General features: G+C 36.0%; 1 protein-coding gene across 5 annotated transcripts; it reads right to left on the reverse strand.

The window, feature by feature from the left end:
* Positions 1–49060: 49060 nt before the first annotated feature.
* Positions 49061–211895, reverse strand: EPHA7 (EPH receptor A7). 5 transcript variants are annotated; one of them, XM_082757665.1, is made up of 17 exons: positions 211713–211895; positions 207550–207614; positions 202630–203299; positions 155372–155527; positions 154154–154489; positions 90952–91076; positions 87116–87284; positions 81153–81261; positions 80400–80455; positions 76261–76386; positions 71894–72079; positions 71264–71325; positions 70067–70276; positions 68877–69026; positions 64132–64325; positions 62839–62994; positions 49061–49450 (listed from the first exon to the last, which is right to left on the reverse strand). In XM_082757665.1, exons 1-17 carry the CDS (start codon positions 211807–211809, stop codon positions 49237–49239), a joined length of 3081 nt encoding a protein of 1026 aa, XP_082613791.1. In that variant the 5' UTR covers positions 211810–211895; the 3' UTR covers positions 49061–49236. The 5 variants fall into 5 exon arrangements, with proteins under 5 accessions (XP_082613791.1, XP_082613793.1, XP_082613792.1 ...); XM_082757666.1 differs by lacking the exon at positions 49061–49450 and adding an exon at positions 59600–61660; XM_082757667.1 differs by lacking the exon at positions 62839–62994.
* Positions 211896–288358: the final 76463 nt, after the last annotated feature.

The following is a 288358-nucleotide window of genomic DNA, read 5'->3' on the forward strand; positions in this document are numbered from 1 at the left end:
GATAGAACGTTGTTCCTTACCTGTCCATGCATTGTGTTGTAGATATTGCATAGTGTCATCGACCTGACAGCACTAACAGGTCTTACTGTCCCTGCCCAAGCCCTGGGCTCCCCTGACCTGCCCAAGGACCTAAGGCCTAAGGCCATAGACACCCGCCCCAGTGAGGCTGCAGCAGGGCCCATCTCCAGCTCTACACAGCCCTCTGATGCCCAGCCATGGGCCTTGTGCAAGCCCAGCCCTCCACAGGTGTGCCTCCCAGCCCAGCTTTGGCCCAGCCCCAGGAAGGTGCCTGGGTCTAGGGCTGCATTGCTGCCCTGACCTTCTTATACCATCTTTGGTATGGCAGTACAGTTCAGTTTAGACTGAAAGATTAGTTGTCCCCACTGTTGGGCTATTCTGCAGCTCTAGTGCATGTTTCTAGAAAGGGAAAGCTGAGAATTTAAGTGCAAGCTGTGGTGCTAGGATCGGGGCAATCCCAGACAGGTGTACAGACTGGGAGAAGAACTCACTGAGAGTAGCCCTGCAGAGATTGGGAGTTCTGGTGGATGAAAAGCTTGACATTAGCCAGCAGTGCATGCTTGCAGCCCAGAAGACCAACTGCATCCTGGGCTTCATCAACAGAGGGGTGGCCAGCAGGTCAAGGGAGGTGGTTGTCCCCCTCTGCTCAGCCCTCATGAACCCCCCACCTGGAGTACTGTTTCCAGGTTTGGAGCCCCCAGCACAAAAAGGAAGTGGAAAGACATGAAGATGATAAGAGGGCTGGAGCACCTCTCCTATGAAAATATGAAGAAAGACTGAGAGAGCTGGGGATGTTCAACATAAAGAAAATAAAGCTCTGGGGTGACTTTATTGCAGCTTTTCAATACTCAAAGATGGCTTACAAAAAAAGATGGAAAGCAACTTTTTGTTCAGGCAGACCATGACAGGACAAGGGGGAATGGCTTTAAACTAAAAGAGGGGAGATTTAGATTAGATGTTAGGAGGAAATTCTTCACTCAGAGGGTGGTGAGGCACTGGAACAGGTTGCCCAGAGAGGTTGTGGATGTCCCATCCCTGGAGGTGTTCAAGGCCAGGCTGGCCGAGGCCCTAAGCAACCTGACCTAGTGGGTGGCATCCCTGCCCATGGCAGAGGGGTTGGAACTAGATGACCTTTAAGGTTCCTTCCAACCTGAACCATTCTATGATTCTATGAATTTGGAAGCCCATGTACCAAGAAGGGAGCTGACCTAGTACTACCTCCTGAAGGAATGTGCCAGCTACTAAACAGTTACACAGTGCTCATACAATGACATTGTGTTTCTTCCTCTGGGCTTCCAGTGATTTTACTATGTCTACTGTGTTTTGTGTCACTGGAGTATGTTAGTCATGCCTGAGTTTCGTAAAGCACGTAGTTCAGGGACCATGCTGGGCCCAAGCCTGAAGAGCGCAGATTTTTGGCAGTTTAGGCAGATGGTGAGCACCTAGATATATCAGATAAGAGGTAAGTGCTTCAGGCACTGATTTGTAGCTGTACCTTTGGTGTCTAAAAAAATTGTAAGGCAAAAATATAATCTCTGTACAGGATAAGTGGTAGTTTTACAAACTCAGAGGTCTAAATCTTGTTTTGGATCTTGCCCTCTATTCATACCTTTAGAATGCTAAATGCTCCGTATCTAGAATAGCTCTTCTTCAAGAGGTACATCACTGCTGACAATACGAAACCTCACGACAAGACAAAAATCTCCAGAAAGAAAATTGTCCTCTCTTAGAGAGACACAACTTTAACAGAGCTGATCATTTTATTTTCTGTAATTATTATTCAAAATAAGTTTACTAAAACACCTTCCCATGGGAATGAAAACCCTCTTCTTCTCTGTCTTAACATAATCACATAACATAATGTATTGATAATATACCTGATAAATGGGGAAAATGTTCCTGCATAGTTTTGTTCTTAAGAGGCAGACAGCAAAACAAAGGTGATTTCCAACTTGTTGAACTTATAGATATAGCTCAGATATTGTGTTAAGTCTGAGTAAGTGTCTAAGCAGGATACAACAGCTGTAATGAATTATCTACAGTGAATAACATGATCTATTTCTGATTCAAATTTACCTGGTAAATGTACTTCTGTATAGCCAGTTTTAAGGACATGTAAGAATAACTTCTTGGATGCGACTGGCAACATATTAGAGTTAGAATCACAGAAGAGATTGGGTAACGTTTTAGAAATTTAATTATTTCAATGACTGCTGAATCATATGGATACTTAAGGAAAGCTGGGAAATCCTAGGACCATTTCAGGTGTGAATAAGAAAATGGGACTTAATCAAATCCAGGTGACAGGGAAACAGAAGCCTTCCAAAGTAGTGGCATAAGGTACAGAAACATGGGGAATGGAGTAGAGATAGGAAGTAAACATCTGCAGGGTTCATTCTCTGGAATATGATCCAAAGTATTAAATTAAATGAAACTTCAGTCCATTCAGTACTTGTTTATTGTTGTTACTGACAATAGAACAGAGGCTGGAAGGAACAGATGAATCAGTACAGGAAAACAATACTAAGATATTTGTTTAATTTAAAGATGTGAAAATAAAACATCTCTCAGATATATATTCTACATAGTTTATAAACAGGAAAACTTTTTTTTTTTTTTTTTTCAAGCAAGCAAGCTTGACTTTTCTGTAACCCTTTCATAGAAAAACTCAGCAAAAAGAAAGTTTACTTCTGAACCTTCTCATATACTCTTCATCCTTATTAGGAAAAAAAAAAAAAAAAAAAAAAAAGATGAAATTCTTAAACAATACAAAAGGACTTTTTTAATAGTAACAACCTCATGTGTAAAAGCAGACTAGTGTGCAGAAAGCCCATTAAGAAGCTGAGTGCTAAGATCTGTGATTGATTCCATTTACACACATGATTCTCCCTAGAATACATTGACCCCTTCCAGACTCCAGAAGCTCATTCAGTGGTCTTAAACATGTCTGTTTAGAAGTTCCTTCCCACCAATATAGCTTAGAAAATGAGGGGGAAAAGGCAAGGCATCTTTGTCTAAGGCTTCAATGCACTTAGACTTACCACAATTATTTTCCTATTTAATTTTTTCAGTTGTTGGATAGCTCAGTAGGTAAAACCAGGGATTAAAAAGCAAGCAAGAAAATAAGAGATGGTCTGAGATAGGCTGAGCTGTAGTCTAAACAAGGAGAGAGTGACTGTACATTATCTTCATGTGAATGGAGATTCCTGGGATAATGCTGATGGCTCTTAACTGAAAAAAAAAAAAAAAAAAAAAAAAAAAAAAAAAAAAGACTTCACCAATAGCCACCCATTGTCCTGCTTTTGTCAAGACTGAAATAAGAGAAGATGGGCTTTTCAGGTCCAGTCTGTGAGGATGACAGGGTGGAATGTGGTTGGATTCCAGCTGAGTGTTTGATGTCTTCATTTTTGAGGCCTCTTCTGAAAAAGGAGCTGGCAGGAAAGTATGGCCTAACACAGAAAAAGGGCAAATCCTGAAGCAAGTTGCTTCCCTAGTAATGAGTAGACATCCAATTCTATTATAATAATGTGCTTTCATTACCACAGTGGAGCTAATAGAATTGTGGTGACTTCACACCTGCTACAGCCTGGCAAAAAAAAAAAAAAGAAAAAGTCAACATGAAATCTCCCAGAAGGCTACTGCTGTCTACAGGCAAGAATGCAAGTGAGAGATAAAGTGTCTGACAATGAATGACATGCCACTTTAGGACTACAGTGAAATGACTAGACTGCTATAGTACAATCTCCAATTTTCCTGCCACTGAAAAATAGGAAAGAAGCCAAAAAAATGATATTTACGATTAAGCACTGCTGTTTCTTTCCCTAATTGTCTGAGGGAAGTGTTAGTCTTACATCTGAGATATTTAACTGAGATTTAAACTCCTCAAGAATGTATATGTCTATTCAATTCTATAACTTTTTATTATTATTAGAAAAGAACTGTTACAGCCTTATAGTTTACATTCACTTACAAATGATAATTTGTTTTTAAAATGTCAAAATCAATAAAAATGTTTCCAATAGCACAGGACTGCATTATTGTTTTTCTCCAGATTCCACTGATAAATATGACTTTGGTTTTCTTAAACAGCATGATGTCATCTTTTTGACAGGTACAATATGTAGTTATGTCACAGCATTATGATAAACCTTATAGGGAAGACATGGCAGGGTTAGAGAGTTGTGCTACATTCCAGCATAGTTTCCATGAAAGGAATGTTTATATGACCCGCTGTGCAAAGTTTAAATATATGCAGCAGTTTTGCTGTTAACTCCCTGAATTTGCTTGCTGAGCAGCCTGTGACCAGCAAAATTCTGCTGGACTTGTTACAGTGTTGCTGTTAACATTTTCCTGTCTTGTCAGCTGTTTTGGACATCTGCTGTGCTCTATAAAATGTCTATACAGGGGTGGTTTTTGGGTTTTGTTTGGTCTGTTTTAGCGGGCTGAAGAACATAAATATTAGTCTGTCCTTTTGTTTGTGTTGGTTGAGGGCAGATGAGAGAAAAGCAGGAAATCTTGGACACCAAGCCAATGAAAATGAGTAAGATTCTTGCCTGACAATTGCTGTGTTTGCCTTCTGTGACTCCTTTTCAAATGTATAGCATACATGCACACAAAGCATAGAGTACTTATGACCTAATGTTTTGTTAATGTGTGGTTTAACAAGACTGATTCAAAACTCATTTTAGTCTTACAGTTTTTTTTTATAAGTACAATTAATATCTTTGGCTTAGACGTGATTGCTTTATGCATCAGGAGCCTGCTGTACACTGAAAAAATTAAACTGGCTAAAATGCCTTGAATGCTTGCAGAGCACTTCATGTTGTTCTCAATAAGGCCTAATTAAGGCAGGAGTAGGTAGAATAACAATGACTGACTGGCTGAAATACATGTACACAACATAGGCCAAACCCAACCATGTTTGTTTCTCATGCTAGAAAATCTTATTTGCACATTGATTGTTCTGAGAATATTCTATCATCATTTATATCCATAGTCTTTCAAGTGATTTTAGAAGGGATGTTATTGTTCCTAGTCTACAGATGGCGAAAGGGAGGTGTGGAGAAAAACACTTATTTTTCAAGTCCAAATGGTAGAACTAAAGTACAATTCAAAAGTAAATCCAAAGTGTAGGTTGCAGCAGGATCAGGTACATATTCACTGACTAGTTTAATACTGATTAAAACGTCAGAAGCCACATCAACAAAAAAAATGAGTGTGGGCTTCAAAACTGCCCATAAATCATTACTCGAAGCTCACAATAGCTTCTTTATTGCTTTGGTTAAACTAATAGAGGTGCCTGTGCTACCCTGTTTAAAGCTAACTTAATTATGCTTATAACATATTACCCGTGCTTTTGTGACTGATATACCAATTGCTATCCACAGAAGAATGTTGCTTCCATAGGAGTTCTAATTAGATTGCAAGTTTTGAAGGACTTTTTGAATGAAAATCAAAACTCTGGGGAACTGCTCATCACAGTCTTAATTTTGTGTCATTGTTTAAAACTTTCAAAAAAAATTTTTTTTAAGAAAGTATGATTAAGATTGCAAATAACTGACAAAGAATCCTTGAAGATTAAAATGTTGTGCATTTGATTTATTAGAAGTTTCTCAGTTGAAACATTTGACCTTACATAGCTGTGGCTTCTTTTATTTATTTTTTCTTTTAATTTTGTTTCCTTGTTGGCCTGCAGTTAAATTCAAGTATGTTTCATGCATTTGCAGATACTGATATGATTAGGATTTTATACATAGTATGATGTCTAGTGTCTTGCTTGTGCCTATGAAAAGAAGGGCTGCTTTTGAAGATTCAGTCTCTGTTACCTCTTTAAAATCGTTTTCAAGTATAAAGTCACTTCTTACCATTTCTTTTTCTGTTGCATCAATGTATACAGCAATTACCTCAGACAATACATGTTGTGCATATTTTTTCCCCTTTTTGTATTGGTCATGTTTGAAAAGTCTTCAGTAGTTTCAGAGAAACTGCAACTCAGCTATACAAACATACTGTGTTCTCTTCAAATATAAATTTAACTAGAATTGTATCTTTAGATATTGGACTGGGAGCTGTCTCAATATGCATATTATTACTTCATTGCAGATTAAGGCTTCCAACAGTGTAAAATTCAGGAAAATAAATAAATAAATAAATAAATAATAAAAAGCTCTATGACCCACCTTTTCAGACATTATGCGCTAACTCAGCTCTATCTGAAATTCTGAAATCATGAAAATTAAACAAACATTGGTCCATCTGAATGCAAATGCTAAATGAATGGCAATGTAAGGCTTCTTCCTCACAGTAAAAATTGTAAGGTAGCAACTTAATCATGCACCCAAGTTGAGATGCTGACAAGGTTGGCTGAAAGCTCAGCAGTCAGATATGAAGGAAATGAGGCAGAGGATAAATCTCAGTCTTATCCGTGCTGCATGAATTAGCTTAGCAACAGAAGGGAGGGACTGGGTATTCTTTATGACAAAAATGTCAGAGATGGTCAAAGGAATGCTGCCAAGCAGCATTCCAATGGATGCTGCAGCACAACAGCAGTGACACCAAGACAACTGCCTTGGCAGTTGCTGAAGGTGAACAGAAAGCACAATTGGAAAAAGAACATCTTTCACGATCAGATTTGAAAGAGAAGAATAAATGTTATTGTTGCACTGCTATATTTCCTGCCATACGCCTGCCTCAGACCTGTCAAATTACCTGGATTCACCCTGTGCTCACTAAAAATTTATTTAGATTTGTGGTACTTCAGGGATTGTTAATCCTGGAAACTCACAGGGAATCTCAGGATTTGATCTCTCCACCCTTTCAGCATGTTCCACAAATGGATATGACAGCTGTTTGCATCTGACAGATTAAATCCGATAACTGAACTTGCTGTGAGTGCACTCAGCCAGTCCTTGAACCAGAACCCTGGGGGTGTATAGGAAAGCAGGTTTACCAAGTGAGTCAAAAGGGAGCCTTCTACTAATAGATGTGCTAAGCTCCTCTCAGTTTGAAGTCAGTTATTTGCAAGTTTTACAGCAGTTCTTTGACAAGGGAGATTTTTTCCTGTGACGAAATGAGAAGCAGAATTGATGTTAATAAGAGAGATGCTACACTTTGCCACATCGAAATTATGTGTCTGTTTCATTGCAGCAGGCTCATTCCTATGATTGACAGCATTAGTGCCTTAGTATAGAAAAGTGACATACAGCAGAACTTGAGAGGGGAGAATAGATTCTGCGTTTGCTTTTTGTTTTTCCATATAATTAAATGGACTCCATTGCTATAGAATTTTAAAACAAGACAAAGAGCTTCTGTCTTTGTCACCTGAAAAAGTCTGGTCACAACTGGTACAGGCCCAAACTGTTCATTACAGAGGTATAGCTATCTACTTTATTTGCAACAATACAAGAGCCAAAAGGAAATTGATAATCTTAAAAGATTCTATTGAATCTACTGCTGATTACCTGAACTGTTTTGTCAGGTGAATTTCAGCATCCATCTCAGAACTTTTAAAGAACCTCTTTCTGCTGACCTAGGAATATATACCAATATTTTGACCCAAATCCTTCAGTGATGAAAGGTCTTGGTTTCCAAGGAAAATATATTATCAACTGCAGTCAGAGCAGAGTTCCCTGTTTTATCTAAGACCTCCTCTGCCTAACAAAGAATCTACATGTTAAAGAAAAGTAGGAAACTTAACCTGAATGATTCCTCTGTTGCTATGGCTGAATGACTGTTGGTTCTTCCCATAGCTAATGCATTTCTGAACAATGTAGCTATGTTAGGCAAATAGTCTATCTTCTCCTTAAGGGACTTCTGCCTCATAAAATCTGCAGGAATTAAATTATGCTTATAATCATATTTCTGAACAGACTTGTTGGACTATTTTGATGTTTTTTCACCTGTGGAATGTTTCTTAGTGGTTTTAGTTTTATGTTGTAAACTGCTTAAATATTAAATGGGTTTAACAAGAGCAAGTGCAAGGTACTGTACCTGGGTTGGAGCAATCCCAAGTACAAATACAGGCTAGGCAGATAACGCATTGAAAGCAGTCCTGAGGAGATGGACCTGGAGATGTTGTTTGACAAGAAGCTCAACATGAGACAACAATGTGTGCTTGAAGTCCAGAAGGCCAAGTGTGTCCTGGGATGCATCAAAAGAGGAGTGGCCAGCAGGTCAAGTGAGGTGATTCTCTCCCTCTGCTCTGCTCTCATGAGACCCCACCTAGAGAACTGTGTTCAGCTCTAGGGCCCCCAGCACAAGAAGGACATGAACCTATTAAAACAAGTCCAGAGGAGGGCCACAAAGATTATCAAGGGGCTGTAGCACCTTTAAAACAAAGACAGGCTGAGGGAGTTCACAGAATCACAGAATAATTTCGGTTGGAAGAGACCTCCAAGATCATCGAGTCCAACCTCTGACCTAACACTACCAAGTCCTCCACTAAACCATATCACTAAGCTCTACTTCTAAACACCTTTTAAAGACCTCCAGGGATGGTGACTCCACCACTTCCCTGGGCAGCCTGTTCCAATGTCTAACAACCCTTTCGGTAAAGAAATTCTTCCTAACATCCGACCTAAAACTCCCCTGGCGCAACTTAAGCCCATTCCCCCTCGTCCTGTCACCAGTCATGTGGGAGAATAGACCAACCCCCACCTTGCTGCAACCTCCTTTAAGGTACCTATAACATCAATAATGTTGTCTCTGAGTCTCCTCTTCTCCAGACTAAATAACCCCAGCTCCCTCAGCTGCTTCTCATTAAGACTTGTTCTCCAGACCCCTCATCAGCCTCACTGCCCTTCTCTGGACATGCTCCAGCACTTCGATGTCTTTCCTGCAGTGAGGGCCCCAAAACTGAACATAGTACTCGAGATGTGGCCTCACCAGAGCCGAGTACAGGGGGACGATCACTTCCCTAGTCCTGCTGGCCACACTGTTTCTTATACAAGCCAGGATGCAATTGGACTTCTTGGCCACCTGAGCACACTTCTGACTCATGTTCAGACAACTGTCAACCAATACCCCCAGGTCCTTCTATTCCAGGCAGCTTTCCAACCACTCATCTCCCTGCCTGTAGCACTGTTTGGGGTTGTTGTGCCCCAAGTGCAGGACCCGACACTTGGCCTTGTTGAACTTCATACAGTTGGCCTCAGCCCATCGGTCCAGCCTATCCAGATCCTCCTACAGAGACTTCCTACCTTCGAGCAGATCGACACACACACCTAACTTGGCGTCATCTGCGAACTTACTGAGGGTGCACTCAATGCCCTCAACTAGATCATTCATAAACATACCGAAGAGAATTGGCCCTAATACTGAGCCCTGGGGGACACCGCTAGTGACCAGCCTCCAACTCGATTTAACTTCATTCACCACAACTCTTTGGGCCCAGCTACGCAGCCAGTTTTTAACCCAATGAAGCATATGCCAGTCCAAGCCAAGAGCAGCCAGTTTCTTGAGGAGAATGCTGTGGGAAACAGTGTCAAAAGCCTTACTGAAGTCAAGGTAGACCACATCCAGAGCCTTACCCTCATCCACTAAGCATGTCACTTTGTCATAGATGTGTGGTTGTTCAGCCTGGGGAAGAGAAGGCTCCAGGGAGACCTTATATATATCATATATACTCGGCTCTGGTGAGGCCGCACCTCGAGTCCTGTGTTCAGTTTTGGGCCCCTCGCTACAAGAAGGACATTGAGGTGCTTGAGCGAGTCCAGAGAAGGGTGACAAAGCTGGTGAGGGGTCCGGAGAACAAGTCCTACGAGGAGCAGCTGAGGGAGCTGGGGTTGTTCAGCTTGGAGAAAAGGAGGCTCAGGGGCGACCTTATTGCTCTCTACAGGTACCTTAAAGGAGGCTGTAGCGAGGTGGGGGTTGGCCTGTTCTCCCACGTGCCTGGTGACAGGACGAGGGGGAATGGGCTTAAGTTGAGCCAGGGGAGTTTTAGGTTAGATGTTAGGAAGAACTTCTTCACTGAAAGGGTTGTGAGGCACTGGAACAGGCTGCCCAGGGAAGTGGTGGAGTCACCATCCCTGGAAGTCTTCAAAAGACGTTTAGATGTAGAGCTTAGGGATATGGTTTAGTGGGGACTGTTAGTGTTAGGTTGGAGGTTGGACTCGATGACCTTGAGGTCTCTTCCAACCTAGAAATTCTGTGATTCTGTGATTCTGTGATATATGATATAATATATATAATATATATATATTACAGCGACTTTCCAATACCCAACAAGGGGGTCTACAGGAAAACTGGGAGGGGGGGGGGGGGGGGAGGAACAGTTTTTCAGGGATTCCAGTGATAGGATTCCAGTGATAGGACAAAAAGTAATGGTTTTAAACTAAAAGAGAGTAGGTTTAGATTTGATATAAGGAGGAAATTGTTTACTCTGAGGGTAGCAAGTTACTGGAACAGTTTGCCCAGAGGATGCCCCATCAAGGCTAGGTTGGATAGGGCTTTGAATCAGTACAACCTGATTTAGTGAGAGGTGTCACTAAACAGGGGGGTTGGAAGTAGATGATCTTTAACGTCCCTTTCCACCCAAACTATCCTATGATTATGTGATTCTATGAAACAGGTGAATTGACCAACATTTCTGAGTTTTGTTCATGTATTTATTTATTTATATATTTATTTATTTAAATTGATATCTTAAAAAAGGAAACAGAAGATAAAGATCTCTAAGCTTATGTCCACATACACAACTGGTAAGACTGATATTAGAAAATCCTATGTGCAATTCCAGTGTTCACAACTTTGAAAGTAATTTAAGAATTGGAGATGAGGAAAGCTCAGAAATGATTTGCAGTCTAGAGAAAAAGTCTTACAGTGAGATATGTAAATGGTTTCATCTGCTCAAATGAAAAAAAAAAAAAAAAAAAAAAAAAAGGATTTTTCAACTTACTTACAGATCTCATCATACATGGAAAATATAGAGTATTGAAGAATTTATAATCTAGGCAAGAAAGCTGTAACAAGATTTATGTCTGCAAGAAGAAGCCAGAAAATTTTAAATTAGGGATGAAGCTTTTTTTTAAAAAAAAAAACAACTAGTGAAGGTGATTAATGAATGGAACAACCCAGCAAATAAATGAATTATCTGTCTCTCAACATCTTCAAATCAGGAGAGGAGGCCTTTTTGGAAGCTATGCTTTTACTAAATACAAGTCCTGTTTTAGTCAAACACAGACTGTTGGCTTCAGCACGGGGGTAAAGGATGAAATTTAATGTCCTGTAATAAATGAGTAAAGTTAGATGATCTAATGTTTTCCTGGCTTAATTTTTGTTAACCTCTTATTAATCTCTTATTCTTTTAGATATGTATTTAAGACAAAAATGGTTAAGGTATGCTTCTAAAAGTCATAATATTTGTGACAAAGTCATAATATTATGAACATCTTGTTGAACTAGATGAGTTGTTTTGTTTTGTTTTGTTTTGTTTTTTGTTGTTGTTGTTTTTTAATAATATCTAGGTAACCTGTATTTGAGTAGCTGTAATAGACAAATACTAAGGTTTTATTTTTCCAAGCCAGAAATAAATCCAGAAAATCCTGCATCTCTTTGCTCACATATAAAATCTTTTTGTCTGTAATCTACACACAATTGTTATCTATAACAATAGAGATAGCCATAATGCAAACAAAGGTCTGTATTTTGTGAAATGTTGGATGCTTGCTCTTTTCATTGCATCAAGTCTTCCACTGGAAGAGATACATTCAGCATCGGATCACAGTTTGAGCTACAGCTGACTTATCACATCATTAGGTTTGCTAAATCTTTGCTGTGCTTGTAAGCATTGTCACTGTGCAGAGGATTCAAAATAATGAAGACAAAGCATGATGGCCAGGGCTTTCTAAAGTGCATTATGGCATTGACCTAACTCTGGTTCCTTTGAAATCAATCGAAGTTGTGCTATTGATATGATAGACAGTATCTTCACATTGATGCCAAATGTTTTTTAATAATCTTAAACAGTATCTCTTCAGTACCCTTCTTATTTTTGAACTGTATAGTATTAAATAACAGTATTAGAGGGAAACGATGACTAACTGTAATAAGAGTACTTATTGACTTGAAAGGAACAAGGGAGTTGTGATATGATGGCAACACAAATATAAACTGGTAATTACAGATTTTTCCTTTGAGGTGGAAACCACTATTGTAAGTGCCACTATTGTAAGTCTGTAAGTGCCAGAAAGTATTTCCTTTTTCTTTGAGTTTTAAGTGGAAGGAAACAGAGAAAGTTATCACCACTAATTCAAAAACACCTTAACTTTTTCTCTGCTCTCTTAACTTTTTCTCTGTTCTTCTAGACAGAGAAGGTAATAACAGAGCTGTCACTGTGAGAGAAGAAAGACAAACACTTTTAAAGATAATTTATGACTGATTATATGAGTCAAAAGAAAAACATTGCCCTCTTCCCCTAAAATTTGCATTATATTACATTTTCTTACTATTCCACACAGCTTTGGATTTCACACGTTTTCTAGGCCAGGCATTTTTTCCTGTGCTCCTCCAGTAAATTTTCTGATGTCTCAGTAAAATTCTTGGAACCTTTGATTTATTATTCTTGCCAATTTTTATAAGCAGTTATTGTCAATGAATAAAATTTACTCAGTGTTTGTGAACTTTTTTTTTGCTGCTCTTATTTTGCTAAATGAATGTGTGCCTTTTAAGTCAGTTCTGGTCCCAGGTCATCCCAATAAAGACTGTGATATGAAAATGAGAAATTTAAGAATAAAATGTATATTGAATCCTTATCAAAAACAACAAAAATACAAGAAGGAAAAATATATAGCTACTTTTTTTTTTTTTTTTTTTTTTTTTTTTATGTGTAATGAAGGGTGACATTTTAATGCTTTCCAGTTCACTTACACAGGTAAAAATGTTCTGATCAGCTGTGGCTCGATAGGGCATAAAGGCATAAAAAGAAATTACTCTGTAGAGAAATAGATAATGTGAAATCCTTCTAAGAAGAGCAATCAGTTGGGTAAAACCTTGATCATTGATTATAATTCATATAAAATCTAATCTAAGTATTTCATTTGAGAGACAAAATTATTCTCTCAAGATTTTTCTGTGAAATTAATTTTTTGGAAGTACCCAAGTCACCTGCAAACCTAAATCTCTTGGCTTATGCTGCTAAACAACCTACATACATTTGAAAATGTTACCCAGGAGTGTTGTCAGTGCCTTTTATGTGCTTGTTATGTATTTCAGTTCAGATCTTATATATATCTACAATATACAAATATATATATTTATAAATGTAATTTAAATATAATAAAACCCTTACTGGGACCAAAGTACTGAATTCTATACTCCTTTTGTTATTACCAGCGCAAATATAACAGAGATTTAACAGCACTTGGAAATGAATTTTTATGTATTTGACAACATAGAAGAACAGATCTTTGCAACAAAAGCAGCATGTTTAAAATAAAATAAAAATAATAAGAATACATGATAATAAAATGTCTGGAGGGAATGATGCTTCCATTTGATCAATTTTTAGAACAAGTTATCCTCTGAATAGCCAATAAATATATTTGAATTGTTATTTTGTAGTCCTCTTTCATTAGCTTCATGGTCAGATTTAAATATCCCAAACACTTGTCAGCAGTTCAGCTGAGTATTTCCATTGTGTCTGCAAACAGCAAGGATGATAATCATTTGCTTACATACCCTATCAAAAGAAAAAATGTCAGACATTTCCCTGCATCTGGGGTAAGGGACACAGGGGAGCAATGTATACTACTTTCTGCTGCTGGTGATGTTGGGCTGGGATTAATGATAAATGATTAATGGAACAGATTAGTCAAGCACCCATTGGGAATGGAGTAAATACATTTGGAACAGAAAGATATTGTAGGTGACTCCTCCAGGTTCTTTCCAGATCTATCTTCTGTTGTTACTTGATAATAAGAGTCTTTCCTCTCTTGTTGTTTTAGGCTTTTCTCTTAGGGGACGTCTCTTCAAGGTCACTTCTCTAGAACGTGCCCCATGATTAATTGCCTTAAAATAACTCTAAGCTGGTTGAAAACGGAAGTATGTAGGCCAAAATTTCAGCTCTAAGAAGGGTGCTTCTTTTCCCTTCCCTGGAGCTGCTGTAGTTCATAGCAGCTGAGGATATGGGCCCAGTACTTCAGCTTTCATCTCTAAACTGTAGTGAGCTCATTCTCAATATTTCAAGTGCCAGTGTGGATGAATTCCAACACTGGAAGCACATTTGAACTGGCAAATAGTAAATGGCTGCCATCAGGCATAAGCACTTGTTATATCAAAGCTTTGGCACATTATTTATGGAAGAATTATTCTAATGAGTTCCATACACACCTACCAGATGTGCAATCCAGGATTATGCCAGCTGTTTACCAGAATACGTGATGTCATGAGTATAACATGATATACAATTTTAATGTTGCCGAATAAGGAAACTGTGTCTTAATACCTTTATAGAAAATTAATAATAATAATAATAATAATAATAATAATAATAATAATAATAATAATAATAATAATAACAATGTTCTCACATATCCTGATTTGAAATGTTAGTGAAAAGTAAGTTGGTCCAACTCTTATGCAAACACATGCCCTTCTGTGTGTACAGCCAACACCAATTGCATCTGCACAAGGCTTTCTGGTATTCATGACAATTAAATTTAATGTATTAAATGTATTTGCAGTAACAAAAGCACAATATCTAATATCACTTAATGATTTAAATTCACATTGAGAAGATTTCTTTTCCACCAGAGATCACATTAAAATTAGTGGCATCTCTGACAACCTCAGATTTTACTAAATATATGTGAAGACTGGTTCTGTGTTTTTTTTATTTTTATTTTTTCTTGTACTTATTGAAATAGGATTTCCTACTCTCTCTCTTTCTCTCTCTCTCTCTCAAAATCTCCTTGCAGAAATATGCCCTACTTGAATTGGTACTCCATTACAGAACATTGAAATAATTTAATATTATTCATTCAACTTCTTGGACAAGAGTATTTCATTTTCAGCTTCATTGCTTGCAATGCACTGGCTTCATTGGGCATTGTATTTATAAATACAATAATTTACTGATGAAAATAATGATTTATTCTGTAAAGATCTATTTAGGCTGTGAAGGAAACAAAGACTTCTTGAAAGTGTTATGGCTTGTGAACTGATAAATATTTGTGATAACCTGCTTGGCTTTTTAACTATATTTGTAAGACATTGACTTAGATTAGGAAGAAATATAATGTACTGATAAGAACCCAAATATGTATGTATATAAGTAAAGTTCACAGCTTTCTTTTGCAAAAATATTTCTCTGTATGTTCCTAATCAGATAATGAAAAATAGATCAAATTCACATGAGTATTGCTCTCACTTACAGGTTCACTTTACTGCTTTTGTAAAAATTGTAACTTTTTCTTTTTTTAATTAGCTACAAAGTAGCTAATATTACTTAATAACAAGTATCTAATAGTACTTAATTCTTTTTTCTTCAAACTGATCATCAAATTAGGACTTACTAGGTCTAGACCTCAGGAAATAAAAATAGTCACACAACTGATCTTTTTGTCATTGAAATATTGGTAAATGTGCTAACATTGCTTGCCTGTGTCTGTTATTTCTTTTATTTCCTACTTCTGTTAACATGTTATTAATAAAAAAATATTAACTCTGATGATGATCAGACTGCATTGAAAATTCTAGTTTCTGACCTCCCAGCTTGCTATCCCTAGAAATACATCACATATTGATGTACACATCCATATGCTAGTTATAATGCATATTGTGGTTGTTCAAAAATAGGGCATAAAGACAGTTATAAAATATTCTTATTTATTTATTTATTTATTTATTTATTTATTTATTTTTTCTTTCTTTCTTTCTTTCTTTCTTTCTTTCTTTCTTTCTTTCTTTCTTTCTTTCTTTCTCTCTCTCTCTCTCTCTCTCTCTCTTTCTCTCTCTCTTTCTCTTTCTTTCTTTCTTTCTTTTAGAATAGTAGGAATACTTGAAAACTATCTGATTTTATATTAAACTCGTCTTGCAAAGGTTGTCATCTTGCAAAACAGCTTCAGGTTATCATTTTTGTATAACATTCGCAGACTTTCACCTATAAAAACATTGTTAGAATTTGTGCATTTCAATTGTGTTTGATAGATGGGCAATACTTGACAATACGTATCAATGTCTTTTATTCTTCTGGTGGCAAAAATGTATGTGGCATGAAAATTATCTTACATTGTCAAAACAGAATTTCCTCTGAAAGAGCTTTGTCCTTCAGTCTTTTCAATTGCACAGCAGATCCCATCCAAAACTTCAGTAGGTTTTAACTGGTTCCTAATGTTCCCAGTTTTCTGGTTTTGAATCTTATTTAAAAATAATAATAATAATAATAAATATTGCATATTAGAAATATTTCAACCCAAATAAATAAATAATGATTGGCAAATGCAAATTTATTAATCTGGAAATTTAGTTAAACTATACCTTATTCTTCATTCATCAGCATTGCCAACCCAGAATAAGCACATGACTTCTACTACCTACATACCTTCTTTTCAGCAATGATTGAAGAGTTGTGTATATACAATTTCTGCTATGTTCTTTGAAATATGACATTAATGTTTTTAGGTTTATGAGAAAATTATAACCTTCCTCACTTTGTAGAGCAAGGAATATTATGCAATTCTTCATGAAATATCCAAAAATATGGATGTTTGTATGATGATAGAAAAATAAGGTTTGCATTTAGCCATGTATGCATTTTTATTGGGTCTGGTTAACATAATTGGCCTTTTATGAACAAGATGAAGATCAGAAAAACAAAGTGTGAATTAAAAAGTTTGAATGACATCTTGCTGGAAGATTTTGGGAGTAGAGATTGAGTGAATGAAGATTTGAGGAAAGAGGCAGCGGGGAATCTAGTTGGAACGGTATTTCCGATTACTGTTATTAGTGCAGTTGTGTAATGAATTGTTTCGATCCATTTCAACAGGTTGCCTGGAGACAACTTAACCCATCCTAAAGACCTATATATTATCTATGTCCAAACAAAAAAGCCTCAAGCTCATTTTGAACTCTCCAGGAATACTGGCAGATAGTACTTATTTGTTAATCAAGCCATATGCAGGTAAAAAGTTGCCAAGTGTCAAGACCAAACCAGAAATATCTCTCAGTCTCAGTCTCTCAGTATGCTTGCATACCACTCATTTTTAGAAGCCATACTTTAATAAACAAATAGTTTTGCCATTTGCCCTCATCGACTTAGAGCTTGCATTGTTAAGACTGAAATGTTTTTCCTAAAACTTTTCTCTTTGGATGTCTCCAAGCCTCTGACAAGTAATAGCAACTCATTATTCATTCTTGTTTCATTGGCAAGTACATCTGCTGACAGCAGCCAGGGAAAACTGGAGCTTCCTGTACTCATAAACTTTCCAAGTGCTTGCTAGAGAGACAGCATACTCTCCCATATCTAGATATTACCAATCATCTCCAAGAATATAAAACAAAAAATAGTGAGTGTAACAACAAATAGGAGAGAATTTTGTATCCTATAAGACCTTATTTAAAAAGTTATTCTGACTTTTTGAAGTGGTTACAAAAGGTCATGTAATTATATAGGCTTGAGAATATTTTGCCACTTCATAGTGGGGGAAAATCTGACATACTAGGTTAGGTGTATCCCTTTGCATTTAACTAGACACAAAATTGTTCTGATCAAAAAAAAAAAACAAAAACACCTACCCTTTGGCCAGTAAGATACATAGTGTGAACACAAAATTAGTGCACTTGAAACCTGAAAAGCTTGAAAACTTTATGGGCTATCTATATAGATACAACCAGTGTTTCTAGGAATTGTCACCAGGACACTGTTTATATGTATTTTTATCTAGCTTTTATCTGCTATTTATAATGTCTTTATCTTTGTATATACATGCACGTGTGTGGTATGTGTGTAGAGAGGAAGAGAGAAAGAACATGCCCTAAGTTTGCACAGTGACAGTAAAGTGTCATAATCTTTTGTTAATATCTCTTCATATACATTTTTCCTAAATGTAGATTTAAAAAAACCAAACAAACAAACAAACAAACAAAACAAACTCTGTCTTCCATAAAAACGAAATAATAATTCAGTAGAAAATACATCCCTGTTCACACTTAACATTTCCAGGGAAATATTTACTGTATAGTCTCTGTTAAACAGAGACAAAATCTTCATTTTTATATTCATTTGCTGTGTCATAAGAGTCAGGTGTAGCCTACTATAGAAAGGAAATATTTTCTAGCCATTTATTTAGATTGTACTATACCTCCTTTGCATGCCATCCATGTATTCTACAGTTAAGGTATTGCCAATGAAATACAAGAATAAATTTTGTAACCTCTAATGAAGATAGCAATCTTTTAGATGCAGATATTCAGATATTCTTCTAAGAATGGGGCTGGATCAGGGCCAAGATGATACTGCTTCTGAACTTCATCACCACATACTCATGGGTGCAGTGTGTGTAGTTATTGACAGGTTAAACCAGATTTTTCTTCATTATTCTTTCCATTTTTTCTTATGTAGGATGAAAGCGTTTTACAGGTTTGTAGAGGTTTACATTTTTAAATATGAGGAAGACTGCAGATTTTCACTGCTATCTCAGTATAAATTTATCTTCTTTCATTAATTGTTCATCTGATTAGAGAAGTATTTAATTGCTTTAGGAACAGAGCAGAAAGGAAGTATTTCCCTAATTATATATTATTTTTCATTGCTGTCTGAAGCAAAATAAAATAATAATAATAATAAAGACATTTAAAGGTGTCTAAAAAATATTATGTAGTGCGATAAAAACATTAAAAAATGTATGTATGTATCATACATGTTGATAATTAGACTACCTAATTCCATCTAACCTGATATTCAGATAGAATTTTAGGCATTTATGTTTAAGACTGGTCTGGTCTGTTACATCTGTACACCTTCGTTTGGAAGATATAGTTCATTATATGCTTAAACCTACATTCTAACATATGTTTGAAAGTGGCATCTGGTTCCCACCTAACCTCCTTTGTGATTCACAGATGGGCTGAGAAGAAGCTACTCATTTAAAATTCCCAATCTGTAAGATATAATCTTAGGAAGACAATAAACTCAGACAGTCTAGAGTTTTAATTAAAAGCTACAGACAGATGAAGAATCTCATTGCAATTAGTTCTGATAATTCATATTCTTATGTGGAAAGATATGGATGTGGATTCTAGAGCTTTGGTACCACTAGAGACATCAGATCTACAATGCCGACAACCAGGAGAGTGACTTATGCCTCAAAGTGAGGGAGGAACAACCTTGTCTGCATTCCCCTGTTGGACCTGAGATACTCCAGTGTATAGACTGTAAGAATTAATGATTCAGAGAGCGAGATAAAGATTGTGGTCTGCAGTCTAATCCTTAAGGCTTCAGGTTAGGGATACCTGGAATCCAATACATTTACAAAGAAGCATTATATACTTTAAAGAATGGCTATGTAACATAAGAAGCTAATGATTTCCTAAATAGAAGCTAAAGTACCTGCTTTCAGTTTGTATCTTGCCTAGGTGGACTCTCTAACATTTTGCCAGTCATGTCCAGGTCTAGGGACCTCAGCACAAAAAGGATGTTGGTCTGATATAATGGGTCCAGAGGAGGGCCATGAAGATCATCAGAGGGCTAGAACATCCCTCATATGAAGAAAGGCTGAGAAAAATGGAGCTGTTCAGCCTAATGAAGAAAAGGTTCCAGAGTGACCTCATTGCAGCTTTTCAGTACTTAAAGGGTTAAAGTACTTAAAGGGCTTATAAAAAAGATGGAGAACAACTTTTTAAATAAATAGTAATAGTGTAAGGGAGAATGTTTTTAAACTAAAAGAGGGGAGATTTAAGTTAGATAAGGGGAGATTTAAGTTAGGGGGAAATTCTTCACTCAGAGGGTAGTGAGGCATTGGAACAGGTTGCCCCAGGAAACTGTGAATGCCCCATCCCTGGAATTGTTCAAGGTCAGGTTGGACAGGGCCCTTGACAACATTATCTAGCAGGTGGCATCCCTGCCCATGGCCAGGGTGTTGGAACTAGTTGACCTTTAAGGTCTTTTCCAACCTGAGCCATTCTATGATTCTATGATGTTCAGATGTATGTCCTGGCTACTCTGCAGAAGGCTACTGTAATAAGGTTGCCCCACAGGTTTTCACCTTTCACAGCTAGGTTTTAAAAGAAAATGACAGCAACTTCTGCATTCTCTGAAGTATACAGTTCTGTTGATCAGTCTTGAATGAGGTATCAGTGATTTCTCAATATAGCCGTACAGTGGATTCAAGCAGGGAAAGAAAATATTTTTTATTTTTTGATCAGGTTTAAAATATAAAGCTATTCAAGCACACAAATATAACCTACACTGGGAATGAAGAGACACTTAAGGAATGTTTAAGTGCTAATGTGCTAACATGTCTGTATTCTTTGACATTCTGACAGTTAGATATCAGCTAGATGGCAATTTTCAGGATCATAAATTTGGACCTAGATACACTATTTCCACTTTACAGCCTTTTGGATATCTTACTTATGAAACTGTTGCCAACAGCTGGAAAAACAAACAAGCAAACAGACAAAAACATGCATTCTCTATCGTCTCTATCACTGTATTATTTGGAATGTTGATTGAAGTGATTCTCTATTTTGAATTTTGAACTCTTTAATTAATTAAACACATTTACCCTTTTTGATTCAAATCACATAATATTTCTATCTTAGATAATTATCAAGTCACTTTATACACACGTTTACAGAAAGATATTGCTGACCATCTCTAGCTTTGTTTGGAAGTAGTCATTGAAGACAAATATGACAATAGTCGAATTATTTGAAACAAACACTCTGATTTAATGTTTAATAAACTGCCATGCAACTTCTTTGATGAAAAGTGCTTTGCTTTCTCAGAAAGAGAAATTCATAATGCCAGATGCAGTCACTGAAAATTACTGCAACTCTACTTAATATGCGTACATTCAAAGCTGAAAAAAAAAAATAAAATATGGAGAGATTCCTTTGGTGAGGTTGTATTCTAAGTTAAAAGACTTATTCCAACTCAGAAAAATAAAAAATAAAAAATCTTTCCCTCAGAAAGAAAGGAAGATCTGAGAAAAAGCCTAACATATCATGCTGTAATGCCCCAGTCTTAATACCAGCATAATAGCAGCAGAATCTACTCGAGGATTCTCTGCTGGGCTGCAAAGGCTTGTTCACCAATCACTAGACATTCAAATGGAAGAAAGCAATCTCCTGTAAGATCAGCTAAAAGGCTGTGAATTATTCCATCTGATAAACCTTTCTTGGATATAGAATGCAGAAATGGATCTGAAAAATAACAGACAACTGTACCTTTATCCTTGAAGGCATTACATATATATATTGAAGTCAGGTGTTGTCCCTCTACCTGTTTCACCCTAGCTATTGAACTAGATTTTGGTGAACTCCAGTATTGCAGTATGTTTTCTTGAAGGTCACAAAGTTTCCTTTTTGGAACAAAGCTTGATCTTCACAGTCAGCCTAGTGGTGTGGTGTCAAAGCCTATGTTTCAAGCAAATCAGTCATTGGTATATAATAACTGGTCCATAGTTTCTTCATCTTGCCTCCCTTTCCCTAAAAAAAAAAAAAAAAAAAAAAAAAAAAAAAAAAAAGAGAGAGAGAGAGAGAGAAAGCAAAAACACTTAAAAGTGAGTGTCTTGCTTGTATGTCTTCATAGTGAGTCAGATCATCCAGCCTATCTACATAGTCAGTAAGGGAACACTGTTGTGGAGTACAGCTCTGAGCATCCACAATGCTTTCATTACACAAAGTTTTTATTATGTCTTAACCATCTGTCTTGAAAAGGAGCAAAGTTGAGGGAGCGCGCCTTGAGAAGGCAGGGCAGTGTCTCTCTCAACCTTCTTCCCCATTTCACCATGTCAGCAAAGTATGCTGGCTGACTGTGCCTGTGCCCAAAATAAGTGGGTAATGGGTAGGGGCAAAAAATATCATTGACACTGGAACTACCCTAGACTCATTTATCAAAAATTCCCTGATATGAAACACACATGCCAGGGAAAAGGGTTGCATAGGACTGCTGAACCAGTCCAAAGAAGCACGGACTAACCTTTAAAAACCCTGACGCTAGAGCGTCTGGGTGTGCATCCACCACTCAAGAGCCTGAAGAGGACAAAACGACACATGATTCACAGGTGGTGATATATCTATCTTTATCTCCATTTATCTCTCCCTTTATTTTATTTTATTTTATTTTATTTTATTTTATTTTATTTTATTTTATTTTATTTTATTTTATTTTATTTTATTATTTTGAATAAATGTGCTTTTGCTAAGCCTCTAATAATTCCTCAGTAAATTATCAGTCAAAGTTTATCCTTGTTAAAATCCTGAAAGACTTATTTTGTCTTGCCCTCCAATTGAGAGATTCAAACCTATCTCCTGCCTGGCTAAGCAGGACAAGACAGCAGACCAATGTCATAGGAATTTTGTGAATGTCTACTGGAACTATTCTGAATCATGCTAAACTTCTATTGATCAAATAAGCAACAAGCAAGCCTAGGTTCCCCATATAAGCATAATGAAATCTTTAAGATAGGTAGCTAATGCAAATACCCCTGATTTAGAGTTTAATTCCAATGCATAACTACAAATGATTAGTAATATAGGAGACGTACCTGCTCCCAAGTGCAACTCCAGTAGAACATTGGGCACTCATAACTGTATGTTATATCTGCCAGTCCTCAGCTGAGCTACACTCTATCCATAGAGCATACCTCAAATAGTCTCAAATGGCCTTAGAAACCTATGTTTCTAAGATATGTTTCTAGTTTTTATAGTTGAGTCCTTGATGTCTATTTTGTCTCTTTACATGGCTGTAGAATTACATTTCCCCACAGGCTGCTGTTAGTTTTTCTGTCCTTCCCAGTGTTGGCTCATCCATGCATCAGCCATCAACCTATGTGTAATTATTCTGCTCTTGGTTTTGCTAGCTTTTTCACTACAGACTGTCAGTAAGACAAGTTCTAGATGCAGCTTCTGCTTTCCAGCTTGGGAAACAGTCAATCATAGGAACGCCTGTGGAGAAAAGGACTCTAATCTCATATTTCACTGCAAGTCATGACACAGCTACGCACTTTGGACTTTAAATGATCATCAATGCAAGCATGCCTTCATAGCTCACTGGAGAAGTTAAAAGCTGATTGATACTTGTATATGCACTTCTTTCATTATTTGTACCATTTGTCTTAATCCCATTCCCTGCTGTTAACTTTATATTCCCTTCTTGAATGTTGGGAAGATGATTTCAGATAATGTGTTCTGTTGGCATACTTACCCTTGTAGTTCAGTTTAATTTTGAGCTTAAGAATTCTGGACCATATACGAAGTTAGGAGTGTGATAAGGAGATAAAAAGAGCACAGAACAGAGGAATACCCATTCCCACAATGCTACCTACTCATTTTGGTGTTATGAATTTGCATTTTTCATATTTTTTGCCAAATACTTCTGTGGTGAAATTATAATAGAATAATAATCGTAAACATTTCTGGAGCTTGAAATAGATGTTTTAGTTTCTTTTTGTGTGTGTGTTTTAAATGAAAAGTAACCAGTATAAAAGTCTATGTTTTCCTTTCCTTTCCTTTCCTTTCCTTTCCTTTCCTTTCCTTTCCTTTCCTTTCCTTTCCTTTCCTTTCCTTTCCTTTCCTTTCCTTTCCTTTCCTTTCCTTTCCTTTCCTTTCCTTTCCTTTCCTTTCCTTTCCTTTCCTTTCCTTTCCTTTCCTTTCATTCTATCTTTCTTTATTTATTTATTTTCAGTCACAGGTTTATCAGTAAGACTTAAGAACTGTGACAGAGAAAGCTTTCTTTTTTGTTTTTGTTTTTCATTTTTTAATTTCTTTTTTTAATGAGAAAGAGAAGAAAATGAATTGAATGAATTACCTTTGCTAACATATCTCTGATTACAGTTGATGCTTTGGGAATGCTACTAGCATTACAACCAATAAACAATTCACTAATATTAAGCCTAGTTCTAACTCTCCAGCTGCTAATTTTACATAGAAAATTTGTTTTCATTCTTAATGTGTTGTTTTTTTTTTTTTTCTTTCACTTATGTGTTTTTGATATCCTTTGCTGAGTAAAAAGGTAAAAATGTTTCCAGCCAAGCCTAAGTAGATAATTGTACTGTATTTTTTCTATCTTTACTCAGTACTTATTGCCTAATTTTCACTTTAATTATCTTTTTTTTTTTTTTTTTCATATAAATGAATTCCAATATTAACATTAGACTTATCTTATGCGATCCTAAAGGAAAATGTGGTTTTTAGATCTCACATTTTTTAACACTGTGTTTCTTTGGAGCTAGGTTTGGTGGTTTTTTTTTGTTTGTTTGTTTGTTTTTGTTGGTCGTTTTGTTTTGTTGTTTTTATTTATTTATTTATTTATTTCATCCCAGTTGGCTAGATTTGTACTGTGGGGAAAAAATACTAAAAGAAACACACGAACAACTGTCTTCAAATTTGAATTCTTCAAATTTTCAGTGCCTCTAATGAGATCTAAATTATTTTTCAGACATGCTGAGCTTCAAATAAATTAATGACTGGTAATTTGTGAATGCACACATACACACAAACAACAACAACAACAAAAATTTCCCTCCCTAACCCTGAATAAATTTTGAATGATGTGTTCCCACTAACAAAGAAACTAGTTTTATATCTCTGTGTTTTAAAAACTTCTGTCTTCACCTTTAAAGTAGGAATAAAGAAATAAAACATACAATTGAAAATTAAATATTTACTTGCACTAACTAGAAGATGCTGCTTGTGTTTAGAATAAAAAACTCTTTAAAAACTGTTTAGCTCTTGTACCTAAGCTGTAGACTTTTTAATTATATCTGAACAGGGGTGTCAGGATCATAGTTAGCTGATGTTTGTAAATTTCTATACAAGTGTTAAATATTATCTAATTATTTCTATATGCATAAAGCCTGACAAAAGGCTTTAAAATAATGTGTAAAAATATATTAATGAGAAAGTTAGAAGAGAGACTGGATGGCAGACCTGGAGGAGAATGGTTTTCTGATATATTTTTAATGGACTGGAAAGGACTGCATAACTCTAAAACTGAATGCATAGCCTAGGAAGACATTGTGGTGAAAACACAAAAGAATATAATCATAGAGCAGTTCCTGAGAATAAAGATGTGCATAGACATTGCTATCCCTTCACTTCACTCCTGACATTGGTGGTGGCAATGACACTGTTTGGCAAAACAAGCAAGTGCAATGAAAGCTGACTGGAAGGGCATGGAGCAGTTGCCAGCACAAAAGCATTCAGAACAATTTGAGAAGACATTCTCTTGCTCCTGCCCAGCCTCCAGCTGCTACTGCAGGAGAGCATGTGTTATGGATCCTGTGTTAGATCTGCTAGTGCATGTAACTGTCTCAGCTATAAAAGAATAATGTACTATGTGTACTATTTGTACAGGCTAGCAGATGTGACACAAGATGTGACACATTGTCTTCCTCCTTGACCAGTTAGATGCTAGTTTTTCCAGTGCTACTAAAGTGCTTCCAGACACCTGTGTTTCTGCAACACCTAGGAATCTAATCTAAAGTTGTCTAAATAATTCAGCTTCACTAAGTGTATTGACAAGATTTCCATTACATGCAGTAGGATCTCATGGTCTACAGTTGATGCAGAGATCTTAATGTAGACACCTACATTTAGGTGTCTTAGTCTGAAAATGAATACTACCTAAAGAATTTCTTCATTGTCTCCATCAAGGCACTGGATATAGAGTACACAGATACTCGCACAGGTATATATTGTTCTCTTTTTGCTGTTGAATCATGTTAAAAGTGTGTTATTAATAGAAATCTCCTACGCAGCTTTTTCCTGCTGATTGCTGGCAGAACTGTACCGCACAGCATTTTCTGTTTAGCTGACCACCTGAGGTTTTTTGTGTAATCTCCAAATCTGTTGGGTAATATTGTTCTTGGCTATCCCTATGTAAATATCTTCCTGGTTGAACACCAGGACACTCATGAAGTCAAAGAATCACACAAGAGGTTCCTGGGCACCAGCCATGCCTCAGTATCTGCTCAGTATTTTATTTATTTTATTTTGTTTTGTTTTGTTGGGGGAGGGGAGAGAATCCTTTGTGGGAAAATATCAGCTGTAGTAACCTTCAGTAAGAACGAAATTGCTCACTAAAATTTTATCATATTCTTGAAACATTCTTATAGGTATTAAAAATATTTCCAGAGGTTTTGTTTTCTACTTTTTGTCCACTGTTATTTCATCTTCTTCTGAGCTTTGGCTTGCCTCTTGGGACTGTTTCCAACATGCCTTTATCTTTTCAGACAATGTTTTATAGAAACCTAGCTTCTAAACTATTTTTTTTTTTTTTCTCAAGACATGCCTGAACATGATGGCAATATTTGGCTAATTATAAGGCTATATATCTACAACTATTTAGGAGGATGTTACTGCCAGAATGGGTAAGTCCAGTAAAATGCACTCATCTCTTTTATTATAAAGGACTCTCCTGGCTGTCATCCAACATTTGACAAAATATCACCTGGACATAAAACTTGCTGCGTAAAAGAACACTGAAAGTTAAATAGGCTAAAACAGACATAAAGTGCAAAAGAAGGAAGAGATTGGAGATAAGACACTATACTTAAGATTATATTTACACATACTTTAAGATTATATTTTCACATACTTCAAAATACACAATGGCCTCCTAAGATGACCAGTATATAAACTCTTAAATAAAAAAAAAAGTTGTCACAGCAAGTCAGCCACTAACTAAAGGAGATCAATACGTCTGTAATCATCCTATTAGTCTTCATACAAGGTTTTTCATTTGTTATTAAGTGTATGTGTGAACAAGAAAGAAGTAAAAACTATTTTTGAAAACAGATTGTGAGTAATCATCTTTTGCTTGCTGTAGAAGATGGGGAAGATGTACTGGTGAGGGAGAGAAAGCTTACAGTAGTAGAGCTTTTTACAGCTAAAGAATGATGTGCAGAGAAGTAATATAAAAATGTTGAGAAAATGAAAGTATGGAGGAAAATAGATTTTCTTCTTTTTAGCTAAGTGAGGAAAAAAAAAAAAAAACCACAAACAATCAAACAAACAAACAAACAAAAACAGCAATAAAACTCTAGTTAATTAGAAGAGGGGCACAATAGCTAATAGCCCAAAACTCCCAAGTTCCAAACCTCCATCTGAAAGTGCCTGTGCTGTAGCAGAGGGTTCACTTAACCTCTCCATGTTTTCCCATCTGTAATTTGGAGATAAGTATTTATTTGCCTCATAAGAATTGTGTGATGAAAATTAATAAATATATATGTGTAGCTTGATGTTGAGAAGTATTTTGATTTTTTTTTTTTTTTAAACAGGATTTGTTTATCCTATCTTACATGTCTTCAGTAATTTTACTGTAGTTGTTGAAACAGAGTTGTGGTGTCAGACATTTTGATCCAAAGTCCTCCCACAGGAACTTTTAAATGCGATTTAAATTAACCAAAGGGGATCAAACATTGTTCTTTAAATGTAATAATCTCTGCCTTTTAGAATTACGGAAAAGTAATTAAAATCTGAATATAAGGATTCCAAGTCATGTTTCCCAGTTCATTCTTGCATGTAACTTTTCATGTAAATCAGATTATGCTGTTTAACTTAAAAATCACTGGGCCAGATTCTCAGCTGAACTGAAACCAGTGAAGTGAAGCTGATTTACCCAAGTTGTGGGTCCGGTCCATGATATTTATTTAACTTATTCAGAAAAGAAAAAAAGAAAAAAGAAAAAAAAAAGAAAAAAAAAAAAGAAAAAAAGAAAAAAAAAAGAAAGAAAAAAGAAGAAAAAAATGAAGGAAGGAAGGAAGGAAGGAAGGAAGGAAGGAAGGAAGGAAGGAAGGAAGGAAGGAAGGAAGGAAGGAAGGAAGGAAGGAAGGAAGGAAGGAAGGAAGGAAGGAAGGAAGGAAGGAAGGAAGGAAGGAGGGAAGGAAGGAAGGAAGGAAGGGAGGGACAGAGGGAGGAATGTAATGGTATTTTCTTCAGCTTCATCATACTCTCATCATATATCACTACTTGAGAACCAGGCCTGGGAAAGATGTATAAAAAACAGTTGGAAAAGAGAATTTTATCCAGACCTTTCTTCAGCTTTGTTTTTTCCTGTAATTTCCAGGTTCTAATGAAGAGTGATTATCATAGAGATTTCTGAGTGAAATAGCAAATCAGAGTCAGGTTCCCTAGATGACTGCCCCCTGTCCCCCGTCTCTGTCGCCATCCCACCCCCACCTCCACTTACTCCCCCCACCCTTCTCTCCATTAATCTATGTTTTGACAACTAACAGCTAGAGACAAATTCAACAGCTGGTTTGAGCAAATTTTATTCTATGGAACATGTGCAAGTGTTGCCCTTGTGTTGCTTCTGCATAAAAGTTGCAAGACAATATCTCCTTTATTTTTTCCCATGCATTTTCATTCATAAATGGTAAAGAAAAGCAAAAGGGACCCCCAAATCTATTAACTAAAGAACTGAATGTATGAGAATTATTCAGAATCTCCTTACTGGTGTTTGGAACAATTAAAAAAGCATGCCTGCAGAAGCAGATACTGCTATATAGGAACAGTGAAATCTAATGAAACAAGCATCAGACGCAGAGACAGGAGTTCCTAAATTTTATTCCACATTTTCTTGAGACAAATTGAAAATTGGAAAGGTATCTGGATTCATTTGAAAAATATATTTTTGAAGATTCTGGATCTCCTTGTGTGTTCCACCTACTCTGCTTTATTTGGATTAAGAAAATGAAATATCTGTTGATCCAAATTAGTCAATATGTCCACATGATTCTCCCCAAAATCTTAGAATTTCTTTATTTTATAATTGTGAGAAATCTTTGATGAAAAGTAGTTCTTATTAGCTTTATCCTAAAAAGGGAGATTGCACTGGGCAAGGAAATCAGTGATATGGGTATGAACCTTCACAAAAATCTGTTTGAAAACAATTTTAATGTTTTTGTTTTCACATGGAGAGCTATGGAGTTCAAACAACTAAATTGAATACTTCTGGAATATACTTGTTAAAAAAAAAAAAAAAAAAAAAAAGATAAATTTCTTACAAATTGTATGTCAAGTAATGGTTTGAATGTAATTATACTGTGTGCTATCTAGCATGTTTCATGTCCCTGAAATACTTTTGCAAGAAAGAACTCTGTATATATAAGGCTTTAGTATATTCTAAGTCCTTGTGGAGACAGCCAGCCTGATCTATCAGGAAAGTTTCCATGATTGTTCCTGTAATTTGGAGGTGAATGAAAATCCCAAATCCTTTGGAATGGAACAAAGAATATTTAAATCTGATTGCTGCCTACAATATATTTCTTCCTGTGTAAGGACTTTTTGACTTTTGTTTAAACTTATTTCTTAATAATCTTGGTATGGCATGGCATTTTAGCTGGCATACTGATAGATGCCTAGTTCCTGAAATTTGATCTTCCAGACAATTCACTGGTATACAGGGAATTAACTGTACAAATGTTTTCTTACTTACTGTAAAATAATAATTTTATTCAATACAGGTGCAATGCAAATTATACATTCACAGCAAATGATTTGCATTTAACTAAAAATATTTTAAAATATGTAAATGGAACTGCCATCTCTCTTTGTAATTTTGATATTAAAGTCTTGTCTTTAGGAGAATTGCATAAATCTTTTGTGCCTGTTTTTGTAGAGTACAGAATATTGTTTGCTACTAAAAAAGAAAAGCTGGGTTGCTGATCCAGCTGTTAAATCATGTCTACAATGTATCGTAAATATCCAAAAGATATAAAGCAAGAAACTAATTGACCAGTATTTGGATAGTGTGTGACATTGTGTAGCTGGCTTTGTAACATCACAGAAATCTATACTTCATACTTCATGAGTCACAATCAATAAACCTGCCATTACAGGCTCCAAAATCAATCTTGCCTATGTGCTCCCACCTAACACACACACTTTAATTCATCCCCTTTTCCTTCTACTTCCCAGCAGAACAAAATTAACTGCAGTGAGAATTTGTAATCTTTTGAGGAAGTAAGACAAATGAATTAGGAAAGTCAGTCTTATGGGCAGAATCACTTACCACCCTCTTCAGGCCTGAGTGTTGAAATGAACACTTCAGAGTTAGCACCTACACCCATACTGGTATTTCACTGTAGCCATATGGCCTCATTCTTTTTCTTTTTTTTTTTTTTTCTTTTTTTTTTTTCTTTTTTTTTTTCTTTTTCTTCTTTCTCTTTTTCTTTTTCTTTTTCGTTTTTGTTTTCGTTTTCATTTTCGTTTTCGTTTTCATTTTTGTTTTCGTTTTCTTTTTCGTTTTCGTTTTCGTTTTCGTTTGTTTGTTTTAAGGTTGCTATATCTTAACACTTATTACCAATGTTAGGCAAATGAAGATTTCGAGTAAAATTTAGAAGTCCAATTCAGTTTAGTGACTGAAATTCCTCTGTTCCAGTTTCTGAGAACCCATTTTACAATTCTTATCTCCAGTATTGAGGTATTGAGATCTATATGTTTGCCATCCTACTTTTTACCACACCAGCTCAGGACTCCAACCTTGTAGGTGCTACATGTCACCTACATGTCACCTACTTAACTCTTTAACAATATAAACATCATTGATATCCCCAGTAATTTCATAAGATCAGTAATTGAAAAAGCAATATATGGCACCGCTGTCATTCAAAAATGTTACTACAGCAGTTGTGTCATAAGAATAATTTGTATAATGTCTCTGACCTTGTAACGCATTCTAGATAATTTGAAATCCTTACCCTTTCAGGAAGGAAGAATAAGCTTCTTCAGATATCCTATAGAAAAAGAGCACATTAATAAGAGCATCTCTGAATCTTTGGAAATCCAAGCAATCACTTACCTCCATATTCTTAAGGGTGTCCTAGCTACCAGAGAAAAGGGGAAAGAAAAAATGTGAATATTCTCAACTTTTGAATGACCGAAATGGCTGTTAAGACTGCTCCTACTTAAGGGATTTTGTTGTTCACTCAGTGCAAATGTAATTATTTTGTTGACAATGGCTTGGTTTACTATCAAAGTGTCTGAAGTGATTTCATGAATACACGAAAATAGTTTTAATTGGTAGAAGTGTAGTAAAAAGAATTACCTGTTTTAATAGGATAGGGCAAAATTTCAAAAGCAGACATGAATAGTAATATGATCTTTGATTGGTTTATTGATAAAATATTCCAGTATTATTCACCATGGCAATTCTGCTGATAGATCTAAGAAGTTATCTTGAAAAATTAATATACAAATAGTATCTTTTGTACATCATATAACTCCTGGGACTTACTGAACTTCAGCAATCTGAATACTAATCTCTTTTGAACACAGATTTCCTATATTTTCCTCATTATTTATTTATATTTCCAAATAGCCGAGATACTGCTTAGGATATAGTTTAATAATCTTGGCTCATACTGTCAAGCTATTATTGCTCTTGTAGATAGTGTTTTTTGGCATTTATTTTGCTGTGTCAACCCACTGGAGCACTTAACAGAGGTTGGTAAATTAGAAGTATGAGATGGGAAGGAGAACAGTTAGCAGGTGTCATGCATTTGCAAAGCTGCACTTGCTACACTGATGTCTAAACATGCAATCCAAGAATGATATCTGCCTGAAAATGGCATAGAGGAATGAAAAGACAATGTATGGCAAAATTATTCTTTCTTGACATTTTTTCACAGGTTCCGACATCATTTTTGCCTGTTCATAGAACAGGCAGAACTGTTCGTCCACAGAAGATTCCATGTCATCCTTAATTGGCTTCTCTGATCTTTCTGAAAAGGAGATGTCAGTATTCCAGTCAAATTAAATAGGTAATCTCTAATTGATTGCAACAAAACTTGGAAGACAGCTTGTACCAAACAGCCCTCAGGAGACCAAAAGCAGGTTTACATTTAGTTTATGTAGCAGCTCTCCAGATTATAGAATATTTTTAGTACAAATAGCATTTGCTCTATTTTCTGTTGTACTATCAAATACTGCTAATCCAAGCATAGAAAAGAAGAAGCAATGTAAGAGTATACATTTTGACAAGAATGTATGCAACAATATTTACTTTAAAAAACTGTCCTGAAGGTATATTCTCTTGTATATGATACTACAGTCTCTATACAGACAAGTGTAAGTATAAGCAGATAAAGTTACCTCCAGTCAGTGCAAGTGAAACAGTGTACAGGTATAATCATAGAATCATTAATATTAGAAAAGACCTCCAAGATCATCTGGTTCAACCATCCCCCTACCACCAATATCACCCACTAAATGTTCCTTATCAGTTATTTTTGGACAGGAAACAGTGTAAACAGTGACCCAGATGAACATGCTATGTCACTAAAAGTGACTTATCTGCCTGTAGGAAACAAGTATTATTCTGCAGAGTTGAAGAACAGTCTAGCCAGCATTCTGAAACTTATTACAAATTAAATAATAGTATTAAGCTAGAGATGTCTGTCAAATGTGAAAATGGTAAACCCACTGATGACACCAATAAGAAAAGAGACAATAACTAAATAGCTAATAACTATTTTTCCCCCAGTAACACACAGTGAAGCTTTTCAGTAAAGATTGATCTTTATCTCCTTTTAATAACATGAAGATTTTTTATTTTTTATGCCAGTGTTTCTGATACCTTGTACCAAGGTTTGATAAAGGCTTAACTACTCCATGCATTGTTTTTTTGACCCTTGCTTTTAGCTTACAACCACAGTTTTCAGAGCAGTGTATCTGTTTTCTTGTGTTTGGGGAGAATCTTGATGAGAGAAAAGTTTCATCACTTCTCCCTGATGATCTGTCTTTTTTCAAAATGTAAGTTATAATGCTTCACACGTTGTCCCTGGCAGGACATTTTCTGAGCAAAATGTCAAGATTTGCAATATGAAAACAGTTTCCCACCTATTGAAATTGCAGTGGTGAAGACATGAAAAATATTTCACTTGTCACAGAAATCATATGAGAGATACTCTCTGACAGTGGTGGGTTTGGATTTGAAAGCATGTGAATAAGTGTTTCTGACCATGGATACCTTACTCAGGGACTTAAATATCAACATGGGTTTATGAGCTACATGGAGTAGATGATTCCTACCAACTTAACTATAATGACTTACTTCTTAGTGACTTATTTCTTAGTGTATACTTACAATTTGAATTCTTCATTTATATTCTTCATTTTTTTCACAGCTTTATCACTGCCCATCTTTATGGAAATGGAAGCAGTGTGTCTCTCTGATTCTCATTTAGGAGTAATTAATAATTTTGTTCTTCCCCATGTCATTTTGTCAAATGAGCCATTTAAAACAACGTGCAGAATCTTGAAGTTAGAAGTGCTCTAAATTATGTATTTTCAGTGATACTGCTCTGCACAGCTGTGTGAGATTTCACTTCCCAATCTCATATTTCCGCCCATTTAAACAGAAAAACCCATGAATAGTAACTAGCAATTAATAATCCTCTCTAACTTGTTGTTGCCATCAATCCCTGTGAAAGAGATTGCTCCCCTCATCAACACAATAGAAATTTTAAAGAACTAACAATACAGTTGTAGACAGTATTATCTTTTCTATGGTATTCCTTAATAGCAAGTTATTACTTGAAGTCTAAGAAACATTTCTGACCATTACACAAGGTAATGTGTCCTTGTTGACACCTCCCACCCCCACCCATTGTTAGGACCATTGAGTCTGATGAGTCTGATCACTATTATAATGCTACTTTTTTATTAATATTATTTTTTATTTTCCCAAGAAAATAGATTTTCTGGGCCATTTATAAGAATATAATGAGATGTAGCTCTGTCTCATTGATTAGTCCATTTTTAAGTTCTTATTTTCTTAAGTATTAGATATCAGTCCTCAGCATCAGTGGCAGTTGTCAACTAGGTCATCATGGGAGAAGTATTATTCCAGAATATAAAGTAGACCCAAAATAGAGTCAACTTCTCTCCCTCTGGAATAATAAGATCAAACCTGCAAATACGTCACTGTCTTCCCTATTTTTCTGATGACCACCAAATCCAAAAGAAAGTTTGCATCTGCATTGCTACTTCACTATGAAATTGATTGTGAAATTGAATGATTTCAATGAATTCTTCATAAATAGATGTAAATACATTTGAATATTGTAAGGCTGTTATATTTTTAAAGAAAAAATAAAACCTGTTTTGCATAACTAGAGTGCTATATGTTGCTTTTATATATATAAATATGTATTCATGTATATACAAACCATAGCATGCAGGTTTGTATTATCATCAGACTCGCTCTTATTACATTGCCTGCTCCAAAACTGATTTTTCAATAGATATCTCTGATGAACATTTTGAGCCATTTACTAGTAGGATTCTGCACTTGTACAGAAAGCTCCCAATGCACAGTGAATGTACTTGTAAGTTTTTCAAGTTTCACAATTTAATAAAAGCATCATGAAACTGCAGAAAATATTTCATTCATGAAAAAGATTCATTTTCAAGAACTGTATCATGCCCACAATATCTTATCTTTTTGTGCAAATGGTGATTTGAATATGAAAATGCATTGTGTTATAATATTTTGAAAAATTCTGATTCTGAAGTGTATGAGTTGATACATAATCCTAATTTTAGCAATAATATATAGTCTTGGTGCAAAAACTGGCTAAAAAAAAAAAAAAAAAAAAAAAAAAGTCCCTCTAAGAATATTTATCACTTCTTCTGTCTTGTTTTTCATTACAAAGTCTGAAAATGCTTTGTAAACATTGATTAAAACGTAAACTGAAGATTAGAGGGTTTCTCTATAATAAAATAGTATTTCTGTGGAAGATCTGAAAGTAGAATTCAGGATGAGAAAACAATATGCAAAATTTTCATAATGAAATAAAAAATGTCTTAAAAACATGGAGATTGTTATAGATTCATAAGTAGATCCACACTAGTGATAAGAACATTTATATATTAGTGAGAACAAAATTTATTCTTCTGATGGAAGTATTCAAATAACAATTAGGACTCTTTTCCAGTAATAATACCTACTTGTGGGTGAACATAGAACTTTGAAATTTGTTTACACGTATAAGGACAAGTGAAAATTTATGATTTTATGTACCTGTGTATGTGTATACAAGCATTTATATTTATATATGTATACAACCAATAAAGTCATGTTATTAAAGTTAAATGTTGAAAGTGGGACTGAAAGACAATGACAGCTTTCAAACGAAACTACACAAAATCAAAACAGCTAATTTAATTCAGTCCTGAACAGTGACAGAAAAGACTAAGGTGCAGTATTTAATCTGAAAATTTATTTCAGTTTTCAGATATGTGAGCAGTTGTAATATCTATAATTTCTTTTTAGAAACAGCATTTGATCATCAAGTAATGGACAAAATTAAAACAATGAGATATATTTAGAATATTTATTGATTTTGTTAGTTTTTTTTTTTTTCTTCTTAATATATGTATATATACTGAAAGCAACAATTACATTGAAAACTCTCATAAACTTAAAACTAAAGTAGAAACAGCATTTCACAAGCTTCATGACTTTTATTTATTTTTTTTTCCTGAAGATTTATTTGGCTGTATTATATCTGGCACCAGCTGGTGAACGACTAACAGCATAGCACAGTGGTGACCACATTATGCTGTCTCTGTTCTCACTGTGTGCAGGACAAAGATTCCTATTTTAGGTACCCCTAAAAATTTGTTTTAGTGGTAGAAAAAATCTACTAAACTTGTCACACTGATGAGAACAAAAATAATGTACATTGAGAAATGTTTCTGTTATGTTAGTTTTGGAAAATTATCTGTGAAGTAAAATGTGCAAAGCAGACGTCTCGGTGATTGTATGAGCTTATCTCATCAAGGCCTCCCAGAGTCAGCTCAACACCCAAGTGTCAATGGCCTTGGCTGCAGATATTAGGCAAGGATTTCAGTGTGTTACATTGCAAGTTCCCTTACACCTTGTCATTTCTATCTTTCACACATTTTGCTTATTTCATATCTGAGTAAAATTTCAGCTTCCCAGGCAACTGCATGCTGCCGCTGGTAGCTTAACTCTGATCCCACCAAGGTCAATGAAAGTATTCCCATGAAATCCAGATCCAGATCTCATCAGGATCTGGATGAAAGTTTTTGTGTGGAACAAAGCTCATTCTGTAATGATTCCAGTATTTATGATTTATCTGGCATACTTTTGGCTATGAAACGAGCTCAAAATCAAATTCCTACTTGCCAGACCCAAACAGCTCAACATAAGCCATTTCTGACCTAAATGCAGAATTCAGAAAAAGCCAGTAACAGTACTTGACTGAGAGAATTAACAGATTTTTTTTTTTCTTCTTTGCTGCTGTCTGCAAGTCTTTGTCTATTTAATCATCCACTTATTGAAGTTATTTGATAATATCCAGAAGGCATGACTGGTTTCAAGGGTCTCAGGTGAGTTTTGCTCTACAAATGTCAGGAAAAATATGCATATATATACACATATATATTTATATACATATATAAATATCTTTTGTGACAGCCCTTCCAATTTCCAAGAACAAGGAAGTAACTTAATAAGAAGTTATTGCTCATTCTGTAATTCACAATTTCTTGCATTTGTGTGTGGAATTAATCTCATCTAAGTTTTAGCCAACTTAACCATGTCACCTGGTGTTTCTCCATAGCCATAAGAATAGTTTTAAATGGTTTTAAAATAGGTAGGTGGAATGAATTACCTTCTAATGGCCCTCGTCCTTCTACATTATTTATACTGTCTAAATAATTAATTTAGACTAGACATATAGATTCTCTGTACCACCATTTTTTTTCTTAAAACCAGAAGACCTAAACTAAAGACAAACTTCAATAAGTCTGTGATTGCATAAAGTTGTGTCAATGACTAAAAGCAAACTTATACATATAATATATAATGCTTAAATGCACATGGATAGGCACATATGCATAAATACATATAGACATAGTTTTGAACACATATACATGTATAAACACATACTACACCAATGCCTCCTGTGTCTGAATATGTGTTTGATCATGTTTTTCTGAAGAGTTTTCTATAGCCAGTAATTCTGTTTCTCTAAATCTCAGCAACTATTCTATACACCTCTTTGTGGCCTCCTAAGAATCCCAGAAACTTACAAGAATAATTAAGAAATTAACGTGGTCAATCTGAACATGTTTTCTTTTCTAGTTTGTTTTCCTCTTAAAAGGAAACAAAAACAACGAAAAAAAAAAAAAAAAAAGAAAAAAAAAAGAAAAAAGAAAAAAAAAGATTTAACTCACTTCATCCAGTTGTTTATTTGAGTAAAAGGAATTGGAAAATTTTCCTTTCAAAATTATAATATTCTGTACATTTAACAAATATAATTTACTTCTTTTTCCAGTTATGTTAACAGAAAATAAAAAAAAAAAAAAATGACAGTATATTAACTTTGATGACACCCGTGTTCTTATACAGCCATAATAAGATCTTAAAGTTCATCTCTTGTTAAGGAAATTTTCATGACAGTGGAAGAAACAGCTCATTAGTAAGATGATAAAGAGGGACACTAAGTGCTCTGTAAAATAGCAGTCATGCTTACTTTCAAATTGGTGTTAATTTTGTACCAGAGAAAATGAGTCTATTAAAAGTGATTTTATGCAGTGGTTTTTCATTTTCAGTTTTATATTTGAGTTAGATTGGAATCTGAGTTGCCAAAGGGTTGCTGAGACACTACAGCTTAAAATTTCCTGTAAATGTATTTAAACTCAAAAAACATTGAAACTTTATTTTTATTTATTATTATTATTATTATTATTATTATTATTATTATTATTATTATTGGCTTTCATTTTTCCTCCAGATAGAAACCTTAAACAAGATTGTTATCATTACCAGTAATTGTTAACAATAACACTGTTAATACTAATTAGAAAAATGCTTCTACACCAAGGAAAAAATAGGCATAGCTAAAAATACAGGCGAGGTGCTTGTTAGGAACCTGATCAAACAAGCTTAATTATGACCCCCAGATAAAGGGACTGCCATTAAGCCATTAAATTATCACAGATAAGAGAGACTCTCAGTCACTGTCTGATAATAAATCACAGCTAACAACAGCAAGGAAATCAGAGCTTGAACTGCTAATCCTTTTGAGGTTTGTGATGAGCACCAGTCCCCCTACTGTTTTGCATCTATTTATATTGCACTCAGAACCCCCAAATGGCCTCTGCTTATCAGCAGCTCTCAATAAGGTATGCCTATTGGTGTGTCACCTCACAGCAGAGGCTGTTATCAGGAAAGAGGAGTTTTAGGAAATCTGATCCCTTGAAAAACCTAATCCTCTAGAGATTACTGCACATGAACAAGTTTTCTGCTATGATTTACCTTTGTTTATTGGTAGCAGAGATTAGCACTTCATGATTGCCATTTCAAACAACTATTTAGTTTAGGAGTAAAAGTAATGACTGAACGTGCAGGATTTTCACATTTGAAGCTATCATAAGTCTAGTAGTCAAAAGGCAAGATAGTCATTTGTATTTATATGTTGTCTCTTAAAAAAAGACTGGTGAATATTTCTACTGCCATGACAGGCTGATCTGAAATGCCCATTGCCCATACAGAAAAGAACCTACCCTTCTGTATAGTTTTAGTCATGTGAATGATCCCTGTACCTTTGATGGTATATTCTTGTTCTTATAGGTGGACTTAAGTGGTCTTGCATTGGCCCCTGCATTGACATGCTCTTGGTTTCATTTGACATGGTCTCCCACAGAATTCTCCGGGAGAAGCTGGCAGCCCATGGTTTGTACAGGTACACTCTGCTGGGTTAAAAAATTGCTAAGAGAGTAGAGGTGAATGGAATGAAATCCAGCTGGCGATGGGTCATGAGTGGTGTTCCCCAGGGGTTGGTGTTGGGGTCCATCCTCTTTAATATCTTCATGGATGATTTGGATGAGGGAATTGGGTGCACCCTCCATAAGTTTGCAGATGACACCAAGCTGGGGGGAAGTGTTGGTCTGCCGGAGAATAGTAAGGCCCTGCAGAGGGACCTGGACAGGGTGGGTAGATGGGCAGAGGCCCTTGGGATGAAGTTGTACATGACTAAGTGCTGGGTCCTGCACTTTGGCCACAACAATCCTATGCAGTGCTACAAGCCTGGGGGAGAGGGTCTGGAAAGCTGTGCAAAGGAAAATGATCTGGGGGCGTTGGTCAATGCTTGCCTGAACATGAATTGTCAGTTTGCCTAGGTGGCAAAAGAAGGCCAACAAAATCCTGGTTTTTATCAGGAATAATGTAGCCAGCAGGACAAAGGAAGTGATTGTTCCCCTGTACTTGGCCCTGGTGAGGCCGCACCTCGAGTACTGTGTTCTGCTTTGGGCCCGTCGCTACAAGGACGAGGCCATGGAGCATGTCCAGAGAAGGGCTACAAAGGTTGAAGCTGGTGAAGGATCTGCAACACAGGTCTTATGAGGAGCAGCTGAGGGAACTGGGGTTGTTTAATCTGCATAAGAGGAGGCTCAGGGGAGACCTTATTGCTCTCTACAACTACTTAAAAAGAAGTAGGGCAAAGCTGGGCTTTGGCCTCTTCTCACTGATAACTGTTGATAGGACCAAAGGGGATGACCTCAATTTGCAGCAGGGGTTGTTTAAGTTGGAAATTTTGAGAAATTTTTTCTCAGAGAGAGTGGTTAGGCATTGGAACAGGTTGCCCAGGGAGGTGGTGGAGGCACTGTCCCTGGGGATGTTTAAGGAAAGGTTGGACACGGTGCTTAGGGACATGTTTCAGTGGGTGATATTGGTGATAATCTTGAACGTCTTAATGAACCTTAATGATTCTATGATTCAGCCATGATGGGTACTTCCTATGTTGAACCGGTTACTGCTAAGAAGGGATGTGTGCTCTGGAATTTTATTAACAAAGTTCTTTCCTAACTTAATGCCATTGAACTGCTAAGAAATCTTATCTTTTAGAATTTGTTAGGATTATTTTTTTGGTAGTTAAAGGTCTTGCTTCTTAGTGCTACCATATATTCCTAAATGAATAACTACTAAAACCATCAAATTCAGTTATACCTATTAGTGTAGCATAATAATAAGCATAATAATCTTGAACTGTAGGAACATAATGCTGCTGAAAATAGGTGGACTAAACAAAATTGCTAAGAGTTTCAAATTTCCTTTTTCTTGTTGTACTCAGGTTCAATAGTCAGGCTGGATGAGATGACATTAAGTGACATGACTGATTACTAATTAGCCAAGATTTCTGGTGGTAGCTGTTGGTGGCAGCTATTGAGATGCAGTACTGTGAGTCAGAGAGATAAGAAGAGGTAAAAAATTAAGCTGACCTCTAGATTTCATTACATTTGATGTCACCTAATAAAATTTGATATGTTTAATCCTGCCTACATTCTTCTTCCCAAATCTTTTCCCACTGACAATCATGATAAAAATAAAATAAAATAAAATAAAATAAAATAAAATAAAATAAAATAAAATAAAATAAAATAAAATAAAATAAAATAAAATAAAATAAAATAAAATAAAATAAAATAATAATAACAAAATTTAAAAAATATGAGTTTCAGAACTTGTTTTCTCCCTTGGGAATGCTACAGTATAAAAATGTGCAGGAGGACAGCTTTAGTGCGGAAGGAAGTAAATGAAGTAGTGTCACCTATTTTCAAAAGTAAGAGAGGGATGATTTTATTACATTAAAGCATGTGTTAATATATAACTCTATATATATACTTAAACTATAAGTTTTCAGTAGAAATTAGAAAACACTACATGATGATTTTTTTTTTTTTTTTTTTTTTTGCAGAAAGAAATATGCCTCATACATTTTTTACAGATTAGTTGGATTATTCTTGGCAATGTAAATAATTTACAGTAAGAAAATTATTGCTATTAAACTGTCTAGAGAAACTTCTGCTGGATCTGTTTACTAGGATACAATTTTGAAACACTTATTTTTCTGGAAAAAGGTATATAAACAGTGGACTACAGCAGTGTTTGCCAACACTGCATCTTCTTTTAAAGATTCACACAACATGTAACCAACTTTTGTATTCATTAGAAAAACTGCCTCGGACTAGTCCATCTCAATTTCACAGAATCACAGAATCACAGAATTGTCTAGGTTGGAAGAGACCTCAAGATAATCGAGTCCAACCTCTGACCTAACACTAACAGTCCTCCACTATAGCGTATCTCTAAACTCTACATCTAAACGTCTTTTAAAGACCTCCAGGGATGGTGACTCCACCACTTCCCTGGGCAGCCCGTTCCAATGTCTAACAACCCTTTCGGTAAAGAAGTTCTTCCTAACATCTAACCTAAAACTCCCCTGGCACAACTTAAGCCCATTCCCCCTCATCCTGTTACCAGGAACGTGGGAGAACAGACCAACCCCCACCTCACTACAGCCTCCTTTAAGGTACCTGTAGAGAGCAATAAGGTCGCCCCTGAGCCTCCTTTTCTCCAGGCTGAACAAGCCCAGCTCCCTCAGCCGCTCCTCGTAGGACTTGTTCTCCAGGCCCCTCACCAGCTTCGTCGCCCTTCTCTGCACCCGCTCAAGCACCTCCATGTCCTTCTTGTAGCAAGGGGCCCAGAACTGAACACAGGACTCGAGGTGCGGCCTCGAGTACAGGGGGACTATCACTTCCCTAGCCCTGCTGGCCACACTGTTTCTGATACAAGCCAGGATGCTGTTGGCCTTCTTGGCCACCTGAGCACACTACTGGCTCATGTTCAGCTGACTATCCACCATCACTCCTGGGTCCTTCTCTGCCTGGCAGCTCTCCAACCACTCATCTCCCAGCCTGTAGCACTGTTTGGGGTTGTTGTGCCCCAAGTGCAGCACTTGGCCTTGTTGAACTTCATGCAGTTGACCTCAGCCCATTGGTGCAGCCTATCCAGATCCTCCTGCAGAGCCTTCCTATCCTCGAGCAGATTGACACATGCACCTAACTTGGTGTCTTCTGCGAACTTACTGAGGGTGCACTCAATGCCCTCATCGAGATCATCAATGAAGATATTAAAGAGGACAGGCCCCAGTACCGAGCCCTGGAGAACGCCACTAGTGACTGGCCTCCAACTGGATTTGACTCCATTTACCACGACTCTTTGGGCCCAGCTATCTAGCCAGTTTTTAACCCAACGAAGCATGCGCCAGTCCAAGCCAAGAGCAGCCAGTTTCTTGAGGAGAATGCTGTGGGAAACAGTGTCAATAGCCTTACTGAAGTCAAGGTAGACCACATCCACAGCTTTTCCCTCATCCACCCAGCGCGTCACTTTGTCATAGAAGATGATCAGGTTTGTCAAGCAGGACCTGCCTTTCATAAACCCATGCTGACTGGGCCTGATCGCCTGCTTGCCCTGTAAGTGCTGCGTGATGACTCTCAAGAGAACCTGCTCCATGAGCTTCCCTGGCACTGAGGTCAAACTGACAGGCCTGTAGTTTCCCGGGTCTGCCCTCCAGCCCTTCTTGTAGATGGGCGTCACGTTTGCTAGCCACAAGTCAACTGGGACCTCCCCCCATAGCCAGAACTGTTGATAAATGATGGTAAGCGGCTTGGCCAGCTCCTCTGCCAGTTCTCTCAGTACCCTTGGGTGGATCCCATCTGGCCCCATCGGCTTGTGCACATTCAAGTGCCGTACCAGGTCACCAACCATTTCTTCATGGATAGTGAGGGCCACATCCTGCTCCCCATCCCCTTCCTTGTCATTTGTTTTCCTTGATATTCCATCTTTGAAGAGAATTTCTGTCCACTGGTTAAAAGTTCATTTCCAGTTTTAAAATGGAGAGACTGCCCTAGGTATTCAGGAAAGTGCAGAGGTACCTCACAAACATAACTATGTATGCATTTCTAAGAAAAAGGAGAGCTTGAGCACATTAAAATAAATCAAGGCCCTAAATATCAAAGGAAAGAAATTGGCTTAGGCTGCTTCTTTTATTCTAAATAGTTCCTTTTTATATTTATTCTGTTTGTAATAAACTGAGAATCCCTACATTTCAGAGGCTTGGAAAAATCAGTGTTTATACATATTAAAAACAAACAAACAAAAATTTAGATTCCAATACAGGGTTTCAAGTTGAGTTCCCAAACTTTTGGAAACATTGGTACAAAAGTGTACGACAGGAAAAGTTTTTTGCTTTTATGGAACTAGGGAAGATTATTCTTATTTATTTAATTATTATTTTTCTTTAAAGAATCAATAAATTCTTACTTCCTGTACTGTAGGGTACTGTAGGATTAGAACAAAAGATTGAACCAAGACCATCTTTCAATAATGTAAGTATTGTTTATATTTAAATTGAAAGTAAATTGATACAAAAATCTTAAATAAACCAATGAAGAAATGCAAGAACAAGTCCAAGTGAAGGCAAAAGAAGGGTTAGAATCTGTAGCAAAAAAGACTTTGGATGACCAGTATTTGAAACCAGACTACAGGAAAAGGAAAGAACTGGAATGGGCAGGTGAGATGTTCTGGGAATGAGAAGTAAACTTTCCTAAATGGCAGGGTGCAAACACACAATGACAAAAATGGTAAAAAGTAAATAATAATAATAATAAACAATAATAATTTTTATTATTTTGATTTTTTTTGTCCAAGTTTAAAATAGCAGCTAGTCTATGAGTTCCTTCCTTTGTGTCACTGAACATATCTTCTAGGAATATCTATTGTATCGTTGTTTGGCATCAGTGCATAACAATTCACTTTCCTTGATATTTTGGCATTTTATGTAACAAAGGCTATACCTGTCCAGTACATACCAGGAAAGATTAGTTGACCTGGGATTTGTTATGAATTTTCCTTTAATCCCAGATTTCTACTCCTTTATTTTATTACTTCCTGCCATTGTTACTCAATTAATATCTGTCAATTAAACAGCAGAATCCACTAAATTTAACATCAGCTATGCAGCAAACAATGCTGAAGCAGTGGAGACTGGTCCAACATATATGACTAATAAATTCAAACAGTAAGGACTTAATTACGTGTGTAGGACCTGGCCTGTGTCAGTATAGATACGTAGATACAGATATAGAAGTCATTCAGCTATTGTTCATTTTTAAAATGCTATATGGCAGTTTGATTTGCTAGTTTTTGGAGTCTCTTAATTTTTGGCTTATTAGTTCCCAAAGTTCTACTCCTTCAGACAGAGGAAGATTTATAAGCATCTACACTATAACAGACATAAATTTATAACACGTTCCCTCAGAACATCAAATAAATCCTCTGGCAGCTTGTTCTCTTTTGTCACCATCCTCTCAAATATATCTATAGCATTTGAAATAATTACTTTTGTAACTACAAAAAATTAAACCCAGTACTACATATTTCTGGATTATTTAAGGTAGAAAAAAAAGGAGAGGTCTCTAAAAACAAACAAATAAATAAAATATTCATTTATTCTCTCAAACATACAAGATATAACTCAGCTTGAGAAATGCTAAATGTCAGTCACCACCCTCTTATTTCCCCCACTTCATAAGATTTCTAATATGGTATGAATACTAATACCATAACTACTAGTAACTCATGCAGTCTATTCACCTGCCTAGAGCTACATACTTTCAGTATTCATATAAGATTAAACATAATTGTGATGTAGACACAGAATTGGTTTTGGAGAATTATGATGACATTTCAGTGAAGTTAGGATGTGGGACAAAAAAGTGACAAACAGGTTTAACCTGTTTACTAAGTTAGGGTTCAAATAATTCTCACTGTTTCACTGGTGTTGTAACACAGACCCCAGTTTCTGCAATGAAACAGAAGTGGCTAAATGCAGTTTTGGGTCCTTACCCTGACAGGGTAGTTCACCAAAGTCTACTCAGTTGTTGCCTAATCCTCAAAGTTCAATATTTACTGGGATAGAGAGGAAGAGAGGGACTGATGTCTCAGTGCAGTAAATTGGATATATGCATCAGATGCTAGAATTCACTGCAGGGAATAATGCCAAAAACAAGAGGAACAGCTGCAGTGGGAGAGATGCTGAGTCTCACCTTGCAAAATCATATAGTCTCAGAAGTAAGGCAATGCTGTAAAATATATTAGGGAATCATCCACTTGTTTTGTTTCCCCTTTCTGGCTGTTTCTCTATTTCGCTTAGACTGTTTCCTGCTTAGTATGCTATGGTTGGAGGATGTTTTTGCTAAACATCCAGCTGTCCTCTTTAAATGTAGAGGGAGAGATGCCCAACATGGGTTTAGAGCTTCTGAGAAGAGGCAGGATATCTAAGAGACTAAAGACTGTTCTTAAATGTATTTCATGTATCTAGCCCTTAGTAATTTTTCTCTGAATGTTGTATAACCACTCTGTCATAACCAGTGTGCAATGAGAAGGTTTAAATTCTACTTTTAAGGTTTCCAATTAATAAAACATAAAGGAAAATAGCTTGAAGGTCTCTTTCCCCCTTCCTGAAAAATACAATCATAAATTATAGCATTTAAATGTATGCAAAGCTTCTTGGATTCTGAAGCATGAATTAAAACAAAGAATTTAAACAAAAGTACTTTTATTAGTAGTAAAGGGAAATACGATATCTAAGAACTGTCAGATGAGAAAGTTTGATACAAAATGATTTTAAAAAGTTAAACCAAAAGCTGCCTGTAAAGAACTGCAAAGCGATTTAACAAATTTAAATGCTATTGGCAATAAAGTGGTGATTAGATTTGATAAAGCACAAAGAAATACACAAGGGAAAAAGTAAGTCTACCTATACATTCACAGACAGGGACTCCAAATTCACTATTGCTTAAGAAGAAAAAAATACATGAACTGATATTAGCTCTCTGAAAACACCAAGCCAAGCACTCAGCATCAAGTAAAATTGTGAAACAGGATATCTGGATGATTAAGAAAGAAGTAAACAAAATAGAAACATATATATATATATATATCACTGTATAAATACACTGTATCGCTATATCATTGTATAAATACATCATACACACTTATGTTGAATAATTCATGCAGCCCTGGTCATTCTATTTCAGAAGAAAGAAGGGCAAAACAGAGAGGGAAAGAGAGACAGAAGGAGAAAGTAAATTCACCAGATCTAGGACAAATTCAGACTATTAAACATAGGGCACCTCCTGATTTAGGAAGCATTTGAACTATACATACTGGATAAAAGAGCCCTGAAGGTGCTTTGAAGTTGACTGTTGATGGTGTCCCTAATCTTTAGGGGACAGTAGAGGCCTTTCGACAACAGGTCTGGACCTCTACACCTGCCAGGCACACTGGGCTATAAGGACTTTGGGGTTGAGTTAGTGCAGCTATTCTTACTTTATGCATAACCAAGTATCTTGGAAGAGCTGATAGATAACAATAGGAAAGGATTTGCAGGAAAAAAACTTAGGCTAAGTTAAGGAAAAAAAAAAAAAAAAAGGAAAAAAAAAAAAGAAAAATAGTGATGTTTTCCTTTACTTTCAGTATACATTATAATGGTTTTTGTTTGTTTGTTTGTTTGTTTGTTTCAGCCTTTTTCCTGTAAGATCATGTAGCTACTGAAATAGCTGGTACTAAATCCCTTCCCAAGCTTTGTGTCCAGATCAGTGTCTGAATTCAGAAGGCATGTCAAACTGCAGTTTTCCAGAGGTTATGTCACCTTTCCCAATTGAAATAATAGGGAATGAAAGGGTAGTGATTTTTATTATTATTATTATTATTATTTTTTTTTTTTTTTTTTTTTTTGTAGCAGAAGGAGGGAAGATGTCACACAGCGGAATCTTCTCTCAGTGCCAGTGCACAGGTTCATATAACTTCTACCTGATCTGCTACCATGCCAGAATCAGGGGGAAAACTAAGCAAAATCCAGAGCTTGGATGAATATTATTAATAGAAATAATAACTACGTTCTGATATTGCTTTATGCTGAATGTATTATTGCAAAAGTTATATGTAACTGGTATGAAAATATGTAAAAATGATATGTAAAAAATAAGTTATTACTTTATTACAGAGAGATACTATGACTTATGACACTTGCTTTTTTTGTTTTTGTTTGTTTGTTTGTTTTTATTCATACAAGGAATTATAAACCTTAGAGCTACTTTTGATTGAAGGAGAGAGGAACTTATGTTGGGTAGATTTTGTAAGCTTACCCAATGGATTTAAATCCAATATTACTTCAATAATGGAGGAGAGACATAACTGATGCGGGCCTGATTCTTCAAGCACTGCTATGCATTAACTCTCTGTACCTGTTGTATTCTTTAATAGCTGAAATCCCTACATTAACAGAATAGGTCCTGTTAAACTCAGTGTTAAAATGATACCCTAAGGTGACAATAGTTTAATTAACTTAAGCAAAGTTCAAATTGCAGGCAATTAAAAAAAAAAAAAAAAAAAAAAAAAAAAAAGTGCTTGGCAATTGCTGCTATCTAAGAATTCAGTAAGTTACCAGTTACCAAAATCTTCAAGCAAATGATGGGCAAACCCAACCAGTTAAGGAGTTAAGGATTACTACTAACTTTTCAGGTATGATTTTCAGCAGTTGTCTCCTGCTCACCTAGATGAATTATTTTAATTCTATCTAGAGTTGCCAAGATGGACTTAAACGAGGCCATTGTCTCCAATAAATAATGTTAGTATCATTCCATTGCTAGAAGAGACTAAATCCATGTATCATGTTGATAAGGTGTTGCAATAACCAAAATATCCATTACTGTCTTCTAAAACTTATAAGAAAAAATACAAATTGCAAGTATTTATAGTACCCTAAACATCAAAGTTTTGAAGTCAGAAGTACAAAGCAAAGTGTCTATATATGCCAAAGTAGTAGAGTATTCCATTACAAGGAGTAATCTCTCAGCTATCATCCCAGTATATCTACTACACTATAACTATGACTAAAAACAGTTTCATTGGTTACAGAAACATCTGAGGCTTTCCAGCATGCTTTCTGACAAACTTTCCCAGGCAAAATGGAAAAGCTGTGATGAGGGTTTAAATGGAGACATACTCTATAACAAAAAAAAAAAAAAAAAAAAAAAAAAAAAAAAAAAGGTATTTCCCATAAGCAGATCTAATTAATTATTTAATAATTCTTCAAGAAGTTGGCAATATGCCTTTTTTCAGGGAGACATAGAAACTGGTTTTGCTCTTTGCAGCCTGATCAGTAGAAATGCCTGATATCGCAGCAGCAGAGGAGAAGGAGGTGAGGAAGAGATTAGACTGGCCATTTTGCAGCTTTCTTATTCCTAAATAACTGTTAACTTGGAAATCAGGGTAGTTTAAAACATCAGACATTCTGAAAATGCCAATTTTCCAGTTTATTTTGAAAAAGTGTTAATACTTTTTTGGAGACAAAAAGAGCCAATTCAGCATAATTAAAATTATTTCCAATGTTATATTTTTTCATTGAAAGTTATAATTTATTTATTTTTATTATTTTCAATGAGCATTTCCCTTCCTTTCTTTCTTTCTTTTTTTTTTTTTTTATACTGAAACAATTATTTTCAACTCTAAGAAAAATGTCTCTGATATTTTTCTTCTATGTTCCTATTTCACTGTAAATGTTATGATTTCTGCTTCTTTGTGATCTAGAATGAAGGACATTTCAAAATGTCCTGGACTGGTTAAATTATTAAAATCTGCTTCTTAGCAAGACCTATTTGTAAGTAGTGGCAAAGATTCACATTGATTTATGTTAATGAAAAAGACTAACTCTGCCACTTGCATCATCAGTAAATCTATACCATCCTGATTTAAACTTCTTCCTCAGCAGTACTTTTGCAAATGTTTGATTTAGCTGCTTCTCCTTCTCCTTTGCTCTTCTATATGGCTATTTGGTGTATAAGAGGGGAGCTAAAAAGATGGGGAAGCAGGGTTATATTAGTGTGAGGAGCTTCCAGGGCAGGCTTCCAGGGCAGCTTTGCCGGCTCTTCTCTCCCTAGCAGCATCGCCTTGTCCTGCTTCGCCATCCTGAAATCATCATGCTCTTCAGATGTAGTCTTTCATTCTTGGCATTAGTCATAATCATCAGTTTGTCAGGTGTGTGTTCTGGCCTCTCCCATACACCTCTGTTTACTCTTCCTCCTGTTGCCAGTCTGTTCCTCCCTTCTTCTCCATTCCTTTCCATGCTTCTTTTCTACATTTCCATCCTCTAATCCCAACTATAGTCCTTATGTGCTTTAAAAAAATGCCTCATAGCGTTCACTGTGCCTCCAAACCAATCTCATGATTTTATGGTTATAACTCTTGTTTTTGTTATAACTCTTGTTTTGCTTCCCCTTTCTGCTTCCTTTGTCTCCTGCCATTATGTCATTTCTATTCAGGCTGTCATCTCTTCTGGAAAGGGATTTTTCTTGTTCTCTGTTTTGCAAAGCACCTGGCATGTTTTTGATTCTGTCAAACAAACAATAACAACAGATATAAAATTGGCAGTGCAGCAGAATCCTGATATCAGGAAGTAATAGAGGCAAATTATACTATCATTGTCATCTCCATGTATACACCATTACTTGACAAAAAATATTGTTGATTCACTAGGTAAACATCAATAAACCCAAAGACTCCCAAGCAAACAACTCTACCATGAAGGAAATGTAGTTGTGTTTCACATTTTTCTTAATGAGCCAGGTTATAATTGACAATTGTATTTAAAATAAAGGAGGTAAATTAATGAGGTGCCGTGTTTTTTGTTTGTTTGTTTGTTTGTTTGGATGGGTGTTTGGGTATTAGGGACAGGGAGAAGATGTTGATAATTCTTTAATACAGAGAAGCAAGAAAAGGGTGGAACGGCTGTGTTAATTCAGTTTAAACTATACTTAATTAAAAAAAAAAAAAAGATACATATGAACTATAAACTAATATAAACATATAAACTAATCAGGTAGAATCTTCTTTAGCCTGATATTATCAGTATTATTGAAGAATCTTACAAAATACTTTGACTTTTCTTAGTCATTACATGATATTAGGCACCCCAAGGCAATGTTAAGCAAAAGCCTAAAAAAAAATAATAAAAAAAATAAAATAAGTTTTTAAAAAAACTTTTAATGGCAGATTGGCCATATGGAATCTCTAAGGAAATATAGTTTTAGAACTACTAGATTTAGGCCAGGATTTTAAAAATATATGTATATATTATAAATATGGTTAGCAACCTCTTGGCTAAATTATTTGAAAATTCCTGAGAGAAAAGCAATCTATTACAGACTTTGAGACAAGTCAATGTAGTACTAATACTAAAGAAAAATAAACCAGCAGAGGAATGTCCCCCTACCATACCAACCAATATTCTTACAGTTGATTCCAAAGCAGTGTATGTTATTCTGGCACACAGATTAGATTATTTAACAGTGTGAATCAAAGGGGAGATACTTATTCAGAAAAAGAACACTATTAATACTTTATAGCATGCCATACATCTCTGTCACCAGACTGGACAAAATGGCAGCAGATGTTTTATGATAAGCTGAGAAGAGGATCTGACAATATTAATAGCCATAATACTTGAGTTTTAGGGAAAAAAAATGGGTAGAGGAAGCAATCTGATGGAGTGACATAACGTTTCTTCATCTCTAGTGTAGTGTAATTTTGCATGAGGGAAGGAATCAACTAAGCTACGCCTCACTTCTATTAGTTTTTATTTGCACCTGCCCTTTGAAACCTTAGTAATTCATGGAATGCATGAGAAAAGAAAGCAGCAAGAGAGAACTCTGAGAATAAATTCCTTCCAAAAAGAATACTTTTTTTTTGACTCATTTTTTTTATTATTTAGAAGGCAAGTATGTCTTTGAATTAGTAAAAATGATTGACATGTGAATTTATGCAAAGCTAAAGGCAACTGTTAGTCAGAGATACCTCTTAGATATATAGGTATTTAAAACCTCAGGGTATATTTTATTTGCAATGCCTCTACTGACTTTTTTTGGTCAGCACCAAGATGAAGGCCTTTTGATCAAGAAATTCATGGTATAGTGTGTGTATACCCTGGACACTGGCATGGCTTTACTTTGGGCTGCATGTATCTTGTTGTCACTGCCAATTACTGCCTTTTATAGAGCAGAGACCAAGTGCAAGCTAACAGGTATGAAACATCAACAAATGGGACAAGAGTGTCCCTGTGTGACACATGATAAATCAATTTGATTATTTCTTTGCATCTGTATGACCTAGCTATTCATTATCAATGCTTCATGTCAGGCTGCCCTGATGCTCAATGTCATTCCAGGCCTATATCTTTGGGAAGAAATAGAAACCTGAAATGGACGTTCAAGAAACTGAAGGACAAAGAGAGTGGCTAAGCTGTCTATACAAGATATGCTGAAATGAGGACAGGGCTTCACTTCCTGTTTCGGTCAGCTGTGTGGTCAAAAGTAATACTCATTTATCCAGGTTCTGCATACCAAGGCCATACATGTATTCAATAATGGAACAAAAAGAGCACATGCATAAGCTACCAGCCACACCCTAACTCCACAGAAAGGAAAGTCAGTGTGAACTAGTACTCAGCACACTTAAGGGGGTCCTGGGTATGCCAGCATGCATCCCAGCAGTAAATCTGTTTGTGCTCTGATGAACATTTTTCAGGGATTCATAACCTCAAACCTTCTCTAAAAGTAGATGTCTAAATTCATCCTTTCAACAGAAAACACATTACAAAATATCAAAGAGATAATAAATATTTTATCTAATAATTGAGAAATGGCAGAATGATGTGGGAAAGCCCAGATTCACTGCAGTACCTACAAACCAAGATATTAGCTCTTCTGGAGCATGGCAGGCCACTCAACCTCTTGCATGAAAAAAGTCGAATTTACTTAAAACATAAGGCTCCTTGTTCCCAGAGAAGTGGCCTAAACACCAATTTCAGAATAAGAGGGAAGGTATTTATGTGGTTAATGAAGGGAAGAAAGTGCAGGAAAGAACTGTGGAGATAAAGCCTGCCTGTGGAGCATCTTGCTAAGCCTGATAAACCTTTTTCCAGGCAGCAGATGCAGCTCAAAGTGCTTGGCTGTATGTGCATATCTACAGACACTCACCCTTCCCACATGTTGCCTTTCTCTTATCTTCCCAAAGCCCAAAGCTATAGGGTCAGTTTTAGACTTACTTTGCCTTTCTGTGTAAAACAACTGTGTAAAATTTCTCTGTGTCCTCAGAAAAGGAGTAGGCCGTTTCTCAAATCACAAAAAATAATGAGTCTTCCTGAAAACAGAGGTAAAAGGATGCCAGATAAGAGTTACATTTATATCGGCTATGTATCCTGAACTGTGTGTAGTTACAATTCATCTGTTAATAAGCATGAAGGGAGTCAGTCTGTCCTGTTGGTTTGGCTGTTGTGGTAAACAAGGATAGAAAGTGAATTTAATAAACGCCAGACATCACCTCTCTGAGATATCTCCATACTTTTAAGAAATGGCTTTTACCAATTTACATCATATTCACGTGCTCACCAGTACTCACTGACCTTAGCTAACAAGGACTTCAATCACCTAATGTCATTAAATAGGAAAACAACAACAATACAATAAACTTGTGGTCTAATCTCTACCAAACACAATATTCTGCTCTGCAAATGTATGCCATAAGAGCTCTGTGACAAACATGCAGATGTTTGCTAAGATACATGCTTTCTGTTTTGATATCTAAAGTGAAGCACCATCAATCAAGCACATCAAGTCTGTCTTCATAAGCTTTTTTTTTTTTTTTTTTCCCAAAAAAAATATTAAGCAAATTTCCCATGCTGAAAATGGGTAGTATTTCTAGGAAATACTTCCAAGTTAGAAACGTAATTATAGTGTAAACCATATTTTTTCTTTAGCAAATAATTCAAAAGCAGGTAACACAGGTAAAATATTAATTTCCATTTGACTTTCTGTATGAGTTTCATTAATTCATAAAGAAGTCCTCATCTCTCCTCCCCCCTACTCTGAAACAGTCCCCTTGCTAGGTGGTCTGATTTGTCTCATTCAGCTCCCTCCACACTTAGACTGTTCTATCAATGTGAAGATTTGGATATTATTTTACTCCATTAGCTTATATCGTTGGTGTTCCTGGGCAGTTCACTCATAAGCCTGGCTGATTCACCTCTTCTGTATACCTCCCAACCCCCTGCCACTTTTTTAGTTTTGTTTTGACCAACAGTATTGACTTCTGCATTTAGAATGTGGCATTGATCTCCCCAACCCATAGATTTTTGGTCACAGAAAGAGATGTAGGGAGCCTAGCAGCAGTACCAAACATGCCCACAGCTTGTAGTTGCTTTAAAGAGGGATAGCATGACAGGAAAGAGTACAGAAAACCTGCACACTCAATTCTGGAAAATTATCTAACAGCATTTATCTTCACTGGGGTACTAAATGTCCATTCCTCACTGCCCACTTCCACTCATCCCCCAGTGAAGCGTGGGTGCTGCTAGGTGTTAATGACTCAGACGGGAAGAGTTGGAAGTAGAGCATACTTCAAAATTAGTTTCCCTCTTCATGGCTGGGAAAATAATCCTCAAAATTCAGAGACATCTCTGCACAAGGCAACAAGTATGGAGACTTGGAAAGGGGTTTCAGTACTGTGATACAAGAAGATATCATCCTGAGGACTGGAATGCATACCACTATGCTAAGCAAGGAATGTGATGAGATAGGAAAAATACAGACTGAGGTTTGCAACAGACAGCACACAGTCTGTCTGGGATAGTTTTGCCAAACATCAAAAAGGATTTGTATTTGCACAAGTTTAGGGAACTTAGGCATTGAAACAATTATTTCAATTATTTCTCTTAAAAAGAGCACTACAAATAAATACCTGAAAGATTTTAAAATTTATTTATTTATTTATTTATTTTTTTACTTATTTATTCCTCCAAACTCCTACCTTTGGCAGTGGATGAGCTGAAGTATGCAGGGAAATTATATAATAAGGTGTATCCTTTATCTCCAGAATAGCATTGAATTAGTTGTCCAATTATAATACTGAGGCCCAGCAATATAAAGAAGAATCTTCATTAAGAATCCCCTTCCATGCCTTGTTGACCCAGTTTCTTCCCGTAGGTAGGCAAATGAATTGCATTTAAACCTAACACTGTCTTTGCATCTTCTCCAGCATCCTGTGGTGGTACAAACACTGTCAACTAGGGAAGAAGATACTTTTATTTTGTGTAGGGTAATATAAGGGAGAACTTAAGGGGTACTCGATTAAAAGAGACAGTAGAGGGTCGTGGGATGAGGCAGGCTAAGGACAAGGGGTCTACATGGCAAAGATCCTGGAAGAGAAATATAAAGACTGCCCAAAGTCACCCACAGGTCCATCACCTTTTTTCAGCCCCTCTTTTTCCACACAAGGAGCCCCATCACCCCAACCAATCTTCTAATGCCTTGACCATCTTATTCTTTCACTGACCTGATGTGGAAGCATTGCTGTTGCCAAGGTCAAACTCAATAAATGAAAGAGAAATCTTGGTCTAATTCTGTTACAGAATTAGTTTATTATTTTTTTTTTTCTTTTCTTAAGGACTTGTACATTCTGCATTTGTGGTCTAGTTTCAATGACAGTGACAGAGGACATCTACCCAGAATACTCCATAATTTGGTAGCTTGACTATTTTATGGGGGAAAGCCACACACACAGACTACCCAGTAGTATTATGAAGATAGACCCAGCTCTTTCTGAACACAACCCTAGCCACTATCTAAAGACCATCATTTCCGGTCGTCAGGAGGTATCTGGATGCATTTTCTAAGTTTATTCAATGAAAATCAGATTTCTCATGATTTTTACTATGTGCAACCTCAATGGGAGAACACGTTTATTTTTTTGTAACTATGACTGAAAAGAACGCTCTGGAGAGAATCTGAGATTGCTGAACCTTCTATTCTCAAACTACACATACATTCTTGTTATAAGATGGTTGGTCCCTGAGGAAAGAAAATTGAAATATTTTCCAGCAAACATCTTAAAAAATAGACATGTAACCCTTCAGGAAGCCAGTGGAAACTGGCATAGTAAGACAGGTTGAATGATAGTGAAGAAATTGCCTGAACAATGTCTCTACAGACATGAGATGTGAGAGATCAAGGTATATAAAGTCTTCAGTCTGGCCTCTTTTCAAGCAAATTTTTGATGCCCTATTAAAACAAATGGATGATTTTTCCTCTCAGTGAGACTGCATCTTTGGAGCAAGATGTTTGTTTCTTAATACATGAGATAAACTCATGCATTTCATGATAATTCTAAGGAAATAATTAGAAAATAATTGATATTGCACTTGATCAACCTTACTGACTCCTCAGTATTTTATTTATTTATTTATTTTTTTATTTTTTTCCTTTGGCAGAAAATAGGAAAGATTTAGTTAAGGACTTGGGGCTTTATGTTCTCTGGTTTATAACTGGTTTTAAATAGCTCAGAGTCCAGAAACTCTAATATCACCAGCTTACATAAATCTTTGGATTTAAGCATTTAGTGTGTTTTTCAGTGCTGGCCATATTACAATTCATCAGATGAACTCTAAGTTGTAGTTTTTCATTATTGGTATTAATTATTATTAGCAGCACAGTTCTACAATTCATTATTTGGTTCAATTAAATACAGAAGCTTTGATCCGTGGATGAATAGTTTTCCTGTTCCTGATTTAGCTATTCTGGCACTAGGAATTATGTCTTGTTTTGTCCAAGATTCATTTGGCTGGCTATACAAGTTTCGCTTGGTTGTATCTCATCTTTTTTCATAGGCTATCAAGACATCAACTATTTTTTGACTTGTGGTTCTTTTTTTGGGCACTAATCAGACAATAATTTCACCCAATTTTATAGTATCAGCGCTAAAATCTGCTGTCATTACCCTAGATTTAAAGAAAACTATTCTAAAACATACTGAGAGTAAATATCATCATTTTATGTTTTATTTACAGGCTTTTAATGTAAATTTCTCCTTTCATGTCTCTTTCAAGTCTGCTTGAATGAGCTACATATTACCAGTTGCTTTCCCATCTGTCTCAATTTAGTCTCTTTGACAAATTCCAATCTGGCCTGAGGAAAAATCAGAATACTGAAACCACTCCACCCTAGATTATTAGGTATATTTTATTAACAGCATCTCTTTACTTAAACAAAAATCTCAGCACTCCTCAACTCCGTTTCCATCATGTCTTACAGAACCCTACAGTTTAGACATGCTGAATGGCTTCACAGCTTTCTCTTCCCATTCACTCCAGTCTTCTGACTTTTCACCAAGAACAAAAGTGAACATAGCATTTTCCTCTTAAGCCTTTAACCTTTCATAATCTCATTGGAAATAATATACAGCATATAAACTCTAAATTATTCCTGTCATCTTTCATAATCTTGCTGGACATAACCTACATGGTGTCTACAGCATATAAACACCAAATGGTTCCTTTCACTCCCAAACTGCTTGAACCTTTCCCATCCTCAATGTGTGTTCAGAATTCTATGGATATTGTAGACACACTAATTTTGTCCCTTGGGTTGTCTCAATAGGCTTTACTCTAAATGTGTGTTGATTATCTTAACTTAAAAATCTTGCAAAACCTAACCCAGAAAAGTTTTTAAAATAAATAAATAAAATATTTGTATTCTTCCCCCTCCACCCTTCCCCACCTCATCCTTTTTGCAGGAAATTTAACTAATTACAGGACCGCCTATTGACAAGTAAACAGAAGGCTGCACTATGAAAATAATAAAGATCACTTTTTAAAAACAATTGTTGGATAGGTTGAACTTTTGAGCATTTTTTTTTGAATCTCAAATTAATCATCTTGAATTCCATTCAAAGTTGGTCGGGAAAAAATAATAGTCATTTCTACATATTAGTAAATTCATATTTTACAATCCTAACAGGTCCTGCATAAATCCCATTTTGATCCCCTCAGCTATCTAAAAATCACTGTTCCAACTGTCTGAATAGTCCTGCAGCACCAGCTGTCATAATTACTGTTAGGCAAGAATTTTTATTTTACTTTTCTTAACCATTCTATCTGGGAACTTCCAGAAACAGCACAAATGATAGTTGTCCAAAATCAACAAAACAAAACAAAACAAAACCCCACCACCAAACAAATGTTGAACAAGTCATTATATAACTGTATGCAGGGATATAATGAATTATGGATGTAAATGTTAGCTCCAATATTATACATATATATATATATGAAGGTGGAATGACCCTTTTTGACTGAGTTGACCTTCATGCTTCCCACACAACCAGTGGACTGCTTCATGTCAATACTCGGCAACAGAGTGCCAGCTGAACCTGTAACTGTGTCTCAGTATCACTTGGCATTATGGCTGTAGTGACACAATCACTATCTTGGTAGTAACCCAAAAATGACAGAATTTAAATCATTCTTAAAATTGCTACATACGAATTATTTAGAAAGTTAAGGACAAATTATTATTTTTATTTCAACTACTAACCCATAAATGTAAAAAAATACCACCAACAAAACAAAAATAGACCGCTTCATCCCCCACATTAAAGCAATAGTTTTTGAAACATTCAAAACAGTGGAAACTATTTACCGTATATTACTATCAGTGGAGAAAAGCAAATTTAATTTAAAATAATTTTTCAGACTCCCTCAGTGGATGCCAGATGACTCCAGTTTAAACAAATATTAAAAACTCATTTTAAATGGAGAATAATACAGACAGAGCTCAATTATTGAGATATTAAGGGCAACATTCAATTTTAGACACATTTAAGCATCTTTGCCTCCTGGAGATTTTTACATGACAAGGCTTTAGATAAACATGGTTTTGCAAACAGCAACCATCATATCTGATCACATAACCTCTGGACTGAAGCAGTATGTCAGCAAATATTTCTGATTATTTAAAATATTCAATAACTGTAATTTACTAGGCAGGTCTTCCTCAGAACAATCACAAAATGTATCAAGAATTAATACCCATATACAAAAAGCATTTAGATGATCTGTTACAAAACCGTGAAGGAAAAAAAAAAAAAAAAAGCCAGACACACACACACACACACAAAATAATAACAACAAAACCTCTCTTTGTGATAAAGCCCAGTTTAAATACATTCTGGGATGTACCAGTAGTGGAAGAGCTGTCTTTCTATGACACTCAGCTTGGGGGGAACTGTAGCAGCCAAGAACATATAGAATAGGAATCATCTGGTTTTAAATATCTAGACATCAGATGCCTAAACTAAGCTAATCATCTGGGTTCCCTCTACAGGTAATGGAGATAAGTATTCCCAGAGGGAGATTCATTCTGCTTGTTTTAGGCATCTCTCTTTTAGGTGCTTTAGATACTTGCTGTAGATGGATAAAGTCAAGAAAGATTAACCTCACTGACAGCCTGATATTGTTTTCTTTTTAGTGTTGCATAATTCCTAAGTTCAATGGAATTAAGCTCATTTCTTTCCAAAATGGAGCTCATTTCTTTGTTACATCATTTAGCTTTTAATTCCTTCTCCCAACTCTTTCTTCAGTTCCTCTCATGAACACCAACTTTCTCTGGCACTTTTTTTTTGTTACATTGGATTATGTTTTTCTGGAATCTGGAGAACTAAAACCAACATCAATGTTACTGCTCTACCAAATATAAATCATGCATGTGCTCTAAACTGCAGTAATGTTCTGAATAGATAGATACAATAGGGATATTGGTATTGATTGTGCTTTCTTTTCTACTCTACCACTTTCAAATGTGTAAGAAACTGTGGCAACATTAAGGCAATCAAGGTATATAGATGAATGATAAAATATATTTACTATTCAAAGAAGATGGCTTAAATCAAACAAGGAAAAATAAGGAAGAAATAACATTAGGGCTCTCACTTTTACATGTGTGAGCCTAGGTCACCACACATGCTTTGAGGCCTCTGTGCTTCAGAACATTGAGCAGGTCCTCAAGGTGAAGCCTGGCCTCAACTCTGTTGCATTTAGGGCCTGTGGGTTCTCAGCAATACCAGCATTGCTGTATTGTACCTGGAATCGCCAAGCCCTTAGGAACAATAGCCAAAGTTTGTAAGGAAGCAGATGTCTGAACATAGACTCCTAAATTCATAGTTAGGTGCCTAAAGCAGCAGCAAAACTGACAAGCACCCTGTGGAGTTGCTCACAGATGCTCACCCCAGTAGTGAGGCACTTAGCATTAGTTATAACACAAAATGGATGCTTATTAATTACTAGTGTTCCAATGGCTACTGGAAGTATGTTAGCTGAGTGCTTGCATGCACTAATTTCAATGTTGGGTGTGCAGTCTACTCTGCATCTCATTTCTATAGCATTTTTGAAAATTAATTTTAATAGCTAAAAAACATCTTGAGCCACATACAGAAAATAACTCAATTTCTACTGACTGACAATCTAATATGAAATAAGAATAATCACCTTATTTTCTTACTCTGCCCAAATCCAGGCAATAAATTAGGCTTCTCAGCATGACTGTAAAGTGCTGTGAATTGTATAAACAATCATATATGGACACTGAAAAATAACCCTTATGCACATTGCATTATAGTTCCAAAAATATATTTACAGTCTATTACAAAGATTACAAATGGAAGTGTCAATGTAACGGGATTATGCTAATTAAAAGCTTTTTACAGATTTTGTTCAACAAAGGTGGGGGGACAAAAATTGGTGTAACCAAACTGTTTTTTCTAATAAAACAAATAAATAAAATGACAAATATAACTGTACAGTGATCTAAAAAGCGGTTCAAAAAAGGAGGGGGGAAAATGATGTGTTTAAGTTTTTGATAACTATCTTTGGTCCTAAATGTGGGAAAACACATTATGTATCACTGAATATATATGTTTGTTTGTGATGCTCTGCAAGTAAAATAGAAAAATATAGTGCATTTTCAATGTATTCAGAGCTCACTACACTTAAATGTGTGTACAAACCAAGACAGTATAAATAAAATTTACAAGTTTTACAAACGAACATTTACAGGGTTTTTCTTTTGTTTTTATTTTTTTTTGTGTGGATGCCCACATTATCCAACAAGTCCAATTTATGACTGATCCCTGGGATCTTTCTCTATCAAAATCAATAGAAGCAGCCCAATTCTCTTTGGAAGTACAGCATTTCACTGTTGGGGTAGTTCACAATTTTCAAAAATTTTTAAAGCATTTCTCTCTGCTTCATATACATTCCTGCAATATCTGTAAAGACATGCTTTGTTATTGCTTATGGTTAATCTAACAAAATACATATATAAGTAAATGGCATACAAAGATATTCCATTGAGCAAATACTCTTGCATCTGTGTTCCTGATGAATGACTGTTGTGTCTGTGTGAGCACACGCATATTTGTTCAGAGCAGCAAAAGCCTGTAAAAAACATGAAAATTCTGAACTGCCCCTTGCTTCATGCTCTATGATTCTAATATAAAATCTCTGTCCTTATTCTCACAGTTGGACTGAATTCAACTTAAACTAATATAAAATATATGCCAGCTATTTCTTTCAATTTGCTAATGCAGAGCATTGAAGAAAAATGTGATGTGCTCAGATTACATGGTTTAGGTAACACTGGAGAACTGCATCCATGTTCTGAGACACTCCTACAATCACTTGTCCATTCAACGTAGTGCCTCAGCAGGTTTACAGTTGTACATCTACATCTTAGAATATATTTCACTTTAACTCTAGTCCATTAAAATCATCTTGCAAACAATTTGCTAAAAGTGCCTAGAACTACTTAGGGGTCATTATTGCTTTTCTTTATTTTTATTTTTTTATATATATTTTTTTTGTCTTTTATTTTCTTTTAAAAGATAGTATATGTGTAACCTTAAAAAATTCTGTAAAAAATATCAGAGCTCTTGGCAACTTGCATTTTCCTGACTCCCTGCCAATTAGCTAGCCATGTCAATACGGTGTTGATTTAACAAAAGTAAATGGCACAAAAGGATACCAAAGTTTGGACAGATATACATTGCTTGGTCATGCTTCTTAAATATCTATGAATTCAAATAATCCTTCAGAGGTACCCAGTGTAGTAATGTGTCATAGAATTAGCACTAAAAAGGTCCAAAGATATAAACATCATACTAAAAGAAAGTCTTTATGAAGAATAAACACAAATGATTAAAAAAAAGATTCAGAAATCACAGATTTAAGGAAAATATTTTGTTGAATTCAACAATATCATGATTTTATCTGACAAATATATTCTTTTTTAAATTTTTATGTACATTTAAAAAGTCTATTAGATAAAAAGGAGGTTAGAGAGCTCAAGGTGTTTGTATGTTTATTCAGGTAGTACTTTGTTTATTGTCACTGCTGTTTTCCTTGCCACCACTGGTGGATCCTAATTCCCTTTTCATAAATTCTGGTGGCACTTAGGAGTTCAAGTCTGTAGGTGCTTCTTGTAGCTCTTCTATTCACTGCAGGAAGGACCCAGGAAATCAAGTGTCTTCTAGTAGCACTTCATATATACTGAAGGCCAGTGCTGTTCTCTCAGTCTGTCACCTCCCTCATAAGGGAGAAATGTCTATCACACTTGGATGCCAGTGCCGTGTAAATGTAGCATTTGTGCTCTCATAGTCTGAATGCTGCTCATGATTTTCTTTTGATGACCAACCAACGTGATCCCTAAACTCATCACATCCCTGGGGAAGATAAATGCGTACATTGTTAATTTTTCAACTTAGATTCCTACTGTATGGTAATCAACTGTGAGTTAAAGCTACATAGTGGTCAGGGCTATACAGGAATCTCAGCTCAGTACTGTGAAGTCCATAAAGACCCTCAGTGAGGACTGTAATTACATGGCATGTGTCATGTAATTACACTGCATTGTGTCTCCACATCTGAGAAGGAGTACACTGTATTATACTATGATAATCTTTTATTGTGGCTTTTAAGGATGCCCAGAGGAAGAGACGCTTCTCTTATAAAATACTTAGGGAGGCTTTCAAGATTAAGTTAGGTATAAATAAAATATTTGGGGGATTACATTCTGCTTCCTAAAGAGATGCCTAAAGAAAGTCTTTGCATATTGACCCATATCCATCATGCAAATGAAAGAGAACCATCTGTTTTGATTCCACCACTACTAGAGCTACTACCTGCCAGAAGTTTTTGGGCTCTGTTAACAGTTCCCAAGCTATTGGCTGAGACCCCCAGTGATACTAAGCAGATAAGAGTGGGGCTGCAAGCCTGAGAATATTGTTTCAAAGGTTTTTTTTTTTTTTTTTTTTTTTTTTTTTCTTTGTATATAAAAAATCCACTGCTCTGTAACAGGAATTACAAGTGTTTGGCAACTACCAGGATAAGAACTTTGTTTTCAGGGTGCCAAGAAGACCTTCTTAAGATAGCAGTGCCAATACTGGCCATGATTGCCTTCAGAAAATTCTTTTGCTTCTATAGACTTTCATCCCAATGCAAAGTCACTTCTTGCAGGGCACAGACAGACCCCAGCCAATTAGAAGAAAGCTCTACATCTTCCTAGCACACATATAGAAAAAGGTACCAATTAGGTAGTGGAAACAAAGAGGTTATTTTCCTATACATACTTACTCCGAAATGGGCTACATTCTCCCTCAAATTCTAGCCCCTTGTTATTATTGGTCTCAAAATCAGGGAAAAATGTGTTGCCACACATAGGTAGTAGGGTAGGTTGCCTTTTCAAGGATGCTGTAATATAACATCATGAATTGCTAAACCTGCTGGCTTAACCCCAAGTACCATGTTTGTACTTAGGGTAAAGTTTTGGAGTTGAACATTGTGTATTAGTTCACCTAGAAGTTCCCTAAACACAAGTTAAACATGCCCAGTACTAACTTACTCAATAGTCATCCTGGCAACTGATTCAAGAGAGTTGTAGCCTGCTGCTGTGAAATTATCCTTATATCTTTCCATCTTAATAGCTTGTAACCATTCGCCTACGGAGCAGAAAGTGGTAAAATCGGGAGTGTTCTGGTCCAGAAGAGGGCTAATTGGTCTACAGAGAAGGAAAAAGGAAAGTAAGTTGTTTCCAAAGAGAGTAAAACATCAGGGAATATTTAGCAAGGTAAGAGTTAAATAAGTTTGGGCTATTAAAAACTTCAAGAGTAGAAAGTTTTAGGCCTTTTTTTTTTTTTTTTTTTTAATACAGTTTAGATTACTCTGTGAATAGTTTTGACTACTCTGTAGCTCACAATACGTGTTTCCTAAGATTATTCACGTAAAAGATGATAGGTCAGAGTGAGCAATATCAGCCTAATGGACTATTTTTACCAACAGAAAATCAACCTTATTATCTAGTGTGACAGCAGCTGCAACTGAAGTTGCTGAATAAAATAAAGATACTACTCTTTAATATTCTTTAATGTAATATTTTTAGAAAATATAGCAGTAGCTATTCCCATTATTGAATTGGATGAGACAAAACAAAGACATGGAAAGAGAAGAGACACAAAGTAAGTTGCTTAAGGTCACACAGCAAATCAGTCAGTAGAAGAACTGGAAGCAGAACACAGGCCAGCTGATTCCCTAGTGCATTGACCTAGCTTGTGATTCAAAAGATTACCGTGATTACATAAATCACCTGAATTTAATAAAGAAATCATAAAAAACTACACAATGAAATACAACAAGATGCAATCATTGAAAGGAAATAAAGCCAAAATACAAATCTAAAAATCCCAAGTTTAGCAATGTCAAAGTATTTTGGCTTAACATGAGTATTATTGTTAATTATTGTTTTTACTGTATCAGTTCCTAGTAGGCAAGGGAAGCATCATATAAAAATACAATAGATGATGATCTTGCCATCAAGACAATTTTAAGAGACAAAGAAAACAAAGACTGCTGGTGGTGAGTGTGGAAAGATTGACAACTAGCTAGTAGCTACTGAGAAGTGTATTAGTTCCACAATATTTACTTTATTTATTTTGGTTATTTTTTATGAAAAGTCCCTTTTGGTCTTGTTCCACACAGTACAAAAGAAAGGTGAATGAAGGAAGGGAAGAAGAGGGAACAGGAAGAAGGAAGAACTGAGAGACACATGTAGTAAGAGTGAACTGGAACCAGCCACCAACCACAACATCCAGAATCCAACACGCACCATCACACAAGAACTCTCTAAAGCTTTTCTTACCTGCTACACGTTCCCAGAGGGGTTTTCAAGCTGTTTGGGTTCCTAATCATTTTGTCCAGAATACCAACTATCTGCTCAAACTTTGGCCTTTCACCACGTTCTTTCTGCCAACAGTCTAGCATCAGCTGGTGTAGTCCTGCTGGGCAATCCATGGGTGCTGGCAAACGATAGCCTTCTTCAATTGCTTTTATAACCTAGTAGTCAACATAGTTAGTCATTTTTCATCAACAGCTTTTTAAGTAATATATTTTGCTATCCAGTGCAAGAAAAGCAAAATAGTAATAAACAAAATAAAATCAACTAAAATTTGCCATCAGCATTGTAAAAATATGAGTCTGTTGTTTTTATACTAGCCTTCATGTCTTCAAATAGTTCCCTGATTTTATCTTTGGGCTTACTAGGCATATGTGCAGAACATAGCTCTATTACATGTACCTAGTCGAGTGAGCAGTGGGGAGCAACAATTAAATTTACCAAGGGAGCAACAGATAGATTGATAAATGGAGTTATTTCATAAAGCATTATTACTTGCCCCAAGGTCTTTATGAGAAAGTGTGGTAGAAGCAACTGACTTGTAAATGGATAGGGATATATGCATGCACGTATAAAATGCAAAAACCCTGAAGATATTATAAAAGGATCCAAGAAAAATATTTAGCAGACAGAAATTTTTATGGGGGAAAAAAAAAAAGTTGTATTCTATGTCTAGCCATGTTACATTAATGATACAGAAGCAAAAATGAGAGTGAAGGAGAGCTGGTTGAATGGTATTTTAATATTTCACCTAAACAGAAAGTTAGATTTAATAAGAGATGCTGCTACATGATTATATGATTAAAAAAGATCACAAATATCTGAACCAAGAATTATATCCACTTGTTGATATCCTTAGCCAAGTCCATTTGGATTTAAGTGAGAAAGAAAAATGGTTAAAGTAAAATCACAGAAAACTGCCGCAAACCTTGGGGGCAGGATAAGAAATCACATCAGGAAGCAATGCAGATAAGAAAAGCTTTTGAAAAGGGGCTAAACCACTGGTCATGGGGGATTTCATGTATACTGACATTGACTGACACAGCATATTAGAATTGCTAAGGAAGGGTGCTTGTTTCTGAAGGGTAGTGCATAGGACTGTGTTCTCCCTCGGTTTTTACAGAATGCAGAAACAGCTTTTCCAGAAGCTGTTCTGGACTTAGTCCTAGGAAACAGAACTGGTATGATACATGAAACTGAATATCCAGGTGAATATCCTTGGTTTAGTGAAAATAATAACCTTAGATGTAAAATATTTCATAGGTTATGTGAGAAAACACAAAAGCAGTGGACTGCAAAGTAGACAGAACAGCAAAGGATACAAAGGATACAAAATGACCTTCAAAAATCTAGCTGAATTCCATGATTGTATCAAAACTTTTTTGAAGAAATGAAATTTGTGAAAAGAAGAGCCATAACCCAGAGGCACAGCACTTTCTGCACATTTGTGTCACAGGATGTCCTTCTGACCTCAGGGAGGTTGCCTCATCTCCCTGTGCCTCAGCTTTCTATCCATAGATTTAGAATAACAATACTGTCCTGCAGCTTAAAAATGGCTGAGAAATATTCAGTTCCTGCAGTAACATCCACACCTTAAAGAATGAGTGTGGTGAGCTTTTAGAGACAGTGAAGTTATCTGTCAGACAGAGTGGGAAAAGAGGATTTCAGCAGAAGGAGAACAGGAAAATTGCAAAAAAGAGTACTATATATGAAAGAAGACATTAAAAGCAAAATGTAAGATATTTTGGATCAGTATTAAAAAGAAAAACAAAATAACAGCACTGCACAATCAAAAGAGGCAGTAAAGTGGAGTAAAACAAAAATAAGCTACAGTGTGCATGGAAAAACTGGTGTGCTTTGAAAAGTCAATCAGAAATTTCTAAGAAAAGTTTTTATACAGGATAAAAGGTTTTAAATACATTGTGCATAGCAACTACTATTTGTTAAAAGTGAAGCAGTTGTTTAAGAAGTCAGAATTCAAAAACAGGAATGAAAAACTAAATAAAACCATGAGCAAATAAAAACCAAATTATTTAAGAAACTTGGAAATAACAGATGATCTAGGTAAGATTTTATTCTAGTGGTGAAAATATGAATGAAATCAGGAACACAACTTTTCCATGCTCACTAAGATTTGGAAAGAAATCTGAGAAAGGTAGGAAACAAGGTGACAATATTTTTAGAAGGCTTTGGAGATATCATGGAATCAGCTTCTTTGATACATGTTCTGAGAAAAGTGAACATGAAGGATGAAACCTGGAAATATATATGAATGAGTTATCTAGAGATGGATGGATGGATGGAATGGCTGTGAATATCCAAAAACTGTAAAAACATTCCAAAATATTGATTAGTACAGTTGTGTGTGAGGAGGGGTTGTTTTTAATTTTTTACAGAACTCAGATAATTTTAAGAATAATAATATGAGTGTCTACTCCACTAAGAAAGGTGGTATTGGTGTTCAAAAATCATCATTCAGAAACATATATATATATATATATGTTTTTGGAATAAGCAAAGCTACAAAGAGAACTCAGCTGGAGTTCTTACTAATAGAATTTATTTATACTATTTACAATTGCCAATATTTGTTTCAAATTCAAATGTAGCTTTTGCCACAAAATAAAAAAATAAAAAAAATAAAAATAAAAAAAAAAAAAGAGAGAGAAAAAAAAAAAAGTACTGTTGAGAATCTGGTATGCTTCTCTCATAATCTGGCTATCTAAGAATGCAAAGTAGATTAGAAGAGCAGGTCTGTAAACTGTATATAGGGGTTGCTAACAAAGATCAGAGAAAACTTTAGAGAATCAGGACATTGTAATGTTTGCTTTGTGGTTATCACACTTCTGTATATATAATAATAATAATAACAATAATAAGGTATAAATTTTAATAATAATAAAGCCAAGAGTCCAGAAATGAAATAACAAACAAACAAACACCACCAACAAAAGCAACAAAAACATGGAAACCTAAAATCTTACTCTATTCTGGAGACCTAATCTTACTATTTTCTGGAGAACTGATCTACATGAACACTAGTAAACTAGTTTACTAGAACTAGTAAACTTTGGAAAATAGTAAAGCACAGAGGTTTGAAGGCACACAGATTAATCTTAAAGAGACACTGCAAAATAAATCTGTATCCTTTATGAATCTAAAACAATAATTTATAGGAAGAGGTGTGGGATTAAAGAAGTGCCATCCAAAGCTGAAAATTTACAGATGCTTCAGATCTGATCTGGTCCATGACTACACCAACATCCACGTTTAGGCAAAATGATGGATTTAAGATTAAAAAAACTGCCTGGGTGTGTATAGAAAATTAGAAGAGACACATTTAGCATTTTCACTTCCAGTTAAATACTCAGACTGATAACCACGGAGGGGAATAAATAAATAACCATATGATTTTTGCATCATGGATTTGTCTGTGCAATTGATAGTATGTGCACAGGTTTTGGGGGGAATATTTTAGGACACAGTAAAAGATCACAGCATGCAAAAATATTTGAATTTATTTTACTCAGCAATTGATGCATCTTTAATCTATGTGTTATTGAAGATATTATATTATGTAAAATGTTAAAAAGATATTAAAGTGCTAGAGATTGTAACAAGCTATTTTATGAGAAAGGTTAATTCATGTGCTTTACTTGCAGCTTTCTATTAAGAGAATACTTTTCAAAATCCATCAAGATGCATGAAGATATTGGAATTTCCCCTTTATTTAAAAGTTTTTCCTTGTTGTTCCCTGAAAGATAGGTAAATTTTGCCTCTTATATTCCTGTCAGATTTCTTCTATATTTGAATCTAGTACAGAAAGAAGGTGTCAAAAGAAATGAAAATCTACTGGGTGCCTAGGGAATGTAAATATTTCTCTTTCTCTGCCCCAAGGACTTGTTTGTCCATATTTTGACAGTCCATGAAATCTTTGACACTGAAACCTGTCAAATATTAACAACTTTGCACTGTGTCAAACTGACTCATCATTTACACTTCTATAATTTTTTTAAACTCTGATGTCGATCATTCAATCAAAAAATAAAATAATGATGATAATAAAAAAGAATCCCAAGCCTTCGACCTGAAGAACTTTAAATGTGTATCTTTCTGACATCTTTCTCACCTGCATGGCTTTTCCCTGTATACTTTCTATGTTAATAGACACTCTTGTCAGAAACCAAAATTAACACCCATATGTTCTATTACTGCTGACCTGTTGCTCTAAGTCATATTTTATGCAAACAAGGATATTGTTAAATCAGCATAATTAACTTTAAAGTGCCAAAGTAGGTCATTAACTGCCACTCAGATTTTTAACAACTTTTTTCAACTGATTAATCATTGCTCTGAGGTCAGAAACCTCACAATTAATTTTTCATTTGAAAAAATTAGTTCCTTCTAATAGTATATATTCTAATAGTATAATAAAGTGAAGAGCTTATATTACTATTTTGGAAATTCCAATTTTACTTTATACTTGGGACAGAAACCTACAACAACCACGTGGAAGAATAAGGATTTAGAGATGTAGGTAAAAAGTGCAAGCTTTGTAACTTTTCCTATTTTTGAGAACCTTACCATGTTTTGGAATATCTTATTCCTAAAACAAAATTACATTCATATGTAGTGAAATATGTGTATACATTTAAAGTATGTAATATTTGTTTTTCTAATACATGTGTGCTCACAGACAAAGGATAACCTACATCTTGATTTGACATGTCCCAGTAAGGCCGTTCTCCATAAGACATTACTTCCCACATAACTATTCCATAACTCCATACATCACTGGCTGATGTAAATTTGCGGTACTGGATTGCCTCCGGAGCTGTCCATCTCACTGGAATTTTTCCACCCTATGGAAGAAAAAGATATATCTTTTTTCTACCTCAGAATTTCCTCATCATCTTCCTTAGAGTGCATTTATAATTATTTCTATAAAAATCAAAATTTACATCAGCTATTGTAGTTTACCAATTTCAGATTTTTCAAAAGTAAGCTTAAACTTAAGCTCTTAAGCACCAGGACTGTAGAAAGTAAGGCAACTGAGCTAAGTTGGATGCATTTCTCTGCAGGTGTTTCTATCTTCATTGATTTTAAGGGGCTGCTTAGCTGTCTGATTTAGGCTTGACATTTAAGGCGTGTCAAGCTAGGTGAGAGAAATCTCATCCTGTGCATATAAATTCCATTGAATTGTCATATGACTCCTCGGAAATCTCCGTCTAGCACTTTAAAATTGGAATCCCACTTAGATCCAAGTGGCAGGAGTGACACCCATGAATGTGGAATGCCTGTGTGCTTTCCAGATCCCTGTGCCTGTTGGAGCAGATTCCAGGGGCCCCTCCTTCCCTCAGCATGAGAAAATAGGTACAGTGAGGCCCCACGGGTGGGAAAAGAGAGCTGGCTTAACAAAAGAATAAAGAGCATAGTGTGCCCGATGAATGGTTATTTAAGAAAAGCATCCCACCCAAAAGCAAGGGAAAACACAGGAGTTGAGCTTTGTCACAGTCTAGCCTCAAGCTAGTCAACTTTTTGGTGAGATAAAATCTAGTCTGAAAAATAATAATACCCTACAAATATTTTAATTGGCTCATACTAGGTGACATGACTAACCTTTCTATGATTAAAACTTCTGTATTTGTTCAAAAAGAGAATCGTGAGGAAGGGAATAAAGATACTGTGCAAAATATCTAGAACTTTACCAGTTAAAAATGCATGCTGTTACAAAAATATCATACTCTACTTAGAGCCAGATTTCTGCAGAAACTGTCTCCCTTTTCACTGGTTACCATTTCTCAAGCAATTAATGTATTTCTTTTTTCTCTGCTTGCCAGAAGATATGCTTCTTCTTAATAACCACGTTTCAAAATGACTAAAAAATATCAATTTCTCTTACACTAGTAGTGTAGACAGCCTCTGGATCATCTTCTACAACTCTGGAAAGACCAAAGTCTGACACTTTACAAACAAGGTTGCTGTTGACAAGAATATTGCGTGCTGCAAGATCCCTGTGTACATATCCCATATCAGCCAAATATCTCATTCCAGCAGCAATTCCTCTCAGCATTCCCACCAGTTGAATGACTGTAAATTGCCCATCATGTTTCTAAAGGGGAGAAAGGAGCAGCAATTCTTGTTAGTATAGATGAGAAAAGAAATAAGAATTAGTTTTACAACTTCAGGTTTCTACTTATTTACAATTTGTGTGGCAATTCATCCTAGGGCAAAGAAACACACTTCAAGAGCAAGTTTTATTTGTTTCAGAGACAAAGCAGTATATCCAATTAAGAAATGCATGTTACTTCTAATGTACTAGAAGTAACAAAGCTTGCTAATCCCCATAAAATTCTGACTAACTCATGGGAAGTCTTTTTCAAGAGAGCTTTCCTGATGAACCAACTCTTTATTGTTTGCCTCTATGCTCTTCCTCTCTCAGAATAACTGTATTTGTCAAGAAAATAAGAACTGTCTCCTTTTTCAACCCAAGCTACCAGGAACTTTATTCATAGCTTGCAATTTCTCTCTCTCTCTTTCCCATCTCTATAGAGTGTTATACATCATTTCATACTGTACACCAGGCAAAGCAAAAGAACTGTCCAGTTCAGAGTACACACACAACAAACACTAAATACTTATGAACTTATTTTTATTTTTGCTTTGTTCTTCTCTTAAACGTGACAATAGTTCATTTAGGGATTCTTGTGTTTTGACTTCTACCATGCTCAAAAAATAAATGCTGCTCCAGAGAGGCAGAAGACTGGGCTTCAGTATCAGCCACCTCCATGCAGCTGGTGGCAGTAATATGAGCCACCTTAAATGCCACTTAAAATTGCCACTTACATTCCTAGAATGTTTCCATATGATCCTGTCTGATCTTCTGATTTCTGAGCTGATTTTGCTGAGAACTGCTAGTATTTGACAAGTTCCATTTCAGCCTGAAAAGGACTTTTATTTTAATATCATCTGTCTGCATATAAATATATATAAATGCACATATAAAACAATGTATTTTTAAACATTATATATAAAACTATACATAGATGCGTAACTTAAAATATGCTTATGTATGTTATGTTTTCATTTTGGTACTCACCCTAAGAAATGCATCTAAGGCCCCATTTTCCATGTATTCTATTACAATCATGACTGGTTTCCCTAAAAGACATGAAGGCACATTTGTTTGAGAAACTGTAAAACAATGGAGTGCCTTTTTTTGATAAAACACATGTTATTCCTTTGAAGGTCTGAATTGTTGAGACATGAGAATTTCTGAAGCCTCCAGCACCGTTACTGAGCTCTAATAAGTTCTTAAATGTCTTCATGGAAGACATTTGATGGTCATGATCCACAAAATTAAACCGTACAAATCAAAATGTCAGTGTGTTCTCCTGACTCCTGCTGTGTGAACAGGACTCTGGAATAATGACACTTCAGATAATATGAAAGGACATAAGAAACCTTATCTCTCTGCATGGTCTTTGAGGCTAAATGAAACTAGAAAAATAATATATTTCAAAGTACTTCATCTTTTAATTATGCATGCATCTTAATTTTTTCCTCAGGTTGTAGCTTAAAGTAGATATTGTTTCAGTTAGTTACGCATCAGTATAAAATCCATTAGGAGTGTACAGTCTGTTTATAATTTGAATCTTTGACCATGAATAAACAAAAGTAATTTCTGATATTAGGTTGTTATCTGACTTGTTATCAAGCCACTGCTTACCTCTGGTAACGACCCCTTCTAAATGAACAACATTGGGGTGGTCAAATTGTCCCATGATGCTTGCTTCACACAGGAAATCTCTCCTCTGCTTTTCAGTGTAGCCAACCTTCAGAGTTTTTATAGCTACTGCAACATCTCTCTTGCCAGGAAGCTTTAGACGCCCACTGCACACTTCACCAAACTCTCCTAAAATGAAATAGATCAACACTGAATTACTCTGGCTGTAATATCAATGCTCTTTTTTGAACTAGCTGCCTTGATTGAACTAGCTGCCTATGTATGTATTTAAATTGAATACATGAATATACATATTTGAAATGGATTACTTAAGAACACAAAGACAGGCATGTGCTCTACATGAATTTCTGAATGAGTACCCTATGGAGCAAACACATGAAGTTAAACTAATCTACACGACTATTATCTGAATCTTTGTAAAAGACTTGTTAGTAATTTGCTGCTTTTTTTTTTTTTCAAAAACAGGAAATAAAAATGGTTTTCATAAGAAAATACTGTTACTGAAATACTAATACTATTTCTAAGTGAAAATGTCATTCTGTTTCAAATGGTTTCCTTGCTATCTTTATATCCAATGTATTTCTTTTTCTTTGTTTCTTTCAAAAGGCACCTCTTTCAAAGCTGCTTTTAATTTAACAATGTTGTAGTGTTAAAAAGCACTTCATTATTACATTCAAGAAGGATAATTTACTTTGCAGATTAGGAAAGGGAAGGTGTGATTTATAATGATTTTGTTCCATTAAACAAACACAAGCAAATGTTGGAATTCTGTAAAAAGTTTCTAAATTATTAGATAATTGGAACATGAAGAATCATGTGAATAAAATGGCCAAACAGCCAGTAAGAATACCAATAAATAAAAAAATAAATAAGGCCTCCTACAATTTGGGATAGAAGTAATTGGACTGCATTGGACAAGAAAGAGCATTGAAATATATGAGATGTGGAGCTGAATGGCAATACATTTATCACACTATTTTTGAGGTTGTGGAAGACTGAAGGGACTGTCCCTTGTGTCACAGTAGTTTCAGCAAGGAGAAAAAGAGAATCCCCATTCTGTAGCCAGAAAAAAAGGATTCTTGGGACATGTAGGAGACGTAGGTGGTAACATATTTTATGCTGAATAGAGGGGAACATCTCTTTAAAAAAAATAGACTTTTCAGAATATTTAGTAGTCTGGTACATTGCAAATTTACCTGGAATATGGTAGAGAGAGAGCCAAGTCCAAATCCAATCAAGTCTAAAATTTATCTCCTGCATACCCACAGAATGTCTTTAAATTATTGAGTACACACAAGTATGCGGACACACCTACATCTAAGACATGTTTTAGGATGAATGCTGAAAAAAAATATGATTGAATTAGGAAACAGCAGTGTAGACTGTTTGATTATAGAATCCCTTTGAGATGTAGGCTGAGGTCTTAAGAAAGCTGGTAGGATTAGAATTTAAGTGCAGATACACACTGGTAAGGCAGCAGAGAGGGGTGCCTTGGAATTACCTAAGGAGGTAGGTGGATTTTGAGTTGTCATAATTTATGAATTTTGAGAAATCTTGTTTAAAACACTGTCCCTCCAGCCCAGAAGGGGAGAACTTTGGGTGGACCACAGTATTTCCTAAACTTTGGGCACATCTCCACTCAGCACTGCCAGTTTTACAAATCTCACAGGAGATTACTCTCTATGTAATTGAATTCCTCTCACTCTGTTCGACAGAATTTAAATTCAGGTTAGCTTCAATCAACTCCACATACCTCTGTTAACAGTATTGTACTAATCAGACAGACAGAGGGCATTATTCCTGTCTGAACATTACCCCCAGCTATCCTTGGGCACTGAAATTATGGTATGAAAATCTACGTCATAGTCATGAATATCATGATAGACATAGGTAATGATCAGCTGTTGGACTGCTCATGTCTTTAGCTTGGTGCCTTCCTGCACTTCATGAGCAATAAGGATGACTACTAATGAATGCACCACTCACCTTAATCACAGCCCCTAGCCACAACAACAGCTGACTAAAGTATAACAATTAGTATAACAATTTTCTCTTGCTATACCTTCCAGAACTGTTTTTTTTTGTTTGTTTGTTTTGTTTTGTTTTGTTTTTTCCCCCACACACTGAGAACAAGATGTGAGTATATGTATGTATTTGTATGTAATATTTCAGAGCCAGGTAATTAGGGTACTTGGCACAGAAGACACTAAGCCTTAACTCCTTTCCAGCTCTCTGGGATATGATTTTGATTGATATCCAAAAGCAGATCACTCATACTCAGGCAAACCAGAAACTTGAATGTGTATATCATTCATTTCAGGCCAGGATAATAGCCAAAGAACTACTTTTATTCCCAACAAAGTATATTTAGCTGAAATGGTGCCCAAAAAGGAACCAGAAAAGATGACAACAAGAGTGGGAACATCGCACAGCCAACAGCCATGAGCTCAGCATGTCAACAATGAAGAGACTAAAACAAAGGATCTGTGGTATGAACAAGGACTCAACATAGTGGATACAATAATCTGTATCTGACAGGTGGCCACAGGAGGGTGGTAATGAAAATCTTGGCAAGGAAAGCACATATCCCTCATGCAAATTGAGCTCAAGCATACTTGCACCCTATTTGTCTGCGAGAGACATGGCACTACAGAATAGCTGATGTGGCCAGCATTACTAGTGCACATTGAGACTGCTAAGTGGCTTTTCTGGTGCTGTCACCAGTAGAAATTCTGTATTCTTCTTTGATGTCTGAGTTTCAGTTGCTTCTTTTAGTCTTTAACATTCTGTTGAACTTGGACTGTATTTCATTTCACTCTTGCCTCTGTCTACATCAACAAGTTAAAAAGACAACTAAAATATTCTTTATCATAGTACTTCTAAATAACTTTTTTAAGGAATGACTACTGACACAAGTTAGATTTTAACTATCAGTTATACTCATTAAAATCAAGAATAAATTAATCTATAGCCAACCAAATTATTATTATTTCCTCTGCCATAACACTGAAAATACTTATGCCTTAAATTGCATCCTCTTTGCAACCAAGGCATTTTCAGCATTTTGCCCAGAAGGCATCAGCAAAGTCCAACTGAATACATCTTCATGCTCTGAACTGTTGCTATGCTGATAGTTTTTTAACTCAAAACAAAAGATAAAACTCAATAATTTTTCTATGCTAATCTAGATTTTAAATCTTGTATATTTATTAGAAGAGGTGCTGCCGTTCTAGCATTACAAAATTACTAGTTAGCAGGGGCTAGATTCTTATGCTCTTACTCATCTGAAACAATAATTTTCTCAAGCAATGTTGTTAATTACAATGGTGCTACTCCTTGATTAAGACATGATTCAACATGAGTGAGGTTACTTTTAAAAGTCATTGTGAATTCTAAGTGTAAAGATTTTTTACAGTTAAAACAGCTTATTTTAGAGATCTTTCTTCTTCTCTTTCAAAATAATATAATGTAATTTACAGTGCATGCCAAACTACAGGGTGATTTAAAAGTATTTTAGTAATACTTTTATAAAACAATGGGAAAGCAAAAGAACATTTCCTCCAGGAATCCAAAGTATTTGATATTTTTCTTACCCACAGAAACTTAATTTCACTACATGGAGTAGTGCAATAAAAATGTCACATATCTTATTAATGCAAACAAATGAAACTGCCTTTTTAGAGCATGAACACCACAGCTTAAGTAGGTGGTAGACAGTTCAAGAGGAAGAAAAGCAATGTCATGCTGGTGCAATTACAATCAGTCATGAGGAGTTAAACAATAACTTTTTGTATTCATAAAATATCAAAAAGGAAAATGGCAGAAGAAAAAACAGCTTTAGGGAAAATTTTGTTATATAGAAACAAGACCTTCCCAGTCTATATGTAAGATTTTGAGCTAGACACTTTTCCTTATTCACATGAAAAAAAATCAGAGAACAAAAAACCTTCTTGCAAAAGGAAAGTGAGCAGAATTTGCACTTGTGCCTAACCCTTTTACTCTAACAGTAAAGAATAGGAAGCAAAATTACTTCCCCACAAGAAAAAAAATAATAAAAAAAAAAAATTAACAGTAGATATATAAATTAGAAACCTGCAACTTTTCAATGACAAACAAAATTCTTCATTTACTTCTTGTAAGTATGTGTGTGTCTGAGTCTGTGTGTGTGTGTTTTTCTTGTTTATTTTTACATTTTAGAAGTGAGTGCAGTTTCATTTCTCTTAACCACTCTGGTGAATGCAAAAAGTTCTTCTACAGTCGAGGTATAATTATTTGCCTGTCATTATGATGTATGAGATTCGATCCTGGCTAAATGGAACAGTTGAATAAGGAAGCCACGGCCGCCTTACCTGCACCAATCACACGCTCAATTTTAATACAAGAGGCATCTAGCTCCTTGGCGAATTGATGGACAGCTCTATTTGGGTCCTCGTAGGTTTCAGGGTCAATGTAGGTTTTGGTGCCTGGAAATTTAACTGTAATGATGTAAGAAAGCATGACTGTGATGAAGCAAAGGCACTTATTGTGCAGTCAGTCCAGGAATTTCATTATGCAGAGCGCTCCTTGGAAGAGTGAACCTGCTTCCAACACCACCTGAGTCAGAGCCGCTCTGAGAGGCAACTTTAGTTTTATGTGTCATCTGCAAGCATGCTGACACAAGTACACAATCCCGTCTCTAAAAATGACTAACATTAACATTTGCACCTATTCCTTTAAGTTAAAGAAGTAATATATATTAAATAATGTTTAATGGAATAAAATGCAAGGGCCGGGTGGGAGAAAAAGTAAAGTGAGATGGGGGGAAGACTATAAAGGAGGTAAAACTTTCTTTTCTGTGTAAGAACAGCTTATTCTCCTTTCCCAGGCTGAGTAAAAAGCATTTCTTTACATTTTCCCTGTCTTCTAGAGGGATTTAAAAGGATCTGCTACCTACTTTAATTTGTTTAAACTATTGAATATATTTCTAGACTGTGGCAATAGCCAAGCTAAAGTTTTCACGGTGTTTAGAATTTATATTTTTAGGTATATGTCTTGCACTACAATACAAACATGAAAAACACTTGTAGTCAGCAAGGCACAGGAAAAAAAAAAAAAAAAAGATGCCGTGGAACAATTATTTCCTTTCTCAAGCACCTAAGTGAATAAAATGCAGCACCTTGGGTTTTGTTCGCTCATTTTCCAGTATAGCTCTTTGTGTAACTCAGGCAGGAAAGCATTCTGGCCAGCATGTATTTTTTTTTCCCCTTAGTTTGCTGCTGATTCAGGAAAATTATTTTCTCTTCTTTCAAAAGCAGAAATTTATGATGGAAGTAGAGGAATCCTGAAAATCTATTAACCAAACAATTTTTATGAAATTAATTTAGCTCTCAAGGATTACAGACCTGAGTTTTAATTAAGTCAGTCAATTAAAACCTGGTATCAAAAAGCAATAATGTTTCTGTGCTATTTGATACACTGATATACATGAATTGGATCAGAAGTCAATACAAAACACAGTTTATGGTTGCTTTGTAATCTCTTAATTAAACTTTTAAACTTGAAAATGTATTAAAAAATGGCTTAGTAGTCATTTGTTTTTACGTCAGATTGCATTACTGACAAAAAACAAACAAACAAACAAAAAACTTATAAGAAGGAAAAGGTTAGAGAAATTGTTAGAAAAATCTAATGAATTTACACATAAAAATTATTCAAGACTTTGCCCAAATGTTAATGCTTCTTCCAATTGTATTGATATATTTTGCAAATTATAAATGTTTATTTATTAAGTTTTTGTTAAATGAACAGTTAAATATTTATTAATTAAACATTTATATAAATGTTTATTCATTTGTTCAAAAATGACCAAAGGGGAAGAAACCAGTAGGCTACCCTCCTATAATAGTGCTTTCAGGCAGTAAGGTGGAGAATGAGCCATCCTTGTTGTGTTTGTGATAAGAGGCCTGGATTGGAGGTAACTTTGCAAATGTCAATCGGCCTCTGATGGTTTTTTATTCAAGCTGTCATAAAACGTTTTGACAGGCCATGGCTATCTCGGCATACCAATGTGAAATAGTGCTGGCATAGATTTGAAGACATTGTTAGAAGAAAATGGTAGGAGGATGTAAAATGTAAATCTGAATTGCTTAGGTAAATCCCTCCATTGTTTTTGTATCTTTAAATATAGCACTTAGGGTCACAGAGAGCTGAGAGGTATAAAAATGAAAGAGATGATATTATACTAAATGCAGTGCTTTAAAAGCTGCTTTAAAAATAGTTACTTGTAAATTTTGGTGCTAAGTGTTTGTGGTAAGTTAAGTTTTTGAAAATCCAATCTAGTATCTCTACAGGTAAGAAGGTTGCTTAGAGGTCCTGGAGCAGAAAGACACCACGCTGTTTTTCATGTCTCTGTGACCAAGCTGGTGACGACAGCCCTGTATTCCATCTTATTCTGTCTATGGTTATCAAACAAAATTAAATACTAAGCCTTCAATCAACAGATGATGAAAAACTAGCCTGGGAAAAAGTGATTTACACTTTTAAAAGTGCTACAATTTTAAAAAGACTGTGTATGCTAACTGTCCTGATTGACTTTCTGGATAACCAAATTTCTTGAAAGTAAAATGAGAGAAACCATTGAGTGAACCATTTTTCATTATTTCTGGATCAACTATTAAATGTTAAATAGCAGCTTTCATATTAATTTGTTTACACTTTCACAAAAAAAAAAAAAATAAAAAATCACAGATAATGGAGATGAGGAAAGACATTATTTAGCTAGCATATTCCCTTTGTTTATCTACTCAAATACAAGAATATATAGTCGATATTTTCCTTCAAGGACATAATGGAGACTTAGAAAGTGAAAGCAGTAGCTCTTCTGAGGATGTGAAAAGCTTATAATGTATCTGTGAGAGGCAAATTTCTAAACCATCACTCCCAGAATAGCAACATTTAAGTTACATCAGATTTTCAATGACTTCTTTAAAATTAGCTGCACTGCAAAGTGCATGATGAGTAATTCTCGTCCCATTATTATTTTCCACCCTTCTCGTACAGATTATAAACTGATTGACAAAAGCTGCAATGATGTCACTACTTGGTTTAATAATCACTGCATTTAAATTAAAAAATTTAGGTAGCATCAAATCCAAATTAATGGAGCATGAACAAATTCCAGCTGATCTGATTTTGCTAGGGCAGAAAGGTGAAACAGAAACCTTGATCTGATTTCTACTGGACTTTTGGGCTAGAGCTACTTCTTTAAAGAGTCACACACTGAGAAGATGCTATAAATTTGTGACTAGTGGCTACTTAATTCTCCATATGATTCTTCATTCTCCATATTCTGATAATAGCTCCTGATTTTAACAAATCAAAAATAAGATAAACTATATTGATTTCATAAAAAGAAAAAATATCTAATGGATTTAAACTACCACTGCAATTATTGGTGAACAACAAAGGCTGCATACAGCATAGCATGACTACATGGCACCTTTTACCAATATGTGAGTTGCCAGATATGGGAGAAAACTGGAAATCCAGGCTTCTTATTTTTTATTTTATTTTTTTTTTTTTTTTATTATCAGAAGTTGTAGTAAGTTTAGTTCTATTACGTGATTTATCAATTGTGGATGAACAGAATCATTTTGCAACTTAGTTTCATCATATTTCCTGAGTTAATGACTGATTTAGACCAATTTCAAACATTGTTAATCTCTCATGTTGAAATGATAATACAACTAAAATAAGAAAGTGCTAAAAAAAAAAGTTTTTAAAATAACTTTCAGATACAACTGAAACAATTCTTTCTCTTTTATTGCATAAGTTGTCCTCTCTTCTTAAATTTTCTCTTGTTACTAAGCAAAGAAAGACATATTTTATTGAATTTTTCCAGGGTTCTAAAAATTCAAGTGGTACCTAGGATTTTACAAAGAGAGTTTTTGGGTGCTATTTTTCACTAGGCAAGTGATTCTAGAACAGAGAAAACCTGTGAAATAGCTGATCTTTCTTTTCATATTAAATATTTTAAGGATTTATTTATTTATTTATAATATTGATGCTATTGTACAGAAAACAGCTTTTGAGCAGACCAACTTCATTGCTAGGGTGATACAGTGACTGTTGCTTTCTTAATCTGAACTTCGCCTGGGATAACGATCATACAGCCACTTAGCCAAAGACCTCTCAAATAATTCATCTCAGAGGAATCATTAGGATGGTGTGAAACATGTATTCAAAGGAAACAATTAAAAAAAAAAAAAAAAGTGGAATGAAAACAATGGTATATCGTATACATGTATAGAAATAAAATTGTGACAATGTTGACTTTAATCTGCATTCTTTTTGTGTAGGTCACATTTTTACAATGTTTAACTTCCCACTTGCTACTTACACAGAATTTTTAAATTTCATTCAACTTTGTATTTCATGGTGTGTTATTTATTATTGTCTACAGTACTGCAGTTCGGGATTTTTGAAAAGGGGAAAAAAGCAAAACACTTACAATGAAAGTAAAGCTCTTCATCCCCTTCTTGATCAGCTTTGCTATAGCCACAATGCCTAAAAAGAAATACGTCAGTTTTACTGGTAAATAATGATTTACTTCCTCACATATAAAGTCCCGACAACATTGGTGTTTCAGGCTGGGATTTTCAGCCTATGAGCACCTAGCTCCTGTAGGCCCTTTGAAAGTTTGAGCTATAATTCTCTTGACAGCAGAGGTTTAAATAAATCATGAGCAGTTGTAATCAAAAGGCTTTTGTATCAAATACGAGTTGGGACAGGTCCTAAAGATCCTTGTTCCTGTGAAAAGCTTCTATGGATAAAGCAGGGGATTAAAGAACTTGAAAGTAGAACACTATTTTACATGACTGTATTCTTAAACATACTTCTGTGTCTCTTTTTCTTGAATGTAAAGTCATTTAAAGGCTGATCAGATAAAGTGTCATGCTTCTCCACGTGAGAGAAACTAAACAGAAAGAGGAACTTTGAGGAGTACAGGTGAAGAGCTTGCTAAGGGTTCCTTTTACAGCACATTTACATACGACTGAAAGAACATCTTGATTTAAGTGTGTCTTGCTAAAGTAAGCAGAAAAACTGTATAGTTGATAATTGGATTTGAATTTGGAATGAAAATTGTCCTTAAAAAACATGAGTTCCGTATAAGTTTTGCAAATTTCCATTCCAGATTACAATATGCCTTAAGAACCCACAAAAGTGGGGTCAGATGTGCTTATGCACATATAAGGCACAATACCTTCGTCCAATGATGAATCCAAACACCATGAAGACCAGAATGATGGTTCCTGCTACAGCAACCACAGCTATGATAATAACAGGATTCTGTTCACTGGAAACAGCCGTGGCTGTAAATAGAGAAAAAAGCAGAGATTAGCTTAATATTATTCCCAACAAAGGAGTTGCAAAAAAAATTAAATCAACCTTCATGAATTGCAGACTGTTAGTTTATTTTTTTAGTTGCCTACAATTATTAATTTGATGAATTTAATCTAAAGGAATGCCCCTATCAGAAATTCACTCAAATGCCGGATGAGTTAATGATCACATACAGGGAATAAAAAAGGCCAAAATTAACTTGGTCAAAGTCATACAACCATGTGCTGAAAGCCAGCACCAGCCAATTTAACTGCCTTCTGGTGTAGTGTCTTCTGCTTTGTTCAGTGGTTGACCCCTTCCTAAAAGGGAGGAGGACTTCTCTTTAAAGGGGTACAGTAGGAGAATGTTCCTGCTCCTAGCCACACTGCTAAAAATAGTTGATATGACTTTAATGGTAGTATGAAATAGTATCTTAAGTGTAAGATGAATTTTTAAGATGAAACATTAACTATCTATTAACACAGACTTCTTAGCATATTTATCTCTCTTACTGCTATTAATCATTGTAAATTGATATTATCACTTAAAATTTGTTTCTGTTAGCACTGAAAAGGTGCTTCCACATACACAAAATGGAATTCTCTATGCTTCAGAGCATTTACATGCCAAAATATCTACACGCTATCATTCTTTTTATTCATTTATGCCAATTTTATTAATATATGCAAATGTCTGCATGTCACATTAATTTAAACTGAGGATGTAAATACTTAGCCTGAGAACCCTCAAAGTTTGTTAAATACATTGCTTGCCACTCAGCTAATGAAGGTGGTCATATGCTCAGCTGTATTAAATGAGCACAACTCTACTGAACTCTGCAGAGGTATAGTGATTTGTAACAAGGATCTGGCCCAAGAGACTGAGAATAAAGGAAGAAACATCAGGCAGTGATGCTGAGAAAGGGACTGTGGAAGTGTGAGTCCCAAAAAAAAAAAAAAAAAAAAAAAAAAAGATACTGACATCTGATTAACTAAACTGTAGATGATACGTTAATATGGTTAACTGGTTAAGTCCCGGCAGTGCTACCTAAAGATGAAGATTTTATGAATTCCACAGAATCTTCTGGGTGCAGATTTCATAGGTTCCCATAGAAACAAACCATCCAATCTTTTCTTTGCTGTGTCTTGGCAGAAGTAAACCAATCAACATGATTTATTTTGTCACTGAACTGTATTACTTACCCCCCCCCCCCAAATAAAAACCCCTTTGTTGTGCTTCACAGCATAAGACAGCACCTCTGTATTGAGGTGAAATTCCTGCAGCCCCCATCCCCCAATTTTATTTCCTAAAGAAACTATAATTCCTCACCTAATGCAGGTGAGGTCTCATTATTCTTATTGGGCTTTAACTGAAAAGAACAAAGGTGTTTTTTTGACTAACTACAACTTTCTGAGATACCCAGTCAATGGGGTATTGCTATAGGCCTGCACATATCCCATTTGTGCAACCTTTAGGAAATTAGTGGTCACTATCTTGTGACATAAGGGCATAAGTAATGGGGTATAAGTGGAAGGGGTATAAGTAATACAACTCAGGTTCCTGAAAAACTACCTGCCCATCAAACTAGACAGCCTCAAACATGAGAATGTTGAAGTTATGTAAAATTTCCTAAAATATTTCTATTCCTTAGAACTTGAGTGCAAACCTCACCTGGGAGTCAAGACAAGGTGGCATTTTGTCCCAATGGCCAGTGTACAAAGCTTTATCCATCTAACAGAGTTTGGAAAAACACTTTTCCAAGCTTGCCACCTAATCTAGCAGCCACGTTGAGTGCATAGAGGTTGACATGTGTGAGTGGGTTGCTCTGCATGACTGCCTCACAGATTTCCAGTTATTTCCAGTTAAACCATGCTCAGGCTCTGAAGGCAGTACAGGGACCAGCTACAGGTGACACCTAATCTGACATTATGATATCTTCTTATCTAAAGGAATGAGAGAGTGTTTAGTTTATAGGAGTCAAGGTTACCTTCTATGTACAGGGCTGGAGGGATGGGGAATACCCAAAAACCCTGGAGCATTTAAAAGAGGAGATTAGCTATAAAAGCTGTGCAGCTCCTCCAGCAACAATTTTTCATGCAGGCAATCTCAGCTACAGAGAAGAATTCCTGATGAAGTGTACATGAAAGCTTCAACAATATATTGGAATCATGCGGGCCAAATGTCACATTTTTAAATATTATTCTTATAATATTTATTCTTATTATATTATTCTTATTATGTCTTCTATTAAATTTTGCAGCAGTTGTTTATTTCACAGAATCACAGAATTTCTAGGTTGGAAGAGACCTCAAGATCATTGAGTCCAACCTCACAGCTAACAGTCCACACTAAACCATATCCCTAAGCTCTACATCTAAACGTCTTTTAAAGATTTCCAGGGATGGTGACTCCACCACTTCCCTGGGCAGCCTGTTCCAATGTCTAACAACCCTTTTGGTAAAGAAGTTCAGACATCATAAATATATTTTACATCTGTATGCTACTTCAACATTGCTCGATTTAAAACTATTCATGGCAAAAGCAAAAGGCAAAATTTTATTCCTGCCAGGTTGCACTGAGTCCTTCTACTTTGCCAGTAAGACATGTAACAAGTGGCAAACTCCTCATCAGAGATTTTAGGCAGTACAAAGGTGAAGGGGATGTTGCAGTATTGTAAATAAGATGGCCTATTTTGAAAGATAACACAATCAACTTGTCTTGCTGTGACTGAGAACATCCAGGAGGGCTTTCTGGCTTTCAGGAAAACAGATGAGAGCACCGCTGAAATCTGTGTGTCCCCTGAGAGGTTGTATTAGGGAAGTTTTAACTCTGGTTTGTATACCTCTAGTCCTCATTGAAAAACAAAAAGTTTTCACAAACAATTGCACAATTTTCTAATAATTCTTATTAGAAAATGCCACCAACATTTTTAAACTGAATGTTTTCATTTATTCTTCTGGTTTGTTCTGCTTGATATCTAGAATACTTCTCCCATACTTTTGGAATTACAGAAAACACAGCAGCCTCTTTAGATTCACTGGCTACAAATAATTCAAGGTATCTTTTAGATAATTCAGTGGATCAAAAAAGGTAAAATTACCACTTAAATGATACTCTTTGAATTTATATTTTCTTCCAGGAGGATTTCTGTCTCTGATAAATGATGTTTCCAACAACAAAATTCAGTTACTTTGATCTGTGACAAACACAGCATGGAATATAAATATCCTACCTTCATAAAGCATTTTTGCTTTGTAATTTTACTATTTTTATGTAAATGTATGTATTTATTAAATATGGTATTAAATATGTATATTTTACATATCAGATTACATAATGGACATATACATAATTTGAGTTCCTCAAATATGGGAAAGTGGCCATGCAGTTTTGATCACAATACAGAAACTGGAACATAATATAAAAATCTACTAAATCAACAGCACCAGTTGAAATTCCAGGTGAATTTCAGATAGGCAAAAGGACTATCTAACTGCTGGTTGAGCATTACAACTATATCTAATTTTAAAATACTTTGATAGTTTTGAAAGTCACATTCAGAAACCCACTGGAATAATGCCAATGACTCTTAACTGTAGCAGGTTTTCTGCTCACCTGTATATTCATCTGAGGTATATTTCCTAAAAATGATCTACTAAAGTTCTTACGAAATGCTAACGCAAATACAATTTTATTGACCTGAATGATTTGATAGTACTACAAATAAAATATGAGACACAAATATTCTTTTTTTTTTTTTTTTTTTTTTGGTAAGAGAATTTTAAAATAATTTAATTAAATTTACTATCTTTTAACCAACATTTTAATTATTTCTGAAAACTATATGTGGAAAACTGGGGTTGTTTTTCATTGATAGGAATTACATCCTACAATTTCCTCTCAATAAAATTGAAAATATGTTGCTTTTGAAATTTTCTTTTGTGAATGCACTGCACATGGAATGTTAGAACACAAAGCTAGCCTGTGACAAAATATCTGCTGTGCATACTGGATCAGAATGTCGCTGGTTTTTATGTAGATTTTCATCACCGAGTCAGAAAAAGGGTACACGGTGCAAAAGGGCCAGTGATTCATTTATTCTAAGATTTCCTAACTTTCCACAAATTAATCAAACTCCAGTCAAGACTGTTTACCTCAGAAATGGTCTTTGCTCATCTTAGTGGCTTAGTATGCTTACATGCAGTATATAAAAAAATATTAGTGTAATGAATGAAATGTTTGGAAAACATTCTGGTCTAACAATTTTAGATTACTATGGACAATAAGTTAGATAATTAGCAGGAACATGTTACAGATTGTTAAAGCCTTTTCATTTGTTTTCCAGAAATTCATCCAAATACAAAATTACTTCTGTCTGTAACTCAGGATGCTGATGTATCTCAGGGATTCTGTTGAATTTTACTGCCTTTGTAAAGCAGTCTTTACAAAGTAAGAAATAAAAAAAGAGTAACTCTACAGATGAAAAGCATGCTATCAAACACACAGCTAGTAATAATGGTAATAATATTTTATTGTTGCTATTATGACAATTACTATTTTAATTATGTCTATCAGCTGTGTGCTGTTATTTGTTATTGAAAGCTTTTATATTCTGTGTGGAAACAAAATTAAGATCTAACTACTGTGTTGTTTTTTTTTAAGAATGCCCACAAATTCTTCAGGCGACACCTGGCTGCAGTTAAATAAGATGCAATTGTGTGTGCCTGTGTCTCAGATGTGCTGCATAAAGCACAGAGAGCAGAGCTGGTACCCATGTCTTCTGAAACTGTACATTTTGAATTCTCAGCTCCAAACTTGGCTGACTTGTCAGGCTGACCTGAAGCAAATGACCCAAACCCAAATGACCAAATTTTGCTGCCAGGGATACAGAGAGTTTCCATGAGCTGACTCATGACTAACAGTTCTCACTGGTTCAAGAGTTTATTTCCAAAGACCCCAAATCTGGAAGATTTTCTCCAAGTATGCATGAACATTATCAGTAGTGAAAAACGTATCTGTAATTTTTAGGCAAATAAGGGTGTGTGATTGGTTTCAGCATCAAAGAAAAAACAAACTCTCCCAAAATGTTATCCCCCTGCTGAAATGTCACAGCCAGATTCTCTAGTGAACTGTACTGAGTAAGTTCATGCTTCAGCTTCATACTTTCCATTACAAGGGTTACAGAAGGCTGGTTTTAGTTTACAAAGCTTGCAACTTTGAGCCCTGAAGAAACCTGGTGTCTTTGAGACTTCCCTAAACAAAATTGACTGGCCTAGGAAACCAGAAGATAGCAGGAATGGACGTACATCTGAAACAAGACACGCACTTAGGTAAACAAAGCTATATAAATTTGTTTGTTTGTTTGTTTTTAGTAGGAAATCACACAGAAAAAAACAATAATAAATAAATAAATAAATAAATAAATAAAAGACCTAAAGAAGCCACCAATGGCTGAAATCTGCTCTTCCTTCCTCTCCTCAGTTACTGAAGAACCTAGTAGGGTTATTCAGCTCAACCTCTTCTAACCTCTAACTAACTAACCTCTTCTTTTGTGAAAGTTCAAGTGAAAAAAAAAAAGTTTTTTTCTTTGTGTTAGAAGAGGACATCAGAGAAGAACACGACACGCTACATTTTTCCCCACTATTTATAAGAGTACAATTCATAGTCCTATGGTAAAACAACTAATTGAAGTTCATCCCTCAAAATATAATGACAAAAATTCACCTTCACTAAGAATTTCTTTTTTTTTTTTCCTATTTTTAATAACATTGCCTCTAATGACTAATTTTTTGCTTTCTTTATTACTTCTGAAAATGCAAATTTCCTATAAATCTAAATGTTTACCTGTGGCTTCTTCTAGTGTGGCAACATCCAGTCTAGGGCTATAATTTCCATAACCAGCAGCAGTAAAAGCACGAATCTGGAAAACATACACTGTTCCTGGCTTTAGGTTATTAATAGAAGCTGAAGTGGACTTTGTTTTTACTGTTGAATAGGTTCTCTCCCTTTGATCCTGGAAACAATAAGACAAAAGATTTAAATGACATTTATAGGTCATATTTGATCATGGTTGCACATCAGCAACTGACAGCTTGCCTGGGTAGTTTATTTCAATCTGTTGAATGTTCTTTTTTTTTTTTTTTTTTTTTTTTCCCAACATAAAAAATAAAGCATACTCTGTGGAGTATTTATTACAAAACACTGTCATTGAAATGAGGAGGTCTTAAGTGTAACATAAAATTCAAATGGGATGCTCATGTTGTTACTCACAAAATATCTAGACATAAAATGATTGTTTCTTTGGATCTGATTAGATTTGGAGTAATTTTGATGAAAAAATAGTTCAAACAAAACTTTCCAGGAGGATATGTAGGGATTAAACAGTTTAGGGGCAGGGAAATCTGTTATTTCATGGTCAGAACCTTTCTCTTCTTACATTCCAACACTTTAAAAAATTATAACAGTGCCAATGACTGGATCTTGCACAAATTCTGAGGTCTCTGTCTAAAACTTTTTAGTCTTTTCTCTGGCTTTTCTTGGGTTTTGACTCTATGGCATCAAGAAGAAGCCAGGGAGAAAAGCTCAGTATGACACCCCCCAAATCTGAAGCTGTACGATTACAGATGCTGAGTAATTGCTCACTTTCAAATGCTATAAAAGCCCATAGGTCCTTACGATATTCAACAAGCTCTACTTGTTCATCACATTTATTGATCCAGATTGTTTCAGCATAGATATATGCAGCCCTGTTGATTTTTGGTGCCAGATGCAACCCTGATTTGAAGGGCAGAAGAGATGAATTAAATAACCATCTGAATGCACCACATGATCAGAGAATCATGAGCCATACGAGACAGTGTTAATGAGATGGATACAGAGGGAAAGAATAAATCTGTAACTCATTTCAATTTACCAGCTAAAAATGATGGAGAACCTTTCCCTTTGCAGTCAACAAAGCAACAAAGGCTTTTGCTGAAACACAGGGTTCAAAACAACATATATGATTTCTTTTTCAAGAGATTCAGTAATGGCTTCTCCTGGGCCTTGCCCACTCTGTCATTTGAGCAAGCCCATCAGCTCAGCTAGCAACAATTTTTCATATCTTATACAAGAAAATGTAAATCATCTGTAAGTGAGGACCACGGTAGAATGTACATTGGTATGTGAGAAAAAACAGGAACGCTTGAGAGAGGAGAAACATAAATAATGAAACACTGTAAATAGTCATATATGTTCACAACTGTAATCCACAATAGAATTTCAGTTTGGGTTTTGATGCATAAATGAGGCTTATTTGAATTGCCAGTTCTTGAATTTAGATATATGTATATATATTTAATAATAACAACAAAGAGGTAAAGATAACCTTATCTAGAAATATCAGAGTACAGGCTTACTTGGGAGATTTGGGGCATTTTCCATTCCAGCCCTAGCCAGAAATGAGGTGGAAGAAAAAAAAAAAAAAAAAGCCACTTCTGAGAATATTTGATTTAATAGTTTGATTTAATTTGACTCTAAAAGGAGCTGAAACTCCAGGAGTGTGAGAGGGGATAAATAACAAAACAGGTACAAAACTTAACTGCTTCTCTTGTTCCGAGCAAGAAGCTTATGAAGTACTTTTCAAGCTGATCTGCACTACCTTGGAAGGAAAGTAAGTATTTAAGTATTTGTTTTAAAATAGTCTCACTGAATTTAAGGCTTAAATTAATTATTTCATTATATCTGTGCCTGTTTGTGAGATGAGGTTTTTCTTCTCTTTTGTTAATTTTACCGTAATAAATAGAATACCAATGGCTTTCCTTCATTTAGAAAAATAACTTGACATCAGCTCTTGCCTTGGCAAACACAGGAAACTGGCCATGAAATTCCACTGCTTATTTAAAGTAACATTAATATGTAGATAAAATAATAAAAGTTATAATTTAACATTTATTATATATGAAAAGTCTAGTACCTTGGGCATTTTTCTGTTATCTTCCTCATGGTATTTACTTTTTTTTTTTTAATAGAACAGAAACTATTGTGGATATAAAAGCAAGCAAAATGGCATATATACATATATATATTTTTTATCTGTGTGTGCAAAGAACAGTTTTGCTTTTGGTAAATATGCATTTTTTGTAGTGTATGGACTTCATTTGTATGATTGTGTGAGGGAGAAAAATTGCTTGCCAAAATTAGTAAAATTATTTTTGGAAAAGAAAGGTTTAGCTATCTGTACATATCTGTTAAGTTTTGTCATAAGAGTTATTAAAGTGAACAACTTAAAGTGGGACTTAGAAACAACAAACAAACATTTTATTCCCTTCCCAATCTATATAAATATCTATTGATAAGCATATTTGTGTAATTCAACACTGCAAATTAGATGCAACACATTATATTATGTCCAATCTGGTCTGAATTTATCTAATTGTATGTTAGCTAGTAAGCTAATATGGTCTTTTTGATATAGAGGTACTATTGCCCTGTTTGCACAGATGAGATGTTCTCACAAGTGATCACAAAAGAGGTCCTTTGTTCATTTCTTTGTATTTTAGTCCTCCCTCCCTCCCTCCCTCCCTCTCTTTCTTTCTTTCTTTCTTTCTTTCTTTCTTTCTTTCTTTTCTTTCTTTCTTTCTTTCTTTCTTTCTTTCTTTCTTTCTTTCTTTCTTTCTTTCTTTCTTTCTTTCTTTCTTTCTTTCTTTCTTTCTTTCTTTCTTTCTTTCTTTCTTTCTTTCTTTCTTTCATTTTCCTCCCACTATGCTTTATAAAAAATATCAATATGCTATATGCTGCATTAAGTTTCCTAGGGAATCTGGAGGAGACACACTTAGTCTGGGTCCCATGACAAGCTTATAGATGCATAACCTTTCACCCCGTTTTCATCCAGCTTATGGTTGCTTTTCAGGTTTTTGTTTTGTTTTGTTTTGTTGTGTTGTTTTTTTTTTTTTTTTCTTCTGGAGTACTTCAAAGTTATCACGAATGAAGCCTTAGACACACTGAAAGGAATGGCAAAACTCTAACTGACATCAATAACAGTGCAATTTCACTCGAACAGAAACAGAGATCACCTCATCTACTATTGAAAAGCAGCCCTCAATTCATTACTGTATTGAGAAAAGGAGTGACAAATAAATCTCATGTTCCTGGGACTTTTTTTAAAAAGGACAAATAAGGAATACTTATCAGCTAAAACTGTAGGAAGTTATCTGGAAGTTTTCAGACATCAAGTCTGAGCTGCTCAACTCACAAAATAATACCAAATGAAGTCAAGAGTTGTATTTGATGTCTCATCTCAAGACTGGAATCACAGTGACACAGAAGGAAATGAAACAAGCCTTAAAGACAATGTAGGAGCAACTTTAAAATGACAAATCTCATGGTAAAATCTCCACAGCCTAACTTAATAACAGGAATACCATGGGAAAAAATAATTAAAAAAAAAAATAAAAATAAAAAAGGCTGATTTTGAGTGGATAATTCACTTCTAGGATACCTAAATACAATATATGGGACATATGATAATAATAATAATTGCAGGGAATCACCAATTATTAAAAGAGAGTGAAATCACTGTGACAGAAAAAAATGGGATAGTTGATAGTATGGCTATGGTTTTAACATTGTTCCACAATTTGGTGAGCCAACACAAGGCAAACAGCACATTGTTGTACATTACAGATAATCTAAGCACTTACTTTCTCATAATACTTGATTTCATATTCAGTAATGACTCCATTGGGATGTTCTGGTTCCTGCCAGGAAAGCTCCACGCTTCTCTGCAGCACTCTCTCTTTCATTACTCCACTAACTTGTGAGGGAGCTGTTTGGACAAGATGTATCAATAAATAATAAGAAAATTTGTTGGATGCCTAAAATCAAATGTCATTACTGATCCACCCCATGCTGAGCCACTTTCATTAAGGTAAAAGAAAGCACCTTTTCATAGCTCACAATTCAAAGCTAATGAATATTCAAACAGGACCCTATTACTGTTCATAAACTTAGAATGGAAATCAAATTAAAGTGCAAACAGCAAAAAAGTGGAATTGTTCAAGTTAGTCCAAAACCCAGATTGATGGGAATAACAATTAGGTAAGTGAATTCTGATTAAGATAACAAAATATATTTTTAGATTGATCTGTGGTAAATTAAGAGTCTAAGTATTTATTGCATATGTTTCAGAAATGATTATGAAAAGAAAAATAATGTGTTAAAAACAAAATTGAATTTTAGGCTGATTTCATGTAGTTACCAGTTCTGTTTAAAAAATAACCTGTTGCATTATCTGATTACATCATCACTCAGTGGTGAAAACAACTTTGTTGAGAGACTAAAACCCCTCTTTTGCATTTGCTCAAACCTTTCCAGGACATTCTGTCTTTAGTATTGAAGTTTCCGTCTTTGGTCTTGGTGTTTTGTGGAAGTCTGAGACAAAAGCAGGTCTTATGAAAAAAAGGGGTCACTCTCTTCCTCCACCCCACTGCACATAGTTACGCATACACACACACATATGCACAATTTCCTAATAAACAACACGCAAATCCAAACACCATTTGAAATTTGTAAAAAGCAGTGTATAAGCATTATAGAGACATTGTCTCTCACTTAAAAATGGTTAAGAATTAACATAATAAAATGAGTAACTGAAAAAGTAATTTTCCTGATCAGGTTACTTCGTGTTTAGCAAAAAAGAAAGACAGTGGATTTACAGCTGGTAGGTAGTTCCAAAGGAAACCTAATATTACACCTTTCCTCCACATGCTGCATACATGAACATAGCACAGAAATAGTCCTATGAAATTATAGCTCTTTAAAACAAACAAACAAACAAACAAACAAACAGCTATATCAGCTCTATCTATGCAGAGCTTGGTCTTGTTCCTTTTCAGTTTATTTGAAATAATTAAATTATTTTCAAGAGTGTTAACACTGCTCACATAAAAGACAGAAGAGAGGACCCAATTGCACATTCTCTCCCCTCTCCCCCCACACACCCCTCGAGCCGTGGCATTTAGGCATCTAGGCAAAAGTAAAATGATTATGACATTTATGTGTATAAGAAATAGATGTATTTCACGGTATTTTGAGAGCAGATTCATAGACAGGAAAGTAAAGAAAAATAAGAGATAAATTTATTTATAACTACTATTTTGAAAAAACATACTGAAAATTTAATATTTTTTTACAGAAAAAAAAAGATCAGCTTTCTTTCAGACCTGCAGACAAAGCTTTCATTAAGTAAAATTATTCCCATTGATTTCATACCAATAAAATTATTTTACAGAACAAGGATATTTCGATGCAACAAGTAGGTGAATTTCACCTTCATTTTCACCATTCATCTCAAAGTCTAATTACATTAATTCCCGTTCTAATATTCTTTAGCACACCCACTTTCCTTAATTTAAAGAATACAGAAATAAAACAATGAGAACACATATCTCTGTTAGCAAAGATAAAACTATAATGATAAAGTAAAAATCTTTAAAGCACAACCAACATGATAATCTTCTAGTAAACTTAAAATTTGATTGTTAACTTCATATTTTAATCATGTTTCTAGCCTTTTGTATTATAACGTATATAGTTATATAGGTTTTAAAATCAAATTTATTTACATTTCATTAAAGACTGCAGGAATCCATGAAAATTAAGGATAGAAGCCATGCATAATTTTCATTATAAACTATTATATCTATTATTCAATATAATCAAAGTTGAGGACCCCTTAATGTAGGCTGCCAAACTGATAAAATCATGAAATTATGCAAACACCATGGGTGATAAAGCATTTCAGAGCCAGGATCTATCTCTTCTTATATTCTCTTTCTAAAAGCTTGGAGTATTTTTACTCTCTAATTAGCTTCTTTTCTCTTTCTTTTTCTTTTTCTTTTTCTTTTTCTTTTTTTTTTTTCTTTTTCTTTTTCTTTTTCTTTTTTTTTTCTTTTTCTTTTTCTTTTTCTTTTTCTTTTTCTTTTTCTTTTTCTTTTTCTTTTTTCTTTCTCTTTCTCTTTTTTTTTTTTTTTTCTTTTGTAGCTAAGAGTGTGGAATGCAGCAAACTAATTTACTCTGTCTAATTTTCTGTACCATGATTAACTAGTTGTCTTCTTTGTCTAAATGAGCAGCACAGTATTGTGGCTGAATTTCAGAGAGGTCATTATGTTTCATGTATAATGTTATATCTCATCCAGATTAATGTTTTAAAACTGTTAGTTTTACATTTTTAGATATCCAAAAATTTTAATGTTCATACTTCTAATGAAACAATTTTATAGGTCATTGGAAATTGCTCTCAATATTCACTGCCTTTTGTTTTACCTTATTATTATTTTTTCATTCTGTTGGTCATAGCATTCACTTTTTTAAGCATTCAAGCAAAATAAACTCACTTCCTCTGGCATTAGTGAAGTCTGCAGATGTGGGGAAGGAACAGCAATGTGGGGAAGGAGGAACAGAGAAGGGGGAAGATGAAACAAAATAGAGGAAGTGAAATATACTGTACAAGATTCCCACATAACATCCCCACATAGTATACACAAACAGGCATATTCCTTTCTGAAGGGATTTCCATTAAAAAGAAAATCTGAATGATTTATCAGCATTGCAAGCTAATATGCAAAAAGTCATAAATAAATGAGCTTTATTTCCTGGTAATTAATATTCTTTTCCTTCAAGAATGATGAGATTGAGGTTTTTGTTCGTTTGTTTGTTTGTTTGTTTGTTTTCCTAGCTGAAAGCATTCTACCATATTTCAATGGTAGAAGAACCTACATAAGGTGGAAGAAAAAGCCCAGCACTGCAGACTCACTGCAGGTCAAAAATGTTGGTAATTTTGACCTAGATATGTCTTTGACCTAGGTATGTCTTTGACGCTCTGAAAATGATAAGGTTGTATATAATTCCCATAATGGATGATATTCCTAAAATGCATTAAATTATCTAATCTTATTTTGTGTCCTACTTAGAGCCCTGACATTTGTTCAGGGAAGAAGGGAATAGTCGAATGGGTTGAAGCCAGAGTGCCAAAGTACACCTGGCAAAGTACACCATCCTATTGCCACTGGAAGAAAATCTCTGTAAACTAGAGCAACTGCATAAGCCAATTTATTGATGTTAAATGTACATGTTAAATGTGTTAAGTGTACATGCTATCTTTATCCTGCCTTTTTGGTTGCATTTCTGTGCTTAATGAAAGCATACAGGTCAGAAGCATTTTATTCTTTTTTTCTATTAAAATAATTTCCTCTGTATACTCTCTGTACCTTTCTTACAGACTGTTTTGCATTTGTATTTTATTTGTTCTTGCTTCCTGATACCTCATTTTAAGCCTTTAGCCCACGTCTCATTGCCTACCCATGTTAATTAATTAATAATTTATGGTTTTAAAGCAACTATCAGCAAGCTTAAAAATGAGTTAAAGTTTGCAATTCAACCCTAAATACAAACTAAAATTTGCTATTTAATCAGATTAAAAGATAAATCTATAAAAACAGAATTAAAAATACCATTTTTTGTTCCCTTTGCTAGCTAAAATAGTAAGTTAAACACAATTTATTTTTTTTTTTCTTTTAGTAATTAATTTTTGCTACTGCAACTATAACAAAGTTGTTCATGATGAAGACACTTACAGAATTTGTAGACAACTAAGTATCCAGTCCAGAGTGATTTGAGCATGCATAATCCCTACTGAATCTTTTCAGGTAACAAAGAAGCATCACTTGTCAGGATCATTATTTCCATAATATATTACACCAGGGGATACAGGCTGTTCAAAACACCATTTGCTACCAACTTTCTTTCTGATATACCTCATCTCCTCCTTTACTCCTTCCTGCTGACACAATATCCAATGCATCAAACATACGCAGCCTCTCAGGGCTAACAGGCAGATGTACCTACACATGCTGCATAAGAAAGTACTTCTAGAATGACAGGTTCTCAGCACACTCATTCACCTTTTTAAAATGCTTCAAATATACCATTCAGCAAAAGGAAAAATTGATTTTTCACCAGGTTTCAACATCACAGCCACAGAGAAATATAACTCTGCTGGGCTTTACTGATAAAGCCTTCAAGTTATATAGATTTCAAGCTGGTCATCATTTTATCAAGTTATAGAAGAAGTTAAAACTGAGGTGTCAAAAAGAGCAGGATATTCCAAGGAAATATCCCGTTCCAGGGAGAATATTGTGTCTGGTAGACTGATGTGCTACATTCATACTGCTAAGCCAAGCATATAGTATATTATTATATACCAAATATACATGCATAGAAAATTGCAGTGTTGTTTAGAAGGCATTTTTTTTAGTCCAGAGTTCTGTGAAAATATTTTAACATGGTGTTACTCATGCCTTAGCTCTGTCATTAACTATTCTCTGGCTCTCATGCCTAACATTTCTCTTCATTTGAAGTGTACTTTCCAAAAGACAAAGACAGATGCAAAATTATTTTATTTTGCAATTTGTAACTGAAAAAAAAAAAAAAAAAAAAAAAAAAAGTACAAAATGCTAAAACAAAGACATATAAACTGAAAAATGAAAACATGAAACTGGACTTACACAGACTTACACATACAGGAGAAGCTAGGTATTATGTGCTGATTTCTAGCACAAAATCAACTCTAACACTGTTTTCATTAAGTAAAAAAAAAAAAAAAAAAAAAGTTGTCAACAAAAGAAATCTACTTAGCTTTTTCTAGGGATATGGTTTAGTGGGGACTGTTAGTGTTAGGTCAGAGGTTGGACTCGATGATCTTGAGGTCTCTTCCAACCTAGAAATTCTGTGATTCTGTGATTCTTTTCGGAGATTTATTCAACCTCTGCATAATGAATGTGTCTAAGTTTCATCTGGCAGCATGGAGACTTTTCATCTGATACTTTTAAAAAAGTCTCTCTAGAAACAGCATTTCTGAGTTGTTAGTAATTCATGTCTATAAAACAAATTATTAAAAACCCTCAGGAATGAGGGTTTTCAATTCTGCAGAAAGTTTCCCAAATGGAGGTGAGTAAATGCTCCCAGTGCAAAACCAGAGCCCATGTTAATAAATGCAGTCAAATCTTCGTTTACATCTCTGGTTTCATGATTTATTATAGAAAGGCTAAAAAGAAAGTGGGCTATCAACCTTCCTTAACTATTTTTTCATATATATATATATATATATATATATATATATTATTTTATAATAGCAGTTGTGTGCTTATGGCAATCTAAACTTTGTCTTGCTACTGGCTAAAATCAACAGTAACACTCGCTCTCATTTCACGGGACCCCTGTAGTACTTCCTGAAGGTCAAAAATTCTAGCCTTTGACCTCTTTCCTTTTCATATCCCAAAGACGTGTAGCAAGTATTCAAAAGCACTAGCTTTTCACACAGCAGCAATGATATCATTTTTTATATCCCTGTAAAACTGTATCAACATACATTTTACATTACATGAAGCATTAACAACAGTTTCCTGCAATGGAAGGTAGCAGGTAGGGTTGCTTTGAGTATGTGGTCTGAAGGGGACATTGCTAACAGCAGTAAATAATGGCAATACAGAGATATACGCATCTCAATAGTTATAATATAATCAATTATTTCTTTGTAAAATGTCATCACTGTCTCCTTTCTGGGCAGAAATCTTTAAGCAAAAGGGTTGCTTTGCCTGTCCAGCTCTTTTAACTGTGATTGGCACCTGGCTTCTTACAGACAATAAACACAAAATTAACACATGTATATGTATATATGTGTGTGTATAATGAAAACAGTAGCAAAGAATTATACTGTTGTTGGCTCTTCAATGGTTGTTCAGGAAGAGAATACAAAACTCCCTGTACTGTGTTACCATTCCTATACCACTGTTACCCAAATGGCACCCTTCCACACTGCTTTGCTTACTAATTTGCTCCCAAGAGAAGGAGTGTAAATTAAGGCAGAACTTGGCCTCCCACTGAGCTCTGGTTTGTTCTGAGGGGAAATGTATGCATCAGGATTGCCAAAACTACTAGATAAGATCTTAAGATCTGTAAGTGAAGAGATTATACACCTTGAGGAATTACAGCAGTTGTTGTCAAAGGCCTGGGGTTAGCATAGAGCACCACTCTGGGTATTATGCTGGTATGAAGCAATGTGCCTCTGGACATGCCCTGTTATGCTCACTTTTGAGGAGCAATATAGATATCACCTAAAGCAAAACCTTTACAATGGTTTGCAGGTACTGGGCAAATTTTAAGACCTTACTAATTTCTCTTATTCATTTATTCAATTTCCCATAAATATACAAAAAAATTATGTGAAAGAAAAAATAATATATACATTTCATAGCATTGCACCATGTCAGTGCTATTCAAGCCACGACTAGCCACAGCTGGTCCTTTGAATGCTTGATAAAATTTTCCTACGTGTAATCCCCATGTTTACACTAAGATGTAAAATAATTTTCATATTATTTTTCATGATACACATTCATACATCAGAAAAGAGAATGATAGCTCTTAAGCTGAACATTATTAAATGGATAAATGGAAATTTATAAGACTTTCTTTTTTGTTAAAGTATATTTCTCTGCCCTCAGTTAAGTCTCCACATGACAAAGAAGCCCATGATAAAAGGTTATTGAGTACCACTGTATTATGCCATTAGTACCCATTGCTTTGGATCAATGACAGCAAAATTCCCCACTGTGTTTATAAGCTACAGTGTTCAAAAAATGACCCAAATAAATCAGATATTTTACACTAACAATATCCTACAGAGAAGCCATTTTAACTTCCTTTCTGACACGCTTTACTTTCCGGCTCATAAATATAACACAGAGTGCTTACAATTTTCTGTAAGCCATGAACCGAGGCACATGTGGCCCTCTAAGCACCTGGGGATATCAGGAATATATGGTAGCAGGCAACATACTCAAGTAATACTTGACTGCATTACTCCATTGATTTTTTTCCCATTGCGTTTGTAGTTGAGAAACTCCTAAATTACCTGCTGATTTAAGGAGAGCAACAGAAATACCAAATATCTGAATACTTTTGCAAATCAATTAATAAATAGAAGTCAAAAATGAGAAAAAAGAATAGATTCTGATTTTCCCTAATATTACTAGAAAAGTTCTAAGAAAACTTAAGCTTAAAATATCCAATATGCAGTCATTTAGTAAGTTAATTTACCAATTCATTTTAAATAGTTAGTTTTTGGTAATTCCTTCATCACCCTCAATCCTGCCAGCTGGATCAGTTTTATATACTATCTACTATGGCAAAATCTGGAGGAAAGCAAAAAAAAAAAAAAAAAAAAAAAAAAAAAAGAAAAGAAACTAAATACATAAATAAATACATTAAATAAATAATAAAAAAATAAATAAATAAATAAATAAATAAATACAGGAAAGATCGGGGCTGACAGTCTGTCTGTCACATTTTTTTTGTTGTTGTTGTTTTTGTGTTGTTGTTGTTGCTTTTTCTGGTCAAAGTCTATGTCTAGACCCATTCTATGAACTCCCCTGTTTCTTTTGCCTGACATTTGGTACAAATATTATTGTCATGTCTGTATCCCATTTCTTCCCAAACTGGCAACTTGGGCATCAATCAGTGCTGAACGGATGCTGAGTTGCGTAACAAGTGACAACATCGTCTCCCAAGGTATCCACAACTCTTGCTTTGTGAATACGTTTTGACATGTCAGGCACAAACGTGATTCTTACAAATGTGTTAGACTAGCTAGCAAACCAGCCTTACAAATAACAGAAAGAGGCTTTTGTTCTCATGCAGCATTTGTTTTCCTTTGCAGAAGAAATATTTCTATGTTAATTAGATTTTTCTTTTGTTCTGCCTTTTTGTGTGTGTGTGTGTGTATGATTCATCTTTCATAACTTTTTTTTTTTTTTTTTTTTTTTAGCTGAAACATCTGCCACTAGCCTTTCAGTAAATCCTTGACACATAGGTATTACTCTTCATTAAGGAAAACAAAACACTACAAAACTCCAAAAGATAAGGATACTCTTTTCCCTGGTGGACTACTCAGACACATTATGTTTTCCTTCTGTCTCCAGTCATCTCTGCTGGCCAGTGTCAATTACAGACACAGGTTTTAGGGAATGGAAGGATAAAGCACAATTTACAAATCCTTTCCCCTGGAAGCAGACAGGTGTAATGACTGAGACTGTTTGCTGTAATTGAATTTCATGCTGTCATCTATTCAGTCACAAAAATGTCAGCTTCAAGGATGTTGTTCATGAAAAGAAAAAAAAATTACCTTAATAAATTCTTCTTGCTACAGTATAGCTAATATTGTTATCCCAGTTGATTTGTCTAAAAGTAAAAGTTGCATTTGCAGACATAAAATATTATATGAGGTAGTGACTTTGGAGGCCTATGGACCAGTACAATTACGTTTATTTAGCATAGGATGTCCAAGAGACAGTTGAATAAATTCCAGCCCCATAACAAAGAATTTCAAATATTAATGGAAAAGCATATAAATATTCCACAAAGATGTCATCACAAAACAATAATTATCACTGTGCCACAGGTTTGATCAAACTGGTGCTTTCAAAGATATAACTGTTCAGTGGTGAAAAAACATTGCTCTAGTAACATTCCTAAAGTGTGTGCACAACTTCTGTTTCAGCCTTCCAAATTCACGTGAAATGCATTATAATGGCACTGCTAAGGATGGATGCATTTCTGAGAGCAGCTTGAGTGAGATTCCTCAAAAAAATGGCTTGCAATTTTGTATAGTTATAAACCTGTATTTTTTTTTCCAAACAGTGCTACATCTCTCATATTTTTATATATCCATCTGGGAATCTCTACTTCAGTGATAAACAGTAGAAGTAACAAGCCTGAAGTTAGTGAGTATGCATGGGAGTGAAACTCATGTCTGTGAGAGGAAGGTTAGACACAGCAAACAGTTCATGACTCCCTTGGTCAGGGCTTGTCAAAGACGCAGTCTCACTGATGAAAGCGGGGTCACTACTGTGGAGAACTACCACTGACGTAAACACAATATTCAACATTTCTCTAAAAGTATAAAAAATTTCAACATTTCAACAACTGAGGAAACAATGAACATTTAAAACAATGTTGAAATTAGCATCATGCAAAAGCAGAAGGAAAATCCATTATCTCATAGGAAAAATATTTTGTAAAGTGAAGCTAGCTGAAGCTCGCTAGATCTTTATATACAACATAAATTAACACCTACCTATTAAACAGTAGAATTACTATAGAGATAATGCACACATTTAAATGCACACACATTAAAAATAAAATGCACAAAACTTTGGTTCCTTTAGATTCTTGTCTTTTTTTTTTTTTTTTGCCCAAGAAATAATATTAAAAAATGTAACAGGAACAAAGCACTTGTAGGACTTGTGTAACTGTATTTATATGATAAATTGTCACAATTCTAAAACAATTGTATCCCTACTATCTACTGCACAAAAAGCACATTCAAAATATTATTTCCAGAAGACCTTTGGGTAGATGTTGGTTCCTAATTCCCCTTCTTTTTTCTTTTTTTTTTTTTTTAAACAAAATAAACAAACAAAACCAAACCAAAACAAAAAATCACAGAATCTCAGCATTGAAGGGATCACATATCCTTCATTGGATGGGACCCATGAGGATCACCGGGTCCTACTCCTGGCTTCACACAGGACAAACACCAGAAACACTTTTGATTTTGTTGTTGTTGTTGTTTAATTTTGTTATTTGAGAACATATTATGGTTCAACATGTCTCTGGCTTCTGCTCACTTGAAAACCTTGCACAGAGACAAAGACTTGTCTGATGTAGGAATAAATTAAATTGGATTACATCAATCATTTAAATTAAAGAATTTACTATGTGGTTTTAAAAGCTGTACAGAATCATAATCTTTTTACAGACTTTCTAGTGGCTTCATTTCTCTGAATGTTAGGAGACTCTAAGGGGAACCCAAGTTCTTTATCCAAAGGTTAACTTCTTGGAAAGTTAGATTAAAAAAATGTCAATTGCGCAAATTATAAGCCCATTTAGTTTTCTGATTAGTTCTACTTTTAGACCAGCATTTAGGGCTTGATTCTGACCCCTCATCAATTATATTTTAGTTCAGCTACATTGATCTTAGCTAAGTTATCCTTGCTTTATACCAATGGAAATAAGATCAGAATCAGGTCCTAAGGGTAAAGTAATTAAAAATTTAATTATCACAACTGATCATCTAGCATTGCTACACAATTAATTGGTTTTATTTTTTTTTTTTTAACAAAAAGATTTTGGATTTCTTTGCCAATTTCACAGATAGGTTTTTTACTTTTTTATTTCAGAAATAGTTCTGGATGGGATCCAGACAATTTAACTTAGACAACTTGGTGCACCTACCCTTTAGGCAGCTACAGCTCTCGTAGATTAAGTGCTTAAATTCTCTAAATAGTTTCACTCCCTGTGACAGAGTGGTAAGTGTGTTAGAGAGATCCAGAATAGATCCTGACTGTTTAAACTGAGACCCATAAATTTGACATCTTCATTTTAAGACCTGGGAAGAACTTATTCCATTGTATACACAGCGAACATAGGCACTGATTTTAGGAGAAACTGATTATCTGGCACACCAAGTAAACATGACGCCTAACACATAAATATTTTTTTATGAGAGGTGGACTCTTTCTTTTTCACACACCATCTTTTTACTCTTATTTACTCTTTTTTACTCAACATTTACTCTTATTCCTTGCAAACTTAAAGAGGATTCCTTTATCCTTAAATCTTCTGAAGGAAATTAGTCCAGGGTCTACTCTGACTGACCTCTCATGCAAATCTAGCAAGATCCATCTTTCTGCATGCAACAGTGTAAGTTTAACTCTCAGTGAGCTTTAGGTAGTTCAGCAAGCTGCTGGTTAAATACCATAGCTACTCATTTAACTGAAACTTCAGAACTGTAGGCAATGAATTTAAAGCTGAAAAGATTAAAGCATGAAGCAACATTGGAAGGAGGAGATATGGGGATACGCAAACTAGCTAACTCAGGGTTTGATTCTCTTTCAGTTTTTAATGGTGTGATTGCTGTGAATTACCAGAATTTTAATCAATATCCAGGGTGAAAAAGTTGAAAAGGAGATTTTTGTAGTAACAGAAGGCCATGTACAATTTTAGACGTGTTAAAGTTAAAAAAAAAAAAAAAAAAAAAAAAAAAAAGAGAGAGAGAGAGAGAGAGAAAGTTCATTCTATTAAATTACAGAATTACTCAGTACATTGGCCAAATAAGCAAAAGTGTATAAATAATCCTTGAACAGTTTATTGCAGTTTTATTTATCCCAAATAACAGAAATGACATGCCATTCCATCACTCGCAGTGAAGATATAAAAAGAGAACAAGGTTGGTCTGTCTCTCACACTTCATATAGTATGTGCTGTCCTGTTAAATAAAAGTATGGAAAAATAGTGTTTACATATCTTACGAGTCTTTCAAGGTCGTAAAGGATACAAAAAAAAAAAAAAAAAAAAATGTAAGACTGGAATGACACAAGAGAAATGAAACTTGAATCATACCCACAGCACTATAATGTGTTTTTTTTAAAAAAAAAAAAAAAAAAAAAAACTATTTTCCTACACAGAGTGCGTAGATCATTTTTCAATTACTGTTTTTCTATGAAAGAGGCTCCAACTCTGCAGTAGAAAATTATTGCTACCTACTGGTAACTATAGTGAAAAAATTGCATTCACCACCAACATCAAAAGACTAAAATTTAGTGATTCTAAGGCATATCACCAGTAGAGCTATTTACATGAATGAGAATATCATAAAATATAGTTTATATTTAAACTAGCTAGAGACCACTGTGTTAATACCAGAACATGCAAAACAGAATCTAAAGGTTACATGGTATCTAGACAGCATCAGAAATAGGCCTATATTCTCTTAATATTAGTCTATTGCCTTATTCACTTGAACATGTTCCAGTGTAATTATTTATTCTCATGAGTGTATTATAATACATGCATTAAAATAGATATACATCAGTATCAGGAACATCTATAGCTTGTTTCTTTAATGTATATGGTCTCAGCATTGTTTACAGTATGAAATGAAAAAAAAAATATATCAGTATGGGAATTTTGCATGATAATAAATACATAATATATATAAATACATGCATATATATAATATATATACTGAATGTTCATTACTTTCTCTTAACTGTGTATATAAAAACCCTGCCTTAGAAAATAGCTATGCTAAAATTCTTAGAAACTGCTCTCTTGATCAATCTATTACCCAGGTTACTTACTAATCAAAGCTGTATTGCACAGACACTTGGGTATAATAATAAATATTAATAAAAAGTATATATATGTATGTTCTGATTGACCAACAGTAATTGAATTAGTCATAATATAAGGCTGACAATTATAAGGGCATGTCGTATTTTAAATTGGAACTTGATGAGTTTTTCTTTCTTCAATCTTGGAATTTCTGTAATCCAAACTACGTTAAAGGTTTATGAGATACACATGGCCCCTTTTTAACAACATTTGTATCCTACAAGAACCAGTCAGAAATTCATCCATGCACTGCATGTACAGATTAAATAGGATAGAAATGTTTTCTTGCACAGCTAGAAACAGTTTTTCACATGTTTTCTTGCACAGCTAGTCTAGCCAGATGACATATTCTAGTGTCACACTTCTCTTTTTTTTTTTTTTTTTAGCCCTGTTGTAAGCTGCTGGCAAAAGAATTTAAAGAAAATAAAAATAAAAGAGATCATCCATGTGGTATTTTAAAATACTTAGAATATGTTAATATACATATTTATAGCAAAGGAAAGAAGAAAGGGAGGAAGGGAGGAAGGAAGAAAAGAGAAACAAAAACCAAGTCTGTGGAATATTGCACAATATGGATTCAATTAGTGTGAAATTCTCATATTTGCTCCTTTACGTTAGTTTTCATGAAACAAGAAGGATGACAGAAAAGGAAAGGGAAGGAAATAAAAGGGAGGGAGGGAGGAATGTATGTTTTTGCAACCAGTGCTTCTGAGAATTCAGATGCTGGAATCTGCCTCGTTGGCTTTAATATGAAGAACACATAGTCTAGAAAATAATCCTTCCCAGTTCCTGACTGCACATGCAGTGCCATGACTGGTCTTGAGTAGAGGCTTTGTACTACAAGAAGTTAGGAATGTAAGCAGTTGTCTAGAGTTTTAAGGAGCTTAACTGTTGAGAGAAAAAACAACAACTACAAACCATTTTAATGATTTCTCAATTGCAGAGCTGGTTAAGCTGTCTGCATAGATACAAACAATGACAATAAGTATGCTAGACTGAAGAAATTCTCCTTACTGATGGAATATCAATGTTTATCAGAGGAACTTTATCTTGTTCTTAGCAAGTTGAATCATGCAAAAACAAGATCAATAAGGAAGGATGTCTTTAAAGCTCAGTTGTTGCATAACGGAAATTACTTTGAAGAGCTGGCTGTATGTTCATGGGGAGTTAGCAAACTGTCCCTGCGGGTGCTGGTGACATTAGGCAGTTCAAAATACAGTATTTCACTTGAAGCATATTTGACTCATTCTATTGACATAAACATCACATGTTTAGCATTAACTGCTTTTACAACCTGCTTTATAAATATATTTTGCTTCCTTTTGCATTGTCTGTCTTCTCCTTTCTTTTGTTGCAAATATTTTTGGTTATCATTTTTGCTTCTGACAGTTTGATGGTTATTATTAAGAGATAGCAGGTGTTCTTTAGTTCTTTTCAGCGAATCATTTAGGTACCTAAAGCATTCAACACATTAATGGGTGACTAATTTTTAACTGTACACTTAAAAGAAAAAAAGCCCATAGACAGAAAATATAAAAAAAAAAAAAAAAAAAAACAGCTACAAAGACAGTGCATTTCTTTTTTTTTTTTTTTGTTTTTGTTTTTGTTTGTTTGTTTGTTTGTTTTGTTGTATTTGTAGTATTGTTTTCAAGCAGGAATGAATAGTCTAATCACTGGCACTTTATAACATGGCACAGCAACACTCATGTCAAAATAAATGGAACACACTATGCTCTTAATTAGGCTATTAATCAGCAGAGTGAAAGGTAGATCAACCACCCAGCATTTGCTCCAAATACAGATTGTCAGATTGTCACTGGTTATCCAGGTAACAGCAGGTTTGCAGGAATGATTATTTTTGCTTAATCAGCACAATTTGCACTAGTCATTACAGGCCTGAAAGTAAATTTCTATTCTTTCGTCTCCACGGCAAGATCCCTTTTCCAGAAACTATGAATTTGGAAGAGAATCATTTCACTTGAGAACCAAATTTATAAGTTTGTGGTTCAAAAATATCCACTGGTCTGTACCAGCTTTTCCTGAACAGAGTCACTCAATGGAGGTTGGAGGTTGAGAAGAAACTTTTTCATGGTGAGGGTGACAGAACACTGGAACAGGCTGCCCAGAGAGGTTGTATAATCTTCTCTGGAGACATTCAAAACCTACCTGGACACGTTCCTGTGTGACCTGATCTATGCTCTGGCATGGGGATTGGACTTGATGATCTTTCAAGGTCCCTTCTAATCTCTAACATTCTGTGATCCTGTGATATGCACAATCACCTCTTTCTCTTTGCAAGATAAAACAGACAGGAGAAAGAAAGGTCAGCCTTCATCCTATATGCCTGTTATCTTATTATTTCTTCGCTGTGAATTCAATGCTTGATAAGTCTGATCTGATTTTCTTATCTATAGACTTTGTCTTCATTCCTCCTTCCCTTGTTTTGTCTGTATTAAAAGTAAAAAGTGTTTCTAGCATTGACTCAACTATCATTCATGTTATATTTCATGCATCTAGATCATAATGAACTCAAAGATATTATTTTTTTTTTAAGTTTTGGACTTTGAATAACAAAAAGGTAGAGTTTAATGAAACATCAAATTCCACAGATTTTGAAATATTAAAAATGGAGAAATATTTTGTGTCTCTACTAGAGAAGAACCAAAAAGAAAGAAAAAGATAAACATAATACAGCAAAATTAGTGGTATTACAAGGAAGGCTATATACATGTAAAGCCACTTGAAGAATGAGTACGAGAGGTGACCCAAAGTTAAATATGGTTTAGAGTGGCCTTAGGAAATTACACTTCCAGGTCTCCTCTGCTATTACTACAGAAAACTTTTACTTAACTGTAATTTAAGTGAACTTGAACAATTTAAACTTTTACTCCATTAAGAAGACTTTTCTATGTGATCTTTGCCCATAGCAGCTGAAAAAGAGGATGAAAAGGAATATAAGTAAAACAGGGATATACTGGTGCTGAATATTTTGATAAAGAGATTGCTACAATTGAACAGAAATTGAGCCCTTTTTGTTATCCCATGGTTTGCTTTCATACCTTTAACATTAAATGGTAAATTAATTTTGAAATAATAAACAAAACACAGTACAGTTTCAGCACCATGACCTAAATCCTGCCAGTAATGTGATCTACACTACTGCTTGTATCCCCAAAAAGGAATGGAAGGGAGGTGGTGTGTACCACTGGACTGGAGCCCCAGAGCAGAATGCTGCCAAGGGCTGGGAAACCAAATTATGTCTTTTAAAGACTGGAATCATCCACCTTCAGGTTAAATCACAGATCTGAAAAAAAAATAAAATAAAATAGGTATATAGATATATTAACTTCTGTCCATATTGAATACCTGATTCTTTTGACGTAGTATTTAAATGCAGTTTCCTTCTAAATAATACATAAATGACTATTTTTTTCCACTTTTTTTTTTTTTTTCCCTAAATCCTAAAAGATTTGTTTTTCAAGTTAGTTCTTTTGAAATTGCCATCTCCAACAATGGTTTATTTAATGTACCCTGTAAAATTATTTCTCTCTTAAGGCTTATTTGTTTATTTACTGGCCTATTTCCACCTTTCTTTTTATTTTTCTAGGTTTATTTTTCTTTTTGCATTATTTCAAAACACTGAGGTAAACAAAATCTCATGTATGTACCCATCAGGACATGTTTTTTTAACTAAAACTCTCTGCACAATGGAAGTTAGGCTATGGGCTTTAATTCAAGATACATCACCTCACAATGTTTTTATTTGGTTGGTTTATTTATTCTGTGGCCTGATTCACTGGAACGTTAGCCATGAATAGAAGCTAATACACCTGCTTTCTTTTAATGGCTCACCAGAGCAAAAAAAATCAGTAATAAAAATGACTTGTGCATTAATGACAAAAAACAAACAAACAAACAAAAGTGTTAAATTGATGACCCTGCAATTATCACATCTTTATTGAGGCAAAAACAGCATATTTATAAATGCTGCTGGATGTTTATTTTGCCAGGATATTTATTTTTGGCAATTAAAGAATCTTTGTGCCTTGAGAGGATACTATTCTGTCTTGAGCTAGATACAGATCTCTGATTTCCCAAGAACATTCAAATGCTCTTGGGAAAACACCATAGCTTTCAATTTCTGCGTTCTTCTATTTATGGAAAAAAATTGAACTAACTTTGCTGGAATAATTATCATTCCCAAAGCCAACAAAAATCAAAATCACTAAACCAACAAGCATACAAAATCTAACAAAGTGGTGTTGATAATAAAATAAATCACTATATTATGGTTCTGTAGCAAAAAAAAAAAAAAAAAAAAAAAAAAGTAATATGCTCACCTGACCGCAAGCCCACCAAGCTTTGCAGTACAGTTTTTACATTAACCAGGGTCTACCATAGCAAGTGTTTTATGTATGTATTGATGTATTGCATATGTAAGCATGCATATGTAAGCATGTATTTTAAACAGTTTTTTTTATTTAGTTATTTTTTCATTTTAATGTTTTTTCATTAAACTTTTTTCATTAAATTTTCATTTTCATTAATGTTTTTTCATTTTTTCATTTCAATGTTGTCGTGGTTTAACCCGGCTGGCAGCTAAACACCACGCAGCCGTTCGCTCACCCTCCCCCCTCCCTCTCTGGGACGGGGGAGAGAAATGGAAAGTGAAGCCCGTGAGTTGAGATAAAGACAGTTTAATAAGACAGGAAAATAATAATAATAATAATAATAATAATACAATGATGATAATAGTACTACTACTAATAATATGTACAAACAAGTGATGCACAATGCAATTGCTCACCACCCGCTGACCGATGCCCAGCTTAACCCCGAGCAGTCCGGCCCCCTCCCCCCGGCTAGCCACCCCTATATATTGTTTAGCATGACGTCAGATGGTATGGAATACCCCTTTGGCTAGTTCGGGTCACCTGTCCTGGGTCTGTCCCCTCCCAGCTCTTACTGCACCCCCAGCCTGCCTGTTGGCAGGACAGAGCAAAAGTCTGAGGTGTCCTTGGCTTGGTATAAGCACTGCTCTGCAACAATTAAAACATCGGGGTGTTATCAGCACTCTTCTCATCCTAAGCCAAAACACAGCATTCCACCAGCTACTAGGAAGAAAATTAATTCTGTTCTAACTGAAACCAGGACAAATGTTTTTGCATTTAAAGATTTACATTTGCTCAGTCAAAATTCCATTTAAATTATGCATTGTTTATTGACATTTATCACTGTGTTCTGTGAAACACTACTTTTGAAGCATGTTGGTTAAAAACGTGCAAGTAGCAAGAAAACTCAGTACTAACAGAAATACAGTTTTGTTAGATGATGAATATTTCTATCTAAAATGGAGATGAGAAACTGAAGTACCATAATCATCAGCAGCTGCAGGCTGCCAGAGTTCCTCATTTTCTAGCAGTAACTCCAGATCAGAAAATATAGAATCATAGAATCATTAAGGTTGGAAAAGACCTTCATGATCATCTGGTCCAACCATCCCCTTACCACCAATATCAGCCACTAAACCATGTCCCTAAGCGTCAGGTCCAAACTTTCCTTAAACATCCCCAGGGATGGTGACTCCATCACCACCCTGGGCAACCCATTCCAATGCCTAACCACTCTTTCTGAGAAAAAAAATATCCTAATTTCCAACCTAAACCTCCCCTGATGTAACTTGAGGCCATTCCCTCTTGTCCTACTGCTAGTAACCTGTGAGAGGAACAAACCCAGTTCTCTCAGTTTTAATCCTTTTCCATTTTCCTTTTGCTGGGTCTGTCTGGGATGGCTAACTTTCCCTGCAGCAGCCCATACAGTGCTGTGCTCTGCACTTGTACCTAGAACAGCTATATACATAGCACACCAGTGTTGTGTCTGTTGCTGCACAATACTGGCATCACATCAGGACTCTCTCCAAGCCCCCAGCAGGCAGGGGGTGGGCAAGTGATGGGAAGGGGACATCACCAGGGCAGCTGACCTAAACCTACCGAAAAGATATTCCATGCCATATGATGCACTCATATGGCATAGTCACACTCAGCAATAAAATGTGGGAAAGAGTAAGGAGAAGGGGGGCTCGCTTTGTGTCTGTCCTCCTGAACAACCGCTACAGGTATTGAGGCCTTGCTTCCCAGGATGTGGCTGAACATTGCTCATTGATGGGAAGTAGAGAGTAACTGCTTTTCTCTCTCTGTGCTTCTGTGTGGCCTTTGTTTTTGTTTGTTTGTTTGTTTTTCCTTCTCCCTTTTCCCTTTAATTAAATCATCCTTATCTCAAACCTTGAGCTTTTTCTGTCATATTTTCTCCCCCTTTCTCTTTGAGGAGGGGGAGTGAGAGAGAGGCCATGGTGGAACTCGGCTGCCCACCCAACTAAAACCACCACAGGCCTTATTTAGAAAGTGTATGTAACCCAGCTTACCCAGATGTATTATATTTAATATAACATAGAATACATAAAACACTACAGATAGTGCATAATATAACTGTAAAATACAGGAATGAATAACCAAGCAACAACTGCATTGACAAAAATCTCTATTCATGATTTATGTGCTAAATGTTTTGGTTTTAGCCTCCTGCAAAAAGCAAAAGCAGGAAGACCATTCAATTAAAATCAACAAATATTTGTTTTCAGCAAAGTTCTCACTGTCATAAGAATATTTCCCTGGCAATTATTTATATTATTTTAATATTAAATTGGTTTCTAATATTAGAAATGTTTCTTAAAAAAAAAAAAAAAGACTAGTAAAATCAAAAACGTCATCGAAAATAACTAGTATAATGACTTGTTTAGAAAGCACAAATATATTTCTCTGTTTTTTACTGTAAGGTTTTAACCTCAAGTCTGGGTAAATGTATACATCATCAGTCTTCAGCTAAATTATATCTTAATTACTTTAGATCACGAAAATATACTGGATTAGACTTTTCCAAGTCCCCAAAATTTCACTTAGTACACATAACAAATTTACCTCAAATAAACTTGCAGTTACCCAAACAACTTTTGACTGCTTTTCTCAATCTAAATATAAAAAGCTGTGTAATGCTTTTCCTGCCATGCCTAACAAGAAAATAAATAAATAAATAAGTCTATGTAAGAGTTTTAGGAAAGAAGACATGAGAAATGTGTGTTGAACCAGCAGATGAAGATTTTAATCTAAAATGGTGGAAAGAAATTTGAAGAATCTATATTGTTTCCCAGACAGAACTGCTGTAAATTGTCATAATAAATGAGCACGTCCTAATTACTCAGGAAGTTCCAGACATTAGAATCATAAAGCTGTCCTTCAGACTAACGGCATTCTTCTGCTTCACCAGGCAGTAGGTTAGAATAAGTGGTAAACACAGCATTAGCATTTCACCTTGTCCTTGACAAAGTATGCCATTGTCATTTAGGGTAAAAGCTTTTTGGGTTAGAGGATGCATTTTTGTATGTGTATCTAATGACTACTATAGTCAGACAGCAGTCTGATGGAAGCCTTTCAACACTACTCTGAAAAAAAAAAAAAAAGATAAAAAATCAATAGGTAAAATACTGATAATGACACCGTCTTTCAGATAGTTTCATAGTGATGTTTTATATATCCCTGCAGATGAGAGATTAATTTAAGCATTCCAAAAATAAGGTGAAAAATCCACCGTGTGTAACATGGATTTAATAATAGCAAAAAATAAGGGAATAATACTTTCCCTCGCTTTATTCTTCACTCCTTGCCATTCTCTTCCTTTACCAGAAATTGCTTTGTGAGACAAGATAGGCTGTCTCTATTTCCATCTTGGTTAGCAAGACTCATTCTTGAAGAAAAGTCATAAAGCTGATTACTGAAATCATGACTAATATTCAGTATAACAGGTCTTATCACAGATTTTGAGGCAAAAATTCCTCGAAAAATAAGCCAGGAGAAGGTGGCTCACAGGCAGGAAAGGCATAGAAATACCTGGAAAAATACGAAAATCAAGCAGCAAGTGGGATAAATGATTATATCAAGTGAGTTCCAATAAATGTATTCTTTCTAAAACTGTGTACAAGTATACCACTAGAATTTGTAGTTAATTTCTTTGAACTTTTATAATATACTAACAGAATTCTCTTTCTTATTTACCATTCATAATCAATGTCAGTGGTATATCCAGACAATGATATTTATTACCAGTAATGCATGATGTTGTGAATGTCCCATCCCATCCCTGGAAGTGTTCAAGGCCAAGTTGGATGGGGGCTTGGCCAACCTGATCTAATGGGTGGCATGCCACCTTATGGCAGTGGAGTTGGAACCTGGTGACCTTTAAGGTCCTTTTCAGCCCAAGCCATTCTATGTTTCTGTGATAACGCCAATACCAATGGAATGAGTAATTTGATATTACAATAATGATTGTTCCTGAAATGGGTTTAAATAGTATAAACAATATAAAGGACGTGGTAACATACATGCAATATGTAAAAGTTATTGTTATTTTGGTTGCCATAATTCATCAACACTTATTTTCATAAACATCTACATGATGATGAATAACATACCTTCATAAAACGTGCATGAATGATCTGTACTGTCCAAAGATATGTGATTATGCCAGATCAAAACTGAATTTCATCAGAATATTAAAAAGAAAAAAAACAACAACTAATAATCAGTAATAATTTCCTTGCTAAAATATCAATTGCTGTAAGCGTGCTGCAAGTATGGTTCAAACAAGTATGTATATGTAAGTCATTAAAAAAAATCTACCCTTTCACTATTCGCATAATACTAATGATTTTATTTTGAAAGTCCAACTTTCTTCTTTCACAAACTACTATGCAAAAAGACAGATATCCCATCAGTCTGAAAAATTTTAGCCAAAAATGTAAGAGCTGGAATGTAAATGCTTAAGAAACTGTAAGTACTCCTATTGACCTTACTTTATCTTGGATATCTGTACACACATCTAGGGTAGATTTATCATGAAATTAAATGTTTAAGGCAGCTCTAGCTTCATAAAATCAGATTTTCTGGGAGATACTTGGCATTGATCTGGCAGCAACAAGTGATTTAAACCTTTGTCATGTGAAGATATGCATCTCTATGGTCTAATTAATTGTAAATACATCTATTGGGCACAGAAATAAATAATAAATAATAATAATAATAACAACAACAACTTTTTTCTTAGTACATAAAGAGTAGAAAAAGAAGTCTTACCACAGTTTTGAGAGAACTATTCAAAATAAATTCAAATTGTCATTAACTGGATCTAGTCATACTTGATGATAAGTCAAGTGTATGTAAAACGACAAAACACGATGTAAATCAAAAATAGAAATGATAGTGGTTGTTAGCTAATGAGCTTTACTTGCTAATCTGTAGGGCTGGTGAAAGGAGAGGTGTTTTAGATCAAACAAAAGTCCACCATATGGTACAAGGCAAGATGCATAATGATTAACCCTTAACAAGGGAAGCACTGCACGCTATCAGCTTCTGAATTCTCTTTACATTAGCTAAATTTCAAATGCTGGCATAGTTTTAAACAAAGAAAAATCTTCAAGTGTTCCAGCAGTATACCTAAGAAGTACTGTGGCTCTGTCACCTCTCTGTGGATCAGTATCTCCCTCTCTCCTTCTAGGCTTTGAGGCTAGGGTAAAAGATTTTAGGTATGCACTTAGACTAGAAAGCAGTTGTTTCACAGGAACCTAGAGGAGTTAAAATGCTTTCTTGTACTCTCTAGATGTTGTCCAGAGGTATATGCCATTGGGAAAACAAAAACAAATATATATATAAATATATATATATATTTTATATATAATGCATACATATACAAACACATTATTATCTCCTCACTTTATTTAGACACTTCAAATATGATAAATGTTCAGCATTTCTCTGAGCTTCCATACTAGCAAGACAGTAAGAGAAGGAAATCTGTGTTAGGATATCAAAATTAATATAACTGAAGTAACATTAAATGTGTAAATTATGTTTTACATACCATGTCTACTGCCAGACTACTAGTGCAAATGAAATGACATGGTAGTCAACTCAAACAAACACTGTACACTCTACTGCTATAAAAAGATAATATAGCTTTCTGGTATCTCACTAATTTTTTGTTATCTACAATCAGTGATATACATTCTGGAAAGCAAATTTATGCAAATTTTGATATATGGGAAGGAGAACATTTTTTTCGAAGAGGCTGAAGATCCTTTGTATTCATATAGGAATGCTGAAAGCCTTTTCTTAGCTCTTAAATTTTAGCATTTTTCCTTATAAAAATGAAAGACGATTTTTTATTGTGGGTGGGGGGTAGGATCTCATTTCAGACAGTATAAATAGGTAATGAAAATAAGGGAGAGAGAAGCTCTCTAAAGATATTGTTTTAAAGGAGAGATGAGAAAACAAGATTGAAGGAACAAAGAAAGTTGAAGGGGTGCAAGTATACAATATATTCTTTATACTCCATGAAGTGATCACTGTTTTGAAGCTTTTGAGGCTTAATCACTAATGAGTGATGTGCCATATGATAACTCAAAGCTTCATCTCAGGATCTAGCCACTCCAAACCTTTACTGCTCCTGAAAACTAAAGAACTACAACTTATTTGTCAGAGGAGCTCACATACACTCCATCACCTGCTCTGGCAAGTGTGAGAGCTTTGAATAAAACCAAAGAAAGACTTATGCAAGCACTGCCCTTTATTAGCAGAAAGCTTTAGAAAGAAAAATATGATTTCTATTACATCTCCAAACTAAATCAAAACGATTCCACTTTTTTGAAGCTGAAGGAAAAAAAAAAGGGGGGGGAGGGAGGGGGCAGAAAGAGGAAGGGCGGATTGGAGAATGGAGTTAAGAGAAGAGGAAGCAGCAAAGCTTATAGCTGGGAATGCAGGTCAGCAGATTAATATAGCCCAAATTGCAATACATACAGGATGTGATCTGCTCCAACCTCAACAATGAAATCAGTTTGCATGCTACTTTTTAAATCATTCAGTCATTCTTTAACAAGATGAACGTCTGGCAAGATTCTTTACCTCCCTGCCTCCTGGAAGAGGAAAAAAGCTCTAATTTCCGAGAGTCTTCAATATGCTAAAATGTGGGCTGCTCCAAAAAGCAGCTTTAGCTCCATATTTCAACAAACGAAGTGAGAGTGAATACACAAAGAGAAAGATGATTTACGCTCACTGTCTCTCACAGATTATTGTGGGCAAAGAATAAATGAGCAAATAAAAAATAAATGAATTCCAAACCACCTTTTTATCTTATTACTTTGCTGAAATGTTAATTTTAATAAAAAATATCAGAGATTGTTGTTTAAATCACTGCTTTGCTACTCATGCTTCCAGGAATGAATGATTCTCTGTAGCTAAATTCACCCTGATACAACTCCAGGTTATACTAGATTTGATTCTGTGCTACTGTGAATCAATCATTTACCTGAAATGAGTCACAAAGCCAGATAAAGGGTTTTCTGCTTTTTTCATGCCCCCATGCCTCCCCCCTACCCCCTTTTTTTTCCCTGTTTCCATTTTCTTCACAAAAGATATCACTGGTAGGAAATAAATAATATATTTATCCAATTCTAAACAAATAGTTTTTTCTGGTTGTGAAATTGTTTAATCCGATGCAAAAAAATAGGTAGGAGAGGTAAACTGATTTTTAACTAGCTCATCTGTCAATGAATACTTTGACAAGCTTCAGTTCTGTATATACTGAAAGCATGTGCTTACCTTTAAACAAACAGCCAACTAAATTCAATGAGATTTAAGAATATGCTGACTTTAGCCTACCTATCTTGTTAAATGGAGTATTTTGTGGGACCAAGTCCAAACTAAATAAACCAAACATAGCCAACTGCTTATTTTAAATGTGTTCCACTATAATCCCATACTCTCACTAAACATTTAAAAAGAATGAACACAAACAAAACAAATATATTGTCCTTTTTAACGCAAAGCTTTGGGAAGGGAAAAAAAAAAAAAAGATTAAAACATATTTTTACTTTAACTGTGTACAATAAATGTTAGATGATAATGCTTAGCCGAATTCTCACTGAAGTTATTTTTGAAGTTGACACAGCACTTGGTGGAAACCTTCAGGGGTCTTCCTGGCATTTCTGAACTCTGGTGCATTTTTCCTTTCAGAGTCTATTTCTGGTAGCTTGCTTTGTGTCTAATTAGTTTCATACATGCTGCAAAGGGAACTGTACAGTGGGAACCCATCTAGAAACAAATACACCTGTTGCCACATTAACGTCAAGATGAATTTTCATGAAGTTGGTCCTTCCTTAGCAATCTCTTTCAAGCCTTGAAAGTAAGAAGAATGGAGTTTTAAATTCATTTTTACATACAAGTTCTTGGAAGGAATATTTAGGTCAAACCAGAAATCCTACAATTAGATTAATATTAGCTTTTCATAAAGTAGTTTTGAATTTATGTATCCTGCCTAAGAAACGACATTCTGTGTAATTTCCTATATAGCTTGGCAGACCACTCCTATGGATCCTCCAAGATCTATATGTATTTCGTAGACAGATGCAGACAATTCTGAAAAATCATATATAGTATCAAGATTTCACAGATTCATTAATTTATATTTATTGTTGAGAACATCTATACTCATATTTATATTCATTTTATATATCTATATGTATCCATTTTATTATCTTAGTTTCCGTCTCTATGAGGTCCAAGAGGTTTCTAACTAGATCTATCAAATTAGTGGACTGTTCCTACTTTCAGTCAGCTTCTTAATTATTTTGAAAACTTCATCTATACATGTTTCCATGTCTCAATTAGATGACTCAATACACTAAGAAAAAAAAAAAAAAAAAAAAGCAAACGTGGTCTCATAAAGCGTTGCCTTGGTCAAAATCAGACTCTTTTTGATACAGTTCAGCTGAAGTTATACTAAATTTCTTTTACAATAGCAAAAGTAACTACAGAGGAATGTGTACAGATAGATAAATGCTCACCTACATGATTATTAATTACAGAAACAGATCTTTGCTGTGAAAATCTTTTGGGTTAGTCTTCTACCTTATGCAGACTATTGGGATTTCTGGGTTCTAAGTCCACAAAGGTGTGATCAAATTTATCTCTTTTCCATTTCCTTTTTCTTGACTATGCAGATTTTTAGATGTGAAATAGCATTAAACAGAATACTTCAAATATGGTTTGAAAATAGACTTTATGAAGAGGTGGAATGCATTGTCCAAGTTCCCGTGACAAACTCCCAGAGAATGACTAGTAATTTTGAGGGTTTTAACATTAAAGATGTTCCTCACATTGAGACAAGAAAAAGATCAGTTTCCGCATTCACCATTCCAGAGACATAATTATCCAGTGTGAAAACTGTTTGTTGGTTTTTAGTGCACCACTCAGATCCTGTCCTGTCCTGAATACCATACTCAGAAATAGTTTGTGTGTATATTTGTTTATAATATAACTCCTAACTGCTATATATATATAACATATATATATATATATATTTTTTTTATAAAGAGTTTTTTTCATACTCAGGCCCCAAGTCAAATTAACCCCACAGGAGCTGACCTCTGTGCCATGGTATAGACAATTTATTCCAGCATCATAACACACTGTCCCCAGCAAGATATGCAACAAAGTCCAGATATCATAATAAGGCCCCACACCTGTAACTGTCAGTAATGTTTCTAGTTTAATTCAACAGATAAATTATTGTACTTGGTTAGTTTTAAGTATATCAACATCTACAAAAAAATAACATGAAATTACTTGTCCACAATTGTGCTCTTCTGGGCTTTTATTCTGAGTGACCTTTACATACTAGAAGTCATAACTGACATTCAGACTCATAGGGGAATAAGGACAGACACAAGAACATTCCTGAAGTAGCAGACTGTAGTTTCATTAATTCAGTATACATGGCATGTAAGAAGACCCTGCCTAGAGATAACAGGGCTCCCACCCCTGAGAACTGCTTGACCGAGATGATATAAAGATTCAGAAAAATCTTTAAATTCTCTCATCCTTTTTCTTGAGTGGATATTCAAGAAGGAGTTCAATTGTCAAAATCCTTTTTTCTGTACTTCTCACAGGAAAAAGCTTAACTGCTAAAATGCCAGATCTCCTCTTGCAAGATGAGTCTTCAGTTGTTTGCACACAGCAGACATGAGTCACTGGCTGAACTAACTAAACACAGAGATCTGGTTATCCACTGCTAATTAGGAGTCCTTTACCCCTCCTCCTCAATGTTCCCAGAATGTTTTCAGGAATGAAATAAGAGCTTACCAAACTTGAATCTGACTATCGTTGAAAAATTCACCTCAGGAAACAGGGACTACTCATAGCTACACCATCATACATTTATTCATTACAAGTAATGTGAATGGGACAAATAAAGAGCCTTAGGGATATTTAAAACAGGCAAAGTTCAGCTTACTGAAGAGAAGTAGCCCTCATGTATTAGTTCTCTGTAGCACCCCATGATCTGCAGAAATTGTCTGTAGTACATACCATGTATTCCATGCCATTACTCCACCACGCTTTTCTACAGACAGAAGACTACTCCACCTCATAATGTAATTTCAAGTACCAAAACTGTCCAAATTTCTGCACTATTCGTTCAAAAAGCAAAAAGATAATGCAAACATTTGAAGAAGCAGTCATGTTGTTCCCATCCTTAAATTGTTACATTTCCTCAGAACGAATGGTTCTATATCAGAAAAAAAAAATATATGTCATTATGTCTGGAGTCCTATGATACTTGAGAATAACAGGCTCAAGATATTGTTAGATTGCTAGGAATAAAGTTATTTTCCTTTGATTGCCAATAAAAACTACTTATGGAGTAAACAGTGTTTAAATGAGGAAAAGAAGTAGAGAGCACAGAAAAAAAAAATTACTACTTTGATGCTAGGAAAGGAAAAAAAGACAGCATTTAAGATCCTCCTTTATATTAAGATACTGAGTTTATTTTAATTTGTGGCTATAGGAAATATAATTCTTTAAAAGATGTATTCCTTAAACTTGTATTTTATATTTTGTAATAACACATGTAAATTTATGGTGTTATCCTGAAATTTAAATCTATGTGAAAGTGATCCTTGGGGCATATGTACTTTATTCTCTCTGCAAATCTATTTCCTCTGGTAAACCCTGCTTTCCTATACCAGCTAAAGACCTTCCATTCTGCTCTGCTTCCATTCTTTATTCTGTTGCAAACTATCTGGTAAAAAGATTTTTCTGACTCCCATTCTAGGGCTTTGCTTATTGATTGTTATTATTGCTGACTTATTTTGGTTTTCTGTATTCTTTCTTTTCTCAAACTGTCAGAAACTCTCCCTCTGTTGTAAAACTACATAAGATAAGGAATATAGGATAAGAAGTGTAGGGTGAGGAATACCCTTATGATATGAGGATAAAGAAAGAATATCCTATACGAATAAAGGAAGAAAAAAAAAAAAAAAAAAAAGAAATTCATTTCATATACTGCTTTTTCCATCTCTGGAATGGAACTTACCTGCTTGTTTTGAAAGACTATTTTAGCTGGAGACCCAGAACAGTGGCAATGCTTGTGGACTGAGCTGAAAACTAACACAGATGGAGGAAGATAGCTGCAATTATGGTTACTTATGGAACAAAACTTATAGAAGTATGAGGGCTGAAACAATGCATCAAAAAGCACATGAAATGTTGCACAGCCAAGTTAAATTTATTCTAGAGGCTGGAACTCCTGAGAAGCTAAAATTCCTGCTCAAAATGATGTTGAATGAGATAACCTTCTGCTTCAAAATGACCAAACCTACATTATCTCCTGCTTGCTGCTGATACAAGACTTTAACACAACCATGATTTTGAGTTTCTCCACCATCTTTTTTGTTTCTTGAGAAAGCATCCTTCAGATCAGCGGGTTGTTCAAAAAGAAGCCTCAGAAGCTTCTATTGTGACCATATAATCTGTGGTGTGAGCTTTTCTGTCATGTTCACATTGACTCACTAACATGCTTAGCAATCTTTGGTTAGTCCTTCATCCCAAATTATTTCATATGAAATATCAAACATCTGAACTATACATAGATTTTACTCCCTTTTTATTTTTTTATTTTTATTTTGTAATGTCCTCTAAAATCCAGTCAATGTTGACATTTCTGATTATAATCTATAAATATTTTAAGAAATGCCACTTCCATTGAGAGTCACGGCTTGACTTAGATTCTTATTTATTAAGTTGTCCATGGAACAAGCTAAGATGATCTGAAGATGTGTCTGTTTTCCTGACGTAGTTCCTAGATCTTTTCTGTCCCTCCTCTCTTTGGTAATATGCTCAGTTTTAGGAATTTATAGTAGTTAATAAATATATCTTATCTGACAAATCATTGCAGTTCTGTGATTTGAAAGAGTCTCTGGGTCACCAAGCTTAATACTCTGCTAACTACATTGCAATAACATGCGATCAGCATAACAAGATCCAAAAAAAATCAAGGGGCTTGCTGCTTTTCTGTTGGGAAGATTGTTCTAGAATGACACACATGCATTGCTGCCTTATGCGCATTTTCTATTTGCCTTTCTGTTGCTAAACAAGCTAAGTATTTCCATTTCTCCTTATAAGGTGAGACAAAATATACATATCCAAAATCCCTACAATGTTCAGGGAGGAGTCACTAAACAATCACTTAGGTAGAAGAGACATTTAAGTGGGAGAGGACTATTGCCTAGGAAGCCTGACACTGAAAATGCTGTGGTGAAAGGGAAGCAGATAGAAGTGAAAGGAAGGGAAGGAAGCAGTATCATTCAAAATCTGAACTCTATCTTCTTTACCAGATCCAAATCCCTGCAGTGTGAAATATAGGCTCAAAACAGGTATTCTTATAAGGCTGCTTTCTGGAGAACCCATTGATAGACATATTTCTGCTGCAGGCAGATTTAAAGTAACACATCCTAAAGAAGTGAATGCAGTTTCACTCCGTTTGTCTTCTTACTGACCTTGGTTACTGCAACATGGGCTTTTCCAATCGTGCAGAGACAGGGAACATACCCAGGTGAAAGAGGTTCCCTCTTTCTGCACAGTGGGCCACTTGCAGCACTGAAGTGGCAAGTCTACTCCTGAAGATTGTTCAAACCCTGAAAGTTTACCTTGGAGAATATGCCCTATGAGTAGAACAAATATTTGCTGACATCAGTGATGGGGCAACAATGCTGCTTTGGTTGTGCACATAACTTTTTCCTTCCTGATCTTGACCTTTGTCTTGGCTGACAGGTGGCTCTTGATTCACTATTTGAAGCATCACATAGATTAATAATTTAGAACAGGTGAGACAGAAGATAGAGAATAGAATTAAGGAAAATGAGAATAATGATGAAGGGATTTTTGCTGAAAGAAAATGTATGGCATTTCCAGGTATTTCTAGTCAAAATATGAACCATTTATCAGTCACACTGCCTTCCCCTTAACTAACAGCTTAGATGAATGCATTTTTTTCTGTGTACTTCAATGACAATGTCAAAAGAAAAGGTAATTACATTATAAATTAGCCACAAAGATCACAATAGTTAATTGGTATGATCCAAAGATTAAGGAATAAAAGTTGGAGTTGAGATGTTTGGATTCCTGCACTCTGCCAATGATTTCATTTAAAATCTTAAGTAACACTTAACATCTCTTCATCAGAAATTTCTACTCTAACATTAGATAGCAATTCTTGTCCGTATTTATGATGCATATTAAGATTAGAAAATAATCACTAGATCTTATCTTCCCAGAAATTTTCCTGTACTTATGACATGAACCCCACAAGGCATATTTCTGTGAAAACATAGTGCAATTATTGCATTAAACAAAAAGGTCATTCACTGACCCAGCTCTGGCTGTTTAATAAGAACTTTTCTGCAAAGATAAGACTACTATTTTTTTATATATTACTGCTATTTGTATTTAGCAACAGTGTGCGAGGCTGTGAGATTATCCTTGCCTCTTTACGCTGACCAACAATTTTTCTTCTCCCAGAGGTGACAACCGTGAAAAAGACTTGCCTTGTAATACAAGACATCCTTATGATTTATTTATTATTATTATTTAGCTTTTGAAAAAATACTATATTAGCCATAGGTTATATCATGACTAGCAGATAATAAATACATAAATCTGAAAGCATGAGATTTATTAAATTCATTATGTTTTAACTGATTGATTTTCTAATTGCAGCAAGAGTAGATAGGAGCAGCTGGTTCCAGAATCTGCAAATGAATGAATCCATCATGACACAATTGTTAGGTTCTGAAGAGGCTGCTTACTAATATAAAAATCTTTGTTTATTGGAAAAGAGCAAACTACGTTAAGAAGAATGCAGAATAGGCTTCCTTTAATTTTGTCCCAACTTAATCAACCAATCATTAACCTTTCATTTTATGTAGCTGAATATACTTTATCTTACAACTGATAAAACAAGAGATACTTTGTTTGAAATTCAGTCCAATAAAAATGTTACAAGAAACAAAATGTTCATTAGGCTAAACTGACAGGACCAAAAATGAAGAAATTTGACATAGGAATACCAGTCTAAAATATCCTTAAAATGACTTATGCTTTTTGTACAACAAAAATAAACACAACAAAGGTTTTCCATTTTTATGTTTATCAATATCTATTTTTTATTCCCAATATCCCCAAAGCAGATAAAGAAGTAGTTTTGATTTGGCAGATGGAGAGATGTGATAATGAATAAACAAAAACTATAACAAAAAAAGAAAACGATCACACAAAACATTAAATTTCCTAAAACTGTCTATGACTTTGCTTCCCAAAACACAAGCACACCCCTAGTCAACCACAGTCTTGCATTTATAAGTCCAAGAACATGCAAATACAGTAGTACACAATTCTGATCTACACTTGACTATCTCCTGCATTCGTAAGAAGTATGCTCAAACTCTGGCTGCTTTGAAGAAAGCAATGGCTCTGGAGACAACTGTCTCAATGTTCAAGCAACAGGAGAAAATGTGCAGGTTTTGTTTTATTAGCAACAAGTTCAGGTATTTATTATTATATTTAAATTCGTAGACTGGTCTATTTTATCAACTGACTTGTATTTTCTTGTATAGCCCATTGTTGATTCCCTGATGTCCCCATAGCAGTATATCAAGTATATCAGCATATATCTGTAAAAGTAATAGAAATTGTTATGTCCTCAGCAGAACTACAATATCTTTGCAATTATATTTTTTATGTAAAACATTTTCTTCTTCAGAACACATTTTAATTATTTCATCATGCATTGATATATTAAATTTTAATCTTCAGCTCATAATCATGTCAAACAGATTATGCAAGGATATTTATTGTTTCTCGGTTTATAAGAGCTAAACATTCCACCCTACTAATCAATTTTTCTCACTAGCAGTCCACCTATTTATAGAACCTAAGTGAAATATAACAATTTTCTTAAATTGGATAATTCTTATTGTCTCTGTCATGCACAATTTTAGAATACACTTTTGATTTTGATAACTTATTGAAAAGACTAAATCCTGCTGACATACATAAAACTGCATGGTATAGATGAATTTGCATGAAGAAAGATATGACCTTAAAACTCATATATATATATATTCCTGTATATTTCTACTTTAATATTTACCACCAGTTGTTAGTGAAAACTACATATGGATTTAGCTCAAAGTCCATCTGCTAAATTTTGGTTTGACGTAAACTATGATCTGCCATGAAAATGAAATAAAGAGATGCAGCTGAGACTGGAAAAAGCCTTTCTTTCACACCTGCCCTTAAAAAATACTGGGTTATTAAATACTGTGTTTCGTTAGAAAAGAAGATCAAGTATGCTTTTAATATACTGAAATTTTAGTAAAAGTATATAGTGATTTCAGTGAAAACGTAGAGTTCCAAAAGATGGGCTTTGTAGTTCTATACCATGCCCTGAGGGTGAAGACATGTTTTATTAGATTTTTTTTTTCTTTTTTTTTTTTTACATTAGAAACTTTAGTATAGAAAGGATCATTTTTGTCAAATTTCATTACACAAGAAGAGAACACATCCTTTAAATTTTCATTATACTTAGATGCCACATAACGATTTTAATAATTAAGTGCTATGATATATATTTTTTCTTGAAAGATTAACATAAAGCACAAATTGAAAAATAATAAAAAGCGGGACTGCCTTTCCAGTTATCTGATTTATCTATAGTATACTAAACTGCATAAATGGCAGCATAAAAATATTTTTAACAAAAGTTTGCATACTTGTAGTAATGCTCTGGAGCCAGTATTGTCCAACACAATAAGTAAAGCCCTGAAACAGCATTAAAAAGCCAAAAGGCAAGATAACAATAGGCTTACTGATTCATATGTCCCCAAAAGAACTTGGTCATAACTAGGACCTAATCCCACTCCTAAGGGGTTCCACATGTCTCCACACACTGTATCAGGGAAACTGTATTTCCTATCCTGTGGCATTAGAAAGAATCAAACGTGTGACAAACCCAGTGCCTAATAAAACATCACAGCTGTTTATCTCATAAAGCATTATTGTCTCACCGTCATTAAACTTGCATAATTATAACTTCATTTTATGTTCTTGCCCTGCCATTGGAGTGCATGAGTGCATATGAGCTTTAACATAAGCAGATATGTGCTTTGAAAAGATACCTCACCTATTGTTAAGGTGCCTTTCTGGCACATTTTAATTTTTCCAAGAGTGGACTATGATGGAAATTGGAAAGAGCCCCAGGAGATGATAGCTGAGGGAGGCTTTCTGTATTAAAGTCTCCAAGGATGCCCAAAGGTAAGAAAAATTACTTAGAGTTTGCACAATACTTCATGCTGTTATTTTGTTATTAAAGGCACTGTTACATTTTAGTACACTGTGCATTCACAACCCACCAACAAAGAGGCAGCAGGCATCACTGGCCATCCAGTAAAGCAGTTTTGTTCTCTTCAGATGGTAATTTATAATACAATCATTTTATATGCCCAGAGAGATACTTTTCTTTGCTACCTGTGAAATGACAACAAATGAAGGAGTCTGCTTTGGAACATCACATGACAAAAATGACACAAAAATTTGTTGCTGCTTAATGAATATAAACAAATGAATCTTCACTTCCTATACATTACCCCAACACTACTGGAAGGCTCCTTGTACAGATCACTGTCGTGTCAGCACTATCCAATGTTGTATACTATGAGCATGAAGAGAAACACACTCAATTTTTCTTCATGGTCCAATATGAATTGGACCTTAAATATTTGGGAGGAAGTTGCATGAAAAGAACAATAATATTGGGAAGAATAATCCCTCTGTGAGGGAAAAAAAAAATAAATCTGAAACTGTTAATCTTCTAAAAATATCTAATTCCAGAAATATTGTTGAAATCAGGGGTCCATATTCAGCCCAGATATAAATGTATGAGATGTTATTAACCTAAATAGAGTAACATCCCATGTTGTCATAAGATTGCTATATGGTCTGGGCCACAGAAACAGTACATTTCAGTACACTTCTGTCACTTGCATATATTAGGATGGCCCTGAGGTGTTTTTTGTTTGTTTGTTTTTGTTTTGTTTTTAAATAAAATAAATAAAAAATAATTAAAAAATCAAGCTTTAAGTTGAAATCCTTGTTTGAAATGAAATTTCAGTATCTGAATATGTCTTCTTCCTTTGGACTTCCTAGCACAAGGACTCTTTCCCCCACTGTTTGTGCAGTGCTTAGTGCCATGGGATAGCAAACTTCATTGTGTGAATTAGGCACAACTGTAAAATCACTATAAGCTACACAAAACCATTCCTTTGGTTCCTCACTGTTATTGATTTGCACTCTCCTCTATCAAACTTCCAGATGAATGTTCTCTGTGAAATAAGAGACTACATCAGTAAATATGAACTATGCAGATTCTGAAATCTGCCAGTGAAGCATACAAGATAATTAAACATCAGCAGATGTGTGTTATTTGCTAACTAGTTCTTAAACATCAATATATTCTGGGTTATATTCTGCACTCCTCAGACTATTTATTAAAACATAGTAATATGTTTACCTATTTTGAAATTCTTTTAAAATTATTATAGTTTTAAATGTTTTACTTACCCCTGGATTAAAATGATCCCTATGAGGCCAAAGTATTAAAAATTAAAGAAATTTGCTCTTAACTGATCTAATGAAGTATCATCTCGGCTTCCAGTCATTGCTGCTTTTTAGCATCTTTGAGCCTGACATCAGTTTTGGATGCAGCTAAATGCCAACTATCCCGATAAACATGTACACTACCAGCTGTGGCTCCATCTGCTCAACTAAACATTTTCACACCAAATCTGCAGGGGAAAAAAAATATTGTTTTTGGAGTTGGTTTGTAACAACTGAAATATTAAAATTTTAACTCCAGGTGGCCCTTCACTTTTCTATTTCTCTGATGAATATATTTAGAAGAAAACAAAGGAAAAAAACAAAACCAGCTATTTATAGCCTGCCTCAAAACCACAAAATCCAACTGAAGGAATTTGGTGCAAAAAGAACAAATTAGCAAAAAAGAAATCCAGAGCTGGTAAACGTTTACTCTGTGTCTCGTAGAGCTCCTCCCATATGCCTTCATGACTGTGTGACCTGACCACTGTGCAGCAGTGGCTATACATAGTTCCCACCCTTCTGCCCAGGGTAGACAAGGCTGGTGGTGCGTCCATCTGCCTGCTCTCAAAGTGCTGCAGTTTCAAACCCAGTGCTGAAATCATCAGTTTAGTATGTGATAGCTGTGGTGTTTCAGAGACGTTTCTAAGAGAGCACCCTCAACGATGAATCACATAGAGGTCTAATTAACTAGTGTCCCATTATTAATTAGTGTCCCATAATTAATTAGTGTCCCATTTTTGAATATTCAAATCTTCTTGAGAAAAGCAATGGGAGTTCTCAAGAAAATGTAAACAACACAACACTGTGAGTTCGGTTCTTGCTTGAATGTTCAAAATCATGTTATAAAGTTTGGCATGGTAATAAGAGGGTACTGGGAATAGTACCTGCTCCTGAGTTAGGAAAATAACTCAAATCTATCAAGACTAAACAAGGACCAAGGTTTAAACTGCACTAAGCCAATGCTTTCCACTTTCCACTCCCCTGCTGGGAATCCAGCAAAAGGTGTTGGGTTGCTCTGACTCTGGCAGTGTCAGTGTGCAAGCCTGAGCATCTGTTGTGAAGCTCAGGTAGCACAGTGGCTAAGCAGAAGAAGACTAATCTTAGCCACGTGACGCCTGAGAAGCCCAAGTTTTCTTTCTTTTTTTTCCTTCTTTTCTCTCTCTCCTTCTCTCTGTATCTATCTACATATATATATATATTTATATATATATATTTTTTTTTAATTTTATTTTATTTTACTTTTTTGCTATACCTGCCAGGGTCTGTAAATTGCTCCTCCTGGGAATCCTTGACTACACATTCCAGACTACACAGTCTGGAGGCTAACCTTACATTTTCATGAATAGTTTAAAAATAATGGATATAAGTCTACTTATCTTGAACCACCAGTTGATGCAGACTGGCATTTGTTTTATACGGTGTCATCTTAAAAGCAAAAGCTGAGCAATTCCCCACTCCAGTTAGGGCTTTTAAACACCTTCAGTAACATAAGAATTAAGAAAGCAACAAAACAGTAGATAAGTAGATGACACTATGGCTTAAAATTCAAAGGCATCCTAGTGAAATCTCAAGTGGGATGAAAAGATGTGGTGCTTCTCTAACTTACGTTAATGAAAGCTAAGAGTAATTTTATTGAAGTGAATGTTTTAAAGTGAGTTTTGCCAAAATTTTCATACTAAAGAGACATCAGACACATTTAGCTCTGAAGTACTCCTTGAAAACTGAATACACTTCTGCTTTAAAAAGTTTGATTGTATTTTTCCACATTCTTCTATACTATTATGAATGTTACTTATGAAAATGAAAGAAAAAAAATCTCGCTGCATCTAATATTTCCTTCTAATTAAAAAAATGTCAGTCAGGTCGCTTCAGGATTGCTTCAAGTTGACATGACAAGCAATCAACAGTTTAGACTCTACATTAGAAAATTATGAGCCTTTTTGATTCAGCATTCATATGAGCATTCATAAATCTTTATGAGTTTGTTCTCACTACAAAACTCTGGTAGACAGGAAATCCATAAAGTTCTTCCAAATGCTGGAATTAAATAATACAAATGAAAACAGTCACAAGAAGGGTGTCCAAATTCTGCATAAAGATTTACATCTGAATCCTTCCGGTTCGATCAACAATATCTTGTCTATCTGCACTAATACAAATATATCAGTAGAAAAAGAGTTTCAGCTTGTAAATGTTATTATATTACATTGAATAATTTTATCACCTGACAGCTCTTACTATGGAACACATCACAATCTAATACTCAGTGCTGTGGCATATAACAAGTTAATACAACTTATATTATTACAAGTATTCAATTGTATTCAAATTTTTGAGTGAAGAAACATTATAAAGAATCTCAATAATAACCCAAGTTGTGAGAGACAAGAGTCTCAGAAATAAGCTGACTACTATGTAGGTGTGTATGGAGACATAATGTGTACAAAACCCACTTTACTATGTTTTATATTTTGAGGCTCTCCAAAAGAAGTAAAGGGAAACAGTATAGTCAAAGAATATGGAAGAATGGAGCATGTTCTTTTTTTCCTTTAATATCATTAATAATATTAATTATCAATTCATTATTATCATTATAGTATTTATACATTATTAATAACTTACTATTTATATATTATTCTAAATTAATTACATTAATTTAATATTATTATGTAATAATAATTAATTGTAATTATAATTATTAATATTTTATTAATATTAGAGAAGAAAATACATTAAAAAAAAAAAGAAGAAGAAAAAAAGATGAATATCCAGAATTGGATATAAATAAATTTGGTTTACTATTGTGCAATATCTAACATATCTGGCCTCTGGCTAACAGGAAACAATATTCTAAAAATAATCATATTTTGTAGTATTTATTTTAGTATTTTGTTATTTAGCTTCAGTATAGATATTGCATTGTTGTCTACATCTGTTATTTACAACAGAATAAAAAGCTCTGTGGAGGAACTCTCTGTCTAAGGAAAAGCTTATGAGCCATAAAATCCAGCAAGATCTTGTAATAATGACTTCCCATCTATATATTCATATATTAGAATGTGGCATATTTTAACTTTAGTCCTTTGAGTTGGACTAGTTTATAAAGCTGGGGATTTTTACAAACACAGAAGCATTCCAATAAAAATATAATACATGTTTATCATCTTTTCTTAAGGACTGGAGGAAAAAGTAATATACCATCCAAGTTGGAAATTGCCTTTTTTGTTTTAACTATACATGTAACTGTATCAAGACAGAGGCAAGTTCAAGAAATTTGCATCACACAGAGAAATAAAGCAATATTTTGATAGTCATCAGATCCTCCAGGAATTAATTTCAGAGACTTTGATGCAAACTCTAATGCTGTATGCCCTCTCCTACAGATAAGCCTTATGTTTACTGTGAAGAAATCTACTGGAGAACTTCCAGCAGTGAAGCTATAAAGCACTAGGGTTTGAGATAGCCTTTTAGATATCTGGACCCAGACCAGAGAGTCTTGAAGATAAGAGCAGAGACTGAAGTTAAGAATAATTCTCTAAAAAGCCAATGTCTGATGTGCTCATGGTAGTCTGAGTTGTTACAATCTTCTGTATTAGATAACTTTCCCTACCCTATGAAAACACATTCAGTTACACTGTGTAGCTCTTATCCAATGGAGAAGCAGTAAATGCATGAAGCCTGTTCAACATCCATTGGGATGAGGTGGACTCTCCTATCCAAACAGGAAAGATGGACAGCTTTATTTACCAGATGTTACTGGTGGAAGCTTTAGTGTCAACACTGAATACAAAAGTACTCCTAAATTATGGACTGCAGTAATCAAAAGAGGATATGTACCTTTCACTAAGAGCTACTGTACTGGGCCTGGAAACTCACTGACATGTTTTCTTCTTACTAGTACCATCTTGGTCTCATCTGGGTTTACTTTCAACTAACTGTTCTTCATCTCTGAGCTGTTTTCTTTCAATCAGTTGCCACCATAGTAAAACAGGAATGGTCACAGGTCACAAAGTATAAAAGGAAGTGCATATGATCTGCATATTTTTCAAACATACTATCCAAGATGTTCACACAGTAGCTCAGTACAGATACCAGAAAGAGCTAACAATAAAACTGATTCTTGAAGAACACCAGAAAGAAGAACAGAAAGGCAGTCTGCCCTGTCTACTTGTTGGATGTGTTTATCTGGGAAGAATGCCAATCATTTTAGTGAATTACTTTGGATCCTGCTACTTCTCTCAAGCAAGAAAGTATTGTCTTGTGATCAACCATGTTAATTGACTCAGATATGTCTAAAGGGATGAGAATAAATGTCTGTCCTCTCTGCACTGGCAGGAGTAGATTGCCTATTACTCATGACACTATAGCCATTTTTTGCCCTAGTTTAAATTCAGATTTTGCTGGATCTAGGATTTTATCTTAATTTAGGTAATGCAGCTGGCCTTTGGCTAGCTTCTCTATGAGCCTGCAAAGAGTTTGACAATTATTCTGTGTCTGTATATCAGGACAGACAAAAAGAGATGATTACAGTTAGCTGTAGGGTGAAATGTGGAAACTGTTATAAAGCACATGGAAATGCTATACAAAGGTTTCAGACAGGAAATGAATAGCTAATCCAACTGAAGCTACAGGGAGAATGAGAGGGATGTGAGACATAATTATTCAAACTGGAATTTGTTCAGAACACTGAGGTTAACACCTCTCCTCTTGCAAATTGTGTCAAGGCTACAGCTGACAGGACTTCAGGTTCTTATTTCATTTGAAAAGGAACAAATCCAACCACAAAATTCTTTTTCCCGCAAGGGACAATGGGTTCAGTATAATGCAGTGAGAAAGAACTATCTTCTGAATCATCCTTAGCACTTCTTTCAACATCTGGATCTCACTGCAGGTATCCCATTTAAGTAGTTACTCAGCATAACCTTATCCTGTTTGATAAGTGGAAAGAAACAGCTTAAAATTCTATAACTACAATGAGCATGAGTCAAATATCCATGTAATTTAATCCTGACAGCTAACTAGCTAAGTAAATAAAAAGACATAGTGAGTTGAACATTGGAGAATACACCCCAGAAAAAGTCTAGGTTGTTTCTTTAAGCTTAAATAGGAACAATAAGTAGACTAATGCAGATTATTAAAACTCATATAAATATACACAGTCACACATATAAATAATCAATTTTATGCTGTATGAAACCTACTATATTTCTGTGGGATTTTGCTGATCTTTCAAGAATGACAGATCAATCTGTTAAAGGAAGAAAAATGGATAGAAAACCCACAATATTTTAAAAGGTAATTCCTTTCAAGCTCGACCTTTTTGACACATTAAGTATGTGCAGCAATGGGGAACTCCATTTTCTTTTCTATTTAAGCTTTAAGAACGATATGTAATTTAATGTACATAAGCAACTTGTGTTAATATCCACATTTTTCAGAAGTAGCCTCTACTTTTCAATTCTGTATTTTCTGGGTCTAAAATCATGATTGTCAGAGATGCTAATTGTCTACATGTCCAATGGCACTTCAGCTTTATGGTAACTACCCTTGCCAAGAAGTCTGGCTGGTGTCTGCTCTGTTGCATCCCTGACTGATTCAACTCAGTGCAAGGTGAACTTGTGTCGTATTGCCAGTTTCCTGCCCAAACTTATAATTTCCTGCCCAATTATACGTGTAAGAATGAGTTACTAATAAGGACAATATATTTTTCTGATGGTTTTAGGGCTACAAAGATGGTGAAGAGGGGAAGACATATGAGGACTGGCTGAAATCATTTGGTTTGTTCAGGCCAGAGAAGAGTAGATTGAGGGGAGGCCTCCTGGTTGCCTGCAGCTTCCTCACGAGGGGAGCAGAGGGGCAGGCGCTAAGCTCTGCTCTCTGGGGACAGCAACAGGACCCGAGGGAACATGATTCTAAATCATTAATGGTTTAATATAAACATTAAATAAATAAATACATAAATAAAATTAAATCTTCTAACTTTAGTACCACTCTAAAGTAGTATTTTGGAGTACTCCTTTTACTGACTAAAACATAATCAAATGATTTGTCCTCCTACGCATTATTAAAAAAAAATAAGTGTTTTGGTTAAAAATGGTGAAGTCAGAATACAGCCAGTATTTTTAGTATCACTGATGCAGAATTTACAGATTCTTTAAAGTTAACAAATAAAGCATTCATGTAAAGCAAACAAACCAGTGATAAGCCCTTTCTCTCCTAAATATGTTATCCAATAAAACAACACAGACTCTATGCTTTATCACTTCTGACATCAATATCAACAGCTACAAAAAACTGCCATCGTTGCTTATACATCCTTTCCATCTGATTCAATGAGAACAGTGTCCCCCTTGTTTCTTGCCCTACACGTAGCTATTTCATCATCTCCAGTTCACATACCATTTTCTAAACTCCTGCAATCTGAACAAAAAGATTTTGCTTTTCTATGCCTAACCTCTCTTAAGCAATAAAAATTTCCCCCATCAAATTACAGATGAAACATTACTGAGAAACCAGAGAACATAACAAAATAGAAAGTATTTTCCTAATTAAAAATGTAGAAGTGGAAGGGTACTTTGGGATCACTGTGTCAGTTTACCTGCCATCTCAGTCAACCACCTGGTACAATTCCTTCCAAAAGAATGACTAAGGTCCATCTTAAAATCAAATTATATCTCCCACTACTCCCATCAAAAGACTGCTCCAGTATCTCCCTGCTCTGATGGTTAGAAAAATTAAAATTTCCAGACTAAATATCTCATGTTACTAAATCAACCCCTTGCTTTTACTAGTCATTTAATTAAGCTGGCATTTCATTTGTGATTTTTCCCCATGTTCCCTCTCAGTAGATTTGATGGGGTCTGAATGGGGTGTGAATAGTAATCTGTGGCAGCAAGGAGTTTCCCTTTGCTGTTCCTGTTGAATCTGTCACTTCGAAGAAAGGTAAGAACAGGGGAGGAATAAAATTAGGCACCGCACATAAACATGATTCTGTGGCCTAAAAATTAGGATATTCCTATAGAAAGGATGAATGAAACACAGTTAAACCCGTCAATTAAAGATGGGAACCAAACCTGACTCCCATATCACGGGCTACAAAATAAGACGGGGAGCATTTGTGACCCATAACACCTCATTAACAAAAAGCTGGGCCTGATCTTTTCTCTAAAAGAGCATGGATACTGGCACACTCACCTCTGAACAGTTTTTTTTTTTTTTTGGCTCTCAGTATATGCCAATAACAAATTCAAGGCAGAAGGAAATGATTTATGTTAGTTTTCAGCAAATTAACTCCAACAGCTTTTCTTCTAGCATGTTTCTTCTGAACACTACTCCTGAGACACCTGACTTTCTACAAGCACCACAAACAGGGAGCTGAGGGTGAAAATTAATATTATTTGTATTCCCTCCTAAATATGGGCTACTGATAAAGCTATTTTCCCCTGTGCTCACACCAACACTATCCCATTGTTTCCTTTACATGAGATCTAGGAACTGTACAACCACACTTCAGAGTAGCAGAAAACTATTCCCTTGCCTTCTGAACACTGGTGCCTGCATTTTGAGTGCAGGACTCAGCACTCAGATTATTTCAAGCACTCTGTGTCTTTTCTTTTTCACCTATATAAGGGAGCTAATTAGCACTTTTATGTAGAATTAAACTACCTCTTTGAGGTTTCTCCAGGCTGTCACAGACTCACGCTGCTGGAGAAGCGCAGTAAAGATCATCTTTGGTGGAGTCCACATTGTACCCACACTGAAGACTAATTTTTATTTTCCATGTGGCTAACCTTGGACTTTTCATAACCAAAGAATTCTGTTAAACTTTAAATATAAATGACTTCATATTTCTTAAGCAAATTATTTTGTGAAATTCAATCTAAAGTATAAATATCCATTAAAAACAAAAAACAAACAAACAAACAAACAAAAAACAACCAACCAACCAAACCTCAACTAATCTGTAGTCAATTGCCATTAATCAACCCATTACCAATCCTCTGGTTTCAAGTTTCTCTTTATTTTTCAAAAAGCAATGGAAGACAGTAAAGCAAGAACAAAAATACAGCAGCTAATGCCACAAAAGTGAAGAAGGTACTTTCAACTCTTATGAGTCTGAACCTCATATATTTGACTTTTTCACAGGTAATCTGCACAGGTACTACACTATATTAAGTCTGCACCACCAACATGTTTATCTTGAGATTTTCTATGTATGCTCATGACAAGAAAAAAAAAAAAGACAAAAGAAAAAAAAACAAAATTTCCCAAGATGCTTCATATGTACATGAGTAGTTTTTAATTCACAACCTCATGCCAAAGTCTAACCACTTGCATATTTTGCTGTAACAGATTTGTCTGGTAGTACTTCATATTTATAACCTCTAAAAATAAATAAATAAATAAATAAATAATACTAATACTAATAACAATAAATATTAAATAATAAATAATAAATAATAATAATAAATGCTTTTATCCAGTGTAAAAGCTGTAATTACCTTACATTTCTTTTTTTTTTTTTTTCCTCTACCCTCTCCCTCCCCCCCCCCCCAATGGATTTAATAACATAATTAGTGTTGGTCACCTAACATGATCATTTCCCAAAAGGTCAAAATACACTTTATAATGGTAATTTTAGGTGTTCTTATTGTGAAATTGCATTTGAAATAATTCAGTGCAATAATCTATAAATGAGCATAACAGATTTATGGCAGGTTTTCCTACACTAGCCTGCATTTCAGTGCAATATGTGGGCAGAAGATGTAAGCAGTTTTGTGTCCAGAATTTCTAGAGTAAAATATAACAATTATTATTCTGACTGGAAATGGATACAAATTATGGGGAAAAACAAAAACAAAAACAAACAAACAAACAAACAAAAAACCTCAGAATTTCCATTAAAAAAAAAAAAAAAAGAAAAAAAGAAAAAAAAGATTCTCTGAGATTTTTAGTAGCTTGCATACATGCAAATAACAACTACTGATTTCTATGAAGTCATGAATAATATTGTCAAACAGAAAATAATATTTGTAGTTGAACAGTTAAGTCAGAAGTGGTATCACCTACTCACTTCAAGGTTAAAAGAGTAATGCAAATCCATATAGGCCCCTGATGATCGAGGTAGGATTAACATATTTTCACCTTCCCTAATAGAACTGCTTTGGTACAAAATACATTGTTCTGCACTGTCATGATGTATGGCTCATATTTAGAAATCTGACAGTTCAGGAGTGCATTATGGAATTACATTAAACTGAATACATTTTTGTGCTGCACAGGAAAAGATAAAGAGGCTCCATTTTTTTTTTTTTTTTTAATAATGTTTTTTTTTTTTTTAATAATGGTTTTGCTCTATTTTCTTACTACAGTGTTGTAAAAAACAAACAAACAAACAAACAAAAACAACTACAGTATTTACTGGACTAGTAAATTGTATTCTCTCTGTTTCAAAAAACATGTGGAAGATGTAACTCTATTCCATACAAATCCTAATTGCTTTATAAGAATATGAACTATATTAATTAATAAAACCCTTATTTATAACTAAACCCTAAGCTAAACCCCTTAATTATAAGATCAATTTTGAAAACCTTTGGAATTTGACATGTAAGTGAATTGCAATGTTTTAACTTCTATACAATATTGATGAGTTAAGTAATTGTAAAATGCCAAGAAGAGGGAGAAGAAAAGGAGCAAGGAGAGGGGCTGGAAAGGGGAAAGGAAAGAAGATTAGAAAAAAAAATAAAAAATTGTAACTTAAGGTTAGTCCATATAAGGGTAAGGATTCCTTAGTCCTATGGCGACAGGATAGTGCAAAGTTGGCCATGTGTCTGGAATGTGTAGACAAGGAATTTCTTTAATAACTTTATCCATTCTTGATAGTTCTGCCTTTGCTCATAATCACCTGGGATTGTGAGAAACTGTGTCCAGTGTTTGTCTCTAAAATTTACTTTGTGGTAGCCACTTTTATCAAAGGTTTGAATTTGCTGAATGTCTACAGTTTTATTTCTGGCCTACAACTGACTTTAGCTGTATTCCAAATGAAAAATAAAAATAACAAAATTGGTCCCCAGAATGTAGTATTGTCTGTTGTTTGCACATATTTTTGTTTGATCTTAGAAGACCATCAGATTTAAAATTGTTTACCCCGGAGCAATTATAACAAAAGCTAAAAATTGTATGCCCATATTTTTGAACAACCTTTTCAACCTCTTGAGCTTTAATGGTGTTGTGATGTGGCAGAAAGGAGACACCTCAGTTTTGGAACACTGGCAGTAAAAAAAAAATCCTAAGGTTTTTCTACACGAAGATATAGAGCAATGGTGCTGGTTTCCATAAAATTATTTCTCTTCTTTGGAGTTGTGGGGTGAGATAAAATATAAGCCATGAAAGAGAACTTTAATGTGACCAGTCTTGTTATTTTCAAGTACTATGTGAGCAGCTTATTAACTGCAACAAGAACACATCTTCCCAGGTGCAATTAGGGAATGGAGGAATGCATCAATATTACAGTTTAAAACCTGCTATATTAAAGACCTGCTTTTGTCCCATGGGATACTTATCTAGAACATTGCATAAGTAATCATAAGGATTAGGTTGCCAATAAAATGTCATAATGATTAGTGATTAAAAGCAAAGTTCTAGCAAGAACAAACTATTTCAGAAAGGTCACTATCTCAGGATTTTTAAATAAACATGTATATTGTTAAAATATTCTTAAGGGCTAATCCTGCTACCTGCTCACTGAATCCTCCAGCCAAACTCCACAAGATCCGGGTTTCTTAAAAAGCTGTTGATATACTGTACTCATCCTGTTTACAATCCCTCTTTCATTACAGTTCCCAGGGAAAACATAGAGGGACAAAAAAGTCTGTCAAGGGAAGTTTATACCGGTCAAGGAGAATTTGGCTATTTCTGAACAAAGAGGACCAACACCTCTAGATTAACATGAAAAGAAGGGTTTAATTCCATTATACATTATAACAAGAAAAAAAAAGAAAAAAAGAAAAAAAAAAAGCAGGAAGATTGATAACTTCAACCTATCTTAGCACTTCTATAGCCACTAGCAAAATAGTATCTATACACAAATGGATTTTTCTTCACAATGCTCCTTTGATGCAAGGAAGTCCCATTATCCTCATTCTTCTTATGAAGAACAGCAGCATGAAGAGATTAAGTCATTTATCCAAAGTAACACAAGATGCCTATGGGACTGACTGTGTAATTTATCATGGATCTCCAGAGCCCCAGTCCAGTGCTTTAACCAGTAGACCATTCTTCGTCTCAACTGACAAACCTGCTGTATGTTACCTTAAATGACCTTTCAAAATGGCTATTTTGTACATGCTTTTTGCTCTATCAGCATTCTAAAAGTTGTTAAAACCACAGTCTTGAAGAAAGGCTAATTAAGCACCCTATACCTTGTCTCAACATCAGCTGTGACACTCGAGAACAAAAATAATTTTCAGACCAAATATTGTATTTCTCTTCAAAGTTAGAAGCAAAGCTAAAGCTTGGCAGCTGGCAAAGATCCCTCATGCTCTGCAAATGACCATACTTTAATAAAGTCCTTTTGAGTTTTCTTTTTTAAGGCTTTTATATTCCTGTGACTGAAAACAGTTACTATAATAGCATTATGGAAATCTAAATATATATGGCAAGAACCATTACTTGAGTACTAAAATACATTCTTTCCTGGCAAACTGCAAGCAAAACTAAAGAGATCAGTTTATCATTTGCTAAAGCTGCAAAAAAAAAAAAAAAAAAAAAAAAAAAGCTGAAAAAATGAACACACAAGGAAGTTGATTCTTTTCTTTTTATATGCATGAGACCGGCAATCGTTCTAGGACAATGGGTCAGTAACTGCCTCTAAGGATACAAATTAATTAAAATATGGTATTTAAGGAATAAACTACTGAAGTAGTTTATTCTTTCTTTACCCAGAGAATATGTACAATTACAAATTATCTCTGGTGGTACATCAGCAATGTAAAATTCTCCAGCTACTACATTCACCTGAAGGGATCATAACCAGGAGTGAAATGTTTACTAGGTCACACTCCTTTAATCTTACCTTCTCTTTTGGGTGACTTCCAAAAGCACTGTTTATGATGATGTTATGAAAAAGAAAATGAACTGAGATCATCATTTAAATTCCACACAGTTCACAAACAGCTGTCATATGGTAACAATTTTTGGTCACTGCTTGGGTTGACTGCATTTGAATTAGTGACCTAAAGGTGAAAGTTTCTGGGTTCCAGGATCAATCTCCATACTGTTCATTGTTTTCATTTTCTGAAGTTCAAAGTGGTAGAAGTGAGACTTATATGGCCTCTGCTTTTCATCCAGTTAAATATTTTCAGATTTTTTTCTCTTAAAATATTTCTAAGCATAAGACACAAATATACTAAGTTTTCTCATGTGTGGAAAACTTACTATCAAAATAATAACAATTACATTATTATTATTATTATTATTATTATTATTATTATTATTATTATTATTATTATTATTATTATTATTATTATTATTATTATCAATATTATCAATATTATCAAACATAATAATAATAATAATAATAACAACAACAACAACAACAATTAAATGTGAAAGCAAATTATCTGGTAGATAATCAAATTTTGATATTAAAGAAGTCCTGCAAACAGTAAAGAAGAAGCAGTACTACAATGTCAATACTGCCTTTGTAAAACTGCTTATTTTAAGGGGTTTTAGTAAGGATGTTAAGGATATCAAGTAGCTTGTTTTGGCTAACTTAAAATGATGACAAGATGGAAAAATCTTGCTATCTTAAGATTTAATAATTTCCTTTACAAATTACTTTCTTAATTTTCTTAATTTTCTAAATTTACAAATTACTTTCTTACATACTTTCTTAATTCTATTGGAAAACATTTTTCTAATTCAACAAATCTGTTCTGTACTCAATAAATGAACCTTAAATAAAGCACACATTCTTATCAGCTTCTGCTGTAGAGTACATTTATTTCCATAGTCTAGGAAATGGACCTGTGAAAATTCACATGGAATTCTCAAGTGTATTTGAGGTAAGATGTTTCTGTCAAAACCTTTGTAAAATTTAACCTGCAAAAAATGTTCTTTGCTGGGTGGGAAGAGAACTGAAAGGAAACAGAGGAGATAAGACACTTTCAGAAAAATTGCAAAGCAAGTTCAAAAATAGACATAGTATATCAAGTATAGGCAACTGAATGAAACATTCTCACTACAGTATTATTTATTTTCTCTCATGGAGATAGTTTTTGTTCAGCTTTCCATATACCTCAACTCTTTACCATTTTTAATGAGACAGGCACGAGAAAAAAATAACTTCTTCTACAAATTGATTACCATGATATTTAAACTGCTTATTCAAAAGTACATTTTTAAAGGTCTGTCTTTCACCCACAGAGCAATGAAACACAAACCTGAATGCAATTGCAAATTCCTGTTCTAATATTGGAAGGAATGCATCAGCTCTACAAGGAAACTTTGGCATACCGAGTTCATACTGTAAAAGCTATACATTATTCAAGAGAGAAAAATTATTTCCGTTACCTAGTTTCACAACATGATAACTATTTCTTCAGAGACTGATTGACTTTTATGATCTTTGCTATTTTATTAGCCACCATTTTCTAGCAGTGCCTGTTCCTGCTCTACATTGTGCAAATCTCAGCTGTGTCAACCAAAGCAATCAGACCACAACATTAAAGAGACCCAAGATTTGTTTCATGGCCTATTCAGTTTAAAAACAGACCCAATGCCCATTCAAGCACATATAATTCAGAAGGCCTGCCTGCCAGCAATAAAGACTGAAATTGGATACTTTGTGAGATTAATTACCTAGATAGGGCATGATAATGCTAGTCAAATGGGAAGGTAATTAAAGTGCACCTTCCATGAAAATTATTCATTGCTGATGGATCAGGTGACAGATAAATCAAAAGGCACTTAAAGAAAGCTACAGGTTAACTTGTGAAAGGCCTTTCCTCCCTGCCAGTTGCTACAAATATGGCCGCTGAGTGCAGCTCCACGATGTTGTTCCCATCCTAGGAGAAAAGGCAGGACTGTAATGCAGCCTCTGAGAAAGAGGAACCTTTAGAGAAGTTATCAGCATTGTGCCTGCAGACAAAGGGTCAGCTAGAGTGGAACCAGTCAGCTGGCACTTTTCGGATTACTAGACCTCTCTGCTTGTATCCCATAAAGGAGTATTGCAACCATAAAAGGCAGCAAGTGATGAATTAATAAGTTGACTAGTCCCCCGGGTGCAATCCTTATAGATGGAGGACATGCTGTGGTAATCAAACGGGGTTATAAATTGTGTACGTTGAATGGCACAAAATACATCTCACTTCATCACCGTTAAGTCAAGACTTCCTGAATTTGTCATTAACTCTTTAACTTCAATATATTTATTTAAACAGTAAAAGTAAGAGAAAGAGCTTACAATAACAAAAGGGCAACTGATACTACCCAGTGGGATACACAGTCTAATGGAGATCAGTGACTCTTACTTTTTAAAGCAACGGGTCAAACTGCACTCCTTTTACACCAAACGTGCCCTTGAGATGTACTGATTAAGTTGAAAACATTCAATTAAATGCATTTCTGAACACCTAAAAAATACAGGATCAAATCAGATTTTATTGCTTGTTTGTGCAAATTTCTAAGTATTCATTCCCTAATTGAAAAAAAAAAATAAGAAGAAATATTTACATGAGTAATTATTTCCCGGATTTTAGAGAAAATGTCAAAACTATCTTTCTCTGGATGTAACATTTGATAATTAAAATGTGTGAAAATGGATAACTGAATAATTACCTTCTTATCTCAATGGATTCTTGAGATCACAACTCTCTAGGCTGTGATCTAACTTTTCAGTGGAAGTTAAATGAAAAGAAAATTTATTCTATCCTTTTCTTTATTTTAAAAGCAGTAAATAGCCATTTTGAAGGCCTTAGAAACCTACCAGGTTTAAAGAAAACCTAAAACTGCCTTTGAGTCAGAGCACAAATAAGCAAGAAGACCTTTGCAATCCTCTACTTAATTTCTTCTCTTCAAAATATAATTAAGGTTTTCCCAGATTTTGAAACAACAATTCTGCATGTTTCATAAATAACTTCTAAACTATTTGTTGTGTCCTCTGATTTTCCCTTCCCTAGGCTTCATAGTGAGTTGTTGAAATGAAAATTTAAATGAATACTGAAAACTAATGTAAACTTTAAAAATATGAAGTGCAAACCAAAACCCTTTTTGTATGGCCAATGTTAAACCATAAACAAATTTCTAAACAGAATTTGTGGCACTGAGCATTACTATTCCCAATCTGTGTAAGTATTCCGTATTCACAGGAGTCTATAAGAAAAGAGGCTTGGTAACCATGCGCTATCTTCACCATACTTGTCAGATGTAGTATTTCCCCCAGGAAAGGAGTTTTTGCTGATTTTGTGCAGTTTTGTCACTTTAAGATTAGCCTATTACAGTACTTCCCAAGAAGTTAAATTTTATAGACCTCTTAATCTATAAATACAGCTCAGTAAAATTAGTGAGCTTAAACTATTAAACTAAACTGTGGTAGAGTTGAGTTGCTCATGCTGTTAGTTCATTAGCATGGTTAGCTTGTTGGGCACAGCTTAGCTGCCTCCCTGCTAGGCAATGTTCAGACATGAGTCTACAGTTAGAATGGGCCAAGATTCTTCCCTGGTGGGCAACCTCAATGTGGACACAGTTTGGGAAGATAAACAGGTATAACTTTGCAAGCATCAGCCCTGACCATGGACCCTGGCCTTATCTGTGTGGGCATAGCTTTTGTAAACAGGGAATGCACTCTTCTTTAGGGTTTCACTGCCTGTCTGCTAGTATCCAAGGAGCATTTGAGCTCTTGGTTTTGATCTATAAATTGCTAAGCAGGATGAGACTTTTCTGACTGAGAGATCACCTCCATCCTTTACTTCTGCTGTAGTCAGCAAAGGTGTGAAAGGTTTTTTGGCATCTAGAAATTACTCTCCAAAGCATCATGACTGTGATAATATTCTGGGAGCCTGAGGTACCTTCCAGGGCAAAGGTTGAAAAACTGCTCCCAGGAGGATGGTGAAGGAGTTCACTTTAATTTATTGCTCATGGAAGGTTATCTCTTTGTAATTATTCTGTGCCACTGCATGGCTGAGCTAATTTATTGCCTACACAAATGTATATAATACTGATGGGTGGTCATCACTGCATTATTGTAGGTAAGATAAACTGTAAGGCACCTGCATCCCACCTAATGGGGGCTCTTAACTGCTGTTAAAGTAGAAAGCAAACATAGAATAAATAATTTATATTTTTGAAACATTTTAGCATTAGTGCTGTAAACTGTAATCAAATGAAATAACCCTAAAGACACAACTGTACGTGCATATCCTCACTAAATATCTCAGCTAATTCTGCCAATGGTAAAAAATCTTCAAACAGTCGTAGTAACATGAATTACTATTAGAACTAGCAAACTATTTTTTAAGGAGTCTTAAAATCCTGAAGACAAGAACTTATATTTTAATGTACTTGTTAAGTATTTTATTGAAAATAAAAAGAATCGTGTAAATATTTACTGTTAACAATGTGGCAGAAATTAAAATTTGCATATATGGGGGTGGGAGGAAGGGGGCATTCAAGGCATTTTACTTTTGGCAGTTAATTTAGGTGACTAAATAGGGAAGGTAATCTAAAGCTTCCTCTGTAATTAAGGATGAGTCAATGCACAATTCCTAAATTTGGCTTCTGTTCCAAATCATTCCCTAAAGAAACCTATCATTCTCCACTGACTACAACAATGTAAATATCCTCCAAAGATTTAATTGCTAATGTTTAATGCCAACATCAAAGAGCAGAATGTTTAGCCCTAAAATATTTTATGAGATTAAATCTACACAATATAAAGCACAATGACAGGTTTCCCTTTTCATTGCTAGTTAAGCTGCAATACGAATACTTAGAACTAAGGGTGAAATTCTGATTTCAGCTACACAGGGGAATATTTGGAATAATTCCACAGGAGGTCCACAGAGACAGATCATTAGAGCATTGGCTCTGAAATATTACCATTGAATTCCTCATTTCACAGGCTTGATGAGAGGCTCTATGAACTTAAATAGACTCTTTAGCGAAGTAAATGGCATTTCTCCATATAAGCATCTGAGTTTACTGGCTCTGAATCTGGCCTGCTGACTCAGCTGCTACTATGAAAAGAGCTTGGGTCCTGTGAAGAAAAATGAGCACTCTGTGACACAGTAGGAAATGTGGTACTCAAAAAGGAGAAACACTTAGATGACAGAGACTGTCAGAAGGAGAGATGCTAGACACATCCATCAGCAAGTCTGAGAAAGAAGATACACGAACTTGAGGATCTGCTTCTGTAAATGCAAACATGAGTGGAAACCCTGGATTTAGTGGACAATCCTGTACAACTATAAACTGTTGAAGCATAGGTAAAAGTTTAGGAGAGCCATTCTTAAAAAGAAAAGCTATGAATAACAATGGGAGGACTTGCTGTTACAGCTCAGTTCAGAGGAAGTGAGATCTGGCTTAAAAAGTCTGGAAAATACAGTAGAAGAAAGAGAAAAAAAAAAAATTAAGCTGCAAATATACATGTATGCATGTATGTGCATCTCCCCCTCTTCTCCTGTCTTCTTGTGCCTGTACAAAGCTGAAAGAAGATGGAAGAAAGATAAGAAACATCCCATTTTGCACTTTGCAGATTTCTTTCATTAACATTAGAAAAACTCCAGCAGTTTTGTGAATAATTTTCTTACAGTTTTCTGTGTTTCAAGTGGATTCACTTACACCTGATACAGGATTTACCTCATTCAGGTACAGGTCTTCACTGGACTGCTAACTTCAAGTAGGATTTTAAGATTTCTACTGTTCTGTCAAATGTAGTTAAAAATGATCAAAAATTATTGAAAGATGAAAGAAAATTGTCCAAAGAGATACACAGATAGCACACTCACACAGCCTCTTTAGGAAACGGAACTAAAAATAGCCTTTTCTATATTAGCATGAATAGTTAAATTGCCTAAGTCATATGAATTATCCTGCTTGCTGTGTAGATTATCCTGAAAAATTAAGAGTACAGATGAAAAAAAAGCAAGTTTGGGGGTTTTAACTACAGCTGTTATTTAAGCCTGCTTTATTTTGTAGGTTGCTATCACAGTCTTAACAAACTACCTTCTGGAAACATAAAATGCAGTTTGTTACAAGCTTGAATTTAGGACAGTTATATTGGTTGAACAATAAGAAGATTTCTTTATCATTTTCATGAGCATGATTTAGTTGACTTATGTTCACAGGCAGACATAGTTATGTAACACATAGCTCAGACAAATGGCTCTGTTCTTTATCTTCTCTATTCTACTGTAGTTAATGACCAAATATTGTTAAAAATTGGGACACTAATTATCTGATGTCGACATGTTATGGATAATTAAGAATTGCTCACTCTGAAGCCACGCTAATTGTTTTTCACAGGTCTCCTTCTCTTGTCCTTGTGTCCTCAACAAGGCAAGCAGCTACAGGTTTGTGCATACATCTCTGTCACGTACTTTGTCACAGAACATACATCATCCTTTCTGGCTCATCCCCGATTAATTTTGCTGGCTTGCAGCAATTATCTCTCCCTTTGTGACTGACCTCCTGGTAAATGGAGTGCAAGATAGCTGGGCAATTTTTTCCTGTGTAGTTTACCACTTAATTGATCCTTGTTGGCTGCCCACAGTAGCATATACTAAACTTAAGTCATAAAATGGTTGAAATTGAGAGAAAGTGGTTACCATGTTTTAACAATTGTAGTTGACAGCTGTAAAAATCAGATCTTGATAACATTCTTTCATTTACCCTATTACTTGGATCAGTTGGTTAAAGCTGTTAATGATCCGCTTGGATCAATGTCTTTTGCTTGTAGCTATAATTTACTGCATTGGTGGATTAGTACAGGTGTTTTCATAGATAGCTCTGCATCATTCCACCAGACTGCTGTCTGCATCAAATTTGCTTCCATTCACCACTAACGAAGCAAAGAAAAAAATAATCATCATCTCCTATCTTAACGTTAACTATTGAACTGAGGACAACACTTTTATTGTAGTCAATTTGCAGGCTTCAACCATGGTTTACTCAGTAAATTGCCCTACGAATTTCCTCTAGAAATAGACACAATATATTTTGACTATACTAGGAAAGAACTACAAAAATGCCAAACTGCACAAAACAATTCATAAACTAAAGAATATTAGATATAACTGTTCAATTAGGAACATACCCACGGAGCCAGGGCTGTTTGTATCACAAGCAAAGCCAAAGAAACTACACAGGGCAGCAAAATGTCAGAGATGGCAAAAATTGTCTAGTCATACTAATTTCTGGGACTATTCCAGAACCTAGAGAATCTGCTGCTGCCTGTGGAGATGTCATGGCTTACACAGAGATGTAAGTCACCAATGGCTATCGCTATTATGTCTTCTCTTCTTACTACCCCACTAGCATTAGGAGGATCAAGCCCAGCTCTTCATGGACCTTCACTTTGCTCTAGCTTTCCAGACAAGCTTGGCTATCTTCACCCTTGCCTGCCAGAAGTGAACCACCCATTCTTGGGCTATCAATACTTCCCAAAACAGCTGGAAGGCCGAGGACCAGAAATGAAAGATTTGTATTTTTTCACCTAATAGACTGTTTAGCTAAGACTGTGTTTTTCTTATATAAAAAAAAAAAAAAAAAAAGGCTTCCTGGTACATGCAACAAATAAAAAGTAAGTAGCTGAATAAAATATGATCTGTCCTGAAAGAGCAGCAGCAGAATCTCTATATTTCTAATTAGAATATATACATGAAGCAGACTGGAAATATATTGTCTTAAAATGCTGGACAAATCTACTTGGCATCTCTTGATAGACAGTTAATTTTCAGATTGAACCTCAACACTAAGTGGTGGACTGAACCTTGATTTAAGCTCTTGATTTGAGACATTCACTGCCACTTCACGCAGCAAATTTTTGGCATACTAACTACACTAGCTGTCATAGATTCACCACAAAGATCTTTCAGCTATTAAATGGCACCAATGTGAGCAATCTCTCCCATCTAGATAGAAGCTGCACACTTAGCTATTCTATAATTTAAGCTTAATGGAGAAACTTCTTTAGCTCTCCCTGTTGTTAAGCTGTATTCTCTCTTTTACAGATTTCCACAGGAATCATTACAGTGGGCTGGCTCATTGCCATGCTGTCATCAAATGTTTCACTCTACAGAGATGTTACAGTTGAAGAATTTTTTAATTTAGTACATACAAGCTCAATTAGCGTTTCAGTTATGATGGCACTTATGCATTTGCAATAGCACCTTTCAATAGTGTTCATTTCTCATTGAAAAGCATCTGTGCACTTAGAGGATTTTGTTTGTTCTAGTGACAATGGGACTGGAATTCTTCAACAGGTCTGAAAGAAACCATCAAATATTAGGAAATGCAGGGTCAAAATATCTAATGTCTATGATCTACAACAACTATGATCTTTGAATCCTTTGAATTCTGTCTAGGCAACATAACAAAAAGATGAAACATCTTAATAATAAATTACTGAAATACGTTCTTAGAACTCATCATTACAGCAGTTTTGTTTAGATTAATTTAAGCTGTTTATATTGTTCTGATGTACTGATATAATGATTTAAGTTTTGTTAATTGAAGGAGTTCAGATCTATTTTGTAAATACTGAAAAGCAAATCTTCCCCATGCTTTTATGAGGCAAGCTATTAGTATCACAGGCAAGCATCACTATTAGGTACAAATGAGAAAAAATAACCTCCACCAAACAAACCAAAGACATTTTTGAAAACATTTATGACAGGATCAGAACAGGCTTTCCCTTTTGCCAGTTTCTCCACTGTACTTCTCCTCTATTCTTATGCCTAAATCATCCCACTATTTTGCCTAACAGAAATTCCTAAGGAAATTCTAAAGTTTCAGAACTTTACCTACTTTTCATAGTCATCAACATGAAATTATTTTGGAAAAGGAACAACATATTTGGCCAATGTACCAAATAAATAGCATTGCATTCATGAAATCCTACTGGTGGTGTTCAGCACTTGATACTTCATCCAGATATCATACTACTGTTAAGAGGAAGTGGAAAAAGGAAGATCTGGAGATGCAGTTTTGCTGCCAAAATCAGGTATGTTAAACCTTTCTTTGCACATGAGATAACTAGTTACACTGTGTATCAGCATATATAAATGTATCAAGCAATTTATTGTTTTTGAACTGTATCTTGAAAGTCTTTGTCCAGGTCTTTACAGAACTAACCGTATAATAAATTACATTATACAAATTGTATAATAAAGCACAAGTACTGTTTAGCTCCCATTCACTCTAAAAGGATCTACCACCATGAGATGCAATCTAACTATGGATGAAGGAAAGAAAGAGCAGAGGGCTAAAAACTGACCTAGCAGGAGTCAGAAGTAGAGCTCTTATTTCACACACCTTTCTGGAAACATTCATAGAAAATGTGATGCTACCACACACATTTTTCTTTTCAGGATTAGGTTTAGATTTTCATCACTATTTTTAAAAAGACAATTGGAGTAACTGACAAGATGTCCATCTGAGGAAATGTTCAGTCTATATTTGTAACGTTAGAACAAAAAGTGTCTCCAAGTCTCTTATTTCACCCTGGCAAACAAATCTCTCATTTCTTTGGATAGATTGTACTATCGTTTTCTTCCTCAAGTACACAGTTACTTGTTTTGTAACTGGTGGAAGTCTGCTTTAGTAGCACATGTTTGACTGTGATGACATAACCTGCTACTTCAATAGTTCAGTGCATGGGAAAGTAACAGCCCTGTGGTTGTTATGTTCCTCCCAGCAGGTTGTTACAACACATTTAATATACCTAGCAACTTGATCTGTCTATACCTAAATCAGAGCTTGGGCTGTGTGAAGCTGAAGCTTTACTTTGTTTTCGTATAGCTGAAAGCTCTACTGTAGCTTCCTACTATGTTTATTTCTAAATATCGTAAAATTCACAGTCTCTACTAGAACTCTTAGTATCTTGGCAAAAAAAAAAAAAAAAAAAAAAATGATATCTGTTTCTAAAAACTTTTATTTTAGATCTGGACAGGGGAGTTTTGATACCCATTTGAAAAACAAATTAAATCACATTTCTAGTACACTTGAATAAAAAATCAAATGTCATTCAGCTACAAACTGATGTGTAAAAACCTGCTACAGTCAGAGTCAAAATGTGATATGAAGTTTCATTTCAGGATGACAAAGTGCCCATTGCTTTGGTTCCTGTGTTCTGATAGAGCATAAGGTTCAAATCCTGCTCCTATTGAAGTCAATGACAAAACTTCCATTGACTTCAGTGGTGCAGGATCAGACCCTAAGCAACACAGCTAACATTTGTTTTCTTGCTTTCTCTCCTATCTTTCAGTGAAAAATATTAGAACAAATTAGAACTAAATGTATTAAAAAACAGCACATACTATCAATGGACTATTATGTGGTAAACTTTTTTTTTTATAAAAAGACATATTGCTTATTATTTAAAGTTTATATATCTATATATATACATATTACATATATGCATAAAATTGTCAAAACTAGGTATCAGATATGCCATAGTTTACTATAGTATATGTAACAGTTTCCTTCTTTGTGAAAATCCTAAAAAACAAATAAATAATAATAATAATAAAAAGAACTAATCTTACAATAACGCCAAACCTAGCAATTCTACAGTATTTCTATAACCTTGTGGATTTCACTGCATTAAATATGACCTGATATAATCAGTGAATGAACAAACTATTTTCACCAATCTGATGGTATTTGCTATACAGAGACTGGAACTTTTACTAAGTTTTTATCCATCAGCTTAATTCAGGCAAAAATTCAGTTACTACCTCCTGTCAAAATATCTGCATTATTAGCCTAGGGTAATGTGATTTGAAACCAACAGACAGTCTTAGTACACAGAAATAAACCAATCCATTTTTGAAATGTAATGAAAGGACATATAAAAACTAGAGGAATAATAACTACCACATATTCATTTTTACTTTGATTTTACCCTTTTAAATAGGTGGCCATGGAGTGCAGAGTACATGGAGTACAGTAGAACTATGTTGTCTGTTCAGAAAAAAGCCAAAACAGATTAGAAAGTATCTTAAATATTATTAATAAAAGGCACTGATATCTTTGTAGCTCCCATTAAATAAAACAAGCAAAACGGAAACTCAAAGAACAGTCACTGTAACATATGTGTTTCTAAGAACCTCAATTTAATGCAGGTGGTTAGGAAAATTTAGTTTTAAAATGTGTCTTTCTATAGGAAATGTTTTTCCCAGGAAAACGTTTGGTTAGAAAAAAAAAGAAAAACATGATTTTTATAATTGGAGCTATTTTTAAATGAAGCAATGGTTTGAAGTATATATGGAGATAATTTAATCCTATCAATATGGGAAAGCTGATCTGCGATTGAAAGCTGGAAGATGAAGCATAGCTCAAAAAGTAGTCACTAGCGGGAAATCAAATGAAACCTGAAGCCAAAGGAAGTCCATTGAAATGGGAAAACATACCAACAGTGTTCAGTTGAACACTGAAGCTATTTACAATAAGCCATCATGTACCACCAGACATGAACATTGGATGGAAGGCATAGATGAAAATAGATTAAAACAACATGGAGGCAGAATGGGAAGACACTACAATGGTCTGGGGAAAGGAGAAAAGTGAGACTAGCACTGAACAGTGAGGTCAAAGCGACTGGAAAAACCACAGGCATAAATCTTCTTGATTGCTGCCTCTGCTTTAGCACATGGCTGAAGTGAGTCAAGCTTAAGTGAGACTGACAGGGAACAGCAAGGAAACAGATGGTCAACAGTGTGGAGACTGTGACATAGGAGACTTTCAAAAATGAGTAGAGATAATTGAGAGCTGAGGAAAATGAATACAGAAGCAAAGAAGAGAAAAATGATGAGCAGCAGTGAGCAAAGGATAATTTGAGTATGAGGAAATTCAAAGCATCTCTCCTGTTCAGAAAGACTTTTGAAGTACCTAAGAAGAGCAGAATCCATCCCATGCTTTCATTCATTTCTTCTTGCCATATATTTATAGTGGTACTCTTGCTAATAGGTGTGATTTCATAGCATGTCATGTTTTTCTCTTTAAGTTGTTGGGATAATGCAACTTTGAAAGATTCAGGTGTCTTGTTTGGTTTCTTTTTTTTTTTTTTCTTTTTTTTTTTTGTACCTGTGTGAGATTTGGGATCTGCTTCATGTAGGGAAAGGCCAGAAAATATGAACTCTAAGCGGTCAAAAAAAGGGAAAGGAAATCAGCATATACAAAATAAGTTGTTACTAAAAACAATGATCTTAAGACTAAAGACTATGTTTCAATTATGGAATTAATCCATTTTTTTTTTAACCATTTCAAGTTATCAGTATTAACTGCATCTGAAAGGGCAGCATGAGCTAACAGTGCTGTGGGGGACTTCTCTCTTGCTGTGAAGAAGCAAGCAAGTGAAGAACCAAGTGTCTCCTTGGAAATGGTTGGATATGCTTTTTTCTTTCTAGTAAAGACAATTATTTCAAATAAAGACAATTCAAACTGGCTCAGTATGTTTTTTTAAATTTTCTCAGACCCTGCTGAATGACAAGGTTCATCCAACCCATCTCAATCTTTTACAGAATCAGGGTAGGATGCATGAATATCACCCCTTACCAGAGACCAGTCCATTGTCCATTTACTTTTCAGAGGAAAGGATGTTGAAAGACAGTTTTAAAAATGCATTATTTTTGCAAAAGTGTCAAGAGAAAAAATACACAATTATTACTGAATCATTTTTTCAGGATTTACGAGTGTGTAAGTGCCAAGATCTGACAAATATTAATTTGCCATGAAACCTACACAATTCCATTAGACTTTTGAGTGTTTTATGGAAAAACTGTAAAATTTGGAAATAAATTTGATAGATCAAAGGAACTTCCAGTACCACCTGAAGATGAATATCCTAGTAGGGAAGTGGCAAATTTTATCTTCAGTAAACAACCATTCAATAAGCTTGCAAAGCTTGTGTTTGTCAGCTGTTCACCAGCTGCAGCTCTTCAGTACATCCCCCTGTTGTAACTATGGCTTGGTCACATTTAAATCTGAATTCTGTGAGGATGCAGGGGTTCACATAGACCAGCTTGCATTACTGGGACGACATCCTGTATTCTTTATATGATGCTGGATGAGCAAGATACGAAACAGGATGATTTACTCCTTGGGGACTTAGGGCACTCAAACTTTAACCCTGATTCTCGGTCATTTTTTTCATGCTTTTGTTAATAAAAAAAAAAAAAAAAGTGAAAGCCTCACAGTTCTTGGCTGCGGCATAAAAATATGGCATATGACAACTGATAACCTAGTCACAAAGACTTTAACACAGGGAAATGAATAGTGGTAGGTCATATGTATGTATGTGTGTGAGCAGTGTGAAATGCTACCTTCCTACTTGTAGTCGTTATGTTATTTTTACAAATACAAATAGTTGTTTGTTGTGGTTTTTTTTTAATCAACCACCTGGTTCTTTTCTGTGACATGTTCCCTTTCTCACATCAGAAGCTTGTTATATGTGGGTGAAAAAATACTGAATATATCCCATAACCCCATTCTTTTATTTCCTATTATCCTATTATTTCCTATTATTTAATTTCCTATTATCATTACAAAATTATTTTAACGTTTTGAATATGACCAGAAAGCATCAATTCAATTAAAACAAAACTACAAAGGGAAAATCTCACTGCAAGTCTCTGTGCAACTGGTGAACCTAGTAATTATATATAGCCACCTATTGTGCTAGGATAATAACATGTGAAGAAGGTTTAGTTAGACACATTTACACACATAAAAAGCAATATGGGCAAAGAAAAAGTCATTTTTGCCAAAACTATTGAACAGTCACATAGTAACAAATGAGAGCTGCATGAACTCTAGTTTACTTGGCTATAAATAAATCCAACATTTTCCTTCTCTCTGTGGTAAAATAAAATAGAAGCACAGAAGCATAACAGTCTCCTTTGAGCAACCGGTCTCTTTCTGTTCAATTATAGTCATCAATCTGTTCCACCTAAAATATTTTCCTCCTTGAGAAACCAGAGAAATCAGTATTAGGATCCACAACAAGCTGTTACAAAAAATAATGTAAAAGAGGTCTTTCCTTTTTTTGAATGCATTTGTTCTGAAAGACCGTATTTTCTTTAACATTAATTTTGTAATTCAGGTGAAATAGGCTGCATTTATACTGCACTTTTAATCAGAAAATCTCAAAGTACTTAATGAAGAAAGATAAGGGTTATCTTCATTATAGAAATAGAGAAAAGTAACAAAGAAAACTTAAAGCCAATTTTTGTTCAAAACATTTTTCTTATGTATGTTTCTTTTATATGCCCAACTGGAAGCATTTAAATTCTGATATTCAGAAGTGCTAAATAGACAAAGCTTCAGCTGTACGAGGACCCTTTTTCTCAAGAGTGACAGTGTTCAGACTCTGCAGCATTGGGAAATGCTTGCCTGTGCATAATCCCACAGCAAATTGGAGAGAACAGGGTGAACAGGGTCAGGTGTCCTGCTGCATTTTCTTATACAGCTTGTCTAGGTGGGTGAATGTCTTTCCATTACTTGAAATCACTATGTCCAATTTAGATGTCTTATGAAAGTTATAGTTTCAGTAACATCTCTGGACTTGACGTAAGAATCATTTTGTAAAATCATATAGCTCATGTATAACATAACACAGGACAACAATATCATGTCTCCTGCCTATAAAAACCCTATGCATCTATGACTACGAGACCTCAGGGGAATTAACTATTATGAATTTTCTTGGGGGGTAACATGCCAAAGTTCTGAATAAGACTTCTTCATCTTCCCAAGATGTGATACCAGTCACTGAATTATACTGTCTCTTCCTTTATGCTGTGTGCCACTGACTCATCCAAGAACATGAAGTAAAGCCTATTTGATTTAGCTAAATAGGAAAAAAGTCCAAATCCTCTTTATGTAGCAGTGCTGTAGAGAGCAGAACACTGTCCACCTGTGCACATTTGAAGAATTACAGGGAATTATTTTAAAGATGAAGAGTCAGGATGCTAAAGTACTATAATATTTGGAATAAGAATAGTTTCAGGGTAAGTTCTCTGTACTCAAAAACTCATCAGAAACCTCAAGAACTGAACGAACACAGAGAGCAATCCTTTCAGTCACAGAGATGGTTCCAAAATCATATGAAATGTGGATTTTGTATGCAGGTAAGCACTATGGGGAAGTTAAAAAACACATAAATATTCCAGAATAACTTTAACAAATACATAAAATATCCTGCTTTTGTGGGTGAGAAGTGGGGAATGTGAATTGAAGTAAATTTCTTGTCCTTTTAATTATTTTTTCTAAGTGACCATCTTTAAAGTAGCTAAATAACTACAGCTTTCCCTGTTTGTTCATTGTCCGTGTATGGTAAGCTTGTCCTCAGTGCCAAGCATTACTGTAAGGGAACAATTCTACCAGAAATTATATATGGTTAAAAAAAGAATAGCTTGATCACAATAAAAAATTTGTCCCAGATGTAACTATGAAATATCCTTTTAAACATTGGTTAGCTGTTCTTATAGCAAACAGCAGTTATTCAGCTCATGTTTTCTTTTAAGGCATTTCTTTGGAAGCAAGATCTTGCAATTAATGTTTGGTTTAAGATAAAAAAGATACAAAAGTTTAGTTTTAATATCCTCTCTTAGAACCTACAGTGAACTACAGCAGATCCAGAGGCCTATGATTTTTAAAAAGAAGCAACCTATCATTTCAGAAACCCAAATCAGAGAACTCAGCGTGCAGACAAATAAAGCCCTTTTCCCCCTGGGGTGATACGCTAGTTTGATTTTATTTTCCCTGACATTTCACCTGTCAGATTATGATAAGTAGAAGAAACAAAGAATAATCATCACATTCTCGTTGAATCTCATAATCAAATATCTGGAAATATAAGATAAATTAGAAATGTAATCCTGAGGGAAAACATGAACACCAAAAAAACTATCAGTTATCCAAAACATCTTCCAGTGACCCAGGACTCCCACATAGGTTTAAAAGATTCAGAAATGAAGCCTGCATAAGATCGTTGCATCTACTTTTTCTTCAAGTACTAGGAAATGACCTACAATAATATAAGAAAAAAAAATGTTGCGTAATAATAATAAAGCTACATGTTTTCTTTGAGTCTTTCATGCTGCTTTCTGAAGTAATTCCTGAGGCCAATAAACAGAACAGATTATCATGAAATACTATAAACTCAAATTAACTAGTTGGCAAGGTGAAAAGACTAATGAGCCAGAACACACCAAACATGTTCCTGATTTACTGCATCTGCAGTTTATGTGTTCCCAATTTCTCTTAGTGTTGAGATTCGTAAGTGATGAAAACTTACCTGCTTGACCAGTGGTAATACTGACAGCTGCAAAAAGCCTCTGGGAACGACTTAAGTCAGAAACCCCGTTCACAGCTTCAACTTCAAATGTGTAGTTAGCATGAGCTAGCAGGTCCATGACAGTGACATAATTATCTACTAATCCAGTTTGCTGGGGCATATATCCAATGTTACTTCCACAGGGAACACATTCGCCCTGCTCCCAGCTGCACCTCTTGCACAAAATGCGGTAGGTCACATCATTTCTTCCCCCATTGTCAGCAGGAGGACTCCACTCCAAACTCACAGTAGTCTGGTTGATATTGAAAATGAGGTTCTGTGGTGCAGATGGAGGTCCTGTGTAACACAAAAAAAAAAAAAAGTCCAGCATCATGCGCAGAACCACCATGGGACATGCAGCTAGCATTCTAATTACTGAGACAGAAAATAGTTGAAGCATTTTTCTTCACATAAACATTTCATTATTTTTTACTGCAAGCTGTATAAAAGCTTCCTTGAACTCACTTGGCAAGAGCTTATTTATTTTCCATTAAGGCATCAGGCTAACAATTGTCTGTGTATTTACTGTACTGACTTGAGATGTTTCTCTTCTGTGCAATTAAAAAGATTGGTTAATGTACCTTAAAGGTTGCTTTTTATAGTTTTCCTAGTGTAGGATTTTTTCCTTTCTTCTAAAAAAACAGAATCAACTTCATCTATTTCTTTGTTATGAGCTCTGATATGATTTATAGATATTTGGCGCTGCTTTGGATTTAGGAGACTTCCACTATTTGAACCACCAATCTGTGCGGGCTAGTCTATTTCCAGTTGGAAGGTTAAGCCAGATCCAATTACAGTTCAATCAAAGCTCAAATCCGCACAGGTTACTTTTCATGTTACTCTTTTTTGGTATTATATCACATAAAGCGTATTGTCTACAACAATTTTAAAGCCATGGGAAAACTATGTCTGTATGCTATTACAATGAGTTACACGTTTAGCCAACATGTAATGTTTTCCAATGTTATATCAAGCAAATGTGAAAACTACATTTATACTGATTCCATACTCACTGTCAACTTTTTTTTTCTTTTTTTTTCCCTCTGCCTTTCAATTTCATTTACTGTAGTAAATGTACCTTTCAAATATAGGAAAAGTCAACCAAAACTACCAGCTACAAATGGCTGCACCTGGTTGGTTAAGCAACGTCCTTCACTATTAAATTCATGACTGACTCACTTGTGCATGCGACATATGGTGGATCAGAAGGTGCTCTGTAATAGCTATCTTCACAGTCGCATCTTGAAGATCCTTCCTTGTCAGAAAAGCTGTGAGTAGGGCAGCGGGAGCACTGCAGATCTTGTGAAGATGATTTGTAGAACCCACGGCCACAAGCTAAGGTGGAACAAAACAAATCAAGATTTAGATTTGCACAGACCACTATTCTGATTTTTTTTCTGTCCCTGTCATATGCAGTACATGCTGCTGAGAACACCTAAACTACCCACTCTATTACAGTGGCAAAGTCAAGAATTCAGAATTTCTTTTTCTTCAGTTGGTGCTATTAATGATTTTGTGGCATTTTTATGAATGCAAGCATATGCTAACCTCAGCAGTTAGCAGCACAGTGTTTTAACACAGAAGGCCACAGAAATATAACAGGCATAATTTTTCACCAAAGAAGAGTACAATAATGTACTCAACATTATTGAAATTATTGAAACACATTATTGAAACACAAGGGAAAAATGTCTGAAGAAGCTCTTATTTAAGGCTACTAAAATATTTCTGGTATCTGAACCAGCTAATTTGGAATTAATGGAGCAAAGGTTACTCTACCCTGATCTGAGAAACCCAAAGAAGCTGTAAACGACTAGCAAACCCTGATCCCCAGGAAAGAATGAGGTGTGAACACTTGTTGGACAGGCAACGCTGGTATAGAACAAGCAGAAAGAGTGGGAGGGCAGACATCATAAACTGCACAATCACATTATTTTTTTTGCCAGTTTCACAGATAGTTCCAGATTTAACAAAACCTCCAAGGAAAAATTAGAAGGTGGATAACTGGAAATATGCATGCCAGATCATTTCATATTTTGTGTTGTGGGCTGTGAACCCATGAAAGTAAAAATGTGATGTGTTCCAAAACTTATAGTTAGAAACATTTTTTTATCAGCTATTGTCACACTTCCCAAAGCAGAAACATGCCTATAACAACACTCTCAAGCAGAGGAATGCAACTTAGAAAGCCAGCTTCAGAAGTGCTTAACTACGTGGGCATTAGGGGAGAACAAAGAAGGAAATGGACATCACACAATGTTCAAACTGGGAACAGATTAAGACTTCATTTCAGCATTGAGATTATGGGCACACTTACAAACACTGCTGACATGAAAAACTGATCACAAAAGTCCTCCAGAACTTTCTAATAAAACAGAAACTTTTTCAACCATATTATTTTATTGAAGTTCTTTTTTTTTTTTTCCATCCCTCATAGGCAGTCTAACCTTCTTCTAAGCCTTCACCTATATGTAAAGAAAATGGACTGTGGGTAACACTTAGCATTGCATATCAAAATATTAAAGCTAGTTAAATACTCATTCTGAATTCAGAGAGAGAGAATTTACTTTGGTTATATTCATATTTGCTTGAATGTTTTCTCAGAACAGAAATGCAAAGTATCTGAAGACACTGATATTTAGAGCAGTTATTTCAGTTTTTGGGTACTGCAGTGACAGAAAGAGCAAGAAAACAATGAGCTTTATCTAAATCTCACTGAATTCGATGAAGAGTGTCTTTTACTTTAGTAGTATTTGGACTAGACTCACAGCACAGTTGTGGCCACATGATTCTAGTTAATCTGTTGAATCTTATGAAACTGAGAGAAAAACTTGGAGGTAAGATAATAGATAAAATTGATGAATTAGTGTAAACAACACTGGATCACACCATTCTAAGATAAAAGGAAATTCTGACTCTGTACTACTCTCTATAAATATATTGCCTTTCTAAAGAAAAAACATGTCTAAAGGACAGAAATTGCCATATCATTTACTTTGTCATGCTGAAAAAAAACAACAGTAAATGGAAGCTAAATTACCTGGCAGAGAAAATTAGCATGCAAAGCATGTATCCCTTGACTTTGACAAAGGGGCATGGGTTTGCATTAGAAAAAATCAGGCTCTGCTTGTAAAGCATGCTATGGTTTGATTCTACCAGAGTAGCTGTTACATATAACGTTAAGAAAAGGAGACAAAGAATCTTAGAGAAGCACTTCAGATAAACATAACCAGTGAAATTATAATTGTGGCAAACTTAACTCAGAATTAGCCTTTTGCTCCTTCATTCAAGATAGTTTCAAAATTTCCCAGTCAGAGACAAAAAGCACAAAAGCTGAACTGATTTGTATTCATGTACCTGAAGACATATATTTAAACTTCCATCTGCTCTTTCAGTACTTGCAATTGAAATGTAGCTAAAATTACCAAATAATAGTTTCCTGCCTTTCTTAAATAGTCAGGCTCCTCTCATGCCAAGCAAAACACTGGACAAATACACTGGGTCTTACAGCACACAGCCCTCTGCAAAAGCAAAGAGCAACTTAAAAGGCAAAGATCCCTACTGTGTTTCCAGTCTGTCCTTCTCAGCAGGGAACATTGCAAAGCAAAGACACAGAGTAAAATAGAGATTTCAGACAGAAATAACAAAACGTAGATAGAACCCCCCACCTTTTTTTTTTTTTTTTTTTTTTTTTTATGGCTTGATCAAGACATTTATATGCTTAGTCACTTACTATTTAAAGTAAGTGTGCATCTCTTATTAGAGTTCAAAGGATTTGAATGTCTGCAACTAGTTTGCATGACCGAAAGCCATTTATTCTCCCACAAAGCACACCAGAGGCGGCAGGTTTAGGCAGTCGAACCATGCTATGATTCCATTATCCTCCAGTACTCCAGCACTGAAATTGTTAACAGTAGAAAGAGTGCTTTTAAAAAGCATTTAAGAAACTTTATAGCTCATTAGAAAGGAGTGTATGCAAGAGTATACATCATAATTAAAAGCACTCATTAGAGGAATAAAACTAAATTATTTTCCCATTTTGCTTCACAAGTTGAAATTTATCACAAACAAATATTCAGCCTAGTAGTAGACTACTTCTATTGCTCATAAATGAGGGTGGGATGAATCTTCACCTGTTTTTAATGTATATCATATCAACATATATTATTGTCCTTGCCTTTACAACTGAAAATTTTACCAAGACAGTCTGTTGCATGGACCACTGACCAAGGTGTGATGACTTGCCGGGGATCTATTATAGATCAAAGGTTGGAAAGAACTCCTCTAAAATCTTTTTTGTAACTTTATTTTTTTTTCCTTTTGTCCTATTTTGCCAAATTCTCATGGTGATTTTTTTGATATTATAAATAATTTTAATATATTGGTTTGCTCTAATCTATTTTAAATCCACTTAATTTGACCCAATTTAATTCTTTACATAATATTTTTAAGATTATAAGGATAGGTGGTATAATATCCACCACTACCTCCATGAGCAACATTAAACAAATGTTAATTGTAAAAAGAATAGTAATAATTAGGCAAACATTACTTGGAATTTTGTACATGCAAATTAAAGAAAATCAATCTAAAAATAAAAGGTGTGTACTGTTTCAGAAAAGTATCTAATGGAAAAACTTGAGGTAACTCAAGTTGTATATGACTTCATACGATTCATTTTAACATTTCAATTCAGTGGTGCAGGAGAGCGCTCAGCAGCAGCACTTCTTCCCTATAAAGAGTCTATCTTGTAAATCAAGCAATGATGGGAGATATGCTGTCGTGTACCTGGTGAGGCAGAACTGTGGAGGTGTAGCCACAATCCTTCTCACCCAAGCAAGGTAAGATCCAGGAGTGGTTTTGTTACTGAAGGGCTTCTGGGGTACTGGAAAAGGTGTGTGAGGGAAAAGGGAACGAATGCCAGCACAAAATTTTCTTCCATTCAGCATGATGTGTCATTTTCAGCTGGTAATTTACAGCTTTCCCCAGCTGAAGCTCCTATTTTGTTCAAACACCTGCTGCAAAGTCTTACCCATTCCAGGAAATGGTTTCAAACCATAAGCAGTCACACTTTACTGACAGCACAGAGGCAGAATAAAACCTACTGGTCTAATGTAAAACAGTCTTCAAAATGTAGCTGCTAATTATTTCCCCATGTATTACAAAACTAACAATACATCGAAGAGGGAGTTGTACCTCAGACAAGTCACAATTTTTTCTTACTATCTTAGCCCCACAGCTGCTAGGGACTGATCACCTCTCAGGACTACGCAGCATCTTAGACTTCTTTATTTGCCTGTGACAGCCATGGATGCTCCTCAGAGCAAATCTTCCCACCTTCTCTACAAAGCAAAGAGATTTCTTCTGTTCAGAAGCTGGCAGAGTTCCACCATGAAATACAAAGATTACATGAAATGCCCCCAGATGGAGAAGGAGACTCCTTCACCGCAGAGTTGAAGTTTGAAACTGAACAGAGCATTGTCATTTCATATTTAAACTTTCTTGTGTAAAAGCGTTAGATAAAGACCTACACTATTATGTCTGCATATGATGAAAGATCCTAGTGAAGATGATACTAACAACATTTCTTGGCTTCTACCAAAGTGCTTTCTTCTACATCAAGTTGCACTCAGCTGTAACAGTGGTGTATTGTGACAGCAGGATCTGTCTAGGCAAGGTTGCAGTGCCAGTGCAGGATACCCGTTCAAAGATGCATTTAGCATATGCCATTGCAGTCAGTGTAATCACAAACATTTTGAGATAAAGTGTTTTGGAGTCATTTAAGGACTTATATAAATACTGTAAATAATGGAATAGTGCAAAACCACAAGTAAATACTGAGATGTAAACACACACTACTGAGAACTATGATGCCACCTCTGTGGCATACCAAGGCATTAGCCATTGTAACTAGAGGTGCTGACTGCAGCTTATGTAGAAAAATAGCAACTTCTCTGCTGTGAGCTCATCACATGCCTTAGTGGCCTGGCAGAGATTAAATATGTATATTTTTCTTTTCATGTTTATAAAATAAAATTTTAAAAAATCCAACAAATTCCCAAGAAGAGAGAATAAAGGCAGCTGTGGAGAGCAGCAAGCAGCATTCTGGAGTCCCACTTGTGGGACAGGAAAAAGGAAAAAAAAAAAGACATGTTAAATATTGCTCATTTTTAATGTAACCTATTCACTATAAACACTATGGAGATTCATTTTGCTTCTAGGAGAGCTAGGGGACTTAAATTGGGAGGGATGATGGAAATACGGTAAGGGTTAAGAATGTCATGTAACAACTGGTGTTTCTATAAACAAAGGAGAAATAGTAAACAGTTGTAATGTCACATTAATCAAGAAACTTATTTGCTACAACAATACTACAAACAAATAAAGAAATCTCAATTTGTAAGAGAAGTGCAAGGCTTGCAGTTTGCATATCAACATAAGACTTTAAGGGCATAAAATCGTTTCAGCATTTTAGACATTTGATTGTACATGGCTTTTGACTATAATTTTTTAGTTTACATGAAAATAAGGAAACATAATGAGTTGCAAGGAGGTGACTGCACTAATTACTGTTTGATACCATTACAAAAAGTAGACTGGCACAACAGGAGAAAAATAAAGATGACGCTGATGATGAGATTGATAGCTTGTCTGTTTATTCTGGTTTGCTCACCACTCACTGCGTTTGCTGTCATAAGTAAATTCTAGTGGCCTATATGCCATAGTTTTATGCACACAGAAGAAGGCAAAACTAAAGTTTTAAACCTGATAAAATTTTCAAAGTCAACATCAAAGGATGGCAAAGATGTAATCACAGAGTTTCAACAACTTACGAAGTTGGGGTTCTCCCCTTGTCCTACCCAGAACCATGGCAAAATGACTGCACACTTCAGGAGAGCTCAGGCATTCCTCCTGTTCAGCTGAATAAGTTGACTATATGTATAAGTGGTCCTACACACTGCATTTTTTCTTATAGGCTAGAGTCTGTTTTATAACTGTGTGGTTATAAACTTCCATTCTTGTGATTTGTTTTGTGTTATCTTAATCAACTCCCTACAGTTATACCCTTTCCATGCCTGTGAACATTAAAGACAATTCAGCTAACCCCCCTTTTCACAGAAAATATGTATACACAAGGAGTTTGTGCAGATGTTTCCTGGATGAAGTTATGCAGCTGCAAAGACTTTATTATTTATAAAATGCAAAATGGATTGTTCTGTAATTGAAACTCTCTGGGGCTCTGATACATTTGAAAATTAATATACATACATGTATAGTCAGGACATAGATGGATGCTGTTAGATTATTTATTACAGATGGATATTTTAGCTAATGCAGAAAAAAGGCTGGTCTTTCTCCACTGGAGCTTTCAAATATTTGCTTCATATTAATGTCTATGGTTCCATAACTCAGGACTGAAAGCACAGCTTGCAGAAACAGTACTCCCACTGCTAGTGTTGCTGACCTCATCTACGATGGACAGGTCCGGAATCTTCATTTTAATCCTATTGACAATGCCTCAGTGGGAGTAATTATAACAGTCAGCCACAAATCCAGACCTCCTGTCACTGATATATTAGGGTTTTTCACAATGAAAATGAGCAGCAGACAAGGAGGATGAAAACAACATGGGGTAGTGATTATAGCAAGATTTGTATTAACCTGCTACAAACATATGACAATTTGGCATGGGAGACACCAGAAATGCAAAATGCTTAATATTCCACAGTATCAAAAAAAATTTTGAAAGAGAAACGTTTGGTGGGTATTACTCTCTTATGACATACTCGGCTGATAGATCACAATATCAGCCACAGGTCCTTTAAGCCAACATATCTGAAAAGTTTAGATAAACTGAAAGCAGACCATTATAAAATAATTCCCAAATGTGGATTTCAATGTGAAATAGTAGACATAAGAAATCCAGTTACAAAAGCAGACTTTATAACCTCTGATCCCCTTTTCCAATAATTTGTGTACATTCAAGTCATGACTATGTTTGAAACTGTAAATTACTTTTATAGTCAGAGATGGCATCTGTTATGCCTTCTCTGGCACCTAATATATATTGTTTTATAAGGATCTCAGACTGTAGTATTTTATTTGTCTAACTACTATGCAATGATAAATGTCTAGCTGAAAAAGATGTTTATTTTAGCTTGATTTTTAAACTGCAATAGCATCTAAAGATTATTCATGTTTGAACCAAGGAGTTATGTTGTATGGTTTAGCCAGAGTAAACTCAAGACTCTTAATGGTGCCTCAGCTATAGTGTGAATGACATATCTAAATAGGGCTGTCCTGTGGCTGCATACCATCATCCACTGAATGTTTGCTGTTGCCTGTCAGGAATCTCACAGACCTTGTATTCATTCCCCAAGCCTAACATGCCCTTGTTGTCTAAAGTCCTGCTAATGTCTTCTGAGAGATGTTCCCATACTTCTATTCACACAATAAAGATCCCAAAATAGGATGCTTGCTATGTAATAGTAACTTACCCACACTTTTTTCACCAGATGAAATGAATCCTCTACCTCCCTACAAATCTGCTTCAAAAAATTACTGAGTATGTCATCACGTACGCCTATTTAACCTACCTAGTTGCAAAGAAATTTTATAGGCACAAAGAACTACTCTATGGCAGTTTGTTGGCTAATTTACACACAAGGACAAAGCAATCAGGCTGAAGTACATAGTCCACAAATCAAAGAATACCCAATCTCACTATACTGTAACAGCAAAATTATTTAGAATGTAGAGATTCTAAGTATATAAAAGACTACATTTGGCAACTAAAGAAACTGTAATGCAGTTTTGATCAGAATTAATAAGTGGGTAGCTATATTGAACATTGTGTACTGAGGCTGTGACACAATGTTTCTCTACATTTTCAGAGTTTGCAAGGATTTGAGTATTTGCCTCTCATTAACTTTCCTGGAAAACAAAAATACAAAGCCACTCCACATTTTGGGAAAATTAACTTGAGAGATACAAACATACAAAACCACAGACAGATTGGAACTCCATTATGGAACACAGAATTCAAATGTAAAAGGTGGGTTAGAGAAATGAAAGGATGATACCTTGGCTTTCCTTTTCATTCTTTTCTCTCTTTTTTTTTTTTCCCCTCTTTTTCTTCCTCCATGCCCACCCCTAAGATTAGTCTTGCAAGGTGCTTAAGTAGCTTTTGCACTGAGTTAAGTGACAGCTCAACCAGTTCTGCGGATTGGGAGACTAAAGACTCCACACGTTGCAGGACATTTCATCATAAAAATGAATGCATATGTGCAGTTTGGTCAGCAATAGAAATTTTAATCGTCTTCATCAGAAGGTTCTCAACCAATTGGAGAATTAATGGAAAAATTACCTTGTTTTATTAATAACTTCTTCATCTTTCTTTTTTGTTGTCTTTTTTTGTTTACTTGGGGGATTTTTTTTTTTTTATCTTTGACTTGGTAATATATAGTTATGAACTTTTGAATTAATATTTTCATTAAAAATAACATGGTTAAAATTACTACTCTAAGTAAAGATTTTTAATTTTAAAAATTACTACTCTAAGCAAATCTAAGAATAGCAATTATTATTGAAACATGCTATGGAAGTAAGGGTATTCTCATAGGAAAGTTATATGATTAACTTAGGGGAATAGCACATCACTTACATGCATCACCAGAAAACTTCAATAAAAAGAAATCAGCTATGCAAACTTCACTGAAATTACTACTTTCATTTCTAAACAGATGTATGAAACAATCATGTGAAAAATGTAACAAACCTCTGTTAATGTCTTTTAGCTTGTATAAAATTCAATTCTAACAGTCATAAGAAAGGGAAAAAAATACTGGTGAGAAAATGAGCTTTTTCTTTAACTTTTTAGCTTACCAATTGTTTGGGTGTAGCTCAAACAATGAAACACCAAACAATTCCTAATAGTCTACAAGCTAGCTTGCTTTATACACCATTCTCTTCTTGCAGTGCAATGTTACCCCCCAACTCCTCTGCCGTCAGACAGGATCTATATAACCATACCTTGTCAGAACATACACAATTTAATTATTTGAGTTTCTTAATTTACATTCAGGCTTTTTGACTGCAAAGACGTCCTGGGGAAGGTTCCCTGTTGTTTCCTACAGAGAACAAAACACATCATAAAGAGCTCCAAGCAGTAATGAAAATAATGAAATTCTGAGTTTTTGTTTCAGTCTTGCTTGTTTTCAGAACAAAAATTCAGTAAGGCACAATAATTGATAAATCACTTGGAAAATGAAAATAATTTGCAAAAAATTCTTTAATTTAAAGCCAACAGGATTCCCAGTCACCTCATCTAAACTTCCAATGAAGTAAAGAGGATTTCATGGAAAGAAAAAAAAATAAAAAATTAAAAATTAAAGGTATGTACAACAGAATATGAGGTAGTACTTACTAGGCAGGATCTGCATTTTTTTTTTCCCTTTTTCCTGATTTTTTTTAAACAACTCCATTGTTTAAGAATCTTCTGGCGTCACTGTCTTCACTCAAAGGAAAAAAATAAAGACTGTCCCACTCTAAAGAGCTACATCACTACACAGCACTGCTGGAACTATGAGACAATAACCTTTCTTAAGAAGCAGTGGAGTTGTCCCCTGACACGGCGTTCTTTAATGCCTATTAAGCCTCCAAGTTATAGTCTTGACAGTTTAGCTGCTGGACTCTTCTGATCAAGAAGTCACAGTATTTTTCACCAGTTCCCACAAAAGCCATTCCACAATATTTGCTAAGACCCTAGTTGCATTTTTTCTACCTTTCTGGGAGCAACGCTTTGAAAATTCCATGAGAAAAAACATTAGCTGGTGTAGCTGGTGAAGGGAAGACTTGTGACAATTATTATTATTATTATTATTATTTTATTTTATTTTATTTTTTTTTGGTAGAGGTGCTTCTAAATTATCAGAAGACTGGAAACAGGACTAAGATTTCGTCCATCATATCTACAAGGTCTGATCAAAGAGACATGGATGAAACTTCCAACTTGCCTCTCATCCTTTAGAGCCGTTACCTGATGTACAAATCCCACAGCCCAAGGATGCATGTAGCAAGACTACCTTCAGGCTGCCCCTCCACAACTTTCCAGGACATGCAAACCTGCCTGTCTGCCTGATCCCAACCATGGGCAATTGTGGGTGGAACAGTAGTGGCTCTGTTCAGCAGATGGTTTTCAGGCCAAATTTTCCTTTGCAGGAGTCGATGAAGTTCACTTAGCACTTGACTCCTAAAAGTGTATACATTCAGACACTCTGAGTTGCTCAAAGGCTGGATGTCCAAAGTACAATGTAGATGCAACTACACTGGCAAAGAGTTCCTCAATAGCAATATAGTTATGCAAAACATAAAAAATACTTTACTGTATAAGCATGATAGTTCATATGTCACTACAGCCTTTTTTACAAACCCTTCTGACATACAATAAAAATAACTTCATGTTGTTATATTGGCTCCTCATTCTAGTTTAGTCTATAGCCACTAAATGTCTGTGAAGGCATAGCACAGGAGCAAGGGGCTGAGAAATGATAGAGCCCCTTATTTCAGCAGCAATGCTTTACTGAGGTATTAATAAAATGTAAAGTTAGCAAAAATACAACCTGAGTAGTTTCTTGTACTTACAGGGAGAAAACAGTGCTATGTTTGCTCATTCTGTCTGCCTTTATGCCATCAATCCCCTCCTCACACAGAGAACTCCCTCCTGATGCCCCAAAATCCCGTCTTACAACAACTATCCAGTTACAAATGTAATGGGATAATTTCCTATAAAGGCCTAAGAATAATCTGAAATCATTTCATAGAACCTTTTTGTCCCATATGAAATAACTGAGGTTTTTGGGCGGAACATAAAGGTTAAGGATAAAGTTATCTGTAAAGGAAGTGGGGGAAATAGATTTGTTGCTGTACATCTTTTGAAGCTTTGACACAACCAACTTGATTGAGATGTTTAATTTAATTTAACTCTAATGGTGCTTAATAATTGGCTGGCAAGAAATAAATCTAGAGGGCTTATTCATAAAATAGAACAGAAGGAGACATCTCTATAAGCTTTCCAATTCAAATTAAATTAAAATAACTTAATAACACATTTTTGTTTCCTTTGGACAGTGACCTACCATTACCATTGCAGGCCTGAATCCAGCAGAAATTTTTCACAGGTTTCTGTAACACATTCCTCGAGGCTATCATTATAGAGCAGACAAATCCATCCAAACAAAAGACCAGTTTCTAAGAAACCTCAAGAGCAAAAAACTCCACTTCTGCACAACCATGCTACTGAATCTAAAAATAACTTTAGTTGCATATGCTGGTCTCAGATATTCTAACATTTAATGTTGACTGTCTTACTCAGAAAAAATTATCATGCCTATATGCATGCATATGCACTGTGACGCCTATGGAGGAACATTTATACAAACAAAGTAACTGTTATCCCCAGTTACATTTGGCTTGGAGGAGGAAGAAATATAAATATTTCTAAAAAGGAAGCAAAATACACTCTAATTTCTTTAAGAATGGATTCCCTTCCAGGTTCATAGAAGCCAGCAATATTTTTATCAGTGCACATTAAACTCTCCCTGTAAGTATTTAGCTATAATCTTTCAAAATAAAAATTGATTTAACCTCTTCATCTAAAATAAGAGTATCAGTGTATTAAGAGATTACAAACACACAGCTCCCCTTTAATGAAGAATTTAAAAAAAAAAAAAAAAGGCATAAAAAGGAATAAAATGTGGAGAAACTTTTTTCTTTATTTGCTTCAGTATGTCGGTGTTAAGAAAAAACGCAGCTAATTCTCTGACAGTTATCTGGTACAAGTTTTTATGAGAAATTTCCCAGATTCACACAATGCTTTAATTCCAAATAGTACAACATGAGTTGTGATATAGTGGAATGAAGTTGTCTTTACTAATTGCATGCTTGGAGCAGAACTGTGTCTTACAGCAGAGTGTATCAAATCTGCCTGGCAGATCCTTATGATTTGGAAATGTCACTTTCTACTAAGCACAGAAAAAATGGGGAGGGGCAATAAAGCAGCTCACAGATAGCAGCCATCCAAAAAGATAAAGAACATGCTGAGGAAAAGCAGACAACAGATTGTGGAGACAGAACAATCACAGATGGAGGACAGGTGGGTGGGTCAAACAATTTTTTTTTTTTGAAAAAAGGTTTATTTTCATATTTAAACAGTACCCCATTGTGTAAATGTTCAGCAAAGGACTGATAAGAAAATGGATTTGTAAGTGCGTTTGAACAAACAACATGTCTTATAGTCAAGAGGGGCTTAGTCGTATATAATTAAGGGATAATGTGCATGGTTGAAGAGTGTGTGATACAACAAGCATTTTCTGCAAGTGATTAAACACCACTGCAAAACAAAGGAGCTAAGATACCCGAAGAAGCTTTATGGAGCCAGCATGGAGTAATATTAAAATATAAACTTTCTTTTTGTAATACAAGACAAGAGGATATTCATCTAACCATATAAAATACTTTTTTTCACTGCAAATAGTATGAATTTCTGTGCTGCTTCTGCCACTTAATCAAGCTCTTTAACTGAGATTATCACACTTCCCATTTCAGTGTACAGTACTATTACATTTAATCCTTTAACCTAAGAGAGCAGCTCTGTGCACACACAATGCCCAGGTTCACTGGAATTGTGTGCAGCCATAGTTCTCTACACATTTCTGGGAACTGAGTAGCATTACTTATGTGTAGGGTAGACGCAGAGGGGACCTGTGTCCAAGTGCAGGCACTAGCAACCCTGATCAATCTAGCAATCCATCTCCAGCTCTTTGCCTGGTTTTCCCTGACAAACTTTTTGTGAATTTGCCAAAATATTTTCTCAAACTACCAAAGTTCATTCAGGTGACTATTTACCTGGATGTTAAAGCATGTTTTACTCCTTAGTAAAAAAGTATATTTAGTGCATGTTTCCACACACAATGCCTCACATAGCTGCAGCTTGCATAGATATAGCCACACCAACACTGAATCTGGGTAATAATGACAGAAATGCAGCAGCAGTAGAGAACTCTGCATGGCTTTCAAAAACACAAGATGAATAGTTAATTTACCAAGGCCTTTGGGACTATTTTGCGCTACAGATTCACACGTATTGTTTCATGCTTATTACTAGATGATCTTCATTACTACTGATCTTCATTACCATAATGAAGAGAAAAAATAATTATTTATTTGGAGAATCTTTAATTGTTGATTTTGAATAAGTATATGAATTATCTTATACCTGGAATTGACTCAGGGTCCTAACTGTGAACAATTTGTATCTCAGAATTATTTTTTTCCTGTGCAAACAACAACTCAAACAGTTCTGTGTAACTTGTTAGAAAGAAAAAATTATACATATTAGTTTCTCAGTGCTCAAGAAACTGCACAGTTCTTTGATAAAAGAGCAAAATCAAGATACCAAAAGAGAAATGATGATAGAAGCAAGTTGTTATAGTCACAATCAGAAAGAAAGAAAGGAAGAAAGAAATAAAGAAAGGAAGAAAGACAGAGAAAGGAAAATGCTGGGTTTTGTCAGCATTTATGCCTCATCCCAAAGGAGGGGCAAAAATTTATATCAAGTCCAGTTACAGGTAATGGAGCCCAGTTTGTTCAGTTTGTTTTCACATACTACGTGCAGATCCCAGAAGAAACACTCTCACTCTGGGGAACTGTCCTCACAGCCCATGGCAGAACTCATTTTTCCACTTAGGATGGAATTTGAAGATTTCAATTAGGCAGCTCTATTCAAAAATCATTTTTTTTATTCTCAAAAGGATGGACTGCCAAGGAAGAAATAAAACATATCTCAGGGGACAGCAGGTATTGTCACTGATCGAAAGCATTCCTTGATATCTCTCTGGACTCTAATACAGTTCTGTCTTCAGTTCTGCTACATTACCCAAAAGCAGGCTGGTCCTCTAGTACCACTGTCCTTCTCCATAATTGCAATTTTCTGGGTTAAATATTAATGTTTTTGTTTTGTTTTGTTTTAATGTTAAACATTTGAATACAAATAAACCTTAATTCAAATTAATTTAATAAAAAAAAAAAAAGTTGGAAAAAATTCAGAGTAGAGTGGCTTTGGAGGTCCGCTAGGAGTAGAGAAATTGGGCTGAGCAGTATGAAACAAAACAGGCATGCAGTCTTCACTCAAGGCTCAGCTCCTCCCCTTCTCTTCACAACTTTTTCTAATTGCTCAGCCAGATGAATTTCCATTACACATTATCATTTCCACTTCATAGCATTGCTCCTTATCAGCAGCCAACACATTAGTCCAACAGACCTACTGATCTCACATGGGTCTCCTCTTAGACTGCAACCGGAAAGCTACACAAAGGAAAAAGCTTGGCCAGATCTGACACTGGATTTAAATTCAAAGTCAGACTGGGACCTGGGCATCCTGAGTCTGCCTTGTGGACTTGGGGAGGAAAGAAAGGCTGTTGGGAAAGAAATATTAACAGAAATTGTGGTAATGTGATATAGAAACGGGATATTTTAGAGCTGAATTTGCCCAAAATAATCCCTTAATGTCCACAGGCTAGCTGACAACCAGCCACAGACTAAGTATACAGGATGTGATTTCTTCATTGTTAAGATTTAACACCTAAATTTCAGTGTATATGTTAGTGTTTACACATGCAATGAGCTCTTGCTATGGAGACCCAAGGCTTGATTCTGAGCTGCCTAAACACATTTGTGTAGTCCAGTCTGAGAAGGGCTATCCTGCCAGGTACTGAGATGAAGGCCCAAAAGAGTATAGGTCTTCTGTGATGCCACATATACTATACACCACCTGAAACAAAACTAGACAATGTTTAGGAAAATAACATCAGCCTCTTGCAAATGGTCAGTGGAATGGCTCTCCAGGGGGAAATCTTCAAAACAAATCCAACTTTCAGTTACTTTTCCTAGCATGACAACACAGAAAGCACCCAATCACATGAATTACCATTAATCCTCAGAGGGTACCCATCTGCACAGCTTTACAAAGTATCTCCTGCTTTCACAAGCAATTTATGTGGCATCCTATGATAGTTGGTTAGTGATGAGAAATAGGAACAGTAGATTATCCACAACTCTATATCAGAACTGCCTCTGTCAAGCACCAGATAGATCCATACACATAGTGTTGAACAGCTTTTTATAGCTTGTCACACAAAGTCTCACTGACTGAACTGAAATGAGTAATGTATGCCTACAGGGGATGAGATATCAAGCTGAGGCTGGCATATTTGAGCCTTAGAGTAGAGAACTGGTGTACTGTAACTAGTTATCAAAATTCAAGATAAAATAGTGAAGTTAAGTTGTTTATGATTATGCTAGGCTATTATGACATTTATATGGAAGATGATGAAAATTAGTTTGGCATGAATGCAAACATTAACTGGCAATCTACTGCATTACAGCACTAGTATAGATAGAACACATTTGAAGAATCTTAATTCTACACGAATGACGTGTGCATCTGTGTTTATGTGCATGTATGTACACATGTGCATGCCTTAAGAACATATTTGAATGATATAACCTTCTCTGCTGTCCTATTACTTGTTCAAACATGAATGGTAGAAGTAGCAAATACTTTTTTCAGGTGTGAAGCTAAGAATAAGTGAACATTCTTGGTCATTACTGACCCCAGAACACTTATTAAAGACTTTATCTAGTACCAATAGCTACTTAAAATAATTTAAAAAAAAAAAAGGGGGGGGGGGGGGGGGGAGGAATAATAAATAAATAAATAAATCTACTTTTCTTTTTATATTCACCTTTCTTCAGACTTTGGAATGAGCTTACATATGACATTGCAAAAATAGCAGATGCAAAAGCCTTATATTGGGCTTTCTGCCAGTATATGCATGAAGCTACAATAAGCATTAATTATGGATACTTCTGGGAGATTTGGGAATCCCTAATTAGCATTCTATTACTTGCACTGCAAAGGGTGCCAGCTATTAAATCTTCTGTTAAGACCTTAAGAGACTTGTGTGCACTGTTATGCCCTTTCGGTTCCTTTGTTGCAAAAAGTTCATATGTGGTCCAAACTCTCCTCTGCAGTTAACCTGCAGCTTTTTAATATATCTGATAGTTACTGATAACTTTGCCAAAATAAAACAAAATGCCTTCCAGAGAAAGGGGGTTTAAGATGTAAAAGGAATACAAATCTCCCTGAAACCTTCCTCAAACCTCTCGGTTTTGACTAAGTGTACCCATACATTTGATGTCAGCGTCACACAGGGTGAATACAGAGTCACGCAGGGTGACTTCAGTGTACATATCTGCAAGCCTGAGCCCAAGCATTACTGCATAATGCATAAAAAATCATAATACATAATGATTTTCCCTCAGTAAGGTTTCCAACAAGAAGCTTTGGATGGACTTAAACCAACATACTATCTTCCCTGTCCTCTGAATGTAGACCTTCCAAGTATCTGAGGTTTCAAGGAAACAATACTTAGCACTGGATTTTCACACATCCTACTTCAGCCCCGAACATAGCCCATATTGTGGATTAGCAATTAAAAAAATATAAATAAATAAATAAAAATCTGTTTCATCAAAGTCTGAAAACGGGAGCTAGTAGAAAAAGAAATGGAATTTAATGTGAAAATAGGTAATTCTGGAGTAGCTCTACTGATTATTATTATTTTATTTTTTTTTTAATACCGAATTCACTTACATCCTCTGTTTTTTATTTGTAGTGAAGCTGATATAAAATTTTCCGTCAGCCATAGCTTGTTTACAGAATTAAGGGCTCCTGCTGTACAATTTAGAAATACAGATTCTTGACCTTTTCCATGATGATGTTTCTACAACATCCTTTGGCAGCAAAGCCCACAGTCTCATCGATCTTTTAGTAATTGTCCTAAAACTTAGTATAAATTGTTTCTGACAGTGCTTAAGCACATAGCATTTTTATTTATGTCCACTGACATATGAAAATAAATTATTCCTTTTCTCTTTGTAACATTCTCTAACTGGTTGGTAGACTGAAAGATTTTGCGTAGAAATATAGAGTTCATGTGTTCTGCTTAAAATGACAACAACAATAACAAAACTTAAGAATGAAGACAACAAATGCCAAGTCATCCTGGTAGATGGGAAGCTCCCTCCAGTATAAAAAATAAAAATGAAGCATCTCTTTCAAATGAGAAAATGAACATGGGTCAAAGAAAAAAAAACTCAGACAGACTCACAATATAAGAAGATTATGTAGGGCTTATGTGGTCTTACTAGTGAATGAAATCCAGTAACAAAAAACTTGACAAAAGGGTTGACTTTTAGTGTTATATCTGTCTATATCGTTCAGCTAAAGATTTGACAGTTTTATAATCCATTTACATGCAGCTCTTTGCATATGCAGAAAAATTTATGCCTCCTGCTCAAGTTTTATACCAGTTCTGTTCAACTCAGAAGATTGATTGAACTGCTGTTCTCATGAAGGTCAAACAGGTGATGGAAACTTCTATTGCTTTTTCTTCCTAAAATTTCTGGTGAGGTACCCTAATTCTGTGGGTATTTTTAGGTTAACTTTATTAGGGATGTAACTGTGCTCAAATATTTCACTGGAATGCAAAAAAGCAATTTTTCAGTATAAAAGAATAACATAATATTTGCTACCTCATACATCTGCATTATCTCCTTGACTTTCATTTGGCATCAAAACCAGGTTAAACCTTCTCATTATAAGTCTTCTTATTTATTCTCTGCATCTCTAAAGAAAATTATTTCATATTTTCAATAAATTTGGGTAAATTCTCCCTTTAGGTACCTATTCACTGAAAGAAGATGACCACAGTAACTCATTATCATGATAATTCATCCTATCTCTTCTAGTTTCTCATTTTTAAGTCAAAGAACATTTATTGTTCTTCACAGAGTAGAGAGATAAGCTTTTCCAGACTCTCCAGCATCTTGCTGCCTCATCTTCTTCAGCCTAACTTCATAGCACTCAGTCCACTGAACCTATCTGTCAATTTTAATTGACTACTCCTTCTCTAGGTGACACAACATACTTTTTCACTGCATCTGTCTTCATCACAGGCCCTTACTCTGAAGTGGCGGAGTAGACAATAGCACCAGATGTATAACATCCGTCGATCACATCACAAAAATTACCTAAAAAGAGAAGTTTAGTCATGCTTTCATCCTTTGTTCCAGCTGGTTGCACATGTTTAAATGTGAGCAAAATTCCGAATACTGATGGTTCTTTAAATTAATTTATTCAAGTATTGATTTTTGTATCCTTTTGGTAATAATATACATCAAACTATAAAAGCAGATCTCACAGAAGGAGCTGCAAAAATATGGACATACTACTTTGTTTCAGCTTAGGTTAGTGACAATGAGGTACAGGATAGCCTGAATGAATTGGCGTTTTTTTTTGTTGTTGTTTGTTTGTTTTTTGTTTGTTTGTTGTTGTTGTTGTTGTTGTTTTGTTTTTTTGTTTTTTAACCTCTGTTCCAATCAATGCAGAACGATAAAGCAGAAGTGGACAAAATCCATGCTTTATTTTATTTTGAGATTTCATGTTGCTACTGTTCTAACTACAGTAAGCATTTGGCCCGTTTTGCAACCTAAGTAGTATGCTTAGTAGAATAGAATTATTTAGAAGTAGCATTGTTCAGTAACAAGAATACTAAGTCAAAACTTGTATTTGGGATCCATTCACTGCATAGTCACTTAACAGCTTTATCGCAACAGACAACTCACTTCCTTTCTCTTGTTTTCTCAGGCTTCTGTGGAAAAATAATGAACAACAGGAGCAAATGAGCATACATTCCCATTGAGCATATAGACAGTAGCACCTCAGAATCAGTTGATACTTCTCTTTGAGTCTGGTTGAATTCTGTGGGCATTAAAGTACTAAACAGCAACAATTGTCTTTGGTAAAAACTGTGCAGCTGCAGAGGAACTTAAGCTACTCAAAGGAAAATATCTCTACATTAGAGAATACTATCTAATCAACCAATAGAATGAAATGGAAGAGACAACTCCTGTACACCTCCACAAAAACACATATGAAATGATAAAGTGAAAAAGAGTCTTGTCAACTGTGGGATATACATAACATATAGGCATGTCAAAGAAACATTTGCATCTGTTTTTTAGTGGATTTCAGGAAAGGGTTGTTAAAGTAAGAGAGTAGATAGGGAAGGGGCTTTTATGGATTTTATGTGCTATTTCTGCTCTTGCTACTTATTAAAAGCTGCAGAAATTGCCTGTAGACAACTTTTTCCATGTTTTTTCTGGCTGTAATACTGTCACTCCTGCCTTTGTTCATGTCCTGGAGGAGTTCCACCAAGAACCACTGCTGCAACAGCAGCAGACAGACAAGTCATATCAATGAAGACAGTAAGATATGTATAAATACTTTGCAGTATTCTGGATTCTCCTATTAATTTATGCTGCAGTTACTTTCAGAGCTGAAAATCGCAATACTTCTAGTTAAGACCTTCCAAAACTATATGATGGCAAGAGAAAACCCATAGGATAGACTGTAAATGTTTGCCTTGTTTTCCTACGGGTCTTTTTTTCAACCAGAGTAAAATTCACTGCAACTTTCCTGTAAGACTTCGCAATGATGTCAACAACAGTGGCAGTAGAGACAGCAGCTTTCCCAGCAGCTGTCATGTCAGTACTAGGGCCATCAACATAAACAGATTGTGCAAGAGACAGTTGTCCCATGTGAAACAGTAAGACTCAGCCAATTCCCTTCATTTGGCACTGATCACTGATGAAAAAGATTTTCTTTGAATTGAAAGGTAAATGTAAGAAGTTCCTTATGTACACACACACACACAAATAAAATGTTTTATGCCCTACTTTGCCTGAACTTCTCATGATAAATTTCCCTGAGGAGAATCATGCATTCTGGCTGTCCAGCGACACAGAAGAAAAATCAACCTATGGATGACTAAATATTGATGAATATGGTGTGAATTCTGAGGCAGGTTCTCGCCCCTTCTTTCTTGCACTTTCTAATTTACAGACTCTGCAGTATTTAGAGTCACAATGTCAACCAAAGTCAGAAGAAATAGAATTCCAGAAAGCATTACAACCATCATTAGCACACTCTATCCCAACTACTTATCAGACACATATAAATCTTGATGCCTATGTGACTCACTATGATGAAATTAAATGAGAGCAAACAGACGAAATGCATGTCTATTGCTTTTATCTCTAACCTAGTCAGACAGTCATCAATATATTTTAGCAACAGCAATGTACTCTGTAATATTTCAAAATACTGTTATCATTTTATTAAACCAAGTATTTACTCCTTCTATATGTCCATTGTTTCCTAGCAGATAGCCCCTCTCCAGTACTGCCCGAATGATCCAACATTTCATGCAATGGCCTCACATTCTCCCTTTCCTAAAAATAGTATTTTCAAATATATGCATGCACTTTATGCATGATATGTTTCAAGGGGAACTAAAATCAGCATGCACAAAGTTAAGCAAGCAGTTGGAGGCAATAAGAATGTCAAAGCATGTGGTATCCCTGTTCATAACTGCATGTATTGTAAAAGCACAGAAGGGTACGTTCACACCAAGTCAGTCCTCCATCTACCCTCAGACGTGTTAATCTGTTTCCTTAAAAGGACAGGTGCTGATAAAGATTTGAAACAGAGACTGAATTAAGAAAATGACAGGAAAAAAGAATCCCTGCTGCTACAGAACAGCACTCTCACTGGGATTGCATTTCTTGAATATTCTCCTTCAAGGAGAGCAGCATATCATTTTTTATATTTAGCCATGGGAGGTGATAGACTGAAATAAGGGCTGCTAAAACCAAGGCAGGTAACATGAAATCTAAGGAAGTACAGAATGGAAAACTTAAAAAGGGGTAAGGGGTTAAAATTCTTTTTCATCTTCAGAAAATCAGCACATTATTCCAACTGAGCTAACAGGCTCAACTGTACTGCAGGATTACAAGGAAGCTGAAGACAAAGGTTTCATTCACAAGTCTACCCTTTTACAAGAGATAACCTCCTGCGCAGATGTAAAGTCAAGTCATGTCTGATTAAGTTCACTTCTTCTGTGACAGTGGACAATGCATTTGGGATCAAAACAGAAAAAGAAACCATGATCCTGTAGCAATCAGTGTTCTGTACATTGATCAAAATTTAGTATAGCAAAGCGGCACATGTAAAATTCATTATAATTATGCTAAAAATGATGAAGAAATCAATAATGTTTATTCTAGTTTTGGTCCTTACCCAATAAAAATACTGACTCCTTTTAATAGCAAGTTGTGAAAAACTTCTGAGCATCACTGATTTTTTTACCATTCATTTTCTTCCATTACAGGATATATTTAAAATAAATTATTATCTATGGTGCTTAGAAATCTCTCTCATCTTGGTATCTTACCTGAAATCATTCTGCTTTGTAACATCACAATTAGCTGTCATAGAAATTAATATGAGATAATAAGCAGAATACTTTTTGTCAATTCATGGTCCAATTAAACTAAGATTCAGGCCATTCACATCATCAAGGACAAGATTTCACCTTTTAACTTCAGCCTACAAAAGCCCAGTGGGAATAGCTGAACCCATGTCTATTTTTAATGCAAGATTTGATACATAAATTCAGTGGGAGGTTTGGCATTTGTTTTCATGGAAACATGGATGAACCTATCTAATGTAAATAATCTTTGTGGCGGAAAACCATGCATACATTTGAATATTTTGTAGAAAGTGATGTAGAAAGCACATAAAGCTTAAGATTTTAGGAAGCTGTTAGTTGCTCCAGGAGCCAAATGAATAGAGCTAGTCTACAAATAGGCAGAAAATAACTTTTGTTTGTCCCTGAATTACAAATCATTTTGTTTTGTTCTGAATTTCTGCCACTGTGCTGTAAGAGTTATAATAACATAAATTAATGCCGTGCGTGTACTGAGGCAGCAAGGAGTATAAGACTCCTAGAGGGTTATCTTTTACTACATAACTTTTGTAAGTTTGTCAAAATTATGCTTATTCATTATTTCAAATTGAAAATAATAACATAAAATTACTATACCTATATTATGCACTACTTAGCACCTAGCTCAGAATTCTAGCAAGAGGAAAAAAATAACTGAAACGTAAGACAGAATCATAGACTCATAGAATCATAGAATATGATTCTGAGTTGGAAGGGACCTTGACACTATACATATTTTTAATCTGTTTCTGCCCTGATATGTTAATATTGCTCACTTATCACAGAAAACAAGTATGTGTGCTGTCCTAGCAATGCAACTTTTGTAAATGCACAATAGCCAGATACGAATGCCTTTGAACACTATTGGTTATTGTGGTGAGAATAAAAATATTAATAAGTTTTTTATGACTTTAAGTGGAATGTGTCTGTGCAGCAACAAGGATAGGCACAGGCACAAACATAATACATTGTGTTTTATTAATAAAAGAACAACCATTTTTTCCTCTGTCCAGATGATCCCCTTCAGGTCTGAAGTGCACTGAAGGTGATAACTTTGTGACAAAAATAGAAAGACAATCTCAGTCCTAAAAAAGTACTCCCTAGAATGGATTGCTTTCTTCCTCTCCAGAGCAAGCAGATTACTTTGGACGCTTACACAGCTCCAAACAAATAGTTCACATCTGAAAAACTCATTTCAAAAAAAAAAAAAAAAAACCAACAAAAAAAAAAACACTCATTATGAATGATGGGCAGACAGAAAAGTTAATAACAGGTCTATATTTACTTGCAGTGGGGACTTTAAAATATGACCATTTCCATTTTCCTTTTTTTGATTGTCCCTTATCACTTATTATCTTCTTTTAGTATCCTTAGCAATTACCAAACATCAGAAATGTGCACAGCCTACCTTTTGAAAAAATCAAGAAAAGAAAACTGAAACGTATTTCTGCAGGAGTTGGTATTGTACAGCAGCAAATAGACATTGAGCTTATGATAAGACTAAAAGATATAATTGCATGATGTGGCAAATTCAGACTAATTTTATAGTCCAGCATAGATTTACTGAATTCCTGCACTTCATTTTTAATACAGAATTAAAATTTACCCTATTTCTCCCCAGAATCACAAAGGAATTAAGTGACTGATGGGATATCAAAATAATCTAATGTTTTGGTTAACACAGCAGGGCAGGCAACGCTAAGTCCATGAAGGTTAGGTGCCATGATATAGCAGAGCAAGGTTGTAAGCTTCTAGGGCTGTAGAGCACTGTGTGTTACTTAAGTGGAAGTAACAAATGGCATGCAAAGTAGAAAATGCAGTGGCACACAGTCCTGAAATAATGACATTGGTATTACATATCTAACTATTTGTTTCTATTTAGCAGTGGTAAAGAGACCAGACATGGCAGCTCATAGCAAAACATCTGATTTGCAAGCTGAGGATTGCTGCAGCCTTCACATGCAGTTGTTCCTGATTAAATGTTAACATTCCATGTTAACAGAGTAAGACCTGTTCCTGTTTAGTTTAAGTCACTAGACTTAAACTAAGACACAACTTTTTTTTTAGTTTAAAACTAGATTCCTGTTTTATCCTGCACTCTTGAACATGTAGGAACAGGTGTGCCCTGACTAGGAACCTGCTGATGCTCAATGTGGAAGGATATTTCCTTGCTCTTAACTTAAATTTTGCCCATAGGGAGACTCCAGTTACACATTGGAATGCAAGTCCTGTGCTCCCTGTAATGCATAGAAGGAGGTGTGAAAGGGCCAGACTCATGCACAGTGTCCTCTGCAGCCTGGCCATCGCGGGTGTTTTAAACACAGAGGCTGCAGCAAGATTTCACTTCAAAAGGGCCTCTACAAATGGTCATATGGGAAAAAGACAGCATGCTTATGGTCTGCTGGGTGAATTCTGCAGCAAATTCTCCAGCTTATAAGAAAAAGGATGTCTTTGCTATTCACCAGCCATATAACCTCAATCACTACTTACAGATTTTCAAAGCCCCACAGGCTTCTTCCTTCTCTTCCTCATCAATGTCAGCAGTGATTCCACAATTTTAGCTATATCCTCTATCACACCTATGAAACATACTTACATTTCTCCAAATCTTTGTGACCTTGATGGTTTTATACAGGTATAATCTAATAGAAGTTGTTACAATTATTCTAGCAGAACTTCATAATCAGTCTTGTCACTGGTATATGAGATGAACTAGGATTCTTGTCTTACTCTTTTGAGTTACATCACTTGATCAGGGCTAAAAGCATGGTTTTTTTTGTTGTTGTTTGTTTGTTTGTTTTTTAAAAAGCCAATGAATCCCAAAAAAGCAAACAAACTCTGCAGCTGCTGAACTGTGGGTTTTAACATGTGAGCTTCAGATTCAAAGTTAGCTTGAACATATAAAGTACCAATTTCTTTTCCTTTTTTTTTTTTAATTAATTTTTAAGTTAATTGATAATCTGTTTTAAATTTTAGTTCTAAAAATCACATTTTTGTTGTTAACTGTTGTTTCTGAATGAGCATCTAAACTCTAGCTTAAGGAAAATGATGTTTTCAGTACTCGTAGTTTGCAAAGATGACACAATTATATTTCAGAGACTGAACAGATACATACACAAAGATTAAAGAATAATGAAATCAAACAATCCTGATTTTGTGGGGACAGAATACATTTCAGCAAGCTATGCAAACCTGTCTAAAGATTAAGAAATTAAAAAAGGAGGAAAAAAAAAGTGCAAGTTCTCATATTCAGAACCCTTCTTCTTCAACTGAACTCATCTTTTAATTTCTATGTTTGCAGGTGCTTTGGGATGTTGGAGAGAGAAAAGAGGCATTCTGGTCTACTTAATGCCTCCTAGCATAGATTAAACATAGAGCTCAATCGCCTCAGGCCCAGATCATAAATTCAAATTATTATTTTTTTTCCTAAAATGATATTACACAGTTTCTGTCTCTCTTGCTGTGTGGAAAAAAAAAAAAAAAAACCACAGTGAAGACTTCTGTATTGATTGCACAAAGCCCAACCTTTGTCACACCCTCTGCCATTTGAGAAGAGAGGAGCAGCATGCAGCAGGGAAGAAGAATGCCCTTTATTTTCCTCCTCTAAATAACAATATGGCTGCACTTAGAAATGAGTCCTTCCTCTTTTTATTTATGCAACGTATTTCCTCAACTTTTGCCACTGAAATTTAATCACTTAAAAACAATAAATTGTTAGTTTTGCGCATGTGAAAAGTATTTTGAAAACTACTATGAAAAGAAAATAAAACAGGAAGTAGGTCTTAGCTGTTAGGAAAGACAATCTCCCAAGCACTTCAGGGGACCAAGGTCTGGCCTCACCTTTATTCTCATGCATTTGCATTATTGACTTTATGAAACAAAGGCAAAGCCCTATGTAAAGAACACATTGTGCAAATGAAGAATACATGCACAATCCTGTGTTGTCGCTAGCAATGGCAGCTCCCAGCAGAGACACTGGCAGAGACGTTGGCTATTTGCGCAGCATTCAGACACCACTTTGCTATGGTATGCAAGCCGTTGAATGATACACCTACCACAGAGGTGAAATGTCTTTCTTTAAAGTTGCATTCACCCCTTTACACATCCACCATAAATCTGTGGGGCAGTAGTGTTGCAACACCCATTTTCCTCACAATACAGCAGAGCTTTTACTCTGAAGAACCAAAGCCCAACTCTTCAAACAAGTGGTTGCCAAGGTGTTGCTTGCTAAGGTGCTCCCCACACCCCAGAAGAAGCTGCCTCTGCTCTTGGCTCACCTCACTCCTGCTAAAAGCAGAGTCAAGCAGAAGCCCCAGGCCTGGGAAGCAGAAAAGGTGAACAGGGAGCAACCAAGAAAGCAAAGGGAAGGAACAGAGGAAGGCAGGGAAGACACTGATATGTCTAGAAGTCCCCTGCACAGCAGCAGGGCATCCTGGTGCTCCAAAGCATGAAGTAGAAGCTGGGAAACACCTCCAACCCCTAAGCCCAAAATCATGCCCTCAGATTGCATCCCCATGCCTGTCCACACTCCTTCCCCATCCTTCCCTCTCCTCAAGGCTTCAGTTTGATAGTAGGTCCTTCAATGCTTTGCGTATGTGGAGTAAATTTTATTACCAATTTTAAAAATATAGAAATAAAAGCCACTTAGACAGTCTGTTAATGTACAAAAGAGTAAAGCAGTACATTTAACTGAGACTTTTTTTCCCCATATGGCGAATTTCATTTGTTGTAAAATCACATACTTCATTACTGGCAGGTTATTTAGAGTATTCTGATCCGTCCAGCAAAATGGTACATAATTTAACTGTTCTCTTTGAGGTGATTCTTTCTTAGTCATATAATTCATTTTTTCTACTGATTAGGGAAGATGACTCAGTACTGAATATTCTGTCTCCTCAGTCAATTGATTTTTTGTGCTTTTTTTCCTCCAGTGTTATTTTCTCCAACACCATTTCACTGGTTATTCTTTATTAGTATAAATCATCTGCAGATGTGCTAGAGATTTCACAGTACAGCTTCAAAGATCTTTTCTAGAAGCTCCAGAGAACAAAGCAATTTTTCATACCTAATCTCATTCTTCTCTTCCCCACTGATATAACTGTCAAAGAAAATCACAGCTATGCTGACAACGCAATACGAAATGAACTCAGATCCATGAAGACTATTTTTGCAGAAGCCCAAAGTCCAGGGGTAAAAATTGTCTATTATTGTACACAGAACCAACCTCAAAAATCTGTTGTTGAAGCCCTAACCCCTTACAGATGAGATTAATCAAAAGTAACATCAAACTAGCTCCAAGCATGAACATCAGATTCCTATCACGGGCCAGGCTTCCTCTAGAACAGGTAGGCACTGCAACAGTATCACCAACAATCCAGCTGTTGATACTGACGGGCTTATTGCTGCCTTCAGACAGCAATTGAGCCAGAAGCTCCTATCTCCCCACACCCCTGCAGTTCACAGCCAGTGGTGTCACTGTCACCCTAATGAATCTTCTGCTGACATTTAGTCCAAAAGAATGTTTTGGTTTGTTCTGTTTTGTTTAAGACAAACACGCAAACAAACAGGAAACTACATTAAACCAAGCACTTTCAATTTACATTATTTTTGGATCACTTCTTCAGCAGCCTCCCCATGGAAATCTAGCATCTTGTAAGCTTTCAACTAAAACACAATGTTCAATACCAACAGGATGAAATGAATCAATATGACCATGGCTTAATTCACAAAGGCAAATTTCTCTTTCACAGTCCCGTCCCTGAAACAGGAAATAAACTTCTGTACTTCAGTATCCATTTCTGATGGAGGAGAGAGCAGAACTGGGTCAGATTTAGTTTTTGTTTGTTTGTATGTTTTTTCATTCTACGCTTTTCATAATATAAAGCCTGGCAAAGGGACAGGCTATCAAAACTCAGCCAGAAATCAATGGATTTACAGCTGTGTAGCAAAACCAAAAAGTGACTCGAAATTTGGTTAATAGTCAATATAATTTACAGAAGAAATGGGTCTTTGTTAAGTCTTAAACAAATTAAGTTGCTTGCTTACAAGTCTTAGGGCTTGTTAGAATCCCAGTAAGGTACCCCATTGCTCTCAATGCTCTCTGGCTCATTGCTCTCCCTGCACTGTTCAGTGGCTGTCTGTATTTCTGTACTTCAGGAATTTTCTTCTAACTTCAGGTAATTTCAGAATGGTTGTAGAAAGGACTTAATATAGGACTGATAAAAATAAAAAATAAAGATAAAAATCTGCTTAATCTATTTGGACTAATTAGTCCTATCAGACACCCCATTAAAATTGGTCCAAACTGAAAGTAGCCTTTTAGTCATTTGAGCTACAATACTGAGCCTTCATACGTCACAGCCAGCACACAAATAACCAGAAGTTGATGAAATATGGTGCTGTACTTCAAAAAAAAAAAAAAAATAAAAATCATTGGTTTCTTAAAATTTCATCCAGAAACGGTGATTTTCACTTTTTTTTTTTTTTTTTTTTTTTTTTTAATTTCATTTGATGTGAGTTAATATCAAGCAAAGGCATACACAGAGAAATCTTGAGCTGATGAGCCACTGTGCAAGTAAATCTGTTACTCCAGGAAACTTGTTCACGTCTTTAACATGTACAAATAAATGCGACTGACGGGGAGAATACAATCAATAAAACAGTTTCCAAAAATCCTAGGACTGTTTATCTTAAGATCAGATCTGAGAGATTTCAGTTAGATGCAGATCTGTTCTGGTACTTCTCATCTTTGCCAGCTTGTCAGATAATTGCCTCCCCAGCAACACCGTTGATCAAGCACTCTCAGTTCAACCATTAACTCATTCTTTAACGACAACAACAAAGCAAGAACAAGAAACCATGACACTGAGCTCTTTTTTCAAAAGGACAGGTATGGATTGCGACTGGAAATGTGCTAACTACACTACAATCATCATTCAAATGTTTTTATAACCAGAACCAGTTTATAAACCAGCACTGCAGTATAACAGTTTTCTGCTGTCTGCTGTCGTGTTCTGCTCACAATGGGAAAAACATGAACCTGAGAAGTTCATTGCCAGATACAGCTGAAAATTTTGATTAACAATGACTACTTATCCTGCATCTGCACTTTATTCCCATAATACATTATGCTCATCTTTTATAAGGTAAGCACACGTGCGAGAGAGTTTGAGCTAATTGAAAAGAAGAAAAACAAACCGAAGCAGTTTTCACCTTCCATGTGTGGTATGTACTCATGTGCTTCCTTGAATCAGAACCACAGTCTGCTGCGAAACACCACTGCACATTAGAAAGAGCCCTAGTGTGTCTCCCTGGAGTTACAACAGATGTTGGACACTGGCTTTGACACAAGAAGAGTGTGGATGTATTGTGTTAGCAAAAGTCTGAGGGAAGTCTGGGGATCTATCTAGACAAAATGCACTGTATAAATATGCAGTTATCACCAGTGCACTTCTGTCTTAGATAAACTTCTGGCAAAGTAGAATCTATGAAAACTGTTTAACTTTCTGTAATTAAAACAATATTAGAATAACAATGTTTCACCATTACAAAATATTACTGGAAACAAAGGAAGACTTTAACCATTGCTTGTAATAGGCCTTTCAAATAAAAACCATACCCAGGAAAGCAAAAATGTTTTTTTTACTTCTTGTGATATATTTTCCTTTCAAGAAAGTATGTTGCAAATAAACACTATTATTCACTGTGCTCTAAAAATGTCTTTTTTGAACTATTTGAACTATTTTAATTACTCACTGTTTTATCAGCATAAATAAAATTTGTTCATTGACCCATATATTTCTTATCTAAGTAACCAAGCTACTTCTCCCAGATCACTTAGTGCAGGTCAGTATGGCTTTGTGAGCAGCATATAATGAGATGCAAACTAAAACTATAACTATGTCAATTTAAGGTCAAAAAGGCCTATTTGTGGTTATTATGGAAATCAGTTTAAATGTGAGGTAGCTAAACAATGCGTCTTTGCATACCGGCTCAGCAAAAAACCCTAAACAACCTGCCAACATCTGCTTTTTGAAGTGTCAGATAACATTATTTCCAGGATGACATCAAGGGCCTTCATTGGCTATGCATAAGGTCAGTGAATATTAACTTCATTTACACTTGGCTGAGAATTGGCTGGTGCCAACAATAGAGGTTTAGCTCCTCTGCTGAGCAGGGTTAAAAACTGACAGAAAGCTGCCATTGAGGAAGATGGATGATGGTACTAGCTGACCCTATTCCTCCCCAAGTGTCACAGCTTTGGCCTCTTTTCTATCTCCGCAACAAAAGACCCTCCCTGAGCTTCCCAGTGGCCTTCAGCTTTATTGGTGCTAACAGGCCCAGACATTTTCATCGATTGGATTCTCTACCTCTTAAACACAAGAGCTTGCCCTCACTGGCTAGCCAAACCTTGGCACAGATGTCTTTTTTTGTAATTGCTTCTCTGCTGTCTGTTGGGAAGGATGCGATCGGACAGGCGAACATCATGTCAACACAGAAAATGCTTCCCCATTTATCTCAGTTTCCCAAAGGCATTTTAAGGAAAGCGATATGCTGTTTGCCTGGAGGGTTTAACCCTTTGATAGTTCAAAGTGTTTATAAATGCAGAAAAAGAAGTTGCTGTCATAAAACTCCAGTGCATTTGTCATATATACGGTTAACGAACTATGAATTAATTTCTCCAATCATAAACCTTTTAAAATGCACATTTCTAAATGCACAGAAATCAATTTTGTCTGTCTATAATTCTATGCCAGATCCTCAAGGGGATTTCCAGTCAAGTTCAAAATCTTCATTTTATAAATCACAGGGCTTTAATTGTTAATAATATAAACATCAGTAGAATTTTCAAACTTTAAATTTGAGGCCACAAACTTAACAAAACACAAAAATGAATTATGGGTTTAAAATGTATGAGAACATATCTATTACATGAAAGGGAAACAATCAAAACAATCAGATATTTTTAACATTTTAACGAAAATGACTGGAGAAAGAATATAAAAGAAACATAACAGAGCTGTATAGAATGCTTTGGGGTTGTAGAAAAACAATACTGATGTTCTTTTATCTTAAAAACAAAACAAAACAAACAAACAAACAAAAAGAAACCTCTGTTATTGGGCATTGCTGGCAAAAGAGCAATGGATTTGACAAGCCATTTGTTTGATCCAGTACAGCAATTCCTGTCTCCCTGCATATACCATGGAAACATCCAGTCTCCTATCATAAATTTTATATATTCCCAGATTCTGGGCCGCACTGCATGTGCTCTGAGCCAAAATGATTGTGTATTGCCACCCTTAAAGGCAGTATAGCTAGCCAGGGAACTGGCCTCCCACTGAGATGCAATCCACAGAATTATAACAACACTTGCTATGGTAAGCATACATTTATAACCAGAAGTGAACGAGCACAGACTTAATGCCCCTATTAAAACCTATGGCTCAAATGCTTTCTTTGGCATAACTCTAAGACTTAAGGAAGATCTAAAAATGATGCATGTAAAAGCTGATGATAAAAGTAGGTGGGGGGCACCAAAACTGATTTTTTACAGAATGACAGTCTTTGTAATAAGTATTGTAGAGTGATTCCCTAAAATACTGATATAGGAATGACAAACACATGGGACGTCACAAAGGTGGGAACAAAAATGCAATCCAGCATGGCAGTCCAGCCTAAGAAGTAAATGGAAGTATCAGCCACCAAATCTAACCTTCTGCTATGAAATAGCATGTAAGTATGGATCAAATGATTTCCGTTTTCTAATAACACCTGTAGTTATTATTTGGCAGGGCAGAGAGCAGTAGAACTAAGTAAAAAGGCTAACATTCCCTGCTGAGGGAGAAGGGAAAAGCTGCACCTTTTTCACACTAGCCATGTTCAAAAAGGAGGTCTACCTCAATTATAAAAAGCAGTAGAAAAGAAAACCCAGTCACAATTCAGTCATAAAGCCAAAAGAGATACTACAAAATATATACATGAAAGTAGCTAAAGCAAATTTTTAAAAATCTGCAATATTTCTTGAAATTAGATATTTATTGCAGCCTACCACAACATAAAATAATGTAATTGTATGATCATACAGCAGTGCTCATGATGACTTTTTTTTCTTTTTAATTCCTTCCTTTTTTTTTTTTTTTTTTTTTTTTTTTTTTTTTAACACTACTGGTGGGGATATTGCAACAATAATGAGGAAAACACACATTTTTCATATCTGTAGTAACTCCTATTAAACAAACTGCCTTTAGCAAGGGCCACAAGGCTGAGCCCTTACTCTTTGTGTTAGTAACAGATGGTTATGACATGGGGATGATTCGTGTTTTTGTTACTCTCACAAGTAGTCCCATAAGGCTATTTATTTATTTATTATGAATAAAGCAAGATTTTTCCCAAGGGAAAATAAGATATTTTGCAACAAAAATGTTTCAAGTCCCCTTCTCCACCGGGTAAAAGCAAGGAGTTTTGCCTCTTTGGTGTGTTATATCAGCCCTGCAGGAAACATTAACTCCAGTTGAAGGTACTTGGAAAGAGCAAAGAGAGAGAACTGGCATGTAAGCATGAAATGATAGCAGTGCTCAACAGACTTTCCCAATATGTTTCAGAATCATAGAACCATTTAGGTTGGAAAGGGCCTCCAATAACATCTAGTCCAACCTTAAGCCTAGCACTTAGTATCCTTAGTTAAGTCCAACATTAAACCATATCACCAAGCCCTACATCTACATGTTTTCCGAGGACTTCCAGGAATGATGGCTTAAACCACTTCCCTGGGCAGCTTGTTCCAATACTGAACAACCCTTTCAGTATTTTTTTTTCCTAATATCCAACCTAAACCTCCCCTGGTACAACTTAAGGACATTTTCTCTTGTCCTATTACTTGGTGACGGGGACAAGAGACTGTAGTGGGTTTATGTGGCAAGGTTTTGGTAGCAGGGAGCCATAGGGGTGGTTTCTGTGAGAAAGATCTAGAAGCTGCCCCATGTTTGGGAAGGGCCCCATTGTTTTCCAGATCCGAGCCAATAAGCGATGTTGTTTTGCGCCTCTGTGAGAGCAAATTTAAGACAGGGAAAAAACGCTGCGCCACACAGCAGCCGGGAGAGTCAAGGGAGTGAGAGAACAGCCTTGCACCAAGGTCAGTGTAGAAGGAGGGGGAGAGGTGCTCCAGGCGCCGGAGCAGAAGTCCCCTGCGGCCTGTGGTGAGGACCATGGTGAAACAGGATGTCCCCCTGCAGCCCATGGAGTACCACGGTGGAGCAGGGTTCCACGCTGCAGCCCGTGGAGGAGACCACGGTGGAGCAGGTGGCCCTGCACCGACGGAGGCTGCCGCCTGTGGAAGACCCCTGCCGGAGCAGATTCTGGGCCGGACCTGTAGCCCGTGGAGAGGAGCCCACGCAGGAGCAGGTGACCCGGCAGGAGCTGCTGCCCGTAGGGGAGCCAGGTTGGAGCAGTTTCCTCCTGAGGGATGGACCCCGTGGTACGGACCCATATCTGGAGCAGTTCTGAAAGAGCTGCTGCCTGTGGGAAGCCCACGCCGGATCAGTTCATCAAGGACTGCATCCCGTGGGTGGGACCCCACAGCACAGGGGAAGAGAGTGACCGAGAAGGAGCGGCAGAGAAGAAGTGCTGTAGACTGACCATAACCCCCATTCCCCGTTCCCCTGCGCCGCTCGGGGGGAGGAGGTGGAAGAGGGTGGATGGGGGGGGAAGGTGCTTTTGTTTTTTTTTCCTTTGTTTTCTCACTTCTCTCGCTTGTTAGTTGTAGGCAATAAATCTTACTATCTCCTTATGCCGAGTCTGTTTTGCCCGTTACAATAATTATTGCGTGATTTTCTCGTCCTTATCTCAATCCTTGAGCCCTTTTCACATATTTTCTCCCCATTCCTCTTTGAGGAGGGGGAGTGAGAGAGCGGCTGTGGTGGAGCTCGGCTGCCCACTCGAGCGGAACCATGACAGAGACTGATCCCCGTGTCACTATAGCCTCCATTAAGAACAAAAGGAAAACTTCACAATGTGCACAGTTTTATTGACACTAGGTAGAAAAAGATCATGTCCTCCCAAATGATACCTAGAAGGAAATGGGCATTGTTTTAGCTGTTAGCAAATCCCAAAGCTCCATATTGTCACACAATTCCTTCACCTATGGAAGTCTCATCCAGATTTAATCTGCAGCCTGCAGCTGGTAAAAGTGAAAGTATCAGGTCCTTAAAATAGTAAGCAGGGTTTAAAATTGTGTAATTGTACTGCATGAAAAGGTCTTCTTTGAGCCTCCTTTTCTTGAGGCTGAACAACCCGAGCTCCCTCAGCCACTCTTCATAAGTGGCTCTCCAGACCCTTCATCAGCTTTGTTGCCCATCTTTGGATGTGCTCCAGCACCTCGATGCCCTTGTAGCAAGGGGCCCAAAAATATCCCTGATATAAACCGCTATCAGGGATAGAGATTGGCAAGGGATCTCTGGCAGCACAGTAGTACTTCCATCTGGGTTGGGTGGAACCACAATGTTTTTCAAAGCAGACAGCTATGGAAGTTTTAAAAAGGACAAGAGATATCTATTTGTTAACCTACAGAGATGCATACTGCATTACAGAAGAAGAGTTTTTACCTGCTTTGGGTAATCATAAGAGAGTTCCAATCATATGATATTCCCCTTTTCCATGACCTTAACGCTGGCCTTTCACTGTCTCCTCCCTTCTCAAGGCTGTACAAGTCACTGAGAGTGAGAGCGTACAGTCTGTGAGAGTGCCATTGAGAGTGAGTACAGTTTGTGAGAGTGCCACAAGCTGGGGCTTCGCTTCACTGAATATAAATACACTGTTGACAGGGAAATCTGGTTAGGCCTCAGCTGGAGTACTGTGTCCAGTTCTGAGCTCCTTGGGACAAAAAACAAAAAACAAACAAACAAAAAAAAAACAAAAAAAAAAAAAAAAAAACACAGAGATCTCCTGGTAAGGAGATTTATGAATTTATGACAGAAAATCTTTAAGATACAAAGCTCAGAAGTAGGTATGCCATTGTATCCTACTCTCTCACACTCATCCAGGAAAAGGGATGTTTTAAAAAGGTGTTATTTCTTTCCCTCATTTACTGCCATTATTCACTAGCAATTCGACTGACTAGATTTTTTTTTTTAATAGGCCAAATTGAGTCTTATTTCAATTGACAAACTAAAGCAGACAGACGAGAATACACATGATAAAGCCAAAGAATTGCCTCCTTTTAATCAGAAAATTAAATGATATGCAAATAATGATAAGCGAAAGTGAACAGAACAGAAAGTCTCAGATCACAGACTGAATACTCTATTCATAAGTGAGCACTGTGGGACATTTTTCAACCCTGCTTATGGTTTTAAGGACCTGATACTTTCACTTTTACCAGCTGCAGGCTGCAGATTAAATCTGGATGAGACTTCCATAGGTGAAGGAATTGTGTGACAATATGGAGCTTTGGGATTTGCTAACAGCTAAAACAATGCCAATTTCCTTCTAGGTATCACTTGGGGGAGGACATGATCTGCACTTCTTTTTCTACCTAGTGTCAATAAAACTGCACACATAGTAAAAGTTTTCCATTTGTCTATATAAACATACTATCCTTACATAATAAACACAAAGCAATACCAAAATTATAACATACTCAAGAAATAAAATAATCAGTAATAATTTTTACTGAAGAGCTACTGGTAGAGAACAAGTTTTCATTACATAATTTTGGACAAAAATGAAAATGTTGGGTTATCTATACTATTTACTGTGCAAATAAATCAATCAAGAAAAAAAGAAAAAAAAAAAAAAGCCAGCATTTTGAAATACAAGACCTAAAACATGCAAGATTAAATGTTTGGTTTTAGCTAGGAGACCGTATCATGGGTCTTATGCAACACAACAAAATCAAACAAGAATACCCTGTCTTCAGCCGGATTCCAGTTGTACTCAAAAATTACCTCCAGTCAGCAATTCAAAAAGAAATACCAAAGATGATCTAAATATATATATATATAATATATAATTTTAATATATTTAATATATTTAAAAGATATAATACAATTATATATATATAATTCTATATATTACAATATATGTATGTGTACACATATGTACACATGTGTATGTGTACACACACACATACATACACAATTCAGAACCAAAGTAGAGCTTAGGGATATGGTTTAGTGGGAATTGTTAGCGTTAGGTCAGAGGTTGGACTCGATGATTTTGAGGTCTCTTCCAACCTAAAAATTCTGTGATTCTGTGAATCCATACCTCCACATAAATGATTTTAACTGCTACACTATGGAAGCAGAATAGTTTCGTTAGCAGGGGTTATTAAAACCTTCAAGTGCTGACTACGTGTTGGTTAATTGACATGCCCTATTTAAAGCAATAGATCTGAGTTCAAATTCTCCTCTGCATGAAAAAAATAATTGACCTAAGTCTGGAAAACTTGAGTTGAATGAGGTCATGTAAATATGGTCAGTGATCACAGACACATGTTACCCGCTAAAACCATGTTCCACAGACAAGCTGGAGAACATCTATTTTTTGAACATGTAAAAACTAAGCACCAACAGAGCTGAGCTGTTTGGCACACAGACTGCCATACTTTTAGAAATACAATAAACTTTACTTCTACATCTCAATTGTCAGCATTCTTCAAGCTCTTTCATGGTAGCTAAGCAAGGGTTTCAAGAGTTTGAATTAGTGATTTAATGAGGTTCTCAAGGCCAACTGTGTGTCTCTGTGGACACAAATGGTTCAATTCAAATTGGCACCAGATAGAAATCCATAAGATACATTACTTATGGATCTTATATTGTAAACCCATACAATGGTTTAGTGTTGAAAAAGATGGCACATTCAGGAAGTTAAAAGAATATTGCAATTACAGATCATACATAAATGAAGCGTGCTAAGGTGAGAAACAGAGAGAGATTTGGAGAGTTGGATGCCACAGAGAGTACTAACTTTTCAGGTGGAGTAGATTGGGTCAATAATAATATTACATATAACAATATGTAATAATATTAATATAACATATATATATATTATATATATATTAATATTATAAAATTATTAATATAAAAATAATAATAAACAGCCAACCATTAGTTTTTTCTTGAGCAGAAGTGGACAAGAAACTCATAACACCTGCACGTCTTACTCGGGCGTTAGACCTCTATGGAGAAATAAATGCATGTAGAAAACAGTACATGTATGAACTGTCACTGGACACTTGGCAATTCAGTCATGAGGACATATCTAGTAAAGTGAAAGGAATATGGAGCTGGTCATGTGCATATTAGCTGAGGTCACCATATCAGCCACCTGACAGGAGAAGTTCCGGGAACATGACTCAACAGCTAGCATAGCTCAGCCTACTGTGCGCTCAATCTACTGGAAAATCAGCACCAGTCATCTAGGCTGGGTGATATTTCACATTCAATAAATGTAAGGAAATAATTTAACAATTTATATCAATTAATCATGCTAGATTTCATATATCTCTTGTACCATCCATACACTTTTTGAGTCCCATGTATATTTGCTTCTCTGAACACATTTCTACCAACACAACGCCTACAACTTAGAAAAACACTCCTAATCAAAAATTAATTTAAATACATTCCATCAACATAAAGCTTTAGGTTTATGCATATGTTACTTAAAACTTCAGCACTTTCCTCCACAGGGAAGTATTAACGTATGGTGTTACACTGATGGAGTTCATAGGATTCTTGCCATTTAGCTCTAGGGATTAAGCCTGAGCCCACAGTCACACAGATAGTTTTCTGTGTGAGGCACTGCTTACTTAAATTAGTCATAAACTGATCTCTTGAAAAGTAGTAACCCAGTTTCAGGGATATACTTTCTAAAGCATGCTTATTTATGGTAAGAGATACTATCAGAAATACTTTTGCTCATAAATCAGTAGTTAACCAGAAAGCTAGTGCTCTAGATTTGCACTAGCTTCTCAAAATCGTATCCTTGACTTATTTCACAATTACAGTAAAAAAAAAAAAAAAAAAAAAAAAAAAAACTCTGATCTGTTCTACATTTATATATATTGAATATATTGTGAAATAAGAGCAGTAATTATATTTCTTGATGAAGTACTTCCTTTTTATAAATCAGTCACACATTTGAGATCTGTCAGGTGTCATATATACTAATAATTGCAGTTAATTAGACTTCTATTAGAAAAAATGCTAGATATTACTGTAATAGAGCTGTATCTTGCTAAGAATCACATGTAACTAATTTAAACCATAAAATTTAGGAAGGTAAAGTATCAATTTACCCACCGTTAACAAAAACAAACAAACAAACAAAAAAAAACACCTGATGTTTCTTACAGATGTGAGCAACTTTATTCTCATTAGGATACGCAGCAGGGCCACGCAGCTAAATAAGGCTATATAAGTACATACATTGACAAGACCAGGACTCTAGAACTATAGTAATTGAGCCTAATTCTTATCTCACCCAATTTTTATACGTGGTGGCCTTTATTACTCTGAGCTACAAATTAGGTTAACATTAAAATAAATTATCTAAAGTGCATATAGCTTCTAAAAATATTTTTCCTAAAAGGAAAATCTCTTCTTAAAGGAGAAAAAGAGAAGTAAAGAAAAGTATTGAATACTGAACAGCTGTTTTGCAGTATGTTGACTTATTGTGTTTATTTACTAGACTTGGTGAAGTCAGAAACTGTCATCAGTGGATAAGTGCACAAGAATATCCCTTCACCTGAGACACTCAAAAAATACTGAACTATTACCAATATGTCTGAGAAAAAGACATATTTTATGATTTTTATTAGGAAATTAAATATGATTTCTATGATTCCCATAGAAAATAATTAATTTCTGCTGTGATCTACTAGTTAGGATACTATTCACTTTCACACATACCATACATTTGTCATTAATCTGAGAAACAACTCATGGATACAGATATGTGCAAAGGAAAGAATAAAAAGTGTTCAGGGGTAAAAGGTTTTGTAAGTAAACAAGGGAAGTTTCATAAAATGTAAATGTTCATAATGTTATATATATATATATGTTATTGCTGCTGTTTTCTCATTAAGGCAGGGTAATAGAAAGAATTAGATATTTCATCACACTATAAAGAGAGGTCACTTTTCATGAAATTAAACAGTGAACCTGCCTTTTTTCTGCTTTATGCCACAATATCCTGTGAATGCCTACAGTAGAAAATATATTTTTACTGCCTCATGAACCATATTTCATTTTTAATGAACTCCATTAAAATATTTTTTTAATTATTTTAAGAAAGCCCATTACAAACTGTTCTATTCTGAAGTTGGTTAGAGCTTTAAGTTTTTATTAACAAAGTAAAATTTACAGTATTTCTAAAAGGAAAAAAAAAAAAAAGCAAAACATAAACAAAGTATGTGTAATTTATAGAATTGAGTCCACTTAGAGAGAACCATATTGTCTTTGTTTTTGTTAATTGAAGATTTTTTACTTGTTTTAAATTAAAAAGTCTTAATCCACCAACTTTGGACAGCTTACTCTTTTTAATAACTCAATTAGTATTGCAGACAGAGCTTGCACAGGGCAGGGAAAACATTGAGATTTAATGCTGAGAAATCAAGAACCAACAATTAATTTTTACATTGTAGTTCAAGCGGTAATAAGGATGATAGCAGCTGAAAAGCCACATAAAGGGAACAAAAAATACTGTCTTCAACTGTTTCCTAAGTAAAACCAGACAGACAGTCTTAAAGATTTAATAGTGCTTATTATATATGAACTATTAGGAGGAGACAAACATTTTCATGAGAAAGGATGAAGTTTGGGGGCCAGCAAAATTCAAAATCCAATCTTGTTAAGCAAACATTTTGTTCACATAAATTTCATTTCTTTCAACTTCAGTACTAAACATGGATCTCTCTGTACGTTTGTCCCACTTTTCTAATAAGAACCTCAGCTTCATTCATTTAAACAAGGCTCTTTGTTTTCAGAGAACAATTTCTACTTTGAACTGCACAGTTTGCTTGAACAACTTTGTCAACATTATACCATCTGTATATCGATGTCAGATACTGTTAAAGCAGATTATGTTAAACATATATTTACATGCTCCCACTTTTCTCTGATCATCTCTTCTGTTAAATTTTCTCTGCTTTCAGCTTCCCCATATTCTGCTGATCCTCATTTTTTCTCCTGGCACCTAATTGGTTATTGTTTATTTTTTAAGCAAATAAAAAATAAACAGTCCAATTTGATGGAATGGACGTACACTTGAGATACAACCTAACAAGGTTTATATGCCACTCTTCTGCCATTTAGACTTGGAAATAAAAGAATATTTAAATTTATTTTTGTGCCTTCATTGTCAGAGATCATCAGAAACCCTGGACAAAAAGAATTAAACAAAACAAAACAATAAAAAAAAAAAAAAAGAACTTCCAAGTAAGACATTTGCTTTTTTTTTTTTTTTTTTTTTTTTGTCTCATCTTGGAAACTTCTGTACTTAGACAATGATAACAAAAACTATTGCATGTTTATTGCAATTTCTCACAAAAGTTTGCTTCAGCAGCAAGACGTATGGTTCTGGGCAACAGACTTGACACCAAGAGATTCCAATTCTAAACACCAGCTAAAGCTTTATTTAGAAGAAACAGATTTTTTGGCTGACGAGTTAATAGCCCAGCTGTTGAGCAACCACAGCTAATTCAGGAGTGGTATTTCAGACCTGTAAAAAGACAACTCCTCTGTAACTGAAGGAGAAATTATTAAGGTTCTGTTTGACTTCATTGCTGTTTTTTTTTTGTTTGTTTGTTTGTTGGTTTGTTTTCAAAATTTATGATCAGCAGTGAATCTGATGGGGAAAAAATATACAACAAACTGAGTCTAAGAAATTGATACTCAAAGCTCTAGCAAAATGCAAAAATAAAATTAATTCCTGGAGACAACAGAATTTGTGAAAAGGAATAGGGAGAAGGAAAGAAGAGAGGTTGGAGAAGGGAAAGAGCTCAACATTCAACTATGTCAACTAATGGTTTATTTATGTTTCTGAGATCTGGGCTCCTGATTGCTCACCTGTATGTACTATTTCAACCACTGTCAGCCCTTCTGACATTAGCTTTCCAGTTAATTCATTTTAGGGAGCATTGATGGCATCATGGATGAGAGCTATCCAGTTGCAATTACCTCCACCATGTGGTTCTTGATCACTTCAACTTAACATCACCTAGCATTTCATATATCTTCATGTCAGACTTGAGAAAGGCTTATGTTACCAAGACTATGATGGTCTGTAGTTACAGTAATCAAGTTGATTCAGATGCTTCATATAAAGGAACACTACAAAACAAAACAAAACAAAACAAAACAATAAAAAAAAAAAAAAGAAGTATTTTATGGTTGAAAGGAACCACAACACAGAGACCTGGAACAAATGCTATGAAGAATGGGGGTTCTGTTTGACATCAAGTTGCATATGAGACAACTGTGTGCCCTGGCAGCCTGCTGAGAGAAGTGATTGTCCTGGTATATACACTGGTGTGGCCTCACCTTGACTACTGTGCTCAGTTTTGGGCACTACAGTGTAAAAAGGACATAAAACTGTTAGAGAGCTTCCAAAGGAGAAGTTGCTGAATGGCGGGGGTGCGGGGGGAGGGATGGGTGAAGAGCAGCTGAAGCCACTCAGTTCAGCCTGGAGAAGAGGAGATTGAGAGGATACCCCATGGTATTTTCTGTTATTTAATTTCTGTTATTTATTATTATTCTGCCATTTTCTGTTATTTAACTTAAGATACATATCATGGTAGAGATAGTTTTTCTCATCTCTGTGCTGATACAATCATAAGGTTGAATGACACGAACAAAGAAACGAGAATGACCTAAGGAGACTGACAAATTTGTGGAAACCTCCTTTATGAAGACTAGACTGTTCTAAAAGAAAGATATAGCAAATAAAACTAATAATAAAAATAATTTCTACCACATCCCTCTGACAAGAAGGGTAGTCAGAAGACTCCAGGGTGAAAGAAAACAAGACACTTAACTGTCTAGAAACTCCATAGGAGGATCAAAGTAAAGATTACAATTCTGCATTCATAGTAGAAACATCTTCAATACTCTTGACCATCTAGCTCAAAGTTTTCACCTGTAAGTATGTGTAGTGGGTTTACATGGCAAGGTTTTGGTAGCAGGGGGCCATAAGCATGGTTTCTGTGAGAAGGATCTAGAAGCAGCTCCATGTTTGGTAAGGGCCCCACTGCTGACCAGAGCCGAGCCAATAAGCAGTGTTGTTTTGCACCTCTGTGAGAGCATATTTAAGACAGGGAAAAAAACGCTGTGCCACACAGCAGCTGGGAGAGTGAGAGGAGTGAGGAACAGCCTTGCAGGCCACAATTTGCTTTCATTTGGAGGGGCATTCAGTATACTTGGAATCGACTGCCCCAGGGGTGGAAACACAGCCCCTAACATTTGCCATGGACTTACCCAGACAACACTGGAACAGGGGAATGCTCCTGAACACCTGCAGTACATCGATGATATCGTCATATGGGGTAACACAGCAGAAGAAGTTTTTGAGAAAGGGAAGAAAATAATTCAAATTCTCCTGAAAGCTGGCTTTGCCATTAAACAGAATAAGGTCAAGGGACCTGCACAGGAAATCCAGTTCTTGGGGGTAAAATGGCAGGATGGACGTTGCCACATTCCAACGGATGTGATCAACAAAATAACAGTTATGTCTCTGCCAACTAGCAAAAAAGAAACACAAGCTTTCCTAGGCCTTGTGGGATTTTGGAGAATGCATGTGCCAGGCTATAGTCAGCTTGTGAGTCCTCTATATCGAGTAACTCCTGAAAGAGGAACTCTTTCGAGTGGGGCCCCAAGCAACAACAGGCCTTGGAACAACTCAAACAAGAAATAGCTCATGCAGTAGCCCTTGGGCCTGTCCGTACCAGACCAGCTGTGCAAAACATACTTTACACTGCAGCTGGGGAGCATGGGCTCACCTGGAGCCTCTGGCAGAAGACCCCAGGAGAGACTCGAGGCCAACCTCTGGGGTTCTGGAGCCGGGGCTATTGAGGACTAGAAGCCAATTACACTCCAACTGAAAAGGAAATATTAACAGCATATGAGGGGATTCAAGCTGCTTCAGAAGTTGTTGGTAGAGAAGCACAACTTCTCTTGGCCCCACGGCTACCTGTGTTACAATAATTACTGCGTGATTTTCTCGTCCTTATCTCAACCTTTGAGCCCTTTTCATCATATTTTCTACCCATTCCTCTTTGAGGAGGGGGAGTGAGGGAGTGGCTGTGGTGGAGCTCGGCTGCCCACTCGAGCAGAACCATGATAGTATGTTATATTTTTCTGAATTTTGTGGAAAGATACTTACACAATGTATTTAAAAATCTAGTAGTTCCTATGTGGTTGTGTCTGGGACCTAATGCCTGATCACAATTACATTTGTTTAAAAAGGACAAAAAAACTACTGAATATCTTATGTGGATGTGGGAAGGAGGTAGGGACTCTCCTTTTGAGCTTTCACTGGCTTTATAGAAAATAGCAAAATTGTCAGAAATGTCCTTATTCTTGGCACTGGTTCAAGTTGCTGAAAATAATTACATTCTCTTCACAAGAGCAATTTTGGAAGTAAATGGAGGAAAGGTAAATTCTCTTAAAAAAAAAAAAAAAAAAAAGTCTTGATAATATACATGCTACTGATGAAGTTGTCTAAAATTTTGCTCCTTCTCCACACACTAAACTATTTTCAAATTGAAAATGCAGGAATGTCAAAATTGGCTATTCAATTAGCAGGTTACCCACACGCTTTGAAACATACCACCTGGGCCAAATTCTATACGAAATCATGCATCCTGTGTTTTTGAGAAGTAACTTTGGTAACTTTTATTTTAATGACATCTTATTCACATTCCTCTCTCAATTCATTGCCCTTTGCTAGCAAACATGTTGCATGTTCCTCAGTATTAAAAAAAACAATACAAACAAACAAAAAAAACAGACACACACAAAAAGAAAAACACACCACTTTACCACAAATATGACAAACATAAGGCAAATTCTGTTTTGGCATCTGTTATCAAGTAATATTTCACAAAGCCAAGATACAAAAGTTTATCATTCTCCCACTCCCCCCCCAAACAAAAAGAAAAAAAAAAAAAAAAGAAAAAAAAGAAGGAACAGATGTAACTTGTAGTCTGGCACAAAGTATATCACATAACAAAGTTTGGAAAGAAAAGTCTCTAGCTCCCTTTTTACCTAACCAAGACAAAATGTACAAATAGCTCTAAAACCCTCCCCATTTTGGGGGCCAATAAGACAACTGCTACAACTGTTAATGCATATGGTGTTATAAAATGTTTAACAGTAAAAAGTACCCGTTTGGCTTTGCCTTGAATTCCGGTTGTTCGGACTTAGCGCCAAATCATCTATGTAATTTTTCAGCTCAGTCATATTAAGAGATGCTTCCTACCTTCTGAAACTACTTTCTCTACTGCTTCAATTGAGTAAATATAATTCTCTCATCCCACCCCCAACTAACATGAAACAGATGGAAAATACATCAAATTAGTTCTCAAAGAATCATTTTCTCATTCAAATACCAGTCACTGACCCCAGTGTGGTCTTTACATGTGCAACATATCGACTGGACTCCACTGTGAGAAAGAAATCAGTTACATCTCTTGGGAGTCTACTACAGATAGTGAGAATTTCATCGGGTTTGGCGGTGGTGTTTTTTTTTTTGTTTTTTTTTTTTTTTTTTTTCCTGGAACAGATACACAGTACATGATACACAGCTTTGCTAAGTACCGTTCAGGTACCTTTGCTAGGTACTTTTCAGTACTTTAAGAGGTAAAATTTCCCTGCCTCAACTCAGTGCCACACACCAGCAGACATACGATCAATACTGAGGAGAGTGTCCTTTGTAATGTCCCTCCCTCCTCCCCCAAAAAACAAAAAAACAAACAAACAAACAAACAAAAAAAACCCTCTGCAATCCAAATTCCACATGCTTATCTAGTTTTCTCATGCTTGTTTCACCAAACTTTAAGATTTTGCCTTACATGAAGACTGTGAGCTCTCTGGAGTTAGGCTCTCTTATTCATTATCCCACTAGACCACTGAGAAGTAATCAGTGTTCATCTGAAAAAGAGATGAATTCGACTTAGAAGATTGACCACTGCAGAATAAACACAAGGGAGATCAATGTCCAGGTTATGTGTTTCACTACTCATGACTGCTCCCTTCCTTATCCTTCCCAACACTGCTAGTTACTTACATTCATGCAACAACAACACATCTGGCAGCACATCCAGTGCAGAATTCAAATAAATCAAAATTCAATTGTTTTAGTATCTGAACTCAATAAATTTCGCATACAGGAGAGAAGCTATACGCAAAAGGATCACATTCTTCAATCACAGTCAGCCAATCAAGCCAGCTTAATACAAATGAAAAACCCCACTGTGTTACAGTTTGAAGAGCTATTTGGAACTACAATGTGGCCATCTATTCCTACCTTTAATACAATGCAGACAGATAAGGCATTATTCTGTATCTTTAAAAGGCCTTCCTATTGTGTTAAATTAATTCAGCTGAGCTATAGTATGTGTGAGACAGGAATCAGACTTTTGCCCATCCTGACAGAGCACAATGCTTTCTACCACGAGTAGTCCCAAAGAAGTCACACAGCATGCCAGGTACAAAGTACTTGCAGAAGTGAGCCCTCAGACAGGGCTATAAAAGCTCTGGGTTAAGGAAGCACATATCGACTTGCTTCTGCTTGATCTGTTACACAGCTTGACAGTAACAGATAGCCAGTTGCATTAGTGTCAATGCTCAGATAAGTTTCTCTCAATATCTGTCACAAAAAAACAGATGCTGTATCAGTGTGCCAGCTGTATTATCGGTCACTACATAGTTGATCATACTTAATAACATCCTCAAGCACAGATATGGCTAACAAGCGTCACAGGCTGCAATTACTATTGTGAGCCACAGTCACTCAGATCACCCTGACTTTGTGCTGCCAGCAGCGCACATTCAGCAAGCAGCTGCCTCCCACCTTTCCTCTCTCAAATACATTAATGTGCCTCAATATGGAGCCAGAGTTTGTTTTCAAACTCTTAACAGGATCACTGAAAGAAAAGAAAAAAAAAAAAAAAAAAAAAAAAGATACCATAAATGATCCTCTGGACTGTTTCCAGAGTAGTGTATTCTCTTAGCAATTGCTTTGGAAGCAAGCCAAAAGTGAGAAGTGTTCTTGCAAATGAGCATACTGTTATACTCAAGTACAAGTTATCATTTAATTCTTTTGTCAACATCAGTGTGGTTAGAAATTAAGAAGCCTGACTTCCAGTTACCAAACACGGATTTCTCCTCTATCTATCCACACCCCCAAGGCCCCTCTCCCCGACTCACTTCCCAACATGTACTGTTGTCTTTTTTGGATACTTTCTCTTCTCAATTGAAAGACAAATAAAATTAGTATACTCATTGTATCAGCCATGACTAGGTCCCTAATCAAGGAAAAAAGAAAAAAGACAGTCACTCCAAAGAAACATTTGAAAACATCAAAACAGGTTTCAGAATAGGACATACTGCTTAATATTTTTAACAGAGCCTTAATACAGTCTGCTGAGCAGTTTCATGTGGGCAGTTTTTCACATCATGATTATTCCTAATGAGATCACCCTCTGTACTGTATAAGCCTTCATCCCTTCCCAACAAAACAATGAAAGATTTGTGCGAGGCTACAAAGGCCTCAGATAAATTCTACTCACTTCACCTTATATAGAATTTACTAGTAAAAAAAAAAAAAAATCATCAGGAACACAATCATGTTTTTCCCTGAGGACAACTTATTAATAATGAGCACATTTACTTTCTTTCCTTTAGGGTGACCCTAATCCTCTGTAGATTTTGAAATTCTTACATAAACATCTCAGACTCACTGACCACAGCCATCTTTGGTTTTGAGATTCTGTAGGTTATTCCTCTTCACAGATTTGTGGGCAGTGGGGGCTAGAGGTGTTACATGCAACACCCGTGCAACTTACATGCAACATTTCTCACTAACATATGTCTATCATGTGATAAAGATGTGACCATAAATAATTAGTTGTGTTATCTTATGATAAGAATGATATATAACTTGTTTTAAATGTATATGAAAATATGTATTGATTTTACTGTAAGCAGAGACAGTAATATATCTTTTTTTTACACAAAGCAGAAACTTCTTACGCATATAGCCCAGCAATGCTAAGTGTAAGTATTTTTCTAAAAATGTGTAACTGAATCAGCCCAAATTAGAAAGTACAATGCAATAGTCTCTGACTTGCTAGTATTATAAACTAATCACCATGATCCCCCGGCAAACCAAAATTTAAAGTTAGTTTTATGCATAAGATATTGTAGAAAAGAAAACATACTTCACCCTGGGAACTTGATATTCTGTTTGAAAGACCTAAAACAGTATTCTCAATTTTTATGCACTCATGACACAAATCTGTAATGCAGTTTTTGTGTGTGCATTATTTCTATTACTAACCACATGTCATTCTAAGTTTATTTCCTCAGTTTTAGTTTCCTTGTAATCGTCACAGACCATATAAAAGAACAAGTTCTTTAACCACTCAGGGGTATTAATACAATGTTCTGTACTAAGAAGTATAAGGACTGTCACCTTAAATTGCTCAGAGTTTTAGCCCTGAATCAGTATTTATACTTCGCACAAGTTTTTAAATGTAAACAAGAATAGAATTAAATGCAGTACACAACTGCCAATGTCCATGCCTAGAAAAATTGACTGCTTTAGACCGGCCAGTGTAAAGTTTACAGACTGAGGACGTGAAAACTTTAGATGCAGACTGATCATGCATTTCTGTTGCAGAGAAATAATAAGATGGTATAATATAAACCCATATTTGCACATATTACAACAAGCTGTATGTTTACTTACGTTCACACGTGTCTCCTTTCTGCTGGTATCCTGCTTTGCAGATACACTTTCCAATAGGCACTAACCATTCTCCCTCTGCACTACAGTGCATCTTCGGAGAGTTCTCAGCCTCCTCCTCTGCACTGCTGACGCAAGTTCCTCGTACTTCAACTAAAGAGGAAAACTCTGAGCCAGTCACTGTGTCAGGAAAAATAGCTAAGTTCTCAATGATGGACCAGCACTTCTTGTAGTAGACTTTGACAGAGACCAAAGCAATGCAGGCCCCTACATCCTGAAATGCAAGATAGAATCCTTTTTTGGACAAAGGTCCAATTTCTCTCACCTCTGTGTTAAGTTTCATTTTCCTTTCCCCCAGATCACCCTGGGTAAAACTTTCATCTGCTGCAATAGTGTCTATTTTTACATATTGGTTTTCTCGGATATTCCTGCCAGTGTCGTAGTCTGTTTCATAATAATACAAGTTAAAAGTTTCTTTACAAGTTCCCAGAACTCCAGGAAGACTGTTACAATCCCTCAGAGTGAATTTCAGTTCTACAAAAATCCTTTGTGCATTGCTTTTTGCAATCCAGTTAGTCCGAAGCCAGTTGTTTTGGTTTGATTCCATGACCTGGCATACCTGGTATGTTCGTATAGGAGTGTAGTTTTCATCCAGTCCACTAATTTCTTCCCACTAAAATAATAACAAGCAGTTAGTAATATAAAACAAATATGACATTGTAACTATTGTGTATTTGAAAAAAAGCTTCACACAACTTAAGTCTCACTCCTTTTTAACAGTTAGGCTTCATAAAAAGTATGTTATTAAAATATTCTTAAACATCCAAATAAAGAAAATAGATATTAACCCAACTGGAAGATCTGCCCCCATCTATATCTCTCCCATATATAAAAAAAAATAAATAAATAAACTTTAAAAATCATTTTCACATCATGGATACAATTCTAAAGGGGAAACTTCAGAAAAGGCTGTTCAACATACCAAGCTCTAATTCCACACTGGGTTCTCCCACATTTCATTAAGGTCATAATAGCTTTGGGTAAGCAAAGACCAAAAGGCAGCTTCATTTCCAGAAGAAACCTAAAATCAGTGAAGTCTTAGAAACTGAAATTGCCTAGTGTGCAATTTCAGCCTTTGTGCATAAAACGTTGGGTGGAGCTTTCAGTTGCATGGAAAGCAGAAGGCTCCTGAAACTTATGAGGTGTACGATTTTCACTTCTGTGTGATGAAAGTGGCATGGAGAGACAATGAGAAACAAAGGACAATTAAAAGTCTGAAAGTGAGAAAACAGTTTGGTAGTTTTCTTTTTGTTCACTCCATGTTCCGTTCTACTCACAAACCAACACATATAAGCGGATGCTTTTCAACTCACCTTTTGTTCAGTGGCTGCACCCATGTTAAAAGAAACTAATTTCAGTTGGCTGGGAGTTCAAATATTAGATTAAATATTCAGTTAAGAACAACCCACATGATTGAAAGTTCTCTGGTTCAAAGCCTGGGTTTTGTTGTTATTCCCTCCTTAGGATAACAACTGTGTAACAAACCCAGAAGTGTATAACAGACCTGCAGTCTTTCACAGAGTTTGGTGTCTTTGAAAAGTGCACCTCCGGCAACGGCAAACCTGAAATCAGCCAGGCAAATCTGTGCAGGTACATTCAAAACAGTGTACATCTCACACTTCTTTTCGTATTTCTTATAACATTAAACATACTGCAGAAACTGCAGCTGTCATAAATTAAGGGTTTGTTTTTTTTGAGCTATCCTCACCCGATGATATAGGCAACCGTGACTTCTTATGGCACTTAGCCCTCTGGCCGTGTGTCAATAATGCACTTAAGCTCACGCTTAAGATCAATGACAGTACTTAGGAGCTTAATGGTAAGCATGTGCTTAAGTGCTTTGCGGAAGTAGGATATTCAGCACCTCTGCAGGACAGAGCACTCACTGACATTCCTCATACTGGTAACCAAGCATGGAAGGCATTGGTTTTCCAGACTAGGGACCATGCAGTATACAATACTTTGCAAACCTATTTGACAGCAGATGAGATCATTTTAATATTGGCCTACTGCTCCAAGAAAAAGCAGATGTAGCTGGATTGATGCTGGAAGTTATCACCACAAAATATATCATGACTGCAGATGCTGAAATGCACAGAAGTTGTAAATATCAAAGTATATTTCAAAGACCTACAGTTAATATAGATGTGGCATCTATGGTATTATACATATATGTACATGGGATTAAATTATTGAAATATTAAATGCTCATGGAATCAACTGAATGCATATGGAGTCAACTGAACTGAATGCATATGGACCTGTATTCATGTCAGACTATTTTGATAATAAATTTATTAGATCTGAATGAGTAAGATTCTCCCCAGCTCCCCTTGAGAACTAGCACTACTAACAAGAACAGGGAAAAATAAAAAAGGGACCAGGGTTTCTGGCACCGTCACACTGACGAATGAATGAATAAATAAATAAATAAAGCACCAATCCAAATGTGACAAAAAAGGCATGAAGCCTAAAATTTTACTGATTTTTATAATTTCAGTTTCACATCATGTGGAACATTTTCATCTTGTGTAAGCACTTCTCCCTGAACACACCAAGACAGATTCTGGAATAAGACAGTCCAGTTAAGGAAAGTATCATATCCATGAAGCACGAGCAGCTTTAGTGCAACATAGAACAGAATTTGACTCATCAGAGTCTGGGCATCGATGGGATTCTGTCACATCAAAATAGATTCATGTCCCCATCCGGGTCAAAAAAAAAAAAAAAAAAAAAAAAAAGCAAAATATATTTAACAAAAATCAAACTGTTTTCCTTTGACATAAAAGAGCCGTCATGCAGGCAAGAGCTCACTGTATGGGGCTACAAAACAATAAATTCAGATAAGAAGCCTTATTTTATGTTATCTTCAGCTGAGGGCTTAAATCTAGCTTTCCACATTTTCCTGAATCCATGGAATATGCATGTCTTTATTACTTCTAATAGTCCATTGCATACCTGCTTCTCTGTGGAACTAAAAAAAAAAAACAACAACATCAGTACTTCAGGATAGGTCTTCACGTATACCACCTGAGATCATACCTCATTAGTATTTTTAAAGTGATAAATTCCATGTTGGCTTTTATAGGAAGGAAATTCATTTTTTCTTTAACTTGCTGCTACATATGGTGATATTCGTGCCATCCTATTTGAATGTATCCTTTCTATTGATTCCAATATATAGTATTTAAACTTGTTAGTTTTTTTCAACAATATTGGAGATCAGTATTAGATGTAACATCTGCAGTTGAATAAGGTATTTAACAAGTGCCTGGGTGATATAATCCATACTACGGTGAAGTGGTAGTTTCACTCAAGAGATACGTTTTCTGTGTTTATTCTCATGAAATCTTTATTGTGTAGTAGACAATAAGTGAAAGTACTTTTTTTTTTTTTTTTTCAAAATTACACTATTAAAATGGTATTTCTATGTTGATACACAGACTGATCAGATACTTCTGATCATTTTCACACAAACATCCAGTCACTAGTTTTCATTCATTTTTAGTTTCATTGAAATTGCCTTCTACCTCTTAAAGTTCCCTTTTACCATTTATTGAATTTGACTCTACTTTCATCTTTAAGTATGCTGACATGTGTAATGTGTTGACATGTCTTTCATTATCTACAGGTTAACATAATGTAATTGCCACCAACCTAATCTTTCAAACACCTCTGGTAAAGGCTTCAATCAATGTAAAACACTAATGCCGACATTATTAGACACCATAAGTGTTGAGCTCACATTACATTCTTTCTGAAGTTGTTACATTTGTTTCCAGTTTATGCTTGTATTGATTTTACAATCTTGCTTTTAAAGAAAGACACTTTCAGATTTTCATTCTTCTTATTTAAAGGATTTGTCACACTTTTATATCCCCACTCACACTTCACGCTCTTCTGGCTCCAGATTTCTCAATGCGCTGAAGATTAAGGGCCTGATCCCCCACGTCCTTGTTCATGCAAGGAGTCACAGTGGATGCTGCAAGACTGCTTCCATGAGTAAGAACGAGACATATAATTTATTATTTCTCAGACTGAGCTAACGTTGGACATTATACCCACTGTATCATTCTGAAAATATTCTTTCTTCCTTAAGACTTGAGGAAGAAGAGGTTTTATACCACTTTTAATTCAGGATAAAAGCAGCATTTCTCAACTTCATGTATATAATACATAAGACAATAGTACAGATGTTTCTAAATCTCTCATTTTTTTATAATGATGTACTACCATACAATGGTACATTTAACGGAATACCATGAGATTAATCTGTAAGCAAGCTGGAGGTGGCCTTAACCACATAATTGGTTCCTGGTTCCAGATATCAAGATCCTCAAGACTTGGGGATGTTTCAAGTTTGGAACGTCATTTCAAACACATCTGCAGTATAAATGTTTTTATTTTAGAGCACTTCAATCTGTGCTATTCAATTACAAAGAAAACATCATAAACAAATTTATGATTGCCCATTATACAGAAAATGAAAAACATATTTTTAGAAAGTTTCCACACAGAAGTATATCTGCTGTTCCTAAAGGATAAATAAAAAAGTGATTTAAAATACTCTGTTGTAAATATAGAGAGTTTTCTAGTACACCACAAAGGATTACAGTAAAAAGGAAAAGCTACTGAGGATGTTTAAGTGAGCTTCCACAGAGGAGACTCCTTTTAATTAGCTTATGTTTGTACACTATAACCCAAGGTACACTTCTTTCCATTCTAAAAATGAAAGAGCCATAAACACTTGGTACAATTAATGAGAGAAATATGAGAGAGAGCTAGTTTAAAGCAAGTGTTGCAAATGCTTTGCTAAAATAACTACTCATCTTCATGAAGTTAATTTTTGCATGGAGTACTTACCCCGTTGGGAGGAGAGGAAATCCATTCCAACTCTGTCTGTTGTGCTTTAGAGTCCAGCAATATTACTAAAAAAGAAAGAAGACGAAGAAAAAAAAAAAAAAAGAATTTCCACCATTTGTTAAATATAATATGCAGCAATATAAAATCAAAGAACAAAGTCTAAATTTTAAAAATAATAAACATATTTTTGTACAAATTAATTTTTGTTCATATTATTGAAAAAAATGCAAGTACAACTATGTACAACTTGTACATAGATGATTAAATGCCATCCATATATAAACAGATATATACTAATCTTAACAATTTCATTGCTTAAGTCTAAGCAGAATGCGTTTCCTAGTGCCCTAAAATTATTAATAATCAGTCATTAAGACACATGTTCCCTTTGCCATCTCCTTTGTCATAAGGAGGACACTTCTCATATGCTGGGAAATTTACAATGAGCTTAAAAACAAACAAACAAACAACAGCATTTCAATACTTATCCAAACTGATTTAGACAGGTCTAGTCTATATCTTACCATGAGTTTCACTGTAGAAGCAATGGTCTTTTTGAGTAAGAAAGAAAAAATCATGCCCTTTAAGTAGTAATTCCATAAATAAATGACAAACAGGAATACAGAAAATAAGAGACTCTGCAATTACCTCATACACTGCATATACAAAATACTACTTACACAAAGTCAGACTAACTCATTTTATAGCAATGGCTTACTAAAATCTTCATGTCATTATACCCCAGTGACACTTCTGCAAAAAGACATCAATTTTAGTAGCAGTGCAATTATTTGCAGCTAAATGTGACCCTGCTTCAGAAAGTGGTTAATCACAGCCTAATAAACCAGCTCTTAACTATTTTACAGGACATATTGGAGGATATTACTGATGTTCTATTACCTCCAAATATACATTTATATGCAAGCTTTATATTTCAATCATAGTTATATGCCTCTTTCTAAACATATCATTATAACTTTCTGAAAGACTTTGAAGTGACACATATATTAATCTGTGATGTCCAAAAAAAATACATGAAATCATTTGTTGTAATACTTCTTTTGAAACAGTCAAAGCTATACTGTGATCAGCCATGTATCTGGGCTTAGCACTTTGAAGATTCCTTCTTCAAAACTGCATACTTAACTTCATACTTTTATTTGGTAAATAAAATGTCACATCTCTAATTTAAATATATTTAATATGGTTATAGCTTTGAAGCTATTTATAACTTTATGCACAACATTTAAATAGTTAAATTCAATACATAATTTGTATTAAATTCAATACATAACTTGAAGCAACTTTTATCAGGTCTTTTGAATTGGTTTCAAGTCTGCTTTCAGCCCTTTATCCAGGTAGAATTTAATACAAAACTTCAATGGATTACTAGAAAGATGGCACGACTTTTTTTTTTAAAAAAAGAAAAGTATTTAAAGGTTCATCCAGTAATATCCGAAATATTAGTTGAACTCCAAATGGTAGCATCCAGGCCTGTATTTCAGTAATAAAGTCGAACTACTCATTAAAGAAGTTTGATAGTCTCTTTCTAGAAAGATTATCTGCTTATTTCATTAAGCTTGGATCCAAGGGGCTTTACTTTGTAACAATTTCTATAGAAAAGCAGGTGGTGTATGTGGTGGTTTGTTAAACAAGAACATTTCTAACGATCCTGGAAGAAAAGGTACCGTGAAAAATTTAACCTTTTCAGCACCAGCACAAAATCCCACGGCTGCAATTCATTACACTTTATTTGGCAGCAGTTCTCCAGCACTTAGCAATGGGCAAGCACATCCCAGAAAGGCGACACAAAACAAACAAACAAACAAAAAAAAAAAAGCAAACAAACAAACAAAAAAAAGCAGCTTGCTCTGCAAATACCCTGAAAGACGCTGCCTTTCTCGTCGCCCCGAAAGTTACTGGGAACAACCATCCCTGGCGGGCGGCTGGTGCACGACTCCTAGCCCGGGAGGAGCGGCGCCGCCGGGGGCTCCGTGTGCGAAGCGTCGGCGGGGAGGGGGCGGCGCCGCGCCCCGTGCACCCCCGGCAGCCGCGGGAGATGCTCATCGGGCACCCTCTGCCCAGGATCGCGCAGCTCCCCGTGGACCAGCCCTCCGCGGAGGCGCAGCTCTCAGCCATCCCCCCTCACTCCCTCTCTCCGCTTCTGCAGGACAAAAAGCGGCAAGAGTCGTAAATCCCGCGGCTTCGAGGAAGGGGCTCCGCGGGATACCGCGCACTCGGGAAGCGGCGGCCTCTCGTCTCCGCATGGAACCGCGGCCGCGTACCCGCTCCGGGCAGCAGCTAACGTGGTCCCCTCCCAGCAGCCGGTTTGGGGAGGGGGCGTCCGCAGGGGCAGCCCCGGGACCAGCTGTGGGCAGGTAACACCGACACCCTCAATGTCGGAGAGCCCCGCTCCTTTTATCTTTTATCGAGCTGCAGCAAGGAGAGTCGGAAAAACTTTCCAACCTCGCCCCCCGCATCCCCTGTCGTCCCCAGAGGGAAGCAAAGGGAATCACGCGGGGCTGCAGCCGCGACCAGCGCTTAATGGAGGCCGGGGTGAAGCCGCAAAGTTATTTCCCCCCTACCCCCATCCCGTCTCTTTCTGCCGAGGGAGTTTTCGGAGCTTGCGGCAGGTACAGCCGCTATCAATCCCTGTCTGCCGCTCGCCCCCTCCTGACCCTCCTGTGGCTAGGCTGATTTTCCCCAAACGCCCGCACGTTGCACACACACACACCGTGTACAAATGTATACATAAACGCCTCGGCACACGCAGCCACGAGGCAGGCTGCCGCCCGGAGGCACAGCCTCCGGGGCAGAGCGGGGCAGGCTGCCTGCATCCCTCCTCTCGCCACTCGGCCACGCGTGACTGCTCCCCGAGTGGGGGACTCTGTGCATCCCAGCCCCTCCAAATAAACTTTCGAGACACAGCCAAGGGAAAGCTCTCTCATCTTTCCCTCTCTAGCCTCGCCATCTCCTTCTTCTGTTGAGGGCAGAGGACATTTTAATTGAAGGATTTTTTTGTTGTTGTTGTTCTTTTTAGGCTTGAAGTGGTATTTTACTGCACGCCAACTGTTTGGTGAAAATACTGACGTATCCGACTGGGGTGGGAGGGGTAGGACTCCAAATGCCTTCATACGCACAGACACCGACAAAGTCCCTGCCTCACCTCTCCCAATTCCCCCCTCTCCCCTCCGAAGATGGAGACGGACCTTCGCCTTCGGCTGTCAAACGTGACCAGGGCGCCTTTTAAATAATCTCGGATTTTCCTAGTGTGAGAAAAGAGATCCCCGAATGGACTTGGATTTTATACACCTCCATCAGTCTCCGATAGAAAACTGCCTGTTTTGTCTGTGTGCGGGGGGGGGGGGAGAGGGAAGGAAAGGGGGGGAGCAGAAGGGAGACAAATGTCCAGCGCTCGCCTTACAAATCCCAGCGTTGGTTTAATGGAAATTAGGAAGCCCCGTAGTGATATGCAGATGGTGTAAAACATCCATCCCGAAACCTCTTCCTCTCTCCAGCGATGCCGGGGAACAACACACGCGTTGCGGGCACACGACACCGGGCTGTACCCTCCAAATGCATGCCCAGCTGGGGTGCCCCAGAGATGCAGACCCCAATTTTGCACCCCGATGCTCCCTTCCCACGCTCCGTGCGCGGCCCCGGGGGGGCGGAGGACTGAAGGCCCCCAGCGGGCAGCGGCACGGGGCTGTCCCGCAGCCTCTCCCGGATCGTCCCGAGCCCTGAAGCCCCCAGCCCCTGCCCGGGAACCAGCGGGGTGAGCCGCTCCCCCCGCACCTCGCCCGGAGGATTAAGGCTGCCGGAGTGGAGCGGGGCTGCCCTGCGCGGATCCCCGAGCCCGGAGGCTGTCTCCCCAGCCCCACGCTTTTCTATCACGTGCAGATACCTCCCAAACCTCAATCCCCAGGGCAAAAGCAGTTGTCCTGTTCTCTCTCACATGTACATATACATAGTAAACGTCTTGCTCTTTCCTTCCCCCCCACCCCCACCCCCACCCAGCAGCAATTAAAATAAAAAGAAATTAACGGGGGGGGGTGACAAGCAGCTCGCGGCGGCAGGCAGGTCCTCCGCTAAGCCACCGCACAGACTTGGCGTGCGAAAAGCAATAAATAAGCCCAAACTTTTTGTTTCCCGCATCACCTTACCTTCTTTCGCAGCCTGTGCCTCCCCCGTGTGTGCAAAGCGGAACAGCCAGACGGAGCACAAAATAATCCAAGAAGGGAGCCTACTTCGCAGAACCATGGTGCAGGAGCGGGGCGGTTTTGATATTTCTACCTATCTATTGCTAGCCGCTGCCGCCGCTTGCTGGGTACTAGAGGACGGTGGAGAATTCGTTCTGCTCGTCTTCTGCTCGGCGCTCCCTCCCTCCCGGCTGCCTTTCTCGTTCTCCTCCTCCTCCTCCTCCTCCTCCTGCCTCTGCCGCTGCTGCCGCCGCCGCCGCCGCTGCTCCCGCCTCCTCCTCCGCGGCGCTGCCCAGTCCCGCACCGGGCCGCCCGCCCGCGAGCCCCGACTGCAGCCGAGCCGCCCGCGCCGCGCTCCGATAATATCAATTAGGGCGAGGGGGCGGGACCGCGGCGGAGGGGCGGCCCGTCCCTCAACCTGATTGACAGACAGCGGTGTCCAACCAGCGGCGAGGCTCGGAGCCCGGCGGGCGGAGCCCGGCGCTCGAGTGGCTGCGGGCGGAGGGGCGGGGCCGGAGGGGTCGACCAATGAGCGGGCGGCGGGGTCGGGTTGCTGCTGGTGCTGGGGAGCCGAGGGATGAGCGCGGGGCAACGGGGCCGGGACTGGGTGAAGGTGCTCGGGGGTCCCCCTGTGCTCGCCCCCTGTCCCGGCCCCGTAGCCGGTCGCGCCCACGGGTGCTGCCGCTGCCCCGAGGAAACTTGGTTGGGGCGGCGCGGTGGCACCAGGACATTTCTGTGCCCGAAGTCAATTTCTTCAGCACCGCGAGGGCTGCCTGCCCTGCCCTGCCCTGCCCTGCCCTGCCCTGCCCCGCCCCGCCCCGCCCTGCCCTGCCGCGTCGTTTCCTTTCTTTTCCTCGTGGTTTTCCCCCAAATATTAACAGCTGCTGAACGGTCGTAACTGCTAGGTGGGGCGGACGGGGAAGGGGCTGGTGTTTCTTTTTTTTTTTTTTTTTTTTTTTTTTTTTTTTTTTTTTTCCCTCCCGTCGGGTGTAACCTGAAGCAAGGGTAATCCGCTAACAATGAGACGCTTTAAATAGGAGGAAGGAGGAAAAAAAAAAAAAAAAAAAAGAAGGGGAGAGAAACTTGAAATGCCTTTTGTCAGCGCTCACCCTATGCGCCCGGAGCTGCTTTACCCGAGGATCCGCCGCGCCCCCGTCCCTCAAACCGATTTCCCCTTTCCCCCAGCCCAACCTCGCCCCTTCGGAGAGGGAACGGAGAAAGCGCCCCGAAAACTTCCCGCAGCCCCGGTCGAGCTGCGGAGCGGGGGGCGCTGCGGCCGCCCCGTCCCCTCGGCGGGGCTTGGCCCGAACGCTGCCTTCCCAAAGTGCGCCCCGCGCGCCTCCGCTCCCCTCCTGCTGCCCCCCTGCCCTGCCCGGCCTCCGCCTTTACCTGGGAGTAAGGCACGGCACGGCGCGGGACCGGGTCGGCAAGGTTCCGTTGGAAGCGCAGAGCTGTGTCCCTTCAGAGGATGGAAATGCTGGGTAGACCCGAGAACTGGGGCTCGTCTTGGAGGCAGGCGAAGATACCGAAGCGCTGGGGGTGCAGTCGCGGTGCGGTGGCCAGCTGGTGCGAGAATCGAAAACAGTCCTCGCCTAAATGGGGATGGTGGTACAGAAAAGAAAGCATGGGTGGAAATTTAAATTGTGAGGTGTTCTTTATGGGATCTTTCGGTAGACAAAGAAAAAATTTGATTTTTTTTAAAAATTATTATTATTATTTTATTTATTTATTTTTTAAATATATGCTCAGCATTGTCAGGCAAGCAGCCACCACACTCTCCGGGCTTTAAGCACTTTCCTTGTGGTCTGCTCATTACTTCTGAGAATGGTGTAGAGGTAGCCTTAAAAATGTACTGTATTCTTTTCATTTGCCGAATTATTAGTGCTCACTACATAGAGTGTGACACTTCTGTGCGTTTCAATCGGAATGCTCTTTTGATACACTGGATGCCACAATGAGTATAGGCACCCTTGATTCCCTCATCCTCGCTCATCTCTCATTCCCACCCTCATAGTATACCCGGAAAAGGGAGCTGTACAGAACAGTGAATTTGCATGTATTCTTTTAAAAGACTGTTTTGTTTTAAATATTTCCATACAGGGATTTTGTATTTTCTTTGGAAGTTTTCATAGATAAAACTTATTTTCATGTGATACACACTGTAACAGTGATTACAGCAAATCTAGGAAGTCCTTAACCTAGTTAGTCCTCTACAATTTTGTAGCATAAAGTGGAGGCATTTCAATACTAGACAACTATGCCAAAAAGACAATTTACAGCCTACAGAGAGTAATCTTTTTTTCTAAAAATGGTTCATATTGAGACTTTTTTCATAAAAACACAGGAAGTCACTAAGTGAACAAGATGACAGGAGAAAAGCATGAGTGGCAATGACATACTCATGCTCTGCATGTAATTTAGGCCAGCCATTTATTTTCAACTTCATCTGCATTTATATAGAAATACTGCAATATTGTATAATCTAATATATGTAGAGGGTGTGTACTTAAGTAAGGATATTTAAAATTACATAAACATATTAACCATACAAAGAATGTATGAGTCTATAAAAAATAGATTAAAAAAAAAAAAAAAGTGTGTATTTCTCTTTCTGATCTACTCATTTGAAATGCTCTGTCTTCCTGATAATCATAACTTGAGCTAAAAATGGCATGCTATACATACTTCTTCCTAAAAATGGCTGTGGATATATTCACACTTACACAAGAACAATTCAGATGCATTGAGCAGTCGTATTACAGATTTTTTTTTTTTTTAATTTTGCTTCCTACATGTGAAATTTTTGTGGAGTTGACTCAGAACTTGAGCTTCTTTTTAGTGAATCTATTTTTTTTTCCTTTCCTCTGCATCTAGCTTATGTTTTCTAATACTTCATTGTATTCTTTAGGATGGTGCAGCCTCTGTTGTATCTCATCCAGCTGAGTGTTGGATCTTTTGTGAACAAAAACAGAAAATAAAAATATTACAACTAAACCAAAATACTCAAGCTAAATGGACCATAGCCTTCAGTTTTGGCACCTATATCTCTGAGACGAGAAAAAAAAATAATCTTCTGGAATTTTTATTCAACTCAATGTGTTACAATTCCAACACCATCAAAGTAAGTGCTTAACTGGAACAATAAAACCAATGATAGTAATGTGGCCTTTTTGCTTTGTTCTGTTATTTATTTATTTATTTTATATTTTTTCCCTTGCTGAAAATCTGTAGGCCAGGTTCTGCATTTTTATTTAAATGTGTGTACTTAGAATGTCTTTTCTAACAGTAGGTTGATACTAGTTTTCCTACATTGATACCAGCCTAACTTCCATGTAGTAATCTAGTAGTAACTCTATCTCCAACACATAACTCAGTCCAAAATTGTGATACAAGAAATATGAGCTAAATTCTAAGTCTGCACAAGTGGATGCAAGGAAAGGATTGTGGCTTGAATGAAGCTATGAATTCTGTTTCACAAATCCCTTTTCTGCAGGATTAAAACTTTCTTTCTTGGCTACTTTGTAGAAAGCTGAAACAAATTCTGAATAGCTTCACAAAGGTGTTGGAGGTTTGCCTTATACATAGGTTGTGAAAGTGATATTGAATCTTCAGTCTGTCTACACAATAATGATTTAAAGCCAGTTCTAAGCAAAAACATTTGAACTGTTTCACAGTGGTGAAAGTGAAAATCAAGCTTATGTAAATTAGAAAAAAAAAAAAATTTAAACGTCAAGTTTTGTTATAGTCATAATCTAAGCAATCCTTTATCTGTGCACAAGATTTTCTATTCAGTATACATTTTTGTACAGTTTTTGTAGATGTTTTTGTAGGATTTTTACTACAAAAATGCAGTGGGCCTGTGACATTTGACTTTTAAGTAATATGTGCAGAAATTATTATATGAAATGTTGTATTTAGTCTTTCATATGTAACTTACATTCCAAATCTGGTCCAGAGGTGGATTTTCCTTATGGTGGCAATTTCAGATCTTCTCATGGGTTTATGAGTCAGAACAGCTCTATTATAGTAATGAAGTCAATGCATTAAATAAATGCTACTAGTTCATAAGGAAATTGTAATGAATTGGAACAGTCTGATTTGAAAGGCATGCTCATATAAAAAGTTCTTTCTTTAGCTGAAATTTCAGTAAATTTATAGTTTTAACTCTTTTAGTTAACAAAAATCAAAACTAGTGCTTCACACTTTGAAGTCTTCAAATATGCCAGAATGGTAGTAGCAGTTCACTGACAAATTTTCTCTTGGGGATTTAAGGTTATACAGTCTGCTAAATAGATATTTAGGTTCTGTTTTTCAAATCTATATATTTTCAGTACACTTGAAAATCCCTGTCTAGAAATGGAGGTAAGATGGCCTGTCATCTTGTCATTTAATGGAAATAAAATACATTCTACAGGACAATAAAAATTAAATCCATGTTAAATGCATATGTGAACATGAAATACCCCTGCCTTTCCCAAGGCACAGTAGCAGAGTTGTACAGGGTCCAAGAATATCCTGCATCTGGATCCTGTAGGACTCTTTCTCTCGATAAATCTGAATTTGCAAACTGACTTACTGAGGAACAAGGCACATACTGTCCCTTTGTTGATCACACTTCAGAGTCTGTTTGATATCTCATTGTGCTGTGGACCTTCCCCTGGGAAGCCAGAGCAGGGCAAGCTGGAGCAATAGCATCTGGAGTTATCTTAAAAAAAAAAAAAGATAATTTCTATTGCTTGCCTATGAATTAAAGGAATGCCTTTGTGTCCAGGTGCTACATTAAATAACCATATACATAAGCACATTTTTGGTTTCAATATTCTATAAGATTCAAAAGTTTCAGTTTTCTAGATGTGTCATATTAAAAATTGCATAGAGAAAAACCTACTCATAAGAGTAGCTAGTTCTAATTGTAGTTAATGAACTGTGAGTAGTAGGTAAACTCTAGCAGTATATGCTCCAGTGGAGCCAGTCTTCTGTTCTTCCTCAGTGCAAGTGACATCGTGATCACTTCCATCTGTGACAGTCCTAGTCTTTTCTCTCAGCCCAGCTGAGGTGAAAAATCAGACCTGGTAGATTTCCTATTTCCAGATATTACCTTCTCTTGCTGTAAGTTTCAATCTCCTTATGGTTCTGAGAAACAGCACAAATAAGGAAAAAAAAAAAAAAGGAAAAAAAAAAAAGCCTATACTCTCAATCTCTTTCTGTGTTATGAGTTAGGAGAGGGAGGGTAAAAGAACAGATGTAATAACCCTTATTTAGTTCTGAAATATAAACTACAGATTGCAATGGCAGGAGTTCCCATACTTTCACCTCTAGATCTGGGAGGTGCAGTGATGTGGAGTTTCACTACTGACAGGAAAACTGCCAATGTGCATAGAGAAATAATTTCAGGATTGCATCCTTCAGTAGTACAGCCCTCTTCAGATCAATTTCTGCAATCATTCATGTCTCATATGCCGTCAAGTTTCTATGCCCATATATTGCCATTTCTATCCTGGTCTGCATATTTATCCTCACTCCAAATCCATCTCTCATTACCCAATGCAGGTAAGCCAGATTTGTGACAGTTAATATACATACTGATTTGTCGTAGTTTGTTTTAGCTAAAGGTAGTTATGTTTAGAGGATATGACAAATTCCAAGACCTTAAATGCTTTATCTCCTGCAAATGTGGAAGTTCATGTGATAGTGAGTTTCACAGGTAAGTAATGCTTTATTCAGAACACATTTAATTTTGGCCTGAATTTGCTAACTGTAATTTCAGGATGTGATTTCTTTAATATTTGCTATACTGTAACAAAGGTTAATAGAAGCACCTAACCAACTATCTTTAGGCAGTCAACTCTGGTTTATCTAGGGTAGTAATCATGTAATACAAATGCAGGGTTGCTGCAAATCCTGTGTAAAATTAAGCTACATAACTGCATAATGGAGAAAAAAAAAAAAAAAAGCAAGCAAACAAACAAACAAACAAACAAAAAAAAACCTGCCTGCATCAGGAAATGCAGACTGAGAAATAAATCATAGTATTGTAAAACTGCCTCTGGAACACTTCTGTCCCTCATGCGACCAGATTAGCTATCTATGTCCCCATGGTAATGTTCATCACAGAGAATTTGACCCCAAACAGTCACTACTAACTGTTTTGTTTGTTTTTATTATTTTACATACACTTACAGTCATCTCTTCTTTGTCTCCTGTCTAAAGCCCCCATCTAGATAATGTGTTCCTCCTGAAAGTGGTTGCATTGATCTAGGTGAGAGTTAGGTGCTACTCAAGCTGAATGAGAGTGACATTCTTAGGTAAGCACTAAGCATCTTTAAAGTTTCTCCACAGAGAAAACATTTCATTTCTTTATTTATCATTTTGTACATCTTTTTTTTGAGGAGGTGATTTGAATGGTAAGCAGAAAGCAGTGTTAACTGATGGGATGGGGGGTGGTTTTTTATACTTTTTTTTTTTTTTTCTTAAGATAATAATTTCGATTTTGCTTGTTTGTATAGTTTTGGGGTTTTCTTTATTACTTTGTTTGGTTGTGGGTTTTTTGTTCCTCTCCCCCAAGTGAGGGCACAATTACTGGTTGTCATTGAGCTGTAGTGTTGCCAGTGATATCTAGGTCTTTCTCTTAAGTGGTTGCAATAAATTTAAAGTCCATCAGTAAGACTGAGTATTATTTGAAACCTTTTTTTGTTTCTTAAAAACAAACAAACAAAAAAACCTCCTCTTCTTTCTTGTGAAAACATGTCAGCTGTCTACAGTAATTCATCTGTAATTACATTGCCCAGTTTCTTAGAGTTAGGGTTTCTGATCTGCTGCATAACCTTTCCTAATCCTGACTAACCTGAATAATCCTTTGCCACATCACTGTCTACCACTTCTACAGCAGGTAATAAATATATCAAACTTCACTAATTCTAGTACATATCTTGGAACATCCTATAATTTTCTTTCTTTTCTGTTGAAATCAACCCCTTACTTGTTAACGCACTTGGTTTTCCATCTCATAGCCAGAATATAATTATTGACACATGTCTACCTCATACTCTTTAATTATTTAGGTCTTAACAGTCATCTTTGGAGAAACTCAACAAATTATCTTACATCATTTTATTTCAAATTTTATTTTTACCATTTTAAATAATGATCCAAAACTTTAAAATAAAACCAAACTCTAATATATGAATTAACAGCATCTTCTATTTTGGTGAGAGGCCTGGAGAACAAGTCCTACAAGGAGCAGCTGAGGGAGCTGGGCTTGTTCAGCCTGGAGAAGAGGAGGCTCAGGGGCATCCTTATTGCTCTCTACAGATACCTTAAAGGAGGCTGTAGTGAGGTGGGGGTTGGCCTGTTCTCCCACGTGCCTGGTGACAGGACGAGGGGGAATGGGCTAAAGTTGCGCCAGGGGAGTTTTAGGTTGGATGTTAGGAAGAACTTCTTTACCGAAAGGGTTGTTAGACATTGGAACGGGCTGCCCAGGGAAGTGGTGGAGTCACCATCCCTGGAAGTCTTCAAAAGACGTTTAGATGTAGAACTTAGGGATATGGTTTAGTGGGGACTGTTAGTGTTAGGTCAGAGGTTGGACTCGATGATCTTGAGGTCTCTTCCAACCTAGAAATTCTGTGATTCTGTGATTCTATTTCCCTTTTCTTTTTAATTTGTTCTTTATCCCATTTACTAATATAACCAAATATTCAAACAACATTACACAGAAGCAAATGAAATTAATTAGTATAGTTGGCAGACTGAAACTTAAAAACATAACATTCAGGTTTATGTTGTCTATGAGTTAATAGTTTTTTATTTTGTTTTCCACATACATTATTAGTACACAAATTACCAGGGAAAATTCTGTAACTACCGTGTTACCATAGTAGGAGGCCCCACAGTAACAAATCAACTTACCTAATTGAACTTGCCATGTTAAAAGAGAAAAAAAAATAGTTTTAAGTAGTCTTCCAGATTAGCTCATCTGCCAACTACATATCAGCAGAATTGAAGCTCCCTGAATTCTAGGAGAAAAAAATGAACAAACACACAAAAAACCCTACATTTTCCTTCTTCCGTGTTAACATATATATCTTCCTAATCATCCCATACAGATAGTGGGAGTTTTGTTTTTCCCAAAAAGGGCAACGTTGTCAATGAATGTTGCTGCATAAAACACCCTCTTACAGAGCCCTCTTAGTGAGCCTCTTACAATTTACAGTGAAGCCTGAGAAAGCATTAAGTCACCTTCCTGTCTTTCTGATTTCGTGAGTTGAAAATGCCCTCAGTGTATTCAAAAGTGCTCTGGGGGCCTGGATAAGTGATGGCATACTCCTAAGACTGCCTGGTGGGCTGTAGCACCAATTTCAATCTTTGCCTTCTCCAGCCCTATCTCAACCTACTCCTTCCCCCAGCTTTATCCCTTGCTACAGTTTTCTTTGAAGGTTGTCTTTTAATACATCTATGCATGGAATTTCTTCTCTCAGACAGAAACGGTGATTTTAGGGCCTTATGACCATTCCAGTCCCTTTGTCCTGCCATATAATGTGCCTTGCATATAACCAGCTGTATCATAATTAAGCTGGATTTTAGGTACTTAATCAGGCTCAGCAAAATAGCATAGCTTGTCACATTCCTTCCAGCTGAAATCAGTACATAGCTTTAAGTCTGCACTGCCTCTACTGTACCTGTGAGTAACTGCTGTCAGCTGGCAAGAGCTTCATCTGAATTTGGATTCACTAGAAGATTATTTTAAGATCCTTTGATTTCAAAACAAGTACTGCAACTGTATCTGTTCAGACTGAGATTTTTCAGTACATTTATTTGTAAAATATGCATATGTGTCTACATATATAATTTGCTCATAAATTCAATAGTTTTAGATAAATGGAATGTAGAGATAATATAGTTTCATGCACTCAATACTGCGTACAGAGAGCTACTTTCTTATCTCCTGTGAATTGACATAATTGCAACAGTGTTATGCTAGTTGGGGCTTTTTGGCCAGAATTCACACCAGTTACATAATTCATTACAGCATATTCTAACCTACTGAAATCTAAGCATATTTTTAGACATAGCTTGTACAGTCCCAGTAATTTCTGCTTGCAGATTCCCTTTAGACAAGACCTCAGATTCCCCCGGATATGCTTCTGTCACTGTGTCACATTGAGAGTCACTCTCGCAATTCATCCATATATGTAATTCTCACAGAAAGTCAGTGCAGAATTTAAATGTAGTTATGCAATAGGTCTGGATGTTGGTCAAAGCACTGTAGATTCTGAGCTCTTCTAATATTAATCTGCAGATGCTTCGCATTACTAAGCAGTGTGAGCTCAGCCTTACCTGACATGAACACCCTATGCACCTGTTAAAATTTCTACCTCATGACGAATGATACCATTTCAAACTTTTATATTATGGGTATTAAAAATAACAATAACAATAATAATATATATATATAATACCAAGTATCTTGTTTATACTTTTTTTTTTTTTTTTTTTAAACAAGATTTCTGTAGGATCTTGTGGGCATGGAGGGCCCTCTCTCTACCTCTTCTCTCATCAGCTTTTCACTTTCTCACCACTCTGTTTTTGTGAGAAGACTGGGACTTGTTCCCAAGGATGTCTGCCATGCAGCTGAGATGGTAGCATAGAGTGGGACTAGGGTTATCAGAACCTATCTTCTGCCCATCTTTGTTGAGATGCAGTGCTGCCTGTCCCCATAAAGCACCCTCTCTTACCCAAGGCCAAAGCAGGTCTGCATGACTCCACATGTTCACGGCTCTGTTTGAAGACTGTGATGAAGAAATGGGAGGTGTGATAGAAGAGGAGGAGTACAGCTTGTCTTTCCCCTGACCTCCCATCTACTGAACTGAGGAAGCCAGCTCAAGGAAGCGGAGTAGCAGGGGTAAGCCACAAAAGGAGTAGGCTGCTGTGCTGTGCAGAGAGATGTATAAGGTTATCTCTGTGGATACTGTGATAGTCACCTAATGGTTTTGTTACTGTCTGACATAATTTATGATGTTGCCATTGGGTATGTTGTGTTATCTGTGTTATCCATGTCTTGCCTTATTTTCTCACCTTCAGTTTTGCCATTCTTAGGGAATTAGCCATTTTTCAGAAAAGAGCTTTTTAACATTACTTTTCAAATTCAACTTTGATTTCTAAAGGTGTCTATCTGCATCCAAATGATGGAGAACCAGAAGGGTTCATAAGGAGGCTAAAATAACAAGATTATTTAAAAGTGACATTTGCTTATGGCTTTAGCTTTTATGTCTCCCTAGCATGCAGCTTGATAGCCCCACTTAACTGACAGTTAGGTCACTTTAATCAGGCTACATCTCTAACTGTTTTTTTCTACCTGCAATTTCATATTGTTTTCAAAAGGAATTCCACACTGTTAAGGACAGTTTAGAAACAGGGTTAATTCTGCACTGCCCTGCTCACCTATATTAAGCTGTTTTGCTATATGGAAATAATTTAATTAGTTCATATAAAACTTACACCACCTTCAATGACAGGCAAAATCAGTGTGTAGAAGTATGAGCTGAATCAATGTATACAAATACAAAACTCTAAAAACCCAACTTTCAATGAACTGCTTAATGCCGCTCAGAAAAGCAAATTCCAGCACAGTATGGCACACAAAGTGAAATAAATGAATGAAAACTGCATGATTAAATGCTTTCATCTGGAAATTTTGTTGCAATATTCAGAAACACCACAAATTCTTCTAATTCATCATACTCTTTGTTTATTACTAATAAATTAACGTGCTGATGGAAGGAATTCATTACCCTTTCTACACACTTCACTAGTTGTAGGTCATTTATTAATCTGTGTTATCTGGTAAGACTAAAACCAGCTGTAATTACATTGTTAAACATTGATTAATAAGCAGCCTACATCACTAATATATGCAACAAGCAAGATAAAAAGTCTTTTTAAAGATTTAAAGTAAAATTTAAACATTCCTTTGGGAATAAGGAAATGTATATCTTCATCAATATTCATTTTTGAAAGATTCTATTTGCTTGTACAGCTGTATCTCTAAACACCTTTTGGAAACAGATTAACAAGCAAATTCAATTATACTAGAGTAAATGAACTACATTCACAAAATTGTATTAATGCACTCACTGAAACATTTAGAATGAATTTTTTATTTATTTTTTTAATAGTCTTCAGCTAGTGATTTTTTTTTTTTTTTGGCTTTGTATTCTTGTTTTAATCATGTAATTAGGAACATCTATTTTAAATCTAGTTGTATTCTATAGATTTAAAAATAATATAGCAATTGGAAACGCATTATTAAGAACACTGCAGGTTCCTTAAACCTGCTTTTGTGTTTTTCAGTACAAATATTTTGATTGAAGTAAAACACAGGAAATTATTACATGTCAGAATCATGTCAGGATTATCATTAAGGGTAAATATGCAGAATATTTCTGGCACTTGGCAAAATTGGGGGGACTTATTTTTATGATATAGCTTTATGGAAAATAAAGCACATGGAAAGACAATGTCTTTAAAAAAGATGTTTTAAGAGTGTCCTCAATTAATCATAAATGGCAAATATTATTATAGCAGCACTATTGCTATAATATAAGGGTATGTCAGTATTTCCATTAAAAACATATATTTCAAAGTTTTATAAATAGGCTATAAAAAATAAGCCTGAGTTCATATGTGTTCATCCTGGGATCAGTTTTTCCTCACTAAACTGTAAGAAAATCCATGCTGCCTTTTTGAGCTGGAAGGCTACAAAGGAACCAGAATTGAGAAGTTCAGGATGGCTTTTTTGTTTTGCCGTATAGCTTTAAAAAGGGATCATGAGAATGAAGATTCAACATCATAAAGAAGGCCTCACACGTTGTTTTTTCTTCCATTCCTGAAAGGATCATGTATTTTAGTGTTAGTTAATCTTGTAGCAGGCTTGCTGAAATTCTCTGCTTACCCTTCTAATTCCTACGGGTCATTTCTTCCAATTTCATTACTAATCAGGGTTTTGACACCTGTTTTCCACCTCACCTAAATTTATGCCAGCCCAGAACATGTTCTGCTACAGGGATTGCATAAGGGTTCAGAGCCTCTACTATTTCTGCAGAACTTATTATCTGAACTAAAGTTAGTAGTTCTCACTAGTTTGATTAAATTAACTTTTTTTTTTTTTTTTAAGTATTATTGTTATTATTTTTAATCTTTATCCCCTTTGAAAATTGAAGCTCTCATGTGTGGTGCAAAATAAGTGTTTCTAGAAAGTCCAAGAAGCATAAAGCTCAGAATGTTGTGGATCTTCAGTGTTATGTCTCAGGAAGCTAGATGTTCTTATAGGCTTTTGAACTTAAGTACATTTTGAGGAAGTACATTCCTTAAGTACATTCCTTAAGTACATTTTAAGGAAGATCAGAACTGTGTTTTGGGATTCATGACTACATGACTACCCGAGGATGTTAGATGTTATCCTGTAGTTCTCTGCTACTGATTTGAACCTGAATTTCCCTACTCATGAAGTTGGACTACATAAACCACTGTAAGGAGATTCCAGCTCTATCATAGTTTTCTTTGCCACTGTCCAAGTGTGTTTTAGTAAGTTGTGTTTGTGACTGTTGTCTGGTACTAATTATCCGGTAGAGAAGATTCTGTATCCAACTCCTCAGCTGTCTGAATCATCAAATTAGGCAGCCACATCCAGGCTGTCCATGGGGAATTGCATCTCGTCATGCCCACAAGTTGTTCAGGAAAGTACTAGCTGGTCTTGGCCTTATTCTGCTCTAGAAGTATTACATAATCAGTGTTTTACAAAATTCTCCAGCGCTGTTTTATTTACTAATACAGACATAAACTTTGGGGCCCCACAAACTCAGAAGAAGGGTAGAGGCTAGTTTTGACTGAACTGAAATGTGAAATCAAGGCAAAGTTTGCTAGTATCAAATGGGAGAATCCAGTTTCCTAGTTCTAGTACTTCATGTGAGTAAAGGTCATATTACAAGCATAGCTTGTAGCCTTGCATGACCAGTGCATAGACATCACTGAAATAAACACGATATACCTGTTCTAATTCATGGTTTTATTAGAAATCAAAGGCACTATTTGAGGAGAGCTACAATATTCCTCTGTCTGTGCTGGGTGTCCATAAGAGAAGTATAAGACAATTTTTCAGCCACTGCTGCTGAGAGATTGTATTCTTTTCATAGTAGTCTTTGACAGACTTAGACAAACATTAAAGATCTCAGAATCATAGAATATCCCAAGTTGGAAGGGACCCATAAGGATCATCGAGTCCAACTGCTTGCACCACACAGGTCTACCCAAAATTTTAGACCATGTGACTAAGTGCACAGTCCAATCGTCTTTTAAATTCAGACAGGCTTGGTGCAGTGACTACGTCCCTGGAGAGCCTGTTCCAGTGTGCAACTACCCTCTTGGTGAAGAACCTCTTCCTGATGTCCAGCCTAAACTTCCCCTGCCTCAGCTTAACACCATTCCCTCGGGTCCTGTCACTGGTGTTTACAGAGAATAGGTCACCTGCCTCTACACTCCCCTTCGCAAGGAAGTTGTAGACTGCAATGAGGTCCCCCTTCAGCCTCCTCCAGGCTGAACAGGCCCAGTGCCCTCAGCCACTCCTTGTATGTCTTCCCCTCTAGGACCTTCACCATTTTTGTCGCCCTCCTCTGGACACTCTCCAACAGTTTAACATCCTTCTTGTACTGTGAAGATCACTGCCTACCACCTAGTATACCAAAAGAACCTATAAATGAACCTACCAAACACTGCAAATGAACCAGACAGTCCTTTCAGCGACTGAATAAAAAACTGGCCTTTTTATCTTCCCTGTGTGACTTATGAGTACAACAATATGGCACGTGCTTCCACTAAACATACCCCTTGCTTCCTGTTGTTTGGAAAGCTTCACTGGCTGATGATAGATAAGATCCTGAGAACCAAAATTCAAATTATAATACCAAGAAACTATATTTGAATAGGTTGGGAAAAGAGACAGAGGGAGAGAGAGACTCACACAGAGAGAGAGAGAGAGAGAGAGAGAATGTTCTTGCAAGAAAGATATTAAAAATAAAATTTGCAAAAGGAGGGAGAAGAAAATGTAAACTAGAAAGCAGAGATTCAGACCAAACTCTGGGTTATCTAAAATAAAAATCAATTTCTGCTTCCTAAGAAACTTGTCAGATTGCTAGAATGTGCCCTCTAAAGAAACAACTTCTGTTGTGAACAACTTCCAGGTATTAAAAATTGAAGATGAGATGTATTCAATGGAATTATTATTGACGATATAATTACTGTCCTACTTAAAGTTACAAACCTCTTGTTTTGAAGAAGACAGGAGATGTGAATAACAAAATGATTGTTCTTGTGTTTTGCCTTATTTAGGAGACAGTATTTGTTAGAGCTAAAGTCTCAGCTGGTAACTTGATTTAGTTGGACAGCTGATGCTTAAGGTATTGTGGAGAAAAATAAATTAAAACTTTCTATTTCACTCAGGAATAAGTTACTTAATATTTCTTTAGCCTTTTCTCCAGTAGGAGAGTAATTATGTTGTTATTTTTTTTTTCTCATTTGTTATTTAATTGTCTATATACAACATTGGCCATGCTGAGGACAGTAGAAATTAAAATATGATGAATCTGAGAATACAAAAACTGAAGTGAAAACAGATGAAAACAACTGGAATGGTAATAAGGTGAAGTGAGTCAAGTGAAAAAAAAACAATAAATTTTTGATATTTATTTATTTTCTAGAAATTATCTTCTTCTTCTCATGACATTCAAACAATGATAGTTTTTTGAGTAAATAAACTTACCAGACATCTGTAAAAGCTAGAATCAGAGTACAGACCTAACTGCAGCATTCAGTGGGTCTACTCTGTGTCTGGTAGGTAATCAGAAGAACAGTGGCCAAATAATAAATTTCCCTTGTTTCATACACATTGACAGGTAAATATGTGCAGATGATTTCTGAGACTGGAAGATCTGATAAGTGAAAAATTCAAAGATTAGTTGTGCAGATCCTTACTGGTTTCAAAGGTTCTTTACAGGTTCAATACATGTAAGTGTTCCCAAAGACAGAATTGTTTCCCTTTATTCTCTTATTTCTACTGTTTCTGCTATGAAGTAGAATCAATTCTGTGGGACTTAGGTGACTAACAAGTTACTGACAATATTGACTAATAGAAATAACATCATAACTTGGCTGAGGTTCACACACGTCACTTCTGGCCTAAAAATTATTGATCCACCCAAACTCTAACAAAAGAAATCAGTGATTCATTAATCAAAACATATCTAAAAGTTTGCAGACTATTGTTAACCAATAACTTAAATGACAGAAATTAAGAAGTATTACTGAAAAATGTTCCTTCTCAGCATTGCAGCTGCTTGATGCCTTGCCATCAAAAAGGTTATCAAAAAGATCATTTAATTCATTTTTTTTTCACTGCTGAGCTCATTTAAATGTGCTGCATTTGATTTTTTTATTTTTATTTATTTATTTATTTCATTTTTTGGATGAGCTTAACTTGATCCAAGCTGTATATTGTTAAGCAGTAGTTGCATATGAGTTGTCAGGACTGGCTGAGTACTTGGTGTGTGTGATAGTAAGTCTTTGGGGATGGAAACATAAGTGTGCCTATAGAATTGGAGATATTACTTCTTTCTTATAGACATTCAGAGAAAATTAGGAGACAGTGGAGATTTAGCAGACAACCACAATTGACTGTGTTGTCCCTAGCCTGACTGTATAAGTTGCTGCTGAGTTGTGTTGGTTTGAATTTGTGCCTGTATCGTTTCTCAAGCGTGCTGCCTCAAACTAAAAACATCAATGAACATCTGTTAAAGAATTTCCTGCATATGAATAGGACTAAAGTTAGGAGCAAAACTGTAATGAGGACAGCCCTATAGGGTAGCTTGGGATGGTAGGAAAGTATGATATCAGCTTGTGAGAATGTCTGATTTCAGCTGGTTTTGATGCATAACTAGGAGGCTGCTCTTGATTTACCACTCTTCTCTCATATACACACTTGTATGTATCAGTATGCCATTCTGTACAGTGCAGGCTAAAGGTAGCACAAAGAGTAAAAGAAAGAAGGAAAAGCTCTGATGTGCCTTTGAAGAAAATACTGAAGATTCTCTGACTATGCCTTCTGTGCATGTTTTGAACAAAAAACATTCAAACTGCCACTGCTTTTCCACGTTTCACCAGCCATGTAATGTAACTGAAATTGTTATGATATAAACTTTGCTGGCTTGATTACCTCACTTTGTCTCATTTTCTGCTAATATCATAGCAGGTCCTCTGTACCAGACCATGGGACCTGAACACCAATGCAGCTTTTAAATATTATGATGATGTATTCATAGAGAAGCTGGTACTCGGCACGACTTTCTGTCTCCCAAGGCACCCTTCTGGTAGTTGTGCAAGAAGATCAAGCTTTAGTTTGTGCTGATCAGAAAATTAATTTTATTAAAATATATTTGTATATTTCAAAACAAACAAACAAACAAACAAACTTCCACATTCCCAGTTTTCTCATATTTTCTGTAAAAAAAATATATATATATATTTTATTTTTTTTTGATGGTGGTTGGATTTTATTTTTTTTTTAATTTGTCAGAGATATGAGCTTTTTTGTTTGTTTGTTTGTTTGTTTTTTTGCTTTAAGAGAAACATTTTAAGTAGAAATTTTTGTTGCTTGTTTATTAATTGTTATAAAGAATTTTTGTTTCAAAAAAATCCTAACACAAATTATATATTAAAGCATTATTAAAGTGAAAGTGCTACAGAAATAATTATTAGATGGGCATAAAGGTGATTTAAAACAGTAGGCAAGATCACCAATTATGTATGTAGCTTTCAGGTATGGCAAAAATTCAAAAATTTACATGTGTACTAATAAATTAAATGGTCTGTGGCCTGTTCTTTACTCCTGAAATCATGGCAAAAAAAATAGCTTGTCTCTTTTATCTTCTGAAACAGGGTGCCCTCATCAGCTTCTGCTGACTTCTTCATCCCTTCATAGCCTGAGTAAATTCTGACCCTGACCAATACCATCCCAGAGCTCCTGCTAGCACTTAAGCGTGTATGATACAGATCACAGATGATCATGGCTCCCTGCTTGAAACCATGACCTGGTCCTGATTAGTTTCTGAGCAAAGATGTAGCAAAACAAATAGATTGCTTCTAAAATTTTGGTACCAATTTAACTTAGCTACTAGTTTTGATCCACAGTGATTACAGAGCTTTCTTCATGTTGAGGAGCATCACTACGGCAGAGATGCTATAGCAGAGAACAGGAAATAGCTTTTGGCCTGAAATACGAGTGGTCTGTTCTGAATGATCATTTTTAATAGACTGTGAATCACCACAAGTCATCAAGAATACAGCAAAAATGCATGAGAAAATTCTGTCAATAGAATGCTATTTCCATGGACTATTTTGTATCATTACAAATTGCATTTGCTGTAATAAGTTACAAATGTAATTTATTATGAGTTAACATCAGGACTGAGACAAATGATTAAAAATGTATAATATACACAAATTTGTTTCCCCTGATAAATGTAAAGTTTGCTAGGCTCGACTGCCCTCATTAGTATGTGACAGTGCCAGGAGACATTTTGCTCCAAAAGGCTAGATTTACATGCTGTATTTTATAAATGCATTTTAGTTTTAATAACAATCCAAGAGGTTCAGCATATTGCTTAATAAAAGATCAATGCAGTAATATGATTAACCACCCTGTGTTGCTTTCTTTCTGCTTGTGAGAAAGGATAGTTCAGGAGCTGCAAGGCAGTGAATAGCAAACTGACTAATTGACAAGCAAAACGAAGGTTTCCCTAAGGGCTTGTCCCCCCTCCCCTCCTTCAGGACTTCCTTTGTTGGTAGAATGTTGTTAACTCTTTTGTTTAGGGTCTCTTACCTTTAAGCAGGCTTGTGGAAGAGCTTTTCATATTTTTTAGCAGTAGATTTACTTGCTGAGTAAATATAGCTGATGAAAGAAAAGCTGGTGATCCATAAAAGACCAGGCTGCAGGGATCCTCATTAATCTTCCAATAGTTTTTGCTGTCATTCCTCTTTAAAGTTCCTTGCCTTGTAAAGTATTTGTGGAAAAAGTAGGAACACTTTTGCCTTCCTTTAAGCTATGACTTACAGCTAGATCCCAACAAAAGCTTGCACTCCCTTTCAACTAGTTTTAACTTCAGCCGTGTCATTGCGCAGCATTCTTAGCTATGAAAGGGAAAACATTGTTCAACTGAGTCTTACAAAAGAAGACAAAGAAGAAACGAAAGGAAAAAAATAGTCTTCCTGTTATCTGCTGATGGCAATGTGACTATTCCATTAAGTGGATAAGCTAAGTGGGATGCAATGACAAAATGAAAAGATTTAGTACATTCAACCTTAAATAAGAGACTGCCCTTTGGAAATCTTGACTTCTCTTCTAGAAATAGTGAAGCATATGGCATGAAATTGAGAAAGTTAGTATAATTAGCTGTGATGGATTATGGCAGGATTATGACTGAGGCCTAGAGTTTAGGAGGTATTCCAAATTTGGGATCGCTGAACTAATGGTCATTGAGCAGGGATCAGAGCACAGTCTACTTCTCCTGAGGATGATCAAACGGATTGCAGTTCATATTGTGCTTTCTATTAGCACTATCGAGCATTTTAGTCCATCTGTCCGATATGCTACCAGAATGTTTTTTACCTAAGGAAGAAAGCGTATGGAATAATTCAAACTCCTTCACAGACAATAAAAGAAACAAGGGAATCAAATGAGTTTAAAAGCTCCTGTGGTTCAAAAGGTAGGAAAGAGTACTAACAACCAAGATGATAACTGTTTGTGTAAAACTAAGGGTAATTTTTTATTTATTTATTTTTTTTTTCTGAAGGGAGGGGAAGACAGATACAATCTTAGATTTAATCTCTACACTTTCACATGGAGAGTGGAATGTCTGCAAGATAGAACATATTTTGGTCCTCTTTCAGCTATATTTGGCAGACTTATTTTCAGAGCGAGGTGAAAGTATTTTAGTGGATCATTTTTTGAACCAAAAAGTAAAACCTTAGAGCATTGAAAAATATTTGAACTTGGAATAAGTTTAACAAATAGTTTTTGCTGGAGGAAAAAAAAAAAAAAAAAAAAAAAAAAAAAAAAGAGAGAGAGAGACTAGAATGGAGTTAGAATTAGCATTTCTGCCAGGACAGAAAAGCAGCTTTAAGACCCATCTGAGCATACGTTGATCTGTGAATCTCTCTCTGCTGATGGTAACGGAAGTTTAGATGATTGTCTAAAACAAGTCTTTTTGCAAGTAGGCCAAGGTTAACTGAAGTGAATCCCAACTAGGGTGTCTCCTCGTCTAGCAGCTCCTTTTCTCTCTGTGGGCCAGTGAATAGCTAATTTTATATCTAGTGGGCAACAAATCCAGAAGAGGCATAAAAAATAAAGCTCCATGACTGAAGAAGAGGAATTTTTCTAGGACACTTAAAAGAGTTAAGGTAAATTTCTACCAAATGCCCTAAAGGAAGTATTTGTTCTAGAACAAATTAAGTGTTAATTTATCTCTGAAATTTGATTGTGTTATCATTCAGTTAACTATAGAAACCATCTAACCTTATGCCCAACACTATACAACAAGGTTATACAAGAAACATAACAACATAATAATACACTCAAGGAATGATTAATAGATTTATACACCTTTGACAATATATAAAATTATGATGGTCTTTTCTATTTTGAGGCTTCAGTGTGGTCTGGAAACATAAGTTTTGTCTTTATTCTGGACAAAGAGTAATGATGAATCAGATGCATTGGTATATTTTGGGTTATATAAGCAATCCCTCAATGGCTACAGGCATGAGTGTGTGGCAGACTGGCTTATTCAGTGTATAGGTCAGATGTAGACAGATGTCTAGTCCCTGAGAAAGCCTTCAACACTGAGTTACAGGACTGCCTGGGGGCAAGCTCTCTTCATGGAAATGAGCTCACCTCTTCCTCCATTCCCAAATTCCTAATCCTGGAAACACCTGTTCCTTAACCTGAGGCTGCTTCACTCAAGAGAGTTATTTCAGCTTGTTCTTTTGTAGCTTTGGCTTTGCATATGTGTCTGTACCTGCTGTGGGGAGATGGAGGGATCTTTCAGCAAAGAAGGTATTGGCTCTCTGTGGTGAGGTTTGGAGCTGTTTGTAACCAACAAAACACAGAGGGTCTGATTGCAATAGGAAGCTGTTCCCATGATGACAATAACAATAATAATCCTGTAGAGAAATAAATAAGCCCAGATGCTAGTATTAGCTGCTATTTGTAACAATTATTGTTATCATGGAGCAGGACCTCCCTGGTTAGGCACTGCACAATCACAAGTGAAAATCTGTGCCTCAAAGACTACAGGCTATAGTCTAGAACCATGGAATGGCAAATAATACCCACTGGAATCATTGGTTTCATTTTAAAGGAATGAATGGCTCAGGGAATCAAGTGTGTTAACATAATCCAATTACTAACAAGCACTTAATGTTTAGGAAAGGCCTAACACACTCTTGATTTGTATTAAAAAATCACCAGTGCAAGAACGTGCTTTGAACTGAAAGATAAACACCAGAAAGAAAAGAAAAGAAAACAAAACAACAAAAAAAAAAAACACAACAACAACAACCCCCCAAACCACACATATGTACACACAAAAAGAAAATAACGGCCTTTTCACTGTTTGTTTTGAGGTAGGCCAAATAAGACCCATGGGAAATTCAGGCTGTTATGCTCTGTGAACAAGACCGGCCTACTCTAGAGGAAGCTAGCTTTGAGCCATGTGGACATAAGGCACTCTGTATGACTTTGCTTTCAGGCCATGGATTGCTCTCTGGGGTGAGTACCTTCAGCAAATGGGATGTAGCCTCATTCTCTCATAGAGGAAAACACCTCCACTGGTGAATGCTGGTGAATTTTTAATTAATTAATGTAATAATTCCTATTTTCCTTTTTTTTTTTTTTTTTTTTTTAAAAAAAAAAAAAGATATAAATGGAAATAGGAATGGGACAATAAAAGGTAGATGTAATAGATATTTTAGAGATCTGTCTTCACAAGACTTTTTCAAGATGGTCAGTCAGTTCTAACATCATAGCTTCTGCTCCAGATGTTTGTTAACTACTCAGGCATGTTTTGTGATATGGACCTGAGGGACATGTAACATGTCAATCATTGCTCTTGCCAGGGCTAGGCTGAAGTGTCTGGGCTCTACCTCTTCTGCTGCCATTACAATAGCTTTCAGGATTGAAAAGCAAAAGGAAGAGACTATGTAAAGAAAGCGGGGCAATAAGAATATGAGGAAAATACAGAAATACATTGAGTGGATGCAAGAGGATGAATATCTATTTTGTTGTTTTGTCTGGTAACAGTCTCTGTAACCATATCAGTTACTGGTCATGTGTCCTTAGACATCTTGATCAAAAGTTCTTAATGGAAAAGACTTGATAACAACAATGATAAAAATAACAAAAGACAATAAAAGTTGTTTATTATTATTATTATTTATTTGTTTGTTTGTTTATTTTCTTCAGATTCACTATTAAATCCATTCAAAAGGAAGAGATTTTCATTTCAAAGTTCTGGTAAGTGAGGTTACAGATTGGACCATTATCCCAGACCATTTTATTCAATATTCAGGCCCCTTTTTTAAACTATTAGTTTAGGTTCATTGATTTTTAATTTCATAGAAATTTAAAATGGTTTGAGATGGAAGAGAACTTAAATATCATCTAATTCCAACCACCCTTCAAGGACATCTTCCACTAGACCAGGTTGCTCAAAGCTGCATCTAACCTGGCCTTAAACGCTTCCAGTGATGAGGCATCCCTGGAATCAGAGATTCCACTTCTTTCCCAGAGAACAACTTATCTGGGAAAACTCTCATTATTACAATCTTTTTATTTAATAAACATGATCTTCATATAGGTGATAAGCTTTATTAAAATCTCTGTTATTTGAAAAAAAAAAAAATAAAAATCCCATGTTTATACCACTTCCACCTAACAGTGACTATATCATTTTGTGAAATTTTAACCTCTTTTAACAACTGAATTCACCATTAGAGAAATTATTTAAACTCTGATTTTTTTTTTTTCAATAGGAAAATAAGGAAACAATAAGGTATATTGGTCGGTATTGGCTCAGCACTAGCAGCCAGACAGTTGGGAAGTGTTTTGAAAGCACTGGGGAATAGGGGAATTTTAACATTTAAAGGAAAGTATTGAATTAGGTTTGCAGATGTTCAGAAGGATATCATTCCAAGTGTGGGTCAAAAAAAAAAAAAAAAAAAAAAAACACATAAAGGAACTAACTAAAAAATTAAGTAGCTGCACTTAACAGAATGAAAATACCTAGTATAAACCATGAAGACCCTTCCTTGAATGTGTAAGCAGGTAGTTAGAGTTCAGTGCAAGAAAGACAGGAAACCCAAGGGGAAGACACAAAGTGAGGTAGTTAACACTATCAAAGTGATCTTTACAAAACCATTTTGAGTGAACTTAAAGAGAAAGAATACCTATCTTAGGGCCTGGGAGAAGGATGTGATATTAACTGGAATGCCACATGAGAAGAACTGAAATTGATAGAAAGGTTAGAAAAGACTGCAACTTAGACATAGTTCAAAATATTTAGAGACAATCTGGAAATAATGATTTAAAGTAAAGTCGAAATTGCTCTGAAAATATCTATTAATCTTAATTAACTATTAATTAATGACTGCTCAGCCTTAATTGTTGATACCAGTTTCTATGACAGCTGAGTGATAGATCTGATTGTCAGACAGGAATCTGATTGCGTTCTTCAACAGAAAAGAAATAATGGAGGAAATCTTTAAGGAGAAGGGCAAGATCCTATTTCATCCTTATGGAGTCTGAGCTGATGACTTCAAGATATACTCAAGACTTCTTGATATCTTCAAGAAGGTATCAGAGAGTTGAAACAATATTTTTATTTGTACAGAAGACAGTTCTGGGCGAAGTAGGACTGTGACTTGCCATAGCAGAGACAGAATAAAATCAGTGTGTATGATCAGTGTGATTAGATTGTATGGAGATAGAAAAGAAGAGAAAAATAAGGTCATTGAGAACACAGTGTGTGTATCCACCATCCTGTGACCGCAGGATGATGAAGGTTCTCCTTTGGAAAACTTACTGAAAGGACATTTAGAAGCAGAGAGAAAAGAGTCTCTTTTGGTTTCTGTGAACCTTTTCTGGATTCAAGAAGCCAAATGAGATAAAATTTAAGGTAAGGTCAGTTCTATCAAATGGAGATGACAGGTTAAGATAGACCAGGGCACCAGAAAATAAATAAATAAATAAATAAAAATTGTTTTATAGTCCATAGACAAGAAGATGGAAAATAGAGAGTTTAAATTAGAGAAAAACTTAGGACAGATTTTATTAAGAAAGTGGTCATTTAACTTAAAACCAGAGGAAAGAAAGATTGATCTCTCTCTCTCTCTCTCTTTATTATTATTATTTTTTAATTTAAATTAAATTTATTGTTTTATTTTTAATTTTAACTTTTATTGAGTGGGGAGATTAAATCATGTTTGTGTCATTAGGTGAAAAAAATATGAATATGAGATCTTGCAGATAACAGAAAGGAACAAATAAGAATGACAGGTTTATGGGACTGGAGGGTACTTATGATTCAAACAGTGAACAGAAGAAAAGGGCTTCTTCCGTGAAAGGATAATAGATAGAAGGGTAGGTAGGATATCACATAGCATTTTATCAGACTTTTCTTAGAAGAAATTAATGATAGTCAAATCTATATATAAAATTCAAATTTATGTATGTATATATTTTCTTCAAACATATGTTATTTTAAAGTATTCTCTTGGGTAGTAAACATTTTCTTGTATGGTGCCATGAAGTTTTTTGGGGAAATTCTACAAAAAAAAAGAGAAACTAAAAATCTACCCCCTAATTTACATGTATATGCAAGGCACAGCCAGCTAATTCATAAAAAATGATTTATTCACAGCAATGTTCTGAAATATTTCTCAGAGTGCTATGGCTACACTGAGAATGCATGCTTCTGACACAGAAGTAGCTAAAACATTGAAGTATGTAACTTTCCTTGAGTTTGTCTCTTTACTTATCATCCCTAACTTTAGTGAGCTTAGATTTATGCATTAGAAAATAGTAAGGTACAGCAATGGTTAAGGGTATTCTGCAGAAACCAGTCTTTCCCCATGAGAAGCAATCTGCACACCTATGTTTCTGGCCTGCATTCTCAATCACTTTTGAAGCAAAGAAAGTGCAGCAAAGTGCTCCTCAGGACTGGGAATGAATCCCGCCTCACCATCTGTTACTAATTTTGGAGCTGAAGACCCCATGCATTATTAAATCACTAAGTTAAAAAAGTTGTGTTAAGCTGGTGTTAACTTAACCCACTACAGTCAGGAATGTTAAAGTTCAAACTAGATTTGGTATGGGATGTCAATGGTGAATAGATTCCTAGCTTTATAAGTAACGTGACTTACATTTCTTTAGACTAAAGATGTCATAGTTAATAAAGAATTGTCTCACACTGTTCTGACTGAGTACTAAAGTGGTCTTGAATAGTAGTATACTGTATTCAGTCTTTGCCACAGTGGCTTAGTACAGTGAAGCAGCAGAACAGTGAAGTACCAGTTAAGGGTATGCCTTCAACCATGCCTGATATACAGTTCTATTCAGGCTGTGCCCTTGCGATATGATGGTTTAAAAAGGCTATCCACTGCTTTACACAGGTCAACTTTTCTTTTTTTTTTTTTGGCTTTGCACTATGCTTACATCTTTTCTTAAGTACCTCTGTAGGACTGCAGAGGCAGCACTGCAAGAGATGACAATTTGAACTTTATTTGGTGAAAAGCTCTATAGTATGGCAATAGTCCAGAGCAAGGCCTGGGACTGACGCCTTCATTCTGAAGTTCTCTAACTTAAATAGAGGTATTCTTTCAGCCTAAGTAGTTTATAGGCTTATCTTCTTTGTCTGCAGGATTTCCCAGGAGAAATATATCTATATGTTTCCAGGAAGCAATGGTCTTGCTGCGCCTGAGCTATACAGATTGCCTGAATGTGCACAGAAAATCAGATGCATTGACCTGCCCATATGTAGCCAATATGTATCTGCTGCTCCTCCAACAGAGCTGCCAGGCAATCTGGAATTCTCAAATAAATAAATAAATAAATAAAATAAAAGTCCAAAATACTGAAATTCCACCTGGACACTATTTTTAGGATGAAAAGGAAGGTGTCAGGAAAAAAAAAAAAAAACAAAACAAAACAAAACAAAAAAAAACAAAAAAACTGAACATGTGGCAGCCCTAGTATAATCAGAATAACAAACTATGAAAACAGCCCATTAAAATAATTTATGTATTTTTTATTCTCTATCTTTGTGTATGTGGCATACATGTTAACCTGATTTGGGGGTAATTTTTAATTGTTTATTTTTTCTCTTTTTTCATGAAAATACAACAACAACAAAAAGATACAGGGATGTTCTGCTAAAATGCATTGGGTTTACAGGCATCTCAATGTTGATATTTTCTATAATACAGAGCTATAATTTTCATGCTGTTCCCAAGGGTCATTATCAGATGTATGAATGTGTATGCGTAACAATTCAAAATAGCTACAGGAGTTCTGCAATACTTACTGCAGTTACAGAACAAGCTTACTAATTCCATCTGTATTGTTTATGTTATATGTATATGGAAAACAATCACTACTTTTTGTTGCTTTGCAGCATTAAGGTAATGACCCCTTTGAACATGGACAGACTGTGTTGCAATAATAGTACAGATTGCATATTACGAAACTGCAGTACGCAGTGTAAACTAAACATCCCAATGGCAAGTGGTTTCTGAAGATGTGCAGTAGTTGCTTTAAAACCACAACATCTTGTCCAATTTAAATTACTTAAGCTGATTATTTTACATTCCAGGCTAATTGCCTGCAAAATTTCATTATAAAAATCACAGCTGTTTTCTGGTGCATGCAATTTTGTTGTTTGTTTGTTTGTTTTTATCCATTAGAGAAAAGGAAATATGTGTCTGAAACATTTTTTTTTTTTTTGTTCAGTTTTCAGAGTCACAGTTATTATAAAATATTTAGAATAGGCCTAGTTTAAGCCTACTAATAGCCTAACCTTTCATCCGCACTACCTCTCTGTGCAGAACCTTGCAAACATATTGCTATGGAATATATGCCTGTAAATCAATGCCTGAAGACACATATGGCTTCAAAGCATACCAACTCAATCTGGGCATAATTTATATAAAAAATGGACAGAATCAATTCTCATTTGCATATAAAGAACCACAGATATCTTCAGATATGAATCAGAAAATCCATTTGACATCAATAGAAGTGCATGCAATGAAACTAGCATATGGTCCACAGTTTGTGGAAAACAAGTGTTCTGCCCACACTTTTTTTTTCTTAAGAGACACACACATGGACACACACATAGGGCCTGTGCTTTGTACTTCTGTTAGCTGCAAGATGTAATCAATTTGATTAGAAAATGTCTTTTATTTATTTTCACCTGGACCTCTATAATGTTCCAGAAAGATTTAGCTTTCTTATTATTTATTTATTTATATATATATATACATATTTACTGAGCTTTCAGGCATTTTTATATAATAATTTACAATATAATAATTGACATTTTGCATAGAAAATAACTGCTATCAAAGAACTAAATCTACTAGAGCAAAGGGCTATGTAACTGGTGCTTTAAAAGTCCAGTTCTGTTTTCTGTGTAGACAAGGGTATAAGCTACTGCTTACATGAATGCCACTAGAAGCAATAGTGGCAACCATGGTATGCAAGCAAGATAAGTTTGGGAGTTGTGCCTTATATAGTAATTGAATCCAATCAATGAATCACTTAGTTCTGTGCCATCTCTTTAACTGCAGGCAGTTTCAGCTCCCTCCATAAAAGGCTAAGAGTATTCACACTGTAGCTGCAGTTACTACTAACTCAGTGACTGGGGGAAGGGTCTGATAGACACTATTTAGTGACTTTTCAAAAACACCTGCGTGACTCAGAAGTTTGAAAGTGGCTTAAACACTTAGGAAAGTCAATAGAAATTATGCACCTTGGGGCCAGATTTTTAAAGGCTACTATCTTCCATTGATTACAGGAATTAGGAACCTAAATACCTTTACAAATCTGGCACAAGAGTCCAAATCACATTTGAAAGTCGATAGGAATTAGACTCCTAAGTGCCTAAATCAAATGAAAAAAATACGTGTTTTAGGAGTGGGAATCTTTATAATTGTATTCCCGCTAGTGTAACTGCAAATTATGGGTTCAATTATTCCACTTAGGCACAGCTCAGAGGAAGAAAGTGGTATGAAGTTGCAATGCCCCTGAGGAATGCAGCCATTCCTAAACTCTTTCAGGAGATGCAGTATTGCTTCATGAATTTTTGACTTGTGAGAAGAAATCATGGTTTCATTTTATGTTTCTTTCCTTACACCATTACGACACAAACTAATGATACTAGTAGTCTTTAGTTGTATTGATAACATTGTTCAGTATTATTTTTGTTTGTTTGTTTTAAATACACTATTTATTATTTCTTACAGTTCTGAAAGCTGATATAATAACAAAAACAGAGTAAGATATTTTCTTTGAGTTCAAGAACTTACAACACAGGGAGATCAAATCCCGTTTTGAACGCTGACATGAGTGCTCCAATGAATTATATTACTAGGACTGAGCAGTAACATTTTACCCAATATGAAAACTCACTATGAGCAAATCTGGCAAAATATGGGCATGAGTAAACTGAGACAAATCAGGTATGGAATAAGAATCTAAAGAAGTGAAAGGAAGAAGACATACCAAAAGGAAACTAAAGAAAAAATTTGGTAAGAATATCTTGAAAGGTAAATTAGAATAGGTCACTGGTACTGAATTATTTTGTTTATAATGTTTGTAATTATTTTGTTTATAATTTTGCCATAATTATATAGGAGGGTTAGCCCACCACTACCAATAGACTGTGATTCTGGTCATCTCTCTTATGACCAGATCTTATCTTAAGATGACCTTAAGAAAGGTCATCTCTCTTCACGTTAATCAAGCAACTAATAGTGATTGAGATGATTTGGGAAAAGGCTAGAATGACAAAGAGATAATTATTCATAAATGGTAAGAAAATAAACAGGACACTTCAAGTGTTGCAAAAAATAAATAGTGAGACCCCAAAATGAATACCATATTAATTTCTACTCTATCCCACTTGGGAGGTGGGGTGGAGGGAGAGGGGATAAACCTGAGCTATCACTACAATATGCAATAAACTAAATAGTTTTAAACTTCTCATTTAGAAGACAAATTACAGGAATTGGGGATGTTATATAAATAAATATATTTAAAGGAGGCCTTAAAATCATGCATACTATAGCAGAATTAAATAAGAAACCATTATTCTCCAAGTCTTACAATGTAGCAGTTCGGGACAATTCAATGAAATTTTCAGATAACAAACAAAGCGAAGCAAGATGGTTTATTTTCCCCACAACATATTGTTATGTTGCATTACTTTTTGTTATATCCAATTGTAGAGTTGAAAGTGTAAGGTTGATCAAAAATGGGTTGAGAAAAATTAATGAAGACGTCAGTTGAGAGTTTTAAACCTGCTAGCACAGATGTCAAGTCTGAAAATCCCTTAACTTGATGACTGCCAGAATCCAGCTGATAGAAGAGGCAACTTAGGGACAAGAGAGGAAATAAGAAAGACCACCAGAAGAAAGTTCATACGTCCCTTAGCATAAGGGATGCATACTTCCCTTAGCATACTTCCCTTAGCATAAATTAACAGTTGAAGAACCATTTCTATTCATTCTTCTTATGAATAAGCTCATGCCTGACCAAAAGAAAATCTTCCACCAAGCCCACATTCTGTTTTATGTTCCCAAACATAAGAAAAAATAAGCCTCTGGAGCTGGTAGAATGAGTGAGGAAAATGAGAAAAGTACAGAGTGCGACAAAAAAACAACATAAACATAAGACGGAGAAACACCAGAAGACACTGAGTCCTCCAACAACACTCATTAGTCTTTGAAAGAGTCATCAAAGAAGTGGATGAATATTGCCTGTGAATATGATTTATGAAGATATGACAGGACAAGGTGACAGAAGTAGAATCTCCAGTTGTCCTCCTTTCCTTATGCAGCATCTTTTTCCTGGTATGAGGAACAGCCAAGGCCAACAGGAAAGTGATGAGGAGGTTCTACACATTGGTCAATTTTTTGTTCACTGTTCATGATCTGAAATGGGAGCATGCTCCCAACAGCCATATTTTACCATCTTTGGAGAGAATATCACTTAGTATCTATATGGGGCACAAAAGTGAGGAAACAGAGAAAAAACTGTGTGTTGAAGAAGTGTTTTCCTAGTCCAGTTTAGGGACAGAGCAGTTACATTCAGAGGGTCATTTATTTTATTTTGGAACAGATATCGGAGAGAGAGATATTTAACCCTCCTCTTCAGAAGTGTCTTCTTTGTCTCTGATGTTAACATGGATGAGCCCCTATGAGAAGACTGTGTAAGAAAGAAGCAGTTCCTGCTTATAGGAAACATTAAGGAAAAAAGTTTTAATTGCCTGACTTGGTTCTGATGTGCTGTAAGGGTAGCTTTAATAACAGAGGATCTAGCTGTCAGACTGTAGTCATAAAATAAGCTTTTATTTTTTTTGTTTCTTTTTTTTTTTTTTTTTCCACATTTTACATATATATATACATATTCCACTTTATATATATGTGTGTGTGTATATATATATATATATGCATAACATTTAGCACACTTTCATGCTCCTCTTTTTCAAGTTATGGGGCAATAGACAATTTAAACTGTATTTGTATTGCTCTATCAATACAATAAAGCCACCCTCTGAGAATTTCCAGTACTGCAATACTTCCAGAGTAAGTACTGCATTTCCTATACAAAATAAATCAGAAGTCATGTAATGCAGCAACAGAGTCTTGTCAAGACGAGTTAAGAATATGAGAGGATTTATGAGGTGTCGGCCTTCTGATTCCACAACACAAGGTAAACCACATAACCCTGTGGTATGATTTAAAAGCAGTGACCCCTGAAGTTTGCTGCTTAAATATTATAAAAACTTGCTGCTAATTATCAGGGCCATTACTGTCAACAAATCATGGCTTAGAAAACTGAACCTAACAGTGTCTAGTATCCTATTCATACATAGAAGATTTATAGTTGCAATTCACATCCTGGCAAATCCTTTCATCTGTAAAATGTCAGATGTGATTTACCCATGTCACTTATATATTAAGCTTAGTGAAATTCCAAACGTTGAATTACTTTATATTTCTTTTAACAAGAGAAAGACATTTCAAATATTTTTTCCAGTGTAATGACCTATCCACATTAATTGAGAAAATATCACATATGAATTCCACGTTTGTAAATGGAAAAGTAGTTAGTATTTGAAAATCATGTGGCTTTTGTCCTTGTAGTTTAAAATACTTAATTGAGTGTTGATCTTGCAAACATTTGTGTATGAGAACTGTGATTAAAGTTAATAATGCATCTACAGCTTGATAAATTGGATCTTTCTGTGATATATTCAAGAATTTCTTTTTGTAGCTTATGGGATACATACAATAAGGTTAGTTTTCAGAATCAGTTGCTTCCAATAGATGCTGGTTAAAAAATCTCAACAGTCAAGAAAGGATTTATTTCTTAAACTTGTAAGAGAAAATTTGTAAGTTTTATTCCTAAACCATGTGAGTAATTCTCTCTATTCAGATTGCTTACAAAAATTGTTAAGCATCTGAATTTATCAGCTATTAAGCATACTTATATTTTTGATTAATCTTCAGTTTCTAACTTAAAAAAACAGCCAAACAAACAATAAAAAGAAAAATATAAGGACTCTTTTTCCCTTGTGAATTTTAACATTTTTCTCCAAATAAGTAGTCACATAGCACTGAAGAACTAAATTGCTACATCAATTCATCACATAAGGTACCTAGATTATTTTCTTGTTATTATTTTATTATTATTATTATTTTTTAATGTATAGAAAACAAGTTATCAAATGATACAGTATAATCAAGTAATCCTTTCTGTTAATCTGTGACATGCAAGGTTACCCTTGTATTCTGAATACACCAATGTTTTTGTCAACTTGCTTTTGCTTTCTTCTACAATATTATGACCTCTAAATACTGTAAGCAATGAACTACATTTCTGATTGCAATAAATTAGAATAATAAAAATTCTAAGAGATCATAAGGATTTTTCAATACATATTTATTCACTTAGTAAATCAGATATCAGATTTTTCCACTTTTTTTTTTTTTTTTTAAATATAAAGAAAACATCACTCATTTGATAATAAATGCACAAGTATAACTTGTTCTTCAGTGAAGCCAAGTCCCTTTCTTCCTCACAGAATCATTACTTTATTACAGCTTATTGTGTTGGGGAATGTACGTAAAAGTTTTTAACGTTAAAGGAAAACACCCCCCTCCTCCTTTTTTTTTTTTCTTGAAATAGTTCATTCGTTTTATTGGAGGAGACGTTCAGTAACCTACCAGCTTTACATTAAACAGAGTTCCAAATGCAAATCCCTTTAGTATTAATTAAAACATATAATTATGTGTGCAAGACATGTGCCGCCTAGTGAGCTGTCTATTATAGAAAGTTTCCAGTCTAGAGAGTATGCTATTAGGAAAAACAACAACAACAAACAAACAATGAATGGGTTCTTCTGGTAAAAGAAGACAGAGGTCATGTATTCGGGAAATGTTTAAAGAAAAAATCAGGAACTTATACTCAGTCTGTGGTTTCTTAAGACAGAGGTATCATTAGTTTCTGTTGAGTAGCTATCAGTAGACTCCTGACAGCTTTCAACTGACAGGTGAAAGGCTCCAATGTAGACATTTTTCTTCACTTCTCACTCAGCAACTGTACCCAGCTACGATGTTCATCAGATCCCTCTGGAGTCAATTCAACACACAGTTAACAGAAAACTCTCCCAGACAAGAAACACAGAAAGACAGATAAAAGTAATAAAGAAGGAAGAAATGAAAGAGAGAAAGAGAAAAAAAAAAAAAAAAAAAGAGAGAGAGAGAGAGAAAATGAGAAAGAGAAGGTCCTCTGAGAGTGTTTTTTGGTTGACTGGAGTGGGATCCAAACAACTGACTAAGAATAGATAACTAATTGGTAGACAACAAAAAGAGATCTGAGATAAATTTCAGTCAGAGGAATAATGTTCAAAACAGATGCAAGGGAAAATATGGTGAGTTTACTTACATAGTTTCACATTGCAGCACACTGATTATTTGTTCCAGAGCTCTCTGTTCTATATAGCAAGGTAAAAATATTGATAATTGTAGTAGGCTACATAACCCTGTAGAAAGATTACACATTATCTGAATCCTTTCTCATTAATCCTGTACCTGTTAATGCACTTCCTCCAGGGGCACTTTCAATAGTGATGAGATTTGCGGGTAATACCAATTCTAGTCCTTCTGCTGGGAATATCTGTGGCTTCTTCCAAAGACACACGTATCTGGCTTATAGTCTCCAGATTCCCAAGTCCTATAGTAAAGGAATGATTGTCCCATTAACCCCACATAATGTGCCTATTTTCTGACACTGATTGGTGTTTTCATTGACTATACTGGTGGTTGTTTCTATTGTGACTTTGAAAGTCAAAGATTTACAAAATATTTCTGGGCAGATTTCTGTCTTAATCCTTAAGTTTATCCTGTAATGTTATTTTTAATTCTGGTTAATATGCAAAAGTAGTTGAGCCATGTAGTATTTACAGAATCAATTTTCTTTAACTTAACATTTATTAAATCTGCATATTTTACTGATTTTCAAACTCCATCATTTGAGATTTTATTCCAAACTTGATTAAATTGTTGCTTAGGAAAACTGCTCTAATCTCTCTCCTCCCTCCCCCCCCCCTTTTTTTCCTTTATTTTATTTTTTTATTTTTCCTGCACTTTTTTGTGAAATAACTGGAACTGAAAATAGTACTTCAAAGTGCACTGATGTACTTTATTTTTATGCAATGCAGCATAATTGCCTAGAGTGTTTAACATGACACTCCTAATAATACAACCCAGATAGCGTTTACTATATTTGAAATATGTCATGGTTTTGACTCATTTAATTTATCATCTGCTAAAATACCTAGAATCTTGTCTTTAACAGTGAAATTACTGATTCTCATATTCTGTATGTATGCATTAGTTGTTTATTTCTATCAGGAATACTTCATGTAATCTTATTGGATTCTGTATTAATTTTCAGAAATTATACCCCATTTATCATCATTATAGATTTTTTTTTTATTATTATTATTGGTAGGACAGTCATACCCAGAATCCCTGGTCATGGTTATTAGCCTTTTGCCATACCTTATACTGATGAGATAGACACAGGCTCTGCCATTTACATCCGTGTTGTGTCATCAGGATAGTTTGATTACTTTCAGCACTGTATTTATACATAAATGCAATTAGCATATTCTCAACTTTAGCCTCCAAGTCATTAATGAAAATATTGAATGATATTGAAGCCAGAATAAATTCCTAAGAGACCTAGTTTAATATCTTCTGCCAAGCTGATGTTGAGTCATTAATAACCAGAGTGGAAGAATAATTTGTACTGACTAATTTACTGGATGAGCCTTATTTTTTCATGTTTACTGATTGCTAGTGAAAAGATCATTTTTAAAGGAATATTCAAGTTTTCATTAAAAAACTACTGTGAGAAATCCTTGATTACTACTTTTCTCCTGAAATACAAGAAATTGCATTGGAATGTATGGTTTAAATTGTGTACACTGGCATCACAGTTTATGACCTGTATGTACAGAAAAGTCAGAGACCAAGAATCAGGCATAATAATAGCATCTGCCTTTCGTTGATTCCCACTAAGGATATGCACAACGATTTCTGTCTGGCACCAACTACTCACTCTTCAAGGTGGTGTAGCTCCTTATACACACAACATTATTTGTAGTGCACACTTGTCATGGTTTAACCTGGCCGGCAGCTAAACACCACACAGCCATTCGCTCACCCTCCCCCCTCCCTCTCTGGGATGGGGGAGAGAAATGGAAAGTGAAGCCCATGAGTTGAGATAAAGACAGTTTAATAAGACAGGAAAATAATAATAACATTAATAATAATAACAATAATAACAACAACAATAATAATAATAATAATGATGATGATGATGATGATGATGATGATAGTACTACTACTACTAATGTGTACAAACAAGTGATGCACAATGCAATTGCTCACCACCCGCTGACCAATGCCCAGCCTAACCCTGAGCAGTCCGGCCCCCTCCCTGGGCTAGCCACCCCTATATATTGTTTAGCATGACATCAGATGGTATGGAATACCCCTTTGGCTAGTTTGGCTAGACCTGTCCTGGGTCTGTCCCCTCCCAGCTCTTGCTGCACCCCCAGCCTGGCCATTGGCAGGACAGAGCAAGAAGCCGAGACATCCTTGGCTTAGTATAAGCACTGCTCTGCAACAATTAAAACATTGAGGTGTTATCAGCACTCTTCTCATCCTAAGCCAAAACATAGCATTCTACCAGCTACAAGGAAGAAAATTAACTCTGTTCTAACTGAAACCAGGACTGCTGTGTCTATACCGGTGAATTAAGTGTGCATGAGAATATTTTTAGGCACAGAGGCCAACTGGCGTTATGCTGCCCACATCTCTGCTAGAGAACATTCTTACCGCCAGAGCAGGGTGTTTCATATAAACTGTTTATTGGAAATGAGCTAGCCTGTACAAGCTCATGAACCATCTCTGAGAAAGGTCTGGATTGTGGTAGTTGGCATGAATCAAAATAGTGCCAAGGAACATTTAAGCATTTACTCATACAGACAATTGTGTTCCAGCATCTGGAAACAATCCCAGGCATGACTGAATTTAATACTGTAGATACAGTCTAAAGGTTTGCACAGAATGGTTTTGTGGCACACTGATGTGTTTTAAATTCATATCCTACTATGCTGTTAATTACTACACTTAGCTTCTCTAACTGTGTCTTTCTAACTGTGTACATCTTTCTAGTACATCTTCCAGTATTAGTTTTGCCTTAAACCATAGTTGTTGTGGAAAATCAGGTCATTTGGTGACTGATAACTCAATTCCCACTCTTCGGTCAATTTCACTGCCTTCTTTGTTGAGGTCTTTTACTGGCACTGGAGATGAAGGAGATCAGCTATTCCTAAAAGCATATGAAACCTAATAAATGCTCAATATTATCTGGAAAAATATAGAAAGTTATTTGGTACCTATGCCAGTGAAGAGAAGGGCATTACTATTATGACTGCAAAGAGCGATTTGTGGAAGTGTCTCAAACTTGCTTGGTTGCTGAAACACTAAAAAAGCTTCTCTGTTCTTAATCTTCATGAGAAAAATATTCTGCATTTGAATTTGGTTAACCTTCCATTTTAATCAAACAAATCAAACAAAAGGAAGGAAGGAAGGAAGGAAGGAAGGAAGGAAGGAAGGAAGGAAGGAAGGAAGGAAGGAAGAGAGGGAGGAAGGAAGGAAGAGAGGGAGGAAGAGAGGGAGGAAGGGAGGGAGGGAGGGAGGGAGGGAGGGAGGGAGGAAGGAAGGAAGGAAGGAAGGAAGGAAGGAAGGAAGGAAGGAAGGAAGGAAGGAAGGAAGGAAGGAAGGAAGGAAGGAAGGAAGGAAGGAAGGAAGGAAGGAAGGAAGGAAGGAAGGAGAGACTCTGAAGTACATTTTATTTCACAGTGGCTGTTTACTAGCATGTAAATGTAAACTCCTCTTCCTTATTAAAAAAGGGAGAGGAGCTGATGGGCTTTAACAACAACAGCAACAAAAGGTTTAGATTTTGAAGGGAAAAGTTATTCAACAGATAGTGGAAGCAGCAAAGCCTTCTTTCCTGTGAATTTTATCCTGTGAATTTTTCCTTTCTTCTTGTCACAAACAATATTTGCCTCTTCCTTCCCTTCAGTTAAGTGTTTTTTATTACTTGTTTTGATGTTATTTTTGTGATGATGCTTGCAAGTATACAGATACCAAATGGCCTAATGTCTGATTCCTCTCAAGGGAGGAAAAGGGATAAATAGTGTTTGCTTTTGCTCAAAGAGAGATAGTAATCTGAGGTACTTTCCTCTATCCAGATTGCAGTTATCATATGAACTTTGAAAAATTAAATTCTTTATAAGATTGGCTGAAATTTGTAAGTGACTTTAAAAGTTATTTTTAGGACAGACAGTATGGTAGCGTAAGCCTCTCCACACCAAGAAAACAGACTAAAATGATACATCTGGAATAGATATTAGAACTTTTGCTTATATATTAATGTTAGAATTTGTATAGATTTCAGCAACATTCAGTTCATATAGTACAATAATTTCCAACTAACCAACCTTAAATTTCTCTGTTTTATGTGATCTGACATACAAATCTTGTTATATGATTCTTTTAGTGTTATTCAGGATGTTTTACATTATTAGATCTTGACCAAGAAATATTTATGTAGAATGGCTCTATGCCAATAATATGCCTTTTGTTTAATAAAAATGCACTGTGAACAGTTTAAGAGGTGTCTGTGTTTAATGGTGAATAAAACACTGACTGTTCCTTTCTATGGCCAAGTTGCTGTCTGGCTTGAGGTGCTAAATAACGTAGAGTAAATTTTGTGGTCTCTGCTAAGGCTGAAATTGGAAACAGAGAAATTACATGTGCAAGGGGTTTCAGAGCAGGGCACAGAAAATGGCTCAGTGCATAAATGAAGTAATAAGAGCAACAAGTCCAAAAGATACTCAGAGTGATCAAGGATGTTGTCTCATAAATACAGGATGATTAAACTTAGGTGGCTGAAGTGGTTTGGAGCACTCTGCCTTACTCTTTTATCTGAGTGTGCTGTCCTCATGGTTAGGACAGCTGTGTCTGCATGAGGTGAGTCCTGAGTGACATCATTTTACAGATGGCCTTTTGCTATATTGGTGGCAAGCTGTTCTGGTCAAGAAACAGCGTGACCAACCTTCCCAGCTGTGAGACTTGCCACCTTTTCAAGAGGCAAGGTGAATAATAGCAGGAAACAGCTGCTTCAGCCAGACAAGTTTAATCTACTTGTGTTCACATCAATACCAAGATGGAGTGAAGTAAGATTGAAGGTAAAGCTTAAGGTGAGATGTTGAGCAGCTTTCACTCTAACTTTAACCTTGCTTGAATTTGGGAAGTGCAAAGCACTTATCATCCACAGAAAAATCAGTTTTGAATCTTCCCTGCCTACTTTTTCCTGTTAAAAACCAACAAAGTGTTAACTCCTGCTACCCTTAGGGAGCAGTCCCTTCACACCTCAGGGCACTGCTATAACAGAAGTCATTTTTGAAGCCAGTGGAACTTTTTCAGCAAGTAATGTTTACTTGCACAGTCCTTTCTGAGATATGGTGTTTATATATATATATACATGTCTAGCAGCATTAGTTCAATCAAAGGAGTGATCTGCTACAACAGCCTGAAGTGAACCAAGAAAATACAATATTCCTGCTCTTGTAGCATGATCTAAACACCACAAAAACTGCTGTCAGGCTCTGAAATGATAATGACAGGCCTTGAATTGGATTCTTATGGAAGAGCTTCATAAGTTTGTGCCCCTCTTTCCAACCAGAAATCCTAGTTAAATATTTCAACTTAGCATTAATTATATTCTTATAGCTGTAAGATAATAATCAAAATGGGGTGAAAGTTCAGCCTTGTATATACATATCCATGTATATTTTCTGTGCATGCATCACATATTTTTTCTGTGTTGTACAGATCTTTTTTCTTACCATTAGGCATTCAAAATATTTTTCCCCACCCATTACTATGAGATTAATATTAAATTAATCACTTTTCTAATTGATTATTTTCATAATTCACTGGAAATAAATAATTAAAAAAAATGATCTTATGGATAAACTGAGATCAAAAGCAAATTGTATTTTTTCCATTTGTTTGTATATAACAGGATGAGTTTTGAATGCTGGTTCCAATCAGATCCACAGTTTAAGGCTACAAAAAGAAGAACTCTACAGGTTTGTGTTAAATATAAATAAAATAAAATAAAATAAAATAAAATAAAATAAAATAAAATAAAATAAAATAAAATAAAATAAAAAAATATAAAACAACTGGCTTGTGTTTTCTCAGCTGGGAACTGTTTAAGGGGTGTGGGACAGATGATCAGCCAGCAGGAGAAGACAGGGGGTAAGAAGAATGAAACACACCATTTCTTCAAACATGCTTTCTCCCCAGAGCCTGCTTCAGCTGGGAGGCAGAGAAAAAAAGCTTGGTGATAAAGGGGGAGTGGGAGGTGAGGGGGGTGGAGAGAATCCCTTCATACCTACTGTTAGGGGAGAGGGGAAAGAAAGGTATTTTGGAGTGAATGAAATGAAATGAGAGACATGCCATGTCTCACGTGTAGGCAGGATGGGAGACTATTTTCAGAGCAGGAAATGCAGATAAATTTGGAGGGAGAAATATGATAGGACAGAAAGAGGAAACTAAAGAGTATCTGTGCTTTAACCAAAGGTGTTACTGACAGAAGCACTTCCAGCACAGTATCAAGGTCCTCACTGCCTACCCTGTTCTGTTGGGACATTTTCACAACAGCTTCCAAATCTCCTTGGAGTTTTCCTTTCTTACCAGATTTCTTTGTAACTAACTGACTTAGTGTCAGCACACTAAGGTGTCCTGACAAGAGACTGTTGTTTCTCTGGGGCTGGTGGCTTGGCCAACTGTCCCCTATTTTGTGCCAGAAGAGAATTCATCCCCTCAAATCCTCCCAGACTCCATTTCCAAAGCCATAGTTGCAATGCCTGAAGAGGAGCTAGACTGAGATTTAGTGCCCCCAGATATATTTTCAGGTGGTATGTGACCCTGAAAGACATTTTCTATCAAAAACTGCAATAAAGCATATCCCACAATCTACATGCCTACCAAACCCTCTAGTGTTATCTTTCTGAACACTTATTTATCTCAGCAACTGTAGCAACATCTAGTTCAATGCAAAATTTTATAGCACTTGAAAGGACACTTAATCAGTGACTCATTTGTAATTTAATTTTATTATACTTTAAGATACTATAAATACAAATTTAGGGACTTAGCCTGAAAGTCTTTATTCATGCAAATAGCCCTATTGCACTCAGAAAGACTATTTCTGTGATTACAGAAGGAGCTCTTAGGTTATTGGGAAGCTACACAGCTGTTAATCAGACAATATCATTTTCATAGTAGTTGTTCAGAAAAGGGATCTATAAGTGTTTCAAGAGAAGTGGAAAAAAAATTCAAAAGGTAGGTGTGTGTGAGAAAAAAAAAATATATATATATTTAATATTATTATTACATTATGTAAATAATGATAACTGCTGGTGTATCTCAATTACCGATTGCATACAAATATATCTTAGTACTTATTTTTCAAGTAAGAATCCTTATGTAGAATCAAATAGCTTACTTCTGTTTAGTAACTTTCTAAATTTTGTCCTGCATATAGGACATTAAGTTTAGTGTTGTTTGTCAGTAAAGGCAAATCTACACAAAAGAGTAGATTTAGGTACCAGTACCACCAGTACCTATCTTGGTAACTGGCAAGATTACATTGAAAAAGGCTCTTCTGGTGTAAACAACATCCAGATATATAACTTTTAGACAAATGCTTTGTAAGTGACATCTTTAGTGTGATTAGCGTGGAAAATAGCTTCCTGACGCAGCTGGTTAGTGAGCCTACCAGGGGTGCTGCCCCGCTAGACCTTCTCTTCACAAACAGAGAAGGACTGGTGGAGGATGTGATTGTCGGGAGCTGTCTTGGGCAGAATGACCACGAAATGGTGGAGTTCACTATTCTTGGTGAGACCAGGAAGGGGACCAGTAAAACCGCTGTATTGGACTTCCGGAGGGCTGATTTTGTGCTGCTAAGGACACTAGTTGGTAGAGTCCCTTGGGAAGTGGTTCTGAAGGACAGAGGGGTCCAGGAAGGCTGGGTGCTCTTCAAGAGAGAAATCTTAATGGCGCAGGAACGGTCTGTCCCCATGTGCCCAAAGACGAGCTGGCGGGGAAGAAGACCAGCCTGGCTCAACAGAGAATTGTGGCTTGAGCTTAGGAGAAAAAAGAGGGTTTATAATCTTTGGAAAAGTGGGCAGGCCACTAGGGAGGACTATAAGGATGTAGCGAGGCTGTGCAGGGACAAAATTAGGAAGGCCAAAGCTCATCTGGAGCTCAATCTGGCTATTGCCGTTAAAGATAACAAAAAACGTTTCTATAAATACATCAACACAAAAAGGAGGACTAAGGAGAATCTCCATCCTTTACTGGATGCAGGGGGAAACTTAGTTACAAGAGATGAGGAAAAGGCAGAAGTGCTTAATGCCTTCTTCGCCTCAGTATTTAGCGGCAATACCGGTTGTTCTCTGGACACCCAGTACCCTGAACTGGTGGAAGGGGATGGGGAGCAGGATGTGGCCCTCACTATCCACAAAGAACTGTTTGGTGACTTGGTACGGCACTTGGATGTTCACAAGTCGATGGGGCCGGATGGGATCCACCCAAGGGTACTGAGAGAACTGGCAGAGGAGCTGGCCAAGCCGCCTTCCATCATTTATCAGCAGTCCTGGCTATCGGGGGAGATCCCAGTTGACTGGCGGCTAGCAAATGTGACGCCCATCTACAAGAAGGGCTGGAGGGCAGACCTGGGAAACTACAGGCCTGTCAGTTTGACCTCAGTACCAGGAAAGCTCATGGAGCAGATTATCTTGAGAGTCGACTCAGCCTATCCAGATCCTCCTGCAGAGCCTTCCTACCCTCAAGCAGATTGACACACACGCATAGCTTGGTGTCATCTGCAAACTTACTGAGGGTGCACTCGATGCCCTTGTCCAGATCATCGATGAAGATATTAAAGAGGACTGGCCCCAGCACTGAGCCCTGGGGAACGCCACTAGTGACTGGCCTCCAACTGGACTTGAGTCCATTTACCACGACTCTTTGGGCGCGGCTATCCAGCCAGTTTCTAACCCAACGAAGCGTGCGCCAGTCCAAGCCAAGAGCAGCCAGTTTCTTGAGGAGAATGGAGTTAAATCCAGATGGCTACCAGTCATGAGTGGTGTAGAGGATTTACATGGCAAGGTTTTGGTAGTGGGGGGCCATTTGGGTGGATCCATTGGGAAGAATCCATGTTATATAAGGGCCCAACCACTGGCATTGGAACAGATTGCCCAGGGGTGTGGTGGAGTCACCGTCCCTGGGAGTGTTGAAGGAAAGGTTGGATGTGGTACTTAGGGAGATGGTTTAGCAGGTAATATTGGTGGTTGGGGGATAGTTGGACCAAATTATTTTGGAGGTCTTTTCCATCCTTAATGATTCTATGATTCTATGATTTAGGTTGGAAAAGACCTCTAATATCATCAAGTTCAACTGTTAACCTAGCCCTGCCAAGTCTATCACATGTCCCTAAGCACCACACATCTTTTAAATGCCTCCAGTGATGGTATATCAAACAGTTCCCTATGCAGTCTGTTCCAATGCTTCACAGCCCTTTCAGTGAAGAATATATTTTTTTATAATATCCAACCTAAACTTCTCCTAGTGCAACTTGAGGCCTTTTCCTCTTGTCCCGTCACTTGTTGACTGGTAGAAGAGACTGATCCCCACCTCACTGTAACCTCCTTTGAGGTATTTGTAACATATAATTTCAATTTCGTATCATTATCTGTGTTAAAAATGGATTGCTGTGTAGTTGAAAAAGGTGAAAATTCTCTCTCTCTCTCTCTCTCTCTTTTTTTTTTTTTTTCTTTTCTGATGGAATCTTGAATGTGTGTCTTAGTATTAAAAGCCCAAAATATCAGACACAAGAGGCACTGAAACTGACACATTACATTTCACATGCACTACATGCACTACATCATTTCTGCCATAAGCATGTATGGAAACACATCACAAGCCCTGATGAACAGAGTATGTGACTATGTTATTTGTACACACTCTCTAGGACTATTCCCTTCTGTACTTCTATTTAATATGTCAGTCTTAAAGGACAGACTCTTCAAATCACCTGACAGTAGTGAGTGACTGGTAAGCAAGCCTATAGCTTGTAATTCATGCAAAAGTGTTTTTATGGTGACAGCAAATCTTTACATGTCCTTTCTGAAGGAGCATTGTTGACATGGAACCATCAAGATTTGTGGATGACTCTGTATACAGTGATTGACAAAGTGCTTGTGCTGCTATTGGTGCATATAGCTCCTCAATGGTTGCATAGGTATTATCAGAAATACTTTAGTATTGTGACATAATGCTGTCCACTCTAAAAGCTATGTTGTGTCTGACAATTGCAAGATAGCAACTAAGTTGTTTCCTCTCTAAGTAGTATAAAGAATTGTTTCATGAATATCGCTCAACCATAGGCTATGGGTAGTAATGGGACATTTTATACTATGTGAAAGGTGGTCATAAAAGCTTGAATTTATCTTAGAACTAGCACACATTGGATAGGAGGGAAAAGATATTTAATGCTTGTTATGCATGTATTTAAATGAGCAATAGAGCCTCCACCCATTGTGAAGGCTATGAGCCTACGGTGCAGGCTAAGAAACCAGAGAGCAACTTCTTCTACAATGTCCTTTCCTCAGACAGTTTGTAAGAGTCACAGTCTGTATCTTTATAGTAACTAGAAAGAATCTGGAGTCTGCTAAAAATGTTTTATAGTAAGAGAAATTAATGAGATAAATGTTACAGTCCTACACAAACTACCCACGTACTTAGCAAAAATGAAGATGGTACATGTTCATCTAGAACACCTGAATTAATTCCTTTGAGATATATGAACATGCTCACAGCTGATTGCTACATTTAACATAATTACAATTCACTAGGGCTTTTTGCCTGTGGCTGGAAGTTTAAACTGCATGCAGTTACTCTAGAAACAAGACAGTTTTCTTAACAGTGATGGTAATAGAATCAATGAAATAACTGATTAGTGGACTAATTTGATTTTATGGTAGATGTCACCGAACTCTGAATTCTTGAAGACTTTAAAAAACAACAACAACAACCAACCAACCAACCAAAAAACTGTGGTCCAGAAGTTACCAAGTTACCAGTCTTTTCTAGTGAAGTGTAATATTTATTGTATATTGCAGTACACAATTTTTTATTTGTTAGTTTGTTTGTTTGTTTGTTTGACACATTATATATATTCTGAGAATCATATTTAATGTACTGATTTACAGTAACACTTCTCAGACTGTGGCTACTAGCCACTGTCATAGTTTAAAAAACTATTAATGGAAGACTCCTAATTTAAAGCCAGTTTGGATAATCTCAGTGTTTCTTTATCAATATGTCAATATCAGTGTTGGAGAAAGGCCAAGATAAACTTCAAGGGATCATTCTGGGTATGGTAATCAAGTAGCCTTCTTTCTAAGAAAACTCTTTCCCTTGGGACATTGAGGGAATTAATGATACCTTTGTGTAAATGTTGCCAAAATTTCCCATCCCTGCTAAGGGATTCAAGCCACTTGTAAAATAGGTGAACAACTATGGAAAGGATATCTGAACATGTAGAGCATGAAAGCTTTCCTAAAGACTCTGAAAATGGATCAGTTGGACAGCAAATGAATTCAGACAAGTAAATAAAGGATCCTGATATTTACCATGCACTGAAAGGTAGATGGACACTTCACAGTAGAACAGCTACTTTAATTCTTGAAGAGAACCTATGCAGAATCAATGTAAAGCAAGAACCATGCTGTAAACAGCAATAATAATAATAATAATAATAATAATAATAATAATAATAATAATAATAAATAATAACCAGTTTTATTTCCTTCTGCAGATCAATATAAAACTTACTCATTTTACTTCCAGAGGAATATTTTAAATATAATCTCTTTTTCTTTTTCTCAGAAATATTGGTTTTCTTAAGAAAGTTATTTAAGAAATAATTTCATTTAAACATTCCTGGTAAAATACAGAAGCCAATATATCCTAAAGAGAAATAAGGAAATAATAATTAAAAAAAAAATGTTCCAAGTTTCATATTATTCTTGGCTTTAGGTCAGGGCCATAAGCAAAGGTGCGAATTACATTGTTGACAAGTGAGAACCTAAAAGACAAATGTGGGTAGTTAAAAGACCAAGCTCATGCTGGTAAAAATAGTTTCATGACTAGTATCTTGAGTGCCTGTACAATAGTGGGTGGACAGGCACATACCATTTCAGATACATGATTGCAGTGTGCAGATCAGCTAACTCTATTTTCCATTTGTTTGGGTTTTATATCTATTTTCTTTCATTTTTTTTCTTTCTTTTTTAAATTTTATTTTCTGAAATATGAAGCCTCCTTCTAAAAATCTGTAAATACGTTTATCAGCTTCAAGCTGTAGGGTCTAAATTCTGCCATCATTTGATGTTCTGAACACCCACTAGGTTTTATATTTTTCAAAGTTTATTATATTTGATCTATTTTTTTATATGTTTTGTGTTTGTATTATAAAACAATATTACTATACATAAAATTTAAAACAAAAAATCATTGAGATAACAGTTAGTGAAAAAATATATTAATCTCTGTTTAAAATATAGTATCTCAAATATTGCAAAAATTAATTGAGCCTTGTAGAACACATCAGAAACATGAATTTTTTATTATCTTATTTTATAGAGATAGAAAGTTTTTACTCATGAGTTCTAGTGCACTTAGCTATGGTAGTTCAGGACACTCACCAATGTTTTTTGCTAATACACAAATGAATACATACAGGGAATGTCAGTGCCTATTGGATGTCTACTTTCTGATATCTGCATGGGTGAAATGACAGCAGTGGAAACCATGGTACATGGCCAAGGGGGGAAGCTAGAGTAAGTTCCAAAAGGTCTCCTTGCACAATAATAATAATAATAAATTAAAATAAAAAATAGAACTCTACTGTACACTGTGAAAGACACCAACACTTTGTTGACAATATGAAGCATTTTGCCTGAGGGTGAAATTCAAGAGATTATGTCAAGATTTCCCTTTTCCTTAATCTCACCATCTTCCCGAAGAGAATACAAATTGCAGTGGTTTTGCTCTGGATTTGGACTATACTGACTTTCCATTCATAATGAGCATTCTTTTCTAAAACATTCTACAGCCAAAGTTGCGCTCTTAACAATATCAGATGCTTAACCTTCCTTGCCATCTGCTCCACTGGGACTCAGCTGGATGAGAAAAGATTTGAACATGCTGAGTACATAACCAGAGGCCTCTTCTGTGAAGTGTTTTATATATGTCCTTGTATAGAAAGTAGAACTTATTTGATGGATATGTATTTCTACTGTAAATATCCAATTCCTAAAAGTGAGCCCTACAAAAGCATCTTTAATCAGCAGAACAGATAAAAGTGTCATATTTTAATAAAAATGTAGGTAAGACAGCTACCAACAATTAGGTTCTCATATAGGGAGTCTCATAATGCTCAGCAGCAAATACATTGTCCTAAGCTGGAAAGCATTGTTTTGCAGTATGCAACACATTATATTTTACCTATTTACGGAATAGTGTGTCACAAGAGTCTTTAATACTAAGTATTCAGAAATAGTTCTTTATATATATGATATAAATAAGTTATATATATAGTTTTATATATATACATATTTAATGGTTTTATATATATATATAGTTCTAAATATAATTCTCTCTCTAGTTAGTATTTATAGTTAATATTTATATATTTATAGTTACGTATATGTTATACATATATAATATAACAAAATCATATGTATAATGTTCAGACATAAAATCTTTTGCTTTTCTCTTTCTTTGTTTCTGAAAATCAAAAGGTGATGTCTGAGGCATAAGAGTTCCATAATAATCATCCAGATATGGCAAAAATTGATGGTGGTGATATAGAACACATCTCCCATATGTGCATGAACTAAGAAGGCTGGTTCACCAAAACAGTTAATTTCTAACTGCCTTATTAGTGACATGGTATGAATAACTACGAATAATTACAGGCATTAGATTTTTTTTTTTTTTTTTAAGACACTAAGTGCTTATACAGTGTTAAAACTGCATAGTTTAAAAAGCAGCAGAAAAAAAAAAAATCCTCAAAATGATTTTGCATTAGAAATGACAGATTACATTTTTCAGAATAGAGAAGTTAAAGTTTGAATGATAATTACATTTTATTTTAGGCCTTCTTAATTTTATTTCAGATCATTTTCTGAATATCTCATAATTCTCTATTCTGTCCATATATTGAGTTAAGTGTAAAATATTTCTTATCTTGTAATGCTGAGTAGCATTGTTTTATGATGGAGAACAGATGGGTTCTTTAGTCTTTATTTCCTTTTTTCACCAAGATATTGTGACCTAAATTAATTAATATTTGTATGGCATTTTAAGATAATTTCATGAAAGTTTCACTGCTAGCACAGAAATAAAACATTGGATCTGTATCCCTCACATTTGCTGAAGTTCAGCACCATGTCGTAGGTGTGATGAGCACAGTTTGTAACTAGCAACAGTGATGAGCACTTCCAAAGGACAATTTATCCTTCCTATATTGGACACCAAATTTAGGATGAGATGTGTCATGAATTTATCTACTCATCATTTTATTCTACTTTTTTTTTTTTTTTTTTCACTCATATAAAAAAATGGAAATTCACTTGGAAATTGGAAGTTACAATTTGAAAGAAATTTAAAGAAAGGTAACAAAGCTTAGAGTCAGTATGTTAGCATTGAGAAGAATTAGTCAATTATTCAGCAAGCAGGAAATCTAATAAGAAAAAAAAAATTGAGAACATAAGAAGTGTCATTGTCTTTTGTACTTTTTTTTTTTTTTTTATTCTTACAATGTTTAACTTTAGCATAAGAAGGACAACTGGCACCAATTGTATAAAGGTGAAAATTCAAGTTATAATAGAAAAAAAAATACATAATAGAGAAAAAAAAAAAGTCTTATATAAGATAGCGTTCAAGCTGACTTTTCCTTTAGGAAATTGGCTGAAATAAATTCAGACTAGTTAATGGTCGTCTTTCGGAAATGAAGAAGGACAAATGAAACATTGGAAAACTGGGGAAGAAAAAAAAAATAAAAAAAAATTGTGTACCATAACTTCATGTGGTAAGACAAAAGATGTATACTGAATTTCAGGCTTTTGAATAATAATTGTTCTATTTGTAGGCACTTAGAAGATAATAAGGCAGTAACCAACAGACAACATAGATTTGTTAAGAACAATCATGTTAAATCAAGACAATTTCCGACTTTTCCTTGAGGAAAAGAGTAAAGTGAATTTTTATTTATTTATTTATTTACTTTTAGGTTTTGTTTTGTTCTAAGTATGGTTTTACCTACATTGTAACCAAAGTAGGTAAATATGGTATAAATAAAACTATTCTAAACTAGGTGGATAAAGCACCAGAAAATAAACTATAGATTTATGTTGTTTGCTATCAAAGATTTTATGAATCTGATTTGTGCAGATGTCTGTTCTGGGTCTGATACCATTTCTTTCTTAACAATAATTGGGAGTACATTTATTTAATGATAACAAGCTGGAAAAGTTACAAGTACTTTGCAGAGCAGGGATACAATTCAAAACAATCTCAACAAGCTGGAGAAATACTTGAAAAATAGGAAACTAATTAGAAAGGAAAAGTGCAAGGTACCACATATAGTAAGAATAGTCTGTACCTACAACACCTACAAGTTGTGACATAATTGTCTAGATAGTTCTGCAGAATGTAATCTTAGAGATACTTTTATTCTTAAACTCATTATCAGTCAACAATATCACATGGCTGTGAAAGAGAAGAGAAGAAGAGGAGAGGAGAGGAGAGGAGAGGAGAGGAGAGGAGAGGAGAGGAGAGGAGAGGAGAGGAGAGGAGAGGAGAGGAGAGGAGAGGAGAGGAGAGGAGAGGAGAGGAAACAGGAAGAAGGCCTGAATAGAGTGACCTGTTAAATCTTGATATAGGAGGAGAAATGACAACAGACAAATACATTGTAAAATTACTTAGAGAAATAGCCTGTTCTCTGGGTCTGCAGGGATTAAAAAATGAAATAATTGACTTGAACACTACCAATGAGAATTTAGCTTACATGTCCCCAAGGTTGGAGAATCTGAATGTTTGACCTTCACAATAAAATATGTATTTCTTTTCTTTTAACTGTATTTCAGTTTTTGCACATGGCCTTTCACTAGACATTTCAGTCCTTTCACTGGATATTTAAGTTTATATCTTGGTCCATACTTTATAATGAGTATGGAGGAAATGCAACATCTAGCTTCCATGACATTGCAAGAAAACAACCAAAGACAGGAGACTGACAGAATCTTATAACTTAATAATAACATATCTATCTGAAATCCTGTTCCATAAAGTAAATTGAAAAGTATTATGTGATATTTTAGTTCAATTTTTCTATATAAAGTCAGTGAGAGCCCAGTACTTAATACAGTTTTCATTGTTTAGCAAATTCATACTTTAATGTTCCTTTGATTTGTGTGTATGAAAACTTCATAATATCTAAAACCTAAAGTTTAATAAAGTTATATTCTGTTGTACCTGGTGAAATAACCTTTATCTTATTGCCACATAAGATATGAAGGTATAAAGACTCTTGAAATGTGCATTATCTTCCCTTTAATGGTAAAGATTGTATTTTCTACTTAAGTAATACTTAATCAAAAAGTCAAATGGGAAGAAAAAGCTACTTTTTAGAATATATGATTTTAAATTAGTCAAAAATATCGTACATTTTCAGTTTTACAATGTAGTGGGTTTACGTGGCAAGGTTTTGGTAGCAGGGAGCCATAGGGGTGGTTTCTGTTAGAAAGATCTAGAAGCTGCCCCATGTTTGGGAAGGGCCCCATTGTTTTCCAGATCCGAGCCAATAAGCGATGTTGTTTTGCGCCTCTGTGAGAGCATATTTAAGACAGGGAAGAAACGCTGTGCCACACAGCAGCCGGGAGAGTCAAGGGAGTGAGAGAACAGCCTTGCACATGCCAAGGTCAGTGTAGAGGGAGGGGGAGAGGTGCTCCAGGCGCCGGAGCCGAAGTCCCCTGCGGCCTGTGGTGAGGACCATGGTGAAGCAGGATGTCCCCCTGCAGCCCATGGAGTACCACGGTGGAGCAGGGTTCCACGCTGCAGCCCGTAGAGGAGACCACGGTGGAGCAGGTGGCCCTGCACCGACGGAGGCTGCCGCCTGTGGAAGACCCCTGCCGGAGCAGATTCCAGGCCTGACCTGTAGCCCGTGGAGAGGAGCCCACGCAGGAGCAGGTGACCCGGCAGGAGCTGCTGCCCGTAGGGGAGCCAGGTTGGAGCAGTTTCCTCCTGAGGGATGGACCCCGTGGTACGGACCCATATCTGGAGCAGTTCTGAAAGAGCTGCTGCCTGTGGGAAGCCCACGCTGGATCAGTTCATCAAGGACTGCATCCCGTGGGTGGGACCCCACAGCACAGGGGACGAGAGTGACCGAGAAGGAGCGGCAGAGAAGAAGTGCTGTAGACTGACCATAACCCCCATTCCCCGTTCCCCTGCGCCGCTCGGGGAGAGGAGGTGGAAGAGGGTGGATGGGGGGAAGGTGCTTTTGTTTTTTTTTTCCTTTGTTTTCTCACTTCTCTCGCTTGTTAGTTGTAGGCAATAAATCTTACTATCTCCTTATGCCGAGTCTGTTTTGCCCGTTACAATAATTATTGCGTGATTTTCTCGTCCTTATCTCAATCCTTGAGCCCTTTTCACATATTTTCTCCCCATTCCTCTTTGAGGAGGGGGAGTGAGAGAGCGGCTGTGGTGGAGCTCGGCTGCCCACTCAAGCAGAACCACGACATACACTTTTTAAGCTTTGCTTCATTTTTAAGGAACAATGAAAATGTAAATAGGAATTTACATTTTACATCAAATTTGTGTATATGGTCACATTTTCCTTCAGTCAAAAAGCAATATTTTTGAATATTTGGAATATTGGAACTTGTTTGTAATTAATTAACCTTCTTTAGAATTTATAGAGCTTGTAATACCTGCCTCAACATTTTTTAAATATCGAAATGTTTGTGATGTAGTTTTTATATGGGGGAAGCAGCAGTAAAAAAAAATTCCATTTAATATATTCTCATTAACAAAGACTATCAGATTTTAACCAATCTGAAAAAAGAGAATATTAAATATTTACATTTATAAGATGTTCTCAATGTAAGAGAAAATTTAACGTAGCTATCTTCTTACTTGATTATCTTCCTTGTAAACAGAAAACAATTCAGAGGTGCTTTTTTATGTCTCTCTTATTAGCAGTTCCCCAACACAACACTCTAGATGTCCCTCTTTTCATTAACATCTGTATTATTCCCTGTTTCTTTTCAAACAACCTGTTTCATAAGAAAATGTTTTTAATTCTTAGAATGAATGTGGCAATAAATTTCTTGTTAGGTTGCTTACAGTTCGCTTTTATGATTAAACCTTCTTGAACAAACTGCAAATATACTCATACATACTTTGATGCTTCAGAATGTAAACCACTTCCATTTCCATGATCGTTATACTTGCCTTGTAGGTATATCTCCTTCAGAAAAACAAACAATCAAATAAATAAATAAATCTTTTTTTTTTTTTTTTTGTCTTTTTTTTTTCTTTGTCTTTTTACAATAATTAGGCTGAATGATGATCTCCCTCCTAGTCAGAACTAGTTGCAACACCTTGCCCATTTGAACTCAGCTTACTTCAGTTGATGAAGAGGAGGGCAATTAGGAGGTATTTGGTGCCTCAGCACTTTGCTGGATCTAGTCCCATATTAATAATAATTATTAATAAAATAATATAGTATTCTGCATATAGAAGGCCTGCAAAAATCTTGAAGCTGTCAAAGATTTTGGTATTTTATCCACTGCTTTTTTATTGGAATCTTTTGCTTGTCTAACTTGCGTAAATAGCCCTGCACTTTCCAATGTGATGTTTAGGGTGTGAGCCATGGATTCACTTTTATTTTTCATGTATGGAGACTGTGAGGTTCTCAAAAAAAGGTGTAAGAATGAATTTATAGAACACATACCTGAAATTAGATCTGTTCATCTAATGCATCTTTGAATAATTTATTTCACACACACACACACACAAAAGTCAAATTCATCAGATAATCTGATCTACAATGAATACCTTGACATGACATAGTATTATATGCAGTTCCAGTTGCTACAAGGCTACAGAAAGAAAAATGCATAATTATCCACTTGCCAGTTCTGCAGGAAAGGAATGGATTTTGAAGATTTTGAAGTTTGCCTTCAGGAAAGGTGGTTACATGTCTGGAAAAATTGCTCTATGCATCAAAGTAAAAAAGTTTTCAGATTACTTCATCCCATTTAACTTCTGCATGCTACTGTGGTAAAGAAGACTTCTCTGATGAGAAACCTGACACCTTCTATCACTAGTGGGTGTCAAACTCAGTAGCAGAAACAGATGGAGCCAGGAAAATTGCAGCATCTGTCACATAGGCGGCTATGAAATGCATAAACATTTCTGTGAAGGTGAAAATTGGCAGATTAGTCTTCTGGTTGTAAGAACCATGAGATCTGGGCTATAAAACTAGCTCCTGGATGAATCATTCTCACAGGTAAGAGTCACCAGTTTCCCTGCCTACACGCACATTCATCCTGTTCTAGATCAAGAGCACATACAAGACAATCAAATAGCTGTGGCTAGAATAGATGGTGGTTGGGGAGGTGGGTGGATAATGCTGATAAGTCTAAAGAACAGCTGAGTGAGTGCAGTGATCTGCTGTGATGGAAGACGGAGACTGCCCACAAGGCAATTTTTTGGATATTGTCAACACAGGTCTTCTGATTGCTCTACTGTTAATCTGCAGGATTTTACAGATGTGAGAGTTCTTGGGTAGGGAACAGAGATTATAGATGTCATATCACAGTCTGGGGAAATAATGCCTACATCTTACTTGAGGTGCATTCACTTTCTGTCAAAACCTGTGAATGTCAAATAAGATATAGGAATTTGTAAGATTCTGTTACTAAAGTTGAGTATTTCAGGAGCTGATTCAGGTCATAATTTTTCAGTGATTTGAAACACTGCTTTTTAGTGGACATGAACAGGTAACTGTGGAAAAAGCAATTTAAAGACAGAATCAATGTCCATCAAGTAAGACATATTTGAACAAATTCTGAGATGGAAAAAAAAATAAAAAAAAAATGAAACAACTTAAAACAAAACACAACACAACAACAACAAAAGAAAATGAAATTTCTTAAAAGGATGTTTGACATCAGAACCACTTGGGGGCCTTGTCTGCAAATAAGCAAAGGGAGGAAAGAGACACTTAATTTGGCTGAGGTGGATGAATTATCTGCCAGGAGTCAACACTAGTAAGCCATATATATATATATGTATACGAAAGAGAGAGAGAGACAGAGAATGATTAGAATGATTCAGCTGATAATAAGTTGTTTTGCTTAGGCAATGGGTAGCACTTTGGGTAGCTTTAGAAACCACATCAAATTGGGAACGTGATTATTAACAAAATGTTAATTGACAAATACATGCAATTTAAAATGTAAAAAATGCTTTACAAGTTTAGATATTAGAATGTCATTCACTGTCACTGAAAAGTATTGCCCTTCTCATAAAAAGATAGCATATTGAAACCAGTATGTTTTTTTGTCACTGGCAGAACACATAATGTCCATTTCTACAGCCAACTGTCATGTTGTGAGGTGATCAGTGTGGCATAATCAAAACAAAACTAAACAAAAAAAAAAAAAACACAAAACAAAACAACAACAACAACAAAAAAACAACACAGAATTATTTAATTGTCCTTCATCACTCTATTTCAGAATTACAAAATGGTTTTAAGCTGTCTGTATAGCAGGATATAGTCTGGGCTCAGTCAGTCTTCTAGGTATTTGGTACACTGCAATGACATATGAAAACAAGGTATTTCAAAGGAAAAAATAATGAAAATCTTGGTGAGTTTCTGTCCTCTCCTCTAAGCTTTTACAATTATTTGATTTGTAATGTTTTACTAAAATTCATTATAATAACGTAAGGAAATCAGATCTCTGACAGATATCTACTACAAAACACTCCAGTTATTCTTCATGAAATTATCTGAGCCATTAATTCCATGTAATAAGTGAAATTTGAAGTATTAGAATGGTCCTAAGAATTATGTAACATCAAATCCATGGAATAATTGAGATTACACTTAACAGCTTGTTGACATCCGTTCTTACACTATCAGTTGCTATTAGGTCTTTAACCTTAATTAATATTTCTTATTTTATTATTTCTGTAAATTGACACTGAGTGTAGGAATACAACAGTGAAGTAACCAAAAATAGGGAATTTCAAGGCAAAAATCTGGAGATAAATGCCTCAGGAATGCAGTGTGCAAATGAAGAATTATTGTAGGAAGAGATTACTTTGCCTCACGATTAGATTGGACTGAAAAGTAAAGTTTCTTGGTTTAAGGAAGATTTACCTCAGTTCAATTGTCTGCAATATGTAGCTAGAACTTTTTCTTTAAATGCTCCATGCTATCCTATTTATATACATATACCCTTATTTTTCTAATTATATTTCTCATGTTCCGAATATATCCTGTTATTTAATTAGTAACTTTGTATCCGCTTCTAAAACGTCAGTCTGAAGTTAAATAAAAGTGAATTCCCTCTACTTAACATTTATCTGTTTCTTAAAATATATTATCAATATTCATTGTGAATGTTATTTCTACATTAATGAATATCATTAATGATAATGAATATCATGTATTTTTGCTTTTAGTAAATTAATGTATTTTTTTCCAAAATATGTATTTACTGCTCATTCATTCTTCTACGTCAAATGTAATGGGATACAAAGGTGAAGTTTACAAAATATGAAATCAAGACTATACTTTTTTTGGATAACCTTTCATAAATTAATTTCATTAAATTTAACCAGTGCTTTTTGTCCTTTATGGAACTTTGATAATTAACAGTTGACTAAAAATTGATGCAAAATCTGAACCTTCTGAAATTTTGACTGCTGAAAGACCAAGAAAACAACTTTTTTGGAACACGGATCCTCTGCTTGTAAGTCTGCTGGAACCTGAAATTACTAAGTAGGAATTTAGTGCCATCACTAAAAGACGAGCTGTAATTGAATAAAGATCAATTAGTAAGTAGATGCTGACAATATCGATAGAACTTTACATTTAAATTGACAATTATTTCCCTGATGTCTTGTAATTATGAAATCTCTGTAAAACTGCTAATATCTCTTGATATATTTAAGGACAGTTTCTGAGCATTGTGAAAATCTTTCAGCAGCCCTGATGCAATGGAGTGTTTTGTTGTTGTTGTTGTTGTTGTTGTTTGTTTGTTTTGTTTAAATTATGAAAATCTGTTAGTGTACCTTGCAATGCATTAGGTAGGACATGAATGGTTAAATACACCAGAGGGGTACTTCAGTGTGGGCTGTTTCTATTACTGAACTTTTTTTCTGAATCACCATGTCTTTTCTTACCTCCTGATTTGACCCTTGAGAGCTGGAGTTCTCATGAAGAACTGACATAATTTTAAAGACTCTGATGCTTCCATCAGAGATCTATTTGTCTATTTTTATTTCCTTATTTATTTATTTTAACAGCGGTGCATACTAAAGAATATAACAGAACATGGAAATGATGATCTCCAAGCTACAAAAGTAAATGAGCTGTAGCCAGATGTCTGAAGTAGACTTCGGCTCTAAGAATTATTGGACACATCAAAAAAGAACTTAAAATTCTAAGACACTGAAGTTCATAATTGTTAAAGTCTCTTCTTCCTGTCTTGGGCTGAGGAATACGTTTCCCATCTAACTCAGTTAGCTGCCTAAACTCATGGTGTGTTTCCATTTGATCTGAAATTTGTATGATATCTTTTGTTTTTTTTTGAATAGACTGTATGCTTCATCTCTCTATATATGTACTTCTGATTGCCTATAGCTCACTTGGATCAAAAGTTTATAAAGGGCGGTGAAGATATGCTATCAGAAAATATTATTTTATAAGACCAGTCTCTTGCATGTTTTTTATGCAAGCGATCAACATGTTTTCTATAATAGGCTAGAAACACAACCAGACAATTTGAGATATATGTTCTTTTGTTCACTGCCATATTAATTACTATAGTTAAAATATTTAAATTGGAAGAAACAAAATAGAAATTAGGAATCTTGTAATGTTCCCATTTGCCTGGGAAGACTTTATATTTATGTTAGAAATATCACTTCTCCCTATTTTCTTGTTCTATTCCAATTTGAGATTTTCTCAAAGTTGAAGGCCCTAGCTAAACTGCATACATTTTCCCAGTTGAATGACAGGAAGCAGAGCACAGTGAATAATGCTCTTCCATTTCCATTTCATTGTCGGTATGTCTGTTTGTGTCAGAATGATTTGCAAATGAAATAGAATTTCAAAAGATGAAAATTTCCACCTTTATCGAGAGGAACCAAATGTAAAACTTCTCTAATTAGTTCTTTCTATGTTCAGAAAACATGCTCCTTTAAAAAGAAAACAAAAAAAAGTAATTTCTTGTTATTGTTTTTAATTTAGAGATCTAGTTTTGTAACTGAACAAACAAAAGAGTCTACAACTGTGGCTAGATGAAGGCTAAAATGCTGTACCAGGAAATGGCCACTCTCAGGTTGGCTAATTTTCATACTCTTTTTCCCAGAACACCGATTACTGGACATTACTTGAGACAGCATTTTGAGTTATATACCCTTTTCATCTGACTAGCATAATCATAATGAATAAATTTCACTTAAGATTCTTGACATTTCTTGTATTCCTATGTATTTTCTCTGGAGAATATGACATTTTGCACATACTCAGAATGCAATGTAGCCTTCAGACTATTTGCTGGAGGAAATTATATTTATTATAAATATATTTAAGCCAATGTTAAAAGTGTTTTAAGCTGGTTATACTTTAGACATATAACTCTTGCTAACAGATCAGAGAGAAGTTAATGGAGAGAAGTTGAGGCCGTTTGTAAACCCCACCCTCATACAAGTAACTCACATGAACGATTACTGAGTTTTGAGTCTCGCTACATCATAGAATTACTTAAAATTCATTATTTTGTAATCAGAAGATAAGGACACAAGATAAACATATTATAAGTATACCCTCAATGTGAGATTTGTCATATGCCAATATATGGAAATACTCTACATATATAGTCTCACTACTGTTCAGATTTATTTCCATATGGCATTTAACCACAATGAACACTGTTTGTTTGATGTAGTTGAGGTAATAAGGATCACATTTTAATTCCAGTTGAGTATTTCTGTGAATCTCTAAACATATGGCTTTGTGGTTGTTTTGGATATTTTCAAGAAATGTGGAGGTGTGTGTTTGAAGTTGGAAACTGACCCATAGCAGTCTATAGTATAGTAAAAATTTCTTTACATAATGGATGAACAGAGTTTTATCTTTTTGTGCTGTTTAACTGATTACAAAATGTATTTCAGAATAATGATCTCAGCCAGATATGTTAACCTCGTCTTTTACATACTTTTTTATTGTTTGTTGCAAAGTTATTTTTGAAACAAGAAGTGACGCACATATTTTAGTTTTCGGGGGGGGGGGATGGATGGACGGACGGACTGGGGAGTAGGGCAGGTTAGGCAGAACACTAAACAAAACCTTCAGCCCACTACAACAACTGTAGTTTTTCTCTTCTAAATAGTCCTCAGATAGTTTGATCTTTAACTACTTTGAAAAAGACATTTTGTGTTGGGATAGGGGTCAAAAGAAGAATGGAGGTGAACAGAAGGAAATAAAGTGAGGATATTTATGGCTAAGCCTAGGGAGCAGTGCCTACAAAGCATAAAAGATCTATGGGAAATCAAGTTCTGATTGTAAGGTATCTATGCAAAGATTAGTTCCCATTGTTCCTTTACTCCTGGCAGCACAAACTCAAGAGTTTTGATGCTAATGGCTTCTCCAGCATTTAACTTAAGTGACTTTCCCTAGGCTCACTCCTTCTTCAAGCTGACATCCTCTCAACCTGCTTAATACCAGCCATGTTGCGTTCACAAGGAGACACTCTTGGGGCCTTGTAGGCTGCTGTGTAAACTCTGTTCCTACTCCTGCTGCTTCCCTCTGTTTCTACATTTCCCTCCAAGCGATGCAGCAGAAAAAGCTTTTGACTAATTCCATATAGTTATTTCATATAGTTGGCAATATAGTTGGCTATCACCAGTCAGGTGATTAAATTTAGCAGTTAGTCCGGTCTCAGAGAAGATCTTGTTATTCCTACAGTAACAAAACAGTTGGTCTCTGCTTTGTCCGAAATACAGCTAAGTCCTCCTTATGTTGCTGCACTATGCCAGCTCTTCATTTGTCCCAGTATTGTTAAAAAGGGACTTTTTAACTTCATGAATCTTTAACTTTCCAGAGTAATAATTCATGTAAATCAGTTCATATTCTTTTGTGCTCCTACTATTAAAAAAAAAAAAAAAAAGTGTATTTGATTTTTTTTTGAGACCTCTTGTCATAGAATCATAGAATGGTTGGGGTTGGAAGGGACCTTAAAGATCATCTAGTTCCAACCCCCCTGCCACAGGCAGGGACACCTTCTGCTCTCACCAGGTTGCTCACAGCCCCATCCAACTTGGCCTTGAACACTTCCAGGGATCAACAACCTCTCTGGGCATCTTTACATGAATTATTATTCTGTGAAGTATATAAAGAAGAATGTGTCATTCACTGAACTGATTGTTCCTTCTCACATTATCCACCAATTTTTATGCTAAGGTGATCTTGTAATAGCCTTTCTTTGATGCCCAGTTCTAGTGCTTCAACAGCCTCAGAGTAAATATATATATACATTTAATTTCTAATGGAAATTACCCACTTTAATCTAAATCCCTCTCTTATATCCCTAAAATTCTCTTTAAATCTAGAACTACCCCCTTCAGTTCTGCTCTTGCAGAGTTCACTGCTCATTTGGACCTTCTTGCTGTTTTTTGACCTTTAACATGTAAATAGCTTTCCCCTAAGCTATTTCCTTTTAGGTTTATCCCTGCACCTTAGGAATGCCATGACTTTCAGTTCTAAACTCACTTAATACACTGATTATAGCTGTTGTCTCAAATTTCTTTTTGCCAAGTTGATCTGGACTACTTCCAAAACCAGTTCCTTTCTTTTTCATGCATGGATGTCACTGTCTGATATGCCTCTAACACTGTCTTTCAACCCATGCTTCCTCTTTCCCCTTGTTCTCCCTGCTGATTTTCAAAATTCTTGCTCAATCTTTCTGTAAGCTGGATGCCCCTCAGATATTTTAAACTCATTTATCTTTTGGCTCTTGAATGTCCCTAAATTTTTCTTTATTACTCATTTCTATGGGCTACTGTCTTCGTTAAGCACTATATTCCCTACACATCCTACACATTGCCAGCTTGTTTATCATTTTTTTTTTTTTTTTTTTGGGGGGGGTGCGAGGAGGAGGAGGAGTTAGGGAGAGGAGCGGGCCGAAGGGGGGCAGGAAGACCTCAGATAATAATGATGTTAAGAAAAGACATTCCATTTTCATCCCAGTGATTTGCAGTTCAGATTTTAGGTTTCTTGTGTCTCATCCATTGTTCAAGATTGCACGGATTTAATCCAATGAATTTAATTTTTAAAACTGTGGTCCTCTTTTGAACAGTTTCCTGTTCTTATTTACATCAACACTGTCACTGTACAACAGAAAGACCTTTTGGGCTACCATCTCTTAAACATGATCCATGCTCATAACTTTTGCAAGCTGAACTGTCTTAATTGAAAAATGTGGAAAACTCAGTACACTTCACAAAACTACATAGTCTAGACCTTCGTAAAATAAGACAAACAAAATAGCCCAACATCATTTTACCAGAGTATTACATTTTATTCAGGAAGTGACTACGACTTCTTTTTGAGAAAAGTTATGTTTTGTCTGGGACTGCTTGCCAGAATAGTTCTAGTGTTATGCAATTACTAACAAATTCAATACTGTCATGCATGTTGTGAAAGCATTTCTGAATCTGTTATTTTTCTTTATTTTGACCCAATAATAATAATAAAAGTCTTATTCATGTTATCATCTCCCATGTAGACATCTCCCATTGAACCTTGAAAAATTATAATTTTCATTGTTGGTCCTTTTGTATATTTTTTTTGTTGTTGAATTTTGCCTCTGTTAAACCAAATTCAATAACACCATAAAAAAGTATTTATTTTATGGACCTGTGTCATGGACCCGTGTCATGGACAGCTGAGATGGTGCATCCCTAAGAGCAGGAAATCAGGGAAGGGGGGCAGGAAACCTGTGTGGATGAGCAAGGAGCTCATCGATAAGATCAAAAGGAAGAGGAAGGTTTATGAAATGTGGAAAAAAGGCCTGTCCTCTTGGTAGGAGTATAGAAGTGTTGTCAGGGCCTGCAGGGACGTGACAAGGAAGGCTAAAGCCCACCTAGAGACGAGGCTTGCAAAAGAGATAAAAGATAATAAGAAGGTTTTTTTTAAGTATGTAAAAAGTAAAAGGAAGAGTAGGGATAATGCAAGTCCCTTGCTGAACAAGGGGGGTGTCCTGGTAACAGGAGATGCTGAGAAGGTGGAGATACTGAATGCTTTCTTTGTTTCAGTCTTTGCTTCAAGGACTCCCCCCCAGGACTCCTCGACCGAGGGAGGAGAAAGAATCTGAGAAGTGGAAATCTCCCCCCTAGTTGACAAGGGAGTGTTTCAGGAGTGTCTGAGTGGGCTCAACACACACAAATCCATGGGTCCTGATGGGATGCATCCATGTGTGCTAAAGGAGTTGGCAGAGGTGATCACCGAACTGTTCTCTATCATCTTTGAAAGGTCCTGGAGAACAGGAGAGGTGCCTGAAGATTGGAGGATAGCCAATGTCACTCCAGTCTTCAAGAAGGGCAAGAAGGAGGATCTGGGAAACTACAGGCCAGTCAGTCTCACCTCTGTCCCTGGAAAGGTGTTGGAAAGTTTTTTTCTGGATGCCATCTCCAAGCAATTGGAAGAGAAGAAGGTTATGAGGAGTAATCAGCATGGATTCACCAAGGGGAAGTCATGCTCAACCAACCTTGTTGCCTTCTATGATGGCATCACCAGCTGGGTAGATGGGGGAGAGCAGTGGATGTCATCTACCTTGACTTTAGCAAAGTTTTCGATACTGCCTCCCATGACTAGCAAAGCTGAGAAAGTGTGGGATAGAGTGCACAGTAAGGTGGGTTGAGAACTGTCTGACTGGCTGAGCTCAGAGGGCGGTGATCGGTGGTGCAGAGTCTGGCTGGAGACCTGTGACTAGTGGTGTTCCCCAGGGGTCAGTGCTGGGTCTGGTCTTGTTCAACATCTTCATCAATTACCTTGATGAGGCAATAGTACGCAGCAAGTATGCCAATGACACAAAGCTGTGAGGAGTGGCTGACACGCCAGTAGACTGTGCATTCAGCAAGACTTGGAAAGGCTAGAGAGATGGGTAGGAAGAAACCAAATGAGGTTTAATAAGAGCAAGTGTAGAGTCCTGCACCTGGGAAGGAACAACCCGAAGTATCAGTACAGGCTGGGGGACGACCTGCTGGAAACGAGCTCTGAGGAGAAGGACCTGTGGGTCCTGGTGGACGACAGGTTGACCATGAGCCCTCATGGCCAAGAGGGCCAATGGTATCCTGGCTCGCATTAATAGGAGTGTGGTCAAGGGAGGTGATCCTCTCCCTCTACTCTGCCCTGGTCAGGCCTCACCTGGAGTACTGTGTCCAGTTCTGGGCTCCCCGGTACAAGAAAGACAGGGATCTCCTGGAAAGAGTCCAGCGGAGGGCCACAAAGATGCACAAAGATGCATGGGGCCTGGAGTATCTTCCTTATGAGGAAAGGCTGAGAAACCTGGATCTGTTCAGCCTTGAGAAAAGAATGAGAGGGGATCTCATCAATGTGTATAAATACCTGAGGTGTGGGAGACAGAGGGATTTGGCCAACCTCTTTCTGGTGGTTTGCAGGACAAACCACAGGACAAAGGGTAATGGTCACAAGATAGAGCACAGGAAGTTCCGCACCAACATGTGAAAGAACTTCTTCACAGTGAGGGTGATGGAGCACTGGAACAGGCTGCCCAGGGAGGTTGTGGACTCTCCTTCTCTGGAGATATTTAATGCCCATCTGGACAGCTACCTGGGCAGCCTGCTTTAAAGAATCTGCTTTGGCAGGGGGGTTGGACCTGATGATCTTTCGAGGTCCCTAACAACCCCTTTAATTCTGTGATTCTGTGATTGTATGATTCTGTGATTCTGTGAGACTGATAACATAGTCAGTTAAACTCCAACTGGCAACCTGACACAACATTGCTTCTCCTCCATTTCCCCATACTTTGTGTGATCTCTGTATCTCTTTTGTTTTCTTTGTCCACTGCCATGTATAATGTTAGTCTGAGATACAATACAAACAACCTCACACCAAGACAAAATGAAAGCACATGCCAACACAAAAGACTTGTAAAAATAATGTTACTTGGACAAACACTGTGGAGATCACACTGGCTTTACAGGCCCACTGACAAACCTCAAGTTCAAATGTCACTGAATCTGTGGTCATATTCCTAGGGTAATGGGCATCAAAAGAATGCTATTACAAGATCACCTTAGTGTAAATATTGGTGGGTAACGTAAGGAGGAATAATCTGTTCAGTAAGTGACACATTCTTCCTTCAGAGAGAAGTCTGCTTGAACAGTTAGTCTTAAAAGATGCTGGAAGATATACTTCACAATCTGATCTTTGAGTTTTCTTTCTTCTAAATTTATTTGAACTAATAATAAACTGAAATAAAGATCAAGTTTGAAATTATTTACTACATGTTCAAAACCAAAGCTCATATAAAGCTGCTCTTGTTGGTTTTTATTATTACTTTTATTTATTTTAACAGGAATAATTCAATAAAAACATTTTCACTGAAAAACAAACAAAAAGATTGAAAAAACACACCATTGTTACTGTTTTTGATTGTGAAAATGTGTGCATCTAATCAGTGAAAAACTTACAGTAAAAATATAATTTCCATCTATATTCTGCTGCCTTATTTACAACATAAAAGCCAGGATCAGAGAACCTTTTTCAAACTTGGGAAATATCAAACTCCAGATAATACTTTTTTTATGCCTGTAAATTCTAGGTACAGAGCAAAGAGGACTACTCCACAAGAGCTCTGCTCTGTGAACTATTTATTTATATTACATTATAGGATTATTTTTGAGGTAAGGTAACCCAACCCATAATGCTTTGCACTAGGAACCAAAGAATATGACTATACCAATGAATTAACAGGCACTGCCTTGTGATTACTAATTCTATTTAATATCATGCCATGCTCAGTTTCTGCTACAAGTCAACTTATAATGTTTGAACACTGCCTGTTCATGATCTATGGATATTTTCCAAGAGGTCATATAGACTGACTGATAAAACAGCTTAGCTTCGAAGTCATACTCTGTTCTGTGACATTCACATTTAGGGACAGGTAATAGACCCTGGATATTTTATTAAGTTATACAGTCACAACCAAAGTTCTGGCTTTCATATTCTAATTTAATCTCTTAAGTGACTTTGCACAGATCAGCTCACTTGCCTGATTATTTTCATGATTCCTTAAAACTGGTCAGTAATATTAGTATTGTTGAGATCTACTGATTTTAAACACAGGGGAAATAAGGAGAGAATGGAGTCATTTTAACTCATGATTTACAAGAGTAGTAAATTTTTACTACATAACACCAAAAGAAAATTTGTCTTCCCTACTTCTTTTCACTCTAAAATTGTATTAAGAAACTTCCTCCTGAATTTCTATTGTTTATATTTTAATGTGAGGTTTTGTTTTGAAATTGGAAAATAGAGTATTTGATAAATAATGGTGAAAGAGGAGATCAACTTCTGGTTTAATGTATCCATTATTTTTTTTTTATTTTTTTTTTTACTTTGAGAGTTTTCCATGGTTAAAAGAAAACACTAATAACAGAAAAAAAAAAAAAAAGTGAAAATGCTTCCACTATAAGTTACATACTAAAAAGTTTTACAACTTTAATTGCCGATGCTATTAGTGGGAAGGACCATTCTTCCAAATAAATGGCAAAATGTTTTGCTTTTGGACTCAGATCATCTCCTTAAGATATGCACAGAAACTGGGAATTCAAAGGAGTCACAGATGTAGCACTTAGGTGATGTAAAAGTTCTCTTTAGAGAAACAACAGATACATGCACATAATGACCTTCCAGTTTCTCCGTTCTGGAGAAAACATACACAAGAAAACGCCTAATCTCTACTAACTCATGTGAATCCATCCATGGAAAAAATGCAAACCCATGCTAAGCCTCATCGGATGACTGAGACACCAGACTACAGAGGGAAGACTAATATCTTCTTAATCAGTGCAAGGAATTGCATGAAAAACAATGTGGTATGTACACATATCCTTCACTGAAAAGGTTCATTAAATTTGATATACACAAAAGCTGATGTATTCTATACTCATCCTTTAAATAAACATAAATAATTGCAATCAAACTTCATGATTGCCTGAATTTCATGCTGTTTAACTATTTATGTCACCAGAATAATGTAGGTGGGACACGAGAATGTCTTAAATTGAACATTTGAGAGCTCAGATATATTTTTAATTTTTCATTTTATTTTATTTTCCCAATGAAAGGAGGCTTTAGGAACATGTTCTACTGTGCAAGTATTTGTGTCTCTTTCCAGCAACTTTTTACTGAAAAGTCTAACTGTCAATTGTTTGTTGTAATATCAATTGTAATGTCAACTGAATTTGACAGAGTAGAGATGTCAGGAACATTGTTTACAGATAAAAGTAAGATGTAAAATGGAGAAAAGTTGTGTTGGAGTGTGGCATGAGGGGGCAAGAACTCAGGTTTTGAGGAAAAAGAAGAATCAATGTTTGGTTTTATTTAGACTATTGGAGAGGCAGATGGCAACCAGAATTCTACAACTTTCTAATTTTGGGTATCTGAGTTTTAAAGCTACATAAATGTATCTGTAGAAATGTAGTATCTTTGTTTTTACTTCTTCTTTTTTTTTTTTAATGTATATATTTTATTAATAAATTTTTTAGTTTACTAAATTATATCATTTACACTAATGCATATTTTAGAAGTCAAAGCTTAGCTTTTAGTTTCAAAGTTTCAATAAACTTTTTTTTTTTTTTTTTTTTTTTTAACAGAGATCTTATTTCTGAACTTTATTCATTTTTCTATTCCAAGTCTTTTTATAGGTACATTTTTTTAAGCACTGGGAAAAATAATGAATGAAACCTGGAGATGCACTACATAGAATTATATGAACTGCAGAATTTTGAGACACCCCTGTCCCTTCCTTCTTAGGCTGTTTTTTGGAGTATTGATTCGATTCATGATCTGGAGAAATCTTGTGGTTTAACCCAGCTGGCAGCTAAGCACCACAGCAGGACAGAAAAGAAAAGGAAATGATAATAATAATAATGATAATAGTACTAATAATAGTGTGTATTCAAAACAAGTAATGTACAATGCAATTGCTCACCACCTGCTGACCGATGCCCAGCCTATCCAAGGAACCCTATCCCCAAGGATATCGCCAAGCACCCCTATCCCCAAGGAAACCCTACCCTGCCTAGCCACCCCTATAAATTGTTTAGCATGACGTCAGACTGTCCCTCTGGCCAGTTTGGGTCAGCTGTCCTGGGTCTGTCCCCTCACAGCTCCTGCTGCACCCCCAGCCTGCTGACTGGCAAGACACTGTGAGAAGCTGAAAAGCCCTTGGCTTTAGTTGTGCTCTGCAACACCTAAAACATCAGCATGGTATCAACAGTATTCTCATCCCAAATCCCAAACACAGCACCTTACGAGCTACTAGGAGGAAAATTAACTCTATTCTAGCTGAAACCAGGACAATCCCCTATTCTTTTATTTATTTATTTATTTGTTTGATTGATTGATTGCTTTTAAAGGTTGAAGACTATTTGTGTAGTGATTTTATGAATTTATAGTACAAGGGAAATTGCAGCCTCTATATTCTCTGATGTCTTGGAATTAAAAACAGATATCTTTTTGAAAACCAAACATAAGCTACTGGTTTCACTTGGAGCAAATAGATAATATTAATGTCCTTTTAAAATGCAGGTGAATATAAAACATGAAAATCATGAATCCTAAAGGACAATGAATATATATCTAAGCAGACCATGAAAAAAATAACTAAGAAAAATAACTTTATTGCCTAGAGGTTTACATTTATTATGCAAAAGTATCAAGAATCTAGAAACTTAAGCAAAAAGCCAAGGATACATCTCATGTCATATCAGCAAATAAAATGCAGATGGAGTTATACTTTGGGTGTGTTAGGATATTCAGGGAGACCGTGCTTTAAAGCCCATTCAAATCAACAGAAAGAATAATACTAACTGAAATGGGTTTTACATTGGACCAATAATGAGTATGTACGATGAGGACAGAAAGAGATCTAAAAATATAACAATTTTATGTTTCTCTTTGACTAGAATTTTAAGTTTCAGAGGAAGTGACTGTACCCTGTGTGGTCTATAAAAGACTTTTTCAGTCCCTTAAGACACAATTTCTCTGCTTAATTCTATTTTACTTAGTTACTAATTTTCAAGTTTTTCATAACATAGACAAAACTGTTCTGCTGTGGTTTCAAGTAATACTTTTAAAAGTGCTACTCTTTGACATATTGTTGATTTTTAATACCTGTAAAAGCGGAAGTGATTGAAAGAGTTAAAAATTAAATATAAGTTGTATCAGTGTCCAAGTTTGTAAGTGAATATTTTCCTGTTATTAAAGTCCACAACAATTAAAAAAAAATAAAATAAAATCATTGAATGAGGTTATAGTGTATCTGATATTATAACCTTTTTCTAAACATACTTTGTAGACAAATTTTAAATTGTTTTGCTTCTATTTAAGTGGGAAAAAAAATTTGGAAGCCTTGACAGTCAAAGTCAATTCTTGAAAATGCTCAGCTGTATTTGCTATCTAAAATCTTTCTATTAAAATGTAATGACCTAGCAGCCAAGGATAAAATTTGAGAAAAATCACCATCTTTTTTTTTTTTTTTTTTTTTTTTTTTTGTCTTCTAAATGTCTGCAGGATATTGTCTTGACTGAGGTAGTAAATATTTTAATGATTCCAACATCCATACTGAGGGGATCCATTCAGAACATTCTCCATTTCTTCTTGCTTCAGAATGAAATTCTAAAGGTACAGGTACAGATTGTCAGCATACAACCTATACAAGGAAATTAAAGGACTTGTGCAAATATCCTAAGAACAACATCTGATATGTTGCAGATACTTTGTTACTCAGAAAGCTAGCTATAGAACAATCTGTACCCTAAGGTGGGCCAAAAATATTTTGGTCTTGGCAAAAGAGATTCACTGTTTGTTTTCCTAAAAAACAAAACATTTCTTGTATTCCTAATCAGCACTTTATCACAGAATCACAGAATCACAGTATTTCTAGGTTGGAAGAGACCTCAAGATCATCGAGTCCAACCTCTACCTAACGCTAACAATCCCCACTAAACCATACCCCTAAGCTCTACGTCTAAGCGTCTTTTAAAGACTTCCAGGGATGGTGACTCCACCACTTCCCTGGGCAGCCTGTTCCAGTGTCTAACAACCCTTTCGGTAAAGAAGTTCCTCCTAACATTTAACCTAAAACTCCCCTGGCATAACTTTAGCCCATTCTCCTTCGTCCTGTCACCAGGCACATGGGAGAACAGGCCAACCCCCACCTCGCTAAGGTATCTGTAGAGAGCAATAAGGTCGCCCCTGAGCCTCCTTTTTTCCAGGCTGAACAAGCCCAGCTCCCTCAGCCGCTCCTCGTAGGACTTGTTCTCCAGGCCCCTCACCAGCTTCGTCGCCCTTCTCTGCACCCGCTCAAGCACCTCGATGTCCTTCTTGTAGCAAGGGGCCCAAAACTGAACACAGCACTCGAGGTGCGGCCTCACCAGAGTTGAGTACAGGGGGACAATCACCTACCTAGCCCTGCTGGTCACACTGTTCCTGATACAAGCCAGGATGCCGTTGGCCTTCTTGGCCACCTGAGCACACTGCTGGCTCATATTCAGCCGACTATCCACCATCACTCCCAGGTCCTTCTCTGCCTGGCAGCTCTCCAACCACTCATCTCCCAGCCTGTAGCTCTGCTTGGGGTTATTGCACCCCAGGTGCAGGACCCGGCACTTGGCCTTGTGAAACTTCACGCAGTTGACCTCAGCCCATCGGTGCAGCCTATCCAGATCCTCCTGCAGAGCTTTTCTACCCTCGAGCAGATTGACACACGTGCATAGCTTGGTGTCATCTGCAAACTTACTGAGGGTGCACTCAATGCCCTCGTCCAGATCATCGATGAAGATATTAAAGAGGACCCCCAAATTTAATACTGCCTTTCACCAAGGGCTTAATTGTTACTGTACCTTTGCCCTCTTCTGTCTTCAAGCTCTTTTTTTTTTTTTTTTTTTTTTTTTTTCAGGCTTAATGTATACATGAACATAAACACACACAAATACACCTGAAGGTTAGCTTGTTCCTGATAATTGTGTGTTTATATTGCTCTCCCAAGAAACTCAAATTGATAAAATGCCATACCAGCTATCTAAACTGCTAGTCCCAATTCATCATTTAAGCTACCAATAGACAAAGGGGCATAAATTTTTCGTTACCTAGCCAGAATGGAAAGAAACTAATTTGTTCTTCATTCTCAAACATTCACACTAAAGCTATTACAATAATGCAGTAAGTCAATTTCAAGTTTACTGTATTTAAGCACGTGCCTAAAATTAAACATATTTGCTTTCAAGAAGATTAAAGATTATATTGAGTTGTCATGGTTTGTTTACTGGATTATTATTTTTTTCTTATAATTATTAATGATAGTGCTTGGTGACAGTAAAGAGTTAGTTTATCCATGGTCTGATCAGATCACATGCTGTTTCCACTTGGACCAAAAATATCAAACCTAATTATAAGGCAGCAACTTTAAAAATATTCCATTGCAAATTAGAAAATTTTACTGTCATTGCAGCTGCTAAAGCTTCCTCATTTTGGAGTCATTGACCCGTAGGAATTTCAGCTTCAGCTAAGACATGTTCTGGTCTTGTATTGGGTTTAAAAGAATCTGGAAGCCGCCCCATGGTAGATAAGGGCCAGTTTCAGCTGGCTCCAAAGGGACTCACCACTGGCCAGAGCTGACCCAATAACCAATGTTCCTTGCACCTCTGTGAGAGCAGATTTAAGAAACGTAAAACAAAAACAAACAAACAAGCAAAAACTGCTGTGTGATAACATGACAACATCTGGGAGAGAGGAGTGTGAAATAGCCCTGCAGACCCCTAGGTCAGTGCAGCAGTTCCCCTGCAGCCTGTGGATAGGCCCCTGGTGGAGCAGGCTGTCCCCCTGCAGCCCATGGGTCCCACGTGGAGCAGATTTCCACACTGCAGCCTGTGGAGGAGCCCCCAGTGGAGCAGGGGCATGTGGCCTGGAGGAGGCTGCGGCCCATGGAGAACACCCACAGGAGCAGGCCCCAGGCTGGAGCTGCAGCCTGTGGAGAGCAGCCCACACAGGAGCAGGGGGTCTGGGGGGAGCTGCCACCTACCCGTGGGGGACCCGTGCTGGAGCAGTTTGCTCCTGGGGGATGGATGGACCCCATGGTCTGGAGCGATGTGGGAGCAGTTCTTGAAGAGCTGCTGCCTGTGGGCAACCCATGCAGTCTCAGTTCGGGAAGGATGGCATCCTGTGGGAGGGACCCCACAAGAGGATGGATCAGTTGAAAGTATGTTTACTGTTTTTTTTGTTGTTGTTGTTTGTTTGTTTGTTTCTCACTTCGCTTGCTTTTTATTAATGGGTAATAAATTACACTGATCTTGCTATGCTGAGTCTGTTTTGCCATTGATGATAACTGTTGAGTGATGTCCCTGTCCCTATCTCAACCCTTGAAACCTTTCCATTATGTTTTCTCCCCCTTTCCCTTTGAGGATTGGGTGTGAGAGAGCAGTTGTGATGCAATTTAGCTGCCCACTTGAGTAAAACCACCACAGGTCCTCATAGCTGCAAAGAACAGCAGGAGATCAAAACTCAGATTGACTCCACAGGCTCTGAAAGCAAGAAGTAAAGAGAATGGAAATTTGATTTTAAATTTCCTAACTTAAAAGTCAGTTTAATGTGTTCAGTTACCTAACTGCCTCCTGAGTTTCACATTTATTGGATCTGGCAATATCAAAATATGATTAATTGTAGCAGGAGGTATAAATTCAGGACTATATACTCTCTGTATTGCAGAGACCACAACATCCACTGACAGTAGCAGAAAGTTGGCACAGAAACCACAGAGAGGATTTTATTTAATTATCTGAATATTTTCTTGTCACATTTGTCACTGAAAAATTCTGCTCCTCCACTGCCCACTGCTCTTTTTATTATAAGCTTTCTTTTTTTATTTTTTCTTTCCCACCCTCTTCTCATAACTTCCTTTGCTTTTTTTTTTTTTTTTTTTTTTTTAACCACAGTTTGAATCCTTCATTTCCAAGCCAAAGTGGTTTGAATTCCATCATTTGCTCACATTCCATGACCAGTGTCTGAACAGTAAATAGCAGCAACTGAGCTTCAAAGCTGATATTCCAACCAGCTAAACAGAATCAGGGGAGTTCACTACCCTGATTAGTTGCTTCAGGATGCATGCACGCTCAGGCAAATATTAATGCATTCATTGCTATTTAAAATCCTCAAATTCTTGAGAATATGATTAAGGCTTTCAAATAGATGAACGTGTTAGTTATATAATTTGTCACATGCGTGTTTTGAAAATGCTTCAGTCTTTTCCTAAACCAGAGAAAGAACATTTTCAGGCTTGCCACATACAGTTCACTACTGTTTCATGACTTTGTGCAATCCTTTCCCCAAGCCACTCCATATCTTGATGGTGATCAAGGTGTGATGCTCAAAAGGCTGAGGTACTTAATGAGAAGTGGTCAACAATAAACTGGCAGTGAGAACAGTTAGGATGAGTAGCTTAGAGGTAGGATCACAGCCAAGGATAAAGGAAGTTGAGATTAGAGACTGCTGGGACAAATGAGACAATCTGTAAGTATGAGGGACCATCATCAGCACAGAACACCGGAAACAATTACTATATTTTCTAGTCACTGAGACATTCCATCAGTCATTGGTTAGAAACTATCAAAATGAGAATAAAGTTAGAAATAATGATGAGATTTGGATAGAAAAAGGCAAATGTTTTTATTAGACTTAGAATCCGAATTTGACTACCCATGATATCAGAGTTCAAGATCATTCTATAATACATATATAAGGAACATTATATATATATAATATAATTATATAATACATAATATAGATATATATATATAAAGCGCATGCAAGAAATCATTGGGCTTTTCAAAATTCTTTTTTCTAAAATCAAAAGGTGGAATGCTGATATTTTGCACGCATACACACAAATACAATCATACACATACAAACATACGCACTCTGCCAGTTACTTCACTGGCATATTTATTATATAAAAAGTTTTATGCTACTTTTGTAATAAGTACTGATCAAAAACAAGGAAACAAAGAAAAGATCTGTTTTGACTCCAAGAAAAAACAACTTTTAAAAATGACTTCTTTTGCCCCCCCCGCCCCTATTTTTTTTTTTTTTTTCTCTTCACAGCACTGAAGCTAGATTAGGTACTTCAGAAACGTGCATGCAGTACACCTTTTCACAGAATCCTGGAAACTTTGTAAGATTTACAAAGTCCTTTGTAATTCCCCCTCACTTCCAGTACTTCCTGTAAAGTACTCATCACTTTGTCCATACTTGCAGTCTGACACTCATGCTCATGGAATTAAGACCCCTGCACACAAGCAATTTAAACTGTAGGATTTTTTTGTTCCAGCAGCATATGTGAGATTGGAAAACTTCTAGAAATGATCCAGTGACCAGTTTGTTTGCCTGACTTTGGTCATATTATATTGCAAGAAGGAAATGAGATTTTTTCAATGTATACAATTGTATTGTTCTATCTCTACTTCCAGAGCTAAGGGATAACTTTGCACTTAACGGTTGTGTAGTTGAGCGTAAGTCCAAAAAACATGTACATGACACACAAAAAGAAGTAGGTTGGGATGATTTGAGGTGGTGACCAACAGGCCAGCAATCCAAGTCTACGTACAAGATTCTACTAAACGTAATCTGAAATCTTTATCTAAAAGTCACCTTAATATCCTGAAAAGCATAGTAGTCCTATTTCATGAGTGTTTAGACATGATCTCTACAAAAGATGCTAAAAAAATCTGTTAAATCCCTGCAGAACATTTCACTAATACAAGTTTGCTAATGAACAGGTCCCAGCATTTCATATCTAATCCTTTGTATTAGGTCTGCTCAAGATGATTTAGGGAACCTCATTCCAAGCTGCTTGAACAATCAGTTTTAAAGAAAAAAAAAATTTTGAAATACAGGCAATAGAACATTTTCAAAATATGACATCAGTTCTTCTTCCATATCCTGTATCTCAAAATTTTGGATCAATTGCTTGAAACTGAACAAAAATCTCACTGCTGCCTGAAAAGGTATCATAAAGCCTTTCAAATGGAAATTATGATTCCTGGAAGGACAGTTTAGGTTAAAAGGCACAAAACTGGGCAACAAATAACAGAAAACAGAAATCTGGAGAAGGGTGGAATACTGGGATTCTTATGTGAAGTCAGTAGAAATTGGGGATAAAAGCCTATCACATGAAAATGTCAGCCCTTTACGGACACTTTACATTTTCTCTGCTCTGGTGTAAATAACTGATTTAGTACAAGGCAACGAGTTGAACCTATAGTATATAACCACCCTGAAAATAATTCTGAAAATTGGTTTTACCTGATTCACCATTTCCTTTTTATTTATTTTACTTATTCATTTATATTTGTGTAAACAGTTAACAAGTTTTCTAGAGAAGGAATTGAATCTCAGTAATTTGGAAACATTTCAGGAAAGACAATGTACACTTTAATATTTCTGGAGATTTCTGGAACTTTTTTGACTTTCATTTAGAGAAAACTTTTTTTTTTTTTTTTTCCATCTTGTATAATAATCAGTAACAGAGATTTAAAAATCAAATAAAATAGAGCAATTTTCTTATAACTTTATTTTACACTATAAAATTTGTCCCCATCAGACACTGTACAAGCAAGCAAACATGCACACATGCACACAGAGTTAGATGTACTATCTCTTTGATTCATGATTCTTAGACTTGAAAAGGACTGTGTATGGTGTATTGCTGATAAGTGCAATTATATGGGAGAGGAGGAGAGCAGACAGGAAGGAAGGGAAGGGAAGGGAAGGGAAGGGAAGGGAAGGGAAGGGAAGGGAAGGGAAGGGAAGGGAAGGGAAGGGAAGGGAAGGGAAGGGAAGGGAAGGGAAGGGAAGGGAAGGGAAGGGAAGGGAAGGGAAGGGAAGGGAAGGGAAGGATTTCACCAAATCCCAGAAAACTTCCCTTGAAGAATGTCTGGAAAATTGCACAGAGTATTCAGTGAAACTTTTGTGGCTTGCTGCTTGCACATCACTGGGCTTGTGCAATTAGATAGTAATTCACCCGTATTAAAATCATTGTACAAAACCCACTTGGTAAAGGATTGCATTTACTGTTTAAAAAGTTGAGACTGTGGTCAGAACATATTTGCTTTCCACTTATTCTTCTATTTCATTATCAACTATATAATTTAATCTGTAAGAACAAGAAGACAATCTTAAGAACAGAAATAGAGCAAATTACCCATAAAGAGAACTCCTGCAACTCTTTTCTAAATTATTTTCATTCATGTTTTATTTTATACCCCCTCAAGGATATATTTGTCTAAATGAAGAAAAATGCTATAGTATGAGAAAAGAATTCTGTTTGCAAGTTTGGGGAATCTACATAGCATTCATAAGCTTCTTTTTTTTTTTTGGGGGGGGGGTGGTATTCATGTCACAAAGTCATCTGTGCATGTGGAAGGTGCTGCAGCTGTCAATATTGTGGCTCCAATTTTGCAGATCAAGGCTGATAAGGAGCAGTTAATCATAGACATCCTCCAACTGACTTAGCAATATTTGCACTAGGAATGATGACCATTTTGAACAAATTTGTTGGCAGAAGAGAAATTTTGTTGGGGAAGGATTGGCATAGGAGAACACAGTGAAGTGAAAATCACAGAGCACAATGGCAAGTTTTTATCACGAGTGAAGATGATAGGGCCATACTGTAATATCTGGAGACACAGTCTGACTGCAACTTGAGCCAAGATAATACACATCCATAAAATTGCATAACAGCTTAGCTTTAATGACACATAATGGTGTGAATAGAAGAACCAGCATCTGGAGAAGGAGAAATTATATATACTTGACAATTATATACCTGACAACTTAGACTAAAATGAGCAGCCCAGAACTATGTGTAAAGAAGAATTGTAAAAAATCATGTAGAAATTAGTGTACATTATATTTTGTGTTAGGTAAAAATACATTGGTTTGGAAACTGGTGTGATACGTCATGTGGTCTTGTGTATTAAAATTGAATACTTATGAAAGTGTAGTTCCGGAAAGGTTTGACTAACTTATATGAGGGCTTGGGGGAAAAGAGAATCCACCATACTTGGCAGCAAGATCACAGTTCCATTTCTACTGCAATTTTTTTTTTCTTTTTTTTTTCTTTTTTTTTTTTCTTCTTTTTTTTCCCCACAGAATGGGTATTGTAGCGGAGAGGAGAAGAACCTGTGCAGACCAAGGGAAATACAGGAGCACATGAGACACAGTAAACATGATAAACATGATACATATAACCTGGATATCTGGAAGCAGCATAATAGTCTCAATGGACCTGTGTCCTACATAACATATTTTACGTTACAACGTTCCCAGCTTCATCAGTCACAATTTCATAAACTAGTTGACAAGTCAGGACAACAAAAATATCCCAATGCAATATTTAAGGAATAATTCTTCATAGCACTCTCTGTGTAACTGGAAATGATGTCATCCATTCCTAAGTAAGGGAGATCATTGTGTCATCCATTCCTCACGGGGAGATCATTGTGACTTCGTAGGATTCCCTATTAGGTGAACTGGATCTGGCTGCCTATGGGAGCAGATCTTCAGTCTCCAAACCCATCGCAGAACGAGAGTCTCCAACAGTGTGGGCTCAGATTTTCCTAGGAAAAGAAGGATGGAGGAGACCACTTGAATCAATGGCTGTATCTGCATATTTGCTACTGAAACTCCAATTTATTTGTTTGAGCCAGGAAGTCATCTGCACCTCTCTACTTTTGTTCGATAGCAAGAATTGTTCCCAGCACCCTTTTTGCCCCTGGCATGTATCACTCTTTCCAACAGCTTCTGTGTACAGTATGGGAGTTCAGACAGCCCACTAACTACTCCCAGTAGGCAGTTTGGATACAGCTACAGTATTTTGGAGAATGGGAGAGTATAACACTGTAGACACAGGGAATTTAATATCAGCTGACATGAGTGCTGTAGAATGTTCTTGGCCTAACTTACACACATAAACACACTAACCAAGGACCTTTTTTTCCTGTTACTGGGAGACCCCATGTTATATAATTTAATCTATAAATGAACTCAGTAAATTTCCGCTATCTAGAAGTCAACTGATTTTTGACATTGGCCTCAGGAGGCTGTGTCCAGGTGGGTTCCAACAATCAGGGGTCTTCTCTCACTCCCAGTTTACTTTGTACCTTACTCAGTTTACTTTATACCAGTATATTTTTGCCAAATGTTACCTTCTCTGTAGTTGGCACTTTTTCCCCTATTGTCTTTATCTCTTAATATATCTGACATACATACTCAGCAACAATACCTGCACTATGACTATGGATGTACATAAATGCTTCTGATATTAGCACATAATATCAGTGGCAGTTCTCAATGACTGAAAAAAAAAATCCAATATTTTAATTATTTGTAAAAATAAATGAACTTGTTTTCATGGAATTGGACCATATTCTCACTCTATGCTTATACATACTATTTTTAATAGTATCTTGATTTCTGTATTATTTTGAAACTTCTCAGACTTACTGACTGCTATCCATCTGTTGTACGCAGGAGAATGAAACTCGCTGAACATAATTATTAATATCTATTTTATGTATATATTTCAAAGAAAATAAATCGGTCATGCACAATAGCTTTGCCTTTGTTAAAATAAATAGATAAATCAAATCACACTTTTAGCTCACTGATAAATTGTGAAAAAAGAAAAAAAAAAAACAAAAAAATAGTTCTACAATGTATTTTTTTTTAATTAAGTGCCATTTAAAAGATACCAAAGACCAACATACTAGTGTTCAAAGACATTATTTTGAAAATCATGCACTTTTTAAATTTTTTTAATTAAATTTATTTAAAATTTTATTAAATTTATTATTTTTTATTAAATTAAATCCTTTATTTGGATACTTTAACATATTATATAGAATTTTTCAATAATATGTGTATACTTGGCCCATATAGCTTTTTAGAATTTAACAGAAATGCATTTCTGATATGGAATTCTATTAAATGGTTATAGTACAGAAAGTTTTACAGGAACTGATTGTGTGAATAAGGCATATGTATAAGTGAATTAAAACTATTTATGAGTAGAAGCTTTAGCTATAACATGTTTCTTGGTTTGATAACAGTACAACTGAAAACTGAATTTATCCCATTAATAATCAGAAATGGATAAAAGTATAACACCATTTTATATTAAAATCTGAGTTCAGCGTAATTCTCCTATCTTGTAAGATTAGAAATACTATGTTCTCTGCAAGAGATTTGCATATTGAGTTGAAGATAATTACCCCATTTTAAACCCTCTCTAAATTAACTTTTTACAAATTATTAAAATAATAAAAGCCCCCAATAATACACTGTCAACCAAGGGAAAAAAAATGATTGGTTGTTGTAGGATTTTTCAAATTAGCATAGTTTAGCAAGTCCTGCTTCAGCTGTCTTTTCACATCTCTCCCAAGGGGGAAAGAAAATAAGACTGGTCCTTGCCACACTTGTAAAATTGCTATTCTGCAGGGAAGGATGACAAGAACAGAGTTTATCAAAACAGCCCTCCTGGTTTCTCTCAAAATGTAACTACAGTGATGCTTATTTAAGAAATGGGCTTTTCATCCATTCCTTCTTACAAAATTTAGGTTAGCTGAGCGCTTATAATGAAATGTGTTTTCCATTAGATACACCACCTAAATAACTGGAGTGGAGAGAGATCTCAGTACTTCCAGTATTAATTAACCTGTGGGATTCCTCTTGTTGTATGACTCCAGTTTATTAAATCTTCTGTTTCTTACTGCGTAGTGGTACAAGTTCAATGGGTGGCATGGAAAGTGCCTTTCTCTTCCAGAAATTGTATTGTAGCAGCTAAAAGTTTGAAAGTTTGCGGTAGGTGAACCCAGTAGACATGAATTCCACCCAG

Source organism: Aythya marila, assembly GCF_965140915.1.
Source record: "Aythya marila genome assembly, chromosome: 3".
Classification (NCBI taxonomy): Eukaryota; Metazoa; Chordata; class Aves; order Anseriformes; family Anatidae; genus Aythya; species Aythya marila.

Excerpts from the sequence above, each read along its gene's own strand:
- EPHA7 (XM_082757665.1), bottom strand. The coding sequence starts at position 211,809 with ATGGTTCTGCGAAGTAGGCTCCCTTCTTGGATTATTTTGTGCTCCGTC. Across the intron at positions 154,490-155,371 it reads ACCATATGTCGCATGCACAA|GACCTCCATCTGCACCACAG; the intron begins GTGAGTCAGTCA and ends TGTGTTACACAG. Across the intron at positions 71,326-71,893 it reads AGAAGGGGTCGTTACCAGAG|GGAAACCAGTCATGATTGTA; the intron begins GTAAGCAGTGGC and ends CATGTCTTTTAG.